The following is a 288358-nucleotide window of genomic DNA, read 5'->3' on the forward strand; positions in this document are numbered from 1 at the left end:
AAAATGGTTGTCTGGGGAGGCCTTACAAATAGCTGTGAAAAGAAGAGAAGTGAAAAGCAAAGGAGAAAAGGAAAGATATAAACATCTGAATGCAGAGTTCCAAAGAATAGCAAGAAGAGATAAGAAAGCCTTCTTCAGGGATCAATGCAAAGAAATAGAGGAAAACAACAGAATGGGAAGACTAGAGATCTCTTCAAGAAAATTAGAGATACCAAGGGAACATTTCATGCAAAGATGGGCTCGATAAAGGACAGAAATGGTATGGACCTAACAGAAGCAGAAGATATTAAGAAGAGATGGCAAAAATACACAGAAGAACTGTACAAAAAAGAGCTTCATGACCAAGATAATCACGATGGTGTTATCACTCACCTAGAGCCAGACATCCTGGAATGTGAAGTCAAGTGGGCCTTAGAAAGCATCACTACAAACAAAGCTAGTAGAGGTGATGGAATTCCAGTTGAGCTATTTCAAATCCTGAAAGATGATGCTGTGAAAGTGCTGCACTCAATATGCCAGCAAATTTGGAAAACTCAGCAGTGGCCACAGGACTGGAAAAGGTCAGTTTTCATTTCAATCCCAAAGAAAGGCAATGCCAAATAATGCTCAAACTACCTCACAATTGCACTCATCTCACACTCTAATAAAGTAATGCTCAAAATTCTCCAAGCCAGGCTTCAGCAGTACATGACCCATGAACTTCCAGATGTTCAAGCTGGTTTTAGAAAAGGCAGAGGAACCAGAGATCAAATTGCCAACATCCGCTGGATCATGGAAAAAGCAAGAGAGTTTCAGAAAAACATCTATTTCTTCTTTATTGACTATGCCAAAGCCTTTCACTGTGTGGATCACAATAAACTGTGGAAACTTCTGAAAGAGATGGGAATATCATACCACCTGACCTGCATCTTGATAACCTATATGCAGGTCAGGAAGCAACAGAACTGGACATGGAACAACAAACTGGTTCCAAATAAGAAAAGGAGTATGTGAAGGCTGTATATTGTTACCCTGCTTATTTAACTTCTATGCAGAGTACATCATGAAAAACGCTGGGCTGGAAGAAACACAAGCTGGAATCAAGATTGCCAGGAGAAATCTCAATAACCTCAGATATGCAGATGACACCACCCTTATGGCAGAAAGTGAAGAGGAACTAAAAAGCCTCTTGATGAAAGTGAAAGAGGAGCGTGAAAAAGTTGGCTTAAAGCTCAACATTCAGAAAACGAAGATCATGGCATCTGGTCCCATCACTTCATGGGAAATAGATGCAGAAACAGTGAAAACAGTGTCAGACATTTATCTTTTGGGGCTCCAAAATCACTGCAGATGGTGACTGCAGCCATGATATTAAAAGACGCTTACTCCTTGGAAGGAAAGTTATGACCAATCTAGATAGCATATTCAGAAGCAGAGACATTACTTTGCCAACAAGGTCCATTTAGTCAAGGCTATAGTTTTTCCAGTGGTCATGTATGGATGTGAGAGTTGGACTGTGATCCAACTGAACTGAACTGAGGCATTTCAAAATGAGGAACCTATATGCCAAAGGGTATACTGACATTCTCTCATCATATGTTTAAATACTAACCCTTAATATTAGGAGGTAGGGATTCTGGGAGATATTTAGTCATGAGGGTGGAACCTTCATTATGAGGTTAGTGCCCTTACAAAAAGACACATGTAAGAAGTCATCTCTTTTTCCACCATGTGAAAATACGAGTAGATGCCATATATAAACTAGGAAGGGGATCTTCACCAAACACACTATTAGTCTAATATTAGACTCTTAGCCACAGAACTGTGAAAAATCAACTTTTGTTGTTTAAGCTACACAATCTATGCTATTCTACTGTAGTACTCTTAAGACATTCAGTATTATGAAAAAGACACATTGCTCAATTCTTTCCTTCTTATTTTTGTGCTTGACCAAATTCTCCTCAAACACCTGCAACCTTGATTTGACCAAATTTTAGTCAGGCTTCTATCCTCTTACTAGACCCCTGAACTTTGTCCCACACTTGAGCTTAAGCACTGTAATGAAGATCAGTATCCTGTTAATGACACCTTCTGAAAATCAGATGACCACAAAGACTTGTTTTTTGTTCAGCTCTTTGATCATGCTACCTGCTCACCCTACTTCTCCATACCTAGTCTTTTCTTTTACGTTGTTTTGCTTCTCCCTATAAGAAAAGGGAATTCCCTTCTTTCTTTACTCTGAGACATTTGTAGATTTGCTCAGAGCATTCTCCCATTATCATAGTCTTTCTGAATACAATCTTTCCTTATTTAAATTTGGGCTTATTTTATTATGATATGCTAAAATATTCTGTGCATTTTGTTGACCTTGGGCAAAGTTAAAAGAAATATTTTGAGGATATAAAAAAGGTTTTATTGAAGAAAGCTTTCATTACTAAACTGAAATCTTTAAAAAGATAATGGAATTCCCTGGCAGTCCAGTGGTTAAGACGTTGCTTTCATGGCCAAGGGTGCAAGTTCGATTCCTGCCTATGAAACACAAATCCAACAAGCCAAGTGGTATGGCAAAACAAAACAAACAAAAAAAAATAGGAATTTTAGAGTGTAAATCAGCATTTTAATGTTGATAAAATACAACTAAATAATTCATTTGAACTATTATTGAGTATTTGCAATGAGACAGAAAATGTATTGCATGCGTCCAAATACTTTATTGCCTTCATGTTTCCCATTAACTCCATGCAAGTTTAACTCATTTTCTGAAAGAAGGAAATGAAGATCATGGATACAGGAATGATATATTTTGGCCAAGGTCACACACATAGCAGGAATATGGACAGTTGTCATTTGAATGCAAGTCTCATGATGCCAAACCAAATGTTGTTTACACACAACAGCTGCACCACAAAACCTGTACACTATTTGATTATAAATGAAAAGAAAAAAATACTCTCTGCATAATATTGAAAACTGAACACTTTCAAAGTCACCGAGAATATTACAGATTTTTTTTTCATTATTGAACAAACCAACAAAAAAACAGTAAGGACACAGGGAATTCTCTTACCATATATATAAGATGAGGTTACTTATGGATATTTTGCGATTTTTCCATTTCCTAATGGTATTCAAGAGAACTGAGAATCTTACCTTAAGAGTATGAAGTGTGTGTTTTTTTTTTAATATTTATATATTTTAATTGGAGGCTAATAATTTTACAATATTGTGGTAGTTTTTGCCATACATTGACATGAATCAGCCATGGGTGTACATGTGTCCCCCATCCTGACCCCCATCCCACCTCCCTCCCCATCCCATCCCTCTGGGTTGTCCCAGTGCACCAGCTTTGAGTGCCCTGTTTCATGCATCAAACTTGGACTGGTCATCTATTTCACATATGGTAATATACATGTTTCAGTGCTATTCCCTCACATCATCCCACCCTTGCCTTCTCCCACACAGTGCAAAAGTCTTCTTTATATCTGTGTCTCTTTTCCTGTCTCATGTATAGGGTCATTGTTACCATCTTTCTAAATTCCATATATATGCGTTAATATACTATATTGGTGCTTTTCTTTCTGACTTACTTTGTTCATATAAAAGGCCCTTGTTTCATCCACCTCATTAGAACTGATTCAAATGTGTTCTTTTTAACAGTTTAGTAATATTCCACTGTGTATATGGACCACAGCTTTCTTATCCATTCACCTGCCAATGGACATCTAGGTTGCTTCCATGTCCTAGCTATTGTAAACAGTGCTGCAGTGAACTTTGGGGTACATGTGTCTCTTTCAATTGTGGTGTCCTCAGTGTGTATGACCAGCAGTGGGATTTCTGGGTCATATGGCAGTTCTATTTCCAGTTTTTTAAGGAATCTCTACATTGTTCTCCATAGTGGCTGTACTAGTTTGCATTCCCACCAACAATGTAAGAGGGTTCCCTTTTCTCTGCACCCTCTCCAGCATTTATTGTTTGTAGACTTTTTGATAGCAGCCATTCTGAACAGAATGAGATGGTACCTCATTGTAGTTTTGATTTGCATTTCTCTGATAATAAGTGATGTCGAGCATCTTTTCATGTGTTTGTTAGCCACATGTATGTTTTCTTGGGGAAATGTATATTTAGTTCCTTGGCCCAGCTTTTGATTGGGTCATTTATTTTTCTGGTATTTAGCTGCATGAGCTGCTTGTATATTTTTGAGATTAATTGTCAGTTGCTTCGTTTGCTATTATTTTCTCCCATTCTGAAGACTGTCTTTTCACCTTGTTTATAGTCTCCTTCATTGTGAAAAAGGTTTTACATTTAATTTAGTTCAGTTCAGTTGACTTGCTCAGTCGTGTCTGACTCTTTGTGACCACATGAATCGCAGCACGCCAGGCCTCCCTGTCCATCACCAACTCCCGGAGTTCACTCAGACGCACGTCCATCGAGTCAGTGATGCTATCCAGCCATCTCATCCTCTGTTGTCCCCTTCTCCTCCTGCCCCCAATCTCTCCCAGCATCAAAGTCTTTTCCAATGAGTCAGCTCTTCATATGAGGTGGCCAAAGTACTGGAGTTTCAGCTTCAGTATCATTCCCTCCAAAGAAATTCCAGGACTTATCTCCTTCAGAATGGACTGGTTGGATCTCCTTGCAGTCCAAGGGACTCTCAAGAGTCTTCTCCAACACCACAGTTTAAAAGCATCAATTCTTTGCCTCTCAGACTTTTTCACAATCCAACTCTCATATCCATACATGACCACAGGAAAAACCATAGCCTTGACTAGACAGACCTTTGTTGGCAAAGTAATGTCTCTGCTTTTGAATATGCTATCTAGGTGAGTCATAACTTTCCTTCCAAGGAGTAAGCATCTTTTAATTTCATGGCTGCAGTCACCATCTGCAGTGATTTTGGAGCCCAGAAAAATAAAGTCTGACACTGTTTCCACTGTTTCCCCATCTATTTGCCATGAAGTGATGGGACCGGATGCCATGATCTGTGTTTTCTGAATGTTGAGCTTTAAGCCAACTTTTTCACTCTCCACTTTCACTTTCATCAAGAGGCTTTTGAGTTCCTCTTCACTTTCTGCCATAAGGGTGGTGTCATCTGCATATCTGAGGTTATTGAGATTTCTCCTGGCAATCTTGATTCTAGCTTGTACTTCTTCCAGCCCAGCGTTTCTCATGATGTACTCTGCATAGAAGTTAAATAAGCAGGGTAACAATATACAGCCTTGATGTACTCCTTTTCCTATTTGGAACCAGTCTGTTGTTCCATGTCCAGTTCTAATTGTTGCTTCCTTACCTGCATACAGATTTCTCAAGAGGCAGGTCAGGTGGTCTGGTATTCCCATCTCTTGAAGAATTTTCCACAGTTTATTGTGATCCACACAGTCAAAGGCTTTGGCATAGTCAATAAAGCAGAAATAGATGTTTTTCTGGAACTCTCTTGCTTTTACCATGATCCAGCGGATGTTGGCAATTTGATCTCTGGTTCCTCTGCCTTTTCTAAAACCAGCTTGAACATCAGGAAGTTCATGGTTCACGTATTGCTGAAGCCTGGCTTGGAGATTTTTGAGCATTACTTTACTAGCATGTGAGATGAGTGCAATTGTGAGGTAGTTTGAGCATTCTTTGGCATTGCCTTTCTTTGGGATTGGAATGAAAACTGACCTTAGGCTCCATTTATTTTTGCTTTCATTTCCATTACTCTGGGAGATGGGTCATAGAGGATCCTGCTGTGATTTATGTTAGAGATTGTTTTGCCTATGTTTTCTTCTAGGAGTTTTATAGTTTCTGACCTTAAATTTAGATTTTTAATCCATTTTGAATTTATTTTTGTGTATGGTGTTAGAAAGTGGTCTAGTTTCATTCTTTTACAGGTGACTTACCAGTTTTCCCAGCACCACTTGTTAAAGAGATTGTCTTTTCTCCATTGTATATTCTTGCCTCCTTTGTCAAAGATAAGGTGTCTATAGTTGTGTGGACTTTATCTCTGGGCTTTCTGTTTTGTTCCATTGATCTATATTTCTGTCTTTGTGTCAGTACCATACTGTCTTGTGACTGTGGCTTTGTAGTAGAGCCTGAAGTCAGGCAGGTTGTTTTATCCAGTTCCTTTCTTCTTTCTCAAGACTGCTTTGGCTATTTGAGTTTTTTTTTTTTTTTTTTTTTTGTATTTCCATATAAATTGTGAAATTATTTGTTCTAGTTCTGTGAATAATACCATTGGTAGCTTTATAAGGATTGCATTTAATCTATAGATTGCTTTGAGTAGTATACTCATTTTCACTATACTGATTCTTCCAAACAATGAACATGGTATATTTCTCCACCTATTTGTGTCATCTTTGATTTCTTTCACCAGTGTTTTATAATTTTCTATATACAGGTCTTTTGTTTCTTTAGGTAGATTTATTCCCAAGTATTTTATTCTTTTAATCACAATGGTGAATGGGATTGTTTCCTAAATTTCTCTTTTTGTTTTTTCATTGTTAGTGTATAGGGATGCAAGGGATTTCTGTGTGTTGATTTTATATCCTGCAACTTTACTATATTCATTGATTAGCTCTAGTAATTTACTGGTGGAGTCTTTAGGGTTTTCTATGCAGATAATCATGTCATCTGCAAACAGTGAGAGTTTTACTGCTCCTTTTCCAATCTGGATTCCTTTTATTTGTTTTTCTTCTCTGATCCTTGGCTAAAACTTCCAAAATTATGTTGAATAGTAGTGGTAAGAGTGGACACCCGTGTCCTGTTCCTGACTTTAACGGAAATGCTTTCAAATTTTCACAATTGAGAATGTTTGCTGTGGGGTTGTCAAATATGCCTTTTATTATGTTGAGGTATGTTCCTTCTATTGCTGGTTTCTGGAGGGTTTTTATCATAAATGGATGTTGAATCGTGTCAAAGGTTTTCTTTTCATCTATTGAGATAATCATGATTTTTACCTTTTAATTTGTCAATGTGGTATATCACATTGATTGATTTGCAAATACTGAAGAATACTTTCATCCTTGGGTTAAAGCCTACTTCATCATGACGTATGATCTTTGTAATATATTGTTGGATTCTGTTGGCTAGAATTTTGTTGAGGATTTTTGCATCCATGTTCATCAGTGATATTGGGCTGTAATTTTCTTTTTTTATGGCATCTTTGTCTGTTTTTTCCAGTAGTCATGCATGGATGTGAGAGTTGGACTGTGAAGAAAGCTGAGTGCTGAAGAATTGATGCTTTTGAACTGTGGTGTTGGAGAAGACGCTTGAGAGTCCCTTGGACTGCAAGGAAATCCAACCAGTCCATTCTAAAGGAGGTCAGTCCTGGGTGTTCTTTGGAAGGATTGATGCTGAAGCTGAAGCTCCAATACTTTGGCCACCTCATGCGAAGAGTTGACTCATTGGAAAAGACTCTGATGTTGGGAGGGATTGGGGGCAGGAGGAGAAGGGGACGACAGAGGATGAGATGGCTGGATGGCATCACCGGCTCAATGGACATGAGTTTGAGTGAACTCTGGGAGTTGGTGATGGATAGTGAGGCCTGGCGTGCTGCAACTCATGGGGTCGCAAAGAGTCAGACACGACTGAGCGACTGAACTGAACTGAACTGTCTGGTTTTGGTATTAGGGTGTTGGTGGCCTCATAGAATGAATTTGGAAGTTTACCTTCCGCTGCAATTTTCTGGAAGAGTTTGAGTAGGATAGGTGCTAGCTCTTCTATAGATTTTTGGTAGAATTCACCTGTGAAGTCATCTGGTCCTGGGCTTTTGTTTGTTGGAAGATTTTTGATTACAGTTTCTATTTCCATGCTTGTGATGGGTTTGTTAAGATTTTCTATTTCTTCTTGGTTCAGTTTTGGAAAGTTCTACTTTTCTAAGAATTCGTCCATTTCTTCCAAGTTGTCCATTTGATTGTCATGTAGTTGCTGTTAGTAGTCTTATGATCCTTTGAATTTCTGTGTTGTCTATTGTGATTTCTCCATTTTCATTTCTAATTTTGTTGATTTGATTTTTCTCCCTTTTTTTCTTTATGAGTCTGGCTAATGGTTTGTCTATGTTATTTATCTTCTCAAAGAACCAGCTTTTAGTTTTGTTGATTTTTGCTGTAGTCTCTTTTGTTTCTTTTTCATTCATTTCTGCCCTAATTTTTATGATTTCTTTCCTTCTACTAACCCTGGGGTTCTTCATTTCTTCTAGGTGTAAAGATAGGTTATTTATTTGATTTTTTTCTTGTTTCTTGAGGTAAACTTGTATTGCTATGAACCTTCCTCTTAGCACTGCTTTTACTGAATCCCATAAGTTTTGAGTTGTTGTGTTTTCATTTTCATTTGTTTGTATGCATATTTTGATTTCTTTTTTTATGTCTTCTGTGATTTGTTGGTTATTCAGAAGTGTGTTTAGTCTCCATGTTTGTATTTTTAATATTTTTTTTTCCTGTAGTTTACATCTAATCTTACTGCACTCTGATCAGAAAAAGATGCTTGAAATGATTTCATTTTTTTTAAATTTAAGAGTACAGCATATTTTGGATGTTTGCCATGTAACTATTCTTTCTGATTTGTGAGGAATTGAGCTTTATATACTGCCACTATTTGAAAAAGTATATGAAATAGTTCAAAATGATTTGAAAATCAGTGAAGGTTATGTTGTATTATTATTAAAAATTATTTGGGATAGACAGAAAGGACTGAAGAAATTTTTTTCTGTATTACTGTCTCCTGATAGTCTTAAAGTTGGTTTCTGTACTTGATAAAAGGAGTAATGCTTGGGTCTAGGAAATGAAAAGACATTTATTGTGACAAGACTCTAAATAAGCTTTCTTACATTTCAAGGTCATGGATGGTATATCCCATTAAGACAATATCTCCAGCCTGTGTGGGATGGACATTAATAAGTCTATTAAAACACAGATATTGCACTCTGAATCTGGTTCTGCTGCATGTCCAATTAAAAAGGAAAGTCGTGCCTACAAAGATTGAATTGTGGTAAATTCTGATTTATATAATCACCCTTCCTTTCCTCCTTTCTTTTCATTTCTTCCTTCCTTTCTTTCAGGTACATTCTATTTAGAACTTGCTTTACTCATGATGCATGACTCATGATGCATGAAGGAAACACAACTTGGAAAGTTCCAAGTATCAAGGTTCAAATACTTCCTGCACATTGCAATAAAGAGATTCTCTGATATCTTTAAGTAGGATAACTATTCACTCTTAGAAATTATACTTCTTTGAAGAAAATCCAACTCTTTTTATATTTCCACCTATTTACCACTTCATTGAGTCTTAATCATGTCTTTTTTATTCTATATCAACCCTAGAGCTTTCTCTGCTGCTGCTAAGTCGCTTCAGTCGTGTCCGACTCTGTGTGACCCCATAGATGGCAGCCCACCAGGCTCCTCTGTCCATGGGATTCTCCAGGCGAGAGTACTGGAGTGGGTTGCCATTTCCTTCTCCAATTCATCTAAGTGAAAAGTGAAAGTGAAGTTGCTCAGTCGTGTCTGACTCTTAGCGACCCCATGGACTGCAGCCTACCAGGCTCCTCCATCCATGGGATTTTCCAGGCAAGAGTACTGGAGTGGGGTGCCATTGCCTTCTCCTAAGTCTTGTTATAAAAGTATCCTTCCAACTCCTTGGCAAACCCATTCACTCCTTCATCGAAAAAATATTTCTTAAGTATCTACTGTATAAAATGAACAATTCTACTTAGATTCAATGGTACGGGGGGAGAAAAACACAGTGCCCACAGTGCCCATTCTCTTGAAACTTACAGTATATTGACAGGAAACACAAGACATTAAGAAACAAACATTCAATGTACTATCACATGCTTAACCGTTCAGTCATGTCAAACTCTTTGTGACCCCATGGACTGTAGCCCACCAGACTCCTCTGTCCATGGAATTTTTCAGACAAGAATACTGGAGTGGGTTGCCATTTCCTCCTCCAGGAGATATTCCCAATCCAGGGATCGAATTCATGTGTCCTGCGTCTCCTGCACTGCAGGCAGATTCTTCATCACTAAGCCACCTGGGAAGCCCCCAGTGTACTATTAGGTCATAATAAATACTATGCTGAAAAATAAGCAGGAAGCAGACACAGAGAGTTTGGGTAGTGGTGAGGGGGTAGGAAATATTTTAGGTAGGTAAGGTAGGGAAAGCTTCAGAGCCAAGACATTTGCACATGGATCTGGAGTAAAAGCAGTGGAAGAGAAGTATCCCAGACAGAGAGAACAGAGGGTGTGAGATTTCTGAGGTGGAAATATTCCTGAACTAATCAATGAACAATAAGCCAGCTTGGTAAATGTTAGAACATTGAGCAATGGAAAGAATAAAGGGGCTGAAGTTGATAAAGCAGCCTGGGTTAGAACTTTTGTTTTGAATTATATTGATATTAAGAATATGATCAAGGAGAAAATGAGCAGTGTCAGAAAGTTCATGAGATTTCCTAAAAATAAATCAGAGGGTTCCTATGCATAAATCTAAAATCAAGGATGTTCTATGATATTAAATAGGCATGGATTTTTCCTTAGCTTTGTTTGGGATTTCAAAGGTCTGAATATGTAAAATATATAACTACAAATACAAAATGGAGGCTACCTTCAACAAAAGTACAAAAGAAATATTTGAAAGTGTTGCCATTAAAATCTTGCCAATAAAGAAACAAACAAAAAAGGGAAAAATTGAGGAGGCAAAGTCTGATTCTCAACAAGTATTAGCAAGCAAAGATTAATGAAGATATTTCACAAAACAGAACTGAGTCAGTGTATCTCCACTCTTAAAATTACAACACTAATGAGTATACACAGCTGACCCTAAATATATATCTAAATATTTTATTCTTGCTTAAACCTTTATTTTTCTATATTTAAAGTAATAAAATATTATTTTGATATAACCTAGAAAAATATAGAAAGTCATATCTTGGCATATAAATGACATTTCTAGGAACGTTTTTCTGCTGGCAATTTGCTTATGGCAGACACAACTTAAGCTGCTGATAATTTCAGTGGGTGGGGGAGGCAAGGCATCAGGAGGTGGGTGAGTGAATTATCACAGTAACTACTAGGAATGACACTATAAATACAGAAATATCATGAATAAGTTATAACTTAACTTACATTAACTTAAATTTAACTTTAAATTTAACCAGTTAAAATTTAAAAATACTGGGCTAAAGTAATAAGAATTAACATAATTTCACATACTAAAATGTGTCACTCTTTTATGTAATGAAGTACCTAAACTTCAAATCTGAACTAAAAATCTGTTTTATTCAAAAGCTATACAAGTTCAACCAGGATCATCTTTATCACTCTACCTTAAGCCATTAAATTCCTAGACCTGGTTGTAGCTCTAACAATGCACAGTTCCACTGGTAGCCAAAACATGATGATATTCACTTTGGGGCTATGGATATAAAACTGAGGTCTTCCAAATTTCCACTCATGACATTTCCTAGCATCAAGTATGATTTATCAGGGTGGGAAATTAATATATAAAATAGCCTGATATATGTATTATCAAGTTCTTCTGATTATAAAAATTAGTCCAATTTTCTGAGGAAATAAAGCAGTTACTGAAGACAAGTAGCTGAGACTCCAAGCCACAGGGAGAGCAGAAACTAAATTTATTCAAGATGATGGCCACTTCTTAACTTTTCTCTTTCATGGCCCTTCAGTTTTACATTATTCTGTTTCCCATCTCACCCAACTGACTTTTGAGTTAGCTTCCCTTTTTCTCAACATTTCTCGAATGTTTTCTGAACATTCCCTTTTTCTCTATGTCTTAAATTCCTCTGACATAGCAGGAAGTTCTCACTTACTCAGTTTCAGTAGCGTGGCCAGCTATATAATTTGAAAGACCCAGTGAAAAGTGAAAGCAAGGGGCCCCATCTTCAAAAATTATTAAGAATTTCAAAAGGCAGAATATTGAACCAGGGAAGGAGTATTTCTAAGTGAGGACTATAAGGGTCACATACTTATGAAACTGGCCCTACTCAGGAATAAAACTAAATTACTCAAGTTCTTTTTTTCCCCAACCAAATCACAGCTTTTGTCAAGTTGATGGATGACTACCTCTGCATCAAATCTAGTGCTTGTACCAATATGAGTTATAATTTAGAAAGAGTATGGATACATAGTGTATTTCTTATAGCAAAGCTAGCTGTAGAAGCTTTGTAAAGTGTAAAACACAGTAGAAGATTCTTGTTATTTATATGAAAATAAAAACCTGCATTCCTTCTATGGTATTGCCCAATTATCTCTTATGGCCTCATTGCCACTATATTTAGCCAGTAAAAAGATAAGAGTTAATACAGAAGTAGCACTTCATCTCTTAACAATATCAGCCAAAACTGCACACAGGATTTCTTCTCACATCTGATTGGCTGGAATGAGTCACACTGGCATGCCTAACTGCAAGGAGATTAGAGGATACAGTCTGGCATGGTTTACACAAAGAAAAGGAAATGCATTTCTGATAAACAGTTACTATTTTCTTCCATACACAGCATATAACAAGCTGCCTGGGCCATCTTTGTTACCATGAAGTGAATTTTACAGAAGGATTTCTTCTAGTCCAAGTCAGCTTCCTTTACTATGTCCTCATATAAACTCTTTTATTTTCTTTCAGTGTGCTCCTTTCCAATAATATATCTATTTAACAGTAATCTAGTTAATATCTGACTCTTCCACTAAATTCACAAGTAAGCACACAATGTGTGTCTTAATCATCTTATCCACTACCCAGTACTCATAGCATAGCTGACCAAATCTGAGTGTACGTTTGAACCTTGGATTTGGTGGGACCTAAATTTCCATGACATTCTTTCAATAGTTTGTATAGCTTAACCCTCTTCGGTTTTCCTGTTTTTGTTTTTTTTTTTGTGACCCAGGATTATGACCCAGAATCCCATCCAGTTCTTGGTCAGATTTGCCTTAGATCCATATTAGAGAGAAATGTTATAATTTTACCACAAAACCAAAATTATCAGCCAGTACTATTGCCACCATGTAAGAGTCAGAAATTACTGAAAATAATTAAGTTTCCAAACCCTTTGAAATAGTGAGGGTATAATAGGTTCTTGGTTGCAAAAATTAAGGAAAAAATCTAGTAGTCCTTTAAAATCTTTATAGCACTTAAATAACATAAGAAAATTAAGAATTCCTGATGAACGTGGGGGTCAAAGATGGCAAATTATCTTCCAGTAGAAAGTCTTTCCCTCTATTCTTTAGGAATAGAACTCCCTAAGCTTTCACCAAGCCCATGCCTTCCACCTAGAGATATATTTCCCAGCTCATCTCACAAATTCATTTGGTTATGTAACTAAGTTTTTACCAATGAAACAGGAGCACAAACAATTTGCCTGTAAAATGATTAGATGAGTATTTCTTTTAGTATTTATTTTTCATTTATAATTTCACAAAGCTGCAATATAAGATTGCTAGTGAGACAGATTCTAATTCTCACGGACTATACAGATGACAGAGAAGATACGTAACCTAGCAGATGACAGACCAAGAAAATTGAAGTAACCTGGGTATTTGGGTAACCATGGGAACAGATCAGCCTATCAGTATGTCTGCATTCAGTTATTCAATATTCCTCAGCTAAAAAGTAAGAATTAATCAAGCTTTGTACTAGCTTGATAGAGATTTATAAAGTTTTGGTATAGCAGTTTAGCCTGTAATGTTTTTACCAATATAGAGGTGTTATGCTTGATGAAGTACAAACACAAGGCCAGAATACCAGCCTGAACCAGAAACACTTCCAAGATTTCTTTCTTTTAAACTGATTGGATAAGAAATTCCAAAATAGAAGCATGAAGTATCTCAATGAGGCATATTTTCGAAAACAAGGAGACTATAGCAATCATACTTGATATTTGCCCCAATTGAGTCAAACTACTTATAACACATTTCTAAACCCATACAAAATATTCAAACTATTTTTAATACCCAAACCCATGGAAAGTAATAAGTCTCAGTTAAATTTTAGAACCATAGCAACCCCAGAATGTCAGGAGAGTTCTGGTCATGGAAGAGATATAGAAACAATAACAATAATCTTTATTCTTGTTCCAGATAAATTTTTGTTTGCAATGCAGCAGATATAGGAGACACGGGTTCAACAGCAGAGTCAGGAAGATCCCTTGGAGAAGAAAATGGCAACCCACTCCAGTATACTTGCCTGGAAAATCCCATAGACAGAGGAGCCTTGTAAGGTACAGTCCAAAGGGTCACAAAGAGTCAGACATGACTGATGACTAAACACAGCACATGGAAACACTGGGAAATAACAGAAAAGCTAAGCAAAAAGCACTTGATATAATAATGCAAGCCAAAAATTTCTGAGGAGATATTTTTAATAAATCAAGAGACCTGTGCATAAGTGTTTATATGCTACTTCAAGTGGCAAATGTCCAGTAATGCATCCATAACCCAACCCACTTTACTTCTCTATAGGTGAGAAAACAAGGGGTAGATAGTCCTTTGGCTCCTAACTTTAGTCTTCCCAAAATTTGTCTGCAGCACATGAGATGAATGAGCAGCATAGTTCAAGGAACACCTGGTTGTGATGACTCAGACATGAATTTATTTTCTTTTCTCCCATGTCATACTTTCTCCCCCCTCTGCTTGAGGACGTTCCACTCAGACCCTGCACTCTTCAAAACTCTCTGTGCTCAGAAACATTTTTTCTTCAGACAACCATTCATCCTAATTTCAATATATGATGGAATATCATGTAAGCAGGACAATGCTCAGATCAAGAACAGCAATGATATATATATTTTTTAATATTTATTAACTAAAATTTTTAGTTTAAAAGAATCAAAGAACTACAAATGCATCAGGGCTTGAAGGGCCAAGATCTTGACAAGACGAGGTCTTTTTCTGGGCAAACCTAATTTTCTGTGTCCAACTTTTCTCTTTAGGAATTTCTGGCAGCAGATTTCACTAAAATGATAAGAGAATAAATAGATCAGGTGATTGTCAATGTTAAGGAACCAGGAAATAAGAGATCAAGAACTTGAAAAGGAAAGAGGTCTGATCTCTGAGAAAATGGAGGTGAATAGAAGTAAGCATGGCACTTAGCAGTTTTTCCCTTGAGGCTTTTGCTGACTTCTTATTAAGCAGAAGAAGAGGCTAACAAGTCGAGAAAAAGACACTGAATAGCAGAACAGTTTTTGACATTCTCGTGATACTGAGGAGAAAGATTGTAGTTTAGGATCCGTCAAGAAAGAAGGCCACTGGTAAGCTTTCCAAGCTTGCAGTTTGTATGCTTGTAGACTTACACACTAGGGATTATAACTAACGAGGGATAGACTGAGATTTCTAAAAGTGCAATGCCACCTGCTACAATCACTGCAACTTGTGAATTGTTTTCCTCATTCTAATTCTTTGAAGAATAGGCTAAATACTCTCTAACAAAAAATCAAATAAGTCACAGCCTGCAAGGTTTGATATAGACAAATCTGAGTTTAATGAAGGCCTTTTTCCTGTGGATGTTTACGTGGCATCTCAAATAGGAAAAAAGGCCCATTTTCCAAGTATTTGCTGCTTATTAAATATGTCTGATATGGAACATGGAAGTTTACCACTATACCTGAAATGTCATGATGATGTTTAACATATTGTAGTAATTCTGAGATGTTAATAAGAATTGAATTATGAAGAAAAAAAGTTCTATGTGAGTTTAAGGTCTATGTAGAGAACAGTTATATGCCTGGACGCATTTTGTCAGATCCTGGAAGACAAATACTATTATTTTCTAACTCTGTAATGAGTTGATTTTTTTTTTCAAAGCTTCTAAATCAAACATATTATGGACTTAAACACTTTGAATACAATAGTAGTCAGGGTGCTGAATTGAAAAAAAGGTGACTATAGATAAAAACCCCATCGTCCTTGCCCATAATCTCCCTTTTCTATCTTAGTCCAAAAAGGAGAGCTACACTATGTACTCCCACTAGAAGTGTGCAGGATTTCTCTCTGCAGAAACAGACTGGCCTAAGAGAAAGGATCTATACTTATTGACAATAGGATTCTCCATCAAAATACCTTTATCCCATACTTGATCACTCTGCAGTGAAAGTCACTAATTGATTAGGCCGTCCCATAGACTTTTGTCCCTCATTGTAAAATTTAAATGGATAGTCATGGACCAGACATTTCAACAAGGCCTTCAACTTGAGAAAAAACTAAAATGAAAACCAAGCAAAAATGCTCTTACAACAATCAAATAAGTGGAAAAAAAGGAAGAGACTAAAAGGTGAAAAAGGCTTAAACATAAAATCCAAGAAATGTGTCCTTTTCTATACTATTGAATATTGTTTGTGACTATATATTATTTTAATAATATAATAAATATATTTCAAATTATAGGCATTTAACAACTGGAATAATTATATGGAAAAATAACTTGATATTGGCATATGGACAAACTTAAATATATAAATAAATAAAACCCAAGAAAAATTTAATGACCTTTAATTAATAATCTCAGAATTAAAAGAAGATAAGGAATCTCTAAAATATAAAATGGCATGATATACTTAAAGTGATGAAAGAAAATAACCTACAGCCCAGATTATTGTACCCAGCAAGGATCTCATTCAAATATGGAGAAATCAAAAGCTTTACAGACAAGCAAAAGCTGAGAGAATTCAGCACCACCAAACCAGCTCTCCAACAAATACTAAAGGATATTCTCTAGACAGGAAACACAAAAAAGGTGTATAAATTTGAACCCAAAACAATAAAGTAAATGGCAACAGGATCATACTTATCAATAATTACCTTAAACGTAAATGGGTTGAATGTCCCAACCAAAAAACAGAGACTGGCTGAATGGATACAAAAACAAGACCCCTACATATGCTGTCTACAAGAGACCCACCTCAAAACAGGGGACACATACAGACTGAAAATGAAGGGCTGGAAAAAGATTTTCCATGCAAATAGGGACCAAAAGAAAGCAGGAGTAGCAATACTCATATCAGAAAAAATAGGCTTTAAAACAAAGGCTGTGAAAAGAGACAAAGATGGCCACTACATAATGATCAAAGGATCATTCCAAGATGAAGATATAACAATTATAAATATATATGCACCCAACACGGGAGAACCGCAATATGTAAGACAAATGCTAACAAGTATGAAAGGAGAAATTAACATTAACACAATAATAGTGGGAGACTTTAATACCCCACTCACACCTATGGATAGATCAACTAAACAGAAAATCAACAAGGAAACACAAACTTTAAACGATACAATAGACCAGTTAGACCTAATTGATATCTATAGGACATTTCATCCCAAAACAATGAATTTCACCTTTTTCTCAAGCGCACATGGAACCTTCTCCAGGATAGATCACATCCTGGGCCATAAATCTAGCCTTGGTAAATTCAAAAAAATTGAAATCATTCCAAGCATCTTTTCTGACCACAATGCAGTAAGATTAGATCTCAATTACAGGAGAAAAACTATTAAAAATTCCAACATATGGAAGCTGAACAACACTCTGCTGGATAACCAACACATCACAGAAGAAATCAAAAAAGAAATCAAAATTTGCATAGAAATGAATGAAAATGAAAACACAACAACCCAAAACCTGTGGGACACTGTAAAAGAAGTCCTAAGGGGAAAGTTCATAGCAATACAGGCATACCTCAAGAAACAAGAAAAAATTCAAATAAATAACCTAACCCTACACCTAAAGCAACTAGAAAAGGAAGAAATGAAGAACCCCACGGTTAGTAGAAGGAAAGAAATCTTTAAAATTAGGGCAGAAATAAATGCAACAGAAACAAAAGAGACCATAGCAAAATTCAACAAAGCCAAAAGCTGGTTCTTTGAAAGGATAAATAAAATTGACAAACCATTAGCCAGACTCATCAAGAAACAAAGGGAGAAAAATCAAATCAACAAAATTAGAAATGAAAAGGAGAGATCACAACAGACAACACAGAAATACAAAGGATCATAAGAGACTACTATCAACAATTATATGACAATAAAATGGACAACGTGGAAGAAATGGACAAATTCTTAGAAAAGTACAACTTTCCACTACTGGACCAGGAAGAAATACAAAATCTTAACAGACCCATCACAAGCACGGAAATTGAAACTGTAATCAAAAATCTTCCAGCAAACAAAAGCCCAAGTCCAGATGGCTTCACAGCTGAATTCTACCAAAAATTTAGAGAAGAGCTAACACCTATCCTACTCAAACTCTTCCAGAAAATTGCAGAGGAAGGTAAACTTCCAAACTCATTCTATGAGGCCACCATCACCCTAATACCAAAACCTGACAAAGATGCCACAAAAAAAGAAAACTACAGGCCAATATCACTGATGAACATAGATGCAAAAATCCTTAACAAAATTTTAGCAATCAGAATCCAACAACACATTAAAAAGATCATACACCATGACCGAGTGGGCTTTATCCCAGGGATGCAAGGATTCTTCAATATCCGCAAATCAATGTAATACACCACATTAACAAGTTGAAAAATAAAAGCCATATGATTATCTCAATAGATACAGAGAAAGCCTTTGACAAAATTCAACATCCATTTATGATAAGAACTCTCCAGAAAGCAGGAATAGAAGAAACATACCTCAACATAATAAAAGCTATATATGACAAACCCACAGCAAACATTATCCTCAATGGTGAAAAACTGAAAGCATTTCCTCTAAAGTCAGGAACAAGACAAGGGTGCCCACTTTCACCATTACTATTCAACATAGTTTTGGAAGTTTTGGCCATATCAATCAGAGCAGAAAAAGAAATAAAAGGAATCCAAATTGGAAAAGAAGAAGTAAAACTCTCGCTATTTGCAAATGACATGATCCTCTACATAGAAAACCCTAAAGACTCCACCAGAAAATTACTAGAACTAATCAATGATTATAGTAAAGTTGCAGGATATAAAATCAACACACAGAAATCCCTTGCATTCCTATACACTAATAAGGAGAAAACAGAAAGAGAAATTAAGGAAACAATTTCATTCACCATTGCAACAGAAAGAATACAATACTTAGGAATATATCTACCTAAAGAAACTAAAGACTGATATATAGAAAACTATAAAACACTGGTGAAAGAAATCAAAGAGGACACTAATAGATGGAGAAATGTACCATGTTCATGGATTGGAAGAATCAATATAGTGAAAATGAGTATACTACCCAAAGCAATGTATAGATTCAATGCAATCCCTATCAAGCTACCAACGGTATTCTTCACAGAGCTAGAACAAATAATTTCACAATTTGTATGGAAATACAAAAAACCTCGAATAGCCAAAGCTATCCTGAAAAAGAAGAATGGAACTGGAGGAATCAACCTCCCTGACTTCAGGCTGTACTACAAAGCCACAGTCATCAAGACAATATGGTACTGGCACAAAGACAGAAATATAGATCAATGGAACAAAATAGAAAGCCCAGAGATAAATCCACGCACATATGGACTCCTTATCTTTGACAAAGGAGGCAAGAATATACAATGGATTAAAGATAATCTCTTTAACAAGTGGTGCTGGGAAAACTGGTCAACCACTTGTAAAAGAATGAAACTAGAGCACTTTATAACACCATACACAAAAATAAACTCAAAATGGATTAAAGATCTAAACGTAAGACCAGAAACTATAAAACTCCTAGAGGAGAACATAGGCAAAACAGTCTCCGACATACATAACAGCAGGATCCTCTATGACCCACCTCCCAGAATATTGGAAATAAAAGTAAAAATAAACAAATGGGACCTAATTAAACTTAAAAGCTTCTGCACAACAAAGGAAACTGTTAGCAAGGTGAAAAGACAGCCTTCAGAATGGGAGAAAATTATAGCAAATGAAGCAACTGACAAACAACTAATCTCAAAAATATACAAGCAACTCCTACAGCTCAATTCCAGAAAAATAAATGACCCAATCAAAAAATGGGCCAAAGAACTAGACATTCCTCCAAAGAAGATATACAGAAGGCTAACAAACACATGAAAAGATGCTCAACATCACTCATTATCAGAGAAATGTAAATCAAAACCACTGTGAGGTACCATTTCATGCCAGTCAGAATGGCTGCGATCCAAATGTCTACAAGCAATAAATGCTGCAGAGGGTGTGGAGAAAAGGGAACCCTCTTACACTGTTGGTGGGGATGCAAACTAGTACGGCCACTATGCAGAACAGTGTGGAGATTCCTTAAAAAACTGGAAATAGAACTGCCTTATGATCCAGCAATCCCACTGCTGGGCACACACACTGAGGAAACCAGAATTGAAAGAGACACGTGTACCCCAATGTTCATCGCAGCACTGTTTATAACAGCCAGGACATGGAAGCAACCTAGATGTCCATCAGCAGATGAATGGATAAGAAAGCAGTGGTACATATACACAATGGAATATTACTCAGCCATTAAAAAGAATACATTTGAATCAGTTTTAATGAGGTGGATGAAACTGGAGCCTATTATACAGAGTGAAGTAAGCCAGAAAGAAAAGCACCGATACAGTATACTAACGCATATATATGGAATTTAGAAAAATGGTTACAATAACCGTGTATACGAGACAGCAAAAGAGACACCAATGTATAGAACAGTCTTTTGGACTCTGTGGGAGAGGGAGAGGGTGGGATGATTTGGGAGAATGGCATTAAAATACGTATAATATCATATATGAAACGAGTCACCAGTCCAGGTTCGATGCACGATACTGGATGCTTGGGGCTGGTGCACTGGGATGACCCAGAGGAAGGGTAGGGGAGGGAGGAGGGAGGAGGGTTCAGGATGGGCAACACATGTATACTTGTGGCGGATTCATTTCGATATTTGGCAAAACCAATACAATATTGTAAAGTTTAAAAATAAAATTAAATTAAAAAAAAATAAAAAATAGATTAAAAAAAAAAAGGGCATGATAAAATATAACATCTGTGAAGCTATGATGGCATATAATTAGAAAGAATACATTATTTATATGAAAAAAATAAATTTTAAAATTTAAATAAATTTAAAAACAAAAGTTCGTTGAAAACTGCACTTCTCAAAAAGAATCATTTTGAAACAGACCTAAATTTCAAAGTTTCTGAATTTTATTTTAATATTAAATATTTAAAGTGCTTTTATGATGCAAACAATACATTGTAGATCTGGGAATATTTGCTGTAGTTTCTGAAAATATATATAAATATATCTTCATATATAAACATCTTTAGAACAATATTCTTAGTCTTTTTTTTTTTTTGGAGGTAATGAAAAATATGGAACAGTGGATCCTCAAAAAACACATAAGCAACCAAATATGCACTAATTCCAGGCCTTTTCCCCGATTTCCACCTTGCCATCCATCTACACTCTCCCAACTACATCCTCACTTCCTCTATACCAGATTAACTGGGTTTTCAGACAAAGTTAAACCCTCTGAAAGAGATATTGGGTGGCATCTCTCTCTCAATTTAAACTTTTTATTTTATATTGGGATATAGCTGTTCAAAGCACTTTGAGTCAGATAGTAAAAAAATCTGCCTGCAATGCAGGAGACCCGGGTTTAATGACTGGGTTGGGCAGATCTCCTGGAGAAGGAAATGGCCACCCACTCCAGTATTCTTGCCTGGAGAATCCCATAGACAGAGAAGCCTGGTGGGCTACAGTACATGCAATTGCAAAGCATCAGATGTGCCTTAGTAGCTAACATTTTCAGTTTCATAGCAGATTAACAATGTTGCAATAGCTTCAGAACAAAGGAAGGGACTCAGCCATATATATACATGTGTTCCTTCTCCCCCAAAGTCCCCTCCCAAGCAGGCTGCCACATAACATTGAGCAGAGCTCCATGTGCCATACAGTAAGTCCCTGTTTGTTATTCATTTTAAATATAGCAGTGTGTACATGAAGTAAGCTTCCTATTGAAATGTTTAATTTCACACTTTTCTGACTTTTTACATGTCCTTGCTTTTTGACTCCTTGTGTTATTGATAAATTTTTTCCCTCTTTCTGTGCCCATTGCATTGTACCAGCAACTTTCACTACAATTTTCCTTATTTGAGAAAAAGCAAGCATTTTTGTAAAAAGCCTTTGACTCCTGGGGGGAAGATACTTGGTATGAATTTAGTGTGTTTGATCAATCATAGATAATTTTAACATTTTCAGAACACATTGATTTTTACTGCTTACATAAAAGATCAAAATTAAATTTCCACAGGGATTCTTAACTGCTATATTAAGATGTATAAAATTATATATTTTTAACAATAAAGACAGCAAAACTGAAGTCTGATTTCATTTTGATTATGGCGGATGTCATAGAAACAAAAGAAAATTCTAAATTAGTCTTTTGATATTTTCATTATACTTTCATCTGTCACAATACTTGAAATGCACATAGAGTAGATATTAGAGAATGAACATATATTTACTACAAATATCTACATAAACATATTTTTATAAATATGTTTTCAAAGCCCACTTTACTCCCTGATGGCTTGATTGAGTTTCTTAACCAGCAAAATAAAACAGTAAAATGGATACACATACAATTACATTTTAGAATCAACAATTTATCAACCAACATGAACATTTATTTATGAATCAATATGAACTTACTGAATGCAATATGAATAATTCATTGTATGGTTTTTAATCAAAGAAGTCTTTCATGATTTGGTGCAAATCCAGAAGGGGCATCCATTTGACTCACATTTTTCTGAAATCTTAACCTTACTCCCACTTAACATTTGGTTTACTGTGTATTTTTCATCTTTTTCATCAGGAATGCCTCTAGTAAAGTAATAGAAATGTTGATGAATTATTGAGACAGTCTATTCAACCACTAAAAATTATCAGCATGTTTGTAAGTACTCCAGTCACCTCTGAAAACAAGGATTCCCAGCTGTTTTATGCCCTTAGGAAAATTTGTTGTTGTTAAGTCTCTCAGTTGTGTCCTACTCTTCGCGATCCCATGGACTGCAGCATGCCAGACTTCCCTGTCCTTCACTGTCTTCGGAGTTTACTCAAACTCATGTCCACTGAGTTGGTGATGCCATCCAAGCATCTCACCCTTTGTCGCCCCCTTCTCCTCCTGCCCTCAATCTTTCCAACCATCAGGGACTTTTTCAGTGAGTCAGTTCTTCACATTGGGTCGCCAAAGTACTGGAGCTTCAGCTTCAGTATCAGTTCTTCTGATGAATATTCAGGGTTGGTTTCCTTTAGGATTGCCTGGATTGATCTCCTTGATGTCCAAGGGACTCTCAAGAGTATTCTCCAGCACCCCAGTTTGAAAGCATCAATTCTTTGGGGCTCAGCCTTCTTTAAGGTCCAACTCTCACATCCTAAGACAAATCTCAAAAACACCTGATTTTGATTCAACTGCCTCTATGACTGTTGATTTGTGTGTGTGTGTGTGTGTGTGTGTGTAAGAAACTTTTCAGATGATACCACATCAATATTGCAGCCACAAGTAAAAAAGATGGCACAAAAAGTGTTTTAAACTAAAAAAAAAAAAAAGCAACAATATTCAGTATATATGTAATGCAGGTTAGTTATTCTTCAAATTCTATATTGAAAAGTACCTGGCAGAATAAATTAGGAGTTATGGATTAATAGATACATACTGCTGCTGCTGCTTCAGCCGTGTCCGACTCTGTGTGACCCCTCAGACGGCAGCCCACCAGGCTCTGCTGTCCCTGGTATTCTCCAGGAAAGAACACTGGAGTGGGTTGCCATTTCCTTCTCCAAGATACACACTACTATATATAAAATAATCAACAAAGATCTACTCTATAGCACAGGGAATTATATTCAATATCCTATACTAACCTATAATGGGAAAGAATCTGAAAAAGAAGATGCATATATAACTTTGCTGTACATCTGAAACTAACATAAAATTGTAAATTAAAGTATTAGGTGATGGTTTTATATCTATATCTATATTTACATATATACATAAATATATATATTTATGTATTCTAAATATACAGTTTATTAAATAAACTAGAAATATGAATGCTAATAAAGAGTTATAATAAAGCCAAATTTTATTAGTATTTAACTTATATCTATCTCTCCTTCCCCCAAAGATAGAAAAACAAACATATTCTTCTTTTAATAACATTTGATCTCTACTCAAATATTCCCTATTCCTTAATAGAAATTTTCAGCTCTGCATGCATGATTTATGTTTTCTAATGTAGATAGGTAGGGCATATTTTATTATAACTTCTTAGCATTAGTTTATGTTTAAATGCATTTTTAAATTACCTGATTAAGGAAAACAGTTTAGCAGAAACAATATTTATTTTATTGCATTCTAATAACTCAAAATGATAGAAAGTTAAAGTGTGCTTTTCTTCTTTTTTATTTTGGTTTATTTTCTTTTAAAATCGCAAGGGTATGATTCACATATTTGCATTTCATTTTCTGATATAAAAGTCAGCTTTGCAACTGGAATATTTATGTAACTCTGTTTTCCATCTAGACCATTAAAATTTACTCTGAACCTGGCATGTGTTTCTAAACTTTTCTCTGGTAGGACGTTTTAAAAATTAATAAATTAGATGTAAAAATGGAAATAAAATGGGAACTTAGAGTTAGGAAGCAGAAGGAACTAGAACAAAACCAATAACTTATTACCAGCTATCTGAAATGCATAAATCAAAAGACTGAATATTCAAACTCAGAAGGCAGAAGGTAAAAATGTAATCTTGCTACAATGTTCCTGAAACTGTAATTGGGGCATGGTATTTCAAAGCTGTGGAAGTCAAACATTTTCTGCAACATTATTAATTGGCCCCAATAGCAAAGCATTCCAGTATTTTAGCCTGGTAAATCCCATGGACAGAGGAGTGTTCAGATTTTTACCCACATATGTTAAGACTTTACCAAGACAAAATTCTGCTTCTTATGTCTTCTTAGGGACACTAAATGATTAAATCAATTAATAGGATGAACTTTGAGAAGGGCTGTCATAGAAATCGATACCTCTTGGAATTTAAGATAACATAAACGGTTGGATTGATAATTAAGATTCAAAGGACTCAGATCTTACCCAGTATCAACCTTCACTAATGCTTTCAGGGATGTATGTAATCATAACACACAGGCGAAAAAACAAAGGTCCATGACCTCTAGTGCAGTTCCCCAAGTCCTATTATACATGAGATGCTCTCTGGCTCAAGGTAACAGACAAGTTTTTTTGTGAGAAATGCTTTACTTTCACAGAAGGAGCCAGTTAAATTAAGAGATACATTTTACACTGAGAGGATTACACAGATTACATAATTTTCCAACCAATCATTACCCAAAAATCTCTATATTCCAGTTTGTTTACCGTGCGCAATTCTAGACAATTTAGGAAGATTGTTGCTAAATGCTTGCTAGGCACTATACTGGGCTTCCCTCATGGCTCAGCTGGTAAAGAATCCATCTATAGTGTGAGAGACCTGGGTTCAATCCCTGGGTTGGGAAGATCCTCTGAAGAAGGGAAAGGCTACCCATTTCAGTATTCTGGCCTAGATAATTTCATGGACTGTATAGTCCATGGGTTCACAAAGAGTCAGACACGACTGAGCAACTTTCACTTTCAGGCACTATACTATGTACTGTGCATATAAAGTTGAATAAGGAAATACCTGCTTTCAATAGTGAACTTTCTATTTCATTAAAGGGGAATGACAGGTAAAGAGATATCCTTTTTTTAACGTTTTATTTTGTACTTGGGTATGTACCATTAGCAGTGTTATGATAGTTTCACATGAACAACAAAGGAACTCAACCATACACATGTGTGTATCCAATCTCCCCCAATCAAGATTGCAGGGAGAAATACCAATAACCTTAGATATGCAGATGATACCACCCTTATGCCACAAAGTGAAGAGGAACTAAAGAGGCTCTTGATGAAAGTGAAAGAGGAGAGTGAAAAAAGCTGGTTTAAACTCAGTGTTCAAAAAACTAAGATTATGGCTTCTGGTCCCAGCACTTCATGGCATATGGATGGGGAAACAATGGAAACAGTGATAGACATTATTTTCTTGCACTCCAAAATCACTGCAGATGGTGATTGCAGCCATGAAATTAAAAGATGCTTGCTCCTTGAAAGAAAAGCTATGACAAACCTAGAGAGCACATTAAAAAGCAGAGCCATTGTTTTACTCACAAAGGTCCATCTAGTCAAAGTTATTGTTTTTCCAGTAGTCAGGTATGGATGTGAGAGTTAGACCATTAAAGAAAGCTGAGAGCAGAAGAATTGATGCTTTTGAATGGGGTGTTGAGAATCTCTTGGACTGCAAAGAGATCAAACCAGGCAATCCTTAAGGAAATCAGTCCTGAATATTCACTGGGAAGGACGGATGCTGAAGCTGAAGCTCCAGTGCTTTGGCTATCTGATGGGAAGAGCTGACTCATTTGAAAAGACCCTGATGCTAGGAAAGAAGGCAGGAGGAGAAAGGGACAACAGAGGATGAGATGATTGGATGGCATCACCAACTCAATGGCCATGAGTTTGAACAAGCTTCAGGAGTTGATAATGGACAGGGAAGCCTGGTGTGCTGCAGTCCATGGGAGTCACAGAGTTGGACACAACTAAGCAACTGAACTCAACTGATTCTCCCCCAAGTAGAGAGAGATTTTGATATTGTGAAAAGTGCTAAAATGGAGGGAAGCACAGAGGAAGCAAAGAATTGGTGCTTTTGAATCATGGTGCCAGAGACTTGAGAGTCCCTCGACCTGCAAAAATATCAAACCAGTCATTCCTAAAGGAAATTAACCCTAAATATTCCCTGGAACAAGTCCTGCTGAAGCTGAAGCTCCAATATTTGGTCACCTGATGCAAAGAGCCAACTCACTGGAAAAGACCCTGAAAATGGGAAAGATTGAAGGCAAAAGGAGAAGGCGGAAGCAGAGGATGAGATGGTGGAATAGCATCACCAACTCAATGGACATGAATTTGAACAAACTAGGAGATGGTGAAGGACAGAAGAGCCTGGTGTGCTGCAGTCTATGCAGTGGCAAAGAGCTGACTGTAGTTCAGTGATTGAACAACTACAACAGAGGAAGATAATTTGACAAAAGCTTAAAATGTCAGAAAGGCTTCCTAGAGGTGAGAATACTTAAGCAGTCTTAAAGGTTGACTGAAACTATCCAAGCAAGAAAGTGGGAAGGGCTGTCAGGAAGAGGAAGCAGCACAGTAATACAGAGAGTTTTGAGTCAGGGGGCTCAGAAGGGGAAGTAGGTCTAAGAGGATTTCTCATCTTCTGGTTTGGGTAGACACTGGTGCTGTCATTGACATGGGAAATACAGGAAGAATGGGGCTTTTGTTTTGTCCTGTGGTGAAAAGTGTGGGTTGAGATTTGAATATATTGAATCTGAGTTGATTGTGAGAAATCCCTGTGGATTATAACCAAAGTTTAGATTTCAAATTTCAAAGTCCTAAGCATATGGGTGACGTTAAGACAAATAAAGCAGATGCAAAAGAAGAGTGTAATGAATAAGAAACTGTCTCTTGGACCACTATTTAATACTGACATTCTTTAATCTTTGAAAAAAAATGGGATAATTGACAAGGGTGTTAAAAACATTAATGCACAAAGTGTTTAGCACAGTACCTAGAGTTAGAAGATTCTCAATAAATAGTAGGTATTATTATTAAATGGCCCAAAAAATAAAAGGATAAGAATAGATCAAGGAATCTAAGGGGCTAAGTCCAAATTCCTAACATCAGATACAGTCTCTGCTTTCAGAGTTCTCACATCCTAGTTAGCTCCCTGAAGGAAGGACCATATTTTTCTCATCATTGTATCCTTAAATTCCCAGCTCAGATGACTGGCCCAAAGGAGCCAGGCACTTGATAGATTTTCGCTGGAAGATTGAGAGGATGAAAAAGAGGCCCACAGGAAGACACAAGAGAGGCAGTCAATAGGGACAGGAAGAAAGAAAAAAGAAAGAGAGCTAGAAATGAAAGAGGGCAACTAGAAGAGGAGGGAGGACAATAAGTTATGTGGGACCTGGAGTGGATTGGGAAGAGGTTATGGACACCTGGGGGTGGGGTGTGGTCACAGTTTACAAGGGAGCCATGTGTATTCATCAGTCCTGAGTGCAGAAGAATTGATGCTTTTGAACTGTGGTGTTGGAGAAGACTCTTGAGAGTCCCTTGGACTGCAAGGAGATCCAACCAGTCCATCCTAAAGATCAGTCCTGGGTGTTCATTGAAGGACTAATGTTGAAGCTGAAACTCCAGTACTGTGGCCACCTGATGCGAAGAGCTGACTCACTGGAAAAGACCCTGATGCTGGGAAAGATTGAGTGCAGGAGGAGAAGGGGACAGACAGACAGAGGATGAGATGGTTGGATGGCATCACCGACTCAATGGGCATGGGTTTGGGTGGACTCCGGGAGTTGGTGATGGACAGGGAGGCCTGGGGTGCTGCGGTTCATGAGGTCGCAAAGAGTCAGACACGACTGAGCGACTGAACTGAACTGAACTGGCTCTAGAATGGGCTGCACAGTCATTCTTGTTTGTTTTCTGCATAGAACCAAATCTTCTTGGAGAAGAGGAGAAATTAGCCAGCTAACGCGCCAGCGAAGTTCTGTAAGTTTTGATTTTGGTTTGGTGTGGCTGAGGGCTGTAGGGCTCGTAGAGAAATATATCGCCCTCGGCACGCAGGGACCAGTCCCCGCGTCCTGATTTCCCGACTCTGAGGCTCCCAAGCCAGCGCGCGAGGGGCTCGCCCTCGCGAGGGCGCTCTGCTCTTCATAGTCGAGCACCCGCACGTTCGGAGCCTGGAACGCTGAGAGGGAGGGCCTCTGACACGCAGGATACTGGTCATTCAGTCCGGTGGGGACGGAGGGACGACGACAGGGACGGGGTGTGAGGGGAGGTGAGAGGGGAGGACAGCGGGGGCACAGAGGGGCCCAGGCCGGCTATGGAGCTGTACATCAGCGCCTGCTCCAAGGCTGCCGACGTCGCAGCCACCAAGACGGCCACCAGCGGCCTCACCACAGAAAGCCAGCAGTGCGGAGACGTGAGTGGCCCCCAGGCTGGTCAGCTCTGTCCTCCTCTGCGGGCCTCCAGCCTGGGAGGGAGGGGCGGGGAGGGCGGCGAACGGTCACGTGCCCTCGGTGAGGCCCGTAACCGTCCGGCTTTCAGGGCCCACAAGCAGGGCCGCCGCAGGAGGCAGGGCTGGGCGGGTGCTGGCGCAACCGGCTGTGGCGCTGCCTAGGGAGCTGGTAACTGGAAGCCAAGGTCTTCCAGGCTGCCTGGCAGGGCGGGACCTTTCTGTTCCTTCCTTCCTCAGGATTGGAGTAGCAGTTAAGTTGGCCTAAACTAACATACCTAAAGGAACGACAAAACTCTCCAATTGTATCCGACAGGGTGAGCACAAAACTCAATTTTCGGGGGTCGGAGCAGCTCAGCTACTGGATCTGCCTCTTGGGGTCAAGCTGCCTGTGATCCCAGGAAGCAATAGTTTATACTATACCACAAAATTAAATGAGAAGGTAAGGTGATGTTTAATTTTCTTACATTGACTTCATTCTTTTCTGAAAATTGTTAGTTGCTCAGTTGTGTCTGACTCTTTATGACCCCATGGACTGTAGCCTGTCAGGCTCCTTTGTCCATAGAATTCTCCAGACAAGAATAGTGGAGTGGGTTGCCATTTTCTTCTACAACAGGTCTTACCCACACAGAGATATAACCCTCAGGTGGCTCCGATGGAATGAATCCACCTGCAATTCAGGAGACCCAGGTTCAGTCCTATCCTTTGCTCTTCTCCCAGCTATGAACTTGGACCATCTTTCAAGATTTCTTTTCAACTGTTACAGCCTTTATTTCCTTAGAATTTGCATTGTCCTTGGTTTGTATAAGTCTACCCCATACTATAATTTTATAATTTAAATCTTACTAGGTTATAGTGTGTATGCCCCTCAAACTCTTCCATGTTTTTAGTCCTCAATGTAATGTGAAAGTGAAAGTGAAGTTGCTCGGTTGTGTCCGACTCTTTGTGATCCCATGGACTGTAGCCTACCAGGCTCCTCCCTCAATGGGATTCTCCAGGCAAGAGTACTGGAGTGGGTTGCCATGTATGCCCCTCAAACCCTTCCATGTTTTTAGTCCTCAGTGTAATACCTTCCCTCAAACCTTCCCACTCCTTGATTCAGTAATTAACAGGGCAGGAAGTGCAATGCAGTCTTTTTAACCAGTTGCTTTGATCAATACGGCAAAAAATTCTACTGGAAAGATTTTTCAGTTAACCGCTATGTGTGCATACTAAGTTGTTTCAGTCATGTCCGACTCTTTGCGACTGTGTGGGCTGTAGCCCACCAGGTTCCCTGAAGACTGACTTTGTGATAGCTTTCTTTTTCTTACAGTAAAATCTCCTTGATGAAGTACTGCCTTATATTTACACTTTTTTTTTTCACCCAGTTGTTTTAACTGACAGCAGAAGGATTACCTGACACTAAGGAATGGGTTTGTATAAAAGATGTTCTTTGTTTAGAGATCAGTAGCCCAGGATTGATTTTGAGAAACACAGACCATCAGAGGAACCAGAGATCAAATTGTCAACATCCACTGAATCATTGAAAAAGCAAGAGAGTTCCAGAAAAATATCTACTTCTACTTTACTGACCATGTCAAAGCCTTTGCCTGTGTGGATCACAACAAACTATGGAAAATTCTTAAACAGATGGGACTAGCAGACCACCTAACCTGCCTCCTGAGAAATCTGTATATAGGTCAAGAAGCAACAGTTAGAACCGGACATGGAACAACAGATGGTTCCAAATTGGGAAAGAAGTATATCAAGGCTGTATATGGTCACCCTGCTTGTTTAACTTATATGCAGAATACATCGTGAGAAATGCTGGGCTGGATGAAGCACAAGCTGGAATCAAGATTACTGGGAGAAAAAAAAAATCAATAATCACAGATATGCAGATGACACCACCCTTATGGCAGAAAGCAAAGAACTCTTGGTGAAAGTGAAAGAGGAGAGTGAAACTCAACATTCCTAAAATGAAGATCATGGCATCAGATCCCATCACTTCATAGCAAATTAATGGGGAAACAATAAAAACAGGGAGATATTTTATTTTCTTGGGCTCAAAAATCCCTCAAGATGGTGACTGCAGCCATAAAATTAAGACACTTGCTCCTTGGAAGAAAAGCTAAGACCAACCTAGCCAGCATATTAAAAAGCAGAGACATTACTTTGCCAACAAAGTTCTGTCTAGTCAAAGCTATGGTTTTTCCAGTAGTCATGTATGAATGTGAGAGTCGGACTCTAAAGAAAGCTGAGTGCCAAAGAATTGATGCTTTTGAACTGTGGTGTTTGAGAAGACTCTTGAGAGTCCCTTGGATTGCAAGGAGATCCAACCAGTCCATCCTAAAGGAAATGAGTCCTGAATATTCATTGGAAGGACTGAAGTTGAAACTAAATCTCCATTACTTTGGCCATCTTATGCGAAGAACTGACTCATTGGAAAAGACCCTGATGCTTTGAAAGATTGAAGGGAGGAGGAGAAGGGGAAGACAGAGGATGATATGGTTGGATGGCATCACGGACTTGCTGGACATGAGTTTAAGTAAGCTCCAGGAGTTGGTGATGGACAGGGAAGCCTGTCCTGCTGCAGTCCATGGGGTCGCAAAGGGTCAAAAATGACTGAGCAACTGAACTGAGCTGAGACCATCAAAGCTAAAATTCAGTATCTAAAATACAGTGGAAGTGACAAATAGATTCAAGGGATTAGACTGATAGACAGTGTGTCCGAAGAACTATGGATAGAGGTTCGTGACATTGTACAGGAGGTAGTGATGAAGAGCCTCCCCAATGAAAAGAAAAAGGAAAAATGGTTGTCTGTGGAGGCCTTGCAAATACCTGAGGAAAAAGAGAAGCTAAAGGCCAAGGAGAAAAGGAAAGATATACCCATCTGAATTCAGAGTTGCACAGAATGGCAAGGAGAGATAAGAAAGCCTTCCTCAGTGATCAATGCAAAGAAATAGAGGGAAACAATAGAATGGGAAAGACTAGTGATCTCTTCAAGAAAATTAGAGATACCAAGGGAATGTTTCATGCAAAGATGGGCACAATAAAGGTCAGAAATGGTATGGAACTAACAGAAGCAGAAGATTATTAAGAAGAAGTGGCAAGAATACACAGAAGAACTGTACAAAAAAGATCTTCATGACCCAGATAACCACAATGCTGTGATCACTCACCTAGAGCCAGACATCCTGGAATGCAAAGTCAAGTGGGCCTTAGGAAGCATCACTATGAACAAAGCTAGTGTAGGTGATAGAATTCCAGCTGAGCTATTTCAAGTCCTAAAAGTTGATGCTGTGAAAGTGCTGCACTCAACATGCTAGCAAATTTGGAAAACCCTGCAGTGGCCACAGGACTGAAAAAGGTCAGTTTTTATTCCAGTCCCAAAGAAGGTCAATGCCAAGGAATGTTCAATCCACTGCACAATTGCACTCATCTCACGCTAGTAAAGTAATGCTCAAAATTCTCCAAGCCAAGCTTCAGCAATACATGAACCGTGAACTTCCTGATGTTCAAGCTGGTTTTAGAAAAGGCAGAGGAACCAGAGATCAAATTGCCAACATCCATTGGATATAGAAGAAGAAAGAAAATACCAGAAAAACATCTACTTCTGCTTTATTCATTACACCAAAGCCTCTGACTGTGTAGATGACAACAAACTGCAAAATTCTTAGAGATGAGAATACCAGACCACCTTACCTGCCTCCTGAGAAATCTGTATGCAGGTCAAGAAGCAACAGTTAGAATTGAACATGGAACAACAGACTTGATCCAAATAGGGAAAGGAGTACTTCAGGGCTGTATATTGGCACCCTGGTAATTTAATTTCTATGCAGAGTACATCATGTGAAATGCCAGGCTGAATGAAGCACAAGCTGGAATCAAGAATGCTGGGAGAAATATCTATAACCTCAGATACACAGATGACACCACCCTATGGCAGAAATTGAAAAGGAACTAAATAGCCTCTTGATGAAAGTAAAAGAGGAGAGTGAAAAAGGTAGTGTAAAATTCAACATTCAAAAAACGAAGATCATGGCATCCAGTCCTATCACTTCATGGCAAATAGATGGGGATACAATGGAAACAGTGATGGACTTTATTTTGGGGGGCTCCAAAATCACTGTGGATAGTGACTATAGCCATGAATTAAAAAACACTTGCTCCTTGGAAGAAAAACTATGACCCACCTAGAGAGCATATTAAAAAGCAGAGACATTACTTTACTGACAACGGCCTGTCTAGTCAAAGCTGTGGTTTTTCCAGTAGTTATGTATAGATGTAACAGTTGGACTATGAAGAAAACTGAGCACTGATAAATTGATGCTTTTGAATTGTGGTGTTGCAGAAGACTCTTGAGAGTCCCTTGGACTGCAAGGAGATCCAACCAGTCCATCCTAAAGGAGATGAGTCCTGAATATTCACTGGAAGAACTTATGCTGTAGCCGAAACTCCAATACTTTAGCCACCTGATGCAAAGAATTGACTCCTTGGAAAAGACCCTGATTCTGGAAAGATTAAAGGGAGGAGGAGAAGGGGACAACAGAGGATAAGATGGGTGGATGGCATCATCGGCTCACACATGAGTTTGAGCAAGCTCCGGTCGTCGGTGATGGACAGAGAAGCCTGGCGTTCTGCAGTTCCCGGGGTCTCAAAGAATCGGACATGACTGAGCAACTGAACTGAACTGAATATCTAAAAGTTCGCAACTAAATATCAACTAAATATCAACATCTAAAAGAAACAATCCATTTCTGAGTGACTCACAACTCAAGATTGTTGATTGTTTTCCTTAGAGAAAGATACGGATTTCACTTCTGGTCTCACTGAATTTATGACATTGCCCTATGGAATTCCTTTTTTTTTTCCCTTTTCTTAGGGAATCTTTGGTAATTAGGGAATTCTGCTTTATAACCTAGATGCATTGGAAGAGAGTAAAGTCTAGTATTAAGCACTGTCAGAAATTTATCAAGGAAATTTTAAATGGATAAGGCATCCTAGCATCCTATCAGCTCCCCAGTCTCCCTCTTTTTTCACATAAGCATCCTCAACTTAACTTGAGGGAGTTCTTTTTAGGGTCCCACCCAAGCCAGGCTCTTTAGTGTTCAGAATCTGACTGAGGAGGCTACTACCAGACAAAACACAGGCTGAACACAAATTGGTACCTGCAGACAGATCAGTTCAGTTTAGTTCAGTTTGGTCGCTCAGTCGTGTCTGACTCTTTGCTACCCCATGAATTGCAGCACACCAGGCCTCCCTGTCCATCACCATCCTCCAGAATTCACTCAAACTCACATCTATCAAGTTGGTGATGCCATCCAGCCATCTCATCCTGTGTCGTCCCCTTTTCCTCCTGCCCCCAATCCCTCCCAGCATCAGAGTCTTTTCCAATGAGTTACCTCTTCTCATGAGGTAGCCAAAGTACTTCAGTTTCAACTTTAGCATCATTCCTTCCAAAGAACACCCAGGACTGATCTCCTTTAGAATGGACTTGTTGGATCTCCTTGCAGTCCAAGGGACTCTCAAGAGTCTTCTCCAACATCACAGTTCAAAAGCATCAATTCCTCAGCGCTCAGCTTTCTTCACAGTCCAGCTCTCACATGACCACATGTGAGATACATGACCACTGGAAAAACCATAGCCTTGACTAGACGGACCTTTGTTGGCAAAGTAATGTCTATGCTTTTCAATATGCTATCTAGGTTGGTCATAACTTTTCTTCCAAGGAGTAAATGTCTTTTAATTTCATGGCTGCAATCACCATCTGCAGTGATTTTGGAGCCCAGAAACATAAAGTCTGACACTGTTTCCCCATCTATTTCCCATGAAGTGGCGTGACCAGATACCATGAACTTCATTTTCTGAATGTTGAGCTTTAAGCCAACTTTTTCACTCTCCTCTTTCACTTTCATCAAGAAGCTCTTTAAGTCTTCTTCACTTTCTGCCATAAGGATGGTGTCATCTGCATATCTGAGGTTATTGAGATTTCTCCTGGCAATCTTGATTCCAGCTTGTGCTTCTTCCAGCCTAGCATTTCTCATGATGTACTCTGCATAGAAGTTAAATAAGCTGGGTGACAATATACAGCCTTGACGTACTCCTTTTCCTATTTGGAACCAGTCTGTTGTTCCATGTCCAGTTCTAACTGTTGCTTCCTGACCTGCATATAGGTTTCTCAAGAGGCAGGTCAGGTGGTCTCATATTCCCATCTCTTTCAGAATCTTCCACAGTTTATTGTGATCCACACAGTCAAAGGCTTTGGCATAGTCAATAAAGCAGAAATAGATGTTTTTCTGGAACTCTCTTGCTTTTTCCATGATCCAGCGGATGTTGGCAATTTGATCTCTGGTTTCTCTGCCTTTTCTAAAACCAGCTTGAACATCAGGAAGTTCATGGTTCACGTATTGCTGAAGCTTGGCTTGGAGAATTTTGAGCATTACTTTACTAGCGTGTGAGATGAGTGCAGTTGGGTGGTAGTTTGAGCATTCTTTGGCATTGCCTTTCTTTGGGCAGACAGATACCAGTGTGCAAAGATGTATAGTGTGTCAAATCACAGAATTTGAATAGCATGCCTGCACAGGGCATGGTGTGCTCTCAGGTTTGCCACATCTCCCACACATTCCAGTTGCTTTTCACTTGAGACAGTTCCTACTTTAACTTTAGACTAAAAATTTCTGTTGTCTGGCTAAGACAATCTAAAGGATAGTATAAATATAGGATACAAAGACAACATTTGGATGACTTCCGCACCTACTTCTAGCCTCTCCTTTTCCCCTTTCAGAGGTTCTCCCATTACCTATTATCACTATCCTGCTATTGAAAAATTTTTGAAAAATGAACGAAGTACTGATGTTCCCCCTGGCAGATTTTAAAGTGCCTCGTCTTGGTAATGTTTTAACTTACAAATGAGATGAAATTATTCATGTTTCCTCTAAAGTAACAGATAAACTAACATGACTATTAGTTATTTTCCTTCTTTGATACAGTAATAGCTATTTAATAAGGTTGTATTTGGTATGGAGAAATCTCAACCCCTAGCATTATTCTTTATAATTGATTCTTCAATATATTGAACTTTATAATATAAAGTGGTAACTTTTCCCTGACTGTAGCACTCAGAAATCATTGCATTTCTTAGATAAGAGTTCAAAATACAATAACTCTTTAATTCATCATCTTTTAACATCTGAGTTTTACTTTTTTTTTTTTTTCAAAGTTGTTTCAGTGAATCTTTGTGGAAGATTTTCTGTTTTTCTTTATTGTTAGAATATGAGATACAGAGCATGAGCTGGCTGGATGGCATCACCTACTCGATGGACGTGAATTTGAGTGAACTCCGGGAGTTGGTGATAGGGAGGCCTGGCGTGCTGCAATTCATGGGGTCCCAAAGAGTTGGACATGACTGAGCGACTGAACTGAACTGAACTGAATGATATTGATATTGAATGCAGTTTCTGGATCTGGAGGAGGGAAGAGGAAAAGAGAAAGTCTTAGTTTTGGCTTTATACATTAAAACAAAGTTTATACTTTCCTCTTTCTTTTCATTTCCTCCTCCCTTTTCTAGCTTTGGGCTAGGGACTGATAAAGATGGGGGAATTAATTGAGTGAGGGTGGGCTTTTAGGATAATTCAGGTTAGTGAAGAAAAAAGGTTAGGGATAAGCAATTAACACTGCCCATTCCAAATTCTTTCTCTGATTTTCTCCCACTTCACATTCTTACATGCTTTATTTTCTATGAATAGTCTGGTCGTTTTAATAGATTGATATTTAAAAGAAAAATTGATTAATTGTACATTTATAATATGCTTAAATTTCTTGTTTGCAGCTTTTTCGACCTTCTTACGGTTTTAACCTGACTGATCCATACTGTCGACTTTTGGAAAACCAGTATAAAAGTCTCCATGATCCACATTTAAGAGCCTACCATAAGCGTAAAGACATCTTGAGAAGATTAAAGAAAGGTGGTTACATCACCAGCAATAATAAAGTGAGTTGAAAATAACTTTTTTAAAATTTAAATTTATTTTAATTGGAGGCTAATTACAATATTGTATTTGTTCTGCCACACATCAATCATTGAAAACCTCTAAGATTTGATAAAAGCTTGCTTCTGTTCCTCTCTGGGGGGCCTGGATCACCTTTAGTTTGGTCAGAAGAGATACTTACTGGAAAATTCCATTAAATCAATCAGTATTTGGGTCAAAGAAAATCAGACAGTAGTTGTTTTCCACGTGAAACTACTTCTTCCTTTAACTTTTTTTCCTTGAAATATCAAAAGATGACTACTAAATAATTTGAAGATGTAAAAAGAATTTTCCCAACTGTATCATAGTTTTCTTTGTCTCTAATGGCACTGTATGCTTGTCAAGGGTTATGTCCCATGTACTTTTTAAAAAATTAAGAGAAAATAAGAACCTAGAAAAATCAGCTTAATACAGTCCTATACACTCTGTTCTTATTGAGGTTGAACATTATTATTAAATTGGTATTTTATTTTAATAACTTTATGTACTCAATTCCTTACCATGGCATAAGTCATATAAATAAAGTAATGCTATTTGAATAGCAATTTCCTGTTGATTAAAAATTCTAGAGAGATATTACTTACAAAATTGTTAGTGGTTTTTTACTTGGTTAACAGAGTATTATTTTACTTCTATAAAGTAATTGCTTTGATTTTTAGATATTTTTATTTATATATTTTTTCTAATTATTTTGTGTTTTTTTAGGTTGTATGTACCTTGAGGGAATTGAATAAGTACAGGCAATATCTTACCAGTTTAAAATTAGACTTTGAAAGAAACTATATAAGAGAACAAGTAAGTTAAATATTTAAATTTGGTTTCTGTACATGGGGTTTGGAACAAAGGTTTACTTGTGGGCAGAGTATTTTCTTATAATATTCTACCTTTAATTTTGGCAACCTAAATAATATCTCCAAGTAAAAATTTAGAGCAGAGAAAATATTTTGAGATTGCTATTTTGGGCCAAGAAAGGAAAAGGGACCAGGTCATCTATTAATATGCCAGTGGTAGCTGGCAAAATTTAATAATAAAATTGTTACTAGGATATGTCCCATCTACCTGATTTGGGACCAATTAGAAGAGTCTGTTGTGGCAGCAAGATTCTTAGGCTGGAGACCAAAACAACTTAAGTAACAGGAGAGGAGCCATATGAATTGTTATAACATCCTAAAAATGCAAAGAACACGTACACTGTATGTTTGTACACATGTGGCTGTGTTCATCCACTAAAACATGTGAGCCTCTTCCCATGTGTGTGTAAGTGAATTCAGACTTTAGAGTCACGAGTTGGATAAAAATGAAAAAGCTGCACATATGTGAATTTTACAGATTTATGTTCCAAGGTCAAGAGTTGTATAGAAATGAAGATGATTCCCCTATACTTTAAAGTGTTCTCTATTTCCCCTCATCTACTCCTTTGCGCTGGGAGTTTCTCCTCCACTTCTTCCATTTTTTTAAATTAATTTCTTTAGAATGGATAGAAAAAAAGCTGAAATATTTTTTTATTTTCAGAAACAGAAATCTTTGAGTCAATTGTCCATATCTACAGTGGATTCAAAATAGATTTAAATGCAGTTAAAAGGAATTAGTTATTTACAAAGTATGGGAATTTCACTAAACATTAAATACAAAAAAAGCAGATCAAAAGACATTTTTATTTCTGGGAAATGTTAAAAAATTGTATATACATATATATATATATATATATCCATATATATATATGTATATATATGTTACACACACACTTTTTTTAATAGAAAATGCTTGCAAAACAAGTAAATAAACTACAGGAAGACAATCAAATACCTGGACGTTCTGATGTTACACAGTTCCAAAATTGGTTGTTACAGGAAGGCACCCCGTCTATTAAGGACCAAGAACGATTAATAAGGCACAGGTGAGATTGAAGTTAATGAATGTTTTATATATATATTGTGGATCCAAATAAGTTACAAAATGCTAGAAATAATTGAAGCTAAGAGTTTTTTTAAAGTATGGGATGCTATTTAGCTTCACTATTTCAGTATGGAGAGGAAGGGAGAGCAAAAGGTCCAGGAATTGGGAATTCTGGTACCAAGGCTATAAACATGAATTTCTGCTAGAAAAGATACAGTTTCTGGGAGTCCAGGAGGTAATCCAAGCTGTTAACTGAATAAATAATCAAATACAAAATCCATCCTGTAGTTGGAAATGGAGGGAAAGTATCTTTAGCACATGATTTTAATAATAATTTTTTATTGGGTCATCTTTAAGAGCTGGCAGCATTGTTTGAGGAAATTAATGCAAATTCAAAAAAGGAGGGTAGATATAGCTTCAATACTGATAAAACATGTGTGATTGCTTAAAAAACCTGCAAGCTTTTTGTTGTTGTTGCGGCTGTTCAGTTGCCTAGTCGTGTCTGACTCTTCACGACCCCATGGACTAAAGCATGTTAGGCTTCCCTGTCCTTCACCATCTCCTGGAGTTTGCCCAAGTTCATGTCCATTGCATTGGTGATGCCATCCAACTGTCTCATCCTCTGTCACCTTCTCCTTCTGCCAACAGTTTTTCCCAGCATCAGGGTCTTTTCCAATGAGTCAGCTGTTTGAATCAGGTGGCCAATATAATCGAGCTTCAGCATCACTCATTCTAATGAATGTTCAGGGCTTGCTTCCTTTAATATTGACTGGTTTGATCTCCTTGCTTTCTAAGAGACGCTCAAGAGTCTTTTCCAGCATCACAATTTGAAAGATTCAATTCTTCAGCACTCTGCCTTCTATATTGTCCAGTTCTAACATCTGTACATGATTACTGGAAAGACCATAGCCTTGACTATATGGGCCTTTGTTGGCAAAGGGATGTTTTTGCTTTTTAACTTACTATGTAGGTTTTTCATAGCTTTCTTGCCAAGAAGTAATCATCCTCTAATTTCATGGTTTCAGTCACCATCAGCAGTGGTTTTAGAGCCCAGGAAAAGGGAACATGTCACTGTTCCACCTTTTCATCCTCTATTTGCCATGAAGTAATGGGACTGGATGCCAGAATCTTAGTTTTATTAATATTGAGTTTTAAGTTGGTGTATTCGTTCTCCTTCACCCTCATCACGAGGCTTTTTACTTCCTCTTTGCTTTCTGCCATTAGAGTGGTATTATCTGTATATCAGAGGTTGATATTTCTCCCAGAAATCTTGATTTCAGCTTGTAACTCATCCAGCCTGGCATTTCTCATGATATGCTCTGCGTATAAGTTAAATAAACACGGTGACAATAAACAGCCTAAAGGAGAAATCATACTCCTTTCTCAATCCTGAACCAGTCAGCTGTGCCATACAGGGTTCTAACTTTTGCTTCTTGACCTGCATACAGGTTCCTCAGGAGACAGATTAAAATGGTCTTGGTATTCCCATTTCTTTAAGGGTTTTCAACAGTTTTGTTATGATCCACACAGTTAAAGGCTTTAGCATAGTCAATGAAACAGAGGTAGATGTTTTTTTCTGGAATTCCCTTGCTTTCTCTATGATTCAGCAAATGTTGGCAATTTGATCTCTGGTTCCTCTTGCCTTTTCTAAACCAAATTTGAACATCTGGAAGTTCCTCGGTTCATGTAATGTTGAAGCTTGCTACTGCTAAGTCACTTCAGTCGTGTCCGACTCTGTGCGACCCCATAGACGGCAGCCCACCAGGCTCCCCCGTCCCTGGGATTCTCCAGGCAAGAACACTGGAGCAGGTTGCCATTTCCTTCTCCAATGCATGAAAATGAAAAGTGAAAGTGAAGTCACTCAGTCGTGTCCAACCCTCAGCAACCCCATGGACTGCAGCCCACCAGGCTCCTCCATCCATGGGATTTTCCAGGCAAGAGTACTGGAGTGGGCTGCCATTGCCTTCTCCGATGTTGAAGCTTAGCTTGGAGGATTTTGAGCATACACTTAGTGGCATGGGAGATATGTGCCAGTTGTCTGGTGGTTTGAACATTCTTTAGTACTTCGTTTCTTGGGAATTGGGAGGAGGATTGACCCTTTCTATTCCTGGGGCCACTGCTGGGTTTTCCAAATTTGTTGCCCTAAAGAGTGCAGCACTTTAATAGCATCATCTTTCAGGATTTTAAAAAGCTCTGCTGGAATTCCATCACCTTCACTAGCTTTATTGGCAGCAGTGTCTTCTAAGGCTGACTTGACTTCACACTCCAGATGGTCTGGCTCTGAGTGAGAGACTGCACCATTGTGGTTATCTGGGTCATTAAGATCTTTTTTTGTACAGTTCTTCTGTGTATTCTTTCCATCTCTTCTTGATCTCTTCTGCTTCTGTTATGTCTGTACTGTTTCTGTCCTTTTTTATGCCCATCTTTGGATGAAATGTTCCTTTGATAATTTCCAGTTTTATTGAAGACATCTTCTAGTCTTAAACCCTTTCTGTTGTTTTCCTCTGTTTCTTTGCATTGTTCATTGAAGAATGCCCTCTTGTCTTTTCTTGCTATTATCTGGTACTCTGCATTTAGTTGGGTATACCTTTTCCATTTCTCCCTTGCTTTTTGCTTCTCTTCTTTCCTCAGCTATGTGTAAAGCCTTCTCAGATAACCACTTTGCCTTCTTGCATTTCTTTTCCTTGGCATGGTTTTGTTCTCTGCCTTCTGTACTGTATTACAGATCTCTGTCCCTAGTTCTTCAGGAACTCTGGTTGCTAGATCCAATCCCTTGAATCTATTCATCACCTCCACTGTATATTCATAGGGAATGTAATTTATGTTGTTCCTGCCTGGCCTAGTTGTTTCCCCACTTTCTTTAATCCAGAATTTTGCTATGACGGACTGATTATCTGAGCCACAGTCAGCTCCAGTTCTTGTTTTTTCTTATTGAATACAGCTTTTTCATTATCGGCTCCAGAAAATGTAATCAACCTGATTTCAGTATTGACCATTGGTAATGTCCATGTGTAAGGTCATCTCTTGTGTTGTTAACAAAGGGTGGTTGCTATGACCAGTGTGTTTTCTTGACAGAATTCTGTTAGCCTTTGCAAACGAACCAAGATCATTCTATTGTTTTTTTTGTTTGTTTGTTTGTTTGTTTTTTAATTTTATTTTATTTTTAAACTTTACATAATTGTATTAGTTTTGCCAAATATCAAAATGAATCCGCCACAGGCATACATGTGTTCCCCATCCTGAACCCTCCTCCCTCCTCCCTCCCCACACCATCCCTCTGGGTCGTCCCAGTGCACCAGCCCCAAGCATCCAGTATCGCGCGTCGAACCTGGACTGGCAACTCGTTTCTTACATGATATTCTACATGTTTCAATGTCACTCTCCCAAATCTTCCCACCCTCTCCCTCTCCCACAGAGTCCATAAGACTGTTCTATACATCAGTGTCTCTTTTGCTGTCTCGTACACCAGGTTATTGTTACCATCTTTCTAAATTCCATATATATATGCGTAGTATACTGTATTTCTGTTTTTCTTCTGGCTTACTTCACTCTGTATAATAGGCTCCAGTTTCATCCACCTCATTAGAACTGATTCAAATGTATTCTTTTTAATGGCTGAGTAATACTCCATTGTGTATATGTACCACAGCTTTCTTATCCATTCATCTGCTGATGGACATCTAGGTTGCTTCCATGTCCTGGCTATTATAAACAGTGCTGCGATGAACATTGGGGTACACGTGTCTCTTTCCCCCTTCTGGTTTCCTCAGTGTGTATGCCCAGCAGTGGGATTGCTGGATCATAAGGCAGTTCTATTTCCAGTTTTTTAAGGAATCTCCACACTGTTCTCCATAGTGGCTGTACTAGTTTGCATTCCCACCAACAGTGTAAGAGGGTTCCTTTTCTCCACACCCTCTCAGCACTTATTATTTGTAGACTTTTGGATCATGCCATTCTGACTGGTGTGAAATGGTATCTCATAGTGGTTTTGATTTGCATTTCTCTGATAATGAGTGATGTTGAGCATGTTTTCATGTGTTTGTTAGCCATCTGTATGTCTTCTTTGGAGAAATGTCTATTTAGTTCTTTGGCCCATTTTTTGATTGGGTCATTTATTTTTCTGGAGTTGAGCTGTAGGAGTTGCTTGTATATTTTTGAGATTAGTTGTTTGTCAGTTGCTTCATTTGCTATTATTTTCTCCCATTCTGAAGGCTGTCTTTTCACCTTGCTAATAGTTTCCTTTGATGTGCAGAAGCTTTTAAGGTTAATTAGGTCCCATTTGTTTATTTTTGCTTTTATTTCCAATATTCTGGGAGGTGGGTCATAGAGGATCCTGCTGTGATGTATGTCGGAGAGTGTTTTGCCTATGTTCTCCTCTAGGAGTTTTATAGTTTCTGGTCTTACGTTTAGATCTTTAATCCATTTTGAGTTTATTTTTGTGTATGGTGTTAGAAAGTGGTCTAGTTTCATTCTTTTTACACGTGGTTGACCAGATTTCCCAGCACCACTTGTTAAAGAGATTGTCTTTAATCCATTGTATATTCTTGCCCCTTTGTCAAAGATAAGGTGTCCATATGTGCGTGGATTTATCTCTGGGCTTTCTATTTTATTCCATTGATCTATATATCTGTCTTTGTGCCAGTACCATACTGTCTTGATAACTGTGGCTTTGTAGTAGAGCCTGAAGTCAGGTAGGTTGATTCCTCCAGTTCCATTCTTCTTTCTCAAGATCGCTTTGGCTATTCGAGGTTTTTGTTTTTCCATACAAATTGTGAAATTATTTGTTCCAGCTCTGTGAAGAATACTGTTGGTAGCTTGATAGGGATTGCATTGAATCTATAAATTGCTTTGGGTAGTATACTCATTTTCACTATATTGATTCTTCCAATCCATGAACATGGTATATTTCTCCATCTATTAGTGTCCTCTTTGATTTCTTTCACCAGTGTTTTATAGTTTTTATATATAGGTCTTTAGTTTCTTTTAGGTAGATATATTCCTAAGTATTTTATTCTTTCCGTTGCAATGGTGAATGGAATTGTTTCCTTAATTTCTCTTTCTGTTTTCTCATTATTAGTGTATAGGAAAGCAAGGGATTTCTGTGTGTTGATTTTATATCCTGCAACTTTACTATAGTCATTGATTAGTTCTAGTAATTTTCTGGTGGAGTCTTTAGGGTTTTCTATGTAGAGGATCATGTCATCTGCAAATAGTGAGAGTTTTACTTCTTCTTTTCCAATTTGGATTCCTTTTATTTCTTTTTCTGCTCTGATTGCTGTGGCCAAGACTTCCAAAACTATGTTGAATAGTAATGGTGAAAGTGGGCACCCTTGTCTTGTTCCTGACTTTAGAGGAAATGCTTTCAATTTTTCACCATTGAGGATAATGTTTGCTGTGGGTTTGTCATATATAGCTTTTATTATGTTGAGGTATGTTCCTTCTATTCCTGCTTTCTGGAGAGTTTTATCATAAATGGATGTTGAATTTTGTCAAAGGCTTTCTCTGCATCTATTGAGATAATCATATGGTTTTTATTTTTCAATTTGTTAATGTGGTGTATTACATTGATTGATTTATGGATATTGAAGAATCCTTGCATCCCTGGGATAAAGCCCACTTGATCATGGTGTATGATCTTTTTAATGTGTTGTTGGATTCTGATTGCTAGAATTTTGTTAAGGATTTTTGCATCTATGTTCATCAGTGATATTGGCCTGTAGTTTTCTTTTTTTTTGTGGCATCTTTGTCAGGTTTTGGTATTAGGGTGATGTTGGCCTCATAGAATGAGTTTGGAAGTTTACCTTCCTCTGCAATTTTGGAAGAGTTTGAGCAGGATAGGTGTCAGCTCTTCTCTAAATTTTTGGTAGAATTCAGCTGTGAAGCCATCTGGACCGGGCTTTTTGTTTGCTGGAAGATTTTTGATTACAGTTTCAATTTCCATGCTTGTGATGGGTCTGTTAAGATTTTCTATTTCTTCCTGGTCGAGTTTTGGAAAGTTGTATTTTTCTAAGAATTTGTCCATTTCTTCCACGTTGTCCATTTTATTGGCATATAATTGTTGATAGTAGTCTCTTATGATCCTTTGTATTTCTGTGTTGTCTGTTGTGATCTCTTCATTTTCGTTTCTAATTTTGTTGATTTGATTTTTCTCCCTTTGTTTCTTGATGAGTCTGGCTAATGGTTTGTCAATTTTATTTATCCTTTCAAAGAACCAGCTTTTGGTTTTGTTGATTTTTGCTATGGTCTCTTTTGTTTCTTTTGCATTTATTTCTGCTCTAATTTTTAAGATTTCTTTCCTTCTACTAACCCTGGGGTTCTTCATTTCTTCCTTTTCTAGTTGCTTTAGGTGTAGAGTTAGGTTATTTATTTGACTTTTTCTTGTTTCTTGAGGTGTGCCTGTATTGCTATGAACTTTCCCCTTAGGACTGCTTTTACCATGTCCCACAGGTTTTGGGTTGTTGTGTTTTCATTTTCATTCATTTCTATGCAAATTTTGATTTCTTTTTTGATATCTTCTGTTATTTGTTGGTTATTCAGCAGCGTGTTGTTCAGCCTCCATATGTTGGAATTTTTAATAGTTTTTCTCCTATAATTGAGATCTAATCTTACTGCATTGTGGTCAGAAAAAATGCTTGGGATGATTTCTATTTTTTTGAATTTACCAAGGCTAGCTTTATGGCCCAGGATGTGATCTATCCTGGAGAAGGTTCCATGTGCGCTTGAGAAAAAGGTGAAATTCATTGTTTTGGGATGAAATGTCCTATATATATCAATTAGGTCTAACTGGTCTATTGTATCATTTAAAGTTTGTGTTTCCTTGTTAATTTTCTGTTTAGTTGATCTATCCATAGGTGTGAGTGGGGTATTAAAGTCTCCCACTATTATTGTGTTATTGTTAATTTCTCCTTTCATACTTGTTAGCATTTGTCTTACGTACTGTGGTGCTCCCGTGTTGGGTGCATATATATTTATAATTGTTATATCTTCTTCTTGGATTGATCCTTTGATCATTATGTAGTGACCTTCTTTGTCTCTTTTCACAGCCTTTGTTTTAAAGTCTATTTTATCTGATATGAGTATTGCTACTCCTGCTTTCTTTTGGTCCCTATTTGCATGGAAAATCTTTTTCCAGCCCTTCACTTTCAGTCTGTATGTGTCCCCTGTTTTGAGGTGGGTCTCCTGTAGACAACATATGTAGGGGTCTTGTTTTTGTATCCATTCAGCCAGTCTTTGTCTTTTGGTTGGGGGCATTCAACCCATTTACGTTTAAGGTAATTACTGATAAGTATGATCCCGTTGCCATTTACTTTATTGTTTTGGGTTCGAGTTTATACACCGTTTTTGTGTTTCTTGTCTAGAGAATATCCTTTAGTATTTGTTGGAGAGCTGGTTTGGTGGTGCAGAATTCTCTCAGCTTTTGCTTGTCTGAAAAGCTTTTGATTTCTCCTTCATACTTGAATGAGATCCTTGCTGGGTACAATAATCTGGACTGTAGGTTATTTTCTTTCATCATTTTAAGTATGTCTTGCCATTCCCTCCTGGCTTGAAGAGTTTCTATTGAAAGATCAGCTGTTATCCTTATGGGAATTCCCTTGTGTGTTATTTGTTGTTTTTCCCTTGCTGCTTTTAATATTTGTTCTTTGTGTTTGATCTTTGTTAATTTGATTAATATGTGTCTTGGGGTGTTTCTCCTTGGGTTTATCCTGTTTGGGACTCTCTGGGATTCTTGGACTTGGGTGATTATTTCCTTCCCCATTTTAGGAAGTTTTCAACTATTATCTCCTCAAGTATTTTCTCATGGTCTTTCTTTTTGTCTTCTTCTTCTGGAACCCCTATTATTCAATGTTGTAGCGTTTAATATTGTCCTGGAGGTCTCTGAGATTGTCCTCATTTCTTTTAATTCGTTTTTCTTTTATCCTCTCTGATTCATTTATTTCTACCATTCTATCTTCTAATTCACTAATCCTATCTTCTGCCTCTGTTATTCTACTATTTGTTTGCCTCCAGAGTGTTTTTAATTTCATTTATTGCATTATTCATTATATATTGACTCTTTTTTTATTTCTTCTAGGTCCTTGTTAAACCTTTCTAGCATCTTCTCAATCCTTGTCTCCAGGCTATTTATCTGTGATTCCATTTTAGTTTCAAGATTTTGGATCAATTTCACTATCATTATTCGAATTCTTTATCAGGTAGATTCCCTATCTCTTCCTCTTTTGTTTGGTTTGGTGGGCATTTATCCTGTTCCTTTATCTGCTGAATATTCCTCTGTCTCTTCATCTTGTTTAAATTGCTGAGTTTGGGGTGTCCTTTATGTATTCTGGCAGTTTGTGGAGTTCTCTTTATTGTGGCGTATCCTCACTGTGTGTGGGTTTGTACAGGTGGCTTGTCAAGGTTTCCTGGTTAGGGAAGCTTGTGTCAGTGTTCTGGTGGATGGAGCTGTATTTCTTCTCTCTGGAGTGCAATGAAATGTCCAGTAGTGAGTTATGAGATGTCTATAGTTTTGGGGTGACTTTGGGCAGCCTGTATCTTGAAGCTCAGGGCTGTGTTCCTTTGTTGCTGGAGAATTTGCTTGGTATGTCTTGCCCTGGGACTTATTGGCCCTTGTGTGGTGCTTGGTTTCAGTGTCGGTATGGAGGCATTTGATGAGCTCCTGTCAATTAATGTTCCTTGGAGTCAGGAGTTCCCTGGAGTCAGGGTTTGGACTTAAGTCTCCTGCTTCCGGTTATCGGTCTTATTTTTACAGTAGTTTCAAAACTTCTCCTTCTATACAGCACCATTGATAAAACATCTACATTAAAGATGAAAAGTTTCTATACGATGAGGGTCACTCAGAGAGGTTCACAGGGTTACATGGAGAAGAGAAGAGGGAGGAGGGAGTTAGAGGTGACCCAAATGAGATGAGGTGAATCAATAATGGAGAGAGTAGGGTAGCCAGTAGTCACTTCCTGATGTGCACTCCACAACTAGACCACTCAGAGATGTTCACGGAGTCATACAGAGAAGAGAAGAAGGAGGAAGGTGACAGAGGTGGCCAGAAGGATAAAAGGGGGGAATGAAAAGGAGGGAGACAGATCCAGCCAGTAATCAGTTCCCTAAGTGTTCTCCACCGTCTGGAACACACAGAAATTCATAGAGTTGGGTAGTAGAGGGGTTAGGGAGGAGACACAGGCGACCTGGTGGAGAAAAAGGAGAGTCTAAAGGGAGAGAGAGCAGTCAAGCCAGTATTCTTGCTCCTAGTGAAAAATGGGTCCTGAAGATTGGGTTCTTAAAGGTACAAAATTGGTAACAAATACATAAAAGCAAGAATTAAAAATCTAGAGTAGAGTTTGGAATTTCAAAAATACGATGTTAAAGAAAAGAAGAAGGAAAAGAAAGAAAAAAAAAAACAAACAAAAACAAACAAGGTCGCAAAATTGTAAAGAAAGTACAGGTACAAAATTGATAACTAATACCAAAAAAAGCAAAAATTAAAAATCTAGAGTAGAGTTTGGAGTTTCAAAAAATACAATGTTAAAAAAAAAAAAAAAAAGAAGAAGAAGAAAAAAATAAAGAGAGAAAACAGACAAATGTAAACAAACAATGTCACAAAATTATAAAGAAAATACAGGTACAAAATTGATATTATTCAGATATACAATGTTATATAGAAGAAAAAGAGAAAGAAACAAAGAAGAAGAAAAAAAAGAAGTCACAGAAATTATATAAAAATAAACTATAGGTACAAAATTGATAACAAATACCAAAAAGCAAAAATTAAAAATCTAGAGTAGAGTTTAGAATTTCAAAAATACAATGTTAAAGAAAAAGAAAAAAAAAAAAAAAAAGGTCAAAAAATTATAAAATATATATATATATATGAAGTTTGCGAAAGAAGAAAAAAAAATAGGGTCTTTTTTTTTTTTTTTTTTTTGCAAAGTAATAGGTTATAAAAGTGAAAATTAAAGGAACAATAGAGGGCTTAAAAAAATTTTTTTTAATTAAAAAAAAAAGAATGATTGTAAAAATAATAAAAATATATCTAGGACTTTCTTGGTGGTGTTGTGTGTTCAGTTCATTTTTGGCTAGTTCCTTGGTCAGACTTATATTTCTCAAGATCTATAGGCCCCTTCCTATGTAGTCCGTAGTAACCACAGGGTTTTGGTCTATTGCCTGTAGCTTCCAAGGCGTTTCCCTCTGTTATATCTTCTTCTGTTTGCTAGTCTCTTCAGTATCTGGTTTCCGCCCTGACACAAAGGGGACGGTGGAGGACACTTTTTTTTTTTTTTTTTAGGCTTACTTGTTCAGTCGCGCTGTGGGGAGGGAGGGAGGAATGCTGCAAACAAATAACACTGGCGTGGGCTCGCAGTGCCTCAGCCACCCTGGGTCTGCCCCCGCTCACGGCGCGTGTAGCCTCCCTGTCCACACTGCTCGGGCTCTAGGTTGTTCCGCCGGGAACAATCCGAGGCTGGCCCTGGGCTGCATGCACCTCCCAGGTCCAAGCCGCTCAGGTTCAGGCACTCGGGTAGTCCTCAGAGGCGCAGACTCAGTTGGGCTTGCGTTTTGTGCTCTTCCCAGGTCCGAGCAGCTCAGGTGATGAGGTGTTTGGCGAGCGCCAATGCTGCGACTTACCGCCTCCCTGTCACTCGGTTTTCTGGTTGTAACATCGGCGCACCTTCTCAGGCAGATGTTGACCGTCCAGACCCCCAAGAAGTTTTAGTTAGCAAAGAAGCCCGCTTACAGTTTTATAGATAATGTCTCTCTGGGGCTGCGATTGCCCCCTTCCGGCTCTGGCTGCCTGTCACCGGAGGGGGAAGGTCTGCAGCCGGCTATCTCTGTTCAGTCCTTTGTTCCGTCTTGCGCCCTGGCGGTTTTAGGTTAGGACTGTCTTTTCGCGTGGTAGATATCCCACAGTCTGGTTTGCTAACCCAAATTATTTCGCTCAGATAGCGCTCAGGGTATTCAGGTCAGATTCTTACTCTCAGCGATGCAGCCCGCGCTGCGCCTCCCTGCCCAGCCCCCGCTTGCTAATGGCGTGTGCAGGCGTCTGCGCTGCTTCTCCGCTGGGGAGTTACCGTAGGGCTCGAAATCTGCGAGTTTTAATTGTTTATTTATTTTTCTCCCTGTTATGTTGCCCTCTGTGCTTCCAAAGCTCGGCACAGATTCGCAGTGAGAAGGTTTCCTGGTGTTTGGAAACTTCTCTCTTTTAAGATTCCCTTCCCGGGGCGGAGCTCCGTCCCTCCCTTTTTGTCTCTTTTTTTGTCTTTAATATTTTTCCTACCTCTTTTCGAAGAGTTGGGTTGCTTTTCTGGGTGCCTGATGTCCTCTGCCGGCATTCAGAAGTTGTTTTGTGGAATTTACTCGACGTTTAAATGCTCTTTTGATGAATTTGTGGGGGAGAAAGTGTTCTCCCCATCCTACTCCTCCGCCATCTTGGCTCCTCCCCCCATTCTATTGTTTTTAAGCCTGCATCCAAGTACTGCATTTCAGACACTTTTGTTGATTATGAGGGCTACTCCATTTTTTTCTATGGTATTCTTTCCCTCAGTAGTGGAAATAATGGTCAACTGAATTAAATTCACCCATTCTTGTCCATTTCAGTTCACTGATTCCTAAGATGTCAGTGTTCACTCTTGTCATCTCCTGCTTGACCATATCCAATTTACCTTGATTCATGGACCTAACATTCCATGTTCCTATGCAATACTTTACTTTACAACACTGGAGTTTACTTTCATCACCAGACACATCCACAACTGAGCTTTGCTTTGGCCTAGCTGCTTCATTCTTTCTGGAGCTATTAGTAGTCGTCCTCCTCTCTTCCCCAGTAGCATATTGGTAACCTTCCAACATGAGGACCTCATCTTTTGGTGTCATATTTTTTGGCCCTTTTATACAGTTCTTGGAGTTCTCATGGCTAGTATACTGGAGTGGTTTGCCATTGCCTCCTCCAGTAGATCACATTTTGTCAGAACTCTCCACTATGATCTGTCCATTTTAGGTGGCCCTACATGGCATGGCTCATAGCTTCATTGAGTTATGCAAGCCCCTCGATCATGACAAGGCAGTGATCCATGAAGGGGCAAGCTCTTTAGATGCCATCTATTCATGTTCAATCATTACCTTTCCATGGTCAAGACCATCTCTTAGGAAGTGAAAATATATATATTTTTTCCTCCTCCTTCATTAAGCTGTGGAATTAAGCTGCATTTCCTAACTGCTATGTTCCATAGTGATTTTGTAACACAGAGACATACCAGAGACCCAGACTATACATGGAAGATGTGTTCAAGGCCTTTTAAATTACAAGGGAATCAACATACATCTTTTCTTAGAAAATCTAAATCATTTTTCCAAATTTGAAGTCACTGTTTCAGTTATTTCAACCTTCTTTGCAAACATATATTCCTAAATCTATTGTGAATAGGTACTATGCAAAATGTTTTTAATAATATGCCTCACATTTATCCTTTTCTTGGCTACAATAACAGATATATATATATATATATATATATATATATATATATATATATATATATAAGCTCAAGAAATAAAGCAAGCAAGGAGGTAGTTTTGGAATATCAAAGCAGATGATGTCATTGTAAGCAAAACTCCTAGTTCACCATGACTTACATTTGCTTTTACTTAGATATCTGGATATGATAAGGAGGGAATTAGAACATCTTGAGCACACAGCTGAAGAGCAACGCCTGCTCCGAATGGATAGAGAAGAAAGACGACAGCGAGAACATGCAAGAAGAAAACTTAGTCTTCGTAGAAAAATTGAAGAGGTGAGAGACAGCAAATTTAAACTAGAGAAAAATTGTGTACAGTTATTCATTTGTAAATAAGTTGAGCTGTCCATCATGCTTCTTCAGGTAATGTCAGGTCTAAACATTTTACCCACATTGAGCTTTCTCCACAGCTGTAATCATAAGTTGTTACATAAAATAAGGATGACACCACACACTGTGTGTATGAGCCAGTATCTGCTCTTAAAGTGATGATGGGGAAAGTTACTAGATACTGTTTTACTCCATTATAGCCCTCAGTGTGGAGAGGAAAACATTTTAAATTTAGATTTAGTTAAACACCCCTGCATTCCTAATAGGAGTGCAGTAAAGTAAAGAAAGCCCATTCTAGAGCCAATGAATGATTTTATTAGGTTAGTGCAAAAGTAATTGCAATTTTGCATTGCTGAATGTTGCTATTTGATATTGGAATGCATTCTTAAGTAAATGTGGTTATGTTATATATCATTTTAATGTACATTTCTTCCTTTTATGTTTTTTGCTAATGACTTATTACTTGTTTATTTTTTTTATTTATTTTTTAGATTGTTTTTATTTTATTTTTTTTCCAACTACAATTTTATTTTATTTTTAAACTTCACAAAATTGTATTAGTTTTGCCAAATATCGAAATGAATCCACCACAGGTATACATGTGTTCCCCATCCTGAACCCTCCTCCCTCTTCCCTCCCCATACCATCCCTCTGGGTTGTCCCAGTGCACCAGCCCCAAGCATCCAGTATCGTGCATCGAACCTGGACTGGAAACTCGTTTCATACAGGATATTTTACATGTTTCAATGCCATTCTCCCAAATCTTCCCACCCTCTCCCTCTCCCACAGAGTCCATAAGACTGTTCTATACACCAGTGTCTCTTTTGCTGTCTCATATACAGGGTTATTGTTACCATCTTTCTAAATTCCATATATATGTGTTAGTATACTGTATTGGTGTTTTTCTTTCTGGCTTACTTCACTCTGTATAATAGGCTCCAGTTTCATCCACCTCATTAGAACTGATTCAAATGTATTCTTTTTAATGGCTGAGTAATACTCCATTGTGTATATGTACCACAGCTTTCTTATCCATTCATCTGCTGATGGACATCTAGGTTGCTTCCATGTCCTGGCTATTATAAACAGTGCTGTGATGAACATTGGGGTACACGTGTCTCTTTCCCTTCTGGTTTCCTCAGTGTGTATACCTGGCAGATTTATTTTAGACTAGGGAAATGATTGGAAGAGGTCAATCCTAATCCCAGTTCCCAAGAAGGGCAGTACTAAAGAATGTTCAAATCACCAGACAATTGCACTCATGCTAGTAAGGCTCTGCTCAAATTCCTGCATGCTAGGCTTCAGTATTATGTGAACCAAGAACTTCCAGATGTTCAAACTGGGTTTAGAAAAGGCAAAAGAACTAGAGATCTAAATGTCAACATTTGCTGGATCATAGAGAATTTGCTGGTGACAAATAGGGAAAGGAGTACATCAAGGGTGTATATTGTCACCCTGCTTATTTGACTTATATGCAGAGTACATCATGAAAAATGCTCAAGGGTGTATATTGTCACCCTGCTTATTTGACTTATATGCAGAATACATCATGAAAAATGCTGGGCTGGATGAAACACAAGTTGGAATCAAGATTGTCAGGAGAAATATCAGTAACCTCAGATATGTAGATGACATCACCCTTATGGCAGAAAGTGAAGAACTGAAGAGCCTCTTGAAAGTGAAAGAGGAGAGTGAAAAAGTTGGCTTAAAACTCAACATTCAGAAAACTAAGATCATGGCATCTGGTCCCAGCACTTCATGGCAAATAGATGGGGAAACAATGGAAATGGTGACAGACTTTTCTTTTTTTTTTGGGGGGGGGGGCTCCAAAATCACTGCAGATGGTGACTGCAGCCAAGAAATTAAAAGATGCTTGCTCCTTGGAAGAAAAGCTAGGACCAACCTAGACAGCATATTAAAAAGCAGAGACATTACTTTGGCAACAAAGGTTCATTTAGTCAAAGCTATGGTTTCCCAGTAGTCATGTATGGATGTGAGAGTTGGACTATAAAGAAAGCTGAGTGCTGAAGAATTGATGCTTTTGAACTGTGGTGTTGGAGAAAACTCTTGAGAGTCCCTTGGACTGCAGGGAGTTCAAACAAATCAAACCTAAAGGAAATCAGTCCATCCTAAAGGAAAGCATGATGGGCAGCTGAATATTCATCAGAAGGATGGATGCTGAAGCGGAAACCCCAATACTTTGGCCATCTGATGCAAAGAACTGATTCATTGGAAAGGGCCTTGATGGTGGACAAGATCAAAGGCAGGAGAAGAAGGGGACAACAGAGGATAAGATGGTTGGATGGCATCATCAACTCGATAGACATGAGTTTGAGCAAGTTTCAGGAGTTGGTGATGGACAGGGAAGCCTGTCATGTTGCAGGCCATTTGTTCACACAGAGTTGGACTCGACTGAGCGACTAAACTGACTGAACTGCTTCTTGGCAGGAAAGCTATGACAAACCTAGACAGTGTGTTAAAAAGCAAAAAATCCCTTTTCCAACAAAGGTCCATATAGTTAAGGCTATGGCCTTTCCAGTAGTCAGGTATAGTTGTGAGAGCTGGACAATAAAGAAGGGAGAATGCTGAGAAATTAATGCTTTTGAACTCTGGTGCTGGAGGTGACTCTTGAGAGTCCCTTGGACAGGAAGGAAAACGAACCAATCAATCTTAAAGGAAATCAACCCTAAATATTCATTGGAATGACTGATGCTGAAGCTCCAATGCCTTGGCCACCTGATTTGAACAGCTGACTCATTGGAAAACACTCTGATGCTGAGAAATATTGTTGGCAGAAGAAGCAGGTGACAAGGGATGAGATGGTTTATTGAATCACCAATACAATACATGATCATGGGCAAGCTCTGGGAGATGGTGAAGGACAGGGAAGCCTAACATGCTATTGGGTCATGAAGAGTCAGACATGACTTGGCGACTGAACAACAACAGCAAACAGATATGTTAGACAAAGAGCAAGTTTGAGCACTTTTCTTATTCAACTTCAAAATGGGTCGTAAAGCAGTGGAGACAACTCACAACATGATTGATGCATTTGGCCCAGGAACTGCTAATGAACCTGTAGTGTAGTGGCTGTTAAGTTTTGCAAAGGAAACGAGAGCCTTGAAGATGACGAGCACAGTGGATGGCCTTTGAAAGCTGACACCAACCAATTGAGATCATCGAAGCTGATCTTCCATCAAAGCTGATCGAAGAACTACCTGAGAAGTTGCCAAAGAACTGAACTTTGACTATTCTATGGTCATTTGGCTTTTGAAGCAAATTGGAAAGGTAAAAAAGCTTGTTAAGTGGATACCTAATGTGCTGACTGCAAATTAAAAAATCGTTGAAGTGTCATCTTATTCTACACAACAACAATGAACCATTTCTCAATCAAATTGTGATGTATGGCGAAAAGTTGATTTTATGTGACAACTAGCAATGAGATGACCAGCTCAGTTGTCGGACCAAGAAAAAGCTCCAAAATACTTCCTAAAGCAAACTTGCACCAATAAAATGTCATGGTCACTATTTGGTCATCTGCTATCAGCTTAACCCACTATAGCTTTCTGAATCCCCATCAAAACCATTACATCTGAGAAGTATGCTCAGCAAATCAATGAGATGCACCGAAAACTGCAATGCCTGCAGCTGGCACTGGTCATGAAAATGTGTCCACTTCTTGATAATGCCCAACCATACATCGTACGACTAGTGCTTCAAAAGTTGAATGAATTTCACTTTGAAATTTTGCCTCATCTGCCATATTCAACTGATCTCTCACCAACTGACTATCACTTCTTCAGGCATCTCGACAACTTTTTGCTTGGAAAGCACTTCCACAACCAGCAGGAAGCAGAAAATGGTTTCCAAGAGTTCAGTGAATCACGAAGCACAGATTTTTATGGTACAGCAAACTTATTTCTCAGTGGCCAAAATGCATTGATTGTAACAGTGCCTATTTTGATTAATAAAGATGTGCTTAAGCCTATTTTTAATGGTTTAAAATTCACAGAACTGCAATTACTTTTTCACCTTGACTTATTCTAAATAACTTGCTTTTTGGTAGTGGAAAAAATATAGAGGTTAATTGTGTATGCATACTGAATATGGTAACATGGTGCTCTTTAGGAATGGAAGACAAAAGAGATGTTACTTCTGACAAGGATTGGAGAAGATGTGAAAAGAGAAGCTAGGATAGAGGAACAACGGCGTAAAAGCAGAGAAGAGAGTGACAAGAAGGTAGGGTGAGATTTAACCTCTGATTGGGGCTGATTGAGGATGTGCTTTTGATAGTTTTCATTTTTGAATGTAGTCCACTTTGTGAGATGGCAATAGAACAGTTACCCCAAATGATTTGTATTATACCAAGTGAAAGTTATAAAATTTTTATTGTATTTTGGTTGTATTATATTGTGGCTGTAATATAAAAAGTACTTCCCTATTATTTGATAAAGCTACTTTTGACTTTATCTCACACCATAAACTATACTTGTAATTCCTGTAGAAAAAATTTATATAACTGATTGTTTTTATTAGAATTTTGAAGCAAGTTCTCAGTTTTTCCCCACCAGTTAATCTTCTCAGAATACTTGTTTTGAACTTTAAATAATATGTAATATTTTATGATTTAGAGTATAAATCAGTATAAAGAGAAATAAAATTCATTTGTAATTCCATCACCACCATATTTATTTATTGGTATACATACACACACCACTGTATTCTTACACATTGTATAATACTTCTGTAAATGTTTATATGTTTGAATTAACACATACATTCATGTTATTATTCCTTACAGATTCTTCACTTTTTAATAACAAAACAACATTGACAACTCTATGTCAATAAATGTTATCTAAAATAATCTAATCTAAATAATTATTTTAGGTAATTTCTTGTTGACAAACCTATGTGTAAGTGTAAGATTTACATAGTTTGGTTATACTGATATATACTGCTATATAATTTTTTAAATATTGAAATTGAAATATATTAATATTTTATTCTACCATTGTGGTGGTGGTGTTTAGTTGCTAAGTCATGTCTGACTCTTGCGACCCCTAGGGAAGCCCTCTAGACTTCCTACATGTACATTTTAGTATTGTTAGTGACTCGTTGTTCATATGGAAATCTCAGCTTACTTGAATTTACTATAATTATTATTTTCTAATATTTAATTTTTCACCAGTTTTTTATTGGAATGCAGTGCAGGAGACTTGAGTTTGATCCATAGGTTGGAAAGATCCCCTGGAGGAGACCATGGCAGTTCACTCCAGTATTCTTGCCTGGAGAATCTCCATGGACAGAGCAGCCTGGTGGGCTACAGTCCGTGAGGTCACAGAGTTGGACATGACTGAGCGACTAAGCATAGCACATAGTTGATTTACAGTGTTGAGTTAGGTTCAGGTGTATAGAAAAGTGATTCAGTAATACATGTATTCATTCCATTTTAGATTCTTTTCTCATGTAGGTTATCACAGAACACTGAGTAGAGTTTACTGTGCTATGCAGTAGGTCCTTGTTGGTTATCTGTCATATATATAGTAGTGTTTTGTGTGTGTTATCACAGGCTTCTGATTTATTCCTCCACCCCCTCACATTTCCTCTTTTGTAACCATAAGTTTGTTTTCCATATCTGTGAGTCTGTTTCTGTTTTGTGAATAAGTTCATTTTTTTAAATTTTATTTTACATATGAGTGATATCATAAAATATTTGTCTTTTCTACCTGACTTAGTGTGATAATCTCTATCCAGGTCATCTATGTTACTACAAATGGCATTATTTCATTTTTCATGGCTGAGTACTTTTCTGTTATATATATGTACCACATCTTCTTTATCCATTCCTCTATCAATGGACATTTAAATTGTTTCCATGTTTTGGCTATTGTGAATAATGCTGCAGTGAACACTGGAGTGTGTGTATCCTTTTGGATTATAGTTTTCTCTGGATACGTGGCCAGGAGTGGGGTTACTAGGTCATGTATAGTAGTTCTATTTTTAGTTTTTTAAGGAATCTCCATGTTATTCTGCACTAATTATCAGAGAAATGCAAATCAAAACTACAATATGGTATCACCTCATACTGGTCAAAGTGATCATCATCAAAAAGTCTACAAACAAACAATGCTGGAGAAGGTGTAGAGGGAAAAAGGGAACCCTTCTACACTGTTATGACAATGTAATGGAACAACCACTATGGAGAATAGTATGGAGATTCCTTAAAAAACTAAAAATAGAACTACTGTCTTTTCATATATTTTGGCCATCTGTATGCCTTTGGAGAAATGTCTGTTTAGATCTTCTGCTTATTTTTGATTGGGCTGTGTATTTTTCTGTCTGAGCTGAAGGGGCTGTTTGTAAATTTTGGAGACTAATTCCTTTTCTGTCTCATTTGCAAATATATTCTCTCTTTTTGTTTATGTTTTTTTTTGCTGTGCAGAAGCTTTTAAGTTTAATTAGGTCCTTTTTTCTTTTCCTTTTACTTTTCATTACTCTAGGAGGTGGATCAAAAAAAGATATAGTTGTAATTTATGTCAAAGAGTGTTCTGGCTATACTTTCCTCTTAAGAGTCTTATAACATTTGGCCTTACATTTAGGTCTTTGATCCATTTTGAGTTTATTTTTGTGTATGGTGTTAGTGAATATTCTAATTTCATTCTTTTAGGTGTAGCAACAGAGTGCCCCAGGTTTCCTCTTAATTTTCACCTGATGACATTTACTGTGTCTCCATAAACTTTAGTCTCAATCAAATTCTGGCACTGGGCGTGCCCATTAAACATGACCACTCATGGTAGGCATGGTAATACCACAGGCTGCTTGAGGAATCTTAATGGCAGAGCAGTTTGAATTGTTGGTATTTCCAGTGCAACTATTCTAAATTGGCTTTTTGAATTATGTTTTAATATAAAAGCTTTTCAATTCATTTTTGTTTCTTAGTATAATCTATATTTTCTTTTAGATTTGACATTACCTGTAGTTTTACTCAAAGTATATGTTTGTTGCAGAGTTATCAAAAACTTAAGAGATTTATCTTAGCTTCTTTGTCAAAAATGAGTTTCAGGAGAAGGCAGTGGCACCCCACTCCAGTACTCTTGCCTGGAAAATCCCGTGGATGGAGGAGCCTGGTAGGCTGCAGTCCATGCGGTCGCTAAGAGTTGGACACGACTGAGCAGCTTCACTTTGACTTTTCACTTTTATGCATTGGAGAAGGAAATGGCAACCCACTCCAGTGTTCTTGCCTGGAGAATCCCAGGGACGGGGGAGCCTGGTGGGCTGCTGTCTATGGGGTCGCACAGAGTCGGACACGACTGAAGCAACTTAGCAGCAGCAGCAGTTTACTAACTTTACTCCTTTTTTCTGTTTTTTGACCTGTTTGTCTTATCTTGATTATACATTTAGTAATTCTTTAAATAAGTCATTTTAGTTTTCCAAGTTTGTTTTTCTATTTCAGAGTTGTTTTGGTTAATCTATATTTATATTTATATTTATATATATATTTTAAAACCATGTTGTACATGTTTGCCAGAAATTTTGCTGAGATTTTGATGGGAATTGTATTGACTGTGTAGGTCATTTTGGGCAGAATTGATCTCTTGATTATATTGGATCTTCCAACTCATGAACCAAACACCTCTATTTATTTATGTCTTCTTAATTTTTCTTATCATGTACTTATATAATTTGAAGTGTACAGCTTTTACACATCTTTTGCTAGATTTATTCCTATATATTTCATAATTTATTGTAATTTGTATTTTAAATTCCAATTATTTTATGTTGGGATATAGGAAATCAATTTTTAATATTCATCGTATATCTTATATGGATAAAAACACTTACTAGCTCTAGTAGTTTTATTGTAGGTGCCAACTGATGTTCCACATAATGATCATGGTTCTACCAATAATCTTGGTGCTCATTAAACATGGATGAGTTTTTAGTTCCTTCTCTTGCCTGATTGCATTGGCTAGAACCTCCAGTATAATGTTTAATAGAAGTGATTATCATGGACATTATTGTCAAATATTTATTTTGTCCTGCTTGCCTCTCTATAGAGCTATTAGGCTGCTTGACATTGCACCAGACCTTAATGATGTTTTTCATTTTGTGGTTCTTTAATTGAAATATAGTCAGTGTACAGTATTACAATGTACAATGTCAGCTTCAGGTGTATTATATAATGATTTTACACATCTATACATTATAAAATGATCACCACAATAAGTCTAGTAAACTTTGTTATACAAGCTGATTTATATTATTGACTGTATTCCAGATGCTGTATATTTTGTCCCTCTAATTCGTTAGATAACTTGAGATTTGTACCTCTTAATACCCTACATCTGCTTCCCACCAAACTCCTTTCTGGAAACCACCTGTTTCTTGTCTGTATCTGAATTTGTTAGTTTTATTTTTTAGGTTCTACATTTGATATTATGTTGCATTTGTCTTAATGTGAATTATTTCACTTAGCAGAATACTTTTAGATTGTCCATGTTGTCACAAATGGCAAGATTTAGTATTTTTAATGGCTAAATAATATTCCATTGTGTGTGACCACATCTTAGTTATCCATTTGACTATGGATGAACACTTAGGTTGCTTCCTTTTCCTGGTTATTGTTAATACTACTGCAGTGAATACTTGAATGCCTGCATCTTTTGTATTAGTGTTTGTATTTCCTTTGATTAAATATCCAGAAGTGAAATTGCTGTGTCATATGGTAGCTCTATTTTTATTTTTTTTTTAGGATTTTACATACTGTTTTCTGTGGTGGCTTCTACCAGCTTATAATTTATGATCCAGACAACAGTGCCTTGAGGGTTCCATTTTCTCCTCATCCTGAAGTTCAGTTCAGTTCATTCGCTCAGTCATGTCCAACTCTGTTCAGCCCCATGGACTGTAGCATGTCCATCACCAACTCCCGGAGTCTACCCAAACTCATGTCCATTGAGTTGGTGATGCCATCCAACCATGTCATCCTCTGTTGTCCTCTTCTCCTCCAGCCTCAATCTTTCACAGCATCAGGGTCTTTTCCAATGAGTCAGCTCATCACATCAGGTGGCTAAAGTATTGGAATTTCAGCTTCAACATCAGTCCTTCCAATGAATATTTAGGACTGATTTCCTTTAGGATGGACTAGTTAGATCTCCTTCCGTTCCAAGGGACTCTCAAGCGTCTTCTCTAACACCACAGTTCAAAAGCATCAATTTTTCTGTGCTCAGCTTTCTTTATAATCCAACTCTCACATCCATACATGACCACTGGAAAAACCATAGCCTTGACCAGATGAACCTTTGTTGACAAAGTAATGTCTCTGCTTTTAATATGCTATCTAGGTTGGTCATTGCTTTTCTTCCAAGGAGTAAAGGTCTTTTAATTTCCTGGACGCCATCACCATCTGCAGTGATTTTGGAGTTCAGAAAAATAAAGTCAGCCACTGTTTCCACTGTTTCCCCATCTATTTGCCATGAAGTGATGGGACTGGATGGGGAAACAGGGGAAACAGTGTCAGACTTTATTTTTTGGGGCTTCAAAATTACTGCAGACGGTGACAGCAGCCATGAAGTTAAAAGACACTTACTTCTTGGAAGAAAAGTTATGACCAACCTAGATAGCATATTGAAAAGCAGAGACATTACTTTGCCAACAAAAGTCTGTCTGGTCAAGGCTATGGTTTTTCCAGTGGTCATGTATGGATGTGAGAGTTGGACTGTGAAGAAAGCTGAGTGCCAAAGGATTGATGCTTTTGAACTGTGATGTTGGAGAAGACTCTTGAGAGTCCCTTGACTGCAAGGAGTTCCAACCAGTCCATTCTGAAGGAGATCAGCCCTGGGATTTCTTGGGAAGCAATGATGCTAAAGCTGAAACTGCAGTACTTTGGCCACCTCATGGGAAGAGTTGACTCATTGGAAAAGACTCTGATGCTGGGAGGGATTGGGGGTGGGAGGAGAAGGGGATGACAGAGGATGAGATGGCTGGATGGCATCACTGACTCGATGGACGTGAATCTGAATGAACTCCGGGAGTTGGTGATGGACAGGGAGGCTTGGCGTGCTGCAATTCATGTGGTCGCAAAGAGTCGGACACGACTGAGTGACCGAACTGAACTGATGGGAATGGATGCCATGATCTTAGTTTTATGAATATTGGGCTTTAAACCAATTTTTTCACTGTCCACATCCTTACCATTTGTTATTAGTTGTGTTTTTAATGATAGCCATTCTGGCAGAGGTGTGGTGGTACTGATTCTGTTTTTGATTTGCATTTTCCTGAAGACTTATGATGTTGAGCATCTTTTCATGTATTTTTTGGCCATAAGTATGTTTTTTAGAAAAATGTTCATTCAAGTCCTCTGCCCATTTTTGGTTGGGTTATTTATTTGTTTGTTTTTGATAAGTTATATGATTCCATTTTATATTTTGGATACTAACCTTTTATTGGGTATATCATAAACAAATATCTTCTCCCATTCAGTAAACTGCCTTTTTGTTTTGCCATGAATCTACGTGTCCAAAAAAGTTTTAGTTTTTTGCAGTCTCATTTGTTTATTTTTGCTTTTTGCCTAAAGAGCCAGATCAGACTAGTAATAATATGCTAAAATTTATGTCAAAGATCATGATACCTGTTTTCTCTAGGAGTTTTTGATTTGAAATCTTAAACATTTAAATTCTTAATCCATTTTGAATTTGGTTTTGTATATGGTATGAGAAAGTAAATCCGTTTTTTCTTTTCCCTTTAGCTCTCCAGTTTTCCCAACACCATTTATTGAAGAAGCTATATTTTTCCTATTGTATATTTATGCCTCCTTTGTTGTACATTAATTGACCATAAAAGTGCAGGTTTATTTCTGGGCTGTCTCTTCTGTTGTGATGATATATGTGTCTGCTTTTGTGCCACCTACATACTGTTTTGATTACTGTAGCTTTGTCGTATAGTTTGAAACCAGGGATTATGATTTTGAACATCTTTCTCAAAATTATTTTGAGAAAAGACCCTCATCTATCTCAAAAACTTTTATGTTTTCATACCAATTTTAGAATTATTTGTTCTGGTTCTGTAAATGCCATTGGTATTTTAATAGGGTTTACATTAAATCTGTACATTGCCTTGGGAAATATGCCTTGGGAAAATTAACAGTATTAATTCTTCCAATTTGTGAGCATGGTATATCTTTCCAATTTTTTGTGTTGTTTTAAATTTATTTCATTAATGTCTTACAGTTTGTGATTTTAAGTCTTTTATCTCCTTCGTTAGAATTATTCCTAGGTAATGTATTCTTTTTGATGCAATTGTAAATGACATTGATCCTTAATTTCTCTTTCTGTTAGTTCATTGTTGGTTTGTAGAAATATGACTTGTGATTATCAATTTTGTATCCTGCAATCTTACTGAATTCATTTATTAGTTCTAATAAATTTGGGGGCATCTTAAGGATTTTCTGTGTATAATATCATGTCATCTGCAAACAGTTTTACATCTTCTTTTGCAAGTTGGATACAGTTCATTTCTTTACTTGTCTGACTGTTATGGCTAGGACTTCCAGTGTTCAGTTGCTAAGTTATGTCTGACTCTTAGCTCACCAGGCTCCTCTGTCCTCCACTATCTCTTGGAGTTTGCTCTAATTCATGTCCCTTGAGTAAGTGATGCTATCAAACCATTTTATCCTCTGTTGCCCCCTTCTCCATTTGCTTTCTGTCTATTCAGCCTCAAGGTCTTTTCCAGTGAGTCAGTTCTTTGCATCGAGAGACCAAAGTATTGGAGCTTCAGCATCAGTCCTTCCAATGAATATTCAGGGTTGATTTCCTGTAGGATTGATTGTTTTGATCTCCATGCTGTCCAAGGGACTCTCAAGAGTCTTCTGTGAACAGCACCACAGTTCAAAAGCATTAAATTGTACTCAGCCTTCTTTATGGTACAATTCTCAAGTCTGTACATAACTACTGGAAAAGCCATAACTTTGACTATATGGACTTTTGTCAGCAAAGTGATACCTCTGCTTTTTGAATACTTGTCTAGATTTGCCATGGCTTTTCTTCCAAGGAGCATGTGTCTTAAATTCATGATTGCAGTCACCATCTTCAGTAATTTTAGAGCCCAAGAAAAGAAAATTTGTCACTGCTTCCACTTTTCCCCCTTCTATTTGCCATGAAGTGATGGGACCAGATGCCATGTTCTTTGTTTTTTGAATGCTGTGTTTCAAGCCAGCTCACTCACCTCTTTCACCCTCATCAAGAGGCTCTTTAGTTCATCTTCACTTTCTGCCATTAAAGTGGTATCATCTTCATATCTGAGGTTGTTGATATTTCTTCCAGCAATCTTGATTCCAGCTTGTGATTCATCCAGTCTAGTGTTTTGTGTGATGTACTCTGCATTTAAGTTAAATAAGCAAGGTGACAGTATACAGTCTTGTCAAACTCCTTTCCCAATTTGGAACCAGTCAGTTTTTCCATGTCCATTCTAGCTGGTGCTTCTTGACCTGCATTTAACTTTCTCAGGAGACAAGTAAGGTGGTCTGGTACTCCCACATCTATAAGAATTTTCCAGTTTGTTGTGATCCAGATAGTCAAAGGTTTTAGTGTAGTAAACGAAGCAGAAGTAGATTTTTTTTTTTTTAACTCCCTTGCTTTCTCCATGAGCCAACAGATGTTGGCACTTTTGTCTCTGGTTCCTCTACCTCTTCAAAACGACTTCCAATACTGTATTCAATAAAAGTAGTGGGATGGGGCATCCTTGTCTTATTCCTTATCTTAGAGGAAATGCTTTCAACTTTTCACCATTAACTATGATGTTGGCTGTAGGTTTATCACATATGACCTTTATTATGTTGGGGTATGCTTCCCCTGTCACCTACTTTGTGGAGAGGTTTTTTTTTTTTTTTTAACTTTTTATTTTTTTATTGAGGGATAAATGCTTTACAGAATTGTGTTGATTTCTGCCAAACATCAATATGAGTCAGCCATAGGAAGGTGTTTATCATAAATAGATATTGAACTTTGTCAACACCTTTTTCTACATTGATTGAGATAATTGTATGATTTCTGTTTTTCACACTGTTAATATGTATCATATTGATTTCTTTGCAGGTACTGAAATGTACTTTTCAGACAAATCCCACTTGATCATGGTGTGTGATCTCAAATTCTGACTTTTAATATTTTGAGGATATTTACATCCGTGTCCGCCTTTGATAATGACCTGTAATTTCCTTTTTTGAGTGGTGTTTTTGTCTTGTTTCAGGGTGATGTTGGTCTCATAGAATGAGTTTGGAAGACTCTCCCTTCCTCTTTGATATTTTGGAATTATTTGAGAGGGATAGGTAGTAAATCTTCTTTAAATATTGGTAGTATTCTTCAGTAAAGACTTCTGGTGCTGTTGATTAAATTTCATTACTGGTAATTTCTTTTTTCATCTTTCATCTTCTTCTCAATTCAGTCTTTGGAGATTATACATTTCTAGGAATGTATATTTCTTCTAGCTTGTATATTTTATTGGGATATAATTGTTCATCATAATCTTTTATGATATTTTGTATTTTTATGATGTTGATTATAACTTCTTTTTCACTTCTAATTTTATTTGGGCCCTCTCTTTCTTGATGAGCCTGGCTAAAGATTTTTCAATTTTGTTTATCTTTTCAAAGAACCAGATCTTATCTTCATTGATATTTTACAACTTTTTTTTAGTCTTTGTTCCATTTATTCTGCTCTGATCTGTATGACTTCTTCCCTTCTACTAACTCTGAGTTTGTTTGTTCTTTTTCTAGTTCCTTTGGGTGTAGATTAGGTGGTTTATTTGAGAATCTTGTTCCCTGATATAAGCTTCTATTGCTGTAAACTTCCCTCTCAGAACTTCTTTTAAGTTCCCTCTTAGAGAAGTTGCTTCCCATAGATTTTGGATCATTGTGTTTCCATTTTCTTTTGTCTCCAGATAGTTTTAGTTTGATTTCTTCAGTGACCCATTGGTTGTTTAGTAGCATATTGTCTAGCCTCCACATACACATATTTTTGTTTTTTTACAATTTTCTTGTGGTGATTTTATTGTGCTAGGAAGAAATGCTTGATATGATTTCAGTCATCTTAAATTTATTTAGACTTGTTTTCTGGCCTAACATGTGATTGATCTGTCCTTGAGAATGTCACATGTGTACTGGAGTGTGTACTCTGTTGCTTTTTGATGGGATATTGTATATATCCACCATTTAATTTGTTGTTTAAGGCTAGTGTTTCTGTATCGATCTTCTGTCTAAATGATCTGTCAGTTAATGTAACTGAAGTTATTATTGTCCCCTACTGTTATTGTGTTACTGTCAATTTCTCCCTTTATCTATGTTAGTATTTGCTTTGTGTACTTAGGTGCTCCTATGTTGGGTACATAGGTATTTACAATTGTTATATCTTCCTAGATCAATCCTTTCTTCATTATGTAATATCCCTCTTTGTTTTTTGTTAGAGTCTATGTTTGAAAGTCTATTTTGTCTGATAAAAGTATTGCTACCACCAATTTTGTATGGAATACTTTCTCTATCCCCTTACTTTCAGTTTGTGTGTCTTTAGATCAACCTGCAGGCAACATATGTATGGGTTATTTTTTTATATTCATTCCGCCATTCTGTCATTTGATTGAAACATTTAATCCATTTAGATATAAAGTATTGATAATTACTGATATCTATGTACTTGTTTACATTTTGTTCATTGATTTCTGGTTGTTCTATAGGTTCTTTTTCATTCATTTAATCGTTTGCTCTCTTCCATTGTGATTTTATGAATATCTTTAATATTATTCTTGAGTTTGTTTCTTTTCTTTTGTGTTGTACTACATGTTTTTGGTTTGTGGTTACTGTAAAAATGTATGTGCATGCTCAGTAGCTCAGTTTTGTCTTTATGACCACAAGGACTGCAGCCTGTCAGGCTCCTCTGTCCACAGAATTCTCTAGGCAACAGTACTGGAGTGGATTGCTATTTCTATTCCAGGTGCTCTTCCCAACTCATGGGTCAAACCTGCATCTCCTGGGTGCTCTGCATTGGCAGGCAGATTCTTTACCACTGAGCAACCTGGGAAGCATAAAATGTGTGTGTGTGTGTGTGTGTGTGTGTGTGTGTGTGTGTGTTTAAAATCATATATATATATATATATATATATATATATATATATGTATTACATATGATTGCTTTAGTTGATTATCTCTTAGATTCAAATACTTCCTAACAATCCTACAGTGTTATTCTCCCCTCCACTTTTAATGTTGTTACATATTATATTTTAAATATTTTGGGGCATCCCTTAACTACCTTTTGTGCATCCCTTAACTACTTAACTACACTCACAGTCAAGTGTAACTCAGTCTCTTGTCAGGGCACTGCTCCTTTCTCCTGGCTCCTGGTGTGCACAAGGTTTTGTTTGTGCCCTCCAAGAGTCTGTTTCCCCAGTCCCGTGGAAGTTCTGTAATCAAATCCCACTGGCCTCCAAAGTCAAATTCCCTAGGGGTTCTGAGTTCTTTGTTGGACCCCCAGGTTGGGCTTCCCTAGTGGCTCAGTTGGTAAAGAATCTGCCTGCAATGCAGGAGAACCAGGTTTAAGCCCTGGGTTGGGAAGATCCCCTGAAGAAGGAAATGGCAACCCACTCCAGTACTTGTGCCTGGAGAACTTCATGGACAGAGGAGCCTGATGGGCTACAGTCCATGGGATCACAGAGTTGGATACAGCCATGCAACCAATTTTCATTTTGACTTAACTACTTACTGTGGATATGATTTTACTACTTTTGTCTTTTAACTTTCCTACTAGCCTTTTCTGTGTGTGTGCCTTTACCAATGAGATTTTTCCTTTTGTGTTTTCCATATTTCTAGTTGTGTTCTTTTCTGCTTAGAGCAGTCCTTTTCAGGTTTCTTATAAAACTTTTCAGTGGTCTTTTCAGTTCAGTTCAGTCCAGTTCAGTCATTCAGTCATGTCCGACTCTTTGTGACCCCATGAATTGCAGCACACCAGGCCTCCCTGTCCATCACCAACTCCCAGAGTTTACACAAACTCATGTCCATTGAGTCCGTGATGCCATCTAACTATTTTGTCCTCTGTTGTCCCCTTCTCCTCTTGCCTTCAATCTTTCCCAACATCAGGATCTTTTCAAATGAGTCAGCTCTTTGCATCAAGTGGCCAAAATATTGGAGTTTCAGCTTCAACATCAGTTCTTCCAGTAAACACTCAGGACTGATTTCCAGTCCCCTACAATGAAAAGGACATTTTTTTTTTTTTTTTTGAGTGTTGGTTCTAAAAGTTCTTGTAGGTCTTCATAGAACCATTCAACTTCAGCTTCTTCAGCATTCCTGGCCGGATTACTGTGATATTGAATGGTTTGCATTGGAAATGAACAGAGATCATTCTGTCATTTTTGAGATTGCATTCAGGTACTGCATTTCGGACTCTTTTGTTGACTATGATGGCTACTCCATTTCTTCTAAGGGATTCTGGCCACAGACGTAGATATAATGGTCATATGAGTTAAATTCACCCATTCCAGTCCATCTTAGTTCGCTGATTCCTAGAATGTCGACGTTCACTCTTGCCATCTCCTGTTTGACCACTTCCATTTTGTCTTGATTCATGGACCTAACATTACAGGTTCCTATGCAATATTGCTCTTTACAGCATCGGACCTTACTTCTATCACCAATCACATCCACAACTGGATGTGTTTTTGCTTTAGCTCCATCCCTTCATTCTTTCTGGAGTTACTTCTCCACTGATCTCCAGTAGCATATTGGGTACCTAACTACAAAATTCATGGGCTGACCTTCAAATCTGAATGACAGCCTTGGCAAATATTCTTAGTTGTAACTTTTCCTTTTATCACTTTGAAATATTGTACCACTCTTTTCTGGAGTGCAAAATTTCTGCTGAAAAGTTAGCTCAGAGTCTTATGGATACATAACTATTTGCTTTTCCCCTGCTGCTTTCAAGATTCCTTCTTTTCTTTAATTTTTGCCAAAAATTGGTGTGAACCTCTTTGGTTGATCTTGATTGTGATTCTTTGTGCTCCCTGGACATGGATGGCTGTTTTCTTTCCCACTTTAGACAAGTTTTCATCTATTTTTTCTTCATCTAAGTCCTCAGCCACTTTCCTTCTCTCTTCTCCTCCTTCTGTGACCATTATAATGCAAATTGTGGTATGATTGATGTCTAGAATTGTCTTAAACTCATTTTGTTTGACTTTTATGTCTTTTTTTCAGTTAGGCTTAGGTAATTCGGACTACTTTGTCTTCCAGTTCACTGATCCCTTCCTCTGTATCAGCTAATTTGTTGACTCCTTCTAGTGTTTTGTTTGTTTGTTTTGTTTTTTTAGCTATTTTATTAGTTCCATTTGATTCCTCTCTATGTTCTAATGCTTGTTAAACTTCTCACTGGTTCATCCATCTTCTTCTGTGTTCCTTGAGCATCTTATGCCCATAATCTTGAACTCTTTTATCAGGTAGATTGCTTGTCTCCCCTTATTTAGTTATTTTCTGAAGTTTTATGTTTGGAACATATTTCTCTCATTTTGCCTAATTCTTTTTGTTTATTTCTATGTATTAGATACATTGGTTACATTTTCAAGTCCTGAAGATGTGTACTTATGTGGGGTATATCCTTTGAGGCCCAGCATCTCCTCTGGTCATGAGAATTATGTGCTCGAAAGGTGTCCCATATCAGATCTACATGGCCTGGTTGACTGCCAAGTGCTGCCTCACGTGATGGCTGCCTGCCCACTGGTGGACAGAGCTGGGTCCTGGTGCAGCTGGTTGAAAGGTCCAAGGGTCCCATGCCTCATCCAGCTGGTAGACAATGTATGTCCTAGTAAGACTGGCTGTGGGACCTCTGGTGAATGGAGCAGGGACCAGGCCCCTGTTGCAAGATGATGGGTCCCAGTGAGGCTGGGCGTATAGCCCAGATGGGTCCCAGGACTGTTGCCAGCTCCCTTGTGAGCAGGTCATCCCTTAGTGCTAACAACCTAAAAGGAGGACTCCAAAATGGTACTTGCCAGCATTGGTATCCTTGTAGTAAAACAGGCCTCCAAAAGTGGCTGCCACCCTCATCCCCATCCCCAAAGGGAATGCCAGTTGCCTCCTGTCTCTCCAAGAATCTCTCCAAGATGAACAAGCTGGTCTGATGCTTCTTTCATCTTACTGCCTCTGCAGTGGGCCTCAGAACATATATTTGCATGTGCCTTTTTAGAGCAAAGTCATTATTTCCTACCACCCTCTGGTTCTTCCATACATAAGCCCTGCTAACTTCCAAAGCCAGATATTCTTGAGGTTTGTCTTCTTGGTGCAGGACCTTTCTGGCTGGGAAGCCTAATGTTGAGCTTGGACCTTTTTCTCCTTGGGAAGAACCTTTGCAGTTGTGATTATCCTGTTGTTTATGGGCCACTGACCCCAAGGTGAGGCTCTAGACTATATTACATCTCTTTGTCTCCTACCCATCTCATTGTGGCTACTTCTTTCTGTCTTTAGTTATTAAAGTGTTTTCTGCTAGTCTTCCTGTCATTCTCTTAGTTACCCTGAAAATAGTTTTAATTTTGGTATGTCCATGATCAAGGAAGGAAGCCTGGGGTCTCCCTTCTCTACCATCTTAGCCACATTCCCTAATTTTGCTTTTCTTTTTTTTCCCCTCTCAGTGTTTCTCTTTGGATGGTTTCTTTTTCTGAATATATATTAATCTCTTCCCCTTCAATGTGAACTCTACCATTAATGCACCAAATGCATTGCTTACCTCACACATTTAAAATTGACTGGGCACTGTTTATATCTTCTGTGTCTCTTGTTTATCTTATAAATATTTGGAATTCAGTTATTTTATGCTTTTAATTCAAGTGTAGTTAGTTTATAATGATGTATTAGTTCTATGTGTACAGAAGTGATTCAGTTATATATATATATATATATATATATGTATATATTCATGTATATATAAAGTCTTTTCCAAATTCTTTTCCACTATAGATAATAAGAAAATACTGAATATAGTTCCCTGTGCTATGCAGTAGGTCCTTTTTTTACTTATTTTATATATAGAAGTGTGTATATGTTAATATCAAACTCTTAATTTGTCTCTCTACCCATTACCTGCTACCCTCTTTGGCAGTCTTCAATTTTTTTTCTCTGCCTGTGAGTCTATTTCTGCTTTGTAAATAAGTTCATCTGCATTATTTTTTAGATCTCACATATAAGTGATATATATATATTTGTCTCTGACTTATTTCACTTAGTATGATAATCTCTAGTTCCATCCATGTTGCTGCAAGTAGCATTGTCATTCTTTATATGGCTGAGTAATATTCCATTGTGTGTGTATACACACATATTGTATCCTCTTTATCCATTCACCTGTCAATGGACATTTACATGACTTCCTTGTTTTGGCTATTATAAATAGTGCTGCAGTGAATGTTGAAGTGAGTGCATCTTTGTGAATTAGTTTTCTCTATATATATGCCCAAGAATAGGATTGCAGGATCATATGGTAACTCTATTTTCAGCTTATTTATTTCAATGTTATCATTAAGTCTAACATCTGTATCATTTCTGGGTTATTTTTGATTGATTACTCTCTTTATGGGTCATATTTCTGTGCTTCTTTATATGCTCGGTATTCCTTGATTGGATGCCAAATATTGTGAACTTTTTATTGTGTGTGCTGAGTATTTTCATCTTTATATAATACTCCTTAGCTCTTTTTTCTTGGATGTAGATAGGTTATTTGGAAATAAGTCTTGCTTTTTAATATTTGTTAGATGGGAATAGAACCACATTGAATCTGGGACAGGTTATTCATCACTGCAGAAGCAAGACCCATTTTAGTACTCTACTCAATGCTCTATGACTTAATGAATTTTTTCTGGGTAGCCTCATGAGAATAAGTATCATAGATTGGTACCAAATATTTTTTCCTTGATTCATTTGGGATGGGCCTGTCTTTGGTCTTAGGTGAAGTGAAGTCGCTCAGTCGTGTCCATCTCTTTGTGACCCCATGGACTGTAGTCTACCAGGCTCCTCAGTCCATGGAATTTTCCAGGCAAGAGTACTGGAGTGGGTTGCCATTTCCTTCTCCAGGGGATCTTCCCAACCCAGGGATTGAACCTGGGTCTCCCACATTGCAGTCAGACGCTTTACCATCTGAGCCACCAGGGAAGCCCTTGGTCTTGGGTAGTTTCTCACATAAAAGTCCTATAAGTACTAATCCATTATCTTGCTGACTACTCCTCTAGGGAATTCTCTGAGGATTACTGGGGCTCTTTCTCTGTGCAGCTGTCTCTTTTCTGGTATATCCAGTGTCAATATTAGTCCAGAGATAGACAAAAAGAAGCCAGATTTCATGTACGATATTCTGTTTATATGTGTTTGACCTGAGTGACATTTGGTAAAGGAATTGTCCAACTGAAGATGATTTAGAAATTGCCTAAAATCACAGGAGAGCGATACATTGAGAAGATGTCTGATCTGAAACTGGATACCCTGAAGGTGTGCAATGAGAAAAACTGCATCTAAGGGTTAAATGGCTTCCCTGGTGGCTCAGAGGTTAAAGCATCTGCCTCCAATGTGGGAGACCTGGGTTTGATCCCTGGGTTGGGAAGATCCCCTGGAGAAGGAAATGGTAACCCACTCCAGTACTCTTGCCTGGAGAATCCCATGGACCAAGAAGCCTGGTAGGCTACAGTCCATGGGGTCGCAAAGAGTTGGACACGACTGAGCGACTTCACATTCAAGGGTTAAATATATTCTTCCTGTTTGACAACATATGGAAATTTACTTACTCATTACCACCCTCCCAAATTTATGTTCAGAATAACCTTACAAGTCACAGGACAGGAATGACTGCTGATTTCCAACAGACTGTAACATTTTAAATATTTATTTGTATCTTTAAACAGCAAGTTGAAGTTAACCAATATACTTGTTTGATATTTTAGAAACAAGCTCTTCTAGAGAAAAAAATGGCTTATCATTTACAAAAAATGCAAGAGAGTGGCATTAAAAAGGAAGATATGAGGAAAAATACAAATGATTACGGAGAACAAGATGGACTACATTATGAATGTGAGAATATTAATATCTAATGTAGCTATGTAGAAAGTGCTTGACTATATATTTATGTAAAAAATTCTTTTGCAAAACAATTGCTCATGCTTGCTATCTGCTTTGTACCAGGGCAGGATTCTAGGAATTTCCCTATCACAGTTCAAGTTGAAATGTAGACATATATATATATATATAAATTAAACAAACTAAAATAGCCTTATCAAGTGATTCAGCAGAGAGTCATGCCTAGACTGCAGTTCTAGTCAACTTCCTTATACTTACATATTTTGTGCTCAGTTCAGTTTAGTCACTCAGCCATGTCCATTTCTTTGCGAACCCATGGACTACAGCATGCCAGGCTTCCCTGTCCATCACCAGCTCCCAGAGCTTACTCAAACTCATGTCCATTGAGTCAGTGATGCCATTCAAACATTTAATCCTCTGTCATCCCCTTCTCCTCCCACCTTCAATCTTTACTAGGATCAGGGTCTTTTCCAAGGAGTTAGTTCTTTGCATCAGGTGGCCAAAGTATTGGAGTTTTCAGCTTCAGCATCCATCCTTCTAATGAATATTCAGGACTGACTTCCTTTAGAATACACTGGTTGGATCTCCTTGCAGTCCAAGGGACTCTCACAAGTCTACTCCAACACCAAAGTTCAGAAGCATCAATTTTTCAATGCTCAGCTGTGTTCACAGTCCAACTCTCACATCCATACATGACTACTGGAAAAACCATAGCCTTGACTAGACAGAACTTTGTTGGCAAAGTAATGTCTCTGCTTTTTAATATGCTGTCTAGGTTGGTCATAGATTTCCTTCCAAGGAGCAAGCATCTTTTAACTTCGTAGCTGCAGCCACCATCTGCAGTGGTTTTGGAGCCCCCCAAAAATAGTCTCTCACTGTTTCCATTGTTTCCCCATCTATTGGCCATGAAGTGATGCCATGATCTTGGTTTTCAGAATGTTGAGTTTTAAGCCAACTTTTTCACTCTCCTCTTTCACTTTTATCAAGAGGCTCTTTAGTTTTTCTTCACTTTCTGCCATAAGCGTGGTGTCATGTGCATATCTGAGGTTATTGATATTCCTCCTGGCAATCTTGATTCTAGCTTGTGCTTTATCCAGCCTGGCTTTTTGCATGATGTATTCTGCAAATAAGTTAAATAAGCAGAGTGGCAGTATGTAGCCTTGACATACTCCTTACCAGATTTGGAACCAATCTTTTGTTCCATGTCCAGTTCTAACTGTTGTTCTTGACAGGCACACAGATTTATTAGGAGGCAGGTCAGGTGGTCTGTTATTTTCATTTCATTAACAATTTTCCACCATTTGTTGTGATCCACACAGTCAAAGGCTTTGGCATAGTCATTAAGCATAAATAGATGTTTTCCTGGAACCCTCTTGCTTTTCCGAGGATCCAACAGATTTAGTCTCTGTTTCCTCTGCCTTTTCTAAATCCAGCTTGAACATCTGGAAGTTCATGGTTCATGTATTGTTGAAGCCTGGCTTGGAGAATTTTGAACATTACTTTACTAGTGTGTGAGATGAGTGCAATTGTGTAGTAGTTTGAGCATATTTTGGCATTGCCTTTCTTTGGGATTGGAATGAAAATTGACCTTTTCCAGTCCTGTGGCCACTGCTGATTTTTCCAAATTTGCTGGCATATTGAGTGCAGCCCTTTCACAGCATCATCTTTCAGGATTTGAACTAGCTCAACTGGAATTCCATCACCTCCACTAGTTTTGTTCATACTAATGTTTCCTAAGGCCCACTTGACTTCACATTCCAGGATGTCTGGCTCTCGGTGACTGATTACACCATCGTGGTTATCTGGGTCATGAAGATCCTTTTTGTATAGTTCTTCTGTGTATTGTTGCAGCCTCTTCTTAATATCTTCTGCTTCTGTTAGGTCCATACCATTTCTGTTCTTTATTATGCCCATATTTGCATGAAATGATCCTTTAGTATCTATAATTTTCTTGTAGAGATTTCTATTCTTTCCTGTTCTATTGTTTTCCTCTATTTTTTTGCATTGATTGCTGAGGAAGTCTTTCTTATCTCTCCTTGCTATTCTTTGGAACTCTGCATTCAAATGGCTATATCTTTCCTTTTGTCCTTTGCCTTTCACTTCTCTTTTTTTCTCAGCTGTTTGTAAGGCCTCTTCAGACAACCATTTTCCCTGTTTGCATTTCTTTTTCTTTGGGATGGTCTTGATCACTGCCTCCTGTACAGTGTTATGAACCTCCGTCCATAGTTCTTCAAGCACTCTATCAGATCAATCCCTTGAGTCTTTGTCACTTCCACTGTATAATCATAAGGGATTTGATTTAGGTCATACCTGAATAGTTTGGTATTTTCCCCTACTGTCTTCAGTTTACTTTGGAATTTGGCAGTAGGGAGTTCGTGATCTGAGCCAGCTCCCCGTCTTATTTTTGCTGACTGTATAGAGTTTCTCCATCTTTGCCTGTAAAGAATATAATCAATCTGATGGGCCCCACCCATTAGAACAAGACCTAGTTTCCTCCTCAGTCAGTCTCTCCCTTTAGGAAGCTTCCATAAGCCTGTTATCCATCAGAGGTCAGACAGAATGAAAACCACAATCACAGGAAACAAACCAAACTGATCACATGGATCACAGCCTTGTCTGACTCAATTGAAATTATGAGTATGCTGTGTAGGGCCACTTAGGACAGACTGGTCATGTTGGAGAGTTCTGACAAAAAGTAGTCCACTGGAGAAGGGAAGGGAGAAGGCAATGGCACCCTACTCCAGTACTGTTGCCAGGAAAATCCCATGGATGAAGGAGCCTGGTGGGCTGTAGTCCATGGGGTTGCTAAGAGTCAGACATGACTGAGTGACTTCACTTTCACTTTCCACTTTCATGCATTGGAGAAGGAAATGGCAACCCACTCCAGTGTTCTTGCCTGGAGAATTCCATGGACAGAGAACCCTGGTAGGCTGCAGTCCGTGGGGTCGCACAGAGTCGGACACGACTGAAGCGACTTGGCAGCAGGCAGGAGAAGGGAATGGCAAACTACTTCAGTATTCTTGCCTTGAGAATCCCATGAACTGTGTGAAAAGGCGAAAAGATAGGACACTAATGATAAACTCCCCAGGTCGGTAGGTGCCCAATATGCTACTAGAGATTGGTGAAGAAATAACTCCAGAATGAAGAGATGGAGCCAAAGCAAAAACAGCAACCACTGGTGATGGAAGTACACTCTGATGCTGTAAAGAGCAATATTTCATAGGAACCTGTAATATTTTGTGCCACTGAAACTAAAAATATGTAAATAATTGCTATTACCTACCAACATGATGTTCTACTATTTTGTCAGCCATAAAGAATAGACAGTACCAGAAAAAAAAAAAAAAAAAGATGAAGGAAAGGAGGAAGTAGAAAAAGAGGGAAAGGAAGAAAAAGGAAAAAACAAAAAAAAATTTAAAGGACTTCAGGTCATTACTTTGTTATGCCCAATATCTACCAGCTTCCTCTTATTTCTAACATTATAAGACTATAGAAGTATTTGTTAAATTAATGATATTAAAATTTCTTGGCCAGAATAAAAGTATGTAGGTTTTTGTAAATTATCTGTGATTATATGTATCAGGGAAAAACATAATAATCTTCCATAAGTTATCACAGCACCCCATCAATCCTGTCTCTGTCCCATCAATGCTGTTTCTTGGTGAGAGTCTCCCTTTGTCTGTCCAGTAGATTCCTAACTAGTCTCCATTGGCTCTTATTTTTACCTGCCTCAAATCCATTTTTTATGCTGTTACATAATTATATGTAAAGGTCTGCTCTGATAGTTTCTTCTCCTGGCCCCCAAACTTAAAGATTTCCATTAACTCTTAAATGAAGCTCAGACTTCTTAAGCAACCATTCATCACCATTGAGGGTCAAACTTAAACCTAACTTTACTTCACATTACCTCCTTGAAGAAGGTGGATATGATCTAGGAGGTGATATGCACCCAAACTGGAGCCAAACTGCTGAAGTTCAAGTCCTGCTTTATCATTTTATAGCCTTTAAATAGGTTATACAAATTATTTAACATCTTTGAATCAGTTTGATCATCTGAGAAGATAATACTTCTAAATTCCATAAAGAGCCCAAAAGTTCTAGCCCTTAGCAAGCATTTAGTTAATTGTCTAATCTAATGAGACTACTGACCTTTCCTAAAACACAAGTTACCATTTATACTTCTGTGCTGCTCTTTATCCAGGTGTCTAGCCTGGAATGCCATGTTTACTGTTCATCTATTCAAATCCTACAATTCTTTAAATCTTCACAATAAATGACACAATAAAAAATCTTTCTTGATGTCTGTAATTGGAAGATACCTCTCCTTTGAACTCTCTAATACTTTGTGCTATTCTTAATCCATGTATTCCATATTTCCCACTATCTTAATTACCCCTAATATTGAAACTCCCACCTTTGTGTTTCACAGAGTACTAAGTACTGTGTGTGTGCATGTGTGTCTGTGTGTGTGTGTGTGTCTGTGAATGTGGTCAAGAATACATTTTACACAAATTGTTACATCAAATCTCCTCTTTTGAGGAAGTAGTATATAAATTATTTTATCTAGGTGACAAATTGAGTTATAGCTCTATAGTGATGTTGTCATCTTCCAAATAGCTTCCAGAGGGACAGAGAGAATAAGAAAGGAAAGGAATATTGGGTGAACCTGGTCTAGTTAGAGGAAAGATCACTCTCATATGTGACAATTTTACTGAAAAAACATTGAGCACACATGCTTTGAAGTTCCTTTGTCCTCCTAATTGGTTAGAAGCACGAATTATAATTTCCTTTTTTATAGAGAAGGAATATGTATATGGTTACTTATGCTAATTTGTGAGGCACATTCAAGAGTTGCAGTTGTCACTGTGGGCTAGTGGGTCTCCAGCCAGTAGTTCTATTGGTATCCCATCTCTATAAAAAAGAAATAGTATCATCCACCTCATTAGAACTGATTCAAATGGATTCTTCTTAATGGCTGAGTAATACTCCATTGTGTATATGTACCACAGCTTTCTTATCCATTCATCTGCTGATGGACATCTAGGTTGCTTCCATGTCCTGGCTATTATAAACAGTGCTACAATTGGACACTGTGGGAGAGGGAGAGGGTGGGATGATTTGGGAGAATGGCATTGAAATATGTATAATATCATATATGAAACGAGTCGCCAGTCCAGGTTCGATGCACGATACTGGATGCTTGGGGCTGGTGCACTGGGACGACCCAGAGGGATGGTATGGGGAGGGAGGAAGGAGGAGGGTTCAGGATGGGGAACACATGTATACCTGAGGCAGATTCATTTCGATATTTGGCAAAACCAATGCAATATTGTAAAGTTAAAACAAAATTAAAAAAATAGAAAAAAAGGAAACAGTAAATTATAGTTAATAAACCAGATACAGCTTTTCTGTCAGAAGAAAATTCTGTCCCTTCAAATATATATTTTAACCTTAAGGGATAATATTTGAAGAGTAATTCCATTTCACATTTCTTCTTGTTCTCCAATACCTTAAGGGATAATATTTGAAGAGTAATTCCATTTCACATTTCTTCTTGTTCTCCAATACCTCCCCAAAATGCTGAATATAATTAGCATGTAGGCTCACTTCCTATTATGGTATGATAAGAGAGTCTATCTTGGGTAATTCTGTCATCACTACTATTAAAAATAAATGTTTTTTTGCATTTTAAAGCTATTTATCCAAAGAAGAAAAAGAAGAAGAATGATGACATAAAGGTAGTTTATGCTGTTGCTGACCAGAAACCAAACAGAGGAGCAGATGGTAATTTAATATTATAATAAGAAATATTAAATAGTATTTTTAGGGAAGACTAAATTTGGATGACTTTTTTTTTTTTGGCTTAAATGCAGACAATTCCTCTATTCCTTTTTGTCAAATGACAAAATTTGGGTGATGCTTACAAGCAATAATACAACTCTTTTGCTTCCAGAATTTTATCTCTAATTACTAATTTAGTATTCTGGCCTTATATCATCATTTTAGAGAAATTAAATGGTCTATTGCTGCTGAATGAACAGTATATGAAACAAAAAATTGCAAGATAATTTTTATATTGCTCAAAATGATTTTTGAAAATTCTGAAGTGGATCAGAAATTAAGTACATTAATTCAGTCCATCATGGACTCCATATCACTTTATTATTTCTATCATTCTGTGTTACTTCATGTTGTATGTTAGAATTAGACCAGGAACCCAAATAACAGCATAAATATCCTCCAAGTAATACACTATCAAAACTATAAGACTATTTTAAATTGAGCAATATGAATTCTTCTCCAATATTAAATTTCCAAAGAAAAATTTAGTATAAAAATTAAATCCATTTGTATTTATCAGTTAAATTCTAAGTAAAAAGTTTAAAATCTTTCTTATCCGAGGGTGTAATTTGATTACTCTCATAAAGTCTCTAGGATGAAACAGGATTGAGCTAAGGCTGTCTTCCACTCAGAACTACTGTAGTTTACTTAATTCAGCTTTAAACTTTGTGGGCACCATTTGTAACCCATTTGTAACATTTGTAACCCAGTTCAGTTCAGTCACTTAGGCATGTCCGACTCTTTGCAACCCCATGAATCACAGCATGCCAGGCCTCCCTGTCCATCACCAACTCCCGGAGTTCACTCAGACTCAACGTCCATAGAGTCAGTGATGCCATCCAGCCATCTCATCCTCTGTCATCCCCTTCTCCTCCTGCCCCCAATCCCTCCCAGCGTCAGAGTCTTTTCCAATGAGTCGGTTCTTCTCATGAGGTGGCCAAAGTACTGGAGTTTCAGCTTTAGCATCATTCCTCCCATGTGGGTCCCAAAAAGTTTTTTTTGTTGTTGTTGTGTTTTTTTTCTTTAATAAAACACCAAGTAATTACTTACAACATATACAATTATGACAACACAAGCCACATATCCACTAAATAGAGACAGTAAAACTAAATTCTCAGTTTCTGAAGCAGTTATCCTATGCAGAATGGTTTTCTAAAACTCTAGTGTTTAATGAAGGTCAGAATTGTCTTAGAAAAGAAAGTCATTTAGTCATGTCCGACTCTCTGTGATCCAATGGACTGTAGCCCACCAGGCTCCTCTGTTCATGGAATTATCCAGGCAAGAATACTGGAGTGGGTTGCTATTTACTTCTCACTGATATCAAAATCAGTGCCTCTTGAGAAACCTATATGCAGGTCATGAAGCAACAGTTAGAACTGGACATGGAACAACAGACTGGTTCCAAATAGGAAAAGGAGTACGTCAAGGCCGTATATTGTCACCCTGCTTATTTAACTTATATGCAGAGTACATCATGAGAAACGCTGGGCTGGAAGAAGTACAAGCTGGAATCAAGATTGCCAGGAGAAATATCAATAACCTCAGATATGCAGATGACACCACCCTTGAGGCAAAAAGTGAAGAGGACCTAAAAAGCCTCTTGATGAAAATGAAAGAGGAGAGTGAAAAAGTTGGCTTAAAGCTCAACATTTAGAAAACGAAGATCGTGGCATCTTGTCCCATCACTTCATGGGAAATAGATGGGGAAACAATGGAAACAGTGTCAGACTTTATTTTTCTGGGCTCCAAAATCACTGCAGATGGTGATTGCAGCCATGAAATTAAAATACGCTTATTCCTTGGAAGGAAAGTTATGACCAACCTAGATAACCTATTCAAAAGCAGAGACATTACTTTGCCAACAAAGGTCTGTCTAGTCAAGGCTATGGTTTTTCCTGTGGTCATGTATGGATGTGAGAGTTGGACTGTGAAGACAGCCGAACACTGAAGAATTGATGCTTTTGAACTGTGGTGTTGGAGAAGACTCTTGAGAGTCCCTTGGGCTGCAAGGACATCCAACCAGTCCATTCCAAAGGAGATCAGTCCTTGGTGTTCTTTAGAAGGAATGATGCTAAAGCTGAAACTCCAGTACTTTGGCCACCTCATGTGAAGAGTTGACTCATTGGAGAAAACTCTGATGCTGGGAGGGATTGGGGGCAGGAGGAGAAGGGGATGACAGAGGATGAGATGGCTGGATGGCATCACCGATTCGATGGACGTGAGTTTGAGTGAACTCCGGGAGTTGGTGATTGACAGGAAGGCCTGGTGTGCTGCAATTCATGGGGTCGAAAAGAGTCAGACACGACTGAGCGACTGAACTGAACTGAACTGATGTCAAAATATCTCAGTGATATTGGAGGAAAGAATGGTAAATGGAAAGTACTATTTTAAGCCTCACCAGGTTACCAGTCTATCTGTGACGGTTCTCCAGGTATCAAAATTATAAATTTAATTAAGTATAACTGAAAGACAAAAATGAATTCTCAAACTGTATTAATACTTTATCTGGGGGTGGTGGGGAGGTACTGTTTCTACTCTCCACTCCTAGAGATTGGCATGTGAGTCATTCTTTTTTTATGAACTTTAGAAATGTACAGTAGTGATATCACAATTATATATTAAAAGTGTTCCTCTCTCTCATTCACCATAATCAAACCTCCTAAATTTGCCTCTCACCGTTGCACTGAGTATGAACTCCATATGGTGTAACAGCCTATCCACTATTATGGGCAGTTTTCTCAACATTTTGTAATTGGCAACAATCCAAGTAGAGTTCAGAGGTCAGAATTCTCTACAGTTCCTGCTTCTTGTCTCTATATTTTTACATTCTCAAAAAAAGATCTGGAGGTAATTTATTTTGGTTTTTAAATTACTTTAAAGCAAAATGGAATGGTTTTATGTAATTGCATGAGTTTTAACACATATGAAATTGTGTGACTTCTATCAAAATCATAACATTTCCAACATTCCAAAAATGTTCTTTGGCAGTCATGCATTCCTTCCTCCAACTGATAAGCCCAGGCAACCACTGATATGTTGTCCAGCACTACAGTTCTTTTTCCTTTGGAAAATGTCTTATAAATGGACATTTTGATAATTGTTCCTTTCATTCAACATAGTGCCTTTGAAATTCATTCAAATTATTTCATTTGTCAGTAGTTTACTCCTTATTATTTCCTTTGTGTGTATGCAATGGATTTACCTCTGCATATATCAGTTGAAGAAAATTTGGTTGTTTCCAGATTTGGATGATTATGAATAGAAAGATCAGAAGTATACACTAAGTATACATTAAGCTTTTTGTGTGAACAAGGGATTATTATTGTGTATGTTGAAGTTTATAAAGAATTGCCTATTTCTCAGAGCAGCTATAACATTCTGTATCCCCCATTAGTAATGCATGAGAGATCTATTTGCTATGCATCCTTGCAACCGTTGATGTTATCAGTATTTTTTATTTTAGCTATTTATATAGATGTAATGGTATATCACTGTGGCTTTCATTTGTATTTTTCTGATGTCTAATGATGATGAGTATTTTTTCATATGCTTTTTGCCTTTTGTAAATCCTGCTTAGTGAAGTAGCTGTTGAAGCCTTTTCCTCATTTTTATTTGGACAGTTTTCTTACTATTGAATTTTGAAAGTTACTAATATATTCTGAATATAAGTCTTTTTCAGGTATGTGATTTGAAAATATTTTAATCTGTGACTTGCCTTTCAATTTTCCATTTCTAATTATTCAGTATGTCTATCCTTTTGCACATATTGCACTACCTTTGATTATTGTAGCTTGTTATTGTCTTAAAATGAAGTAGTATAATTTCCAGCAAGTTTATTTTTCTTCCCAGTTTTTATGGACATTTTAATTCATTTGCCTGAGTATTAGTTTTATACTCAGCTTTACATCAAAAAATATGCCAGGGTTTTTGAATGAAAGAGAAATAAATCTTTACAGGGTCTTCCAATCCGTAAACATTGTATTTCTTCCTATTTGTTTAGGTCACCCTTGATTTCTTTCATAAGTGTTTTGTAGTTTTCAGCTTAGAAATCTTGTATATGTTCTGATGAATAAGTGCTTCATTTTTGTACATGTACATGGTATTTTAAAAATTTGATTCCCAGTTGTCTGTGGCTATTGTTTTTACTATATCTCTTTGTACAGATATTTTAGTGGTTTTGTTCAAGGTAATAGCATACTTACTTAGCTTATCACAATCAACTCTGACTAGACATTCTTACCTCTTTATGTTAAATGTAAAGTATAAAATGTGTAAATCTTACCAGTATATATGTTTCCTTATTCCTCTCCCCTTTGTTATTAGGTACCTTATATATTACATCTACATACACCAAACACGCACTCAGACAATGTAATCATTATTTAAATAACTAAACAGAGGTAGACAGTCTATTATATTTAGTCAAATAATTTACATTTTGGTTGCCTTTTAACTCCTGATGTTTCTGGTTATTTTTATTCTTTTTATCTTAACTTTTTTTCTGTTGGAGTATAGCTGATTAACAATTCTGTGTTAGTTTCAGGTGTACAGAAAAGTAACATATACATATATCTATTCTTTTTCAAATATCTTTTGATGTGAAGGAATTCTTAATTCAGTACAATAAAATTTCACATATTTTCATTATAGTTTGTATATTTTGTTACTTTTTCAGGCTCATTTGTATGAATTCTCTTTGATATTGAAAAATTATTAATCTTTTACCTTATTTGTGGGAAATATTTTCATCATTTTGTTAATGGCATTTTTAGCCTTTCTTATTAAACATTTCAAACATAAGCAAAAACCAACAGAATACTTATGTGCCTCTCTTTCAATTTCAACAATTCATAGACTATTTTGTTTTGTCTGTGCCCTCAACTTCTCCCTGGTGCCCTATTGTTTTAAAGCACGTCACACACATTATTTCATCCATCAGTATATTATTATGTACCTAAAAGATAAGGATTATTTTTAATGCATAACCACAATATCATGATCGCATTACACAAATGAATAAGTCATTAATGTAAAGTGAAAGAAAGTGAAGCCGCTCAGTTGTGTTCAACTCTTTGCGACCCCATGGAATGTAACCTACCAGGCTCCTCCGTCCATGGGATTTTCCAGGCAAGTGTACTGGAATGGGTTGCCATTTCCTTCTCCAGGGGATATTCCCAACCCAGGGATCGAACCCAGGTCTCCCGAATTGCAGGCAAATGCTTTACCGTCTGAGCCACCAGGGAAGCCCTTAAGGGAAGTCCTTAATGTAATCATACATTAAATCACTATTCAGCTTTCCAGTAATCTCATAAATATCACAAAAATATTTGGAAGTTACTTTGAATCTACATTGACAAATATTGCAATGGTTTGTATATCTTCTGAGTCTCTTTTAATCTATGGATTCTCCTTCCATATATCCCTCTTCTTCCCTCCTTCCCTTCCTCCTCTTTTTTCAAACTATAGTTTGTTTGTTTCAGAAATTGAATTGCTTGCCTTGTTGAGCTCCTCAGTGACTGAACTTTTGCTGATTGTATCTATATGGTGTATGTTATTTCTTCTGTATTTCTAGTAAAGTATCAGTTTATTTACTTTCAGGTTCAGGTTCTTTAGCAAGGTTGATTCATAGATGGTAGTGTATCTTTCTATCAGGAAGCACCATAATGTTGCACTGTTTTTCTCTTTGTGATATTAACAGCCATTTGTGCTCAAGGACTGATCCATGAATTAATTATAGGTTTCAAAATTGGGTTAATTCCATCATCTCTTCTTTATAAATTAGAATGGTCTAATAAAAAGAAATTTACCCTCAACTTCTGATTGGTTACATTGTGATACAGATATTTAAGAATAGCAGACGGATGCTTAATACTTTAACATCATTTATTAGTTTTCAAAATAATGAATTATTTCAGTAGCATCTTCCATGCATGTGTGCTATGTCGCTTCAGTCATGTCCAACTCTTTGTAACGCTATGGACTGTAGCCCACCAGGATCCTCTGTCAATGGGATTGTCCAGGCAAGAATACTGGAGTGTGTTGCTATGCCCCCCTCCAGGGGATCTTGCCGACCCAGAGATCAAACCTGACTCTCTTGCATTACTGGCAGTTTCCTGCATTCAGTGAGATTCTTTATGCACTGACCTACCAGGGAAACTGTCCATAATGCTATTACTGTGCTTGTTTATGCTGAAATAAACGAGCACAGTAATTATATACTGTGCTTGTTTGTGCTTTGTAGCAGGTGAGAGCCCCTTCAAGATAACTCTTGAGTCCCTTTTGACACAACCCTATCGATTTTTGTTAGCTTTCTTGTTAACTGAGAAGCTTATTCTGTACACATTCAGTTGTTTTCAACCAATGAATTTCATTGGCATCTTTGAAAAGATGAAGTGATATATATAGTTGGACCTATTTCTGGACATGCTGTTTTGTTTCATTGGTCTGTTTACCCTTATGTGAAAACAGTATTCTATTAATTACTTTAGCCTTATAATGAGTCTTGAAATTTGGCAGTTTGAGTTCTCCAACATTAATTGCTTTTCTAGGTTAACTTAGTTGTTCTAGGGCCATTGCATTTCCATAGAAATTTTAATTTTTAATTGAAGTATAGTTTATTTACAATATTATGTTAGTTTCAGGTGTAAAAATTATTCAGGGTTTTTTGTAAATTATATTCCATTATATGTTATTACAAGCTATTGAATATAATTCCTTGTGCTATACATCAAATCCTTGTTGTTTTATCTATTTTATGAATATAGTTTGTATCCATTAATCCTATACTAATTTGTCTCTCCCTTACTCCATCTCCCCTACATAACCATCTTTGTTTTCTAAGTCTGTAAGTCTGGTTCCGTTTTGTAGAGATTCACTTGTATTACCTTTTAGATTCCACATATAAGTGATATCATAAAGTATTTGTCTCTCTCTATAGCATTTACTGGTGGCTCAGAGGTTAAAGTGTCTGCCTGCAATGTGGGAGACCCAGGTTCGATCCCTGGGTCAGGAAGATCCCCTGGAGAAGGAAATGGTAACCCACTCTAGTATTCTTGCCTGAAGAATCCCATGGACGGAGAAGCCTGGTAGGCTACAGTCCACGGGGTCACAAAGAGTTGGACACGACTGAGCGACTTCACTTTCACTTTCATATGACTGACTTCACTAAGCATAATATTCTCTCTAGGTCCATCCATGTTACTGCAAATGGCAATATCTCATTCTTTTTATGGCCACATAATATTCCATTTTGTGTGTATGTATGTATATCTTAAGCCAGTCATTTTCTGATGGGCACTTGAATTATTTCCATATCTTGACTACTGTAAATAGCAGTGCTTTGAACATTGGCATGCATGTATCTTTTCAGCTCTCTAGTTTCTACAACTGTCATTTGGAATTTTTGTGGGTTCACCTTTCATTTCTTTTTCTTGCTGGCCAGGACTTCCAGAACAATGTTGAACAAAAAGGTGATTGTCTACATCCTGATCTTGTTCTAAAATTTAAGGCTAAGTGATCAATATAAACTAAAATATTAGCTCTAGAGATTTGAAGATAACTTTTAACAAAGGAAAGACATATCCTCTCATACTCCCATTCACTAAGAAGTTTCATCATGAATGGGTGTTGTTTTCCCATGTTTTTCCTTGCATCTTGGAGATAATCATCTAAATTTCCTTCTTTTTGCTCCTACTGTGGTAAGTTACTTTGACATATTTTTGAAAAATAAACCACCTTATGTTCTTGGGATAAACATCACTTATTCATTGTGTATTATTTTTTAGTATATATTGTCACTGCTGCTAAGTCGCTTCAGTCGTGTCTGACTCTGTGCAACCCCATAGACGGCAGCCCACCAGGCTCCCCTGTCCCTGAGATTCTCCAGGCAAGAACACTGGAGTGGGTTGCCATTTCCTTCTCCAATGCATGAAAGTGAAAAGTAAAAGTCAAGCCGCTCAGTCATGTCCGACTCTTAGCGATCCCATGGACTGCAGCCTACCAGGCTCCTCCGTCCATGGGATTTTCCAGGCAAGAGTACTGGAGTGGGGTGCCATTGCCTTCTCCAGTATATAGTGTTAGATTCAGTTTATTTATAATTTTTACATCTTTTGACATGGGAGGATATTGACTGAGTTTTTCTTATAATGTCTTGTAATTTTTATATGATTTTTATATGTGAGTGATTCTGATCTCAAAGTATGAGTTAGGAGATGAGTTCACTCCTCTTCGTTTTTCTGGATGAATTTGTGTAGAATTAGTGTAAATTCTTCCTTTGGTATGTTGTATAATTCAGAAGGAAAGTCATTTGAGCCTAGAGTTTTCTTTGTGGAAATGTTTTAAAGTACACATTCCATTTATTAAATAGATATGTTCTTCATATTTTCTATTTGTTCATGAATGTGATTTGGTCATTTTTTGTTTTTGATGGAATATATATCTCATTTTATAAGTTATTGCTATACCTTTTCATAATATATTATTTTTAGCATCATGGAAATGGCAACCCACTCCAGTGTTCTTGCCTGGAGAATCCCAGGGACAGGGGAGCCTGGTGGGCTGCCGTCTATGGGGTCGCACAGAGTCGGACATGACTGAAGCGACTTAGCAGCAGCAGCATAGACTCTGTTATGCCATTATCTCTGTGTCTTCTCTTTTTCCTGATCAGTCTGACTTATCAGTTTTATTTAAACTGTTTATTTTCTCTTGTTTTTCTATTTCCTTTTCACTTAGATCTTATTTCTTTTCTTCTGCCTATTAAGTGTGACAAGGTTGTGGAAGAATTAAAATTTTGATACACTGCTGAATAGTATGATATGGTACAACCACTTTGGAAAACAGTCTGACATTTCTTAAAACTAGACATACACCTACCATATGACCTAGCCATCCACTACTATGTATTTACTCAATAAAAATGAAAACATATACTCACAAAAACTTGTGCAGGTAAATTCCTAAATATTTGTAAGTTGCCAAAACTGTAAATCTCAAACAACAGGGGAGTAGATAAAAATAATTGTGACAAATCCATTGAATGGAATAATTTTTAGAAATAAAATGAATGAATTTTTAAAACATACAATATTATGTTGAGTGAAAGAAGCCAGGCAGAAAAAAAGAATACATACTATATGATACCATTCCTATCAAAATTCTAGAAAATGCAAATAAATCTTGTGTTAGAAGTACAGAGCAGTGTTGTCAGAGAGTGGGAATAAAGAGATAGATGGATTACAGGTGAATGAGAGAACCTTCAGGGGGTATTATAAATTTTATTTTGGTTGTAGTGATGGCTTCACAGTTATGAGCATATTTTTAAATTCAGGAAACCATACAGTTAAAATAAGTACAGTTTATGTTACTTCAATTATACTTAATATGCTGTTTCTCTTTCATTTACTTTTAGGACCCTATGTAAACACTCTTCAGAGATCTCTAAGTAGTTCAAAGAATGTTGCCAAAAAACCTGTACCTGCTGTTGTTTGTCGGCTAGATGCACAAGATGATACTGAACAAAAGGTATAAGATTATGTCTCAAACTTTTGTATGCTGATTATTAATTTATCTAGTTAACTGTTGCTTCTATGAACCACCTCCTTCTCTAGCATGTTAACTTATCTGTTAGGTATATTAGGGTCTATTCCTGAGAACTGATCCTTTCCCCTATATGTATTGATTTACCTTTGTGCTAAATTCACTATGTAATTTAGCAGAAACTAATCCAAATAATCATTTAGCAACTGCAATGATAATATCTAATATCTATTGAGCATCTGTTGGCCAAAGCCCTGTGGCTTTTTCCAGAAGGAAGAGAAAATGAATAAACTGGTCACATAGAATACATAATCTTCCCTCCTGAGGACTTATTATTTAGGGAAGCAGATAGACACACAAAAAAATGTTTTACAGTAAGTAAAGAATATGGAATGATACATTTTATTTTGATTCTAAGCAATGTGTTTTTAAAGCATTAATTGGATTAGAATAGTTTGGATTGTACTTCCCTGAAACAAAGCAAATGACTAAAATGACTAAAGTTTTTAGAATCAGCCATTAAATAGATTATCATGAATTTAAACAAAGTATGAAATACTGGAAGAAGTGAAGTCGCTCAGTCGTGTCTGACTCTTTGTGACCCCATGGACTGTAGCCTACAAGGTTCCTCTGTCCATGAAATTTTCCAGGCAAGAGTACTGGAGTGGGTTGCCATTTCCTTCTCCAGGGGATCTTCCCCACTGGCCACATACTAAACTCAATTTTGAATTAGTGAAATACCTATAGAACTAGTACCTACCTGTAGAAGGTACCCTAGGAAGCTGGTATTAAGTATTGCCCCTGAGACAGTTTTCATGAGAGAGTTGGAAGATTAAAGACAAGAAAATATGTATTAATTTGGTTGACTGATAGAAGGCAAATCTCTTTAAGAAGTAAAGTTACTAACTATCTTTAATGTTGTGCCATTTAGAAAGATGGAGAGACAAGTGAAAAACCAAGTGTTTTTGATGATAGAGGTAAGAAAATAAAAAACATTTCATAATTGTTCTGTTATTTGTTAAGTACCTAATTATGGTTTCACCATATAGTTTCTCAAGTTGTTTATTTGATTATAAAAGTCATGGTTATTTTGGAAAATAAAGCATGATATGAAACTATTTATGAATTTTGATTTTTAAATTAGCCTATATATTTGAATGATTGCTTGATGAGGATGGTTTTTGAAAATTGTGAGGTGTGGGCAAGTTAGAATACCTGCTGTAACTGTTCCAGTGATAAATAGAGTAAGGTACTGACATACTATGGTTCAGTAGGTTACAATACAGAGCACTTACCAGGAAGGCCCTCGTGTCCCACTGCCATATATTCCTCATAGGCAATATATCCTAATTTGTATCTCCTCTTGAATGGAATATACAAAAGCTAAGTTTTTCTGCATGTTAGATTTCTGGAAGTCACCCAAAGCACTTCCATGCATATCCTACAGTATACACACATAGAACATGCTAGAACCCTCCATGTAGTACCCAATGACCACCTCAGATTCAATACAAAAATCAAATTTTTCATCCTCCTGTTTTTTACCCAGGCACAAAACTTGACTAATCTTTGACTCTTCCTCTTTCTTAAATTTTGTATCCCAACATTACCAGTCTCTGTCTAACCTACCTCCTTAATTCCTCTTCCCCTCTCCTCTTTTCCATTCCCACAACTGCTGACTTTGTTTTGTCCATCCTTGAATATTTCAGTAATCTTTCCCCAACCTCTTCCTCTTCTTTTTAATTTACTATATATTTTGGTATAAAAGCAATTTTCCTAAAACACAGTTTTGGTTATTCCCCTATTCAAGTTGTGAATGGTTTTCCATTGCAGACTGAATGAAATGCAAATATCCAGTTAAATCTGCCAGTGGTTTGTGACTATAGGAATTAAATTGGCATAGTAGTATATGAATTAGGATCAGAGGTTAAGGATCTCAGACTTGGTTTTGAGGGCAGTGGTGAGCCACTGGAAATTTGTAGGCACTGAACATCAACAAAGCACATGTTATTCTTGGTGATACTGCCTTAACTCAGGTGAATCCCTGATTGATGTAACCCACTGATTGAGCTCAGTCAGCAGGGAGAACATTGAATCAGTTCTTTTCATGAACATTCATCCTTAATCCAGCAATATTATCTTTTTGTATGTAATTGTTTCTCTTCTTTGTCCAGGGGAACCATGTGTCTCAACTCAAGATTCAGTGATTTCACCTCAGAATTCAGCTACAAGAAATTTTCCCAGATCTTCAATGACTTATTTGAATCATTCAAAAGTTGAGGTATATAATATTTCCTTTGCTCCAAATGTGAATAATAAATGAAGTACTATTTTATGATCATCATTGGTTAAAAAAATTCATTCATGAAACTACTATACAGAACAACTTTGCTGCTGCTACTGCTGCTGCTAAGTTGCTTCAGTCATGCCCGACTCTGTGCGACCCCATAGACAGCAGCCCACCAGGCTCCCCCGTCCCTGGGATTCTCCAGGCAAGAACACTGGAGTGGGTTGCCATTTCCTTCTCCAATGTGTGAAAGTTAAAAGTGGGAGTGAAGTCGCTCAGTCGTGTCTGACCCTCAGCAACCCCATGGACTGCAGCCTAGGCTCCTCTGTCCGTGGGATTTTCCAGGCAAGAGTACTGGAGTGGAGTGCCATTGCCTTCTTCGAGAACAACTTTACTCGCTGAAATTAATCATATCATAAAATTTCCCCAAAATAGGCTGCAACATATAGTTCATGGTACATACCTGTAACCTTCAGAGAAAGTATCAAATTAGGCTTATTTGATTGGGCTTTGGATAGTGCTGATAGATTGTTCTGAGACAGATCATTTCTTCCCATTGCCTTTTGACTAATGATTAGTTAATTGCTTTTGAAAAGTTACCAGCAAAAGTTCAGGGTGTGACATCTGGATATAACATAGATACATAGATACCTTTCTCTGTGGGTTGCCAACTTCCTATCACAGGAGTCAAAAAACACATCTTCCATTACGTTAGCAGCACAGTGTTAGCTGGTTGAAAGAGATTTCAGTATACTCAAAATTTATTAAAATTTTTCTAAATGAATTCTATTTGATTACGGTAGAAAGTAACATCATTTTCTGTGTCCTCTAACGCATAATTTTTGAAAGAGCCCATTATATAAATTCATAAATGTGTGATTAATATAAAATGCTTTTCTGTAGCACAGTTTTATTATGAACAAGCAGTTTACGTTTCAATGTTCTGCTGTGTTAATAACCACATTAAGCATGAAAAAGAAATTTTTTACTAACTCTTAACATCTAAAGGCCTCATATTGCCCAACAAATATTAAAGACTATGTCATTTACTAACAACCAAAAAAATGAAAAACTTCTTTAAATACATTTTATTATTGACCTTTTTTGAGTAATGTGTGTATTCTTAAATTTGCCATCTGTATTTCTTGAAAACGAATATGAAATGTCCACAAATATCTAGTTTATTATAGGCAATACCATTAGAATTTTATTATGAAAAGTATTACATCCTGTTTCCAACATGTACAAAGATTACCACTGTCAGAAAATATATGTCTGATGGTCTGTGTTCAACTCTTAGATCTGGGAATTTAAAAAGTCTATTGTGAATTCACTGATTAGCTCTAGTAATCAACAAATTCAACAAAGTTGCAGGATACAAGGTCAACACAGAGAAATCACTTACACTCCTATATACTAGCATTGAAAAATCAGAAAGGAATTAAGGAATCAATACCATTCACCACTGCAACAAAAAGAATAAAATATCTAGGAATAAACCTACCTAAGAAGACATAGAAGGAAGGTCCTATGCTGTAAAGAGCAATATTGCATAGGAACCTGGAATGTCAGGTCCATGAATCAAGGCAAATTGGAAGTGGTCAAACAAGAGATGGCAAGAGTGAATGTCGACATTCTAGGGATCAGCGAACTGAAATGGACTGGAATGGGTGACTTTAACTCAGATGACCATTATATCTACTACTGTGGGCAGGAATCCCTCAGAAGAAATGGAGTAGCCATCATGGTCAACAAAAGAGTCCGAAATGCAGTACTTGGATGCAATCTCAAAAATGACAGAATGATCTCTGTTCGTTTCCAAGGCAAACCATTCAATATCACAGTAATCCAAGTCTATGCCCCAACCAGGAACGCTGAAGAAGCTGGAGTTGAACGGTTCTATGAAGACCTATAAGACCTTTTAGAACTAACACCCAAAAAAGATGTCCTTTTCATTATAGGGGACTGGAATGCAAAAGTAAGAAGTCAAGAAACACCTGGAGTAACAGGCAAATTTGGCTTTGGAATACGGAATGAAGCTGGGCAAAGACTAATAGAGTTTTGCCAAGAAAATGCACTGATCGTAACAAACACCCTCTTCCAACAACACAAGAGAAGACTCTACACAAGGACATCACCAGATGATCAACACCGAAATCAGATTGATTATATTCTTTGCAGCCAAAGATGGAGAAGCTCTATACAGTCAGCAAAAACAAGACCAGGGCTGACTGTGGCTCAGATCATGAAATCCTTATTGCCAAATTCAGAACTAAATTGAAGAAAGTAGGGAAAACCACTAGACCATACAGATATGACCTAAATCATATCCGTTATGAATATACACTGGAAGTGAGAAATAGATTTAAGGGCCTAGATCTGATATATAGAGTGCCTGATGAACTATGGAATGGGGTTGGTGACATTGCACAGGAGACAGGGATCAAGACCATCCCCATGGAAAAGAAATGCAAAAAAGCAAAATGGCTGTCTGGGGAGGCCTTACAAATAGCTGTGAAAAGAAGAGAAGCAAAAAACAAAGGAGAAAAGGAAAGATACAAGCATCTGAATGCAGAATTCCAAAGAATAGCAAAGAGATAAGAAAGCCTTCTTCAGCAATCAATGCAAAGAAATAGAGGAAAACAACAGAACGGGAAAGACTAGACATCTCTTCAAGAAAATTAGAGATACCAAGGGAACATTTCATGCAAAGATGGGCTAGATAAAGGACAGAAATGGTATGGACCTAACAGAAGCAGAAGATATTAAGAAGAGATGGCAAGAATACACAGAAGAACTGTACAAAAAAGATCTTCACGACCCAGATAATCACAATGGTGTGATCACTCACCTAGAGCCAGACATCCTGGAATGTGAAGTCAAGTGGGCCTTAGGAAGCATCACTAAGAACAAAGCTAGTGGAGGTGATGGAATTCCAGTTGAGCTATTTCAAATCCTGAAAGATGATGCTGTGAACGTGCTGCACTCAATATGCCAACAAATTTGGAAAACTCAACAGTGGCCACAGGACTGGAAAATATCAGTTTTCATTCCAATCCCAAAGAAAGGCAATGCCAAAGAATGCTCAAACTACCACAGACTTGCACTTATCTCACACGCTAGTAAAGTAATGCTCAAAAATCTCCAAGCCAGGCTTCAGCAATACATGAACCGTGAACTTCCTGATGTTCAAGCTGGTTTTAGAAAAGGCAAAGAAACCAGAGATCAAATTGCCAATATCCGCTGGATCATGGAAAAAGCAAGAGAGTTCCAGAAAAACATCTATTTCTGCTTTATTGACTATGCCACAGCTTTTGACTGTGTGGATCACAATAAACTGTGGAAAATTCTGAAAGAGATAGGAATACCAGACCACCTGACCTGCCTCTTGAGAAACCTGTATGCAGGTCAGAAAGCAACAGTTAGAACCAGACATGGAACAACAGACTGGTTCCAAATAGGAAAAGGAGTACATCAAGGCTGTATATTGTCACCCTGTTTATTTAACTTATATGCAGAGTACATCATGAGAAACACTGGACTGGAAGAAACACAAGCTGGAATCAAGATTGCCAGGAGAAATATCAATAACCTCAGATATGCAGCTGACACCACCCTTATGGCAGAAAGTGAAGAGGAACTCAAAAGCCTCTTGATGAAAGTGAAAGTGGAGAGTGAAAAAGTTGGCTTAAAGCTCAACATTCAGAAAACGAAGATCATGGCATCTGGTCCCATCACTTCATGGGAAATAGATGGGAAACAGTGGAAACAGTGTCAGACTTTATTTTTTTGGGCTCCAAAATCACTGCAGATGGTGACTGCAGCCATGAAATTAAAAGACGCTTACTCCTTGGAAGGAAAGTTATGACCAACCTAGATAGCATATTCAAAAGCAGAGACATTACTTTGCCTACAAAGGTCTGTGTAGTCGAGGCTATGGTTTTCCTGTGGTCATGTATGGATGTGAGAGTTGGACTTTGAAGAAGGCTGAGCGCCAAAAAATTGATGCCTTTGAACTGTGGTGTTGGAGAAAACTCTTGAGAGTCCCTTGGACTGCAAGGAGATCCAACCAGTCCATTCTGAAGGAGATGAGCCCTGGGATTTCTTTGGAAGGAATGATGCTAAAGCTGAAACTTCAGGACTTTGGCCACCTCATGCGAAGAGTTGACTCATTGGAAACGACTCTGATGCTGGGAGGGATTGGGGGCAGGAGGAGAAGGGGATGACAGAGGATGAGATGGCTGGATGGCATCACTGACTCGATGGACGTGAGTCTGTTTGAACTCTGGGAGTTGGTGATGGACAGGGAGGCCTGGCGTGCTGCAATTCATGGGGTCGCAAAGAGTCGGACACGACTGAGCGACGGAACTGAACTGAACTGAAGAAGACAAATGACCTGTATACAGAAAGCTGTGACACTGATGAAAGAAGTCAAAGATGACATAAAGAGATGGAGAGATATTCCATGTTCCTGGGTAGGATGAATCAGTATTGTGAAAATACTATACTACTGAATGCAATCTGCAGATTCAGTGTGATCCCTATCAAATTACCAATGGCTTTTTTCATAGAACTAGAACAAAAAATTTCATGATTCATATGGAATAGCCAGAGCAGTGTTGAGAAAGAAGGATGGAACTGGAAGAATCAACCTTCCTGACTTCAGACTATACTTAAATGCTACAGATATCAAGACAGTACAGTACTGGCACAAAAACAGAAATATTGATCATTGGAACAAAATAGAGAACCCAGAGATAAACCTACATACCTAAGGGTACCTTATTTTTGACAGAGGATGCAAGAATTTACAATGGGGCAAGACAGCCTCTTCAATAAGTGGTGCTAGGAAAACTGGTCAGCTACATGCAAAAAATGAAATTAGAACACTTCCTAATGCCATACACAAAGATGTGGATTACTCAAAATGGATTAAAGACCTAAATGTAAGACCAGAAACTACTAAACTCTTATAGGCAGAACAGTCAATGACATAAATCAAAACAAGATCTTCTGTGATCCACATCCTAGAGTAATGGAAATAAAAACAAAAGTAAACAAGAGGGACATAATAAAACTTAAAAGCTTTTCCACAGCAAAGGAAACTACAAACAAGGTGAAAAAACAACCCTTGGAATGAAAGAAAATGATAACAAAGGGAACAATGATAAAGAATTAATTTCAAAATGTACAAGCAGCTCATACAACTCAATACCCAGTCAAAAAGTGGGAAAGGAACCTGAAGAGACATTTCTCCAAAGAAGACATACAGATGGCTAACAACCACATGAAAAGATGCTCAACATCACTCATTATTAGATAAGTGCAAGTCAGAACTAAAGTGAGATACCACCTCACACCAGTCAGAATGCCCATCATTGAAAAGTCTACAAACAATAAATGCTGGAGAGGGTGTGGAGAAAAGGGAACCCTCTTGCATTGCTGGCGGGAATGTAAACTGATATAGCCACTATGGAAGACAGTATGGAGACTCCTTAAAAAGCTAGGAATAAAACCATCATATGACCCAGCAATCCTATTCCTAGACATATACCCTGAGGAAATCAAAATTGAAAAAGACACATGTCCCCCAATGTTCATTGCTACACTTTATACAATATCTAAAACATGGAAGCAACCTAGATGTCCATCAATGGATGAATGGATAAAGAAGTTATGCTATATATATACAATGGAATACTACTCAGCCATAAAAAGGAACACATCTGAATCTATTCAATGAGGTGGATAAAACTGGAACCTATTATACAGAGTGAAGTAAGTCAGAAAGAGAAATGTAAATATAGCATGCTGCTGCTGCTTCTGTTAAGTCGCTTCAGTCATGTCTGACTCTTTGCGACCCCATAGACTGCAGCCCACCAGGCTCCCCGATCCCTGGGATTCTCCAGGCAAGAATACTGGAGTGGGTTGCCATTTCTTTCTCCAATGCATGAAAGTGAAAAGTGAAAGTGAACTCGCTCAGTCGTGTCTGACTCTTCGCGACCCCATGGACTACAGCCCACCAGGCTCCTCCATCCGTGGGATTTTTCAGGCAAGAGTACTGGAGTGGGGTGCCACTGCCTTCTCCAAATATAGCATACTGACACATATATATGGAGTCTGAAGAGATAGCACTGATGAATTTATGTTAAGAGCAGCAGTAGAGAAACAGACATAGAGAACAGACCTATGGACATGGTGGGATGAGAGGAGGGAGAAGGGGAAATATGAAGAGAGTAACATAGAAATTTATAATACCATATGTAAAAGAGATAGCCAATGGGAATTTGATGTCTGACTCAGGCAACTCAAACAGGGGCTCTGTGACAGGCTGAAGGGTGAGATGGGAGGGAGGAGACATGGGTGTACCTATGGCTGATTCTTGTTGATATATGACAGAAAACCACAAAATTCTGTAAAGCAATTCTCCTTCAATTTAAAAAAAATTATTTTTAAAGCCTATTGTGAAATTCCCTGCCACTCCAGTGGTTAGGACTTGGCATTTCGCTGTTGGAGATCTGGGTTTCATACCTGGTCTGGAACTTATGATCCTGCAAGCTACACAGTGTAGCCCCCCAAAAAGAAAAAGTCTGTTGCACCTGATTCACTGCTCTCAAAGTTTCATATATTCAGAGAATCTGCAGTCTGCCTTCCAGCTCTATTTAAACGTTTATTCTTTTAGTGTTAAAAAAAAAAAGTACCTGTTCATTTATTCCATTGAGTTAGCTTCCTTACTAATCAGTGCACTCCAAAGATAGTTAATTTAACAGTAAATGATATTGTGCAGAAAAGAACAGGCTTGAGACTGCTGACTTTGTAGTGGCTTGCTTGCAAGACTGGCCTGTGGCTAGTGTTTGGGAACTTGGTTTTTCTAACATTCTCTAACTGATATGAAAATTCCCTAACTGAACAGGTACATACATGTACCTAGACTCTGCAGAAAATGTGATTTTTGTTGAACATATGATTTCCTTTTGGAAGGCTAGAATTTCAGATATGCATTAGGCAGAGGATGTCTTCATGATGAACCTTCAATAAAACCTTAAATGCTGAGTTTCTAATGGATTTCTGAGGCCAAAACATTACACACATGTACTTTTATTGCTGGAGAAAAGAGCATGTTCAAATGTGTCCTTTCACAGGAGGGGTAAAGCAACTGTGCTTATATTTTCCCAGACTCCTGCTGTCTTTTCCCTTTACTTATCCTATAGTGTATCCTTTTACTATTAATATAATAAATATTAGATATGAATACACTATATTCTGAGTCCCCTGAGTCTTTGCAAATTACCACGTGTGCATAGTCTTGTGGCCCTCCTATAATATACCTATAAACTTGTTTAGTTCTGTAAATAATAGATGTAATATAGCCATCAAAATGTGTGCATTTCTTTAAAAAATTACAGTTAAGAGAAATTCTCAAAAATCATAAATCTTTGTGTTTTAAATATATAAATAATAGTTGATCAGATCCTGGAAAAAAATATTTGAAGATATTTGTTTTGTTGTTTGTATTATGTAGAAGGAGATAAATGTTGACTGGAATGGAAGATCAAAGAGACCAAGCCTCTTATGCAAACCAGGTAAATATCAACAGCTCTTGAGTAAATCATGCAGTCTGTTAATTCATTTTTTCAACTAACATTTATTGAGCTCCTGATTCATGCCAAGTATAATGCTAAAGACTGAAAAAAGAAAATCCAAAGTTCAGTTATAGTGTAGTAAGAAGATAGACATGCCAATAACCACAACCCAATAAGGTAAGTACAATAAAGAAAGTAGTGTGCATACATATCACATATAAATATAAATATATGTAATATATATATATGTAAAATATAAAGAAGACAGTGCGTAGGTCTACCTAGGGTCCTCAGAGAAGCCTTTACAGAATAGGCCATAATTATGACATGAAGGAGGAGAAGGAATTTTCTATTTTAATTTTGAGAAAATTGATACTTAATATTAATTGTTCTTTCTCTAAATATTGAGTGCCTTTTCAATGGAGAAGTTGCCTTGAATATTGGTTTATTATGTACATATATGAAACATAAATATGTGAAACATGATATAGATTGGTTCTGTACGTGAGTTTATTCCTAAGTAATTTTATCATTTTTATAAATATTTTTCTACATTCATGTATAAATAGGTTCCTAATGCTAGAGAAACACAGTAAAGTTTTTCCTTTTTTATTGAATTACCTCATGAAAATCTCTTGTTAATTTTAATATTTTTGCTCATATCTCTTTTTTCTTAATAAATAATTATGTGACAAAATTCTTAAAAATTCCCAAGTGTTTGTGCTCATTTTAATATCCTTTCTAAATATAATTACTGGAACTTCCAATATAAGTGGCATGGTAGTTAACAGTATGCCTGTTAAATTTGGGGTTTTACCTGAAATAGTTTTGTTGTTTCACCATTTAGGATATTTGCCTTTGCTTTTGGTAAATATACCTTTATTATCTTTAAATAATGTTTTTCCTATCTTATTAGGAATATTACAGCTGAAATTATGAATTTATTTTATGAAATAAAGTCATTTTAAAAATCTTGTAATTAGCCTCCAATTAAAATAAATAAATTTATATTTTAAAAAATCTTTTCTAGTACCTATTGATATAATCATGTGATATTTTCTCCTTTGATTTATAAGGATCATATTGACAGATTCTATCATATACTATTTTCCTATTTCAGAAATAAATTGCACTAATGTTTTACTTTTGTATATTCTTTAAATTGAAGTAAAACATAATCAGAAAAGATTACAGAACAATATACAGCTTAATGAATTAACAAAGGAAAACACCCATGAAACCACAACATAGGAGAAATAGAACATTGCAAATCTAGTAGAAGGAAAGCCTAGTTATACTCACTCCCAATCAATATTCTCTCTTCTCACCAAATACTGTCATTATCTTGATTTCCGATATAGTTTATATATATATATTTGTATATATTAGTGCAGTTCCCTACCATCTTCTTGTCAAACCAATACTCCACTGTCCTAATTCCAAAAGCCTTGTAACATATCTTGATATCCAGTAGAGCAAGTAGAGTATCTTGGCCCTTTTCCTTTCCATATAAATTTTCCAAGAATATATTTAAGTTTCCTTTAATTTCTCTCAATAATATTTATGCTTTTGTGTCTTAAATATATCTATTGGATTTATTCCTGGGAGCTTGATTTTTTAATGATATTTTAAAGAGTATCTTTTATATTTGTATTTTTATATTTATCAATAGTCTAATGAAATAAAATTGTTTTCTATATTAGTCAGAAACCTGGGTAACCTCAATTATTATTCCTAGTAATTCATTTGCATATTATTTTAGACTTTCTGCCGGGGACCAGCCCCAGCTGATCCAGGGTATTCGAAGGAGAGACGGCCTAGGCGACTATTTATATGCTAATTAGAGATATAGAGAACAATAGAATGAGGATAGCTCAGTAGGAAAATTCAGTGGAGAAAAGAAGCTGAGTAGCTTGGTTTACGCGGAGACCAATAAAACTTCAAGACAAGAAGTTTGCACCACTTACGTAAAGACTCCTTCTCGAGAGGGTCTTAGAAGCCAGGCATGATTAGTAAGCGTGGTGGGTTCCAGCGCTCCAGATGGAGACTCAGCTGGAAGTTAAAGGAAGAATGACATGGGGAGACCAAGCGCTGGTGAACAAGGCCCATAGCTTTATTTTTAACAGGGGCTTTTATACCTAAGTTACACATAGAGGATAATAGGGGATGCAAAGTCAGCAGTCTTTGGTTCTTATCAAAAACCAAGGTTTCTTTCCTTGTATCATTTACAAATGGTTTAGGTGATTTACATCATCTTCTGGCCAGAAGGCCTACTAACATTTTATGACTCTCGACAAGGACTTATCAACAAAGACTTACTTTCTCTAAGAGTAATTATTTCAAGGTTTGGCACCATCTTCCAAAGATAAAATTGCATTCCTATAGGGCGGATGTGTAATGGGTTTACAAAGAAAGAATTTATTACCTTAAGGGTCTAAAGTTACTAACACCAAGGCCACTACTTATTTTTTCTACATACCCACTATTAATTGATACATATTCAAGGATACAATTCAGGGATGTGAAAACTTGGCAACAAGCATTGACTCATCAATGAAATCCTTTACTAGTTTATTCTGACAGTTTTTAACTCTCTGAGAGGCTCTAAGCTATTTGAATATCTTAAGCTTCCCATGCCTCTCGAGGCTGGGAGACTGTAAACAATCGTATGCATAGCTGCAGGAGTCCGGGTAAACTTGTCAGGCGAGTTAGAGAGCCATCAGAGGGGTTTGGATTTAAACACTCCTAATTGCCCAGGAACTTTATTAATTGGAGCTGTAAGTTAACTCTTTGACAGAGAGAGAGAGATGGTGGTGGCGACAGCCCCAGTAAAGTCGGAGGTGAGCACAAAGCAATAAAGTAGGCAGACTCTGGTTTTTTGGGGGAAATGCTCGAGAATATCCGGGGGGACTCCTGAGGCTCGATCCCGCCTTTATATGCCGAGCCTCCTTCCTCATGACCTTTGTCACGAGTGGAATGCCTCACCGGCTCCCCCAACTTTCTGTGTTTCTTACAAGTGTCAGTATTTCTTCCTTTTCAACCCTTTATCTATTTTTTTTTAAATTTTAACTGTCTAGTAGCATTAGTGTGTGTTGAAAAAGGCAGTTTTTTATTCCCAGGCTGAGAGTGAAAACTTAACAAAAATGTCTGCTTTTTTTTTTTTTCTTTTTAGATCTTAGCATATTAAGGATGTTGTCTTAAAGCCTTAAACTACTAGTAAGATCTTTCATTATGATTGGATGTTGAGTTTTTTCCACCTGGATTTTGCTTTTGTTTTACATCTATTGAGATGGTTATATGATTTTTTTCCTTTATCTGGTTAATGAATTATGTTGATTTTTCAAAATGTTGTTCCAAACTTTTCTTGAAAGAAAGTGCAAGTGTTAGTCACTCAGTCGAGTCCATCTCTTGGTGACCTCATGGATTGTAGCTTGCCAGGCTCCCAAATCCATGGAATTCTCCAAGCAAGAATACCAAAGTAGAGTGGGTTGCCATTCTCTTTTCCAGGGAATCTTCCCAACCTATGGATTGAATCCAGGTCTCCTGCATTGCAAGCAGATTTTCTACCATCTGAGCTACCAGGGAAGCCCAATCTTTTCTTACTTCAAATAATAATCATATGATCATTATGTATTATTTTTCTCTGCACCTGGATTCAGTCTACTTAAGTTTGTTTTTAATTTCTTGCTTCTGTAGTGGTAACAGTGATTAGCTTATAATTTTCACTTCTCATACCTTTTTGACATGGTTGTGCTATTCTCATTAGTGTTTCATCCTTTATTTTCTTCTGGAAGAGCTAGGTAGAATATTGGGATGATTTTTTATTTCCCTTAAACATTGTATAGAATTTATTTGTGAAGCTGTCTAGGCTAGGAGTTACTTTGTTAGGTAGTTCTTAATTACAATTAAAAAATTGTTTTTTTCATTTTTAAAGTCTGTTGAATTTGTTTTTTAATTTATTTTTCAGTGAAAATGAATATTTTTAATGGTAAAAGATACAATTCACAAAGAAGATAGATATCATAAACCATTAGATACCTAACAACAAAGATATATAAAACAAAAATCAGAAGAAATAAAAGGGAAATGAAAAAAGTATATAATCATGGTGAGACATATTAACATTTCTCTGAGAATATTTTATCTAGTGCAGAGAAGAATAAGAATAGTAGCATTTTGAATGATGGCATTAATAAATAAAATATAATAGATTTATACTTTATATTAATCTTATATCCTACACAAATATGTTTAAATTTTGTGTTTCATATATTGTTATTAGAAGTCCATAGGATATTTAGGAAAACTGGCAAAAAGATAAACATTACTAAATTTCTAAAAGTAGAATTCTTTTTGTGTGTGATTCAGTTATAATATACACATATATTATTTTTAAATTATTTTCCATTATAGGTTATTACAAGATATTGACTATAGTTCCCTGTGCTATAAATAAGCCTTTGTTGCTTGTTACATATCTATTTTTTTAATTAGTAATCTAGTATTCTATTTACAGTAAGCCAAACAAGTAGAATCAAAATGTCATAAATGTTTTAGTTAGGCAGAAATTCATAAGTTTTCTAAAATATATATTATACATGTTATTTATATATATGTATACAAGAGGTTTTCTACTACACGTGATAAAGGCTTGAGAAAGAACATAAAAAAAAAGAGGTGGAAAAATTGGAAATCATAAACTAAATGAAATGGGAGCACTGAATATGAAATTAAAAAAGTGAAACAAACTAGATAAAAGTAAAATATCTTCATATAGTCCAGTTGTTTTTAAACATGACTGCTCATTAGAAACATATCTGAAGCCCTGACAAAAGGAAAAGCCATACCTGGGCATTTTTATTTTTCAAAAAATTCCAAGATACTTCTGATTAGCATCTGGATTTTAAAAAGTTATTACAGGTTTTTCTATTAAGTGGTAGTTTTGGTGATACAGAATTCTGTTATTTTTCTGTTAACCAGTCATGATACAGTGGTATTGAGTAATAGTTACATAATTGCTGTAGTGAAAACGTTGATCAGTTTTCACAATCAATAGCCAGCCAAAAAATAAAGATAAGTACAATCACAAGCCATAATGGAAACATCATTAACCTAACAATATAAAATAATTACATACACTTTGGGGGGATCAAGCAGAGTGAAGTGGAAGTGAATACATGCACATGTTTTCATCTCCTTAGCCAATCTATGTCTTTTGATTGGTGTACTTAATCCATTTACATTTAAGGTAATTATGGATATATATATGGGCTTCCCTGGTAGCTCAGCTGGTAAAGAATCTGCGTGCAATGCAGGAGATGCCAGCTCGGTTCCTGGATAGGGAAGATCCCCTGGAGAAGAGATAGGCTACCCACTCCAGTATTCTTGGGATTCCTTGGTGGCTCAGACAGTAAAGAATCTGCCTGTAACGTGGGAATCCTGTGTTTGATCCCTGGATTTGGAAGATCCCTGGAAGAGGGCATAGCAATCCACTCCAGTATTCTTGCCTGGAAAATCCCCATGGACAGAAGAGCCTGGTGGGCTATAGTCCATGGGGTCACAAAGAGTCAGACATTACTGAGCGATTAAGAACAGCATATGGATATGTATGATCCTATTATCATCCCCTTAATTGTTTTAGGTTTATTTTCTGTAGATAAGTCTTTTCCTTGTTTCCTGCCTAGAGAAATTCTTTTAGCATTTGTTGTAAGGCTGGTTTGGTGGTGCTGAATTATTTTCACATTTGCTTGTCTGGAAAGCTTTTGATTGATTCCTCCATCAGATCTGAAAGAGAGTCTTGCTCAGTAGAGTATTCTTGGTTGTAGGTTCTTCCCTTTCATCACTTTAAATATATCATGCCATTCCATTCTGGCTTGTAGAGTTTCTGTTGAGAAATCAGCTTGATGTGAGTTCCCTTGTATGTTATTTGTCATTTTTCCCTTATTGCTTTTAATATTTTATCTTTGTCTTTAATTCTTGTCATTTTGAATACTGTGTGTCTCAGTGTGTTCCTCCTTTTATTTATCCTGCCTGGGACTCTGTGTTTCCTGGACTTGGTTGACTATTTCCTTTCCCATGTTAGGGGAGTTTTCAGCTATTACCTCTTCAAGTATTTTCTCAGGTCCTTTCTCTTTCTCTTTCCTTCAGGGACCCCTATAATGCAAATGTTGGTGCATTTAATGTCCCTGAGGTCTCTTAGGCTGTTTTCATTTCTTTTCATTCTTTTTTTCTCTATTCTGTTCTGTGGCACTGATTTCAGCCATTCTGTGCTCCAGGGCATTTATCTGTTCTTCTGCCTCAGTTGTTGTTCTGCTACTAATTCCTTCTAGTGTATTATTCATCTGTTTGTTCTTTAGTTCCTCTAGGTCTTTGATAAACATTTCTTGCATCTTCTCAATATTTGCCTCGATTCTGTTTCTGAGATTCTAAATCATCTTCATTATCATTATTCTGAATTCTTTTTCTGGAAGGTTGCCTATATCCATTTCATTTAGTTGTTTTTCTGGGGTTTTATCTTGTCCCTTCATCTGGGACATAACTTTCTGCTTTTTCACACTGATTAACTTTCTGTAATGTGCTTTTTGCTTTAGTCACTGTGGGGATGTGGTTCTTCTTCTGTCTGCCCTCTGATGGAAGAGGTTAAGAGGTTTGTGTAAGCTTCCTGATGGGAGAGACTGGTGGTGGGAAAAACTGGGTCTTGCTCTGGTGGGCAGGGCCTTGCTCAGTAAAACTTTAATTCAATTATTTGCTGATGGGTGGGGTTTGTGCTCCTTCCTGGGTTTTTTGGCTTGAGGCAACCCAAGGCTTTATGGTTGGGTTAAGCTTCCCTGGTGGCTCAGAGCCTGCAATGCAGGAGACCTGGGTTCAGTCCCTGGGTCAGGAAGATCCCTTGGAGAATGAAATGGCAACCCACTCTGGTATTCTTGCCTGGAAAATCTCATGGATAGAGAAGCTGGGTAGGCTACAGTCCATGAGATCGCAAAGAGTCCTACATGACTGAGCGATTTCACTTTCTTTTCAATGGTGACCTCCAAGAGGGTTTACACCATGGGAGACCTTTCCAGACTGGTGCCCCTGTTCCTGTGGTGAGCTCCTGCTGAACCACACCTCCACAGGAGACTGTCCAACACCAGCAGGTAGTTTTGGTTCAGTCTTCTGTGGGGTCACTGCTCCTTTCTTCTGAGTCTTGGTATCACAAAGTTTTGTTTGTGCCCTCCAAGACTGGAGTCTCTGTTTCCCCCAGTCCTGTGAAAGTCTTGTAATCAAATCCCTCTGGCTTTCAAGGTCAGTTTCCCTGGGGAGTCCCAGTCATTGTGGAACCCCAAAGCTTGGATGCCTGATGTGGGGTTCAGAACCTTTACAAAGTGGGAGAACTTCTTTGGTATTATTGTTCCCAATTTGTGGGTCACCCACCTGGTGGGTATGGATTTGATTTTATCATGATTGTGCCCCTCATGCTGTCTCACTGATATCTCTTCTTTGTCTTTGGATATAGGGTATCATTTTTTGGTAGGTTCCAGCATCTTCCTGTCAATGGTTGTTCAATAGCTAGTTCTACAATTTAAAAATTTTAAATATAGGATCATTTAGCTGTTTGTCTTGGTGGTAAGTTTTCTTTTTCTAGAAATTGAAGTAAGGAAAGCATAAAATTATCGATAGTGTATCATACACACACACACACACACACACACACACACACACACGGTGCTCTGCCGCAGGCATAGGGGCTCTGGGTGCAGCAGACTTGGGTATGGCATAAGCCCTCTTGGAGGAGGTTGCCATTAACCCCACTATAGAGCTGCCAGAACTAACACCAGCCTGGGAAATGGACTCTTGGAGGGCGCAACAGAACCTTGTACACCAGGACCCAGGAGGGAGGAGCAAAGGAGCAGTGACCTCACAAGAGACTATCGCAGACTTGCCTGTGTCCAGGAGTCTCCAGCGGAGGCATGGGTCTGTGGTGGCCTGCTGCAGGGTTGGGGGCACTGAATGTAGCAGTACATGAGTGAGATCTTTTGAGGGATGTCACCATTATCTTCATTACCTTCACCATAGTTTGGCCCCAGGTAAATAGCAGGCAGGGAACACAGCTCCACCCATCAATAGAAAATTGGATTAAAGCTTTATTGAGCATGATCCTGCCCATCAGAGGAAGACCCAGTTTTCCCTTCAGTCAGTCTATCCCATCAGGAGCTTCCATAAGCATCTTATACTTCTCCATCAGAGGGCAGACACTCTGTAAATCACAATCACAAAAAACTAACCAATCTAATCACATGGACCACAACCTTGTCTAACTCAATGAAACTATGAACCACACCTTATAGGCCACTCAAGATAGACAGTTCATGGTGGAGAGTTCTGAGAAAACGTGGTCCACTGGAGAAGGGAATGGTAAACCACTTCAGTATTCTTGCCTTGAGAACCCCATGAACAGTATGAAAAGGCAAAAAGATAGGACACTGAAATATGAACTCTCCAGGTTGGTAGGTGCCCAATATGCTACTGGAGGTCAGTGATGAAACAACTCCAGAAAGAATGAAGAGATGGAGCCAAAGGAAAAAAAAAACACCAAGCTGTGGATGTGACTCATGATAGAAGCAAGGTCCAATGCTGTAAAGAGCAATATTGCATAGGAACCTGGAATGTTAGGTCCAAGAATCAAGGCAAATTAGAAGTGGTCAAACAGGAGATGGCAAGAGTAAATGTTGACATTTTAGGAATCAGCTAACTAAAATGGACTGGAATGGGTGAATTTAACTCAGATGACCATTATATATATCTACAACTGTGGGCAGGAACTTTTTAGAAGAAATGGAATAGCCATCACAGTCAACAAAAGAGTCTGAAAGACAGTACTTGGATGCAATCTCAAAAACAACAGAATTATCTCTGTTCACTGCCAAGGTCAACGATTCAATATCACAGTAATCCAAGTCTATGCCAAGACTAGTAATGCTGAAGAAGCTAAAGTTGAATGGTTCTGTGAAGATCTACAAGACCTTCTAGAAAGTGAAAGTCCCTCAGTCGTGTCCGACTCTGAGCGACCCCATGGACTGTACAATCCATAGAATTCTCCAGGCCAGAATACTGGAGTCAGTAGACTATCCCTTCTCCAGGGTATCTTCTCAACCCAGGGATCAAACCCAGGACTCGTGCATTTCAGGCAGATTCTTTACCAGCTGAGCCTAGAACTAACACCCCAAAATGATGTCCTTTTCATTATAAGGGACTGGAATGCAAAAGTGGGAAGTCAAGAAACACCTGGAGTAACAGGCACATTTGGCCTTGGAGTACAGAATGAAGTAGGGCAAAGGCTAATAGAGTTTTGCCAAGAGAATGCACTGGTCATAGCAAACACCCTCTTCCAACAACACAAGAAAATACTCTACATATGGACATCACCAGATGGCCAACACTGAAATCAGGTTGATTATATTCTTTGCAGCCAAAGATGGAAAAGATCTATACAGTCAGCAAAAAACAAGATGGGGAGCCAACTGTGGCTGAGATCATGAATTCCTTATCACCAAATTCAGACTTAAATTGAAGGAAGTAGGGAAAACCACTAGACCATTCAGGTATGACCTAAATCAAATCCCTTATTACTATACAGTGGAAGTAACAAATAGATTCAAGGGATTAGATCTGATAGAGTGCCTAAAGAAATATGGATGGTGGTTCATGACATTGTAATAGAGACAGTAATCAAAACTATCCCTCCAAAAAAGGAAGGCAAAATGGTTGTCTGAGGAGGCCTTAGAAGTGGCTGAGAAAAGAGAAGTGAAAGGCAAAGGAGAAAAGGAAAGATATATCCATCTGAAAGCAGAGTTTCAAAGAATAGCAAGGATAGCTAAGAAAACCTTCCTCAGTGATCAGTGCAAAGAAATGGAGGAAAACAATAGAATGAGAAAGACTAGAGATCTCTTCAAGAAAATTAGAGATACCAAGGGAACACTTCATGCAAAGATAGGCACAATAAAGGTCAAAAACTGTATGGACCTAACAAAAGGAGAAGATATTGAGAAAAGGTGACAAGAATACACAGAAGAACTCTACCAAAAAAATCTTCATGACCTAGATAACCACAAAGGTGTGATCACTCACCTAGAGCCAGATATCCTGGAATGCAAAGTCAAGTGGGCCCTAGGAAGCATCACTATGAACAAAGCTAGTGGAAGTGATGAAATTCCAGCTGAGCTATTTCAAGTCCTAAAAGATGATGCTGTGAAAGTGCTATATTCAATATGCCAGCGAATTTGGAAAACTCAATAGTGGCCACAGGACTTGAAAAGGTCAGTTTTCATTTCAATCCCAAAGAAAAGCCGTGCCAAAAAGTGTTTAAACTACCTCACAATTGCACTCATCTCATACGCTAGCAAATTAATGCTCAAAATTCTCAAAGCTAGGCTTCAAATGTTTGTGAACCAAGAACTTCCAGATGGTAAAGCTGGATTTAGAAAAGGCAGAGGAACCAAAGATCAAATTACCAACATCCGTTGAATCATAGAAAAAGCAAGAGAGTTCCAGAAAAGCATCTATTTCTTCTTCATTGACTATGCTAAAGCCTATGACTGTGTGGATTACAGTAAACTGTAGAAAAATCTTAAAGAGATGAGAATATCAGACCACCTCACCTGCCTCTGAGAAAGTTATATGCCTGTCAAGAAGCAACAGTTAGAACTGGACATGGAACAACAGACGGGTTCCAAATCGGGAAAGGAGTACGTCAAGGCTGTATATTGTCACCTTTCTTATTTAACTTATATGCAGAGTACATCCTGCGAAATGCCAGGCTGGATCAAGCACAGGCTGGAATGAAGATTGCTAAGAGAGCTATCAATAACCTCAGATATGCAGATGACAACCACCCTTATTGCAGAAAGTGAAGAGAAACAAAAGAGCCTCTTGCTAAAAGTGAAAGAGGAGAGCGGAAAACCTGGCTTAACACTCAACATTCAAAACACGAAGATCATGGCATCCGGTCCCATCATTTCATGGCAAATAGATGGGGAAACAATGGAAAGATAGATTTTATTTTCCTGGGCTCTTTTTCTGATATTTATTAGTACACAGACACATAACTGATTTTTATATACTTATTTTGTATGCTATATCTTTACTAAATTTGATTATTATCTCCAAAATTTTGGGTCCATTCTTTATGATTTTATCTATATAATATTATGTCATCTGAAAATAGAGATTATATTACTTCTTTCTTTCTTTCTGTTTTAGCCATATTTTCTTTTTCTTTACTAATGGCTAGGACTTCCAGTACTATGTAAATAAAAGTGCCCAGTTTGCACACCCTTGTTTTGTGCCTAACGTAGAGGGAAAGCTTTCAGATCTTCACTATTGAATATGATGTTAGCTGTGGACTTGTCATGTGATATTTTTATTATGTTGAGGAACATTCCTTCTGTGCTGTTTGTTGAGAATTTCTATCATGAAATGGTGTAAATTTCTATCAAATGCTTTTCATGCATCCAGAGATGATATAGTTTTTAATTTTCATGTAATTAATATGGTGTATCACCAGTAACCACTTGGATATGTTGAACCATTCTTGCATTACAGGGACAAATCACACTTGATCCTGGTGTATGTTCCTTTTAATGTACTATTGAATCACTGGCTAATGCTTTGTTTTGAATTCTTCCATCCATGTTCATCAGAGATGGGCTTCCCTGTAACTCAGATGGTAAAGAATCTGCCTGCAATTCAGGAGACCCAGGTTTGGTTCAATCCCTGGATCAGGAAGATCCCTTGGAGAAGGGAATGGCTACCCACTCCTGTATTCTTACCTGGAGAATTCCATGGACAGAGGATCTTGAAAGGCTATAGTCCATGGGGCCATAAAGAGTCAGACATGACTGAGTGACTTTCACTTTCATCAGGATATTTGCCTACAGTTCTTTTTTTCTTGTGTATTCTTGTCTGCCATTCATATCTCAGTAATGCTGGCCTTTTATAATGAATTTATAAGCTTCTGGTTTTTTCCAAAAGAGTTTGATAAGGATTAGTATTAATTCTTATAGTCAAAGCTATGGTTTTTCCAGTAGTCATGTATAGATGTGAGAGTTGGACCATTAAGAAGGCTGAGGGCAGAAGAATTGATGCTTTTGAACTGTGGTGTTGGAAAAGACTCTTGAGAGTCCCTTGGACTGCAAAGAGATCAAACCAGTCAATCCTAAAGGAAATTAACCATGAATATTCATTGGAAGGACTGATGCTGAAGGTGAAGCTCTGGACCGCCTGATGCAAAGAGCTGACTCATTAGAAAAGACCCTGATGCTCGTGTAGATTGAAGGCAGGAGGAAAAGCGGACGACAGAGAACGGGATGGTTGGATGGCATCACCAACTCAGTAAACATGAATTTGAACAAGCTCTGGGAGATGGTCAAGGACAGGGAAGCCTGGTGTGGTGCATTCCATTGACTACAAAAAGTCAGACACGGCGACTAAACAATTATTAATTCGTCTTTAGATGTTTGGTCAGTTTACCAGTGAAACTATCTGGTCCTGGACTTTTCTTTGCTAGAATGTTTTTTGATTACAGATTCAATCTCCTTGCTAGTAATCTCTCAGATTTTCTGTTTCTTTTTTTTTTTTAATAATTCCACCTTGGCAGGTTGGATGTTTGTAAGAATTTATCCTTTTTTTCCCCTAGGTTATCTAATTTGTTGGGATATAATTATTCATGATAGTTTATTATCCTTTGACTTTATGTTGTATTAATTTTAATATTTCCTTTGTCATTTCTGATTTTGAGTCTTTTCTCCTTTTTTTTTCTGTTAAGTCTAGATAAATGTTTGTCTATTTTGTTAATTTTTAAGACAGAGTATTTACTAAGCTTTCCTTTTTTCTTTTCAGGCTCTGTTTCCACACTGATATTTGTCATTTCACCTGTTGTGCTTAGGTTGTTCTTCTTTAATTTGTTCCTACATGTTAAAACTAGATTATTTAATTCACATATTTTTTTCTTCTCAGAATATCAAATAAGGCAACAGACATGACAGAATAGATAGGTTTGACTTAACTGACATCTACAGGTTACTACATTACCAAAAAAAAAGTAAATAGACATTCTTTCCAATCATGTATGGAACACTCCCTAGGATAGACCACACACTAAGGTAACCAAACAATATTCAACAAATTCGAGAGAATATATATTATTTTAAGCATATTTTCTGACCACAATGACATGAAGCCAGACCTCAACCACAGAAAGAAAAATGGGAAAAGAATGACTACTAATGGAAACTAAATAGCATCATACTAAAAAACCAGTGGATCAATGATGAAATCAAAGAAGAAATCAGGAAATACTTTGAGACAAAAATGAAATCAAAACCATACAAAATCTATGGGATCCAGCAAAAGCAGTTCTATGTACAAAACAGCAAGAGTCTCACAGATGTAGAAAATATATTTATGGTTTTCAAAGGGGAGAGGGAGGGAGGAGGGACAAATTAAAAGTATGAGATTAACAGATACAAACCATTATACATAAAATAAGCAACAAGGATTTCCTGTATAGCACAGTGAATTTTATTCACTGTTTTATAATGTAGAATGGAATATAATCTGAAGAAATATATATACAGCTGAATTACTTTACTGTATACCTGAAACTAATGGAATATTATAAATCAATTATACTTCAATAAAAAGAAATAAGGAAAATTTAAGTTTAATAGGCTAAAGAAGTCAAACATTAATTTTTCCACAGAGATAAAGACAGAACATTCTTAACCAAGTTTTTAACTCTGTCTTACAAGATTGCGGGATTTTGTTTTGTAATTCCATTATAATAATAGCCTATATGATAGACATTTTCTTTTTGTACAACTCAATACTATTATTATGCTGTAAATTGTTCTGCTTTTTATTGGTTTATATATATATATATATATATATATATTTAACTTTGCCTCACATTATTTTTTTTTTTTTTTTTTTTTATTTTATTTTTAAACTTTACATAATTGTATTAGTTTTGCCAAATATCAAAATGAATCCGCCACAGGTATACATGTGTTCCCCATCCTGAACCCTCCTCCTCCTCCCTCCCCATACCATTCCTCTGGGTTGTCCCAGTGTATTAGCCCCAAGCATCCAGTATCGTGTATCAACCTGTACTGGCAACTCGTTTCTTACATGATATTTTACATGTTTCAATGTCATTCTCCCAAATCTTCCCACCCTCTCCTCTCCCACAGAGTCAATAAGACTGTTCTATACATCAGTGTGTCTTTTGCTGTCTCGTATACAGGGTTATTGTTTCCATCTTTCTAAATTCCATATATATGCATAGTATACTGTATTTATGTTTTTTTCCTTCTGGCTTACTTCACTCTGTATAATAGGCTCCAGTTTCATCCACCTCATTAGAACTGATTCAAATGTATTCTTTTTAATGGCTGAGTAATACTCCATTGTGTATATGTACCACTGCTTTCTTATCCATTCATCTGCTCATGGACATCTAGGTTGCTTCCATGTCCTGACTATTATAAACAGTGCTGCGATGAGCATTGGGGTATACGTGTCTCTTTCCCTTCTGGTTTCCTCAGTGTGTATGCCCAGCAGTGGGATTGCTGGGTCATAAGGCAGTTCTATTTCCAGTTTTTAAGGAATCTCCACACTGTTCTCCATAGTGGCTGTACTAGTTTGCATTCCCACCAACAGTGTAAGAGGGTTCCCTTTTCTCCACACCCTCTCCAGCATTTATTATTTGTAGACTTTTGGATCACAGCCATTCTGACTGGTGTGAAATGGTACCTCATAGTGGTTTTGATTTGCATTTCTCTGATAATGAGTGATGTTGAGCATCTTTTCATGTGTTTGTTAGCCCTCTGTATGTCTTCTTTGGAGAAATGTCTATTTAGTTCTTTGGCCCATTTTTTGATTGGGTCGTTTATTTTTCTGGAGTTGAGCTGTAGGAGTTGCTTGTATATTTTTGAGATTAGTTGTTTGTCAGTTGCTTCATTTGCTATTATTTTCTCCCATTCTGAAGGCTGTCTTTTCACCTTGCTAATAGTTTCCTTTGATGTGCAGAAGCTTTTAAGGTTAATTAGGTCCCATTTGTTTATTTTTTGATTTTATTTCCAATATTCTGGAAGGTCGGTCATAGAGGATCCTGCTGTGATGTATGTCAGAGAGTGTTTTTGCCTATGTTCTCCTCTAGGAGTTTTATAGTTTCTGGTCTTACGTTTAGATCTTTAATCCATTTTGAGTTTATTTTGGTGTATGGTGTTAGAAAGTGGTCTAGTTTCATTCTTTTTACAAGTGGTTGACCAGATTTCCCAGCACCACTTGTTAAAGAGATTGTCTTTAATCCATTGCATATTCTTGCCTCCTTTGTCAAAGATAAGGTGTCCATATGTGCGTGGATTTATCTCTGGGCTTTCTATTTTATTCCATTGATCAATATTTCTGTCTTTGTGCCAGTACCATACTGTCTTGATAACTGTGGCTTTGTAGTAGAGCCTGAAGTCAGGTAGGTTGATTCCTCCAGTTCCATTCTTCTTTCTCAAGATCGCTTTGGCTATTCGAGGTTTTTTGTATTTCCATACAAATTGTGAAATTATTTGTTCTAGCTCTGTGAAGAATACTGTTGGTAGCTTGATAGGAATTGCGTTGAATCTATAAATTGCTTTGGGTAGTATACTCATTTTCACTATATTGATTCTTCCAATCCATGAACATGGTATATTTCTCCATCTATTAGTGTCCTCTTTGATTTCTTTCACCAGTGTTTTATAGTTTTTCTATATATAGGTCTTTAGTTTCTTTAGGTAGATATATTCCTAAGTATTTTATTCTTTCCGTTGCAATGGTGAATGGAATTGTTTCCTTAATTTCTCTTTCTGTTTTCTCATTATTAGTGTATAGGAATGCAAGGGATTTCTGTGTGTTGATTTTATATCCTGCAACTTTACTATAGTCATTGATTATTTCTAGTAATTTTCTGGTGGAATCTTTAGGGTTTTCTATGTAGAGCATCATGTCATCTGCAAATAGTGAGAGTTTTACTTCTTCTTTTCAATTTGGATTCCTTTTATTTTTTTTTTCTGCTCTGATTGCTGTGGCCAAAACTTCCAAAACTATATTGAATAGTAATGGTGAAAGTGGGCACCCTTGTCTTGTTCCTGACTTTAGAAGAAATGCTTTCAATTTTTCACCATTGAGGATAATGTTTGCTGTGGGTTTGTCATATATAGCTTTTATTATGTTGAGGTATGTTCCTTCTATTCTTGCTTTCTGGAGAGATTTTATCATAAATGGATGTTGAATTTTGTCAAAGGCTTTCTCTGCATCTATTGAGATAATTATATGGTTTTTATTTTTCAGTTTGTTAATGTGGTGTGTTACATTGATTGATTTGCTGATATTGAAGAATCCTTGCATCCCTGGGATAAAGCCCACTTGATCATGGTGTATGATCTTTTTAATGTGTTGTTGGATTCTGATTGCTAGAATTTTTGTTAAGGATTTTTGCATCTATGTTCATCAGTGATATTGGCCTGTAGTTTTTTTTTTGTGGGATGTTTGTCAGGTTTTGGTATTAGGGTGATGGTGGCCTCATAGAATGAATTTGGAAGTTTACCTTCCTCTGCAGTTTTTTGGAAGAGTTTGAGCAGGATAGGTGTCAGCTCTTCTCTAAATTTTGGTAGAATTCAGCTGTGAAGCCGTCTGGACCGGGCTTTTGTTTGCTGGAAGATTTTTGATTACAGTTTCAATTTCCATGCTTGTGATGGATCTGTTAAGATTTTCTATTTCTTCCTGGTCGAGTTTTGGAAAGTTGTACTTTTCTAAGAATTTGTCCATTTCTTCCACGTTGTCCATTTTACTGGCATATAATTGTTGATAGTAGTCTCTTATGATCCTTTGTATTTCTGTGTTGTCTGTTGTGATCTCTCCATTTTCGTTTCTAATTTTGTTGATTTGATTTTTCTCCCTTTGTTTCTTGATGAGTCTGCCTAATGGTTTGTCAATTTTATTTATCCTTTCAAAGAACCAGCTTTTGGTTTTGTTGATTTTTGCTTTGGTCTCTTTTGTTTCTTTTGCATTTATTTCTGCTCTAATTTTAAAGATTTCTTTTCTTCTACTAACCCTGGGGTTCTTCATTTCTTCCTTTTCTAGTTGCTTTAGGTGTAGAGTTAGGTTATTTATTTGAATTTTTCTTGTTTCTTGAGGTGTGCCTGTATTGCTATGAACTTTCCCCTTAGGACTGCTTTTACAGTGTCCCACAGGTTTTGGGTTGTTGTGTTTTCATTTTCATTCATTTCTATGCAAATTTTGATTTCTTTTTTTTATTTCTTCTGTGATTTGTTGGTTATTCAGCAGTGTGTTGTTCAGCCTCCATATGTTGGAATTTTTAATAGTTTTTCTCCTGTAATTGAGATCTAATCTTACTGCATTGTGGTCAGAAAAAATGCTTGGAATGATTTCTATTTTTTTGAATTTACCAAGGCTAGCTTTATGGCCCAGGATGTGATCTATCCTGGAGAAGGTTCCATGTGCACTTGAGAAAAAGGTGAAATTCATTGTTTTGGGATGAAATGTCCTATAGATATCAATTAGGTCTAACTGGCCTATTGTATCGTTTAAAGTTTGTGTTTCCTTGTTAATTTTCTCTTTAGTTGATCTATCCATAGGTGTAAGTGGGGTATTAAAGTCTCCCACTATTATTGTGTTATTGTTAATTTCTCCTTTCATACTTGTTAGCATTTGTCTTATGTACTGTGGTGCTCCTGTGTTGGGTGCATATATATTTATAATTGTTATATCTTCTTCTTGGATTGATCCTTTGATCATTATGTAGTGACCTTCTTTGTCTCTTTTCACAGCCTTTGTTTTAAAGTCTGTTTTATCTGATATGAGTATTGCTACTCCTGCTTTCTTTTGGTTCCTATTTGCATGGAAAATCTTTTTCAGCCCTTTACTTTCAGTCTGTATGTGTCCCCTGTTTTGAGGTGGGTCTCTTGTAGACAACATATGTAGGGTCTTGTTTTTGTATCCATTCAGCCAGTCTTTGTCTTTTGGTTGGGGCATTCAACCCATTTATGTTTAAGGTAATTACTGATAAGTATGATCTTGTTGCCATTTACTTTATTGTTTTGGGTTCAGTTTTATACACTGTTTTTGTGTTTTCTGTCTAGAGAATATCCTTTAGTATTTGTTGGAGAGCTGGTTTGGTGGTGCAGAATTCTCTCAGCTTTTGCTTGTCTGAAAAGCTTTTGATTTCTCCTTCATACTTGAATGAGATCCTTGCTGGGTACAATAATCTGAGCTGTAGGTTATTTTCTTTCATCATTTTAAGTATGTCTTGCCATTCCCTCCTGGCTTGAAGAGTTTCTATTGAAAGATCAGCTGTTATCCTTATGAGAATTCCCTTGTGTGTTATTTGTTGTTTTTCCCTTGCTGCTTTTAATATTTGTTCTTTGTGTTTGATCTTTGTTAATTTGATTAATATGTGTCTTGGGGTGTTTCTCCTTGGGTTTATCCTGTTTGGGACTCTCTGGGTTTCTTGGACTTGGGTGATTATTTCCTTCCCCATTTTAGGAAGTTTTCCACTGTTATCTCCTCAAGTATTTTCTTATGGTCTTTCTTTTTGTCTTCTTCTTCTGGAACCCCTATGATTCAAATGTTGTAGCATTTAATATTGTCCTGGAGGTCTCTGAGATTGTCCTCATTTCTTTTAATTTGTTTTTCTTTTATCCTCTCTGATTCATTTATTTCTACCATTCTATCTTCTAATTCACTAATCCTATCTTCTGCCTCTGTTATTCTACTATTTGTTGCCTCCAGAGTGTTTTTAATTTCTTTTATTGCATTATTCATTATATATTGACTCTTTTTATTTCTTCTAGGTCCTTGTTAAACCTTTCTTGCATCTTCTCAATCCTTGTCTCCAGGCTATTTATCTGTGATTCCATTTTAGTTTCAAGATTTTGGATCAATTTCACTATCATTATTCGAATTCTTTATCAGGTAGATTCCTATCTCTTCCTCTTTTGTTTGGTTTGGTGGGCATTTATCCTGTTCCTTTATCTGCTGAGTATTCCTCTGTCTCTTCATCTTGTTTAAATTGCTGAGTTTGGGGTGTCCTTTCTGTATTCTGGCAGTTTGTGGAGTTCTCTTTATTGTGGCATTTCCTCACTGTGTGTGGGTTTGTACAGGTGGCTTGCCAAGGTTTCCTGGTTAGGGAAGCTTGTGTCGGTGTTCTGGTGGGTGGAGCTGTATTTCTTCTTTCTCCTTTCAAGAGTTGGGTTGCTTTTCTGGGTGCCTGATGTCCTCTGCCGGCATTCAGAGTTGTTTTGTGGAATTTACTCGACGTTTAAATGCTCTTTTGATGAATTTGTGGTGGAGAAAGTGTTCTCCCCGTCCTATTCCTCCACCATCTTGGCTCCTCCCCACATTATTTTTCAATAAAGCATCTATATGTGTGTATATTTTTAAATTTCTAGTAAATAATTTGGGTATTTATTTTTATTTTCCTTAAATTAATATCAGAAAAATATAGCCCTTGAATTTCTCTTCATTGAAGTTCAGTTTTCTTCATGGCCAAATATGCATCACTGTATTTTTTTGTAACAATTTTATTTATGTATTCATTTTGGGCTGTGCTGGTTCATCATTGCTGCATGGGCTTTTCTCTAGTTGTGCAACGAGGTGGTACTCTCTGGTCTCAGTGCCCAAGCTTCTCATTGCAGTGGCTTCTCTTGTTGCAGAGGTTGGGCTCTAGGTTACACAGGCTTTGGTAGCTCCAGTATATGGACTCAATAGTTCCTGGGCTCTAGAGCACATGCTTAATAGTCATGGCACATGGGCTTAGTTGCTCCATGACATGTGGAATCTGACCAGGGATCAAACCCATGTCTCCTGCATTGGTGGGTGTATTCTTTACCATTGGGCCACCAGGGAAGCCCACATCATTGTTTTTAAATGTTTCACAAATATATCAAAAAACATTGTGTGAGAGATGTAATGTTTTAATTCATGTGTTGGCAGTTATAAAGTCTCTCTTGGAACTATTCAGCTCTGCCAGTTAGGCTGGAAATCAGTCATAGGCAATATGAGTGGATAGACATAACTTGAGTCTTTCATCAGTTTTGCTTTTGAGAATGTCATATGTAGTTCTCAGCCCAGTTATTGCTGAGTTCTTATTGAGTTTTAAAATTTTCTCTTCTGCTTCATACTTTATGTTCTCAGCTGTTATTGTCCAGTTGCTAAGTCATGTCCAACTCTGCTCCAACCCATGAACTGCAGCACACCCGGCTTCCCCGTCCTTCACTATCTCCCTGAGTTTGAGTCAGTGATGCCATCCAACCATCACATCCTCTGTAGCCCCTTTCTGCTCTTGCCCTCAATATTTCCCAGCATCAGGGTCTTTTCCAGTGAATCATCTCTTCACATCAGGTGTCCAAAATATTGGGTCTTCAGCTTCAGCATCAGTCCTTCCAGTGAATATTAGAGTTGATTTCCTTAGGATTGACTGATTTGATCTCCTTGCTGTCCAAGGGACTTTCAAGAGTCTTCTCCAGCGCCACAGTTCAAAAGCATCAATTTTTCAGCACTCAGCCTTCTTTATGGTTCAACTCTTACGTCCATAAATGACTATCAGAAAAACTGTAACTTTGACTATATGTACCTTTGTCGACAAGTGATGTCCCTGCTTTTTAATACACTGTCTAGGTTTGCCATAGCTATTCTTCCAACAAGCAAGTTTAATTTCATGGCTGTAGTCACTCTCTGCATTGATTTTGGAGACCAAGAAAATGAAATCTGGCACTATTCCACATTTTCTCCATATATTTTCCATGAAGTGGCAAATATAGTTCAGTTCAGTCTCTCAGTCGTGTCCGACTCTGCTACCCCAAGAATCGCAGCGCGCCAGGCCTCCCTGTCCATCACCAACTGCCGGAGTTCACTCAGACTCATGTCCATCGAGTCAGTGATGCCATCCAGCCATCTCATCCTCTGTTGTCCCCTTCTCCTCCTGCCCCCAATCCCTCCCAGCATCAGAGTCTTTTCCAGTGAGTCAGCCCTTCGCGTAAGGTGGCCAAAGTACTGGAATTTCAGCTTTAGCATCATTCCTTCCAAAGAAATCCCAGGGCTGATCTCCTTCAGAATGGACCAGTTGGATCTCCTTGCAGTCCAAGGGACTCTCAAGAGTCTTCTCCAATACCACAGTTCAAAAGCATCAATTCTTCGGTGCTCAGCTTTCTTCACAGTCCAACTCTCACATCCATACATGACCACTGGAAAAACCATAGCCTTGACTAGATGGACCTTTGTTGGCAAAGTAATGTCTCTGCTTTTCAATAGGCTATCTAGGTTGGTCATAACTTTCCGTCCAAGGAGCAAGTGTCTTTTAATTTCATGGCTGCAGTCACCATCTGCAGTGATTTTGGAGCCCCAAAAAATAAAGTCTGACACTGTTTCCACTGTTTCCCTATCTATTTCCCATGAAGTGATGGGACCAGATGCCAAGATATTCGTTTTCTGAATGTTGAGCTTTAAGCCAACTTTCTCACTCTCCACTTTCACTTTCATCAAGAGGCTTTTTAGTTCCTCTTCACTTTCTGCCATAAGGGTGGTGTCATCTGCATATCTGAGGTTATTGGTATTTCTCCTGGCAATCTTGATTCCAGCTTGTACTTCTTCCAGCCCAGCGTTTCTCATGATGTACTCTGCATAGAAGTTAAATAAGCAGGGTGACAATATACAGCCTTGACATACTCCTTTCCCTATTTGGAACCCGTCTGTTGTTCCATCTCCAGTTCTAACTGTTGCTTGCTGTCCTGCATATAGGTTTCTCAAGAGGCAGGTCAGGTGGTCTGGTATCCCCATCTCTTTCAGAAATTTCCACAGTTTATTGTGATCCACACAGTCAAAGGCTTTGGCATAGTCAATAAAGCAGAAATAAATGTTTTTCTGGAAGTCCCTTGCTTTTTTGATGATCCAGCAGATGTTGGCAATTTGATCTCTGGTTCCTCTGCCTTTTCTAAAACCTGCTTGAATGTCTGGAAGTTCATGGTTCACGTATTACTGAAGCCTGGCTTGGAGAATTTTGAGCGTTACTTTACTAGCATGTAAAGATTGTCAGAGACATCTACTAACATAAATGGGAGATTTTACAGTCAGGTCTAATTATCCTAACATGGAAGTCATTTGCTCTTCTTGTTTAATATTTTCAGACCACGTGACAATGAAAGTTTTCATTCGAGCTTTTGCGTCCCTGGCATTGCTGAGTGAAGAGCAGTGGCTGGATTCGGGTTTACCTTTCCTTTTGTTCAGCAGACAAAATATCCTTTCAGGGGGTGCTTTCTTTGGAGTATTTACACCTTTTGTCAGCATAGCAAACTTTTAGAAAACTTTACTGAAAATGTTTGCCTGATCCTGTTGTATTTTGTCTGTGCTGCTTTGTGTTGGAATGATTGTGTGCTACAAATGAGACTTACTGAGGACTGCATTTGGAATCTCCTAGAGGTAATTCGTGGCTCATAGGATCTTTTGCAACTTTATATATGTAAATGTACCCTGGCTTATGTATATGCACATATATATGACATGTATCATGTGTATCGTGTGTATTGCTTATTTTACATATTTATACACACAACCCCAATTAGTAGTTGTTTAAAATCTATAATAATTAAAAGTATTAAATTTACAATAACATGAAAGATGCAGGGATGCATGAGAGAACATTTTGTAAATCATGCCCTTTGGAGAGACTACTCAAGTGAAGAATTAGAAGGAAAATAAGGACACTAGTATTTTTAAAGAGTAAAGGTATTTTCTTTTAAATATCTTTGGTAACTGAAAAATAGAACTTAAGATGTTTCTACATAGAATGTTTTCATGTAAGTTCAGCTTCATGCCTTTATATTTTTCTGAAAAGCTAGTGAGTATCCAGATATATACTCCCTCAGTTCTATCTGAGAAGCCCGTGAGGGGACTCTGTGTCACCAAGTGAGGGGACTAAGGAAGCAGCAGTTCCATGTACCACAGAATGGGTGCTAATTACGACTTCCACTTGGCAAGTTGAGACTGCTCGTTACTTCTCTGTTAGAGCTAGCAGCCTTTCAAAAATGTAACACTCACGTTGGCTTTGATTAGAAGGTAAAGGTGTATTCTCAGTGCATGAGAAAATTTTGAGGCCTTATTTGGAATATCACCAAGTCTTTCACAGTTGTGTTTTTCTTTAGCAGTTAACTTTTCTTTTAACAAATAGATATGATTCAGGGTCATAAATACATAGAATGTACTTGGTTACTTAGAATTTGGTTAAGGTGAATTTTGGAGAACAGAAAATAGGTTTGGGGGTCTCACTTTCCTGGTGGCTCAGAGGTTAAAGCATCTTCCTGAAATGCAGGAGACCTGGGTTCGATCCCTGGGTCGGGAAGATCCCCTGGAGAAGGAAATGGCAACCCACTCCAGTACTCTTGCCTGGAGAATCCCATGGACAGAGGAGCCTGGTGGGCTACAGTCCATGGGGTCGCAAAGAGTCGGACACAACTGAGTGTATCCTTAGTAGTTAGTTAGTAGTTACTAGCGTGTGAGATGAGTGCAATTGTGCGGTAGTTTGAGCATTCTTTGGCATTGCCTTTCTTTGGGATTGGAATGAAAACTGACCTTTTCCAATCCTGTGGCCATGGCTGAGTTTTCCAAATTTGCTGGCATATTGAGTGCAGCACTTCCACACCATCATCTTTCAGGATTTGGAATAGCTCAACTGGAATTCCATCACCTCCACTAGCTTTGTTTGTAGTGATGCTTTCTAAGGCCCACTTGACTTCACATTCCAGGATATCTGGCTCTAGGTGAGTGATGACACCATCTTGATCATCTGGGTTTTGAAGATCTTTTTTGCACAGTTCTTCTGTGTATTCCTGCCACCTCTTCTGAATATCTTCTGTTTCTGTTAGGTCCATACCAGTTCTGTCCTTTATCGAGCCCATCTTTGCATGAAATGTTCCCTTGGTATCTCTAATATTCTTGAAGAGATGTCTAGTCTTTCCCATTCTGTTGTTTTCTTCTATTTCTTTGCATTGATAGCTGAGGAAGGCTTTCTTATCTTTCCTTGCTAGTCTTTGGAACTCTGCATTCAGATGCTTATATCTTTGCTTTTCTCCTTTGCTTTTCACTTCTCTTCTTTTCACAGCTATTTGTAAGGCCTCCCCAGACAGCCATTTTGCTTTTTTGCATTTCTTTTCCACGGGGATGGTCTTGATCCCTGTCCCCTGTACAATGTCACGAACCTCCGTCCATAGTTCATCAGGTACTCTGTCTATCAGATCTAGTCCCTTAAATCTATTTCTCACTTCCACTGTATAATCATAAGGGATTTGATTTAGGTCATACCTGAATGGTCTAGTGGTTTACCCCATTTTCTTCAATTAACTCTGATTTTGGCAATCAGGAGTTCATGATCTGAGCTGCAGTCAGCTCCCGGTCTTGTTTTTGCTGACTATATAGAGCTTCTCCATCTTTGGCTGCACAGAATATAATCAATCTGATTTTGGTTGACCTTCTGGTGATGTCCATGTCAACGTTTACTCTTGCCATCTCCTGTTTGACCACTTCTAATTTGCCTTGATTCATGGACCTAACATTCCAGGTTCCTATGCAATATTGCTCTTTATAGCATTGGCCCTTGCTTCTATCACCAGTGGTATTTACAACTGGGTGTTGTTTTTACTTTGGCCACATCCCTTCATTCTTTCTGGAGTTATTTCTCCACTGATCTTCAGTAGCATATTGGGCACCTACTGACCTGGGGAGTTCATCTTTCAGTGTCCTATCTTTTTGCCTTTTCATACTGTTCATGGGGTTCTCAAGGCAAGAATACTGAGTGGTTTGCCATTCCCTTCTCCAGTGGACCACACTCTGTCAGACCTCTCCACCATGACCCATGTGTCTTGGGTGGCTCCACACGGCATGGCTTAGTTTCACTGAGTTAGACAAGCTGTGGTCTGTATGATCAGATTGGCTAGTTGTCTGTAATTGTAGTTGCTTCTTTACCTGCATACAGATTTCTCAGGAGGCAGGGAATGTGGTCTGGTATTCCCAACACTATAAGAATTTTCCAGTTTTGTTGTGATCCACACAATCAAATACTTTGGCCAAGTCAATTAAACAGAAGTAGATGTTTTTCTGGAACTCTCTTGCTTTTTCAATGATCCAACGAATGTTGGCAATTTGATCTCTGGTTCCTCTGCCCTTTCTAAACCCAGCTTAAACATCTGGGCCATATCCAGGTTTATCTTGGTAAACTGAGTCTCTTATATTATGTAGTGACCTTTATCATGAGTCATACTTTCTGTTTTAAATTCACCTGGTCTAATGTTAATATAGTTGTATACACTTTCAATCTTTAGTGTTTAGATGTAGCTCTTAAAAATATTTCTGGGTTTTCCTTCATGGCATTCAGTATTAGCATTTCTAATTTTTAACTGAAGTAAACTAGTTATATTTATGTTAATTATAGATCTTTGGGAGATTTTTCCTTCCTTTGCTTGAAGCTGATTCTCCTTTTTAATATATATATAATATATATGTTTAAATTAAGCATATTATATATTTTTTAACTTCTTATTTCTTCCTTTCATTTAGAATATTAAATGTATTTTAAATACAGTTTTCCCTCTACTGTTTTGGAAATTATATACTATATTTCTTTTGACAATTATCCTTAAATTTTAACTTGCATACTTAAAGTTAGAATATTTCAAAGTGGGTACATTTTACTTATAATCACAATCCTATATTTATCTAATAGTTTATCTGGTAAAACATTCAAAATTAAACTACTCTCCTGTTTTTCATACAGTCAAGTTTTATTTATATTTACTCAGATATTTATTATTTTGTTGTTGTTCATCATTCCTTTTTGTACTTCATACTTTATGGAATCACCTTCATTCTTCCTAAAGTATATCAATTCTTTAGAAATGTCATTAATGAATATGTTTGGTTAGTAAACTCTGATTTTATTTGATAGAACTATATTTTGTTTGTTATAGGATTTAATTAATTATGGCTGGGTATACCAGTTCTCAGTTATTTTTTTTAGCACTTTAAAGAGATCGTTCTATTTAAATTATCTACATTCCATTCTACTTAATTTCATGTAAGTGATTATCTATCTCCCTGACCTTCCCACCCTCTGCCACACACACACACCACAGGCTGCTTTTAAGATCTTGTTTCACTTTAGTATCACTATGATGAGCAGTTCCAGATATGTATCAGCTATATTTCTCTCCTATATTGCCTCTTCTCATTTTATTTTTTTCCTCCTAAAATTCCAAATACGTATGTATGTGTATGCATGTGTCTCTGTCTGTTTATTTCCCTTTCTACTTATACATACTCTAAAAACCACTGTATTTTCCATTTTTCTATAGAATTCTGGTTAATTTCTTAAGTCTGTCTTCCACTTAAACCATTCTCTCTTCAGTTATATCTATTTTACTATTGTATTAATTCAATGCACTTTTATTTTATTAGAATAAATATATACATTGTATATTATAAATATGTTTTTTATATTTATTTAATAAAAAATATATTTATTAATATATAAAATGTATTTTATACATTATAAAATTTCTCATTTTCCAGATTTGACTGGATTTTTTGATAGGTTCTATGATTTCCAATTACTTCTTTATGTATTTAAACATATGAAATGCATATATTTTAAATATCTGATAATTCAGATATATGAAATTTCTGGGATCTAATTTTAATATTTCTTATTCCTGATAACAGGCACATTAATTTTTTTTTATATTTGTCTATGTGTATGACAGGGATGTGTTTTATATGTTAGTTCATTTATGACAGAATTCTATACTTTGATATGATGTATTACTATGTAGAAACTGAAACTGAACACATTAAATATGTAGAGTTCTAAGAATATTATACTTTAATAAAGCTGTTAGTTTTTTAATATGCTTCTGCTAGGCATCTGGGAGAGCTATAAATACAGGTTCATTTTAATTTCTCATTTGGAGTTTTATGGCCCATACAGTGAATTTGCACCTGAAAATCACATAAGAGATAACCTGTGGTTGTGAATTATTAAGATATATTTTTATTTTCTCCTTTTCTCCCTCTTCCACACTGACACCAAGGCATAACGTGTTTGTGCCTTGGCATCATGTGCATCTCTGTGCCATGAATTTTTTTTAAAGACAACTCTTTCACCAAGAGTGTAGCTCTGTGGGATCCAATATGTTTTTACAAGCTCTAAGTTTCAATTTCCCATATGACTTGAGCCTGATTTATTTTAATTCTCTGGCTCTCCATTAAGTTTACAGTTATGGGCGATGGGCAGAGAGTAGGCATCAGCTTCAACATTTCCTTATAGTTCTATATTTACGTTCCCCCAGTTTTTTACTCTAAAAGACTTCTCTTTCCTCCTTGAAACCTTAGCTTTTTAAAGAAGATAGCTATAATGTTTTATACAGAATTCTAGGAAAATATTTCTATTTACTACAGCATATTAATGAAAACCATAGAAGAGTTTTTTATTTTGCTTTTAAAATTGTATTATCCTCACACTTAATTTCTCAGTTCTTTGAAATCTTAAATTGAAGTACTACTTCTCAGAATATGAACACACACAACAAATATATCTACACAAACTCAAAAAGGTCCATAGGATTTAAGTAAGACTTTTTATATACACCATTGTTACCTATTTGTTACTCATTCATTGGAAGAAACAAGAATTACCTCTTAAACTTGACTTTGGACAGGCTCTAAGTTCTAATACTTTTCTGTATCCAACACATTCTTTTTGTCTAAAATTTTTATTCATTTCTACATTTGTATAATTAACAAACACTAAATCCACTGTGCCTGTAGCTGCTGCTGCTGCTAAGTCTTTTCAGTCGTGTCCGACTCTGTGCAACCTCGTAGACGGCAGCCCACCAGGCTCCCCCATCCCTGGGATTCTCCAGGCAAGAATACTGGAGTGGGTTGCCATTTCCTTCTACAATGTATGAAAGTGAAAAGTGAAAGTGAAGTCACTCAGTCGTGTCCAACTCCTAGCCACTCAATGGACTGCAGCCTACCAGGCTTCTCCGTCCATGGGATTTGCCAGGCAAGAGATGTATGTAAAAACTTCCTGTCACCTGTGTCCAGAATCTTTACTATTCATTTCAGTTCAGTTCAGTTCAGTCACTCAGTCATGTCTTACTCTTTGCAACCCCATGAACTGCAGCACGCCAGGCCTCCCTGTCCATCACCAACTCCTGGAGTTTACCCAAACTCATGTCCATTGAGTCGGTGATGACGTCGAGCCATCTCATCCTCTGTCATCCCCTTCTTCTCCTGCCCCCAGTCCCTCCCAGCATCAGGGTCTTTTCCAATGAGTCAACTCTTTGCATGATGTGGTACAAAAGCAATTGCGGTTTCAGACCATGAAATTTAAATCATTATAATTAGTCTCAAGCACATCTTTATTAATCAAAATAGGAGCCATTATAATCAACATGTTTTTGCCAATAAGAAATAAGTTGGTTTATTTCTGTAGTGCAGAAATCCATGCTCCAGAATTCAGTGAACTCTTAGAAAGCATTTTCTGTCTCCTACTGGTTATGGAAGCATTTTCCCTGCAAAAAGTTGTTGAGATGCTTGAAGTGGTAGTCAGTTGGCAGGAGGTCCGGTAAATATGGCAGATGAGGCAAAAGTTCATAGCCTAATTCATTCAACTTTTGAAGTATTGGTTGTGTGTTGTGCAGTAGGGCATTATTGTGGAGAATAATTGCAGCTGGGTGTTGTTGTGAATAAGAATTGGGCCTATTCTGTTCACCAATACCAGTTGCAGGTGTTGCAGTTTTTGGTGCATCTCACCAATTTCCTGTGGAGAAGACAATGGAACCCCACTCCAGTACTCTTTCCTGGAAAATCCCATGGATGGAGGAGCCAGGTAGGCTGCAGTCCATGGGGTTGCTAAGAGTCAGACACAACTGAGCGACTTCACTTTCACTTTTCACTTTTATGCATTGGAGAAGGAAATGGCAACCCACTCCAGTGTTCTTGCCTGAAGAATCCTAGGGACGGGGGAGCCTGGTGGGCTGCAGTCTACGGAGTCGCACAGAGTCGGACATGACTGAAGCCACTTAGCAGCAGCAGCATCAATTACCTGAGCATACTTCTCAGATGTAATGGTTTTGCTGGGATTCAGAAAGCTACAGTGGGTCAGAAGGTTGTCAAACCACCAAACAATGACCATTTTTTTTTTTTTTTTTTTTTTTTGATGCAAGTTTGACTTTGGGAAGTGATTCAGAGCTGCTTCTTCATCCAGCCATTGAGCAAGTCATTGACAGTTGTATGAAATCCACTTTTATTCACATGTCACACTCTGATAGAGAAATGGTTCATTGTTTTGTGCAGAATAAGAGAAGATGACACTTCAAAACTATGATCTTTTGATTTGTGGTCAGTTCATGAGGCACTCACTTTTCAAGGTTTTTCACCTTTTCAACTTGCTTCAAATGCCAAATGACTGTAGAATGTAGTTCTTTGGCAATTTCTCATGTAGTTGTAAGAGGGTCAGCTTCGATGATGGCTCTGTATGGTGGTTATCAGCTTCCAATGGCCAACCACTATGCTTCTCATCTTCAAAGCTCTCATCTCCTTTGCAAAACTTCTTGAACCACTACTACCACAGTGTACATTCGTTAGCAGTTCCTGAGCCAGATGTATGTTGCTGTTGCGAATTGTCTCCCCTGCCTTGGGACCCATTTTGAACTCAAATAAGAAAACTGCTCAAATTTGCTTTTTGTCTAACATCATTTTTATAGTCTAAAATAAGAAGCAAGTAACAAATAGTTAGCAAAAAAAATAATAATAATAAAGTGAGAAATGTGCATTAAAATGATGTATATCAGTTATAACCACATTTATTTAAGAAGGTATTCCAGGATCAAACTGTAAAGTTCAATGTTAAACCTCAATTATTTTTGCACCAACTTAATAAAACCCAATAATGGAAACTTACTGGATTACATGCAAGGCAAATTAGATGATATTCGAGTGAGAGAAGATTAGTGGCCAACAAATCAATGAATAAATTTTGAGGAAACATTAATTAAATAGTATTCTCAAAAAATTAATGTTGGGGATATAATGATAGATTTATATCATAATCAGGAAGACAGAAGAGCAAACCTTTAATTTCAATATAGCATAAGTTTTATAATAGAAACAGATAGAATACTTTAGGAGCACCAGAGAAGAATATTCATTTGTGCTGTGGGTGCTTAGTCACTCAGTTATGTCCGACTCTTGAGACCCCCATAGACTGTAACCTGCCAGGCTCCTCTGTCCATGGGATTCTCCAGGCAAGAGTACTGGAGTGGGTTGCCATTTCTTTCTCCAGGGGATCTTCCCAACCCAGGAATCGAACCTGGGTCTCCTGCATTGCAGGCAGACTTTTTAACAACTGAGCTATGAGGGAAGTCCTAATATTCATTTACTTAGTTTCAAAGAAGTCTTTCTAGAAGAGTTAACATAAGCTGAATGAGACCAAAAAGGTAAGTTAAAAGAGGGCATAGGGTGCTCCAGATAGAGAAAATGGAAAAACAAGGGCCCAGAGGCATGGAAAATATGATACATTTAGGAAGTAAGTTATTCTGTGCCTCTGATCAATAGAATAAATATGGAGGACTAGTCAGTGAAGACCCTAGAGACCTAAGAAAGAACATCAGATTGTACGGTATATCTTATGCCTTGCTAAGGAATTTAGATTTCATTGTGGAGAGTCTCTGGAGGCTTTTAAACAAGACTGATAACAGAATAAAGACCTATTAAAGGACATTAATTGCCATTTTATAATTTGTTGGGGAAGGATGCAAAGTAATTGTTTTCTTTTTCTGCTAAATAGGACTTCAGGCTTCTGGCACAACCCAGGGTATTTTCCCTTCTTGTGTTTTCTCAAATACGTAAGTATCTAAGAAAATTAATATATATTTATAAATGAATATTCTAAAAAGTACATGAGTGATGTTAAAAAGCAAATAATTGCATGGGATCCTCCATTCTTGTAGTTCTACTTAGATTTAGTGAACTGATGTCTTTTGCAAATTCTCATCACTAAGGTTAAATTGTAAAGTAGACAAAGTGAATATTTTTCCTTTTCCTTCGCTATTTCCTTATCCCACTGTGGTCTACCCTCACCCTATATTTAGAGTCTTCATGCCACATTCAAATATGACCTCTCCTCTTCAGGTAGCTTCCCAGAATCTAGACTTGCCTCTTTGCGTTTATCCCCTTTTAAATATTTACCATTCCTTGAAACTTTTGAGATTACTGGCTTCCTAAGGATGGTAGATTAGTTTTAATTTTTAAATTTTTAATTAGTCATTGTTATCCTAAAATGTGTTTGCCATATAATCCAAAATAATAACCTCTAATAATGGAACTTGCCAGTCTTTGGAAAAGAGATTTGGGGTACCTCTGGGAGTTTTATTCTTCAAACTGGTGATGATCTGTTTCTGTTGGTGTCTAGAATGGCTTTCTCAGTGTTAGAGCTGAAAGACTATTATTTTAAACCAAACACTGTTACCTTAAAAAAAAAATCAATTACCAAAATAAGATCCAGCTTCAGTTCAACTCAGTCGATCAAGTCATGTCTGACTCTTTGCGACCCTATGAGCCACAGCATGCCAGGCCTCCCTGTCCATCACCAACTCCCAGAGTTTACCTAAACCCATGTCCATTGAGTTGGTGATGCCATCCAACCATCTCATCCTCTGTCCTTGCCTTCTCCTCCTGCCCTTAATCTTTCCCAGCATCACAGTCTTTTCCAATGAGTCAGCTCTTCGCATCAGGTGGCCAAAATATTGGAGTTTCAGCTTCAACATCAGTCCTTCCAATGAATACCCAGGACTGATCTCCTTTAGGATGGACTGGTTGGATCTCTTTGAAGTCCAAGGGACTCTCAAGAATCTTCTCCAACACCACAGTTCAAAAGCATCAATATTTCTGCACTCAGCTTTCCTTATAGTCCAACTCTCACTGACCACTGGAAAAACCATAGCTTTGACTGGATGGGCCTTTGTTGGCAAAGTAATGTCTCTGCTTTTTAATATGCTCTCTAGGTTGGTCATAACTTTCCTTCCAAAGAGTAAGCGTCTTTTAATTTCATGGCTACAGTCACCATCTGCAGTGATTTTGGAGCCCCAAAAAATAAAGTCAGCCACTGTTTCCCCATCTATTTCCCATGAAGTGATGGGACCAGATGCCATGATCTTAGTTTTATGAATGTTGGGCTTTAAGACAACTTTTTTCACTCTCCTCTTTCACTTTCCTCAAGAGGCTCTTTAGTTCTTCTTCACTTTCTGCCATAAGGGTGATGTCATCTGCATAACTGAGGTTATTGATATTTCTCCCAGCATTCTTTATTCCAGCTTGTGCTTCTTCCAGCCCAGAGTTTCTCATGATGTACTCTGCATGTAAGTTAAATAAGTAGGGTGACAATATACAGCCTTGACGTACTCCTTTTCCTATTTGGAGCCAGTCTGTTGTTCCATGTCCAGTTCTAAATGTTGCTTCCTGACCTGCATACAGGTTTCTCAAGAGGCAGGTCAGGTGGTCTGGTATTCCCATCTCTTTCAGAATTTTCCACAGTGATTGTGATCCACACAGTCAAAGACTTTGGCATAGTCAATAAAGCAGAAATAGATGTTTTTCTGGAACTCTCTTGCTCTTTGATTATCCAGCAGATGTTAGCAATTTGATCTCTGGTTCCTCTGCCTTTCCTAAAACCAGCGTGAACACCTCAAAGTTCACGGTTCATGTATTACTCAGTAAGGTGAGTAACTCTGTGCACTATTTGGAGCTTTTTCACCACTCCCTTCCAGATTGACAGGGAAAAATAACTTTTAGCTGCACCCAACCAGCCTAACATCCCATAAGAATACCAACAAAACACAGCTAATAATGTTTTCTCATCTGACTCTACCAATCATACATATTCACATTCTTCTCATTCTGATTTCACTCCAGACTTCATAAAACTTTACTGTGGAATGATTACATGTATTCTACCATCCACCTTCTCTATCCCTCCCTTTCCTCTATTGATTAGTTCTATTTTCTCTAACGTTAATACTAAAAACAGCAAGACTTATAAAATAGACTTGGAAGTTCAAAACCAAGAGAATGAAGACAAAGTAAATATAGCATTGTGGATAAACTTCAATGATTTTTATAATTAAGTTTCAATAATTAAGCATTACACTTAGATAATGAGTACGTTTATATTATTGGGATGGAAGTTGTAAGGAGTAACAGTAAAGAAGACAGTAAAAGTGCTTGCTACTTTGTATACTATCAGAAATTTATAGTTTATCTACTGGGCAACACTGTTTAGGAGGGATAGTGGTATGATCAAGTTGGAGTACGTGATGAATACCTAACAGAAATATATAAGAATAATTTATGGAACGAAAATAGAAACCAGTGTTAGAAGTCCATTAATGGCCTGCACAAAGGCTTCATTTTGAATTACATGAGTAGGCCCATATCCAAAAGATTTTAAATAGGAATTTATATTTGAAGCATAATGCTAGATATTAGGTAGATATGACAAGAAGAAAACCATGCCTAAGTGATTGTGAGGTGTTCTTTTTTAAAGATACCTTGTTGCGGCAATTTTTTGGAATAGTTTCAGAAGGATAGGTATTAATTCTTCTCTAAATACTTTTTAGAATTCGTCAGTGAAGCTGTTTGATCCTGGATGTTTGTCTGTTGGAAGTTCTTAAATCATAGTTTTGATCATTATTCCCTTCACAATTGCTTATTTTGATATCATATTTGTGTGCAAATGATTTCCTACCTTTAGGTTTGCCTTTGCTGGTGAGCTTTTCCATTCATTCATAGTTCTCTTGTTTCTAGGTGTGGCCTTATCCTCTCCACCTAGAGAAGTTCCTCTAGCATTGTTGTAAAGCTTGTTAGGTGGTACTGAATTATGTTAGCTTCTGCTTGTCTGTAAAGCTCTTGACTTCTCCTTCAAATCTGAACAAGGGCCTTGTTGGGTAGAGTATTCTTGTTGGTAGGTTTTTCTCATGCCACTCCCTTGTGACTGCAGAGTTTCTTCTGACAAATCAGCTGATAACCTTATGCAGATTCCCTTGTATGTTATTTTTTGCTTTTCCCTTGCTGCTTTAATTATTTTCTCTGTCTTAAAGTTTTATCAGTTTGGTATGTGTCTCTGTGCATTCCTCCTTGGCTTATTCTGTATGGGACTCTGCACTTCCTGGACTTGAGTGTTTCCTTTCCCATGTTAGGGATTTTTCTAGCTATCATCTCCCAGGCCCTTTCTCCTCTTCCTGGGACCCCTATAATTGGAATGTTGATGTATTTAATGTCCCAGAAATCACTTAGACTGTCATTTCATTCTTTTTTCTTTATTGTTCTGCAGCAGTGATTTCCAACAGTCTGTCTTCCAATTTACTTATTCATCCTTTTGCCTTATTTATTCTGCTATTGGTTCCTTCTAGTGTATTTTTTATTTTAGTTATTTTATCTCTGTTCTTTAAATCTTCTAGCACTTTCTAAACATTTCTTATATCTTCTCAGTCTATACCCTCATTCTTTTTCCAAGCTCTTGGATCATCTTTGTTAACATTATTCTGAATTTTCTTTCAGGTAGATTATCTATCTCTACATCACTTACTTTTCTTCTGGGGTTTCATCTTGTTTCTTCATCTAGAACATAGTTCTCTGATGGCTCATTTTGTTTCACTTTCTGTGTTAGTGGTTTGTGTTCCACAGGCTATAGGATCATACTTCTTGCTTCTGTTGTCTGTCCCTGGTGGGTGAGGTTAGTCTAGGGGCTTATGCAGGCTTCCTGTTGGGAGGGTCTGGTAAGTGCTCACTGGTGGGTGGTGCTGGATTTTATGCCTGTGGTGGACAGGGCTGTGCCAGGGGCCTCAGGACAACTTTAGCCAACCTCTCTGTTGATGAGTGGGGCTGTGTTCCCATTTTGTCGGTTGTTTGGCCTGAGGTATCCCAGCACTGAAGCCTGCAGGCTGTTGGATAGGGCCAACTCTCAGTGCCAAAATGGTGACCTCCTGGAGAGCTCACACTGAGGACTTCCCTGGGACTTCCGCCAACTCCAGGGAGACCTTTAAAAACCCACAGGTAGGTTTGGCCCAGATTCCTATGGAGATTCTGCCTTGTTCTGGGTCCTAGTGCATGTGAAACCTTGCATGCACCCTCCAAGAGTGGAGTCTCTGTTTCCCCTAGTCCTAGGAGCTTCTGCAGTTAAGCCTTGTTGGCCTTTAAACCAAATTCTGTGGGGGCTTCTACTTGTGATGCCAGACCCCTAGGCAGGGAAGCCTGATGTGGGGCTCAGAATTTTCAGACCTCTAGGATAAACTCTGCAATATGTTTCAAGTCTGTGGGTCACCAACCCAGTGGATATGGGATTTGATTATATCACAAAAGCACGCTTACTGTCTCGTTGTGGCTTCTTCTATGTCTTTAGATGTAGAATACCTTTTTTTCATAGGATCTAGTCTTTTCTGTGGATGATTATTCAGCAGTTAGTTGCCTCTTTTGTGTTTTTGTGAGAGAAGATGACCACAAGTCCTTCTACTCTGCCATCTCGTCACCCTTCTGAAAGCATCTATTTAACTGTATACATATTCTCCAGAGATCTTGGGAGAATACAGTTTATGAGCACGCGAACACTGATTTCATTCCAAATCTGTTTCCTTTGCAAGTGGTCTTCCTCCTAGGTCAGCAATGCTCATTGTTGTTGGATCAGGAGTCCATGTCTCATCACTCAACACAAACTCAGTGTCTGGTTTTATAATGTAAAGTACAGGCCTAGAAAAAGTAAAAAGGTGTATCGATTTTATTTTAAGTAATTAGGAAAAAGATAAGCAAAGGACCTATACTGAAATACATGAAAATAAATACCTGAAATATACAAAAATAAATAAGAACTAAAGTCTTAGATTTTGTTTTATTAACAGTTCTATAATTTTCATTGAGTTCTTGTTACCAGTGAGAAAACTGCATTGTTAATTTCATTATCATGATAAAAATATGACTAGAATACATGATACAATATTGTCATACATAGAAAAGGGCTGTGTCTAAATTTGTATTTAAGAGGGCTAGAAATGTATTATTTTAACCCACAGTTATTGAATAGTTATCACATAATTCCTTGCCGTTTGATGAAAGCATGGGTAAAACCATGGGATTTGAAAGAGTAAATTAAGGATTATCCAGAAGCTCTGGTCAGATGTCTTGTCACTTCATGCTGCCTTTTAACAAACATGAAAGACTAGCTCACCTCCCTCCAAGTCTGTGTCCTTTCCCAGCAGACAACACAGCAGGAATGTCTAAGGCGGGTCAGAAGTAGAATTTTCAAATAGACATTTTTATGCAACAGTTATAATTCTGCTTCTGAGTATTAAGGCATATGGGCCAGTATCAAAAAAGGAAGGAGAAGTAGGTGGTGGGGGATAGAAATAAAATTTATTCTTTTGATTTCTGTTTAAAAAAAAAAAAACAAACTTTCAGATATAAAGAGAAAAAAAAATGATTCAGTGATTATAAGTTTTGGAAAAAGCTACATAAATTCTTGATCCTAAATAATAACAAAAGTATCAACCTTTCTTGACTTTACAGACAACAGCATCTCCTACAAAACTGCTTGCAAGAAAAAGTATGTATCATAAAACTCATTGATAAAGCAGCATATTAGTGATAATTTTAAATGTTTCATAGTAGAAAAAAACTATGCAATCATTTACTGATATTAATGTCCCTCTTTGCCCATTTTTTCTTCTTTAAAGTTCACTTTCAGTTAATTCTTAGATTTTGCACTAAAGTTCTTATCAAAAGATAATTTTGCCCATTCAGGAAGAGGTCTCATGGAGATGGGCAGGAAGTCAGGGGAGGAGCATTAAGGGACCTAGCCCTTATAAGAATAGTGTCAAACAACCATAAACCCATTCTGTCATGGGAAGCTACTACACATCACTTTGCAGATTTGGCTCATGAGTTGGGATGCCTGGACTTGTCCAAAGTCAGTTTTGTGGGAAGGGACCTAGTCACCTAAGAACAAAACATATTAGGGATAGCTTTCTTTCATATGTCATACTTAGCCTAAGAATAATAATGTAGTTCTATCATTTATGATCTCTGGTAGTAAGAAAAGCAAAAAGATATATATATATATATATATATATATATATATATATATTGAATGTCTCAGTTTATATGTCATAGTAGATTAGAATAAATTATTTGTTTTTATTCAAAACATTTCATTTTGGATGTTATATAATGTTTTGGATGTTGTATAATAAATGCAAAACATATGAGAAGATTCAAGGATTAGAGCAGAATAAAATGGCTTTCCCTGGGGTGCCCCCAAACATTCTTTAATGTGTCAAAAGAGAATATGCTGCATAGGTGTTAACTTATCTTTGACTGTTGGCCTAATATGTGTGCTTGTTGTTCAGTTGCTAAGCTGTGTCTGACTCTGTGACCCCAGGGATTGCAGCATGCCAGATTTCCCTGTCCTCCACTCTTCCCCAGAGATTGCTCAAACTCATGTTTGTTGAGTCAGTGATGCCACCCAACCATCTTATCCTTTGTCACCCCCTTCTCTTCCTGTCTCAGTCTTTCCCAGTATCAAGGTCTTTTCAAGGAGTCGGCTCTTCACATCAGGTTGGCCAGAATATTGGAGCTTCCTCATTGGTCTTTATAATGAATATTCAGGAATGACTTCCTTTAAGATTGACTGGTTTGATCTCCTTGCTGTCCAAGGGACTCTCCAGCACCACAATTTGAAAGCATCAATTCTTCAGCACTCAGCCTTTTTTATGGTCCAATTCTCACATCCATACATGACTACTGGAAAAGCCATAGCTTTGTCTATACTGACCTTTGTCAGCAAAGTGATGTCTCTGCTTTCTGTGCTAACTTAATGCAGTATTTTGGGTGTGAATAGCCCCATTACAGAAATCTTTTTTTTTTTTTTTTATTCTCCTGCCTACATGACAGCTTTCCAGGCTTTGCTGCCAGTTCCTTATGTTTACTAGTTTTTGTTCTAAGAGTCATAACAATTTTGAACAGACTGTTAGTTTATTATAGGCAAGAGGATTTTTATTAATACAAATCCAAAGTATGTTTTCAATACATAAGCAGAAGTATATAGAAACAAATGGATTCTGTTACTGAGGCTCTTAGTCCAACTTTAAGTAAGTAAGTAAGTGAAAGTCACTCAGTCATGTCCGACTCTTTGTGACCCCATGGACTATAGAGTCCATGGTATTCTCCAGGCCAGAATACTGGAGTGGGTAGCTTTTCCCTTCTATAGGGGATCTTCCCAACCCGGGAATCGAACCGAGGTCACCTGCATTGCAGGTGGATTCTTTACCAACTGAGCTATCTGGAAAGCCCAAACTTAAACATAGGATAGCACCATTGACCACTAAGGAAATGGTAGTTCAAATCTAGTCCCTGAAGTTTTATATCAAGCTCAAAAGGAGGAATTCTCTAAACCTATCCTTGCTCAGCCCTCTTGACTCTTTGAGATGAAATTCTAGCCTGCCCTTATTTTCTATCTAAGCTCGTTTGTTCCTTCACTGTATCACCTTTTTTCTGCCTTCTATGACAGTTTCCATTGATACTATCTTGTTAGATACAAACCCATTCAATCTCCATAAAGCATAAACTTTTTATTTTTGCTTATTAGATTCTTGGAAAGAAAGTTATGACCAACCTAGATAGCATATTGAAAAGCAGAGACATTACTTTGTCAACAAAGGTCCGTCTAGTCAAGGCTATGGTTTTTCCCATGGTCATGTATGGATGTGAGAGTTGGACTGTGAAGAAAGCTGAGCGCCGAAGAATTGATGCTTTTGAACTGTGGTGTTGGAGAAGACTCTTGAGGATCCCTTGGACTGCAAGGAGATCCAACCAGTCCATTCTAAAGGAGATCAGTCCTGGGTGTTCTTTGGAAGGAATGATGCTGAAGCTGAAACTCCAGTACTTTGGCCACCTCATGCAAAGAGTTGACTCATTGGAAAAGACTGATGCTGGGAGGGATTGGGGGCAGGAGGAGAAGGGGACAACAGAGGATGAGATGGCTGGATGGCATCACCGACTCGATGCACATGAGTTTGAGTGAACTCCAGGAGTTGGTGATGGACAGGGAGGCCTGGCATGCTGCCATGGGGTCATAAAGAGTCGGACACGACTGACCGACTGAACTGAACTGATTAGATTCTTAACAATTAGCTGTAGTCCTTTCCCTATCAACAAAACACAGGCTCACCTCTGCATCAGGGAATGAGAAGAGAGCTGGGTTCTTTTCCATCCTTACTTTTAGCTAGATGGATGCCTCTGAAGCCACCCAAATGTTTTGACCATATCTGTTTGAGAAATAATTTGTTAGAAATAACCTGGTTCATTTTAAAATAATTTTGCTAGATTGTAGACACTATGTTTCTTCTTGAAAAAATATATGCATGTAATATAATGTGCCTAGACAGCAATTTGGTGATTTTTCATTTTCTTTGTTTTTAACCAAAAATTCTTTTATCCTAGCTATAAATGTTAGGAAAAATAAATAAATAAAAATGTTCTGAAGGAATGAGAGCCAAATGGAAACTTATATATATATATGTGTATATATATATACACACATTTTACTTTAGTATAGAATAAACTAACTCAAAATTAATTTGAAATTCTAAATATATATATATATATATATATATTTATTTACATGTTCTCTTTATAACCATGATGGTATCAAGCTATGCATTGTTTGATATAAAACATCAAATGTTACCCTCTGTTGCATCATTGAGTAGATAGTTACATGATTTTCTTTTCATTCCTGCTTGCCTCAAACCAGGTAACTTCTGAAGAACTGAATAGCATAATTCAGAATGTAATGACCTGGGTTGTGGCTACAGTTACCAGTATATTATACCCAGCCATCACAAAGTATGAAGAAAGGTTGAAAAATAATACATATCCAGTGTCTGACGACTCTGTCCTCTCCTCAGATAGTTCAAGTTTTTGTAGCACATGCAGTGAAGAGTTTACTTACGGAAGCTACACTTCTGCAACAACTAAATCATTTAAGAGAGAGCCCTGTGCATTTGCAGTTGACATATCAGTAAGGAGACCAACCACACCATTAAAGCCATCTGCCCATGTGGAAAAAGCAGTTGTGGGAAAAACATGTCACATTACAGGACAATCTGTAACAAATGAACTAAAACATAATGAAACAAACATGGTATATACATACCCTGACCTCAGAAGTTGTAAATCTGATAGTCATCTTCTAGCATCACTTGAAACAGACACAAAAAAATCAAAGGATGCTACCACTGAAACAGATGGTTTAGAGAATCCACCGTTTTCTGATCAAAAAGCAAAAGCCGTGAATGAAATGAAGAATTTAAAGAATGTTTTTGTTAACTTTAAGTGTCACTTAAAAGGAGAAACTGAATTGATTTTGGAAAGCATTTTTCAAGAAATAATGTCTGATTTAACACATGCCATTCCCTCTATTTCTTCTGTTACTGCTGAAGTTTTTGTTGACCAAAGTGAGCCTGTAAGAGGAGACTTGGTTTCCAATACTGATATCTGCTCAGTAGCTTCAGAAATTGTGGAAAATATGCTTGAGAAACTACAGTCTGCAGTTGAGAAAAAATGTGTCCAGATATATTCACAAGAAGATTTACCAGTCAACATTCAACCAAGCCTAACACCCAGTGGAGAATCTCTCACTCTATCATATGGAAAACCTTTAATAGCTTCAGTGCCTTCTACTGCAGAACCCATGTGTGATGTTGCAGAGGATATGGTGCATGCCATTTTAGAAAAGCTGATGACTCTTACAGCTAATAAGCAAAGTAAACTTCCTCATCTTGAAGAGGCAACTAAACTTTCCCATCAGCAACATATGACAGACCCAACATATATGTGTCATATAAAAGCCAACAAAAATAAATGTAATCCTGAACTTGATGCAGCTAATGTAATTGTTAAAGAAAAGATACATAATTTAATGTCAAATATTCTTTCCCAGTCCTCTTTGGTTGGCTATATAGAGGAAGCAATCAGCACTATACTAGGATATGTACAAACTGAACTTAATAATGAGAGACTTATTGCATCTGAAGAAACAGTAGTACTCCTTAAGTTGCTTGATGATATCTTTACTCAGCTACATCAGGAACCAGTAAAAGCTGGTAATCAAAAATGTAGACATTCTAGACTGAGAAGTCCTTCTAACACTGATGTAAAGTACAGACTCACTGGCACTAGATTTTCTAATGGCCCTAGGTCTGGAAGACCATTTCCACCTATTAATGTTCCTGGCATGGTCCTTTATTCTGAAGATGATAATGAAGAAGTAGACAGAATTGTGGAAAATGTGCTTGATTCATCTTTCAAAGATGAAAAAGCAAAACCACAAGAACAAATTCCTGAGCATTGGTTTACAAAAGGAAGCACTTGTCTAGAATTCCAAAGAAATAGCAAACTACCTACAAAGCCTGCTTCTCCAAGAAGCAAAGCTACATTTCACAGTTGCAGGTTAAGGACTGAGCTACCATTTTTTAAGGATAGAAAAATTTTGAAGGAAAAACCCTGTTTGAATAAAGACATTTTATTTTTCAGCCAAGATCAAAAGCATCAAATACAAAAGGCTTCAGAAAACACAGTTAAAAGTATTTTAACAGAAATGCTCAAGGACATATCTTCAGTTCCTCCTGGTCACTTAGAAAGTAGAACTGACAAAGCTTCAGTTCATGTTTCAGAAAAACCTCAAGAACCATTACATCAAGAATGGATGGACCAGCTGTTTTCTGTGTCAGAAATTAGTACAGTAGCTCAGGAAATAACAGACACTATACTAAACATACTTCAAAAAGCAAGCTGCATTCCCAGTACTACCAAAAGTTCCATTTCATCATCAGTTCATCCAGCTTCTCTAGAGAGTCCTGACACTCTCCACATGGTCAAAGCAGCACCAAATAAAAAGCCACTAAAAATATGGTTCGACAGTGAAAAGAAAATGAAATATTTGTCTTCACTAGATGGAGATATGGCAAAACCTTCCCTGTTAAAATCTAAAGAGAGTGAACCAAAACCTGCAGATGAAATTACTGATAAGATCATTAATGCAGTTTTTAAAAAGCTGAAGTTATTTATTTGTCCAAAATTGCAAATGGGCTTCAAACCTTCACTTGCAGACAAATCTTCATTACAGTCTCAACTTAGTACTTACACAGCTAAAGTGGTAAACATCGTTTTGCATGCTATCCAGAATGAACTAGAACTCAGTGAGAAAAACCTAAATCTTAGGGAAAGAAACTATACCAAATCCCTCACAGGTAAAGGATGTTTTACTGACACTAAGAAATTAGAATCTCTTGTCTCAGATCTCAATGATGACATCATGGAATCACCATTATTAACTTGTATTTGTGAAATATTATCAAGTGGACATCCAGATCAAAGCAATATTTCACTCTCTTCAGATAACTCAAAGCCAACAGCTTCACATGGATCTGATAAAGTTGATAAAGGGAACATTTTGCCAAGCAGACAGGATAAAAAATCTTTTTACAAAATTTTAGCTACTCCATGTGCTCTCCATAGTGTCATTAATGGAAAAGATCTGAAAGAGAATTCCAGATTACAAGTGTTAGATAATATTGGGGAAACACTCTATGAAATGTTATGCAAGCTCATAGGGGCCCACCCTCACTGTCAGCCATCTTGTTCTAAGGTAAGTAGAGAGAAGACAAACAAGAATCAGCAAAGAGCCACTGAATTGCAGTCTAATATTCAGCTCATTTCCACAACAATTTTGGAATATATCATTGCAAAATTATGTAGTGTCGACACAGATACTAGTTCAGTAAGTTCTGGATGTAAAGCTACCTCAGAGTCTCTCGATATTGACAACCTATCACTTACTTCAATTATTGAGGAAATGGCCAAATGCACTGACATAATCTCCAGCATAGTTTCCAGGATGGTTCAAGAGGGTGATAAAGAGATAACTAAAAGCACGGAAAAACCTATTGCTCCCAAGTCTTCCAAAACAGGGAGTGCAAAAGAAATGCATTCAAATAAGCTAAAAGCGGTAGCTTCAGATATTCTTAATATGGTTTTTGCTAAACTGGAAGGCTTTGCCAATGGAAATTTAGGAACTCTGGATTCTACTAATGATGAAAATAAAAAAAGCAGTAAGATGAACGTGGAATGTGAAAGCTTCAGTGTTTTTACAGACATACATGAAGAACTATTGCAGTCAGCTTTATACACAAATGCAAAGAAAGTATCAAGTGCTATTTTGAAAGCTATTCAAACAGAATTAAATATGAACTCGTTAGATTTGAGGACAAGTGTGGAAACACCACCACCTGAGAAACAAATGCTAGAGAATATAGTCAGTTTAATCTTAGATGCAGTATCCTCAGATATGCTTAATGAAACTGAATCTGAAGAGAGAGACAGTGAAACTTATGGATACAGGCCAATCTATGGAAATTTTCTTCCTGGTGGAGCTGAATCAGATTCATTTCTAGAAGATGCTACAAATGCAGAGAAAGAATTCATTGGTGAGGAAATACCACTAAGAGAAGAAACTCAATCAAATTCTCTTCAACAATGGGTTCTAGAAAGAACCTTAAACAAACTTGAAGTAAAGCTCAAAGAACCACAGAAATCTCCAATTGTCCCCATTATAAGAAATATTTTGAATGAGATCTTTCAAAATGCTTTGGTCAGTCAATTAAATATGCTTTTTCTCTCCCATTCTCTTTTAAGCGACATCCCTCCCAATGTTGACAAGCCAATTGCTCAAACGTCTGTTCCATTTATAGATAAAATGATGGTGTCTGAAGCAGATGTAACCATAGTGGCAGATGATGTTGTTACAACTGTATTTGATAAACTTTATACAGCTGCTAAGACAGAGACAATTGCAAGTGAAAATAGCTATAAAACCATCACCTTCTCAGCAAATGTTTCTTTCCATGAACGCACCTATGGAAGAGGAAAACCCTCCATCACTGCACTGAACAAGAATCCTTATACTCTTCAGTCCAGATTCAATATTGGCAGACAAGCTAAAGGAAACATAGTTGAAGATATTGTGCAGGCAATATTAACAAGTTTAGAAACTTTTGTAACTTCCAAAGTAGAGTCTCTTTTTTGTCCCCAAATCAACTTCACAGTTCCAATGGCTTTACCTGTTCAACAGGGTAAGAGTACAATAAGCAAAGCTTTGTCAGCCAAAGATTTGTATTCTGAGGGTCAGCTTTCCTCTTGCTCAGTGGATAATGTTATGTCACAAAACACCAACTCATTTTGTCAGGTCTCTTTGAACAAATTAAATATATATGCAACAGAAGTGGCCAGAAAAATTTTAAAAGGAATCAAAAATGAATTAGATAAAGAGAAGGAAACTCCTTTCTTAACCAATAACATTGTGGTTTCTGAAAGTATTACAAGACAAATTGTTAACACAGTGTTAGATATTGTATCATCCAAAGGAAAATGTGACAAGAACAGTTTTGACAAAGAGATCAGATCAGATCAGCAAGAAGGTATTATTGAAAAGCTGTTTAAGAAGATTGAGTATCGAAAAGTACTTCAGTTTCAAATACAAGATACCATTGAAAGTGTCTTATGTGATATTTATGAAAAAACACTCAACCAGAATAATCTCTCATTTGCCACACCCACTTTGAAATGTACCATAGCTGGCAAACATTCCAGAGCAAATTCTGACACTGAGGGTGTAAATAAAATTCTTCCAAAGTTTTCAGTTCCTAAATCAGATGTTATTTTGATATCCAATGATATAGTAGATGTTGTACTTCATAATCTCAGTTCTGCTGTCATGCTTAGCATAAATGCAAAGGATCCTACTTCTACTAGATTGCCTCTGACCTTTTGTGATACGTTTTCAAAACTACAGTGTCAACAGTCTCTTCTTACGGTGTCAGAAAGTGAAAGAAAAACAGAGCATTTTCCATCTTCAAAAATTCTTAAACCAGCTTATGTTAATGATAGCCAGATAACTATAGTAGAGAAAGAAGACCCCAAGAAATCTGTTCCTGACCCATGTGAGGAAAGTGCTAACTTCATTACTCAAAATATTTTTAATTGGTTAGAATCATTTGCCACAGAAAGAATAGATTCATTTATTATGCTTGCTTTCCAGCCTAAAGAAAAGTCATTTGTGAGACCAGAACTGGAAAACTGTAAGCAAGATGGCATCATCTTTCATGAACCAAGCCAGGTGGAAGCAAATGTGAATATTCTGAAAATATCAAATGAAACTATTCTCAGCCAAGAGCTCACAGATTCCACTTTTGCCAGTTACAGAGAAAAACTTGGATCTACAATTCATCTATCACAAGCTCATCTTAAGGAATATTCTGACATCATTGCCAGTGCCATTTTGAATTTTATTAAAAATGACTTAGACCTTGAAATCCAAAAGATGCATCCATATCCAAACAATGTTTCATTCCAAGAAATTACCATTGTAAGTGAAATTGTCAATGGTATCTTAAAGAGTTTACATAATAAAAGAGCTGCAAAGGATATCAGTTTTTCCTCAAAAGACAATCCTAATTTATTTTCACAGTTAACCGTATCAAATGAAATATCACTGGGACAAAAAGCTCAGGAAAAAAACACCAAACTGTCTCTGTTTTCAAAGTATCCGTTAGAACAAAACCAAATGGCATTGGAAAGGGAAAGCCAAAGAATTATTTTAGAAGAATTATTTATGAGAAATGAAAAATCAAAACAAAAAGAAAGAACTGCATTATTCAGTGCAGTAGAAGAAGTTTTAAGTAAAGTGTATCAAAAAATAATAGAAATCATAGGCCATTTGCCTTCCTTTAATGAAAAATCCCACTTTAAAACATCAGACATAACACAAAATAACTTCTGTCAATCACATATCAACAGTACGGCAAGTGACATAATTGAAAATGTTTTGGGGAACATGTACTCTGTAATCATGACATCATTATATGAAAATAATGAAGGAGAACCAGCTGACAAAAATATTTTACCAAAGAAATCACCATGCATCAAAGAAACTAAAGCAGGAATAGGAAGTAGTGTCACTAGATTTGTGCTACCACAGGTTTATCATTATGCAGACAGTCAAAATATCTCTCTATTGGAAAACACATTTTTACGATATTCACCATCACAAGTGGGGAAAGATTTAATCCAAGTGGTTCTCAGTAAGATCACAAATTTTGCTTCATTTTATCTTGAAGAGACTGTGTCCCATGAAAATTGTTCTGATGAGTTGCAACCTTTAAGACTACACAGTTCTAAAGTGAGCCCTAAGCCAAGTGTTAAAACAAGTTTAAAAGCAAGATCAAAAGTTACTCCTTTGCCTAAACTTAGAACAAAACCACACATAGGACCTAGTCATGCTAAGGCCAAGAGCAGGACCAAATCAAGTCCTGGAGAGAAGACCCCAAAAGATGTCTGGTCCAAGACTGATATTGGGCTGCCACACATCCTGTCAACAGGAGATGCCAAAAACTTACTGGAAATGAAACTGCCTACTTCGCAACTAAAAATGTATGCCAAGGATATAATAAGTAATATCCTGAAAACAACTGTTAAAGAATTGGAAAAGGTGACACGAGCTAGAGCAATGGTAAGTAATAGAGCTTTACCATCTGATCAAATCATGGCAGCAAATAAAATAGTTACTACAGTTTTGCAAGGATTATATGCCATCAATAACCACAGTTCAGCTAAACCTGTCAAATTCTCACATCTGGATGAAACCAAACGTTCACACGGAAATGAAGGTGCAGAGTCTCTTGCCAGACCACAAGCCTGTTTCTACTTGGAAAATGTTTCTTCACAGTTAGAGCAGATTTTTCCTAAAGAAGGTATATTTAAAAAAATGTTTGACAAATGGCAAGCAGAATCAAATGACATGGAAAACGAAAAATGTAAGCTCTTAATGATAGCTGAAAATGATTTGACTGAAATTTCAATAAAAGCAAAAGAATTAGAATATTCTCTTTCGCTTTTAAATCTGCCACATCTTGAGGACTGTGAAAATCGGTTTTATAGTTGTTTTAAGGGAGCTTCTACTAGAGCTGAAAACAACAAAGCACAAATTAATATGTTTGGAAGGGAAATTGTTGAAATGCTGCTTGAAAAATTACAGCTGTGCTTTTTGTCCCAGATGACCACCCCATATGGTAAAGAAACTCCAGCAAATAGGAAAGAACACATTACTACTAAAAGTAAATATGGTTTTCCAGCCAAGGACATCCTCAGCAATGTACCAGTATATAACACTAAAACCAAAGACCAAAGTGCTTTGGGCTCTAGCAACCAGATTGTTCGAGAAATTGTAGAACGGGTTTTAAACATCTTAGAGTCATTTGTGGACTTACAGTTTAAACATATCTCTAAATACGAGTTTTCTGAAATAGTGAAAATGCCTATAGAAAATCTTTTTCCTGTCCAACAAAGACTATTAAGCAAAAAGATGTTGCCAAAGTTACAACCATTGAAAAAATTTTCTGATGAATCCAAGTCAAGTACTATTGTTTCCAAGGAAAATGTACAGAATACCCTTCTACAGGTTCATTCATTCCATTCAGAATTACTTACATATGCTGTTAATATTGTCCACAACATGCTTGGTGTAATTAAGAACAAGCTAGACAAAGAAATAAGCCAAGTGGAACCATCTTCCGTCAGCATATTGAAAGAGAACACTGCAGCAAGTGAGATCATTGGTACACTGATGGACCAGTGTGCTCATTTCAGTGAGTCTCTAATCAAAAACCTTCCCAAGGAAAATTTCTTCCAAGGAGTAGAAAATACTTACATTGTTAACCAGGTTGAATTAGCAACTGATACAAAAATGCCCATGTCAAAGTTAAAGGAAGTAAGTTTTGGGAATAATCTTCCACAAAGCAGTGTTCCAGATTTGGGTTTTTATTCAGAGGAAAATATGAAAAAAAGGTATAAGTCTTCATCAAATTTACCTTCATATTCCAGAGCCTCTGTAGAAGACACAGTTAGAAACTCAGAGCCAATGAGAAGGCCTGATTCAGAAAATAGACCTTCATCTTCTAGAAACAAAGTGCAAGACACTATCCCAAAGGAATCTGACTTGGGCTATTTTGATCAAGCTATGAAAGGAAATAGCTACCTCCCTGAAGGGAGTGTCTTACAAAAACTGTTAAAGAAAGCAAATGAATCCACAGAAACAGCATTAAAGCAAGTAATGTCATTTATAGAAATGAGAAAAGGTGAAAATCCAAGGGTGTTTCATTATGAGATCTCCAAACCAGTTATTGAGCCTAACCAAATTCAGACAAGTGTTTCTCCACTCAAAATTTGTTTAGCCGCAGAAAATATTGTCAGTACTGTGCTGTCAAGCTATGGATTTCCAAATCAACCACACATTAATGAAAGCACGGAAACAATGAAACCATTTTTCATATCAAAGCAAGACCCTTTGTCTGAAACATCTGGAGGACAAAAGAATGAGGAGAAAAGTCTGCTTAGAATGTGGGATAAAAGAATCAGCTATATACTTGAAGAAGAAAACAAAAAAGCTGAGGTCAAAAGGGAAGATTTTTCTTTATTGCAAAAATGGGAAAATAAGAGTTACCTGAAAATAAAGACGCTGAAGGAAGTTGAAGTCATTGCTTTTGCTGACCATGAACTGGGTCCAAATGAAATTCACCTGGTATCCAGACATGTCACAACATCTGTGGTCACATATTTCAAGAACTTTGAAACTAGAGGTAAGTAAGAGTGGGCTTAATTTACAAAGAAAATAATCAGATATATATAAAAGAGCTCCAGTTCAAGAAGCTTCATTTACTGTTTTTCTGAAAACAGCCTTAGAGGGACGGTGTTTAATCACTTCTTAATACAACAGAATACTAAAAAAAAAAAAAAGTTAAAAATTCATATGGTTTGAATCTGAAAAGGTGTATTGCTCATTTTTCCATATCTGCAGATGAGAGAAAATATGACTATTGAAAAGCGGGAAATATTGATTTGAACATGAGGTCTGAGTTCTAAACATTTTTAAAGTTGTCATGCATGACTTATTTATAATTATACCAAACGTACAGGTAACTGATTGAAAGTTGTGTTTCAACTTTAAGGTGGACAGTTGAAGTCATTACTATGATTAGTCACAGTTTGTAAGAACAGTGATATTAAACATCTTGTTTTGTTTGTATTACAGTATTATTATATTCCTTTTAGGTATAATACTCTAAACATATCCTTGAAAGCATTTTTTTAAGAAGGTGAAAATATATTTATCTATATGTATATTTAGCTTCTCAGATGGCTCAGTGGTAAAGAATCTGCCTGCCAATGCAGGAAATGTAGATACGTGGGTTTGATCCCTGGGTCAGGAAGGTCTCCCAGAAGAGGAAATGGTATCCCTCTCTTGTATTCTTGCCCAGAAAAATTCCATGGACAGAGGAGCCTGGCAGGCTGCAGTTCACAGGGTTGCAAAAGAGTCAGACACAACTTAGCGACTGAGCATGGATACATCTGTATGTTTGGTTGAACTATATGATAGCCACTTTATGTCAAACCTGGTAATTATTGGCAGTTTCATAAAATTCCATCTAATACTATTATAGCCTTGAGCTGGATCATTAATTCCAGTTGCCAGTAATTAATTGCTACTTTACCAGTCTAGATACATCACTTCACCATCATTGAAATAGTAGAATACATATTATCAGTCCTAACTACTTGTACAATGAGGCCATTTCCTATAATTAAAACTGGTATTATTTCAAGGTGGACAGTTGGGTGTGTCTGCAGTTCCAAGCTTATAAGTATAATTTCTTCAAGTACAGCCTAACTGAACTTAAAGAATAAAGAAAAACAAAGAAGATAGGAGAAGATAAGATTCGTAATCCCATCCCATTGGTATTTGACTCTGTGGTGGTGGTTTAGTTGCTAGGTCTCTGACTCTTTTGTGACCCCATGGACTGTAGCTCCTCTGTAAATGGAATTTTCCAGGTAAGAATTCTGGAGTGGGTTGCCATTTCCTTCTCCAGGGGATCTTCCTGACCCAGGGATCAAACCTGTGTCTACTGTCTTGGGAGATCAGATTCTTTACCACTAGCCCTTTCCTTCTATCACGTCTCTTCTCTATTCCCAGACATGTCTAGGGTTTTTCAGTGATGTCACTCATGCTCCTTCCATGTGGAGCTTCCTTTCCTTACTTCCTTCATCTCAAGATATCTAAACCCATCTAATTGTCAAAGTTCAGCTTAAAGCCTCCACTCGCCACTGGTCTTGCCTAATTCCACAGAGATCACTGTGCACATGTTAAGATATAACACTTGGAAATCATTTCTCTACCCCAGGAATTCCAGCTCTTTAGAGCACCTTAACCATCTAAGCAAAACAGATACCAGCAGTAGACTTAGATATTTGAATTCTTCAGGGTTATTTTCTCAACTTTATGGCTAAAATTAAGATTCCACAAGTGGGAAATAAGTATCTGAAGAAAACCCAGTATTTTTCTTGACTAGATTTTTTTTTTTTTTTTAGTGAGGTGTTCCACAGATGAAATTCATACATAAATAATTATCAAAATACTGAATTTTCCATATGTCCCTTAATGCAAACTAAAATGGTAATGTTTTCTTTTTTAAGTTTCCAGTGAGAAGGTGTCTATTGTTTCCACACTGTCAAGGAAAAAATATGAATCAAAATCGCCTCTAAGAAGCATATATAGTGATTCTTCACTTCATCAATTTTGTGAACATCTCACTGAGTCTGTCATTTGCCATTTAATGTCAAGCATTTCTGGTAGCACCACAGATATTAGAGAAAAAGAGAAAACATCGGAAAGACAAACTGCTGCATTTAACACTATTATTTCAATTGATTCTCAAGTATTTGAGAGTAGGTCAATTTCTGTTGGAGAACTTGCCCTAAGTATCTCTGAAATCATCACTGAAATCCTTTTAAATAGTAACATCATAGAGACCGACATTGCACAGCAAATGTTTTCATTAACAAGAAAGTACACTTACTGCCCAGGAGTAAGTGCTGCTGATTTTGATGATCTCTTTCAGGACCTCTTAATAGGTGTGATTCATGTACTGTCCAAAGAAATAGGCTTAAATCATCACCTTGAAAATAGCGGAAGAAACAGACCATTTCCCATGCTCAGAAGTAATAGTATGCCCATTTGCAACAGAAGAAATACAATGCAAAGACAGAAAGGTTCCAGAGACTGGGGATTAGCTACTCACCAAATTGATCATATCATTCAAAAAAATAAATTAAATTATTTGGCACACAAGTTAGATAGTCTGGCTGGTAGCCTAAAAACTCATGAATCCAAAGAAATAGTCAACAGAGTTTTCAGTATTGTTTTAGATTTATTTTTACCAGATGAACAGCCAGATGAGGCTATGGGTTCTGAAATAAAAGCAAGAACATTTTTCTCATCATCGTATGAAGGGCAATATAATAACATACTTGGAAATAACTTAGGGCTCTCCCCTAAATCAGTTTTCCTTCTCAATGTTGTATGTGAGAAACTAATCAGAACACTTTTAGAAAAATGCACAAACTCTGTCTTTCTTGATAATTTTCCTCTTTCTGAAGAGGTATCAGCAGAAGAATGTCAACTTTTAAAAATACTTCAAAGTGTAGATGAAGAATTTGACTACTGTAATGGAACAATGGACTGGGAACAGTTTCAAGGGGATTATACGTCAGACGTTTTGGAAAATCTGGCAGAAATGGATCCGGATTTATTGTCAACAGACTCTATGCTTACTATTATTTCCCACAGCTTGGTTAAATCATTGATGGATAAACTACATCACAGTATACAACTCCCCCAAAGTCCACCTTTTGCAAACAAGCATTTGAAGTATGGAACAAGAGAAATACAGCCTAGTTGTATAAAAGCAAAAAGGCCAGAATTAACAGAATTGGAACAAGGTAGAGGTTCTTTAGGATGCGTGAGTTATTATGGCCATGCTTTGACAGGACCCCTGAATAATCCCAGTGTAGTTAGCTCCAAAATACAAGCACCGTTTGGCAAGAAATATTCAGTAAATTTTGCTAATGTGCCACCTCTTAAAAGACAGGGAACAAAGGATATGAATACGATAGCCATCCATAATAAGCTTTATCCAGGAGATATGAACACAGGTGTTTATTCAGCCACATTTTTAGAGGACATAATTTCAGAACTGTTTTTTAATCTCTCTATTTCACTGTTGGGCAAAAATGAAAACATCATGGATGCCCAGCTCAATGAGATGAATACATTATTTGTCAACAGTATAGTGAATGAGTTTAATAAGGCAAGGGTCACTGTTTTACGGAATTCTGAAGAAAGGCTATGTTTTCCACCAATCCATAAAGAAACTGTTAGTAGGATTGTTGACTCAGTTTATTATGGTGTTTTACAGCAATATAAATCAAAAGTGACCTGTGGTGGTAATCTGGCATGTGACAGTACTTCAATAGCAGAACAAATAACCAATAGCATATTGTTAGAGATTTTGGACTACCAACTCCCATCTTGCTTCAGGGAAAAGCTCTTACACAATTCATATTACCCTCTCAATGCTGAAATTATATTACAGAAACTTCAAAATAACCTGAGGGAATTTACTTCCAAACCTAGGTCTTTAACAGACTATAGCACCATGTTATCACAATCATTTTTAGAAGATATCATCAGAAGACTTTTAACTCAACTCATTCCTCCACCCAGTAAAGCTTCCTCTTTGGAAAACAAATATTTTGTGAGTTCAGATTTTAATGAAATGTCTACCTGTGTAATAAATAAGGTTATATCAGCTATTTCAAAACATAAAATTTGGTTCACTATATATGATAATCAATATCTGTGTACAGGAAAAAACCTCCAGAAGATGGTGGATTCTGTTTATAGAAATATTATGCAAACCTATGACTCTCTTATTTCAATACAGAAAAGTATACTCAGCCGAAGCCCGATTTTGGTTGACCGAATAGCCAGTTTTATTATCCAAGAGATTGTTGAAAATCACCTTCAGCCATTTTTGTGTGGAGAAGGTTTACCTCGTCCAAAAACTCCTTCAGATGCAATATCGAATATGGTTAAACAAGTTCTCAATGAAGTCATAGAGTCACACAGACCCCAGACGCCAGCAGCCGCAGGTATTTACACTGAGACATTTGTAAGGGAAATTGTTGCCAGACTTTTATCAAAAATTTTCAGTCCAAAGCATAACATTGAAATTGAGCTGGAAAACATGACCCAAAAAATTGTAAACTCAGTAAATAACCATTTTGACAAAGCTAAAGTTCACCTTCTATATAATGACAAAGAACAGTCTTACCCTTCTGTGGATACAGATATTGTGGACGAATTGGTCACCTCAGTTTATAGAAATGTTTTAAAACAGTATGGATTAGATCCTGAGTTTGATAAAGAGTCTGAAGACAGCAGTATTTTTGTGGAAAAAATTACCAACTTAGTTGTAGCAGCTATTTCAGATTACCTTTTTCATCCACTGTTTTCTGGGAATTTGTCATCTTCATATTCTCTTTCAACAACTGACAATATTGTTCAAGACATTCTTAGTAACATCAGTGGATCTACCATGCCAAGTCAGAGTTTATCTCCATATAACACCTTGCTGCCATACACATTTTTAGAAGACATGATCAGAGTACTATTATCTAGAATTTTTCCCTCTGCACATAGCATTGTTGCAAACAGAGAAATTCCGAAAGATAGATCAAAAGCTAATTTCAATGAAATTGCTTCAGATATAATCAGTGATATTAGAAGGAAAATTTCCCAACATGAAATTCGATTCTCAAAAGATGAAGAAGGAACCAAGTTTCTTTATTCAGAAGATGATATCCACCATCTCGTGGACTCAGTATTCAAAAATATTCTAAACTCTGAGTCTCAAGAATTAGTTGAGCCAAGTGTCACAAGTAGTAATGATGTTCTTATTGACAGGATAGCAGGTTTTATCATTAAATATGTCTGTCAACAACATCTTCAGCCATTTGTGGATGGAAAGTCATTACCTTCTTCATCATACACATATTTGGGCGATGAGAGAAGGCAGTGGTTTTATGCCAGTGTTTATTCCTCAGCTTTTTTGGAGGATGTGATTTCTGGGGTTTTAAGCAAAATATTCCACAGGGGGTTAGGCATTGTACAAACAAAATCAGTAAGAGACTCAGAAGATGAACTATTTGATAAAGCTGAAAAACTCATACATTTCATAACAGAGGAATTCTCAAGAGCTAAAGTTAGCATTTTAGAGAATGCAGAGAAAAATTTATGTTTGCCTCCAGTAGAGAGAGATGTGGTCAAGAACATTATTGACACGGTGTACAGCAAAGTTGTGCAAGAATATGAAATGGAAATAATGCCTGATAAAAATTTTCTAAATGACACGAAGACACTGGCTGCAAAGATAACTGAAATCATCCTGGCTGAAACCTCTGATTTCCAAATTCATCCAAATCTTACAGAAAAGCTTCCATTTGGGTCACAATCCAAACTTAGTAGTGATATTTTGATAAAGAAAGTTCACCATGACATTACTAAATCAAGATCCCAAAGACAGGCTTCGACAATATATACTACTATGTTATCACATACTCATTTGGAAAAAATTGTGTCTCAGCTTATATCGCAGATGAGTCCATTGGTCTCCAGTACAGAACACCAAGATACTTCTCAATCAGACTTAAGTAATACAGTCATAAAACTGATAAATGAAATCATGTCAATAATTTCAAAACATGCAGTATGTATTATTAAACATGGGAATGAAAAACATAGTATGATTTCAGAAAAAGACATCCAGTCCATGGTTGATTCCATTTATGCTGCTCTTTCCTGTTCAAGTATATACCAATCTCTTACAAAATATAAAAATGATATAAATAATATACCTGTTTCAAAAATAGCAAGTTTTATAATAAAAGAAATCTTTAATCATCATCTTCAGTCATTTTTATCTGGAGATAAAACTCTCCTTTCAGCTGAAGTTGATCAAACTTATAAACAGAAAGTATTAGATCCTAAAGAAAAACAGTTGTCCTTCATCATGAATTCAGCTGTCTTTTTGGAAGAAGTAATTTCTGAACTTTTATGTAAACTCCTTTATGCATTCTCACACAATGTCTTGGCTGCTGAAAACCCAGATATAGTAAAAGCCAAAGTTACTGGCATTGTTACAACATTAGTAAAATCAATTGTTCTGGAGTTCACCACATCAGAGATTTTCCTTGCAGATAGCTTTGATGCTGATATGTGTTTTTCAGAAGGATATAAAGAAATGGTTCAAAGAACAGTCAGCCGTACTTATGAAAAAATATTAGATGAATATAAATCTCTGATTCAAATATATAGGGCTATGCAAAGTGACACTGCTTGTTTTGGAAGAAAAATATATAATTTCCTTTTGGAAGAAATTTATGACTGCCAGGTAAAGTCATTAATTTCAGGAGAATTAATATCTTCTTCCTCTTCTTCTCCTCAAGCTGATAAAATCATCAGAAATGTACTCAATGTCATCATGAGAGATAGCCATGCCTTGCCATCATGTATTACTGTGTTGCCATGTTCTCTTTTAGAAGATATGATTTACAAGCTTCTAGTGCATATCTTCCCTTTGACTGACACTGAAAGTGAACTAAAAGAGGAAGAGGTTTCAGATTATGAGTTCGTGGATGCAGCATCAAAACTAACTGATGAAATCATCAAAGAAATTTCTGAACATGAGATCTGTCTTGCTACAGCAGAGGAGAATGCAGAAAGTGTGCAATTAGAAGTGATTCAAGATTTGATTAACTCTATATGTAATAATATTTTGAAAAAATCTGAATTTCAAGCTGAAGTCCAGAAAGATGCAAACAAAAATGGAGGCTCATTCCTCAGTAAAATAGCTGGTTTCATTATGAAGGAAATCATGGATCATCATCTGCAGCCATTTTTACATGGTGAAGAATCATCCTCCAATAGCTTATCTAATTATGACCATGTCTCTGTACATACTATACCTGGTAAAAAAAAGACACAGCCTTCTCTATATTCGGCTACATTTTTGGAAGATGTAATTGTTGACCTTGTTCACAAATTTTATTCTCTTCCAAGTATCACTGAAGAGATTAAGAAAAAGAAAAACCAGAGCCAGATGTTGTGAGCTTGGCTATAAAATTTGCAAACTCTCTGATAGGAGAATTTAGGAAAAGTGAAATTAAAGTTCTACCAAATGCTGAAGAAATGTTTTCCTTTCCACCAATTGATAAAGAGACAGTTGATAAGATATCTGATTTTGTGTATGATCAGTTCATAGAAACTTATGGATCTAATGATATTCAGAAGAATGGTAAAAATAACATTGTTACAGAAATGATTGCTACTTTAGCCCAGAAGGCAATCTCTGCTTTCAAGATTCAACCACTTTTTTCAGGAGACTGGTCTTCTACTTTCTTTTCGTTTCTAAATCCAGATAACATCACTCAAAGGGTTAAACACCTTCCACAGCAAACTTCTACACAGATAAACAGATGCTTAAAAGAGAATCAACTTACTTTATCAGAACAGTCATATAAACACACGTCTCTAACTTCAGACCAGAAAAATGTGTTGGATACTTTGGAAGTAGATAGAGGTGCAATGAGCAAAAGGAAAAGTTTGGAAACTAAGGAGACATCAATGAAAACAGGTGATATCCAAGACCCAGTGGTTACCTCTGTAACTAGTATTATGAAAAGCAATGTAGTTAACCTGTTATCAGGACCAGGTGTGGCCAATAAAGAGAATAAAAACAAAATGGGAATTCCAGTTCAAAAATACAATGTATCAAAAGTTACTTGTCCAACTACAAAAACTAAAGATAAACAGGAGCCATATTTGAAGGGAACACTCAAAAATAATGAAACTGACAAGAAAAGAATATCAGCTTCAGATAAGGAGGGGCAAGGTAAGGAGGTACACACACAAATTCTAGTAGCTACTGATGGTGAAAGGGAAATCTTTCAACTAGATTTTAAAATAGGCAATGAGAAGAAGGTTGACAAAACAAGAGAAAGTTCATTAAAAACAGAAGACAACCCCCTTCAGTTATCTTCTTTGATAGCCAAAGTGAGAAATACAGAGAACACAATCGAGAAACCTTCAGAAGCAGTTACCCAGAAGCCAAACGACGAGGAGAGGAAAGACTCTTCAGCTCAAATAGACATAAAGGAAGGAGAGTACTCAGATTATGAATTAGTCCAAAATGTCACTGAGAATATTTATGACAGTATCTTTGGAATGTACCATTCTCAAGAATCAGCTGATTATTTAAGACAACAAAGTCTTCCTAGTCATACAGCATCACCTATAACTCAAGCATTGCCTGTAACTCAAGAGATTGGCAAGGATTTTGCACAGTCTGTTTTAACAAAGGGTTTATCCCTCTCAGCCAACAAAAATCTCGGGGCCAAAGAGAAAGAAGAAAAAGAGAATGCAAGCAAAATAGAAAAAGAGAGGGAAAAGAAGAGAGGGGGTGAAAGAGAAAATGACAGCGTGAAAGTTAAGGATATTAAAAAGGAACCTAGTAAACCAGACAGTCCTCAGTACCCTCCAGAACCTGCGGTTTTCCCTGCTAAATTTTTAGAAGATGTTATTACTGAAATGGTTAACAAATTGGTATTTTCTTCCTCACCAGAAACACAAACATATGATAGATGTCAAAATGTATGTGATGATGAAAATCAAGATGAACTCTATGACACAGCTATGAGACTTATTGATTCACTGTTAAAGGAGTTTTCTGATGCTCAAATTAAGGTATTTAGGCCAGATAAAGAATATCAGGTTTTTCCTCCTGCAGATAAAGTGTCATCAGTTCCTAAGGAATATCCCAGGCATAAAGAATCAAATATAGATGAAGCACCATGCAACGTTAAGACAATAACTATGGATAAGAGTCACACAATGACTGAAAAACCCTCTTCAAATAAGATACTTTTTTTAGATAAAATGTCATCAATTGATAAAACATTGGTCAACAAAGTTGTCCATGCCTCTGTGTGCAATATTTTGAAGGAATATAAATCTCAAGACTCCATTTGTAAGAATATAAAGAATAATGGGGGACATTTAGCAAGAAGATTAGCTAGTGCAATGATAAATGAAATTTTTCAACATAAGCTTAATTTGATATTGTGTGATGAGTTTCCAGTTTCATCATGTTTGCCTCTGGAAACTAAGGATGTTGTTAAAAAGGTCCAAAAAGTGGCTCAAACAGCCAGCAAAGAATGTCAGACATCATCACCATATACCATCATGCTGCCTCATGAATTTTTAGAGAATGTGATTTCTACTCTTTTATCTAAAATTTTCTCAACCGTATCAAACACCATAGCAGAAACATATGAAAGCAGCTGGTTTACAGCACTGGATTTCCTTCAAATGAAGTTATTAAGTACAGTTACAACAGAGATCTCCAAAGATGAAGATATGATTATACAGTATGTGGAATCCTTACATCCCAGTGATGATGAAACTATTCAATTAGTGGTTCAATCACTCTATAATAATCTCTTGTCACAATTTGGGTCACAAGAGAGTATACAAAATTGTGCAGCCAGTGGATGTAGAATTCTTTCAGAAACCATAGTTGACTTAATTCGACGAGAAGTGACTGGCAATCAGTTGCAGAACTACTTTTCTGGAGAGCTAACACCGTATCAGTGTGCAGAAGTTGACAATGTTGTTGAAAATATTCTTAAAGATGTGATCCAAATGGCTGACATTCCCCAGCCTCATCCATCACAGGCGTGTATACTGCCTTATAACATAATAGAAGAAATTGCTGTAAAATTTTTATCGAAGCTTTTATCTGCATTTCCAAAGGTCAATAAGGAAAGACCCAAATCCCTAGAAACTGAAATGCAAAAAATAACATCAAAAATATTAAATTCAATACAAGAAATTATCTCCAAAAATAAGATTAAAGTTGTATCACCGGCAAAGGAAATACCTACTGCACCTTTGGCTGACAATGAAGCTATTGAAAAAGTAGTTAATTCTGTTTATACCAGTATTTTAAAACACTCTGGCTCACTCAATTCTATATTTAAAGATTTAATGGGTAAGAGTAATATCCTCTCTGATATAATAGGGTTTTTAATGGTGAAAGAAATTTCCAAATCCAAATTTCAACCTCAAGTACAGGAAGAATTATCAGGTCCAGAATTAGCTCTGGAAGCTGTTAAAATTATGGAAAAAGTAGTCAAAATGGTTGATGAATTTAAGTCCCAGGAAAAGTCTTCATCCAAAAAAGGTTCTATGTTAGATGCCACGTTTTTAGAGGAAGCACTAGCCTTGTTCTTGGCTAAAATAGTAAGGTTGCCAAGTGACTCAAGCAAACATGCAAAAAACTTATCAAAGCCTGAATTAAATAAAATTGCATCTCAACTGACAAAATCTGTGATGGCTGAAATTTCAAAGAGTAATATTAATCTTGTTGCTGCTGATTCTGAAGAACACTTTCTAAATCCAGAAAGTATAGAAATGGTTTCTCAGGTTATTGATTCTATTTATAGTAATGTACTACAACAATCTGGAACCCAAAAGGATCTTTATCATGATATAAAAAGTACAAACGGAGTTTTCCCTAAAAAAGTGGCTAATTTAATTATTAATGAAGTTTCAAATTTTCCCTTCGATTCAGCTAGTCCAAAGAATTCAAATGCTTGTTTCTTTGGAGATCTAGACATTAACAGAATTGTTGAAAAGGCACAAGAGCATGCTGTTAACATGATTCCTGACTTAAATAAAGAATCAACTAAAGATTCAATTGTAGAGGACTCTGCAATTAAAATAGTTCCACATGTTGGGAATAAACCCCTCAAAATAGATCCAAACATTATCTCAGAACACTTAGCAGTAATTTCTATAAAAACTCAACCCCTTGAGAAACTTCAGACGGAATGTTTAAAGAATACTGGACATAGCATAGCAGAACTGAGAAGAGCATCAATAGGTGGAAGAAGTTATCCCTCAGACACATGTACTATAAGAGAGTTGAAGAGAGAAAGACGGACCTCATTGAGCAAGACAGGACGACTAGATATAAAACCCTTTGAGGTAAGTATAAAAAGAATAGCAAAAAAAAGTGAGAAATGGTTGTTCTGTTCCTCAGATGGATATATGAGAATGTGTTTTTTTGTTGTTGTTATTGTCCAACCCAATAGGAAAATTGGTGGCACAAGTTTATCTGTATAGTTAAATGACTTACTGGGACTTGCCATTCCAGCTCAGAGGCTCATTCTAAAAGTCTCAGGCTAGTTTTCCTAAGACAATCAATTTAAACTTTAAGAAAAAAATAATGAGAATACAGGGATATACCCTTGACTGGCCTTCCCAGGTGGCTCAGAGGATAAAGAATCTGCCTGCAAATCAAGAGATCGGGTTTCAGTCCCTGGGTCAGGAAGATCCCCTAGAGAAGGGCATGGCAACTCACCCCAATATTCTTGCCTGAAGAATTCCATGGACAGAGGAGCCTGGCAGGCTATAGTCCATGGGGTTGCAAAGAGTTGGACACGACTGAACAACTCTCATACAAACACATACACACACACACACACACACCCTTGACAGCAGAATTGTGCTGACTGAAATAATAATAAAACTATCTAAAATACATTTCTTATATAAGGCTCTACAGCAGTAATACTACTCTTTTTACTTTTAGCAACATTTGTCAACACACATCAAAATACAAACTCTTAGATTATGCTAGTTTCTTATTTCACTTTAGTAGTCTTCCTCAGGTTCTTCTATAATCTCAAGAAGTGTTAAGTTTCTTCTTATCCTTCTTCTAGATTTAGCTGCTTTAATGTTTCCATATTTATGAATCTGTTTCCTCTGTTTTAGTCCCTAATTCTGCTCTGCAGTTCCATATTTAGGCCCCCAATATATTAACCTAGTGGAGACTTTAAAATGCAAAAATGATGTCCTTGTTACAAGGAAACTGTACAACTGAGGACAAAGGATGGTCTGGCCAATGGAATTACACTAATCTACACATTTTTATCAGAGCCCCTTGTACTGATCGTGTTCTCTCATAAGAGGACTGAGTGTGCTGAGGGTATAATCTGTTTGGAGAATGAGCCAAGTTTTATAGAACTATTCTCCCTGGAGCAGACACTTGAAGTAAATTTTCTCCAGCACTGTCCTGTAACCCATTGAACTAGGTATCAGGGCTGTTAAATATGTTAATTGGCACTTACGTTTTCATACCCAAGAACTGAAATTATGATGGGAAGACATACTAATTTAATCTTTGCCTTAACTTTTTTGAACCAGATGACAGTCTTTTCAAGCTCTAAAAGTTATTCCTTACATGGATTCTCATCATTTTCATCAGCATATTTTTTGGTAGTCTTCATTCATATATATATGTAACCCCTTAGGAGTAAAATTTGTGTTCAAAGACATAGAATAATATTGCTCAAAGGTAGTTTTTAATTATATGTAGAATTGTCTGTCACACATCTCACTCTTGGTTACCATTCTCTTTCATTAAGTCATTTATAGACCACAGAAAGCAGGAAGAGAATATTTAAATGAAAATAATGGCCATTTTTCTCTTAAGGGGGAGAAAATTCATCCAAAAAATAAAGTACAAATGAAGCAGACCTAGACAACTCTGATAAGACATGATTTGAACCAGTCTGGGTATCAATGTTATCAATCTCCTGCACAGGGACAAAAAGACTAAAGAATAGTAGATTAGAGCAGAGAATCTAGGTATTTGTTGGCTGTGCCCCAGGGCTTTACTTCCTGTTTTGAGATACCATAAATTCCTAACACACTAGCCATGTACATATTAAAATTATATATATTAACAAAGCCAGATAGAATGATTTTGGATTTTCTAAACCACTGCCTGCCCTGCACGCCCCCCGCCCAACCCCACCAATAACACAGAAAATCAAAACTGATTGTGTTTTAAGTTCTTAAGGAGACTGTTTGTATATTTTGTTTCCATAGAAAATATTCTCTTCTGGTACCAATATTTTAAAAATTGCCTTGCAGTGTTCCAAAGGAATGCTGATGTCTAGGATTAGGAACAATTTGGAGGTTCTGTGGCACCATCAAAGGCTACTGAAATGGGGATGTTATATTACTCAATAATAATTGTCTTTTCTTTAGACATTTAGATCTGTCTTTAGACATTGAAAATGAAAGGTGAGATTTGCCTAGGGAGGTGAGGAAAAAATGAAGACTTATGTTTTGAAGATTCTTTTGGAAAATATATCCAGAGAATCAAGAGTGGAATGATAGAGATTAAAGAGTCAGAGACCTTCACAATCTTGGTCATTCATCATTTTTAAAAATCAAGAGCAGATAATACACTGCTTTTCTATTGAAAATATGTACATTTCAGTTTCTCTTTGATAACCTATCTACAGTTTTAGAAAAATATATCATCATGTCTACTTCTCTCACCAACTTCCAAAGTAAAAGAATAAAAAAAATACATGATGCAACAAGATACAAAGTTTAAGCAAAAAAAGAAAAAGAAGAACCTGTGTTAGTCCTTCATTAAACTCTGGAGTAAATTATGGTAGATTAATCAAATGGTATGATAGATTACATACAATCCCTGAATGTAAAAGACATGATACCAACAAATATTTCTTAAAATTTTCATGTTTCTTTTTTAAAATATTGCTAATGTAAACATAGTATCTGAAGATATTATTTTACATTAAAACTAGAAATCAAACTGAAATAGCTCTTTTGTAATAGAATCACAGGAAAAGTGATTGAGGCATTTGTTTCTGATATTCATTATACCTTCAATTCTAGGCTGTTTGCAGAAATTCATTTCAGAATATAAGAAAGCCTGATATCACCAAAGTGGAGCTTTTAAAAGATGTTCAGAACAAAAAAGAACTTATCCTTCGGTTAGTAGCTCATGATATTGAGCAGGAAATCTCAGAAAGTACCATAGAAGAGGAACTAACTTCATCTGATGAAGATGAAGTTGTTTTAAGAGAGATTGTACAAGAACACTCAGGAGAAAATATTGAAGATCAAGTAAAACATTCCACAAAGCCAGTAGAAAGCAAAGTCGTTTCTCCCAAGCCAACACAAAGCACAAGCAGTTTGAAAAAGTTTTTTTCACTAAGTAAATGTTGTCAGCCCACATCCAATGCAAATGTTGAAAATACTGGAACAGTGTCAAATCATGTAATAGAAGCTAAGAATGGACAGATTAAAAGAACTGTTGCTGAACTTGACATGTCCCCCTGCTCAGGAACCTTCACTGAAACAGATTCTACTTGGGAGGAAAAGTCACAGAGTAAGGTGAGTGAGAAACATGACTCTCAATAACCAGATGTCTGTGGAAAGAGTAGAGGTCTTCAGAGATTCTGTCCAAGAATGCACCTTGAGTAGAAAAGAATACTAAAACGGTTCCAGATATAGTCTCTTCCTAAATCTGGCAACATTTACAGTATGCAAGAAATGCATACAGTATGCAAGAAAAGTTTACAATATGAAAGAAACTTTCTAAAAAAATTTACAACATGCATAGAGCACAATTGTGCGCATAGAACACAATTGCATATAGAAGACAAAACAGATAATGGAAAGAGACATAGAATAATTAGAAAGCCAAGGATGACAGAAAAAGAAGCTACTTAAGAGAAATGAAAGTTAATTATTTACATATTTTAGAAGATTTCCTCCCTTTTATATTTTGACTGGTAAATACATTTTCAACAAGTAGGGCAGGACCAGAAGATGGGTCGAGGTAGGAGGTAATTTAAAAAAAAAAAACAACTTCAGATTGGGTTTCAATCCCAACTCTGTCTTTAATAGCTATGCATCTTTTGGGCAAGTTACGTAGCTTTTTTTTTAACATGTTGCTTAACCAACTTGACCAAAGTTAACAAGTTAATAAAAATATTTTAAATATCACCCTTGCAATCAGCCCATAAACCCCTCTATATTCATGGAGAACAACTTTCATCCCTAGTACCAAGTGCCTCACATAGCATAATGGTTTGGATTTCAGTGACTCTTTGGGTGGTCCTTGTTCAAAAATGTATACCAAAGTATGTTTTTGAAAAGTATATATGATTTAGGGTTTCCTGGTGGGATAATCCTATTGATTATCCTTTTGACATGATTCCCAAATTAACACAAAAGCTGAGATGAACCAGAAACAACAGATACAACTCTGTTCAGTTCAAAAGCTTCCCAGGCAAATCATCTTAACACATACTCTAAACTATTTGCTGGGAATCTATGTGATTACATGACTAGATGCAGTCTGCAGAATAGTTTTCTTGAGCCTCATTCAGAAGTACTGACTTCATAGACAACTAAAGAATTGTTACAACATTAACAAAAGTAAAAATGGATTGTATGAACAGTAATCCCAGTAATAGTAGTCTATTTTTTCAAGATTATAATAGACACAACACTAAACGTATTCTTATAAAAGTTATGGCCTTAAAATCACACATGACTTCCCAACCAGATCAGAGTACAGGTTCACATGATTGAGTTGACAGTCTTCTGAACTGACCAGAGTTATATCTCTGTTCTTTTTGAACTGTTTCCATAAAATACCTGTAAAGTACAGAATTGGAAAACCATATACATCAAACTTTGTGCTACGTTTATCTTTAGCATTTACTCAAACTTCAATGTTATTGTCTAGAACCTTTCACTAGCTATTTCCTAAAAACTATATTGGAAAAGGACATTTTACTTAGAACTATAGGTTCCATCCATTTTTAAGTAACCTCTGAAACTTTTTCTAATTATAGTGTATGTTAAGAGGGGAGAATATGCCAAGTATATGGTGAAGTGCATATCAAATGTAATACATGGCTTGCATTTTTCCAGAAAGAAGAAAAAATCCTTACTACTGAGCCGACACATTACTTCATACACAGAATTATGAGTTCCTCTTCATACAACCAAGAAGATCTGATTTCATATGCCAGGTATATGAAATTAAAGCAATATAAAATAGCAATCTGAGATGAGGGTAATGCTTCTGGGAAGACTGAAGTCCCTGGTAAAACTTGATTGGGCAAGTATTCAATCCTATAACTTCCTTCACTCCTTCTTATCCTTTCCTCCCCTACCTCTCCACTGTGCTTCTCTAAGGCCTTTTCATTCTGTCTGATGCCCCATTCCTAGTTACTTGCCCTCTACATTCTTCCTAGTCTAACAGTGTCTTGAATTAAGAATTCGCTAATGTGTTATAGTTTTGTTTTTTAATCTGGAAGATAGTGATATGAATGCAACCCAGTGTCTTTCAGCCCAAAGGGTTCCTACTCAAATCTCTTTAAGTAATTCAATGTTCCAGTATGTATGAAGAGAGGGAACAGTGTAAGTTGGAGCATTCAGAGATGAATTCTAGGAAACAATGTAGTTTGATGTGGGTCTGTATATATAGACAGCATTTACATGAGAAGGCAACCCAAGTTTGTATGATTATCAGAGCAAAGTCTGAACTGTTTAGCTGTGAGATCAGATTGCCAACATTTACTGAACCATAGAGAAAGCAAGGGAATTCCAGAAAAAACATCTACCTCTGTTTTGACTACACTAAAGCCTTTGACTGTGTGGATCATAACAAACTGTGGAAAACTCTTAAAGAAATTGGAATACCAGACTATTTTACCTATCTCCTGAGAAACCTGTATGTGAGTCAAGATGCAACAGTGAGAGCCCTGTGTGAAACAGCTGATTGGTTCAGGACTGAGAAAGGAGTACAACAGGGCTGTCTGTTGTCACCTTGCTTGTTAACTTATACACTGAGCACATCATAAGAAATGCCAGGCTGGATGAGTTACACAGTGGAATCAAGATAGGCGGGAGAAACATCAACAATCTCAGATACACAGATGATTCCACTCTAATGGCAGAAAGCAAGGAGGAACTAAAGAACCTCTTGATGAGGACGAAGGAAGAAACTGAAAGAGTCAGCTCAAAACTAAATATTAAAAAACTAAGATCGTGGCATCAAGCCCCATTACTTTATGGCAAATAGAAGGGGAAAAAGTGGAAGCAGTGACAGATTTACTCTTCTTGGGCTCTAAAATCACTGTGGATGGTTACTACAGCCATGAAATCAGAAGATGATTGGTTCTCAGCAGGAAAGCTTTGACAAACATAGACAGTGTGTTGAAAAGCAGAGACATTACTCTGCCAACAAAGGTCTATATGTCAAAGCTATGGTCCTCCCAGTGGTCCCATATGGTTATAAGAACTGAACCAAAAGAAGGCAGAGCGCCAAAAGATTGATGCCTTCAAACTGTGGTGCTGGAGAAGACTCCTGAAAGTCCCTTGTACAGCAAGTTGATCAAACTAGTTGATCTTAAAGGAAATCAACCCTGAGTACTAATTGAAAGAACTGATGGCTGAAGCTGAAGCTCCAGTATTTTGGTCACCTGATGTGAAGAGCCAATACTTTGGAAAAATCCCTGATGCTGGGAAATACCGAGGGCAAAAGAAGGGGGTGTCAGACAATGAGATGGCTGGATGGCATCATCGATCCAATGGACATGAACTTGGGCAAACTCCAGGAGATGGTGGGGAACAGGGAGGTCTGACGTGCTGCAGTCCATTGGGTTGCAAAGAATGAGAAGCATCTGGGTGACTAAACAACAGCAACAGACTTGAAATCTAATTAGATTTCTAATCTAATTATATCTAGAACAGACATTGCCTAAAATTATTCTTAAGTTTATAAGAGTATTCATAACCTAGAAACGGAAGTATCTCTATTGTGGGAGAAGCAATAGGTATAAATAGAAAAATCTACCTGGTTATAATTTTTCCCCACACAGCATGATGCAGTTCTTTTTGACATACTATTTTGGGACATTTGTTCCTGGCCAAATTATTGCCTCTTGTTCCTAAATAATGATTGATTGTATTAACAGACAAAATTAGTAATGCAGGTACCCCTCTATTATTTATATCAGTGAAGACAGAGGGCACAGTTGATACCAAATAAAAGTCAATTTAGAGTGAGGTAGGAGAAGGCAATGGCACCCCACTCCAGTACTCTTGCCTGGAAAATCCCATGGATGGAGGAGCCTGGTGCTGCAGTCCATGGGGTCGCTGAGGGTCGGAAATGACTGAGCGACTTCACATTCACTTTCCCCTTTCATGCATTGGAGAAGGAAATGGCAACCCACTCCAGTGTTCTTGCCTGGAGAATCCCATGGATGGGGGAGCCTGGTGGGCTTCCATCTATGGAGTCACACAGAGTCGGACACGACTGAAGCAACTTAGCAGCAGTAGCAGGCCAAAAAAATGCAAACCCTTATTTTCTTGTAGAAACAAAAATAACTATAGACTGATAAAACAACTTCACAAGAGCTCTAGAAACCGATCAAGTAATAGCATCAACCAAGGGAATGCCCAAAGAAAGGCCACATTCAAAGTGGCAGAAAATTCCAGACTTTTCTTATCATTACCTAAGCCCCTTCTGTAACATGATGTGGCATAGTTGGAAAGAAATGGCCCAATTCTCAGTTTTTTCTCTTGAAGTGGAAAGAGCAGATTGGAACTCATTTGCAATGTTCGGATCTATCTGTGGACTACCTGAGAGACTATTTCTGTCTCACCTGAAGAAGCACAGATTGGGAATGATGGCATAGTTTGGATCTAAGCCTGGAAGCCACAGAAGTCAGTAGATGGATGCCATGGTGTATGGAAATCACAAGGGACTACAGATGCACAGACACCTGAAAGCAAGAGATTACAGACACAGGGAAACCACAGAACAGCTAAGGCCCTGAGAAGAAACCTCGGATATGCAGATGATCACCCTTATGGCAGAAAGTGAAGAGGAACTAAACAGCCTCTTGATGAAAGTGAAAGAGGAGAGTGAAAAAGCTGGCTTAAAACTCAACATTCAGAAAACTAAGATCATGGCATCTGGTCCCATTACTTCATGGCAGATAGATGGGGAAACAATGGAAATAGTGACAGACTTTATTTTCTTTGTCTCCAAAATCACTGCAGATGGTGACTGCAGCCATGAAATTAAAAGACGCTGCTCCTTGGAAGGAAAGTTATGACCAACTTAGACAGCATATTAAAAAGCAGAGACATTGCTTTGCCAACAAAAGTCCGTCTAGTCAAAGCTATGGTTTTTCCAGTGGTCATGTATGGATGTGAGAGTTGAACTATAAAGAAAGCTGAGGGCAGAAGAATTGACGCTTTTGAACTGTGATGTTGGAGACAACTCTCGAGAGCCCCTTGGACTGCAAAGAGATCAAACCAGTCAATCATAAAGAAATCAGTCCTGAACATTCATTGGAAGGACTGATGCTGAAGGTGAAACTCCAATACTTTGGCCACCTGAAGCAAAGAACTGACTCGTTGGAAAAGACCCTGATGCTGGGAAAGATTGAGGGCAGGAGGAGAGAAGGGGATGACAGAGGATGAGATAGTTGGATGGCATCACTGAGTTGATGGACATGAGTTTGAGTATGCTCTAGGAGTTGGTGATGGACAGGGAGGCCTAGCATGCTGCAGTCCATGGGGTCGCAAAGTGTCAGACACGACTGAGCAACTGAACTAAACTGAGAAGAAATATGATGATACTCTTAGCAAACAAAACATTTAACAGCAGGTCGGGAAAAGTGAAAAAGGAAAAGCAAAAGTACATACATAGGCCCAGAAGGACATAGGCCCGGAACAAAATGAACACCTGAAGGCTTTACCTCCGTCTGTTCCCAAGGTTCCCCGTTCTGCTAGTTAGTGAAGGGTTTCTACACCAATCTCCAAAAGCTGGAAGAGATAACTGTTTCTTTAAATGCTCAAATTCCATCATAAGATCACAATGTATATTAAGAAACAAGAAAATTTGGCACATTTTTAAGAAACCAAATAAATCCTCAGAAAATGTCCATGGAGAAGCACACCAAATGGACATATATGACAAAGAGTTTAAAATAACTGAAACACAAAGACCCAAAGGAAGTCAAAGGAAAAGTATACGAAAAAAAAATCATACAAATAAAAAGAGATTAAAAGCTGTAAAAAGGAACCGGTCAGAACTAACAAATTCTGTAACTGAAAAATATAGCAACTAAATTGTAAGATTCACTAGATGGGCTCAAAAGCAGTCACAATCAAGCAGAAGAAATAATCAGTGAATTTGAACACAAGTCACTTGAAATTATTGAGTCTGACAAGCAAAAAGAAGAGGCTGAAAAAGTGAACAGATTCTATAGAACTTAAGGGATATCAGCAAGCATACCAATACACACACACCCACACACACACTATGGTGAATTCCAGAGAAATGAGAGAAAAAGGGCAAGGGGATTATTTTAGGAAATATGGCTAAAACCTCCTCAAATTTGTAAAAGCATGAATATACAAATAATAAATTCAGTGAATTTTAAGTAACATAAGTGCACAGAGATTACCTGAGACATAATCACAACCATCAAAAGACAAAAAGAGATTCTTCAAGTGGCGCCTTAGAAATTGCTTGTACAAGAGATCTCCATAAAACTGTCAGTAAAACTTTTAGAGGGAACCTTGCAGGATGGAAGGCAGTAGATTATATATTTAAAGGGCTAAAAGAGAAAACTGTCATGTGACAACTCTTATTACCAGTAAAAAATACCCTTCAAAGTGAAAGAGAAATCAGAACATTCTAAATTAGAAAATGAAATGCAAGAAATGTTAACACAAGTTCTTCAAATTGAAACTAAAGGATGTTGGATGGTAACTCAAACCCGTATGAAAATTTTAAATTCTCTAGTAAAGTTAAATATATGGACAAATGTAAAACCAGTATTATAATAATTTTATGTGGATTCTTTACTATCTGAGCCACCAGGGAAGCCCAAAGACTAAATGGAATTTATATAAAGCCATAATTTGGGATAGCAGTAACAAAGGGATAGCAGTTGATCTATCGAGGAGTAGAGTTTTTGTATGCAACTGAGGTTAAATTGGTATCAGTTTAATTATCATAACTTTAAGATGTCATATGTACTCTCTGTGTTAACAACAAAGAAAATAACTATAAAATATACATGAAAGGAAACAAAAAGGGAATCAAAATGTGTCTCTGTAAAACCTCAACTAATAGGAAGGAAGCAGCAGTGGAGCAAATGAGGGATTTCATTCTTCAACATAATAAAGGTAGTATCTGACAAACTTATAGCTAACATTATGTATAACCATGAAAAGCTGAAAGCATTTCCTTTAATATCAGAAAGAAGACAAGGATGTCTACTCTGTCCAGTTTTATTCAATGATAGTTGACACTCTCATCACTTCTATTCAATATATTACCAGAAGTCCTAGTCAAAACAATTAGGCAAGAAATAAAAGGTATCTAAATTGGAAGAGAATTAAAATGAGTTATGCTCATAGATGATATTATCTTATATGTAGAAAACCAATGATGCCATACAAAAAAAAAATACTTTTAAGAGAAATATATGAGTTAATCAAAGTTGCTAGATATAGAATTACCCAGAAGAAAACCATTGCATTTCTATACTCCAGTGAAAACTGAAAAACATACCTGGAAGAAATTTAAAAAGACACAAATTAACAGAAATATTCTGTTAAGATTTTAAAATAATACCCGAAGGATTGTGCACATTAAATGGAATCCTTATAAAAATTCTGACTTTTTACAGCAAAAGAAAAAATACATTTGAATATTTATATGGTATCTCAAAGGACTTCCAGTAGCCAAAACAATCCTGAAAAGAAAGAACAAACTTGGACTCCTTGTTACAAAACTTATTACAGAATCATGGTAATCAAAGCAATGTGGTGCTGACATAAAGACAGATATGTAGACCAATGGAATAAAATAAATAACCCAGAACAGATCTTTAATATATCAAATACTTTTTGATAAGCATCCCAAGACCATTAAATGGAGAAAAATGTCTTTTCAACAGATGGCGTTGGGAAAACTAGATAACCACACACAAAAATGAAGTTAGACCTTTACCTTATACTATGTAGAAAAACTAATTCAAAATGGGTCAAAGACACCTAAGTAAACTATAGAATTCTTGTAAGAAAACATAGAGGGAAAGCCCATGACATTGGATTTAGCAATAATTTCTTGGATATGATACTAGAAGTACAAGCAGTAAGAAAAAAATTAGATAAGTTTGACTGTATCAAAATTAGAAATTTTTGTGCTTCAAAGGAGAGTAAAAAGTCAGCACATAGAATGGGAGAATATAATTGCAAGTCATATATCTGATAACGAAGTACTATCCAGAATATATAAAGAACTCCTATAACTCAACAAAAACAAAAAACAACCTGATTAAAAAATTAGGCAAAGGGCAGCTTGAATAGATACTTCCTCAAAGAGGATATATAAATGGGCAATAAGCTTGTAAAAAGGTCCCCAGCATCACTGATCATTAGGGAAATGCAAATCAAAACCACAATGAGATGCTATTTCACACCCATGAGAATAGCTATAATCAAAAAACAAATTTGTTTTTTCATAAAATAACATGTTGGCAAGAATGTAAAGAAATCAGAACCCTCGCACAATGCACTGGGAATTTAAAATGGTATAGGCACTATTGAAAACAGTATGAGAGTTTGTGAAGAAAAAAAAAATTTAAGAGTTACCATATGATCCAGCAATTCTACTTCTGGGTATATACTCCAAAGAATTGAAAACATAGACTCAAACAAATATTTTTATATTTATATTCATAGCATCATTATTCACAATAACCAAATCTTAGAAGCAACACAAGAGTCCACTGATGGATGAATGGATCAGCAAAATATGGTACATAATTTCAACAGAATATTTCTCAGTTTTAGAAAGGAAGGGCATCCTGACAAGGACACGTCACCTTGAAGACACTATGCTAAATGAATAAGTCACTCACAAAGTAGCAAATTTATGATTCCACTTATATGAGATACCTAACTAGTCAGATCACATAGGCATAAGGTAAAATATGGGTTCCAGGGGATGGAGAGAGAGGGATGTACAGTGTTAGTATTTATGAATAAGGATTTATGAGTACAAAGTTTCAGTTTCAGGGGGAAATGAAGAAGTTCCAGAGATGGATGGTGGTGATAGTTGCACAGTAATGTGAATGTACTCAAGTATAAAACTGTACACTTAAAAATGGTAAAGATGATAAATTTTATGTGTATTTAACCAGAATTTTAAAATTGGGAAGAAAGTCAATTTAAAAATAATCTGCATTTGATTTGGAAACTCAGTGATACATTATTCCAGGTTTACCTCTGTATGGAGAATGAGGACAGATTGTGATTTTACTTAACCAGTAATTTCTTGATTCATTAAATACATTAAAAAATGAAATGTTCTTTTTCTCTTCTGTTTTAGTGAAACTGAAGATTATACTTCAGAGAGAACTAAAATTTTGGAAGGTTGGATTTATTCTTTTTCTTAATTTAAAGTAGAAACTATTCAGACGGATACTCTACTGCTCTGATCAGTTTTTTTAAGTTATCAAGCCTGAAGTTGATACAACTTTTTCCTATGAGCTTATCTACTTTTAGAAAGGATCCAGTACTATATCATGCAGATGTTAAAATAAGTGAACTAGTTTATGTTATTATTAATGATGTTGGTCAAGAATATGATGTGATAAATGAAATTATGTTTACCATGCTCCTGTGAGAAATATCCACAAAATCAGGGTGTATATCATAGATTCTAGCTGAACCAGAAACCATGATACTAAGATTTAACAATTTATTTGAGAACTTATCCTATCTTTGTGCTTAACCAAATCAAAATGTACCCCTAAAAAAGGCCTTTAGAGCTAAATTCATATGTTTACATTTAAATGTGGCTAGTATGGACCTCACATTTTTTTTTTAACCTATAATAATATTGAGTGCTTAGAACATTTGTGTGAGGACTATCCAGCACTGTATTTGTTGAAACCTCAGGTAATTGATATGGTTCTAACAGTGGTAGCATGTCCAAGAATTTGAGTTTGTGCCTACTATGTGAAGTGGCCTTTAAATCTGAACCACAAGTTTACCCTGGGTATTTTGAACATACAGCTCACTCAAGGTGTTACTTAAGAAACATTCTCTCAACTTGAGGGAGGAAATCATTTTTATTAACATGGTTCATAAAATAACAGTAAGTACACCAGAATTCTGTAAACATACTATCAGATCAGATCAGATCAGTTGCTCAGTCATGTCCGACTCTTGGTGACCCCATGAATCACAGCATGCCAGGCCTCCCTGTCCATCACCAACTCCTGGAGTTCACTGAAACTCACGTCCATCGAGTCAGTGATGCCATCCAGCCATCTCATCCTCTGTGGTCCCCTTCTCCCCCTGCCCCCAATCCCTCCCAGCATCAGAGCCTTTTCCAATGAGTCAACTCTTCACATGAGGTGGCCAAAGTACTGGAGTTTCAGCTTTAGCATCATTCCTTCCAAAGAACACCCAGGGCTGATCTCCTTCAGAATGGACTGGTTGGATCTCCTTACAGTCCAAGGGACTCTCAAGAGTCTTCTTCAACACCACAGTTCAAAACCATCAATTCTTCAGTGCTCAGCCTTCTTCACAGTCCAACTCTCACATCCATACATGACCACAGGAAAAACCATAGCCTTAACTAGACGGACCTTTGTTGGCAAAGTAATGTCTATGCTTTTGAATATGCTATCTAGGTTGGTCATAATTTTCTTCCAAGGAGTAAGCGTCTTTTAATTTCATGGCTGCAATCACCATCTGGAGTGATTTTGGAGCCTAGAAAAATAAAGTCTGACACTGTTTCCACTGTTGCCCCATCTATTTCCCATGAAGTGATGGGACCGGATGCCATGATCTTCGTTTTCTGAATGTTGAGCTTTAAGCCAACTTTTTCACTCTCCACTTTCACTTTCATCAAGAGGCTTTTGAGTTCCTCTTCACTTTCTGCCATAAGGGTGGTGTCATCTGCATACCTGAGGTTATTGAGATTTCTCCCGGAAATCTTGATTCCAGCTTGTGCTTCTTCCAGTCCAGCGTTTCTCATGATGTACTCTGCATAGAAGTTAAATAAACAGGGTGACAATATACAGCCTTGACGAACTCCTTTTCCTATTTGGAACCAGTCTGTTGTTCCATGTCCAGTTCTAACTGTTGCTTCCTGACCTGCATACAAATTTCTCAAGAGGCAGATTAGGTGGTCTGTATTCCCATCTCTTTCAGAATTTTCCACAGTTTATTGTGATCCACACAGTCAAAGGCTTTGGCATAGTCAATAAAGCAGAAATAGATGTTTTTCTGGAACTCTCTTGCTTTTTCTATGATCCAGCGGATGTTGGCAATTTGATCTCTGGTTCCTCTGCCTTTTCTAAAAGCAGCTTGAACATCAAGAAGTTCACGGTTCACATATTGCTGAAGCGTGGCTTGGAGAATTTTGAGCATTACTTTACTAGCATGTGAGATGAGTGCAATTGTGCGGTAGTTTGAGCATTCTTTGGAATTGCCTTTCTTTAGGATTGGAATGAAAACTGAAATTTTCCAGTCCTGTGGCCACTGCTGAGTTGTCCAAATTTGCTGGCATATTGAGTGCAGCACTTTCACAGCATCATCTTTCAGGATTTGGAATAGTTCAACTGGAATTCTATCACCTCCACTAGCTTTGTTCATAGTGATGCTTTCTAAGGCCCACTTGACTTCACATTCCAGGATGTCTGGCTCCAGGTCAGTGATCATACCATCGTGATTATCTGGGTCGTGAAGATCTTTTTTGTACAGTTCTTCTGTGTATTCTTGCCATCTCTTCTTAATATCTTCTGCTTCTATTAGGTCCATACCATTTCTGTCCTTTATCGAGCTCATCTTTGCATGAAATGTTCCTTTGGTGTCTCTGATTTTCTTGAAGAGATCCCTAGTCTTTCCCATTCTGTTGTTTTCCTCTATTTCTTTGCATTGATCGCTGAAGAAGGCTTTCTTATCTCTTCTTGCTATTCTTTGGAACTCTGCATTCAGATGCTTATATCATTCCTTTTCTCCTTTGCTTTTTGCTTCTCTTCTTTTCACAGCTATTTGTAAGGCCTCCCAGACAGCCATTTTGCTTTTTTGCATTTCTTTTCTATGGGAATGGTCTTGATCCCTGTCTCCTATACAATGTCATGAACCTCATTCCATAGTTCATCAGGCACTCTATCTATCAGATCTAGTCCCTTAAATCTATTTCTCACTTCCACTGTATAATCATAAGGGATTTGATTTAGGTCATATCTGGATGGTCTAGTGGTTTTCTCTACTTTCTTCAATGTAAGTCTGAATTTGGCAATAAGGAGTTCATGGTCTGAGCCACAGTCAGGTCCTGGTCTTGTTTTTGCTGACTGTATAGAGCTTCTCCATCTTTGGCTGCAAAGAATATAATCAATCTGATTTCGGTGTTGACCATTTGGTGATGTCCATGTATAGAGTCTTCTTTTGTGTTGTTGGAAGAGGGTGTTTGTTATGACCAGTGCATTTTCTTGGCAAAACTCTATTAGTCTTTGCCCTGCTTCATTCTGTATTCCAAGGCCAAATTTGCTGGTTATTCCAGGTGTTTCTTGACTTCCTACTTTTGCATTCCAGTCCCCTATAAAACAAACAAACAAACAAACAAACATACTATAACCCAGTGTTAAAATAATCACTGTATGATTCCCATATTATGGAATCCTAGGCTGTTTAGAGTCAGACAAAAATCACTTAATATAACTTCCTTCATTGTTTACATGAGGAAATTCAAGCTCAGGGTGAGGAAGTGACTTGTCCAAGGTTACTTTAAGTCACAGGCAGAGCCTAGTCTAGATCCTATGTCTTCTGACCCTAAATTCAGGGTTTTGTTTATTCCAGCTTCGTTGCAATTATCAAGCTTAATTCTTATATCCTTCAGTAATATTGCAGCTGTCCAATTAATTCATTCAGAAATAGTCACTGAGCACCTCCTTTCTGTTCTAAAATCCTATATGTGAATAAGACTGATAGAGTCCTCAACATCATAGAATTTACATTATAACTTGAGGCAGAGCAGCAAAGATAATTACAGGTATAAGTATTTCCCATCCCATCTGAAACAAAAACCAAAGAAATTACAGTGGCATGCAAAACCCTACATCATCTAGACATTACCCCAAACCCCTATTATCACCTCCTTGGTTTCCCTTCCTGGCTCACAGTGTCGTAGCCTCACTGACATTCTGCTAGTCCTTAAACATTTCAGGAATTCAGCATCTCTGTACTTGCTGATCCTCATGTAGCTTTCTTGTAGATTCTTCAAGCAAGAATACTGGAATAGGTTGCCATTTCCTTCTCCAGGAGATCTTCCCCACCCAGGGAATGACCCAGGTCTCCTGCATTGTAGGCAGACACTTTACCTACCGTCTAGGCCACCAGGGAAGTCTAAAGTGAAGTCGCTCAGTTGTGTCCGACTCTTTGCGACCCATGGACGGAGTAGCCTGGGAATTTTCAGGCAAGAATACTGGAGTGGGTTGCCATTTCTTTCTCCAGAGAATATTCCCTACCCAGGGATCGAACCCAGGTTTCCCACATTGTAGACAGAGGCTTTACCATCTGAGCCACCAAGGAAGCCAAGGAAGCCTTCCTCCTGTATCTACATTGCTTATTCTTTACCTTCAGAAACTGAGATGTCACCTGCTCAGGGAAGTCTTCTTGGACCACACTCTTTTAAATTGTAACCTCATTGTCAAGTTCAGTTCAGTCGCTCAGTCTTATCCAACACTTTGCGACCCCATGAATAGCAGCACGCCAGGCCTCCCTGTCCATCACCATCTCCCGGAGTTCACTCAAACTCATGTCCATCGAGTCGGTGATGCCATCCAGCCATCTCATCCTCTGTCATCCCCTTCTCCTCCTGCCCCCAATCCCTCCCATCATCAGAGGCTTTTCCAATGAGTCAACACTTTGCATGAGGTTGCCAAAGTATTGGAGTTTCAGCTTTAGCATCATTCCTTCCAAAGAACACCCAGGGCTGATCTCTTTCAGAATGGACTTGTTGGATCTCCTTGCAGTCCAAGGGACTCTCAAGAGTCTTCTCCAACACCACAGTTCAAAAGCATCAATTCCTCGGCACTCTGCTTTCTTCACAGTCCAACTCTCACATCCATACATGACCACTGGAAAAACCATAGCCTGGACTAGACGGACCTTTGTTGGCAAAGTAATGTCTCTGCTTTTGAATATGCTATCTAGGTTGGTCATAACTTTCCTTCCAAGGAGTAAGTGTCTTTTAATTTCATGGCTGCAATCACCATCTGCAGTGATTTTGGAGCCCAAGAAAATAAAGTTTGATATGGTTTCCCCATCTATTTCCCATGAAGTGATGGGACCAGATGCCATGAACTTCATTTTCTGAATGTTGAGCTTTAAGCCAACTTTTTCACTCTCCTCTTTCACTTTCATCAAGAGGCTTTTTAGTTCCTCTTCACTTTCTGCCATAAGGATGGTGTCATCTGCATATCTGAGGTTATTGAGATTTCTCCCGGCAATCTTGATTACAGCTTGTGCTTCTTCCAGCCCAGCATTTCTCATGATGTACTCTGCATATAAGTTAAATAAGCAGGGTGACAGTATACAGCCTTGATGTACTCCTTTTCCTATTTGAAACCAGTCTGTTGTTCCATGTCCAGTTCTAACTGTTGCCTCCTGAACTGCATATAGGTTTCTCAAGAGGCAGGTCAGGTGGTCTGGTATTCCCGTCTCTTGAAGACTTTTCTGCAGTTTATTGTGATCCACACAGTCACAGGCTTTGACATAGTCAATAAAGCAGAAATAGATGGTTTTCTGGAACTCTCTTGCTTTTTGGATGATCCAGCAGATGTTGGCAATTGGATCTCTGGTTCCTCTGCCTTTTCTAAAACCAGCTTGAACATCTGGAAGTTCACGGTTCATGTATTGCTGAAGCCTGGCTTGGAGAATTTTGAGCATTACTTTACTAGCATGTGACATGAGTGCAATTGTGCTGTAGTTTGTGCATTCTTTGGCATTGCCTTACTTTGGGATTGGAATGAAAACTGATATTTTCCAGTCCTGTGGCCACTGCTGAGTTGTCCAAATTTGTTGGCATATTGAGTGCAGCACTTTCACAGCATCATCTTTCAGGGTTTGAAATCGCTCAAATGGAACTCCATCACCTCCACTAGCTTTGTTCATAGTGATGCTTTCTAAGGCCCACTTGACTTCACATTCCAGGATGTCTGGCTCTAGGTCAGTGATCATACCATCATGATTATCTTGGTCGTGAAGATTTTTTTTGTACAGTTCTTCTGTGTATTCTTGCCACCTCTTCTTAATATCTTTTGCTTCTATTAGGTCCATACCATTTCTGTCCTTTATTGAGACTATGTTTGCATGAAATGTTCCCTTGGTATCTCTAATTTTCTTGAAGAGATCTCTAGTCTTTCCCATTCTGTTGTTTTCCTCTATTTCTTTGCATTGATCACGGAGGAAGGCTTTCTTATCTCTTCTTGCTATTCTTTGGAACTCTGCATTCAGATGCTTATATCTTGCCTTTTCTCCTTTGCTTTTCACTTCCCTTCTTTTCACAGCTATTTGTAAGGCCTCCCCAGATAGCCATTTTGCTTTTTTGCATTTCTTTTCTGTGGGAATGGTCTTGATCCCTGTCTCCTGTACAATGTCACGAACCTCATAGTCCATAGTTCATCAGGCACTCTATCTATCAGATCTAGTCCCTTAAATCTATTTCTCACTTCCACTGTATAATCATAAGGGATTTGATTTAGGTCATATCTGGATGGTCTAGTGGTTTTCTCTACTTTCTTCAATGTAAGTCTGAATTTGGCAATAAGGAGTTCATGGTCTGAGCCACAGTCAGGTCCTGGTCTTGTTTTTGCTGACTGTATAGAGCTTCTCCATCTTTGGCTGCAAAGAATATAATCAATCTGATTTCGGTGTTGACCATTTGGTGATGTCCATGTATAGAGTCTTCTTTTGTGTTGTTGGAAGAGGGTGTTTGTTATGACCAGTGCATTTTCTTGGCAAAACTCTATTAGTCTTTGCCCTGCTTCATTCTGTATTCCAAGGCCAAATTTGCTGGTTATTCCAGGTGTTTCTTGACTTCCTACTTTTGCATTCCAGTCCCCTATAAAACAAACAAACAAACAAACAAACATACTATAACCCAGTGTTAAAATAATCACTGTATGATTCCCATATTATGGAATCCTAGGCTGTTTAGAGTCAGACAAAAATCACTTAATATAACTTCCTTCATTGTTTACATGAGGAAATTCAAGCTCAGGGTGAGGAAGTGACTTGTCCAAGGTTACTTTAAGTCACAGGCAGAGCCTAGTCTAGATCCTATGTCTTCTGACCCTAAATTCAGGGTTTTGTTTATTCCAGCTTCGTTGCAATTATCAAGCTTAATTCTTATATCCTTCAGTAATATTGCAGCTGTCCAATTAATTCATTCAGAAATAGTCACTGAGCACCTCCTTTCTGTTCTAAAATCCTATATGTGAATAAGACTGATAGAGTCCTCAACATCATAGAATTTACATTATAACTTGAGGCAGAGCAGCAAAGATAATTACAGGTATAAGTATTTCCCATCCCATCTGAAACAAAAACCAAAGAAATTACAGTGGCATGCAAAACCCTACATCATCTAGACATTACCCCAAACCCCTATTATCACCTCCTTGGTTTCCCTTCCTGGCTCACAGTGTCGTAGCCTCACTGACATTCTGCTAGTCCTTAAACATTTCAGGAATTCAGCATCTCTGTACTTGCTGATCCTCATGTAGCTTTCTTGTAGATTCTTCAAGCAAGAATACTGGAATAGGTTGCCATTTCCTTCTCCAGGAGATCTTCCCCACCCAGGGAATGACCCAGGTCTCCTGCATTGTAGGCAGACACTTTACCTACCGTCTAGGCCACCAGGGAAGTCTAAAGTGAAGTCGCTCAGTTGTGTCCGACTCTTTGCGACCCATGGACGGAGTAGCCTGGGAATTTTCAGGCAAGAATACTGGAGTGGGTTGCCATTTCTTTCTCCAGAGAATATTCCCTACCCAGGGATCGAACCCAGGTTTCCCACATTGTAGACAGAGGCTTTACCATCTGAGCCACCAAGGAAGCCAAGGAAGCCTTCCTCCTGTATCTACATTGCTTATTCTTTACCTTCAGAAACTGAGATGTCACCTGCTCAGGGAAGTCTTCTTGGACCACACTCTTTTAAATTGTAACCTCATTGTCAAGTTCAGTTCAGTCGCTCAGTCTTATCCAACACTTTGCGACCCCATGAATAGCAGCACGCCAGGCCTCCCTGTCCATCACCATCTCCCGGAGTTCACTCAAACTCATGTCCATCGAGTCGGTGATGCCATCCAGCCATCTCATCCTCTGTCATCCCCTTCTCCTCCTGCCCCCAATCCCTCCCATCATCAGAGGCTTTTCCAATGAGTCAACACTTTGCATGAGGTTGCCAAAGTATTGGGAGTTTCAGCTTTAGCATCATTCCTTCCAAAGAACACCCAGGGCTGATCTCTTTCAGAATGGACTTGTTGGATCTCCTTGCAGTCCAAGGGACTCTCAAGAGTCTTCTCCAACACCACAGTTCAAAAGCATCAATTCCTCGGCACTCTGCTTTCTTCACAGTCCAACTCTCACATCCATACATGACCACTGGAAAAACCATAGCCTGGACTAGACGGACCTTTGTTGGCAAAGTAATGTCTCTGCTTTTGAATATGCTATCTAGGTTGGTCATAACTTTCCTTCCAAGGAGTAAGTGTCTTTTAATTTCATGGCTGCAATCACCATCTGCAGTGATTTTGGAGCCCAAGAAAATAAAGTTTGATATGGTTTCCCCATCTATTTCCCATGAAGTGATGGGACCAGATGCCATGAACTTCATTTTCTGAATGTTGAGCTTTAAGCCAACTTTTTCACTCTCCTCTTTCACTTTCATCAAGAGGCTTTTTAGTTCCTCTTCACTTTCTGCCATAAGGATGGTGTCATCTGCATATCTGAGGTTATTGAGATTTCTCCCGGCAATCTTGATTACAGCTTGTGCTTCTTCCAGCCCAGCATTTCTCATGATGTACTCTGCATATAAGTTAAATAAGCAGGGTGACAGTATACAGCCTTGATGTACTCCTTTTCCTATTTGAAACCAGTCTGTTGTTCCATGTCCAGTTCTAACTGTTGCCTCCTGAACTGCATATAGGTTTCTCAAGAGGCAGGTCAGGTGGTCTGGTATTCCCGTCTCTTGAAGACTTTTCTGCAGTTTATTGTGATCCACACAGTCACAGGCTTTGACATAGTCAATAAAGCAGAAATAGATGGTTTTCTGGAACTCTCTTGCTTTTTGGATGATCCAGCAGATGTTGGCAATTTGATCTCTGGTTCCTCTGCCTTTTCTAAAACCAGCTTGAACATCTGGAAGTTCACGGTTCATGTATTGCTGAAGCCTGGCTTGGAGAATTTTGAGCATTACTTTACTAGCATGTGACATGAGTGCAATTGTGCTGTAGTTTGTGCATTCTTTGGCATTGCCTTACTTTTGGATTGGAATGAAAACTGATATTTTCCAGTCCTGTGGCCACTGCTGAGTTGTCCAAATTTGTTGGCATATTGAGTGCAGCACTTTCACAGCATCATCTTTCAGGGTTTGAAATCGCTCAAATGGAACTCCATCACCTCCACTAGCTTTGTTCATAGTGATGCTTTCTAAGGCCCACTTGACTTCACATTCCAGGATGTCTGGCTCTAGGTCAGTGATCATACCATCATGATTATCTTGGTCGTGAAGATTTTTTTTGTACAGTTCTTCTGTGTATTCTTGCCACCTCTTCTTAATATCTTCTGCTTCTATTAGGTCCATACCATTTCTGTCCTTTATTGAGACTATGTTTGCATGAAATGTTCCCTTGGTATCTCTAATTTTCTTGAAGAGATCTCTAGTCTTTCCCATTCTGTTGTTTTCCTCTATTTCTTTGCATTGATCACGGAGGAAGGCTTTCTTATCTCTTCTTGCTATTCTTTGGAACTCTGCATTCAGATGCTTATATCTTGCCTTTTCTCCTTTGCTTTTCACTTCCCTTCTTTTCACAGCTATTTGTAAGGCCTCCCCAGATAGCCATTTTGCTTTTTTGCATTTCTTTTCTGTGGGAATGGTCTTGATCCCTGTCTCCTGTACAATGTCACGAACCTCATAGTCCATAGTTCATCAGGCACTCTATCTATCAGATCTAGTCCCTTAAATCTATTTCTCACTTCCACTGTATAATCATAAGGGATTTGATTCATTGTCAAGATGGCAGTGCATATTCTGCTTCTTTGCTTTTTTTTTTCCCTAGCTCTTATTACTGTATGACAGACTTCATTTTTTTTTTCACTATCTCCTTCTAGAATATAAGCTCAATGAAGATCAAATCTATATCCCAAAGGGTCTAAAACAAGCTTATAGTAGGTGGAAGCAGTAAATAAGGGAGACTATGGGAATAACTAAAGAGAGTGCACAAGAATTCTGTTTTGAATATGTTAAGATATTAGATATTTAAGTTGAGATGTCACATAAGCCGTAGGATATTTAAATCTTGAGTTGAATGACAAGATTAAGGTTGAACATTTTAGTTTATAGTTTTATATACACTATAAAATATTCCTAATTTTAGTTTATAGTTTTATATAGAATATAGAAGAAAATCTCAAATAACTTGAATCTGAATATCCTAGGATCCTAAACTAGCAGGAATTTTTCTGTGACTTTTCATCAAAACAAATTCCTAGTACATCCTGGAAAGTTGATAGTCACCTAACCTAGAAACATAAAAACCTGTGTTTGGAATGACAGCCATGGTAGTAAATCCAAATGTCCTCAGTCATTTAAATGTAAGTTCAATTATGTGCAATATAGAGTTAGGGACTTTAGAAATATTATTAACCAACAATGAAATTTTGCCAACCTTGTCAGGTAAGTCAGATAATTAGCTCTTCTCTTGAGTTAACTGAGGTCTTGCTACTGTTTTGTTTTTCCAGAACCTAAATTGATCCTAACAAACATGTATTGACTCTTGATGAGTACATGTCTATAAAATGCATAGTTTTTTATACATGAGATATCCCATTAAGTCTTCTTCAGACAGAGACAGGAAAATAGTCTCATTCACAGTCTACAAAGGGGAGGAAACTGGGAGAGAAGTCAGATTAAATTCAACAATATCCTCACAGCTCTAAGTAGTAAAGCTAAGACTTAAACTCAGGTTTTCTGATGCCCCAGCAGGTGAACTGCCTTCTTAGTGATGGGTCTTTGTGAAACGTATCTCCTAGTATCATTTCTACCCTCCTTGGGTTGATTTTTTTTACTGGTGTCGACTTCCCCTGAAATTTAGGCAACTTTTAGTTGTGCAGCAACTCCACCAGGTTTCCTCTTGGTATTGTCTCAAAATTCTCCTGATTCTCACTCAGAATATTTCATAAGACTAGCTCTTTGTTCCAATTGTCTGCTTTTAATTAGCTATGTAGAATCAAAGAGTGCTAAAGCTGGAAAGGCCCTTAGGAATCACTTATAGGGTAATTTCTTATTTTACATGTAAAATAAATAATAAAGAGGCACATAGGGATTGAGTGGTCATTCTTAGATTTATAGTTATTAAGTTATAGAACCTGTCTTTCCTATGACATCACACTTCATCTTTCATAATTCCTAAAAGAAGGGCTAAAATATGCCACATACATCTAGGGATCTCACCTATTTCAGTTTTATTCACATTGTCTGTGCACTGAAACAAGTGCTTCTATTAGCCTAATTCTATGACTTTTCAGTGAAAAACAATAAGATCAGGTTTGTGTCAATGTTATTTGTGCTTCAGAAAGAATACTATTTTTTTCCTGTTTTTTTCTTCTTCTCCACAGCAAGTTCTCAGGAACAAAAGCCAGAAAATTCAAACAGTGTTAAGGTAAGTATTTTTTCTATACCTTATAATTAGAATATATGAGGCCATTTGAGTATATTCTGTTTTAATCAATAACCATATGGTGCTGTTTGAGGGGCATCAGGAAGTATTCCCCTATTTGCAATTTCTTCATGCTCAAATCTCTCCTCCAGGCTAAGACTTGTCCATGGTACCCAAGAAATCTGTCAATTCTCACCTTAGGGTTAAGCTATCATTCCTTGCTTAAGTGCACAGGATAAGCCACTATTCCTCCTTAGCACCTGAAAACAATTCCATTCCTTAACTCTGTTACTGCAGTCACTAGAGGAAATCTGAGAAGGAATGGGTCATTTGGCCCTTCAATGCAGATGGTGACTGCAGCCATGAAATTAAAAGACGCTTACTCCTTGGAAGGAAAGTTGTGACCAACCTAGATAGCATATTCAAAAGCAGAGACATTACTTTGCCAACAAAGGTCCGTCTAGTCAAGGCTATGGTTTTTCCAGTAGTCATGTATGTATGTGAGAGTTGGACTGTGAAGAAGGCTGAGTGCCGAAGAACTGATGCTTTTGAACTGTGGTATTGGAGAAGACTCTTGAGAGTCCCTTGGACTACAAGGAGATCCAGCCAGTCCATTCTGAAGGAGATCAGCCCTGGGATTTCTTTGGAAGGAACGATGCTAAAGCTGAAACTCCAGTACTTTGGCCACCTCATGCAAAGAGCTGACTCATTGGAAAAGACTCTGATTCTGGGAAGGATTGGGGGCAGGAGGAGAAAGGGATGACAGAGGATGAGATGGCTGGATGGCATCACTGACTCGATGGACGTGAGTCTCAGTGAACTCCGGGAGTTGGTGATGGACAAGGAGGCCTGGTGTGCTGCGATTCATGGGGTTGCAAAGAGTCGGACACGACTGAGCGACTGAACTGAACTGAAGGCAAGTAGACCCAAGTGAGGGATTTGGTGGAGGGAGAGAAGAAACAGAAGCCTCAAAAATGGAAGAGAGCAGGTTATAAGAAATAAATGCTGATTCCATTTATTTATCTGCATTCCTAAGGACTGACTGCCTGAAGACAATTTTCCGAAAGACTCAGCCAGCTAGGCTCCACTGTAAACTCAGAAAGTGTCCTCCTTCCTAATCCTCTTTAGAAAGTTTTCAATGAGTCCCCAAGCTACAAATCCTCTTATGTTGTGGTTGTTTCTTGGCTCAATTTAATCCTATTTTTAAGCAAATCTCCCTAACTCCATGACACCCAATCCATTGATTATCCAGTCACTTCTTATTACCAGAGTAATTTTCAGAGTCAAATCTTACAACTCATACTTAAGATAACTTTTACCACATCTCTAAAGATGTTGGGTTAGTTCCTCACTCAACCTAATCTTCATTTTTAAACTAAAATATCTGTTTGACAACCTCAGGCTTCACTTAGGCCATGTTTTCCAAGTAATATCAAATGTCACTAAAATGGAGACAATCTTTAGTCTAAGGACCTGATTAACAGACTATTCCTTGTGCCAATCTGAACTGCTGGCTAATCTGCACACTTTTGGCTCCTGTCCTTTTTCTTCACTTAACTGTTTTTCCATGGTAAAATTGTGCTTACAGTTTTTATTCAGCCCAGTTCTGAGAAAGGTAAAGTAAAGCACATTCCAGTTGTGCCTCTCACTGATTAAACTCTCTAGACAACTACCAAGGGCCATGAAAAGCAACTGATTGAGTAGCTTGGGGCAGGAAATCAGAACTCCAAAACCCTTATGAGTTTCGTGGGTTTTTTCCTCTCACATCTCCTAGCATAGACCCAGGGCAGTTAAAATCCTGTAATTACATAGAGGGAATGGATAAAATAAGAAAGCTCCAAGAGAAACCATGGCTATCTTACGACAATTAGGAAGAAGTACCTATGAAATGGAAAGTAGGGAGGCTCTCTCTCTCAAGGCAAGATTTAGCCATGAACCTGTACAACAGTGGCAACGAAGCTGTGAGGCACTTAAGACTGAGAGAAAATCCTTCTCTCTGACCAGAGGAATTAGTCTCCAGCAGCAGCAACATGAAGAACACTAGGGGGAAACCTGCCACGTTTTTCTCTGCCTTCTTTTGTTACTTTACCCTGGACATCAATACCGTCATGGGATGTGTGAGACGGCACCCAGGAAGGCTAGAGCCATAGCATTCTAAACATAGAATCAGAATAGGGGACTGTTGAGAATCAGAGACACTGAAATCAAAGAGAAGAGGGACATGAAAAAGGAACCCCTCCAAATCTGTTTTTATAAAGTGTCTCCTGAGATGTGCATGCAAGGAACTGACTTGATGTTCTATAGACAAAAGGTTATAGAAACTGAACTACAGTCTTAATAGAGATACACACTAAAAAATACTGCCAAGACTCTGAAAACTAAATTTACATTGGAACCACTGTCACAGAAGGCGGGGTAGGATGTGTGTTCTGAACTTTAATGGGTTAATTAACTACTTTAAAAACAAATCAACCCTCTACAGAGGATTTTAACAGTTCTTAGAATCATATAAATTGTTCAAAAAGGTCAGGATACAATACAATATTACTCAACATACAAAGAACTAAGACAGTGTCTATAACTTTAAGGCAAAGGAAAAAGATGCCAACTCCAACATAGGCAATATTTTTAAATTTTCAAATAAAAATTTTAAGTGATATTAAATTTAATCAGGCTTCATTGGTTTATTTTTGTTTTCATTTTCTTTATTCTAGGAGGTGAGTCAAAAAGATCAAATAGGACCCAACTAAATTTAAAAGCTTTTGCACAGCAAAGGAAACCATAAGTAAGACAAAAAACAACCCTCAGAATGGAAGAAAATATTTGCAAAGCAATTGACAAAGGATTAACCTCCTAAATATACAAACAGTTCATGTAGCTCAATATCAAAGAAATAATGCAACCAAAAAATTGACAGAAGACATAAATAGACATTTCTCCAAAGAAGACATACAGATGGCCAACAAACACATGAAAAGATGCTCAACATCACTAATTATTAGAGAAATGCAAATCAAATCCATGAGATATCACCTCACACCAGTCAGAATGGCCATGATCAGAAGACACATGCATCCCAATGTTCCTTGCAGCACTGTTTAAAATAGATGTGACATGGAATTAACCTAAATGTCACAGAGAGATGGACGAAGACAATGTAGAACATACATACAATGGAATATTACTCAGCCATCTAAAGGAATGGAACTGGGTCATTTGTAGAGACATGGATAGACCTAGAGATTGTCATACAGAGTGAAGTAAATGTGAGAGAAAAACAAATATTGTATAATGTCACTTACATGTGGAATCTAGAAGAATGGTACAGATGAACTTATCTGCAGAGCAGAAATAGAGACACAGATGTAGAGAACAGATTTATGGTTACCAAGGGTGGTGGGGAAGTGAGGGTTGAGATGAGTTGGGAGATTTGGACTGCCGTACATACACTGCCATGTACAAAACAGATAACTAATGAGCATCTGCTGTATAGCACAGGGAACTCAGTGTTCTCTGGTGACCTAAATGGGGAAAAGTCCAAAGAAGAGGGGATCCAGGCACAGCTGATTCTCTTAGCTACATAGCAAAATCTAACACAACATTGTAAAACAACCACAAGAATTTTTTTTAAAAAGAACCTATAAATTTTTATTAATAAGGTTATTTTAACAATGTTCCATGAAGTAGCAGCAAATATTCTTGAATCTCATGTAATGCTGGAAGTTCTTAGCAGAACTTAAGTATATTTATTCATCTGAGACACATGGCACCATCAGCTTCCTTCTTATAGAATAGGTATTATCAACTCTGATTCTCACACAATAGAGTCATGTGTTTTTCTTTAGTATCAATATCTTCCCCACCTTCAGGGACTTCAATTCCATGGTGTTATGGGCCCAGGGATTCATATTAAAAAAAAAAAAAAAGATTTCATAGATAATTCTACTGTGCAGCCAATGCTGAGAATATGTTCTTTACACAGTCTCTGCTCCATTTCATTCTTCAAGTATCCTGTTCAAAATATCTCAAACTCTGCCTCAAATCCTCTTGGAGGAACTGTGGTAGAACTCATTAATATCTGGTGGTCTTTTCATAATCTATACACAAGGCATTTTGTGGTGCATATATTTAGCCTTACTTCATTGACTTATTTCCTTTTTAAATTACTAGCATTCTAGAATAGCTATAGTGAAATCTTGCTACCTGTCCCAGGCTATTTCATGCCTTTCTGGGGAAATTGCTTCTTTTGCATTCAAAGACATGATAAAGTCCTATGGAATAAAGCTAGTATCTGAGCCACGTTCCCTGCTCTAGATCCACACAGCCACTTGACTTCTCTTCGGAAACAGCTAAGATTTCCATAAAAGGAAGAGCTATGTAGTAAACATCTATTTCCTTCTCTTATCTTTATTATCAGAAAATAATCTATAACTTACTACTCATTGCAGTTTATCCCAAAGAGGAGGAGGGAGAGACACAGCTGACATTTTTTTTTTGTCTGTTATGATACCTGAGCCTTCAATTATTTGGTAGTCAAGCTTGGTTCATATCTATGATAAGGGTCAATCCTAGCCATATAATTGGCAAAATGTATGAGTCTCAGATAATAATTGTTACTGCAGAACATAGAAGTCATATAAAATGCTATAATGATTATGCTACATCTCTTGAGGATTTCTAGGTATCTCTAGTATGTAGTATCTAACAAAAGGTTGAATCAGTACTTTGCTTTGTCTTGCAGTTTATCACCATTTTTGAAGGAAATAAGAATATTCTTCACAGTATGAATCCCTCAAAAGAAGTCATTTCAGGTATAAAATATGTTATGCTTTTAACATTACTTCTAGATGAGTACATTACTTCTCCTTTGCAGTTTTGATGCACGTTATCAATATGAGATTGCTATATATAAAAATACAAATATTATATATAAATATTAAGATATTATTTCCACTTGCAGTTTACTATGCAATTCTTAAACCAAAGAGGTAATAGGTAATGGAACTAACATTGATTAGGTATCAGCTATCTTCATTTTACTAAAGAAAAAGTGAGAATAACTTATTCAAGGCCACCCCAAGCTAGTAAGCTACAGCGCTGGGGTTCAAATACAGATCTGCCAGACTTCAAAGCCTGAGCTCATTCAGCATGACCATAGCTGACATACTCAAATGATCACAGGAGCTAAGTAGGTGACAAACAAGAGCAGTATTTGAGCAGGGGTCCATGGCATGCCCCATCTGAAGAAAGGAGCTGTTACTCATGTCCAGTCATTGGCATGCTGGCTTGTTGCCAGGCCTTCTAATTCAGGTCTTAGCATTTTTCAGAAGAAAGTAGAGACAGTTTTGTGTGAAAAATCCTGACTTTCAGATTTATGACGTAATTTCAAAACACCTGATGAATGAAATAAAACTTGTTTATATCTCCTACACCATATAGTATTCCCTCTGCAAGTCTTAGAACCCTAATTTACAAATGAGAAATGGAGGTAAATAACTATCAGAGGTTATACAGCCAACAAATGGAGAGCTTTTAGGGTTCAAAAACATATCTTCTTTCTTTTATCTTACATTCTTTCTTCCCTCTACACTGTGGATCCATATAGTTGCCATTGCGTCCCAGAACTAGGTCCTTAGTGGGTAATGACCAAAGATACCTTATAGTTTTGTTGTGAAAAGAACTATTAATTGATAAACACAAGAGTTCACTGTTCACTCTGGGAATGATGCTATTAACCTAGTACACCAGCCACCCCCCAGTCTTCTAATAGTGAATATGGATTTGGGCAGTCTTTGGTGTGTTTCTAGAAACTGCTTTACAACACTGGAACCACCCAGAATACCTTTTTGACTCTGAAGATTCCCAGACCCTCTATAGCCTGGCTAAGTTAGTATCTTGGAGTAATGATGCCCAGAAATCTGCATTTTTAACAAGACCACCAAGTTTTCAGAACATTAACCCTTACCTCTCCAATGAGAATTTCAGAAGCCTTGTCATAATGCCTCAGTCATGTTAGAAAAATTTTTATCTTTCCTTTTCAGAATGTACATTTTTCTCTTTCATCCATACTTCTGTCTTTTTGCTACAGATTTTGGCTTTTTCCTTTTTAAGTTTTAGATAATTTAAAAAACAATAGCACAGGAAAAATCTAAACAGAGGCTTCCCAGGTGGCTCAGTGGTAAAGAAGCTGCCTGCCAATACAGGAGACTCAGGAGACAGATTCAATCCCTGGGTTGGTAAGATCCACTGGAGAAGGAAATGGTAACACACTCCACTATTCTTGCCTGAACAAAAAATCCCACAGACAGAAGAGCCTGGTGGGCCATAGTCCATAGGGTTGTAAAGAGCCGGACATGACTGACAAACGGGGCATGCACTAAAAACCTAAACATAGTTTTTTTTTTTATTCTTTATTGTGTTGGCTTTCTTGGACTTCCCTGATGATTCAGATGATAAAGAATCTGCCTGAAATGCAGGAGACCAGGTTTGAACCCTGGGTCAGGAAGAGCCCCTGGAGAAGGGAATGGCAACCCACTCCAGTATTTTTGCCTGGAGAATTACATGAATAGAGGAGCCTACCAGGCTACAGTCCATGGATCACAAAGAGCTGGACACAGCTGAGCAACTAACACTTTCACTTTTCACATCTGACAGCTTTAAATTTGCTGTTAGCTGTGTTAGCTTTTCAGGGGCTTCCCAGGTGGGTCAGATGTAAAGAACCTGTCTGCCAGTGCAGGAGACACAGGAGACCTGGGTTCGATCCCTGAGCCAGAAAGATACCCTGGAGAGGGAAATGCCAATCCATTCCAGTATTCTTGTCTGGAGAATCCCATGGACAGATGAGCCTGGCAGGTTACAGTCCATGGGATCACAGAAGAGTCAGACATGACTTAGTGACTAAACAACATTTTTGCTTAACCATAGAAGATCACCTTGCTAGAAAAAACAAATGTAGTAACTATAAGAGGTATAGTCATGAATTCTGGCGTGAAGTGGAAATAAGAAAAGATGGGCTTTTACTATCATGTGTGCTTTCATGTCCTGTCACATCCTATCATAAGTTTTCATAAAAGTACATAAATATTCACCTCTGTCTTTACATGTAAAATACTCATTTTGTTAAATTTTAATATGGTATTCTCTAAGAGTCCACGCCCTGAAGAAGTGATAAGTGAAAGTGAAGTTGCTCAGTTGTGTCCAACTCTTAGCAACCCCATGGACTGCAGCCCACCAGGCTCCTCCGTCCATGGGATTTTCCAGGCAAGAGTACTGGAGTGGGTTGCCATTTCCTTCTCCAAATCCCATGTGATACAGAACAATAATTCCAAATGGAAACTTTTATTATCCATACAGTCTCCTTTCACACGACAAAAGAAATCACATGAAGTCAGTCAACTAAAAATTTACCCGAAGTCATGAGAAATAATAGCAGTTTTAATGCACTTCTGTTTTCAACTGAGCACTCTGAAATAGTCTCGCTGTGTTGAGTTGAAAGTTATCAGTACTCTCTATGTGAGTTTAACTCATTACCTTTTCGGAGGTTCTTCTGCTAGAAAAAGAAAGGTATTCTTTAAACACCTGATTAGAGAAGTATCAGAGTAGAGCAGGTATAATGATGCCATGAAAGGCAGAAAGCTGGACCCTATGGAAGTGAGATGACTTTCTACTAATGTGACCTTAGGCAGGGTTTCTGACTTCATCAAGATTCATATCCAAAAATGAGGATATCATTCTGTTTCCTTCACAGGGGTGTTAGAAGGATCAAATCAACAGAATCTTTGTGAATATTTTTTAAATCCCATAATTTATTTTATAAATGTCAATTTCTGAATTCTAAATCATTAATCCTATGGTATTACTGTCTCAACTAGAATGTCTAATAAATATCTATACTGCTTTGCTTTGTCCACAGAAACTTCCAGGTCTGATGTTCCCAAACAAGGATCTAAAATGCTGGCAAAGGTATCTTCAGCTCTGTCAAAGGTGTTTTCTCGAAATATTAACACCAATATTTCCAAATCTTCCTCACCACCTCACCAGAATGAGCATTGAAGTTTTTATACCTGATATTACTATGCTTACTTCCCTTATAAAATAAAATGTTTTTTAAAACATTAACATAGTGTCCAATAAGATGATTCCTATAACTCTGAGCAAAAAATTAAGAGCAAGAAAAATAGAGACCTGAGTAACAAAATTTTGACAATGCTTCTGATTAGAATTTTGGTATAAGGAGATGCTGAGTTCTGGTATTACATACATGCCATGAAGATATAGAGACAAAAAGTATATCAAGTAAATCAGTCAGCCCTCATTACCCAGCAGAAAATGAACTTGAATTTTTTCCTATTAAATTTCCAGAGGGTATGTTCACCAAAATAGTCAGCAAGCTGAGATAAAACTCAAGCTGAATTCTCTGACACAGATACGAAACTGATTGGTTCACTAGAAAAGATGTATTTGTATGTTCAAATAAGAAGTATCTCTAACCAACTACAGGTAAAATTTCATCAGTTTATAAAACACCTGCCAAATAGAAATATGTAACTATTGATAAGAACTATCAAGAAGAATAACTATCAAGAAGAATCACTGTGGAAAAAATATTATATATACATAAGATAACCCCTCTCCTTAAAAACCCTTTTCAGACAAGGTACCTTTTTGGATAAAATACCATCAATAAACAAATTGTTGGTCAGTAAAGTTATTAAATTCTTTATATAGACACCTTATATGAGCATAGATCTCAAGATTCTATTTGTAAAAACATAAAAAGTACTGAGGAAAACTTAACAAGATGGATCATTAGTACAGTGATAAAGGAATTTTTTTAATATCAGTTAACTTGCTACTTTGTGATATGGATCCAAATTTATTCAGAATATTTGCTCCTGGGTTTTAAAAGTCTTTTGAAAAGATCCAAAAGGTGGACCAAACAGTAAAGAATGTCAGTCATCACCATTATCTATCCCAGTGCCGACTCATACATTTTCAGAGAATGTGATAGCTTCTCTTTTCTCTATATAATATTCTTGACAGTAGCCAGCATTAAAGCAGAAACATCTGAGAAAATTTTGTTTTACACTATTGGATTTCCTTTAATAAATTTAGTCAGTGAGGTTATGACAGATAGTTCCAGAAGAAAAAATGTAATTATAAAGAATTTTTATATTCCAGTGATGATGAAGATACTCAATTAGTAATTTACTCTATTTATAATAATTTCTTAAAAATTATTTGATCTAAAAGGTCATAAAAAATCATGTACACTATAGATGTAGATCTTTTAAAAAATGATAGTTGATAAGAAATGATTGGCAGTCCAGATCAAAACTATTTTCAGGAGAACTAATTCTACCAGTGTGCATAAATATCCAACCAAACCACCGGTTGTCCCCAGCTTTAGAAATTCCATGCTTTCAGGTTGTCTTTTAACATAAAAAAGTTTTACCATAAATTATTTTTAATCAAATCTCCTCATTCATGTTTTCAAAAGTTGATGAGGAAATAAGCAAACCTTTAGCAAATCTGATTCTAAGGTACTCTGATTTACATACTTCTCTAATTAAAGATTTAACATGTAAGAGTAATGTACTCTCTGATAGGTTTTTAATGATGAAAGAAATTTCCAGTTTTCTCCAACTGAGGTAGAAAAAGAAGCATAAAGTTCAGAATTCTTGAAGCTGTCAAAATTATGGAAAAAGTGATTTAAATTATTCATAAATTTAAGTTCTAGGAAAAACCTTAATCCAGAAAAGTTTCTATAACATGTCATGTGTTGAATAAACTTTGTAGCTGTTTAGATAGTATTATAAAAGATACTACAAGTATCAAAGACTGAGATGAAAGAAATGCATATTACCTGATAAAATCTGTAGTAGCCTTAAATTTCTATAAGTAATGAACTTTTGATACTGAAAAATATTTTTTTAAATCCATAAAGCATGGGAATAATTTCTCAGGTTTTTTATTCCATTTCTGCTGTACTAATACAGAGGTTGGCAAATCTTTTCCATAAAGGGCTAGATAGTGAACATCATACTTTTGGAGGGTATAATGGTCTCTGTCAGAACTATTGCATTATGGCTTTCTAGCACAGAAGCAACCATAGTTAATGTATGAACAAGTGAATATGGCTGGAAATTCAGTTTATGAAAAGTAAAATTTGAAGTTTAAAATCTTTACATCACAAAACATCTTTTATTTTTTCAGTGATTAAACAGATTATAAAACCATCCTTAGCTCACAGATTTCACAGAACGAGACGGTAGGCCAGGTAGACCCCACGGTGGTAGTGTCCTGACTCATGTACTATGAAAGTTTGGGACCCAGTTAATAAATTAACTGAGTTTGATATTAAAGATACTAATGCTAATCAAAGATACTTTGATATTAAAAATATTAAAAATAGTTCTAAAAACAATGAATTGTGGGAGTTCCCTGGCAGTCCAGTGGTTAGCACTTGGTACTTTCATGGCTGTGGTCTGGGTTCAGTCCCTGGTCAGGGAACTAAAATCGCACAAGTCACGCAGTGTGCCCAAACAAGCAATGAAATTTTACTAAGGAAGTTTCAAAATATATTACAAAAAATGAATACATAAGGTTCAAATATTCATCTTTTTTTGGTAATTTTATTTTTGAATACAGTTCTGAAAAGGCACATGTACATTCTGCTTCAAGCTACTTTGAATTAGAAAAAGAAAGTTACATCAAGATTTAATTTGAAGTTGAATTTTTGGTAAAAATTTGTTCTTACCTTAGAAACAGCTAGTCAAAACGGATCCAGACATATTTTCAGAACACTTGGTAGTCACATTTGTGAAAACCTCTCATCAGTCTAGATTGCAGCTCCAAGTTCCCATCCCCCTTCAGAAACAACTGACAAGCAAAAACTGTCAAACCCAACTTTTCAGAACTTTGTGAAACAGTTAAATGTTTACAGTAACTAATCAAACACTGAATCAAGAAAAAGGTAACTGGAAAATGGTAGCAAAAATGTATGATGTTTTTACTTGTCCTTGCTCATTCTCTCGCCAGCACAGTGGCATTCCTAAAAGAAAGAAACTTGTATTCCTTGTGTGTAAGTCCTTGGACCCTGCTTCTGGAAGGAGCAGAGCAGACTTGGTTGGAATATTGTTGTTTGTCTGTCACAAACTATCTGGGAGCTGCATGAAATAGTGGCAAAGCACTTGTTCCCAGTTCAACCTAACTGGGAACTCAGAGCAGAAAAGCAATAGACATCACTCAAAAAAAACCTGCAAGCCAAGCTAACAACTCACAGATGCTTAGGGGGTAAAATATGATGGAAACATAAAACAGATATTCAAAATCTGAGGAACAAAAGTTAATGTCGTTTCATTAAGAAATTAAGACATTCAGAAGCATCTATGAGAGGAATACAGAAAGCCATGCATATGCCCACAGCAAAACTCATGCTCAGAAAAGATATGAAACACCTTAAGCTTTCACTTCAAGCCAATCATTAGGCTAGCTAAGCCTAGCTAGGTATTTAAAGTAGTTTCCCTCATAGATCCTGCAAAGACTAGGATGTGTGCTTTTGAGCTTCTGGTGTTCAGGGAACCTCTGTTAAAACTCTAGCTTAACACAAGGAACAGACTTCAGTGATCACAGAAGACAAGAAATACATCCTTTGAAACTATAGTTTAAGAAATTCACTAAACAAATGGGCTACTATAGCCTTCAACAATCAAAAACAAACAAACAAATAAGAAAAAAACATGGAAAAGATGGAGACTTGATTTCCAAGGTTACCACATTATGAATCACAAATGTCCGGTTTTCAACAACAAAATCAACCCCCCAAAATCCCACAAGGAATGCAAAGAAATAGGGAAACATATCCCCTAGAAGAACAAAATACAAAGAAATAGGGAAACATATCCCCTAGGAGAACAAAACAAATATTAAGAAACCCTCCCTCAGGAAGCCCAAACTTTGGAGTAATATATAAAGATCATAGAACAATTATACTAAATATGCTCAAAAAGCCAAAGGAAAACCTGGACGAAGACTGAAGGAAATCAGGAAAACAATGCATGAACTGAATGAGGATATCAATAAAGAAGTAAAAAGTATAAACGGGACTCCAACAGCCACCATGGAAAAGGTTGACAGTTCCTGAAGAAGTGAAACATAGAACTGCCACATATTCTATTAATTCCCCTTCTAGGTATATACCCAAAGACATCACTTTGTCAACAAAGGTCCATCTAGTCAAGGCTATGGTTTTTCCAGTGCTCATGTATGGATGTGAGAGTTGGACTGTGAAGAAAGCTGAGTGCTGAAGAACTGATGCTTTTGAACTGTGGAGTCCCTTGGACTCCAAGGAGATCCAAACAGTCCATCCTAAAGGAGACCAGTCCTGGGTGTTCATCGAAAGGACTGATGCTGAAGCTGAAACTCCAATACTTTGGCCACCTGATGTGAAGAGCTGACTCATTTGAAAAGACCCTGATGCTGGGAAAGATTGAGGGCAGGAGGAGAAGGGGACGACAGAGGACAAAATGGTTGGATGGCATCACTGACTCGATGGACATGGGTTTGGGTGGACTCCGGGAGTCAGTGATGGACAGGGAGGCCTGGTATGTTGCAGTTCGTGAGTTCACAAAGAGTCAGACACGACTGAGTGACTAAACTGAACTGAAGGTTATATTGATACCAGTTCAAATTATATGGTATAAACTTGTAAATGCATTCTCTCCACAGTATCCACAAATAAAACATCTAAAAAATATATATACACAATAAAAAAATAATAATCAAATGAATCATGACAAAAAAGTAACAGTACACAAAGGAAGGCAGTGATGAAGCAAATGAAGGAACAAAAAAGCTGTAAAGCATACCAAAAACAAATAATTAAATGGAAAAATCCCTCTCTGTAATTACTTTGAATGTAAATGGATTAAATTCTCTAATCAAAAGGCACAGTCTTGTAGTAGGAAAAAAATAAAAGCATATTGCCTCAGGAGACTGTTTTAGATCCAAAGAAACAAATAGATTTAAAGGATGGAAAAGGATACTCCATGCCAGTAGTAACCAAAAACAGGTCAGGTGGCTATATTAGTATCAGACAAAATGGATTTTAGGTCAGTGTTACAGACAAAAAAATGACATTATATATTGATAAAGGGTCTATTAATAAAACAATTGTAAACATATCTGCACAAAACAGAGCCCCAAAATATGTAAAGCAAATATTGACAGAGTTCAAAGAGGCAAGAATTGTTGCAATTCACCACGTACTTAATGAATAGAACTTGTATACAGAATATCAATAAGTAAAAGACTAAAACAAAACTACAAATTGATTAAACTTCCCAGTCCATTCTGAAGGAGATCAGCCCTGGGATTTCTTTGGAAGGAATGATGCTGAAGCTGAAACTCCAGTACTTTGGCCACCTCATGTGAAGAGTTGACTCATTGGAAAAGACTCTGATGCTGCCAGGGATTGGGGGCAGGAGGAGAAGGGGATGACAGAGGATGAGATGGCTGGATGGCATCACTGACTCGATGGACATGAGTCTGAGTGAACTCCGGGAGTCGGTGATGGACAGGGAGGCCTGGTGTGCTATGATTCATGGGGTCACAAAGAGTCGGATACGACTGAGTGACTGAACTGAGCTGAACTGAACAGAAATAGAGCACTACACCTAGAAAGTACACACAAGTGCACACAATATTCTTTGGAATAAATCATATTTTAGGCCACAAAACAAATTTCAATAAATTCTAAAAGACTAACTCAAAGTATCTTTTCTGACAACACTGGAGTAATGATAGATATCACTAAGAAAAATTGGAAAATTCATAAAAATGTGGAAATTAAACATCATACTCTTAACCAATGGGTAAAAGAAGAAATCTGAGATTTGAATATACTTATAAGTAAATAAAAAATAATGATGCAACACAGCAAAACTTATGGGATGTAGCAAAGGCAGTGCTCAGAAGAAAATTTATAGCTGTAAATATCTACATTAAAAAAGAACGATCAAGTCAATAAGCTTAATTTTACACCTTGAAAAACTAGAAAAAGAAGCTAAATAAACCCAAAGCTAGCAGACACAATGAAGTAATATAGATTAGAATGAAGAAAAGTAAAATATGCACCAGAGAAACAATAAAACCTATGAAATGATATGTTTGTGTGTTTGTGTTTTTTAAAATGAAAATTTATAAACTTTTAGCTAGGTTGACTGAAAATAGGAAACTCACCATTGAGTATAATGTTATTATCTGTGGGTTTTTAATAAATCCCCTTTATCATGTTGAGGAAGTTCTCTTCTATTATTTTTCTGAACTTTTTTTTTAATCATAAAATAGTGGTAATTATTGTCAAATGCCTTTTTTCTCTGTCAGTAGGAATGTTAATGTGGTTTTTCCTCTTCAATCTATTAATATAGTCCTAACTAGTTGCTTGCTGCTGCTGCTGCTGCTAAGTCGCTTCAGTTGTGTCCGACTCTGTGTGACCCCATAGACGGCAGCCCACCAGGCTCCCCTGTCCTGGGATTCTCCAGGCAAGAACACTGGAGTGGGTTGCCATTTCCTTCTCCAATGCATGAAAGTGAAAAGTGAAAGTGAAGTCGCTCAGCCGTGTCCGACTCTTAGCGACCCCATGGACTGCAGCCCACCAGGCTCCTCCATCCATGGGATTTTCCAGGCAGGAGTACTGGAGTGGGGTGCCATTGCCTTCTCCGATTAGTTACTTACACACTGTAGCACAAACTGAATGTCTTAAACAACAGAAATGCCGCACAGTTCTAGAAGCTTGAATTCTGAGATCAGAGTGTTTTGCAGGACGATGCTCCCTCTGAACGAACTAGAAAAAGATATTTTCTAAGCCTGTCTTCTAGCTTCTGGTAGTTCTTTGGCTTTGGGCAGTTTAACTCCAATCTTCACGATGGATTTTCCTTGTGTATGCCTGGATTTTTATATGGTATTCCTCTTACAATAACACTCATCATATTGAAGTAAGGTCCCACCATTCTCCAGTACAATTTCATCTGAACACAAAATTCTATTCCAATGATCCTATTTTCAAAAAAAAAGGTGACTTTATTTGGTAGAGAGGTTAGAAAATCAATATGAATTTGGAGGAAGCACAATTCAAACAATAACACAGTGTATCACATTGATTAGTTTTTCCATGTTGAACCTTGTTTGCATTCTCTAATCCTTTTAAATTAAATCAGTGTGCTAGTATTTTGTTGAAAATTTTTGCATTTATGTTCATAAGGACTTCCCTGGTGGCTCATACGGTAAAGCGTCTGTCTACAATGCAGGAGACCTGGGTTCAATCCCTGGGTTGGGAAGATTCCCTGGAGAAGGCAATGGCAACCCACTTCAGTACTCTTTCCTAGGAAATCCCATGGACAGAGGAGCCTGGTGCAGGCTTCTCTGTCCATGGGGTCACAAAGAGTCGGACACGACTAAGGGACTTCACTTTCACTCATAAAAAATATTGGTATTTAATTATTTTCTTGTGATGTCCTTATATGGCTTTGTGTCAGGGTAATTCTGGCCTCATAGTATAGATTAGGAAATGTTCCTTCCTCCTCTTGATTTTTGGAAAAGTTTAAGAAATAACTGGTGTTAATTCCCATTTAAGTGCTCAGTATAATTCACTAGGGAAGTCATCTAGTCCTGGGTATTTCTCTGTTGGGAGGTTTTTATTGCCCTGTTTCATTCACTACTATTCAACATCATAGTAGGACTTTTTTACCAAAGCAATTAGGCAATAAATTATAAAAAGCATCCAAGTGAGAGAGAAAAGAGTAAAACTATCTCTGCTTGCAGATATGAATAGAGATCCCCAAAGAAGATCCACAAGAAGGCTACTGGAACTAAAAAGTGAATTCAGCAAGATTATAGGATAGAAGATAAATTTTAAAAAGTCCTTTGTATTTCTATATACGTGAAATAAATACCCCCCTCAAAATTAAGAGCAGTTCCCACAATATCAAGAATCAATCAAGAAAGGAGGTGTAAGACTTATAATAAAATGTTTATAATGTTTCAGAAAGAAATTTTATTTTTTTCATAAAGAAATTTTAAAAGGACTAAATAAATGGAAAATATGTTCATGATCCTGTATTTTTGGCAATGGATTACTGAATATGACACCAAAACCATGAGCAACAAATCTAGACTCAAAAATTAAAAGCTTATCTGCAAAGAATATTATCATGAAAGTGAAGAGACAGCCTGTAGAATGGATGAAAATATTTTCAAATCAAGTATCTGATAAAGGTGTAATGTCTAGAATATACAAAGAACTCATGCAACTCAAAAACAATTAAAATATGGGTGTTGAATAGACATTTCTCCACATAAGATATAAAAATGGCCATAAGATTTGGTAGACATGCAATTCCATTAACTATTAGGAAACTGAAATCAAAACAACACTCATTTACTATTTCATTCATACTAAGATGACTTTTTTATTTTTTAAAGGAAAAAAAATGTTGAGTGGGCCAGGACATAGAGAAAACAGAATACTCATAAATTGTTGTTGGGAATTGCAGCTGCTGTGGTAATGGTGGTTTCTCAAAAAGTTAAACCTAGAATTACCATGTGACTCGGCAATTCCACTCCTATATATATGCCAAAAAGGACTGAAAATGGGAACTCAAACACTTATACAATAACACTCATTGCAGTACTATTTGCCAAATGTGGAAACAACTCACCTATTTATCAACAGATGAATGTACCCCAAAAATGTAATATATACATATAGTGGAATATTATTTAGCCATCGAAGAATGAAGCCCTGATACATATGGCAACAGAAACGAACCTCTAGAATGTTATTCTAAATAAGTGAAATAATCCAGACTCAGGACTGGATATTCTACTTAAATTACATATTGTATACAATTGGCAAATGCATAGAGACAAAAGGTAGATTAAACATTACCAGGAACAGGGGTTGGAGATAGGAATGGGGATCGCTGCTTACAATTACTGCTTAATTGTGGCAGTTTCTACTTGGACTACTGAGACATTTTTGGAAATAGCAGTGATGATTCCTTAACACTGTGAATGTCATGCTGTTGAATTTTACACTTCAAATATGTATTAAATGTCAAATATTCTATGTTCTATCACAAGAGAAATTTAAAAGCCTCAACTGAAGATGTGATATCGAACTGGAACTGGTCATAGAGTAACTCAACTGAGAAAAGCATCAATAAGTGAGAAGTGTTACTTACTAGGCACATCTAATGCAGAAAGCAGAAAGACCTCATTAGATAAACCTACACAGTGGATGTAATGTTTTTAAAGGTAAGTGAAAAAAAAAAAAAAGCAATAATGAGAAGAAATGAGAGGGCAGTGAGATACAGTCCTTCTGTTACCCTCTTAAACTCTGGGAATGTAAATAGAGTAAAATCGACAGGCTGAAATTGTAATCCTCATTGACAATTCAGAAGAAATGCAATCTTTAACAGTTTATGCAATTCTTTATTATGGATACTCTTTATCATGACACTCAGATCAGATCAGTCACTCAGTCGTGTCCGACCCTTTGCGACCCATGAATCGCAGCACGCCAGGCCTCCCTGTCCATCACCGACTCCCGGAGTGCACTGAGACGCACGTCCATCGAGTTAGTGATGCCATCTAGCCATCTCATCCTCTGTCGTCCCCTTCTCCTCTTGCCCCCAATCCCTCCCAGCATGAGTCTTTTCCAATGAGTCAACTCTTCACATGAGGTGGCCAAAGTACTGGAGTTTCAGCTTTAGCATCATTCCTTCCAAAGAAATCCCAGGGCTGATCTCTTTCAGAATGGACTGGTTGGATCTCCTTGCAGTCCAAGGGATCCTCAAGAGTCTTCTCCAACACCACAGTTCAAAACCATCAATTCTTCGGTGCTCAGCTTTCCTCACAGTCCAACTCTCACATCCATACATGACCACAGGAAAAACCATAGCCTTGACTAGATGAACCTTTGTTGGCAAAGTAATGTCTCTGCTTTTGAATATGCTATCTAGGTTGGTCATAACTTTCCTTCCAAGGAGTAAGCATCTTTTAATTTCATGGCTTCAGTCACCATCTGTAGTGATTTTGGAGCCCAGAAAAATAAAGTCTGACACTATTTCCACTGTTTCCCCATCTATTTCCCATGGGGATGCAAAAGGGCAAGTAAACAGAATAATAGAAAATTTATCTCTACTAGTCTTTAATCTAGTTCACGGTAGTACTGTTATTCAAACAATATTAATAAGACTTCAAATACTAGGTTTCCCCTCATTTTTTCTTATTGTACTTGCATTATATAAACTTCTCATATATTTTCACATCCTCATAATAAAACTGACTTCTTTCCTCTTTTACCTTGTCCTGGATTCCTAGGTGGCGCTAGTGGTAAAGAACCCACTTGCCAATGCAGGAACCTAAAGAGACATGGGTTCGATCCCCCTGGGTCAGGAAGATCCCCTGGAGAAGGGAATAGCAACCCACTCCAGTATTCTTGCCTGGAGAACCCCATGGACACAGGAGCCTGGCAGGCTACAATCCATAGGGTCGAAAAGAGTCAGACACTACTGAAGCAACTTAGCATGCAAAGCTACCTATCTCCGTGCTGCTAATTTTATGCATCAGTTGCAATAAGGAGCTTACCAGGTCAATAGTTTTATCCAGATATCATTACTAAATACAATGTGTAATTTCCCAATATAGCATGGTCAGATTGCTGGCTTATATCATTTCCAAGGAAATTTTGTGGGTTTTTTCCTTAATTTATATCAATTTCTACTATAATACTAGACTTCCTTTTTTCCTACATAACAAAGGAGACCGACTACTGAACTAACACAAAATTATGAGTTCACCCTCACATATCCAAGAGGATCTAATCTCATTTGCTGGTTATATTTAATTAAAGCAACTAAAAACTATGAATCTCAGATATAAGTTAAGCACATGGCAAGATGGGACCCTTGATGAAACTTTGAGGAAAATGGTGATCAACCCTCAATCTTTGTTGACTTCTTGACCATTCCTCCATTCCCTGACTATCAGGGTCAGTTCTTAGATCCCCCTTTTCCATCTGATTTTCTATTCCTGTTTCCCTGATTTCTCTTTCTTTTTCTTGAGACCATGTTTGTTGTGCAGTGATACAATGGATCGGATCTTTGGAATGTGTTATTTAATCAGAACACAGGCATGAGTTAACAATAGTACAGTGTCTGTACCATAGGCTCAAAAGTTCACTGATTAATAGCTTGCATTCTTATTTTTAGTGTTCAATTATTCAATTTATAAATCTAAGTCTCCTTCAACTTGTAACACAACTTACAATCTGTCACAATAATCACTTGTAAATATAGAAATCTGTGTTAAAATTAAAGGTACTCACTTTTACTTATGTTGTTTGTTCAAATAATACTCAATTAGTTTATCACTTTGAGGGTGGAGAATAACCTTAAATATTTACCATGGTTCACAAATTTCATTATGTAAATTCTGTGAGTTATTTCAAGCTACATGCAAATATCAGTCTATTTTTCTCAAGCATTCAAAACCTCTAAATCTCAATATAGACAACAAAGTCTTCCTGTCACCTACAAAACTCTTTTAAATTGATATATCAGACTTTTAAATTAAAAAAAATCAAACAAGTATTTCAAAGTGTGAATAAAAGCATAATGATTAGAAAACTTGTCACCAAACTTCTTAAATATATCAAATAAATTAGCAATGCTATGAATTTTTTATAAACATGCACCCATTCAAGTACACCCACACACATATAAATATTTAAATGTTATTATAATTGCAAAGCAGTTTAAGCTTTGTGACCAAAAATGAAATTTGGGGTGAGGAATTTCGTTGGTGGATTAGGGGGCCTGAAACAACTAAAGGTTACCAGAACCACCACAACACTCTAAGGACCAGACCAATCTAAGAGCAATCATCACAGACGAAACCCACTGACAATGTTTACTCAACTGAAGCTAATGCTGCTACTAAGTCGCTTCAGTTGTGTCCGACTCTGTGCGACCCCATAGAGGGCAGCCCACCAGGCTCCCCCGTCCCTGGGATTCTCCAGGCAAGAACACTGGAGTGGGTTGCCATTTCCTTCTCCAATGCACGAAAGTGAAAGTGAAGTCACTCAGTCGGGTCCGACTCCCAGCGACCCCATGGACTGCAGCCTACCAGGCTCCTCCGTCCATGGGAATTTCCAGGCAAGAGTACTGGAGTGGGTTGCCATTTCCTTCTCCACCCAACTGAAGCAGTTAACCTCAAAAGACTATTTGTCTTCTAATGCTGATGGTGGTTTAGTTGCTAAGTCGTATTTGACTCTTTGCAACCCCATAGACTGTAGCCCACCAGGCTGCTCTGTCCATGGGCTATCCCGGCATGAATACTGGAGTGGTCGCCATTTACTTCTCCAATTGTCCTCTGATACATTGCTTAAATTTACTGGATAGGTAACCAGAAGAGTTCATTTAAATAAAAATAACCTAGGATGTTGTCCATTAAGAAGTTTACTTTTTCATTAGCAGTGTGAGATCCCATGAAAAACCAAAGGAAGAAATATTAGAACACTTAGACAAAGAAGAAGAAACTTTTTCTCTACCAAAGTATTATCTGAGTAAATGTGCAAAAGTCATGTCTGAGTCTTTTGGCTATGGCTCAGTAATTTAATGAATCATCCTCCTCAAAAACAAGTATAAAATTAGACAACATTTTCAAAACAAACCATATAAGGAATCTGAAAATAGACCAGTGGCAAACAAAAAATTGGAATGGGATTATTCATAACAACCTTCCAGAATTTCAGGTAAGAACAGAATCTGTTTTGCCCATGTGGAATTGCTCCATTGCTTCTCTCTTCCCATCTTGATCAGGAAGGACAGTTTTCACAGAGCATGGCTGATGACCATAACCAGAAACTTGGTTTCCAGAAAGGAAGACATATTCTTTGAAATGATAGATGTGGCAGTTGAATCCAGAAAAGTTACAAAAAATTTAAAAATAAAGCAGAATTCATACTTGCTACAATATATTAACTAAAATGCAAAATTTTGTTCATTTAAGTTAGGAAATGTGCAAAAAAATCAGGAAACTCTACTCTGGAAGTAAAGCAGGCAAATATAAAGGACCATGAGAGGGCCTAAGTGTTGGACTGAGTAGACAAATGCCTCAACTATATATATGTTTATATATAGAATATATTTGTGCATATATATATATGTATACACACACACACAAGGTGTCAATTATATTCAGTTGATTGTCCTTATTGATTTCTTGACTGCTAAATCTGCCCATTTATAATATGGGGATGTTGAAGTTTCCAGTTATAATAATTGATTTATCTGTTTCTCCTTGCAACTTTATTAGTTTTTGCTTCATGTAGTTTGTCATTCTGTTATTAGGTGCATACATGCTAAGGACTGTTATACTTGTTGAATAATTGATCCTTTTATTATTATGTAATACTCTTTATCTCTGATAGACTTCCTTCCTTTGAAGTCCTTACTAAGATTAAGATATCTACTCCTGTTTTCCTTTGATTTGTATTAGCGTGTTATATTTTTCTCCACCTATTAACCTTTATATATGTCTTCAAAATCATGCAGTTTCTTGTAGACAACTTATATTTGAGTCTTTTTTTTTTTTAACCCACAGGATAATCTGTCTTTTAATTGGTGAATTTAGACAACTGATATCCAAAGTAATTACCAGTTAAAAATTAAATTAGAGACCAAAACTATTAATCTTCCCAAACTTAATAATTTGTTATCACTTTTATGACAGAGCCATTATTGGCAAAAAAAAAGAAAAGAAAAACTGGTAAACATATAGCTATGTACCAAATTAATCATGTTATTACAAATATGTTTTAAAAATAACACTAAATTGTAAATTTTTCAATATCACAAAGAAAACTTGTGTTCTCAAATATTTCTGATACAAGCACTTAGAAGAATGTCATTTAATTTAATACTGTTTAAGCTTTCAAAAGTTGAAAATACTTTTCTGAAGATTATTTTATGATAGTACATATACAAGTCTTTATTTTGATAGAATAAAATCACTACCTTTGGAATTTCTAAGAAAATCTTATTTCAAAAATTCTCATGGACTTAAATCCAAAAAAGTTGTAGCAGAGAGGTGATAGGATATAAATGGAAGGGTTATGATGTAAATGATTTGCAGTGTGTAAAGCACTTAAGAGGGCTTCCTAGGTGACTCAGTGATAAAGAACCTGCCTGCTAATGCAGGGCACCATGAGTTCAATCCCTGGGTCAGGAAGATCCCCTGGAGAAAGAAATGAAAGCACACTCCATTTTTCTTGCCTGGGAAATCCCATGGACAGAGGAGCCTGGTGAGCTACAGTCCATGGGGTCACAAAAAAAATCAGACATGACTTAATAACTAAAGAACAGCAACAAAGTACTTAGAACAGTCTGACACAAAGTAAATTTAAGAGTGCCCAAATGAAATAATGAACATATATTGCCAACCAACTTCTCATTCCTAATTTTTTCTCCGGAGAATTAAAACAATCCAGGAAATCATATTGAAAGGCACCTAGTTTACTTTCAACCAAAAGCAGAGTTAATGTTATACAATTTTTTCAAAGGCAATCGGTGACAGCTGTGGGACAGTGGCTCAGAAGATAAAGAATCTACTTGCAATGCAGGAGATCCAAGTTTGATCTCTGGGTCAGGAAGATCCCCTGAAGAAGGGAATGGCAACCCACTCCATTATTCTTGCCTGGAGAATTCCATGGATAGAGGAGCCTGGTGGGCTACAGTCCAAAGCTGCAAAGAGTCAGACATGACTGAACAACTAAAACACATGAGGATCTATGGCCGGAAAATCTTATAATACTTTCATGTGACATAAAATGTTCAATTTAGAGACATGTTAAGAGTTCTAGAGATAAAAAAAATAATAATAATATAGGAAGTACTAGTGTCAGTTAAATTTGGTTCTTTTAAGAGTTAACTAACTCTTTTTACCCCAATAAACATGTAAAGATGTTGGTCACAAATTGCTCCTAGTGGGCAGAGTGGCTTCCTTAGAGAACACTGCCACTCATACCCAGAAAGATCTGAGGTAAGAGAGATAAGAGGTGGGTATGACTTTTCACCTCAATATGTGCAAACTGCAAGTGCTATGCCTATGATCTTAAAATCCAAATTAAATTGCACACAGGATTTTAGATATACATTGTGAAGAGGGAGAGCATCAAATATTTACTAAGCTTCTACTATGTCTCAAGCATTGCTCACATTGGGGAATACAGAAATAAACAGTCTGCAGCCTCTTCCTCAATATAGTGTACAAAGAATATATATTATCTGATAATCACAATAATGTGTAATAAGTAGTAATGGATAATGTAAATAAAACATGAAAGATAGATGAAAAACATAGCTAACTGTACCAAACAGCAGAATTTTAAATCACTGAAATTTCAGTTCCATAGTAAATGACATAAGTAAAAATTTGTAGAAAATGAAAATACACATGTATCTTTTATTTAAAAAATAACTATATAATTATGGAAATATAAGCAGTATGTGCATGCACGCTAAGTCACTTTAATTGTGTCTTATTCTTTGTGACCCTATGGACTGTAGCCCACCAGGCTCCTCTGTCCATGGAATCCTCCAGGCAAGAATACTGGAGTGGGTTACCGTTTCCTTCTCCAGGGGATAAAGAACCACATTATATCAACATCGTAGAAAAGAATCTGGAAATTAGATTTAAAAACCTGTAAAGAAATATTTATAAATAGGCATGTATATAAGCAGAAGTCTGGAAGGTGTTATAGGAAATGGAAAAAGTTGTGTTAGCTCTGAGGAACATTTTTATTTTTAATAAAATATTCTTGGGGTTAAAATCAATAAGTGAAATTAAATGCCTCATAAAGTACAAATATCATTTAACATTTTAATATAAATTTTAACATTAAAAGTAATTTATTTTGTATTTCAATGTCAAAGAGTTTCAAGAACATTTAACCATTAAAATGCTTGAAATAATGGTAAGTTTAGCAATGTTATAAAAATAATTATATAAAAATGCATACCTGGTAAGTCACCTTTCTCTCACTACCTCAAATGTATATGGGTAGGTAAATTTTAGAACATAAATTTTAATTTTCTATCTTCCACAGAAGTGCTTAGCTCCTAGTTGCATAACCCCTTACCATATTACACACATGATGTGAAGAAAATCAGTTTTTTAATTTTATAAATTTCCAGATTTATAGTCAGAATTTTATCAACTCATTTTTTTCAATAAAATAAACATGAGGAAAAAAGACAAAAATATGACTTCTCTCACAAATATCCATTGAGTAGTGCTTCTTTTAAATACTCACCTTTCAAACATATTTGTGAACTGCCAAATGTTATGCTTCTCTGTTACATTTTGACTAAGCTGGGAGTCCACATTTAATTATTAATAAAACATATTAGGTAATAAGTGCATTGTTCTGATGCTCAGTATAGCACAGTAATCAATATGTTTAGCTCATTTACACAAGATGAATTAAATTTTCATTGCATTTCACTAAGATTATTAATATTTAAACAAAATGAAATCTGTACAGAAGAATAAAAGGACATTGTCTATTTTCCCTCAATTTCAACTACTCTGTGGGCAAAGATGTTTCAAAACCTATTTCTAATGAATTCCTAATAAATAAGCAAAGGCAACACATTCCCAAAATCCTGTTAACACTGCTGCTGCTGCTGCTGCTAAGTCGCTTCAGTCGTGTCCGACTCTGTGCGACCCCGTAGATGGCAGCCCACCCGGCTCCCCTGTCCCTGGGATTCTCCAGGCGAGGACACTGGAGTGGGTTGCCATTTCCTTCTCCAATGCATGAAAGTGAAAAGTGAAAGTGAAGTCATTTAGTCCTGTCCGACTCTCAGCGACCCCGTGGACTGCAGCCCACCAGGCTCCTCCATCCATGGGATTTTCCAGGCAAGAGTACTGAAGTGGGGTGCCATCACCTTCTGTTAACACTAGTCTAATCAAATGTGCAACGTATAAACAATACACTCTCATTGAATTTTGTCATACTATTTGAGGAAAGCACTACATGATTGGAGAATAAGACCTGTCTGTAATAACTGTTTATCTGATGACTTTCCTAAATTAATTCATTTAAAAAACATTACTAAATACCTATTCTAAATTCTTTCCTAAATGTTAGCATATGACCTGGCAAAATTTTAAGTGATTTTATCGGGCCAAAAAATTAACTCATATCATTTGGCTGTGACTAGGAAAAAAAAAAAAAAAACAAAGTTAAATACAAGAAAAAATAATATATATATATATATATATATATATATGTCAGAAAAAACAGCTGAAGTAGAACCTTTTATTAAGGATGTTTATAAACCTTTCTATGATACTAAATATTAAATATTAAACACTAAGAAGTGATGTTTCCAAAGGAAGATTTGAAACTCTTCTTCTGCATAATTTTATCAATGAGCAAATACTCCAAAACTAGGAAACATGGCAGCAACTGACCACAAACCAAATAACTTCCCTCTACCCTTACTTGCCAAAACTTGACAAAATAGCCAAAGAAAAAATTACTTATAGAAAACTTTAAACATATGCTGGAACTAAACAATGGTGACAAAAATCCTAAGATAACTTTAAATGAATACAAGCAATGAAATAATGTGCTTGTGCATGCTCAGTTTCTCACTTGTGTCTGACTCTTTGCAACACTTTGGACTGTAGCCCTCCAGGCTCCTCTGTCCATGGAATTTTCCAGGCCAGAATACTGGAGTGGGTTGATATTTCATCCTCTAGGGAATCTTCCTGACTCAGGGAACAAACCCATTGTCTCCTGCACTGCAGGCAGATTCTTCACCTGCTGAGTCATCGTGGAAGCCAATTAAATTAAATAATGGTCAACTAGCAAGTCTCACTTCTAAAAGATCATTTTAATGTTGTTTGTAGTAGTGCTAGAAAATATCAACTACCTAATTTGATGCAAGATTAAAAAAAAAAAAACACACCCGAATGAGAAAGAACCAGTTTCTACCATCTACCCACTCAGTTCAGTAAACACAGAGAGCAAAGACAAAAGAAAAAGGATTCAAACACAAAGCCAAAAGCGTTTGGGAGAATGTTTTCTTAAATTTGAACCAGCCTCTGTATTATTGCTCAAGGGTTCAGGGAAGAAAAGAACATGAAAAACTGTAAACTTCTTTTTTTGGAGTTACATTTTGCCACCACCATGGTTCAAGAATAATTAGAAGAAATTAGACGAAGTCAGCAGACAATGGGGTAATAGAGGGAAAAAAGATGAGTTAGTATTACAAAATTTCTACTTAAAGTTATTCCCTATGGATATGCATGGGCTTCCCAGGTGTCTCAGTGGTAAAGAATTTGTCTATCAATGCAGGAGATGCGGGTTGTATCCCAGGGTCAGGAAGATCCCCTGCAGGAAGAAATGGCAACTCACTGCAGTATTTTTGCCTGGAAAATTCCATGGACAGAGGAGCCTGGCACGCTACAGAGAATCATACAGATTGCAGAGAATTATACACGACCGATTACACAAGCATGGATATCCATACGACAAAGAAACAAAAAAGAATCAACATCAACTCCTACCTCACATAATACACAAAAATTTACTCTAAATGGATCATACATCTAAGTGTAAAAGTTTAAAGTATGAAAGTTCTAGAAGAAATTATTAGGGAACTTCTTTGCCATCTAGCATAGGAAAAAATTTCTTTAGAAGTAGGTAAAATATTTTAACAAACACTTTGCAAAAGAATATTTATGGATGACCAACAAGCACATGATAAGATGCTCAGCAGGTAAGTTGATTAAAAACAATGGTCTATCTATACAATGACACACAACTCTACAATCAGTAAAATGAATTGCTACTGCTACGTGCAACAACATTCATAAATCTAAAAATCACTTTCCTGTGTAAAAATATATTTAAAAATGTAAGTACTATATTTTGTCCCTTAAACTGCAAGGAGATCAAACCAGTCAATCCTAAAGGAAATCAGTCCTGAATATTCTTTGGAAGGACTGATGCTGAAGCTGAAACTCCAATATTTTGGCCACCTGAAGTGAAGAACTGACTCATTGGAAAAGACCCTGACGCTGGGCAAGATTGAAGGCAGGAGGAGAAGGGGACAACAGAGGATGAGATGGTTGGATGGCATCACCGATTCAATGGACATGAGTTTGAGCAGGTTCCAGGAGGTGGTGATGGACATGGGGTCCCAAAGAGTCAGACACGACTGAGCATCTGAACTGACTACATTTTGTAGTAAAATTCCAGAAAATGGAAACATAGTAACAAAGAACATTTACTGATATATGAATCCAGGCACAGATGAATGGATAGGCTGCAAAGGTGTATAAGGAATCTTTTTTGGCATGATGGATATGAACTTTACCTTCAGAATCCACCTGCCAGTGCAAGAGACATGGGTTCAATTCTTGGGCTGGAAATATCTCCTGTAGGAGAAAATGGCAACCCATTCCAGTATTCTTGCCTGGAAAATTCCACAGACAGAGGAGCCTGGTGGGCTACAGTCCATGGGGTTGCAGAGTCAGACATGACTAAACACACATGCACATAGAATTTTATACTTTTAGTAAATTATTTTATATAAATAGCTCAAAACTCTTATAAAATATATAAAAGGATATTTGTACCAGGATAAATACTATGCTATAATTTTAAATAGCAAAAAATGAACCATGCTTAATTTTCAATATATGATATATACATAAATTATTATCCAGTGGCTTAATTCCACTAAAAACAGAACTTCTCTTAAATGAGCAAAGTAACATTGCCATAACTCAAGTTTATTGGACTGACAAAATATTTTGGCCCAAGAGATCAGAGTGAATCTTTGTTTTTCATATTTGGCTTTGTAAATATTTAGAATAACTATATTCTTTTTTCTTTTTGTTATTACATTAATTATCTTACTATTTTATATTCCTATCATGGATTACATGTCCAAACAAGTGGTTTTTGGTTAATCCAATATTTAAATATTACAATGTGGTGAACAATGACAAAGTTGAGAAACAAACATACCTGGGTGCATATTCCCTCTCTGTCATCCATACTTTGAACAGGTTACTTATTCTCATTGTAAATGGGATACCAAAAATTCCCATTTCACAGAGATGTTATCAAAATTACTGAGGTATGTAAATGATGCTCAACAACATTTATTACTTCCAATTATTATCAACTACTGACTTTGTTTAGCAATTTCACTTTACAGATGAGAAAACAAGAGATAGAGAAAATTAATAGATTTATCCAAGGTCACAGATTATAAAATTTAAAGCCAGATTTACAACTATTTATTCTAAATAACAGCTACTTTGCTACATATTATGTTGATGAATTTTAGTTCAATTTATCATTATCTCAATTTTTTCATTAAATTGACTTGTATAATTCATGGATAATTTTCATTCAAATCAAATATTCTCAATTCCATAATTTAGAACAATGCCCTAATGTTCCTCCACAGGCCAGAAATAGTCACTCCACTATTGAGTCTTGTGTAGATGTTCCATACTTTATAAAACATAAGAAAAAGTAAAAATCTCACCTTCCCCCAGTCCATACTCAGAGGCCCATTTTTCATTGCAGTGAAAACTATTTTCAGGTAATTAGAAAAATTAACAGGATTCATGTTGTTTGTTTTACTTTTCTCAAAGGATCATAGACGTACACTGCATTTTGTCCAATGTCCAAAAATAATTATTTCATATGTTTTGTCTATCTCTAGATTTTGTTTTTGCCTAAGTGGAGAGGGTAAATCTTGTCCATTACTCTCTCATAGATGAAAAGGGAAGTTATTGTTTTATTTTTACTCATTTTAAAATTATTTTATTAGAAAGCCCATTAGGCAATTTTAGTTGAAAACTTTCTACCAGCTAGAGTTTAGTCAGTTCAGTTCATGATCAAAAGCCTTTTGTATACATTCCTTGTGGAGCACATCAATTTCCTCTGAGCCTGAAACACCAAGTCTAAAGATCCCTGACCTTAGAAAAAAAACTAAGAGTGTATGAAATTAGTTTTTTATTGACTCGAGGAATGTAGTTTAGTTAAATCATTTTTTGATATTCTAAACAGATTCATCATGTTATTCAGAGTAACTATATTTTGTGCTTAAGACTCACATCGCTAATATGTGCCAGACTCTGATATATTTATAGAAATGTTACATCTGATAATGTTTTATAGATGATTACACAAAGGATTCCAAAATTCACAAACTTCAATTTCTTTAAAAGTTTCTAAAATATGGTTATTCTTTGTCTTAACTAAGAAATAAGAGTTACAAAATAACACTATAATACAATGAGATAATTGATCATTATCAATACTTTTTGCTTTAAATGACTCATTTTCTGAAAATTATATATTTCTAACTTGCTGACAGCCTATTTTAAACACTGAATAAACTATTTTACTCTCTAATGTATTTCTCTTATGATTTATTTTTTATTGCAATATAAGGGAAAAAGCAGCTGCATTCTCCAGCTGTGACAAAATGTTTCAATATATGAGGCAAGAACATCAGTAATAAATAAAGCAATTTACTTCTTTACAAAAATGACTATCTTTATTTAATAGCAAAGCTGTTGTTAGTGGTAGAGCCTAGCAGCTGGTATGGCTAAAGTGAATACTCACTGAGAAATTAGGTTGCCACTGTATCAGCTATATCATGCTCCAAGAGCATACTAAGTTTACTGTGGAAAATGTTTAAGCCCTTTCCTTTTGAATTCACTACCAAGAAGCTATCTTGTTTCACTTGCTGCTGCTGCTGCTAAGTCGCTTCAGGTCACTGATAACAACTGAGTGACAGAATGTAGCCCACTGCTGCTGCTGCTGCTGCTGCTGCTGCTAAGTCTGTGTCTGACTCTGTGTCCCCAACAGGCTCCGATCCTAGGATTCTCAGGCAAGAACACTGGAGTGGGTTGCCATTACCTTCTCAATGCATGAAAGTGAAAAGTGAATGTGGTGGGAAATACAATCAGATTTTGGCTTTTAGACACAGGTTGGACGGTTAACTAGCCCAACATTATTCCCCAGACCAAAGGCATTTCAATATATGGGATTCCTTACAGTGAACACAGCAGCTACCTAGGATTCTTTTGTTCAGTGGCTGAAGGAAAATCATACCTACTGTGAATGAACACTGGAGTGGAGAAATATTTTCAAGAGTGGAAACTGGAAGCTGGATATTGACATTACCCCAAAGGGCTCAAAATAGTTAAATAACTGAAAGTTAAATCTTCAGTGAAATGAGTGAAAAACCTCATGAAGTCACTCAGTCATGTGCCTGTGGAGAGCATCTTAGCATCCCCATGATAACTGGACTGCAGCCTAGTACCTTTGTTTTTTGCCCCTTCTTGCATGGGCTTGTATTCTCCAGCAGCAGGAGGGGAAACAAAGGATTTTCATGATAATGAAAGAAAGTTATAAAAGTAATTAACTTTATCTTTAAAATTATTTAATATGGGGCATTTTTTTAATTTTTAAAAGTTTATTATCCAACAAAATAAATTAATCTTTAAATATGAAAAAAAAAAAAAAAAAAAAAAAAAAAAGTGAAAAGTGGATCTATCATGTCCGACTAAGACTGGACTGCAGCCTATTTTTGCATATTAACAGAACTATTTGTATTTTCCAACAACTATTAGTCTATAAGGATCTATGGTAAGACTGAATTTTTGCATATCACTGCTCTCTAGAGAAACCATGCAACTATCCAATAGTTATCTTTGAACTATCAACCTGCATCACATTCTCACACTAATATTTGGATAATAGAGATCAAGATATCATCTATTCATGAATTCAGGTATGCATCCAGAATGCATATGTCAACAACTAAGAGCCAGAATTTTGTTCATATTTCATTGAAATACTTATAGCTTATATTTGGATATCACCTTACAGTTTACACTATATTTTTGTATGTATTTAATAACTATATAAGATAGAAATGAAAGTATAACAGAGAAAAACAAATCTGTTCACACTGGATTTATGCCTTTGGCTCTAACCCATGTGTCTGTTGCCCATGCTTAGTCATCCTGGCTCTGCACCTTTGTAAGAGAATGTTGCCTATAGCCTGAAATATATATGATAACCCATTCTCAAGGCTCTGACCTTTAAAAAGTATAACATTTTTCAGCTTATATAGAGATAAAAAGTTGCAGAATAAAGAATAATACTTGTCTTGTTGGAGGTTTACAGGAACGTTGTGAACAGCCCCACAAAACAGATACAAGAGCAAAGGATGCCTGTACCAAGTTTGCAACAACCAGCCATACCCTCTCCCCTTTTTGTATAAAAGCACCCTGAATTCTAACTCTAGGTCTATGAAACAGGATGGAAAGATGAAACAGGATGAAACAGAGATAAATCCACACATCTATTGTCACCTAATCTATGGCAAAAGAGGCAAGAATATATAATGGAGAAAAAGCAGTTTATTCAATTAGCAGTGCTGGGAAAACTGAACAGCTAAATGTAAAAGAATGAAATTAGAACACTCTCTAATACCATACACAAAAAATAAACTCAAAAAGAATTAAAGACCTGAGTATAAGGCCAGATGCTATTAATCCCTTAGAGAAAAACATAGGCAAAACACTTTGACATAAATCACAAGATTTTTTTGTTCCATCTCCTACAGTAATGAAAATAAAAACAAAAATGGACAAATGGAACCTAATTCAATGTAAAAGCTTTTGTATAGCAAAGGAAACCATAAGCAAGACAAAAATGCAACTCTTAGAATGGAAGAAAATATCTGCAAATAAAGCAATTGACAAAGGATTAATCTCCAAAATATACAAGCAGCTCAAGCAGTTCAACATCAGATAAAAAAAAAAAAAAAGTCAAAAAATGGGCAGAAGAAATAAATATACATTTCTCCAAAAAAAGTCATGCAGATGGCCAACAAACACATGAGAAGATGTTCAATATCACTAATTATTAGAGAAATGCAATTTACAACTACAGTGAGGTATCACCTCATACCAGTCAGAATGGCCATCACCAAAAAAATCTACAAATGCTGGAGTGTGAAGAAAAGGAAACCCTCGTGTACTATTGGTGGGAATGTAAATTGATAGCAGCTTCTATGGAGAACATTATGGGAGTTCCTCAAAAAACTATGGGAGTGTAAATTGATAGCAGCTTCTATGGAGAACATTATGGGAGTTCCTCAAAAAACTAAAATTAGAACTACCAAGCATTCTCACTCCTGGGCATATACCCAGAGAAAACCATAATTCAAAAAGATACAGGTACCCCAATGTTCATAGCAGCACTATTTACAACAGCCAGGACATGGAAGTAACCTAAATGTCCATCAGCAGAGGAATGGATAGAGATGATGCAATACATATATACAATGGAATATTACTCAGCCATAACAAGGAATGAAATTTGGTCATTTGTAGAGACATGGAATCGAGAAAAATGATATAGATGATCTTATTTGCAAAGCAGAAATACAAAAACATAGAGATCAAATATATGGATAGAGAACACATATATGCATATAAAGAGGGGAAGAGGAATTAAGAGATTGTTATTGATACATATACACTATTGATACTATGTATAAAATAGATAATGAGAACATACTATATAGCACAGGGAATTCTACTTAATGCACTATGGTGACCTGACTGGGGAGGAAATTCAGAAGAGAGGGGATATGTGTATATGTATAGCTGACTCATTTTGCTATACAGTAAAAACTAACACAGCATTATAAAGCCACGATACTCCAGTAAAAATTAACTTACAGATAGAACTTACCCACATTAAGGTTCTCCACAATTTTTAAGAATTTTTTTAAGCTTCTGAGAGCAAGTTTTGAGAACCCCTTCCGTAAAATATGTTATAGAGTGTGTTACACCAGGCCCATAGTATATTCATCTTTTCAAATGGGCAGAGAGCTCTGCTTATGCTACATGTAATTTAATGAGTTCTTTTTGTCTGGTCTACTAATTTAAAGTTTAAATTTAAAATATGTTTAAAAATAATTTATTCCAAATTTAAATATTTTAGAATAAATATTTTCCATGGAATATTTTTAAATGTTCATAAATTATCGTTAAACATAGGTAAGTGAAATGTGAGTCAAATTTGTTATTTAATTTGATAGTTTATCACTGTAGGTAAAGAAATTTACTTTTCATTGTCATGACAGTTCATTATTATACTGGTGAATAACTATAAAATTTACCTGTATCAGGAGTCTATTTTGAAGTATAGAGAAAATATGCAAATATTTTGGCTATGGTCAAATTGGATTATTTTAAGTGACTTCAGTAATAGCATTCTCTTCTTTGGCATTAGAAAAAATAGATCTAAAATGTTCCTGACTGTAAATTTTGAGAATCACTCAAAAGCACATGCACATTAGAAATTTTTTTTTTAATGAATGTAATTCTGCTCCCTTATAATGCAAAATATTTAAAATAATCAGAATTTAGAAACAACCTATAGCATGAAAATGCTAATATTTAAACTAAGGTAATTTGAAAGCATTATATAATATGGAAAGTAGATAGGCATATCTGCAAAATTAAGACTTACATTAAAGAAAGTAGCAAAAACCACTAGGCCATTCAGGTATGACCTAAATCAAATCCTGTATGATTATAGTGGAAGTGAAAAATAAGATTCAAGGCCTTAGATTTGATAGACATAGCCTGAAGAACTATGGACAGAGATTCATAACATTGTACAGGAGCCAGTGATCAAAACCATCCCCAAGGGAGAAAAAAAATACAAAGAGCAAAATGGCTGTCTGAAGAAGCCTTACAAATAGCTGAGAAAGGAAGAGAAGTGAAACTCAAAGGAAAAAGGAAAGAAAGGCCCATCTGTATGCAGAGTTCTAAAGAACAGCAATGAGTGATAAGAAAGCCTTCTTAGTGAACAATGCAAAGAAATAGAGGACAACAATAGAATGGGAAAGACTAAAGATCTCTTAAAGAAAATTAAAGATACGAAGGGGATATTATATGCAAAGATGGGCACAATAAAGGACAGAAATGGTATGACTCTAACAGAAGCAGAAGATATTAAGAAGAGGTGGCAAGAATACACAGAAGAACTATACAAAACAGATCTTCATGACCCATATAACCATGATGGTGTGACCACTCACCTAGAGCCAGACATCCTGGAATGTGAATCAAGTGGGCCTTAGGAAGCATTACTATGAACAAAGCTAGTGGAGGTGATGGAATTCCAGCTAAGCTATTTCAAGTCCTAAAAGATGATGCTGTGAAAGTGCTGCACTCAATATGCCAGCAAATTTGGAAAACCCTGCAGTGGCCACAGGACTGGAAAAGGTCAATTTTCATTCCAATTCCAAAGAAGGACATTGCCAAAGAATGTTCAAATTATTGCACAACTGCACTCATTTCAAACACTAGCAAGGTAATGCTCAAAATCCTTCAAGCTAGGCTTCATCAATATGTGAACTGAGAAATTCCAGATGAACAAGCTGGTTTTAAAAAAGGCATAGGAACCAGAGATCAAAGTGCCAGCATCTGGCACTTTGGATCAGCATCTTGGATCACAGAAAAGGCAAGACAAAAAAAGCAATGCAGAAAACATCTATCTACTTCTGCTTCATTGATGATACTAAAGCCTTTGACTGTGTGGATCACAACAAACTATGGACAATTCTTAAAGAGATGGGAAATTCAGACCACCTTACCTGCCTCCTGAAAATCCTGCATGCAGATGAAGCAATAGAACCAGAAATGGAATGATGGACTGGTTCAAAACTGGGAAAGGAATATGTCAATCCTGCTTATTTAACTTATATGCAGAGTATATCATGCAAAATGCAGGGCTGGATGAAGTACATCCTGGAATCAAGATTGCCAGGAGAAATATCAACAACCTTAAATATGTAGATGACACCACCCTAATGACAGAAAGAGGAACTAAAGAGCCTCTTGATGAAGGTGAAAGAAGAGAGTGAAAAAGTTGGCTTAAAACTCAACACTTAAAAACTAAGATCATGGCATCTGGTCCCATTATTTCATGGCAGATAGATGGGGAAAAAAAATGGAAACAGTGATAGATTTTATTTTCTTGGGCTCCAAAATCATTGTGGATCATGACTGCAGCCATAAAATTAAAAGACACTTCTTGGAAGAAAAGCTAAGACAAACCTAGTCAGCATATTAAAAAGCAGAAATATCACTTTGCCAACAAAGGTCCATCTAGTCAAAGATATGGTCTTTCCAATAGTCATGTACAGATGTAAGAGTTGAACCATGAAGAAGGCTGAGTGCCACAGAACTGATGCTTTCAAACTGTGGTGCTGGAAAAGACTCGTGAAGGAGCCTCATCCAACTCATTAAAGGATTGAATAGACTAAAAATCTGAATAAGAAAAAATTATTTCTCACTGCTTCATTGTCTTCAAGTAATCAGTCTTCTTCACTCAAGCTCAGTCTAAAACTTATACCACTGGCTCTCCTGCATCTTGAGTTTCCTGACTACAGATCTTAGATCTTACACCATAAGTGTATACACACACACACACACACAGGTTTTATATAGAGAGTGCATATATAGAGAAGCCAAAAACTGGGGCAGGGTAGAGAAAATGAAGAATTGTTATTTAGTGGGTCTAAAATTTCAAGGACGCTGGGTGAATAAATTCTAGAATTGTAGAATATATACCTATTTCAGTTCAGTTCAGTTGCTCAGTTGTGTCCAATTCTTTGCAACGCCATGAATTGCAGCATAGCAGGCCTCGCTGTCCATTACCAATTCCTGGAGTTTACCCAAACTCATGTCCATTGATTCAGTGATGCCATCCAACAATCTCATCCTGTCATCCCCTTCGCCTCCTGCCTTCAACCTTTCCCAGCATCGGGGTCTTTTCAAATGAGTCAGATCTTCACATCAGGTGGCCAAAGTGTTGGAATTTCAGCCTCAACATCAGTCCTTTCAATGAACACCCAAGACTGATTTCCTTTAGGATGGACTGGTTGGATCTCCTTGCAGTCCAAGGGACTCTCAAGAGTCTTCTCCAACATCACAGTTCAAAAGCATCAATTCTTCAGTGCTCAGCTTTCTTCACAGTCCAACTCTCACATCCATACAAAACTACTGGAAAAACCATAGCCTTGACTAGACAGACCTTTGTTGACAAAGTCATGTCTCTGCTTTTTAATATGCTGTCTAGGTTGGTCATAACTTTCCTTCCAAGGAGTAAATGTCTTTTAATTTCTTTGCTGCAGTCACCATCTGCAGTGATTTCAGAGCCCAGAAAAATAAAGTCAGCCACTGTTTCCACTGTTTCCCCATCTATTGGCCATGAAGTGATTGGACCAGATGCCAAGATCTTAGTTTTCTGAATGTTGAGCTTTAAGCCAACTTTTTCACTCTCCTCTTTCACTTTCATCAAGAGGCTCTTTATTTCTTCTTCACTTTCTGCCATAAGGGTGGTATCATCTGCATGTCTGAGGTTATTGACATTTGTCCTAGCAATCTTGATTCCAGCTTGTGGTTCTTCCAGCCCAGCATTTCTCATTATGTACTCTGTATTAAGTTAAATAAGCAGGGTGACAATATACAGCCTTGACGAACTCCTTTTCCTATCTGGAACCAGTCTGTTGTTCCATGTCCAGTTCTAACTGTTGCTTCCTGACCTGCATACAGATTTCTCAGGAGGCAGGTCAGGTGGTCTGGTATTCCCATCTCTTTCAGAATTTTCCACAGTTTATCGTGATCCACACAGTCAAAGGTTTTGTCATAGTCAATAAAGCAGAAATAGATGTTTTTCTGGAACTCTTGCTTTTTCAATGATCCAGCAGATGTTGGCAATTTGATCTCTGGTTCCTCTGCCTTTTCTAAAACAAGCTTGAACATCTGGAAGTTCACAGTTCATGTATTGCTGAAGCCTGGCTTAGAGCATTTTGAGCATTACTTTACTAGGGTGTGAGATGAGTGCAATTGTGCGGTAGTTTGAGCATTCTTTGGCATTGCTCTTCTTTGGGATTGGAATGAAAACTGACCTTTTCCAGTCCTATGGCCACTGCTGAGTTTTCCAAATTTGTTGGCATACTGAGTGCAGCATTTTCACAGCATCATCTCTCAGGATTTGAAAGAGCTCAACTGGAATTCCATCACCTCCACTAGCTTTGTTCTTAGTGATGCTTCCTAAGGCCCACTTGACTTCACATTCCAGGATGTCTGGCTATAGGTGAGTGATCACACCATCATGATTATCTTGGTATGAAGATCTTTTTTGTACAGTTCTTCTGTGTATTCTTGCCACCTCTTCTTAATTTCTTCTGCTTCTGTTAGGTCCTTACCATTTCTGTCCTTTATCAAGCCCATCTTTGCATGAAATGTTCCCTTGGTATCTCTAATTTTCTTGAGGAGATATCTAGTCTTTCCCATTCTGTTGTTTTCCCCTATTTCTTTGCACTGATCTCTGAGGAAGGCTTTCTTATCTCTCCTTGCCTTTCTTTGGAACTCTGCATTTGATGTTTATATCTGTCCTTTTCTCCTTTGCTTTTTGCTTCTCTTCTCTTCACAGCTATTTGTAAGGCCTCCTCAGACAGCCATTTTGCTTTTTGCATTTCTTTTCCATGGGGATGGTCTTGATCCACCTGATGGGTTTTTATAATAATTGGTTATTACAATAAATCAAAATAATATCTCAAGTTTGTAAAGATCTTACTAGACCCACTCTCACAATTTACATTTTAAAATGACAGGATTAGAACTTACAGTAGAAAGATCTTACCAAACCCACTCCCTTAGTATATCTAACATTAACATTGTAAGATAACAGTATTAGCCAGAAGGTTTTCAAGGAGGAGAAACTATCCTCAAGCAGGATACATTTTTGTTATATAATCCTTAGTACAGAGTTTAAACTGAGTTCTTTGTTGTGTAATCATCAGTTCCAGGCTTAAAGAAAAAAACATTTTATGTGACTAAGACTAAGGAAGGTATAGGAAAAAAGACATTTGTCCTTTCTTCCTCCTTGAGAATCCCAGACCCCATCTCCTATTTGAGAGACCCAGACCCCTCTGTCCTCCTTGGACACCCCAGACTTTTTATCAACCTGCCTAAAAACTGACTCTCACACTGAAAGATGAACTCCCCAGGTCGGTACATGCTTAATATGCTACTGGAGAGAAGGGGACGACAGAGGATGACATGGTTGGATGACATCACCAACTCGACGGACATGAGTTTGAGCAAGCTCCAGGAGTTGGTGATGGACGGGGAAGCCTGGCATGCTGCAGTCCATGGGGGTCACAAAGATTTGGACAAGACTGGGTGACTGAACTGAACTGAGAGAGTATGATTATTCAAATAGAAAATTCCATGCAATCCACACAAAAATACTAAAATTTATGAATGAATTAGGCAAAGTTCAAGGATAAAAGATAATACTAAAATCAGTTGTATTTTTACTAACCAGTGAGAACAATTAAAAACTAAAACATTTAAATTTCCATTCACTGTACACAAAATAAAATACCCAAGGTGCACTATTTCCCAACAATATAAATTGCAAATCATTAGTGATAGAAAATTAAGACTACTAAATAGAGAAATATTCATTATTCACGGACTGAAACATTTAATATTTTTAAGATAGTAAAGCCCCTCCCATTTCAACTATGCATTAAAGACAACCCCAAATATACAAGTCGACAAGCTGATTCAAAAATTATTTTAAACAAAAACAAAAATCTTAAAGACTTATTCCACCTAATTTCGAGAGTAAGGCGACAAAATAAAAACTGGTATTAGTGAAAGATAGATATATGCATCAATGTAGCAAAATAGAACATCTAGAAACAGGCCCACATATATAGGCTCAATTTATTTCTGACAAAGATACCAAAGCAATTAAATTTGATCTCTATGTATAAAGATTGAGTATTCTCCCTTTTATCACATCATGCATAAAAAATGAACTCAAAATGAAAAGCCTAGCTAAACATTCAACCAAAAACTATAAAATGTCATAAAGAAAGCAGTTTATTTGTTATCTAACAAAGTTTTTTTTTTATAAACTAAACAAAACATGGAGCATAAAAGAAAAAATCATAAACTGAGACTTCATTAAAAAAAAAAGTGTTCTTCAAAAGGCATCATTTATACATGGATGAGAAAAAATGTTGAGCTGCCAGGTGTCAGTGTGGTAGATTAGGACAACACACCATACCTCAAGTAACAATCAAGCCTTTGTTCACTTACTGTGCGTATTTGTTTGTTAGGGCTACCATAACAAGGTACCAGTATACCACAGGGTTGTTTAAACATACAGGTCTAGATGCTAGAGATTGAGATGTTGACAGGGTTACTTCTTCCGAGGCCTCTCTCCAGAGCTTGTAGATAGCCACCTTCACATGACCTTCCCTCTGTGTGTCTTCATCCTAAAATTCTCTTCAGGGGCCCAAACTCTTCAGAGACACAATTGAGCCCATAATACTGTGACAGCGCAGGCAAGAGGCAAAGAAAACAGTACAAGCTAACCAGTGTTCCATGTTTCCCCATGGAGTGCTACCAGGAGAGGGTCAGTTAGATTACCCAGCACGGTGGGGGAAACCACCTCATTGCTGAGGATCCTGAAAAAGAAAAAAAAGAAGAAGCAAAAAAACTCTCTTGCCTTGTATAGGCTTAGGTAGCCAGGAGCTGGGGGAAGGAGATGTGTTAAGAGTGAAAAAGTGCTGAGTCAGAGTGGAGACAATTTCTTAGTAAGAAGGTTTCAGCTGAGACTGGTCTCTGAATGGAGGTGCCTCCCATAGGAATGCTGATAAGCATATGATCAAGGCCGGCCCAGCAGGTGGGGGTTGTGTCCTTAACTGACACTCTCTCCATAGTTACAGTGTCAAAAATGCGTGTTCAGGAATAAAATGCATAATTACGTAAATAGCTGAAAGTCTACATTTTAAATGTAGTATTAAGGACACATACCCTAGAAGCAACTAAAATAAGTTTAATTGTCAGAGTCTAATAAAGGAACTGTGGAAATAACAAAGACTATCCAAATGAGAATGAGCTATTCTCATTTGAACTATCCAAATGCTATTTACTCAGAGCAAGGAAGTCAGCCATCAACTCTGACTGGCAGAGACTCAGAGGGAGACAGATTAATAGGGACGCTTTATATAGCAAAAAAAGAGAAGGCTTCAAGTATCCTTTGATTGGAGGCTGTTGCCATGGAGAAGGTGTAAGCAAACTAGAAGTGGGCACTCTGTATAATTGGTTAGATCCTAAATCAGAAGCAGGGGCAAAAATTAGAGAAGCTCCCAGTTACCCATCAAGTCCTGGCTGTTTTGGGTCAAAGGTTACTGAGGCTGTTATTTAGCTTCCTGGATTGGCCGCTGCAGGTTGAGGGGCAGAATTCTACTGTTAAATATGCTTTTGAGACAGGCTGGGACATGGGACCCTTTACTAGAGTCCTTGCACCTGGACAAACATCTCCTCCTTGAGCAACAGAATACAAAGAAACTCTAAGGCACGTCTCCCACTTTGTAGACAGACGCTTTACCTTCTGAGCCACCAGGGAAGCCCAAAAATAACTGCAAGTATGCACAATTGGGGCAAATAATGAACAATAAGATATAAAAAGTCTAAAAACCCACTGACACTTATGAGCTTCCAGGAGCAAAAGCAGGGTACTGCACACGATCCCTGCACACAGCCACCAAGAGGACGGGCAGATCACCCATCAGGCTGACCCGCGAATCTGCCCCTACCCCCATTAAAGGAACCAGCTTGCCCTACCCTCAGGGAGAAAGCAAGGGCACCTGTTACTTGCTTTTGCTCCCCCTTGCTGCAGCCCCAGTCCCAATAAATCATTAGAGTCCAAAGGCTCATATATTCATTCTCTCAGTGAGAAAGCAGTGAAACGTTAGTGCATTATCCTGTCAATTCCTGAATAAAGCCCAAGTAACATATATTCTTTTGCATTTTTTTCTGGAATTTATATGTGGAATTGAAAGTAAAATTAACATTAAATATATAGTTAGAATTAAAGTTACATGTAAAGTAGGAAAAGTATTCACAGAGCACAAAATTAAGTGAATTAAGCATGGAGGTACTATAAGATACTGAGGAGGAAAAAAAATCAAAGCCTAGATGGACAAAATCAAAAAATCAAAAAAAAAAAAAAAAAAAAAAAATCAAAGCCTAGAGGACAGTGAATGCAAGTCACAAATAAGGCATAACACAAGATTAGAAGATTAGAGATCCTAAAGGCAAAGTATATATTTCTTTTAATTTACCACATTTTTCCCAGAAAAAAAAAAAAAAAACACTTGGATTAGCATGTTAGAGAAGGCATATATCCCATGGCATTGATAGAATTAATGATTGGAGAAAAAACAGTATTTTAAACTCTCAACGAGGGTTAATTAAATTTGCTCTCTTTATTTGAAAGAATGAAGGATACCAAAACCTCAGAGAAGAGAATAATATTTGAAACACAAAAAGAGATTTCTTATATTTGGTAGTTTGATATGATGATTAATAGTATAATCTCTAAATCTGCCTAATGTCAAATATGCCTCTGCCACTTATAAGCTGGCTGTTTCCTCTCTATCACATGGAATTCCTGTCATGGTTATGTACCATATATTTAAACCACTTAAACATAACACCTAGCACATTGGTTAATATCTCATCAAAGTTAGCTTAAATATATGTTTCACATAAGGAATAAGTACTGAGTGCTGAATACAGTTCCGTCACTATTTTAAACACTGGGGATACAATAGTAAACCAAACAGACACAATCTCTGGTTTGATAGTTGCATTCTGGAGCCCTGTGAATACTATACAGAAGAATTAGGGTAAAGTAAGAATTCACGATACTGCAGAGAGGAGTGTTCTATATACAGAGCGGTCCAGGAAGAACTTCTTCAAATAAGTAACCTTTAAACATAGACCTGAAAATAGGAAAAAAGTCAGAGGGAAATGTAGAAGGGTGTGTTTGATAGAAGGAACTTTGTGGAGTACCACACATGTCAATGCATTTTTAGTATGTTTCTGTCAAAAACAACAAGGCCATATTGGCAAAATGGAAACCATGAAATATTTTGAGCAAAGCAATGACCTGATTTTATTTCCAAAGTATTACACCGGATTCTCTTAGCAGTATAGGGCAAGATAGAAGAAAAGTCATTATCTTTATCAATGTCTCCCCCTCCCTTCTCCGCATATATGTATTTGTATTCAGTATCTCAATCATATCTGACTCCTTGAGATCCTGTGGACTATAGCCTCTTAGGCTCCTCTGTCCATGAGATTTCACCAAAAAGAATACTGGAGCGGGTTGCCATCTCCTCCTCTAGGGAATCTTCCCAACCCAGGGATTGAACCCACATCTCCTGCATTACCAGCAGATTCTTTACTGCTGAAACACTGGGGAAGCCCTTTCCCCTGTATATATCATTCATTTATTTATTTCTCTGTCTATGTAGAGTATGTTATATCCATAATATATAATATGCATATGTTGAATGTATGAAAGAAGATGAGCTATTATATTTGCCTTGTTCATGTATATATCATTCATTTATTTATTTCTCTGTCTATGTAGAGTATGTTATATCCATAATATATAATATGCATATGTTGAATGTATGAAAGAAGATGAGCTATTATATTTGCCTTGTTCATCTCAGGTGCTATAATGAGAACAGTTCTGGAGAGAATTCTTAACACAAAAGTAAATGGAGGGTATTATTTTGCTTTGGTTTTTGTTTTCTGTTTGTCTTGCTATAATTTTAATAACAGATGAGAGCCCAGTAAAGTGAAATTCAATGCAAGCAAGGTTGTAAGGATCTAAGATAGGTATGCTTGAGTTTGAATCTTGGTTCTGTGACCTTGGGCAAATTATTTAACCTCTCTGTGATTAAATTTCTTCATCTTTAAGTTGGAATAATACAAAGACCTACACCAAAGTTGACTTTTTTTAGTGAGAATTAATATATACAAATGCTTAGGAAAAAGCCTATAATATACCAAGCATTTAATAAACGAGTTCTTATTCTTAATATTCTTCTTATTGTTATTATTATTGAAGGAAAAGAGAAAAAAAAAAGATTTGTGACTAAACATCAGTGTGGCTCCAAAAGAAAATTTTAAGTAGTAGAATATTATTTATTCTAATGTAAGTAGTAGAATTCTGTCAGCACAGGTGACTTTGCTCAGCAGCACAGCAGGGAGCCCAGGCTCTGACCCAGAGCTCAGCAGTCTCTGGGCAGGGGGCGCTGAAGGACAGCAGCAGTCTGGGATCTTCTATAGACTGAGGTTTATAATATGGATGCCTAGCAGGTGTTGAGTGCAGTTTTGCAGAGTATGCAAAGCAGACAGTCTCTAAATGGCCTAATCTAAAATATCTGACATTGGTGACTGTGGGCTTTTGAGCTAATGGGCCCCCAGCTTGTTATGAAGAAATAACCAACATAGAGCCAATAGACAGAGGCCATTTTTGCCTTGTTTATACATAAAACAGGACTCCCGTGATTCCCAGGTGATGTGGACATAACTATTTCAGAGCCAGGTTTGTAGTCAGAGACCCTGAAATAGCAGGGTCCCAAAAGCAGGTGTCAGAAGGGCAATCTGACAGAGAGGTTAGAGAGGTCTCCTTTTCTCAGGATAAAAGGAAGACTGAGAGGGGCAAGAACTGGAACTTTTCAAATACGTAAACACCAATTCATTCACAAACACCTTGCACCTTCTCTCATTTCTACATCCATTACTCTAACGTAATATTCAAACTATCCATACATACCCATATCCAAGAGCATAAAGACCCATGGATTCAAAAGCACACATAAACTCATATTTACATATACGTATTTAAATGTAACTAGAATGGACTTATCAATATTATTAGAATAACATCAATCCTAAAATATTCTTTCCATATTCATATATTCTAATGCTTTAAGTACATACACAGTAGAATAAAGAATCCAAAATATAACAATTGAATCACTTCATTTGGTTTTGCAATATAAAATATTCACATAGGAAATCTTGTAGGACTGTCAACCATGTAGCCTATCTGTTCCCTTTTGTTGAAAACATATCAATTTTTGTATGAAGATTAGCTCCAAATCTCGAAGGAGTTACTTTTAGTTTTCAAAGTGAATACCATGGAGAATGGGACATTCTCATATAAGTTTCCTTAGATCTTGTCACTAATTTCAGCCAGGTGTATGATTATTTTAGGTGTTGCATCTTTTAATCTGAATATCAGACTTCTCACTGCAACTTTTGAACAAGCTTGTTAGTAAGTCATCGAGTTGGAAGTGCCTAGCTGAGAATGGCCATTAAAAAAGAGCACCTGAGATGTACACTCAGCAACAATAGGATTTGCAAAGGGCAGCCGAAAATAAAAAGTCTAATTCACGCTTAAGATTAGATTTCAAAATAAAAGGGATAATTTTATACATAAAATTTGCAATAGCGAATGATTGATTCATTTCTCAAAATAATAACCTCCTGGTAGTTACCTTCTGAATAAAAAATATTTTTGTGGTTCTGGATATGTACAAACAGAAAGTTTTAGTGCTTTAAAATATATGTAGATTCCAAAATTAATCTGAAGATACAGTATATTTAAATATACTTCAATATTAATGTTGAAATATGCTATAGTTTATCAACAAGTTTATTTTTGGTTTCAGTATGAATTCATAATTAGACCAACCGTGGTCTGAACATAGTTTATGTTTGCAACAAAGTGAGTATTTTGTGTAATTGAATCATAAATTTTACCTATTATACCTGGACTTTACATCTATATCCTTCAAAAGAGCTCTAACATCCTTAATTGCATCCTGTATTATTTTTGTAAAATAGCTCTGTTTATAGATTTATTGCACAATTATTTCAGAACAATATGAGAACACAGAGATATCACATTCATTTTATAAGCATTATTTCCTCCATTGTGTAATGCTTCTGTGAGGAACTGCAGTTCTAAAATTTGTATTTGATTTGAATATTGGACACTACATTAATTTAGTTGAAAATTGCAAACATTTAGAATAGTCCACAACGAAGAAACATTATTTCAAACTTTTTGGTAGATGTAAAGATGTACAGCCAGGTCTCCCATCAGGAAGGCTTCCTGCCTAACAGTAGAGAAGAAGGTCTGCAAACAGCTTCCAGCTCATAATTCCTCAGAGCCTGCCTCAGCTGCAAAGAGCTGAATTTACACAACCCTCATGCCGTTCCCAGGGCACCTGTATCCAGACTAAAGAAGATAAGGAGACAAGGACCTGATCCTTTGGGCCCAGCTGGGTATCATCTGATGGGCAACACTCCTGAGAGCTCCTTTCCAGGTTGACCAAGGCTTTTTTTGAGTCAGCATTACTCGAAAAAGTCCAAGAGTTTTTTGACATAAAGACCAGACCAGCAGCAGCAGTGTAACTAGGATCTTTTAAAAATGCAGATTCAGCTGATCTCTGAAATGCAGATTCAGCTGATTAGATATTCTAGGAGTGGGTATTAGCAATTTCTGAGTAATTCTGACGGATGCTGAAGTTTGCTCTCCTAAATTCTTTCTCTTCCCTCCCACTACAGATATTGTGTGTGTGTGTGTGTGTGTGTGTGTGTGTGTGTGTGAAAGTTGCTCAGTTGTGTCCAAGCTCTTTGCAACACCATGGACTGTAGCCCATCAGTCTCCTTTATCCATGGAATTCTCCAGGCAAGAATACTAGAGTGGGTTACAATTCCCTTCTCCAGGGGATTTTGCCGACCCAGGGATCGAACTCAGGTTTCCCTCATTGTGGGCAGATTCTTTACTGTCTGAGCCACCAGGGAAATAGATATTAATCTCTAATAAATATCTTGCAGACCAATTCTTTCTCAGTACCTGTTTATCGGAAACCCAACCTGGGACAGTTTTGTTATATCAATATCTAAATAAACCATATGACATTTTAAGAGCTCACAGAACTTTATCTGTGGCCAGGTCATTAGTAACCTCAAAACACTACACTTTCTGTTAGGAAGCTAGACCTTTATAGTTTCTTCGGTCAGGCCTACCCCTCTATCTGCAAACTATATTCAGCCAATTCCTTTACCAGCTGAGAATTATTCTCTCCTACTAGCAGTCACTGGTGGAAGATTAGAAAGCTAGAATGAGGAGCTCACTAGTCTGGTTGACCTCTCTCTGGTTAGGAGAGTTAAATCTAGAATCCAGCATCTTTGAACACACCTAGCAGTCATGCGTCACTCCTTCTGGAGCATGAACAGTAGCCAGAAACATGAACTGAGGAGTCAGAGTTTCAGAAGCACCAACTTGCATACACCTATCTCCTGCTCTCTGAACACCATCAATCGCAGCCCTTCATCACAGGTCTGAGCAACAGAGTCAGGATGACTCAGGCTTACTAGACTCATGATATCACTTCTTCCCTTTGGTTTCCCTGTTCAAACAATGGTAGGAACTTTATGCAGTTTAGATTCTCTATGTGCCCTAAGCATCCTTTTATCCTCTGTTGGGCTCCACCTGTGAAAACAACTGACAGTGTTTAATCTCTATATTAAAACTGGACCCTGACTGATACAGGATGTTTTCTCAGAACTATGGGGGAGTGGAATATAAATTCTTATATATCAATAAACCTTAGTATATAAACATGAACACTGTGAAGACAGGACATGAAAGGATGTGACAGCATGAGACTACAAGCCAAGAATTGAAATTCCTATACTGGAAAATCAATTTAAAAAACACATGTTTAAGAAAATCACAGTTTTAAGTAGAGATCTTTTTCTTCACAGTACATATGTATACAAAACATGACCTAGGAAGTATGAGAAAACCTAACTTCAAAAACATCTAATTAGTCTACTAAATTGTGACTTGGGGCTTCCCTGATGGCTCAGTGGTAAAAAAAAAAAAAAAAAAAAAAAAAAAATCCACCTGCAGTGCATGAGATGTGGATTTGATCCTTGGGTCAGGAAGATCCCCTGAAGAAGGAAATGACAACCCACTTGAGTATTCTTACCTAGGAAATCCCATGGACAGAGGACCCCAGAGGGCTACAGTGCATGGAGTCGGACAAGACTGAGCGACTAAAGCAAACAAAACAAAATTTTAACTTAGAAGATACATTGAGGAAACTTTCCATTCATTCAAGATGTGTGGATTCCTCTTTAAGATACGAAGTATATAGTATTTTTTTTTTTCAAATCTTCCACTTGGCGGTAATATTTAACCCAATATTATGGACAATCCCAAATCACCCTATGGACAATCATTCATATATGTTTATAAAAAATTACTGCAGGATGCAGCCTTGGAGATGCTCCCCACCTCACCCCTCCCTACCCCTGCCTGCTGGGATTCAAACCCTTCTGTAATACTCTACCCTTGATTATGGCCTGGACTTATTTGCTCATTTCTAGTGAATATGATACAGCAGACATGAGATTCAGTCTCATCAAGAATCATGAAAGACAGTCTGGAAGTGAATCCTATCCTAGTTGAGCTATGACACAACTGTAGTCCCAGCTCACACCCTGATTGCAGACTCTTGAGAAGCCATGAAGCAGAAATACCCAGCAAATCTGTGTTTGGATTCCTGACTGACAGAAACCATGGAAAAATAAATGTTTTCTATTTTCAACCACTGTGTTTGGAGTAATATATGAGGGAGAAGAAGATTACTAATTCAGACTTTAGTGTTTGAATGTAAGGACCGCCATTACAAAAACCTAAAATGTGGGAAAAGCTTTGAAAAGAGCGGTGGACTTGAGGAGAGTGTTAGTAAAAACTTGAAGTGCCTTCAACATTCTGAGGAACTTTGGATTTTATACTGTAGCTAAGGATTTTATAAGAAAATGAGGAATGTATTTCTGAAAGCAGGAATAAGATGAATCCTTGTTACTTAGTGACAGAAAGATTAACAACACTAAAGTGGATCATGTAGAAAGTAGCTGCTGCTGCTAAGTTGCTTCAGTCGTGTCCGACTCTGTGCAAACCCATAGATGGCAGCCCACCAGGCTCCCCCATCCCTGGGATTCTCCAGGCAAGAACACTGGAGTGGGTTGCCATTTCCTTCTCCAATGCATGAAAGTGAAAAGTGGAAGTGAAGTCGCTCAGTCGTGTTCAACTCTTAGCGACCCCATGGACTGCAGCCTACCAGGCTTCTCCGTCCATGGGATTTTCCAAACAAGAGTACTGGAGTGGGGTGCCATTGCCTTCTCCGTAGAAAGTAGAACATGTGACTGATGAGATGAGTGATCTCCCTAAAGAGATGTTTAAGAAAAGAAATATATTAACAAACAAGATGTATATGAAAAGTTTTGAAGGTACAGCCTGCTTTCTAGAAATCATGATGCTAATAGTGAACTGTAAGAGGAAAGAGATAAATTGAAAGAAAGAAGGTTCTTTCTTTCTTCAAACCAGAACTTGAAGGTTTAAAAATCTCCAGCCACTCCAGGAAGTACATGATCCTAAAATTAAGAATATAACAAGTGAAATGAGGCCTTTGAACCTCCCGACTACTTGCAGGAAGCAGGCAATGCTGTTTAGCAATTAAAAAAAAAAAAAAAAAAAAAGTGCTGCCTTTCATGTAATAGGAAAATTACTCATAGTGTGAAACCGAGAGCCTAGAGATTAGAAATAAGTGCCAAGGAAAAGTATTTCCAGGCATTAAGGAATAATCAAGACATGTCTAACATTTCCATAGGTTTTAGAATTCTTAGGAACAAGTGACTACTTGTCTCACTTATCCCTTTTTTAAACTGAATGTCTATAGCAGTTATTCTATACCTACCCAACCACTCACCATTAATGTTAGATATTTTTAGGGTAGATAACATGTCTTTTGAATTTCCAGGGTCTACAGATGCAGAAATATAACTGAGGAACTGTAATTAACAGACACCCAGTTGTGGATGTGACTGATGAAAGAAGTAAAGTCGGATTCTGTAAAGAGCAATATTGCATGGGAACATGTTAAGTCCATGAATCAAGGCAAATTGGAAGTGGTCAAACAGGAGATGGCAAGAGTGAACATCAACATTTTAGGAATCAGCGAACAACATGGACTGGAGTGGGTGAATTTAACTCAGATGACCACTCTATTTATGACTGTGGGCAAGAATCTCTTAGAAGAAATGGAGTAGCCATCATAGTCAACAAGAGTCTGAAATGCAGTACTTGGATGCAAACTCAAAAATGACAGAATGACCTCAGTTCATTTCCAAGGCAAGCCATTCAATATTAAAGTAATCCAAATCTATGTCCCAACCAGTAATGCTGAAGAAGCCAAAGTTGAATGGTCATATGAAGAACTACAAACCTTTGAGAAATAACACACAACAAAGATGTCCTTTTCATTATAGGGAACTGGAATGCACAAGTAGGAAGTCAAGAGATACATGGAGTAAAAAGTAAATTTGGCCTTGGAGAAAAAAATGAAGCAGGGCAAAGGCTAATAGACTTTTGCCAAGAGAATTCACTGGTCATAGCAAACTCCTTCTTCCAACAACATAAGAGAAGACTCTACACATGGATATCACCACATGACAATACTCAAATCAGACTGATTATATTATTTGCAGCCAAAGATGAAGAAACTCTATACAGTCAGCAAAAACAAGACTGGGAGCTGACTGTGGCTCAGATCATGAATGCCTAACTGCAAAAGTCAGACTTCAATTGAAGAAAGTAGGAAAAACACTAGACTATTCAGGTATGACCTAAATCAAATCCCTTACAATTATACAGTGGAAGTGACAAACAGATTCAAGGGATTAGATCTGATAGAGTGCCTGAAGAGCTATGGACAGAGGTTCAGGACATTGTACAGGAGGCAGGGATTAAGACCATCCCCGAGAAAAAAAATTGCAAAAAGGAAAAATGGTTGTCTGAGGAGGCCTTACAAATAGCTGTGAAAAGAAGAGAAGAAAAAGGCAAAGGAGAAAAGGAAAGATATACCCATTTGAAGGCAGAGTTCCAAAGAATAACAAGGAGAGATAGAAAGCCTTCCACCAATGCAAAGAAACAGAGGAAAACAACAGAATTGGAAAGACCAGGGATCTCTTCAAGAATATTAGAGATACCAGGGGAATGTCATGCAAAGACAGGCACAATAAAGGACAGAAATGGTATGGACCTAAGAGAAGCAAAAGATATTTAGAAGAGGTGGCAAGAATACACAGAAGAACTATACAAAAATGATCTTCATGAACCAGATAATCATGATGGTGTGATTCTCACCTAGATCCTGGAATGCAAAGTCAAGTGGGCTTTAGGAAGCATCACTACAAACAAAGCTAGTGGAGGTGATGGAATTCTAGTTGACCTATTTCAAAGTATAAAAGATGATGCTGTGAAAGTGCTGCACTCAATATGCCAGCAAATTTGGAAAACTCAGCAGTGGCCACAAGACTGGAAGAGGTCAATTTTCATTCCAATCCCAAAGAAGGGCAATGCCAAAGAATGCTCAAACTACCACACAATTGCACTCATCTCACACACTGTAAAGTAATGCTCAAAATTCTTCAAGGAAGACTTCAGCAGTACATCAACTGTGAACTTCCAGAAGTTCAAGCTGGATTTAAAAAATGCAGAGGAACCAGAGATCAAATTGCCAACATCCACTGGATCATTGAAAAAGCAAGAGAGTTCCAGAAAAATATCTACTTCTGCTTTATTGACTATGCCAAAGTATTTGACTGTGTAGATCACAACAAATGGTGGAAAATTCTTAAACAATTTTCTTAAAAAGATGGGAATATTAGACCAACTGACCTGCCTCCTGAGAAACCTGTATGCATGTCAAGAAGCAACAGTTATAACTAGACATGGAACAACAGACTGGTTCCAAATTGGGAAAGGAAAGCTGTATATTGTCATCCTGCTTATTTAACTTATATGCAGAGTACATCATGAGAAACACTGGGATGTGTGAAGAACAGGCTGGAATCAAAATTACCAGGAGAAACATCAGTTTAACCTCAGATATTCAGATGACACCACCCTTATGACAGAAAGTGAAGAAGAACTAAAGAGCCTCTTGATGAAAATGAAAGAGGAGAGTGAAAAAGTTGAATTAAAACTCAACATTCGAAAAAGAATATCAAGGCATCTGGCCCCAACATTTCATGGCAAATAGATGGGGAAACAGTGGAAACAGTGGCTGACTTTATTTTTTTGTGCTCCAAAATCACTGCAGATGATGACTGAAGCCGTGATTAAAAGATACTTGCTCCTTGGAAGAAAAGTTACGGCTAACCTATACAGCATACTAAAAAGCAGAGACATTACTTTGCCAACAATGGTCCATCTAGTCAAAGCTATGGTTTTTCCAGTAGTCATGTATGTACGTGAGAGTTGGACTGTAAAAAAGCTGAGTGCTGAAGAACTGATGCTTTTGAACTGTGGTGTTGGAAAAGACCCTTGAGAGTCCCTTGGACTGCAAGACCAAAGTTGTCAATCCTAAAGGATATAAGTCCTGAATATTCATCGGAAGGACTGATACTGAAGTTGAAACTCCAATATTTTGGCCAACTTATGCAAAGAACTGACTCATTTGAAAAGACCTTGATGCTAGGAAAGATTGAAGGCAGGAGGGGACGGGGACGACAGAAGATGAGATGGTTGGATGGCATCACCGACTCAATGCACATGATTTTGAGCAAGCTTCAGATTTGGTGATGGACAGGGAAGCTTGGCGTGCTACAGTCCATGGGGTTGCAAAGAGTTGGACATGACTGAGCAACTGAACTGAACTGATCCTTGTGTAGACCTGATTTAGATGATGAGATTCTGAACTTTTAATTGATTAAAAAATGGGATAAAGAGCCCACTAGGAAAGATATAGGATATATATCAGAAAATAGAACTGTTTTGAAATGGAAATGAGTTTTCAAAAACCATCCAAACTTCATTATTTTCTTGAAAAGTACAGGGAGGAAAAAATTTGAATCTCTTATAACCACTTGAAATGAAAATAGTTAATATTTAATTCAAAGTCAGGAAAATCAAATAGTAAACTGATGAATACCCATTGATATTATTAAACATCATTTCTTACAAAATTTTAAAAATAAATCATTTTTATTTCATATCTCAAAATTATATCAGTTTCATATTTCTCAAATTTAAAAGTAGCAATTTGATTTGGATTAGAAAATGGGAAATATAAATAAAGATTATGCTGAGTCATTTTAAAGAAGAATTACTTAGCAGTTATCAGAGTATATGATAAAAAAAAAACTAGTGTTTTATTTAAAATCAAAAAAGAAATGAAAGACATTTGGCAAAATTAAAAAGACATTTTTCTTTGAAAGCAAATACTTGTAAAATGTGTTAATACAAATACATTTTAAGAATAAGGGAATGATTAAAAACATTCTATTCAAACCACTTTTTAAACTGAGTTATAAAGGTTTCATTAAACTAGCTTATGATTGAGAGTCTAGTGAACATAAAAGCACAATCATAATGCATCTTGTTTAAACAAAAAAGTCAAGCCACTATCCCTGATAGATGCAAAAGTCTTCCACAAATTATTAGCAAACATATCAATACATAGAAAGGATCACAGACAATGATAAAGTGAAATTTAGTCCACAGATGCAACAATGGTTCAACATTTGCAAACCAATCAATGTGATATACCATATGAACAAAATGAAGGATAAAACTCATATGAGCATCATATGATACCAAAGGCAAAGACAAAAAAGCAGAAATAAACAAGTGGGACTTCATAAAACTAAAAAGTTTCTGCACAATGAAGGAAATCATCAGCAAAATGAAAAGGCAACTTATTGAATGGGAGAAAATCTTGCAATCATATAGCTGATGAGAGGTTAGTATCTAAAATATACATAGACTCAAACAACTCAATAGAAAAAGAAAAAACAATCCAATTTTAAAAGGGCCAAGGAACTTAATATTTTTCCAAAGAAGTCATGAGTATCAGTTCAGTCACTGAGTCGTGTCCAACTCTTTGTGACCCCATGGCTTGCAGCATGTCAGGCTTCCCTATCCATCACCAACTCCCAGAGTTTACTCAAACTCATGTCCATTGAGTCAGTGATGCCATCCAACCATCTCATCCCCTTCTCTTCCCACCTTCAATCTTTCCTAGCATCGGGGTCTTTTCAAATGAGTCATTTATTTGCATCAGGTGGCCAAAGTATTGGAGTTTCAGCTTCAGCTTCAATCTTTCCAATGAATGTTTAGGACTCATTTCCTTTGGGATGGACTGGTTGGATCATCTTGCAATCAAAAGGACTCTCAAGAGTCTTCTCGAACACCACAGTTCAAAAGCATCAATTCTTCAGTGCTCAGCTTTCTTTACAGTCCACCTCTCACATCCATACATGACTACTGGAAAAACAATACCTTTAACTAGATGGACCTTTGTTGGTAAAGTAATGTCTCTTCCTTTTAATATGCTGTCTAGGTTGGTCATAGCTATTCTTCTGAGGAGCAAACATCTTTTAATTTCATGGCTGCAGTCACCATCTGCAGTGATTTTGGACCCCAAAATAAGGTCAGCCACTGTTTCCCCATCTATTTGCCATGAAGTGATGGGACCAGATGCCTTTGTTTTCCGAATGTTGAGCTTTAATTCAACTTTTTCATTCTCTTCTTTCATTTTCATCAAGAGGCTCTTTAGTTCTTCTTCACTTTCTGCCATAAGGGTGGCGTCATCTGCATATCTGAGGTTATTGATTTTTTTCCTGGCAATCTTGATTCCAGCCTGTTCATCAAGCCCAGCATTTCTCATGATGTACTCTGTATATAAGTTAAATAAGCAGGGTGACAATATACAGCCTTGATGTACTCCTTTCCCAATTTGGAACCTGTCTATTGTTCCATGTCCAGTTCTAACTGTTGCTTCTTGACCTGCATACAGGTTTCTCAAGAAGCAAGTCAATTGGTCTGATATTCCCATCTCTTTCAGAATTTTACACAATTTGTTGTGATCCATACAGTCAAATGCTTTGGCGTAGTCAATAAAGCATAAGCAGATGTTTTTCTGGAACTCTCTTGCTTTTTCAATGATCCAGTGGATGTTGGCAATTTGATCTCTTGTTCCTCTGCCTTTTCTAAATCCAGCTTGAACAACTCCAAGTTCACGGTTCACGTACAGTTGAAGCGTAACTTGAAGAATTTTGAGCTTTACTTTACTAGACTGTGAGACGAGTGCAATTGTGCAGTAGGTGAGCATTCTTTGGCATTGCTCTTCTTTGGGATTGGAATGAAAATTGACCTCTTCCAGTCTTGTGGCCACTGCCGAGTTTTCCAAATTTGCTGGAATATTGAGTCCAGCACTTTCACAGCATCATTTTTTTTTTTTAATAGCTCAACTCTAATTCCATCACCTCCACTAGCTTTGTTTGTAGTGATGCTTCCTAAAGCCCACTTGACTTCACATTCCAGGATGTCTGGCTCTAGGTAAGTGATCACACCATCATGATTATATGGGTTGTGAAGATCTTTTTTGTACAGTTGTTCTGTGTATTCTTGCCACCTCTTCTTAATATCTTCTACTTCTGGTAGGTCCATACCATTTCTGTCTTTTATTGTGCCCATCTTTGTATGACATATTCCCTTGGTATCTCTAATTTTCTTGAAGAGATCTCTAGTCTTTCCCATTCTATTGTTGCCCTCTATTCCTTTGCATTGATCACTGAGAAAGGCTTTCTTATTCTCCTTGCTATTCTTTGGAACTCTGCATTCAAATGGGTATATCTTTCCTTTTCCTTTGCCTTTTGTTTCTCTTCTTTTCAGTTATTTGTAAGGCCTCCTCAGACAACCATTTTGCCTTTTTGCAATTCTTTTTCTTGGGAATGGTCTTGATCCCTGCCTCCTGTACAATGTCACAAACCTCTGTCCATAGTTCTTCAGGTACTCTATATGATCTAATCCCTTGAATCTATTTCTCACTTCCTCTGTATAATCACTAGGGATTTGATTTAGGTCATACCTGAATGGTCTAGTGATTTTCCTTAATTTCTTCAATTTAAATCTGAATTTTGCAATAAGGAGTTCATGATCTGAGCCACAGTCAGCACCCATTCTTGTTTTTGCTGACTGTATAGAGCTTCTCCATCTTTGGCTGATAAGAATATAAACAATCTGATTTTGGTATTGACCATCTGATGATGTCCATGTGTAGAGTCTTCTCTTGTGTTGTTGGAAGAGGCAGTTTGCTATGGCCAGTGCATTTTCTTGGCAAAACTCGATTAGCCTTTGCCCTGCTTCATTCTGTACTCCAAGGTCAAATGTGCCTGTTACTCCAGATATCTCTTTACATCCTACTTTTGCATTCCAGTCCCCTATAATAAAAAGGACATCTTTTTTGGGTGTTAGTTCTAGAAGTTCTTATAGGTTTTATAGGTTCAACTTCAGCTTCTTCACCATTACTGGTTGGGGTGTAGATTTGGATTACTATGATCTTGAATGGTTTGCCTTGGAAATGAACTGAGATCATTCTTTCATTTTTGAGATTGCATCCAAAACTGCATTTTGGACTCTCATTGACTATGATGGCTACTCCATCACTTTTAAGGGATCTTGCCCACTGCAGTAGATATAGTGGTCATCTGAGTTAAATTCACTCATTCCAGTCCATTTTAGTTCACTGATTCCTAAAATGTCGATGCTCAATCTTGCCATCTCCTACTTCACCATTTCCAATTTGCCTTGATTCATGGACCTAACATACAGATGACCTAAAGAACACAGGCAGGTGACCAACAGGTATATGAAAAGGTGTTCAGCTAATGAAAATCAATACAATGAGTTATAACCTCATACCTCTTAGAGTAGCTGTAATCAGAAAGTTAAGAAACAACAAATGGGGCAAGGATGTGGAGAAAAGTACCCTGTGTATTGTTGGTAAAAATGCAAATTGTTACAGTCACTATGGAAAATGGTATGAGATTCCACAAGAATTAAAACTAGAATTACCATATTTACCAGCAATTCTACTTCTGCATATTTATCTGAAATAAAAGAAAAACACTGACTCAAAAAGCCATGTGCACCCCCATGGTCATTGCAGCAACATTTACAATAACCAAGATATGGAAGCCACTTCAGTATACATCTGTAGAATAATGGATAAAGAAGCTGTGGTGAATTTATATATAATGGAATATTATTCAATCATAAAAGAATGAAATTTTGCCCTTTCGAAGGCATTATCTTAAGTGAAATGTCTAACAGAGAAAAAAAAAAAAAAAACATTTGACCTTTCTTATATTATAATAGGGCTTCCCTAGTGGCTCAATGGAGAAGGCAATGGCAACCCACTCCAGTACTCTTGCCTGGAAACTCCCATGGATGGACAAGACTGGTAGGCTGCAGTCCATGGGGTTGCTAAGGGTCGGACACGACTGAGCAACTTCACTTTCACTTTTCACTTTCATGCATTGGAGAAGGAAATGGCAACCCACTCCAGTATTCTTGCCTGGAAAATCCATGGACAGAGGAGCCTGGTGGGCTGCAGTCCATGGGGTCGCTAGGAGTCGGACAGACTGAGCGACTTCACTTTCACTTTTCACTTTCACGCATTAGAGAAGGAAATGGCAACCCGCTCCAGTGTTCTTGCCTGGAGAATCCCAGGGACGGGGGAACCTGGTGGGCTGCCGTCTCTGGGGTCGCACAGAGTCGGACATGACTGAAGCGACTTAGCAGCAGCAGCAGTTACACCCTTGTGTAACATCATCACTTTGCATATGCCCTAAGTTCGCTGATTCGCTTCTAATGACTAGAGTAAGATAGAAGTGATGGAATGTCACTCTGAGATTACGTTATTAAAAGGTTTCTGTCTGGGGCACTCACCTGCCCTCTTTTCAGGTAGCTCTGTGGAGAGAGCTATGTACTAAGACTGCAAGTAGATCTGAGGTTTTTCAGCCTCTGTGAGAATGAATTTGGAAGCGATTCACTCCCAGTTGAGTCTGAAAATGACTTAAGCCTTCATCTACACTTTGACTGCAATCTTATGAGAAATTCTGAGGTAGGAAAATCTAGCTAACTCTTTCCAGATTCTGGGCTTACAGATGTTTCTTGGTTTTGGTTGCTAAGTCTTGGGTAACTCAGTGCACAGCAGTAGATAAGTCACAAGGCAAGCCATAGAATGAAATAAAATACTTTCAAAACAATAATAGCAACAACATAATCTTTTCATCATTAACTATTAGATTGTGTTCTAATTATTGAATTATAAGTGTTCATTATATATCTGTTCACAAGACCTTTATTAGAAATGTTTTCAAAATATTTCCTTTCATTTTATGACTTGCCTTTTTATTTTCTTACAATGATATTTGAAAAGCATCATAATTTTGACTTTGATAAAGTCCCATTTTTTTTAAACTTTATAATTCATGATTTTTTTTTGGTCCAGTCTAAGAAGTATTTGCCTAACCCATAGTCACAAGATTTCTTTCTTTGTTCTCTACTAGAAGCTATACAGTTTTATTTTTTACATTTAGGTCACTGATCAACTCTCATTTTGGTATCATTGCTGTGTGTGCTCAGTCATGTCTGACTCTTTGCAACCCCTTGGACTTGCAGTCCACAGGCACCTCTGTTCATGGAGTTTTCCAGGCAAGAATACTGGAGTGGGTTATCATTTTCTACTCCAGGAGATCTTCCTGACCCAGGGATCAAACCCATGTCTGCTGCATCTCCCGTATTGGCAGGCAAATTGTTTACCACTGCACCCCCTGGAAAGCCCTGAATTAAGTGTTATAAATGTGTAAATTGAGTTCTTAGGTTCAGTTTTTTTCTCCATGTGAATATTCAACTTTCCTGTCATCACTTTTTTTAGGACTATCATTTCTCCCACTGAATTTCTCTGGCACCTTTGTTAAAACTGATTTGATCATATATGTTCAAGAATATTTCTGAACTCTCTATTTTATGCCACCAATATAAACATCTAATACTTAAGTAATAGTACACTATCTTAATTACTGTAGTTTTATGGTAAATCTTGAAATCAGGCAGCTTACATCCTTCAAATGTGCTCTTCTTTTTCTAAAATGTTTTGAGTTTTCTCACTCTTCATACTTTCTTATCAGTTTGAGAATCAGTTTATCAGTTTCTGAGAACTCCCAGTGAGGTTTTGATGGTATCTAATATTTGCCATGTTTTATATAATTTGCTTGCTAAAAATTAGTAGTATACAGAATAAAATAGCTTAGCTTTCAAAACTGCTTACTCTAGGAAAATGCAAATTATTAGTTTGATTGTAATATGGAAAAACATCTTGGCCAACAGGTTTTTAATCAATAATTTTCTTCATTAAAATACATAAAGAAAAACACCAATACAGTATACTAACGCATATATATGGAATTTAGAAAGATGGTAACAATAACCCTGTATACGAGACAGCAAAAGAGACACTGATGTATAGAACAGTCTTTGGACTCTGTGGAGAGGGAGAGGGTGGGATGACTTGGGAGAATGGCATTGAAAGATGTATAATATCATATATGAAACGAGTCGCCAGTCCAGGTTCGACGCACGATACTGGATGCTTGGGGCTGGTGCACTGGGACGACCCAGAGGGATGGTACCGGAAGGGAGGAAGGAGGAGGGTTCAGGATGGGGAACACATGTATACCTGTGGTGGATTCATGTTCATATATGGCAAAACCAATACAATATTGTAAAGTTAAAAAATAAAATAAAATAGAAAATAAAAAAAATAAAATACATAAATCCAGAATAATTTTTAAATAAAAGAAATATAATATTGTCTGACTCCCTCTCTGTATCTAGCTTCACATCACTGAGATATCTTTCTCACCAGATTACAGGTGAAAATTAAAATGTTGGTGCAAATTAACAATACTTGCTATAATAAGCATAATATAACCTTTTTAATGTTCTTATTATTCATTAATGTGACATCAACCCATTTTATTTATATATTATTATTATTCATTATAAACATAATTAGTACTCTTATTCTTCTCAGATGCATCACTTAATGAGTATGGTAATACAGTTCTCAAGAGGGAAACACACAATCCTGTATGGCTAGAAGCAAATTTTCTTTTAATAGATTATCTCTGTAGTAGACTGAAAAGTGCATATATATAAACATTTAAATTCTGTTTAAACTACAGAATACCCATTTACCAATACACTTCAAAAATGTTTAGGTTTACATGGATACATTAATAAACAGTCACAACATATCTGTCAGCTCTTTTGGTCTATATTTATAATATATAGCTTTAATAGAGCAGCATCACTGAACACTTGTACCTTTATTGGCTGGAATGACAATAGGAAATCATGTTGAGTGGAACCTGGAGAAATTTACGCAAGTATTCTGCCCTCTAGGGAGCAAAGGCTTGCATATATCTCAACCTGGTACTGTACTCACCGAGTGAGTTGAAAAGGGCATGCAGGCATCTTCACGGTGTTGGAAGGGATCGGTATTCATAGGTATGTTAGGTTATCTGTCACTCATTTTCTCTGGATAATCAGTATGTGATTGCCTATTGGCTAGTCATCTTTCATAGTTAGCATATCTTGACAGACACATGTTATCTAAAACTCTGACCATTTCTTGCTATATCCAAAGCTAGTAACTACCACCATTCCTGCTGGATAATTATTATGGATTTTTCACTGGTCTTTCCTTTTATTTCTAAGTCTATTGTCTACTCAAAAGCCAGAGTGAGCCTTTAGAATCATTATTCAGATCATCTTATTCTATTTTTCAGAGCCATTCAGTGACTCCCCATTTCACTCAAAGCAAAAGTCAAAGTTCTCACAATGGTCTGAATGATCCTCCAAGGTCTGTGCTTCTCAGTAAAGCTTTGTCCCTAATTCTCTCAAGACAGTATTCAAGGTCACAAGGATGAGTGCACATAATTATACAGTCTGACATTTTTCTATTTAGATCTTTAAACTTCCAATCTCTGTAGGTATATGATATATGTCTTCCCCCAACACACACACACACACACAGATAATTTAAAGGATTGCCAAATTCCCACTTATTAGTGAAGATATTAAAATATTCCCATCCTTCTGACACCACCAAAAAATTCATACTTTAGAGCCTGTCAGATATAACACTCTACTTCAAGTATCAAATTAAGTATTGGGAAACTTTTGACGGCAAATGATACCAATAGCTCTCAGACAAGTTCTAAGAAAAGAAAATATAGTGCCTAATTTGAGAATCTGAAGAGAGAAAATGAATTCAGGCCTCTCTTCTACTTACTTAGCTTTGCATCCTACTGTGTAGGGCTCCTTTTGTGAGCTCCACAGATGGGCTCCCACCATTCAAATAGGTGAGAGGCCACCACAGGCCTTAACACTACATCTCATAGTTTAAAAGGCTTAGAGGTTTCTTTTCATCCTCTTCCTTTGTTTCTTAAAATTAATATTTGAGAGTATATCTCATTGGCACTGTTTACATTACATGCATAATTCTCTGACAAACACTGCTGAGAAAGAGAAATTCAGTTCAGTTCAGTCGCTCAGTCATGTCCAACTCTTTGCGACCCCATGAATTTCAGCACTCCAGGCCTTCCTGCCATCACCAACTCCCGGAGTTCACCCAAACTCATGTCCATGGAGTTGGTGATGCCATCCAGCTATCTCATCCTCTGTTGTCCCCTTCTCCTCCTACCCCCAATCCCTCCCAGCATCAGAGTCTTTTCCAATGAGTCAACTCTTCACATGAGGTGGCCAAAGTATTGGAGTTTCAGCTTCAGCATCAGTCCTTCCAAAGAACACCCAGGACCAATCTCCTTTAGAATGGACTGGTTGGATCTCCTTGTAGTCCAAGGGACTCCCAAGAGTCTTCTCCAACACCACAGTTCAAAAGCATCAATTCTTTGGCACTCAGCTTTCTTCACATTCCAACTTTCACATCCATACATGACCACTGGAAAAACCATAGCCTTGACTAGACGGACCTTTGTTGGCAAAGTAATGTCTCTGCTTTATAATTGGTCTAATCTTGGTCATCATTCCCTCTAAAACCTGGAAATGCCTTACCAGGATGACATAACAGGCAATAAAGTAATTCCCCAAAAGGAAAGATGCTACACACTAGGAAGAAGACAATTCTCTGATATCTTGCTATTATATTGTATATTTGCACTTCAATGTTAAGATATGGAAGCTAGTAACATTTGCCAAATTCTGCATTGTTCACTATAACAATAATTACTACTTTGAGCAAAAATGAAATGTTTTTGTCCCAAGCCAGAATAAGAAAACAAATATCCAGGTAAAGGAAGCATAAAGAACCTATAACAAAAGAATGGATAAAGAAGATGTGGTATATATATGCAATGGAATATTACTCGACCATAAAAAGGAATGAAATATAGACATTTGAAGCAATAAGGATGGACTGAGTTGCTTCAGTCATGTCCAACTCTGTGTGACCCCATAGACAGCAGCCTACCAGGCTCCCCCATCCCTGGGATTCTCCAGGCAAGAGCACTGGACTGGGTTGCCCTTTCCTTCTCCAATGCATGACAGTGAAAAGTGAAAGTGAAGTTGCTCAGTAGTGTCCGACTCTTAGCGACCCCAAGACTCCTGCCCACCAGGCTCCTTCATCCATGGGATTTTCCAGGTAAGAGTATTGGAGTGGGTTGCCATTGCCTTGTCCTAGAGAGAGACTATTACACTTAGTGAAATAACTCAGACAAAGACAAATACTGTATTTTACCACTTATGTGTAGAATCTATAAAATAAACCAATGTATATAACAAAACAGAAAAAAGTGCAGGTTTTCGTAGAAAAAAATAACAGACTCAATACTGAAATTTTGCTCTCAAGAAACTTTCTGTGTAAGTAAGTTACACAGAATGAGAATTCTGAGGCCCATGTAAATGAGAATTCAAGGACTACTGTGATATTTATGGAAATATGATGTGATTTAAAGCCACACATTGATAAAGTCTCAAAAAATTTAAATTCTGTGATACAAATGGAAACAAATGACTACAAACAGAAAGAGGAAAGGTTGTTGGAGCCAAGAAGAATTCATGAATTTCAATATAAAAGTAATCAATTATAACACAATGCATAAATAAATAAATTCACCTAACAAAAATAAATAATACCTTTATGCATATTTTAAAAATCCAATTAAAGAACAGACATGAATACCTATATAGATGTAGACATATCATTTTCATTCAGTGATGAAAAATATTAATACTGAAAAGATGCAAATCCAAAATAGTTTAAGTATATATTTAAATAATAAATTTAATTTATAAATGTAAAGAAAAATGAAAAAAAAATGCAGTTATATAAAGGGGTCCTAAGCTTTACATGGGAAAACAAATGCCCACAATGAGCAAAATCAATTAAAAGGAACACACATAAGAGAAGACAAGGAAAATGCACCCTAAATGCTATTAAGTTAGCTGAAGCCATTGCAATTACAACAGTAATGAACTGATATAGACAAACAGAGCAAATAGAATCCAGGAATCAGCATGATTTGTGTAGATGTATCATCAGAAATAAATGTGAAAATAATACAATGTTCCATAAATTTTGAGGGGAAATTTAACTCACTTCATGAAAAAAATAGGATGCTGTTATCATTAACTTACATCATATATGAAAATGAGCCTCAGGTAGATTAAATACCCAGATATGAAAAACAAAATTATAAAGCCCAGGAAGATAAAATTATAAAATTAAAATGATTTCTGGAGAAAGAAGGATTTTTCATACAGGGCCTAAAAGGCAAACCCTAAGTTAATTTTTAACAAATTTTACTATAATATATAATGATACATGCTTGTTAATTTAGCTACTATAACTTTGATCTAAATAATCTCTATATCCTATATAAACTTATCAATAATAGTTAAGTAATTAATAACCTAAAATATAAAAAGTACTATTGGGAATACAGAAAGTAATTAAGACAAAAATCTCTTTTCACGTAGTTGACATGTACATGAATAACAAAATTTCGAGGAGAATTTGATCGCTTTTTTTAAAGATAACAGAAATTACTAGCCATTTTTCCACCCTGAATGTTTTAGAGCATAATTTATATGTTATCTTCTTCCTATTTAAATGACACATTCAATAATTTTTATGTTTTCATTTATGATGCTACAGTCAAACTTACTAATATGTTTGCAAACCTGCTTCAAAATATCTATTAATTTCCACTGAACTTTAAAATAACCTAAAAAGGGAAATATATAAATGTTTACAATGGCTTTTTCGCCAACAAACCTGTATGGTTTCATTACTGTTGTTATAAATGTAAAGGCTTTTCTCCCCCATGATTTTATTATGAAAATATCTGTCTAAGTCATATACCATATGGACCACACCAGGGAAAATTCATTTAATGTGTGATAAAAGGCTGTACTCCTCTTTTTAATTAAGACTTTAATGCCAAAAAATTAAATCACATTAACCACTGCATCTCAAGTTAGCCACAAAATTATCAACAGCAATGCTTGGATTTAATTAAATATTTTATAACCCCTTTTATCCTGTCAAAGATGTTCACCCTTTTCACATGTCCATTTATAAGATGAGAATAGTAAATAGCTAATATATTAGAATTTGGTTTATAATTTTATATCCAGAAAAATTATGTGTTTTTAATATGTATTTCAACTTATTTGTAAATAACCAAAAAGTGATGTCAAGATCTAACCAGGTAACATCCTTTCTGTCATAGTCAAGTATAAGCTGGTGAGTGCTGTGCATTAAGTGACTACAGTTTTCCAAAACGCTACATAATGAATCACATATTTTAAATGTTCAATAAACAACCATTTTTTGTCCTTCCTTAACATATAGTTCTTTATGGAATATTGTATTAAACTTCCATCAACCTAAACTTTTAAGGTAAAACAAAGCAAGCTGAAAATTGTCAAAAGGAAAACTTTATTCTGGAATAAAAGAGGAACTACAATTCCAGACAGGCAAACTGGCAAGCCTACTAAGGGTTTGGGGCAGGCTGTATATATGGGCAGGGAATGTAAAGAGAAAGTGCATTTGGGCCTGCGACAGAGAACATAGTGCGGGCGGCTGCAACGGCACACAGGTGCAGCCAAGAGGCGCTACCCCACGTCCAAGGTCAGGGACAGAAGCCGGGAGGACCCTATGCCCGAGGGTGGCAGCCAAGAGTAGCTGCCCCACGTCTGAGGTCAGAGGCAGAGGCGGAGAGTGCCAGGCTGCGATGGCGCAGGAACAGCAGAGAGGAGCTACCCCACACCCGAGGCCAGGGGCGGCGGCTGGGAGGAGCAACCCCACATCCAAGGAGCAGTGGCTGCGCGGGTGCAGGAGGGCCTAGAAGAGCTATTCCATGTTCAAGGTCAGGAGGGGAGGCGGTGAGGAGATACCCCTCATCCAAGGTAAGGAGCAGGGGCTGTGCTTTGCTGGAGCAGCCGTGAAGAGATACCCCACATAAAAGTAAGAGAAACCCAAGACAGTAGATGTTGCAAAAGGGCATCAGAGGGCAGATACACTGAAACCATACTCACAGAAAACTAGTCAATCTAATCACACTAGGACCACAGCCTTGTCTAACTCAATGAAACTAAGCCATGCCCGTGGGGCAACTCAAGATGGGCGGGTCATGGTGGAGAGATTTGACAGAATGTGGTCCACTGGAGAAGGGAATGGCAAACCACTTCAGTATTCTTGCCTTGAGAACCCCATGAACAGTATGAAAAGGCAAAATGATAGGATACTGAAAGAGGAACTCCCCAGGTCGGTAGGTGCCTAATATGCTGCTGGAGATCAGTGGAGAAATAACTCCAGAAAGAATGAAGAGATGGAGCCAAAGCAAAAACAATACCCAGCTGTGGATGTGACTAGTGATAGAAGTAAGGTCTGATGTTGTAAAGAGCAATATTGCATAGGAACCTGGAATGTTAGGTCCATGAATCAAGGTAAATTGGAAGTGGTCAAACAGGAGATGGCAAGAGTGAAGGTCAACATTCTAGGAATCAGCGAACTGAAATGGACTGGAATGGGTGAATTTAACTCAGATGACCATTATATCTACTACTGAGGGCAGGAATCCCTAGAAAAAATGGAGTAGCCATCATGATCAACAAAAGAATGCAAAATGCAGTACTTGGATGCAATCTTCAAAATGACAGAATGATCTCTGTTTATTTCCAAGGCAAACCAGTCAATAGCATAGTAATCCAAGTCTATGCCCCAACCATCAATGCTGAAGAAGCTGAAGTTGAACGGTTCTATGAAGACCTACAAGACCTTCTAGAACACCCCCAAAAGATGTCCTTTTCATTATAGTGGACTCGAATGCAAAAGTAGGAAGTCAAGAAACACCTGGAGTAACAGGCAAATTTGGCCTTGGAATTCGGAATGAAGCAGGGCAAAGACTAATAGGATTTTGCCAAGAAAATGCACTGGTCATAGCAAACACCCTCTTCCAACAACACAAGAGAGGACTCTACACATAGACATCACCAGATGGTCAACATCGAAATCAGATTGATTATATCCTTTACAGCCAAAGATGGAGAAGCTCTATACAGTCAACAAAAACAAGACCAGGAGCTGACTGTGGCTCAGATCATGAACTCCTTATTGCCGAATTCAGACTTAAATTGAAGAAAGTAGGGAAAACCACTAGACTCTTCAGGTATGACCTAAATCAAATCCCTTATGATTATACAGTGGAAATGAGAAATAGATTTAAGGGATTAGATCTGATAGATAGAGTGCTTGATGAACTATGGACAGAGGTTCATAACATTGTAAGGAAACAGGGATCAAGACCATCCCCAAGAAAAAGAAATGCAAAAAAGCAAAATGGCTGTCTAGGGAGGCCTTGCAAATAGCTGTGAAAAGAAGAGAAGCAAAAAGCAAAGGAGAAAAGGAAAGATATAAGCATCTGCATGCAGAGTTCCAAAGAATAGCAAGAAGAGACAAGAAATCCTTCCTTAGCGATCAATGCAAAGAAATAGAAGAAAACAACAGAATGGGAAAGACTAGAGATCTCTTCAAGAAAATTAGAGATACCAAGGGAAAATTTCATGCAAAGATGGGCTCAATAAAGGACAGAAATGGTATGGCCCTAACAGAAGCAGAAGATATTAAGAAGAGGTGGCAGGAGTACACAGAAGAACTGTACAAAAAAGATCTTCATGACCAAGATAACCATGATGGTGTGATCACTCACCTAGAGCCAGACATCCTGGAAAGTGAAGTCAAGTGGGCCTTACAAAGCATCACTACGAACAAAACTAGTGGAGGTGATGGAATTCCAGTTGAGCTCTTTCAAATCCTAAAAGATGATGCTGTGAAAGTGCTGCACTCAATATGCCAGCAAATGTGGAAAACTCAACAGTGGCCACAGGACAGGAAAAGGTCAGTTTTCATTCCAATCCCAAAGAAAGACAATGCCAAAGAATGCTCAAACTACCGCACAATTGCACTCATCTCACACACTAGTAAAGTAATGCTCAAAATTCTCCAAGCCAGGCTTCAGCAATACGTGAACCGTGAACTTCCAGATGTTCAAGCTAGTTTTAGAAAAGGCAGAGGAAGGAGAGATCAAATTGCCAACATCTGCTGGATCATGGAAAAAGCAAGAGAGTTCCAGAAAAACATCTATTTCTGCTTTATTGACTATGGCAAAGCCTTTGACTGTGTGGATCACAATAAACTGTGGAAAATTCTGAAACAGATGGGAATACCAGAGCACCTGACCTGCCTCTTGAGAAACTTATATGCAGGTCAGGAAGCAATAGTTAGAACAGGACAAGGAACAACAAACTGGTTCCAAATAGGAGACGGAGTACGTCAAGGCTGTATATTGTCACCCTGCTTATTTAACTTCTATGCAGAGTACATCATGAGAAACGCTGGGCTGAAAGAAGCACAAGCTGGAATCAAGATTGCCGGGGGAAATTATCAATAACCTCAGATATGCAAATGACACCACCCTTATGGCAGAAAGTGAAGAGGAACTCAAAAGCCTCTTGATGAAAGTGAAAGAGAAGAGTGAAAAAGTTGGCTTAAAGCTCAACATTCAGAAAATGAAGATCATGGCATCTGGTCCCATCACTTCATGAGAAATAGTAGGGGAAACAGTGGAAGCAGTGTCAGACTTTATTTTGGGGGGGTCCAAAATCACTGCAGGTGGTGACTGCAGCCATAAAATTAAAAGACACTTACTCCTTAGAAGGAAAGTTATGACCAACCTAGATAGCATATTGAAAAGCAGAGACATTACTTTGCCAACAAAGGTCCGTCTAGTCAAGGCTATGGTTTTTCCAGCAGTCACATTTGGATGTGAGAGTTGGCCTGTGAAGAAAGCTGAGCACCAAAGAACTGATGCTTTTGAACTGTGGTGTTGAAGAAGACTCTTGAGAGTCCCTTGGACTGAAAGGAGATCCAACCAGTCCATTCTGAAGGAGATCAGCCCTGGGATTTCTTTGGAAGGAATGATGCTAAAGCTGAAACTCCAGTACTTTGGCCACCTCATGTGAAGAGTTGACTCATGGGAAAAGACTCTGATGCTGGGATGGATTGCGGGCAGGAGGAGAAGGGGACGACAGAGGATGAGATGGCTGGATGGCATCACTGACTCTATGGACATGATTCTAAGTGAACGCTGGAAGATGGTGATGCACAGGGAGGCCTGGCGTGCTGCGATTCATGGGGTCGCAAAGAGTCGGACACGACTGAGCGACTGAACTGAACTGAATTGAAAATAAAAACAAATAGGACCAACTTTGAAAATTCCCTGAGCAGACAAAGCCAGTCCAATCATATCAACAAATCTCAATTCAGCTTATTTTGTCAAGACCAACCAGACCTGGGTCGTTTCTTGTTCGTGCCTCTGGAAACCATAAGGAAACTTTCCCAAGGTTGATGAGACAACCTTAACCATTCCCTGTTATTTACGGTAATTCCACTATCAGTCATCTGTAAATCAAGCATTTACAGGGAATCAGTCTCTCAGTCCTTAAGTTTTGTTTACCTGAGGGCACATGTTGAGATTTTCCATTTTATACCTCTGGTTCCATTTTCGATTGGCATTCTTTCCAACTACTTGCACTGCTATTAGCTTCTCTTTGAATTGTCCCAGCATAGCACAGCTTTCTTATTCTTTCAAAAACACCCTCAAATGATTTCTCTGTGCAAGAGTCATCAATTTTCTACTGCCTGTAAGAAAAATGTTCATTATCTTACTTAATGCCTTTTGTAACCTTGCCCAAATAGTTTTTCAATCGAATTTCCCATTAATATCTTACAGGAAATTTGTGTTTAAAGATCACGAGTCTCCTTACCAACACATAAAAGTGAAGTCGCTCAGGTGCGACTTGCGACCCTGTGGACTGTAGCCTACCAGACTCCTCCATCCATGGGATTTTCCAGGCAAGAGTACTGGAGTGGGTTGCCATTTCCTTCTCCAGGGGATCTTCCTGACCCAGGGATCGAACCCGGGTCTCCCGCATGGTAGGCAGACACTTTACCGTCTGAGCCACCAGGAATGTTTACCAACACATAACTCACTTGTAATTTTACTCAAATTATTGAGTACCTACTATGTGCCAGGTACCACCTTAGCACTCTTGTTCATCTACGTATATATGACAGCCTTTGATGGTTTTAATTATTGAAAGTCTATATGTCTTTCATGTCCTAGAACAGACATCATCCATACCATGATACCTATCCAAACTGCCTAAACTCAGTTATCTCTACTTGAGCCAAGAACCCATATTCTATACAGTCGGAAATACTAACAAGGTGTATATCTTTGTGTAGTGTTACACACTTTCTCATATTATTACTTTATATATTGATATTTATTGGTTTGATTTACTAAAATTTACATGCCTAAATACCGCAGAAAAAGATAATTGGTCCCTCTAACCCAAAGACAAAATATGGCATATGAATAAAATACCATTCTTGCTTTCAAGTGCTTTTTGTTGTTGTCGTTCAGTCGCTAAGTCGTGCCTGACTTTTTGAGATCCCATGGACTGCAACTGACCAGGCTCATGTGGCCATGGAATTTCCCAGGCAAGAATACTGGAGTGGGTTACTATTCCCTTCTCCAAGGGATCTTTCTAACCCAAGGCCAAACCTGTGACTCCTGCACTGGCAGGCAGATTCTTTACCTCTGAGCCACCAGGGAAGCTCAAGTGGATTGTCAGCCCTAAATAGACAGCAGATGATCTCTCAAATGTTTTCCTCTCCTATAAACCTTAATAGACATCCAGTATACCAATGTGCAGATGCACACACACACACACACACACACTGAGCAGTCATACTAACTTGGAGAAAATAGTTTTCCATAATTTATTTACATTTAAAATTTCCATTTTTAAGATGTGTGAGAATTGAAACCATTTAGGGTATATCCACACAGTTTACTGTCTATATTTATGTGACTTACTTCATCAGTGTGACCAAGTGGACATAAAGTAGTTATGGCTTTCAAGGTTTTTTCCTGTGTTTTCCAGGAAATTCTTGCCAAGAAAGAAAAAAGCCACAAATAATTTTATTACTCATTTCAGGGACTTCCTGAAAGATCTATTCATTGAACATCAGATTATTGAGTAATTTAATCAATAATCCCAAATGATTGTTTTCTTTCCCCAAACTCTTGTTTTGTTTTTATTGAAGTATACTTGACATACAATATTATATTAGTGTACAAAATAGTGATTTAACACTGATATACATTACAAAATAATCAACACAATAAGTCTATTTTGACAATTACCATCTGTCACCACAAAAGTGACATATGTGCGTGTATGTGTGTGTGTGTGCCACATTTTCTTTATCCATTCACCTATCAATGGACTTTAGGCTGCCTACACATCTTGGCTATTATAAATAACACTGTAATTGACATAGGGGTGCGTATATCTTTTCAAATTAGTGTTTTTGCTTTCTTTGAATAAATACTCAGAAGTGGAATAATTAGAACTACCATAAGATTTCCTGGTGTTCAGTTGCTCAGTCATGTCCAACTTTTTGCAATCCCATGGACTGTAGCCCACCAGGGTCCTCTGTCCATGGAATTTTCCAGGCCTAGACTCTTCTAAACCCTTTCTTCAAAATCCTCACTTTGCTGTATCCACAAGGCCTGAACTATCATAGCAATCTTTACCCAATCCTAATCATATCCTAATCAGACTACTCCTAATCAGACTATGACATCAAAAAGTTCATAAATTTCACAACTCTGGGTCTCCCTCTGTGATGCTAAGACTCTATCTAGGTAGTGCTGACTCTTAACAAAGAAAGTAATGGACTCGCCTGTGTCTATTAATAAACTGTTTCAGTGGTATTTTGGGGAAGCTAGTATTTAATATTTGTCATCATTATAGTGAGTATATTCTGTATTTATTTACAGTCTGTATTCCCAGCTCAAAAATCAGAAATTAAAACTAAAATACCTAAGAGTAATTTGAGAGACTAAGAATTTAAGCTACTTGGGGCATAAGGTATGATGCAGAAAGAAAAAAGATCATAAGCATAGGGAAAACAATATTTGATGCTTGAAACTTACTTTCTTTTAACACCTGAAGAGAAATTTTGTATACTGGATTTACTATATCCATATTATGATATAACTTAATTATAAAAATTATTTAATCCCTGTATTTAAATTATGGACAAGAAAGCTGTGGTACATATACACAATGGAGTATTACTCAGCCATTAAAAAGAATACATTTGAATCAGTTCTAATGAGGTGGATGAAACTGGAACCTATTATACAGAGTGAAGTAAGCCAGAAAGAAAAACACCAATACAGTATACTAATGCATATATATGGAATTTAGAAAGATGGTAACAATAACCCTGTGTACGAGACAGCAAAAGAGACACTGATGTATAGATCAGTCTTATGGACTCTGTGGGAGAGGGAGAGGGTGGGGAGATTTGGGAGAATGGCATTGAAACATATATAATATCATGTATGAAACAAGTTGCCAGTCCAGGTTCGATGCACTATACTGGATGCTTGGGGCTGGTGCACTGGGACGACCCAGAGGGAGGGTATGGGAAGGGAGGAGGGAGGAGGGTTCAGGATGGGGAGCACGGGTATACCTGTGGTGGATTCATTTTGATGTTTGGCAAAACTAATACAATATTGTAAAGTTTAAAAATAAAATAAAATTAAAAAAAAATAAAGTCAATTTAGAGACTGTTATAGAGGATCTTACTTAAAGAGCAGAAATAAGCACAGAGGTACAGATGGATATCAAGGGGGAAGGGGAGATGGGATGAACTGGGAGATTGGAACTGACATATATACATTATTAATAGTATATATAAATAATAACTAATGAAAACCTAGTGTATAGCACAGGGAACTCAGTCCTCTGTGATGACCTAAATGGGAATAAAATCTGAAAAAAAGATGGGATATATGTATGTGTATAAGTAATTCAATTTCCTGTACAGTAGAAACTAGCAAAACATTGTAAAGTAACTATACTTCAATAAAAATTTTAAAAAAATAGAAAATAAAGTAAAAAAAATAACTAAATTATAGACAAGAAAATATACAGAATAAAAGATAAATTTATAGTCAATAATGACTCTCAAGGCTGCTGCTATGAGATAAATAATAGAATTAATCTATTTCACTTTTTCATATTTTTAAAGCATTTTATATTTAAGTAGTGATATTCCTATTTATAAAACTATTGATATATAGCAGTTCTTGGAAAGAAAAAGTTTGTAACAGGAAAGAACAAATCTGACTTCATATTGAGTATGTTTCTTTTACTTTAATCTTTATAGTCTATTCCTTTGCTACAAGTTAATCACTAAAAGTATGTTGCCTATATCTTAAAGTAGGCATAATGGCCCATATCTAAGAACCTTGCCTTCCATACAGTGAGGTTAAAGGGTGTGGGAGGGAGATCCAAGAGTGAGGGGATAATTATTATTTTAAATAATAAATTTAAAAAATACCCTTGCTTACCTCATGGGAAACGTCCTGACCAGGCCCACCTGTGAATGACTGTTTAAGAAGAAATTAATACATCCCCTCATAGTCTGACAGAAACCAGGAAACATTTATAACTTTTCTTACAACCTTTTTTGCTCACCTCACCTTCTTTGTTCTATAAAAGAAACTAGTATCCAAACTCTTAGCAAGACGGTTCTTTGGGACACTAGACCAAAATCTTCTTAGTCAGCGGGCTTTCTGAATAGTTGCTATTCCTTGCCCCAATACTTCGTATCTCCATCAATGGCCTATTGTACAACAAATAGTATGAATTTAGACTCGGTAACAAGTTCACTCATTTTCTTCACTGAAAAATGTGTAATATTTCATACCAATAACCATTGAATATATTATAGAAAGGTAAGGTAAAAAAAATAAATAAAATAAATAAGGACTTCCGGGGTGACTCAGCCAGTAAAGCGTCTGTCTACAATTCGGGAGATCCGGGTTAAATCCGTGGGTTGGGAAGATCCCCTGGATAAGGAAATGGCAATCCACTCCAGTACTATTGCCAGGAAAATCCCATGGACAGAGGAGCCTGGTAGGCTACAGTCCATGGAGTCGCAAAGAGTCGGACACGACTGAGCAACTTCACGTTCACGTTCACGTTCAAGGTAAAATAAAGAGAAATACAAAAAGAAGAAGAGAGAAAGAAAGGGAAATAAAGAAAGAAAGCCAGACATCGCAAAATCTTAGATTATGAACTTGATTTTATGACCTTTATGTTTGTAATAATTTGATATCAGGTTTTAAATGTTCAGAATGCAAAATGATAAAAGCAGCAAGAAGTATTAAAGGAGTGTTGATTATATACTTAACATCTGAGAAGACTATATTTTTTAAATCCTACATATATAACTAGTTAATATATAAAGAAGGTTTCCCTGGTGGCTCAGCTGGTAAAGAATTCGCCTGCAGTGTGGGAGACCTGGGTTCAGTCCCTGGGTTGGGAAGATCCCCTGGAGAAGGGAATGGCTACCCACTGTAGTATTCTTGCCTGAGAATTCCATGGACTGTATAGTCCATGGGGTTGGAAATTGCTAGTATATAACTATTTCTATTATTAAGCTAATGGAGTACTTAATCATAAACTAACCTTTTTATTGTTGTATATTTCTAATATAACTTTAGAGCTTGTAGTTTATAACATTTATAGTCTACCGTTTTATCATATGAACAGCCTTCTTAGTATATAAGCATTTATAGTTGTAGTTATAGATGATGAACAGAAGGCTTGAGTGCTTAAGTTATTTTCTTAAGGCTACTTAACTAGTAAATAGCAAAGTCTAGATCCAATCATATCTTCTGAATTTAAATACTGTGTCCTTTCTATTATAAATAATCTCCCTTAAAATAATTTTTCTTTATTAGTAGTTTTAATCAAGGCACATACACTCACTAATTATTAATTCTAAGAACTGAATTCAAGACAACCTATTGGCCATTGAAATAGCTCTATGAAAAGCAACTTGAGCACGCTTGAACATTTTCAGATGCCTAGATCTGCTCCAGTTATCAAGCATGTTACCTACCAAAGAAATTGTTCTCTCTTAGCTATAAAATTTTGCTTATCTCTTAGCATTTAGCTAAGACTGGTGAGGAGGAAAAGCACTGATCATTTATTTTGCTCATTTCCAAAGGTCTATTTTCTGCAAAGAGGAAAAACCCAAAGTGGAATATTCTCCTGAAATAAACCCCACATTACAATATTGCCATTGGATGATGGTATAAAAAAAAGATGAGCACATCAAACAGAGAACTTCTAGGAGATGTTTCCTTATGGATGTGATATTCAGTTCAGGCTTGAAGGATAAGATCAACAGAATAGTGAAAATGCTTTAGGCAGAGAAACAACGTGGACAAAGCCCCTCTGGGAAGAAAATATGCACATTCAAAGAAATTTTGAAAAGTCTGCATGACTAGCCAAGCAAGAAAAACACAATTCATGTTATGATAAACTTTTGACATTGTTTCTGACTTCATTTTCTCTATTGTCTGTTGCATCTGTCCCTTGTGGCTTTCCTTTTCTTTGCTTCTTTTCTCCTTTTCCCCCTGCTATCCTGGCCCTTTTAGTCTTTTAATTTTTTCAAAGAATGGTAAATAAAACCCATGATCAGATAGTAAGTAAACTTACTAGGATTCCAAGAACCATGCCAATAAGTAAAAAATATACAGAATAAAGCATTCTTTCACATATTTTGTTTTGTATTAACTAGTTCAACATTTTAACTGGCATCCTTATTTAAAAGTTATCACATTCATTCAAACAGCATGATTCTGAAACTGTAACAAGTCTTTCTGTAATAACTTTATATCCCATAATTAATGTATATTCATTTAGTAAAGATTAAATTAATTCAATGCCAAAATATCCAGACAATCATTTTTGCTCACTGAAGTCCATTAGTGAGAAAGTGAAAAACAGAGTTAATAAGTGGGTGCATGCTAAGTCACTTCAGTCATGTCTGACTCTGTGCACCGTCGTAGACTGTAGCATCCCCCCCGCCCCTAGGCTCTTCTGTGCATGGGATTCTCCAGGCAAGAATACTGGAGTAGGCTGTCATTCTCTTCTTCAAGGGATCTTCCTGACCCAAGGATCAAGCCCACATCTGTTATGTCTGCTGCACTGGCAGACAGGTTCTTTACCACTAGCACCACCTGGGAAGCCTATTAATAAATGAATAACTAACTGCCAAATAGAGGATATTTTGAAACCAATTAGTGGAAAATACAAGAACTGTCTATATAAATACAATTCCCATGGAATGTGTAGAATTGTCTAAGAAAATCTGGCACAACTCTTAAGCATCCAAATAACAATCTTGAAGGAAATGTAAGTTTGAGGAGAATAGTCCTGCTGCAGGTAAGATATGTAACATCTTCAGGTTTCTCATTTAATACTGTACAGTAGTCAGGAAGGACTTTCCTGATGGGCTGCCCTGATAGCTCAGTTGATAAAGAATCCACCTGCAATGCAGGAATCCCCAGGTTGGATTCAACCCAGGTTGGATTCCTTGGTTGGGAAGATCCGCTGGAGAAGGGATAGGCTGCTCACTCCAGTATTCTTGGGTTTCCCTTGTGGCTCAGTTGGCAAAGAATCCACCTGCAGGGGGACCCGAGTTCAACCCCTGGGTTGGGAAGATCCCCTAGAGAAGGGAAAGGATACCCACTCCAGTATTCTGGCCTAGAGAATTCCGTGGACTGTATAGTCCCTGGGGTCGCAAAGAGTCAGACACAACTGAAGGACTTTCATTTTCACTTTCACTTTCAGTCAGGAAGGAAGAAAAAAGTAGGATATCTGCTTTGGAACTTTCTGAGACCTGTGGTATAAACTAGAATTCTGGACTGAAGATGTTGCAGAATGGAAAAAAAAAAAAAAAAAATGGTTGAGCAAGAAGCAATTTTGTAACTCCTGATTCAAGTCACTTGAAACCAGATAAATAAATTTTCACCTGGCAGAATTGTGAAAACAATAAAAACTCCTACAGATAAAAAAGGGGTACACCAAACCTGAGGGCAGAGCTGTCACCCAAGAAAAAGGGCCCAACAGATGTGGTAAAAAAGGACCCTTATAGATTATAACCTAATTAAGACTTTCAGATGATTCCTGTCATTCTCCCCAACTTTCCCCCACAAATTCTTCACCTAAAAATAGATATAAAGTTTTTAAAAGTGTCCCTGATACAAAGTATCACTTTTGTTTTGAAATCTCCCATTCAAAATAGTGATATTCTTTCTTAGTGCCTAGGACAACACACTTAACAAAAACACACAAGCACACACAAACAAAAAAACAGTTTTTCAGGGGGAAAAAATGAATGAAAACACACCTGAAACTAGAACATGCTAAGAGGAGATCCTCAAATTCTAAATGCTAGCAGAAACAACAGAGAACTTTGGAGACAACCAGAAGCAGCGGTGGGAGTGGCGGAGTAGAGTGGGGAGAGACAGTGAGGTGCTGAAGGGCAGATACCCCAAATCAGAAGCACAGGTGAGCTTTGGCCGTCTGCTTCATGTGCACAGGATGTGAGCATATGTGAAGGTGTAAAGAGACCTCTGTCTTATACTAAAACAGAGGAACACAGTTTACAAGCAGGGGCTAGGAATTTTGGAGATAACAGCCAGGGAAGTTACTAGAGAGCACTGGAAGCTCCCCAGAACGTGGCTGAGTTCATAGATGTCAGAAACAGCTTAGCTACCAACTGGCATAGTACTTAAAGAGGATAACTGCCCCCACAACTTCATTGGGGATGACTTCCTTGCTTTCTCCCCTTATGCAAAATGTTGGTATAGAAAAATTAAAGTTGGAAGCAGATTCTAGGACTAAAAAAATGCTAAAAAAGCAGGCAAAACTCAGTTTCTAAGAAAAATAAAACATTTACAGAAGCAAAGTCAAAACCTCAAGGATCCCAGGAGATGACTGCTGCTGCTAAGTCACTTCAGTCGTGTCCGACTCTGTGCGACCCCATTGACGGCAGCCCACCAGGCTCCCCCGTCCATGGGATTCTCCAGGCAAGAACACTGGAGTGGGTTGCCATTTCCTTCTCCAATGCATGAAAGTGAAAAGTCAAAGTGAAGTCACTCAGTCGTGTCCAACTCTTAGTGATCTGGCTAATAGTTAAGTAGGGAACATAAAGGACAGAAATAAGAAAATAGTGAGCAAACTGAAACAAAAATAAACATTAAAAATTATTAGTAAAAAATATATCAATGAATAGGGAAAGAGTAGGCACACTTGGAATTTCCAAAGAAAAATATTAAAACAACTAGAGAGAACAACTGTTTAGTAATATAATTCAATAAACTCTTGAAATAATAGACTAGAATCTGACATTAAAAGACACATTTTTGCAACTCATCCTACCCTCTCCTTTTCCCTCTGTGTCCAGAAGTCTGTTCTCTACATCTGTGTCTCTATTCTTGCCCTCCAAATAGATTCATCAGTACCATTTTTCTAGATCTCATATATAGGAAGGAGGATCAAGGATATATGTAGACATATAGCTGATTCATTTTGCTGTACATCAGAAACTAACACAACATTGTAAAGCAACTGTACTTCAATTTTTAAAAAAAGAAAGAAAGAAACAAGACATTTATGACAGAGAAAATTACCCCAAAATGTTGAACATCAAGAATAATGCTACAGAAATATTTAGATTTTTAAAATAAAATAATAATTTTTGGTTATTAGGCCAAAAGTTCAACTCATATATTTCAGAAAAAATAAAGAATATGGCTAGTATAAAATTTTTCTGCATCAAAATTCAAACTACATTAAGAAGTGTGCATATTTTGGGATGAAGATAACTGCATTTGCACTTTGGAGGGTGGCCATTGGACTGACTACATAGAAAACTTCTACAATTAGGAGAATAGCAAAATTAAGAAAACAGTTTATAATTCAACAGCAAAAGAGACATAGCTAAAGAAAGAATCAGTGAAGAAGCAGAGAGGTCACAAGTAAATATACAGACTAAAATACAGAACAGAAAAAGAGAATTATTGGGAGGAAATGGGGGGTTAAGAAATACACCAGCTATGGTGGAAAAGTACAACATAAAATATAGATAAAACTCCACACTAAGTGGAGAGGAGATAGATAATAGGGCAGCAGAAATATCTGCAGGGTTTTTGTTAAGAATTTATAATACCAAAAAAAAATTTTTTTTAATTTATAATACCAATGGAAGACATTAACCTACATATATATTCTATAAGAACTAGAAACACCAAAGAGGAAAAAATCATAAAAATCATAACTTAGGACATCATAGTAAAATTTCTGGGAAAAAAGGGAAAAAGTTTTAAATTAAGTAAGAAAAAATATTTCTGCTATATTGAGACATATGTGTTCTTATAAATAATTGTATTAAGCAAAGTGCATAATAAAATCCACAGGAATTATGAGTAAATAGAGCTGCAGGCACAACATTCAAAAACTTTGTCAGCAACACTTAAGAACGAAGTCAGACGGAAATCTAATAAAAGCAATAGTACAGTTTTATACACATTAAATGATTAAGAAATACATAAATACTATAAAATTATGGCACTTTTCCTTGAAAGATGTCCAAAGTTTACTTGTGAAGGAAAGTGTGAAAAAAGCTGCAGCACAGTCTTATGAAAAGTAAAAATAAAAAAATAATAGGGTAGTTCTCTCTGATGATCAGTCTTCTCAGTACCTACTTTATGGAATTATTTTAAGTATAAAATCAAATTGCTTACAAGAATGTCTGGCATTTTATGTGTTCACTAATTGTCATTAGTCATCAAGGAAATACAAATAAAAACTTTGTATTTATTTGTGATAGTGAATGTAATAGCACTTCATACCCAATAAAATGGCTAAAATAAAAATGACTGACTATGCTTAGTGATGACAGAGATGTGCTGCTACTGCTAAGCCGCTTCAGTCGTGTCCGACTCTGTGCGACCCCATAGATGGCAGCCCACCAGGCTCTCCCGACCCTGGGATTCTCCAGGCAAGAACACTGGAGTGGGTTGCCATTTCCTTCTCCAATGCCGGAAAGTGAAAAGTGAAAGTGAAGTCGCTCAGTCCTGTCCCACTCTTAGTGACCCCACGGACTGTAGCCTACCAGGCTCCTCCATCCATGGGATTTTCCAGGCAAGAGTACTGGAGTGGGTTGCCATTGCCTTCTCCAACAGAGATGTGGGACAACTATAATTCTCATGTATTTTAGGTGAGAGTGTATGTTACACTACTTTGGAATGTTACAACTACTTTGGAAAACCTTACACTACTTTGGAATGTTACAACTACTTTGGAAAACCTTATACAATTAAATAAATATTCATTCTATGTCCCAGAGATAGCAACTCATGGATACATACCCAAGAATACATAATGCATATGCTTCAAAAGATTGGTAAACTAATATTCATAACATTTTTTAAAACCTGGAAACAACACAAATAGCCATTGACAAGAGAATGAATATGAGAATTTTGGCATATTCTTATATTGTGATATTACTCAATAATAAAAGATTTGACCTACTGATCTATGAAACACTATAAAAGATTTTTTTTTAAATTATCATGGATGATTTTAAAAAACAATAACACATTGCTGAGTGAAAGAAGCCAGATGAAAGATTATTTTACAACACAACTTATATGTCATTCCAGAATTGAAAAATTAAAGCTTTAGTGATCAGTGATTATCCAGAGGTCCGGACATTAGAAACAGAAGTTCAGGAGGATCTTCCAATGATTATAGATATAACTTTGATCTTGAGATAGTAGTTCCACAAGTACATGAATTTGTCAAAACTCATCAAATTGTAGTCTTAAAATCTGCTCATTTTAGCTTATATAAATTTCATCTTGGTAAAACTTATTTTAAAAATCTGACTCTTTGCTACCCATGGACTATGGCCTGCCAGGCTCCTCTGTACATTGAATTATCCTGCCAAGAATACTGGAGAGGGTTGCCATTACCTCCTCCGGGGGATCTTTCTGACCCAGGGTTCGAACCCATATCTCCTGCAGCTCCTGCATTGGCAGGCAGATTCTTTACCACTGAGCCAGCTGGGAAGCCCCTACTCATTTACTAGGATATATAAAAATGAGCGAGGCACTGATTCATGTCACAATTGGATTAATCTGAAAAGCATTATGTTGAGTACAAAAATCCAGAAATAGACCAGCTGGTATATAAAAGCATTGCATTGAATTTCTAAAACCAGCAAACAAAGCTAACATACTAAGTCTGACTGGTGCACTGTTCAGGGGTACTTTTGGAAGCTTAAATAAAAAAAAGAAAAGTATAAATTTCTGAGATGAAGGGAATATTCTATATCTTGATTTGGCATAACTTGTCAAACATACAATCAAAATTAGCTGATTTTCTTACATGCTAATTTATATTTCAGTGATAAACAAGAATATTCATATCTACGTATGTATACTTTTGAAAAAAAATAGAATGAAAATATTTAAAATCTGAACTATGTTTTTAGTAGTCTTAAACTAGTATGTAAACTAACTGATTTTTCAGCATAAAATTCAAGTTCTCTGGCAATACTCTCAAAATTCACATGAGCAGGAAGGAAAAATTCCATTACTAAAATAAAATGTGAATGATTCAAATTTTTGCATGGAAATAAGTAAGTAATACAAGGACAGAAAGCCTTTCTTTCCTGAAAACTGAATCTACTGGTTTACTATCTTGTAGACATTAAGAGAAAACAAAATATCAGTGCACAATATCTGTTTGATGTTTTCAGAGACAGCTTCAAAAAAGGCAACCTATTGTCTTATATATCAGGATCTAATCATGCAGTTCAGTGGCCTGCATCTATGACTTTACTGCTTGAGAGTGAATTTCACTCATAAATGTATCTAAAGGCTAAATTGCAGCTCTAGTCAATCCAACATCTGTTTAATTTATTTTTTGCTCATGATTATAAAAACTACTATGCAGAGAATGCCTAGCTCCTCTGTAAGATTCCTGTGCTGCACTTTTCCATTTTATTTAGTAGTTCTGAAAACATGTGTACAAACTAATAATACCCCTCGAACCTAATGGAACATGTCTCTTTTTCTAGAGATTTTAGATCATATTCATATTTTAGAGTAAAGGTTAGGAATCAGTTAAAAATAAAAGTTGGAAAACCCTAGCTTGACCCCCAGAGGAGCGTGCACCAGGCCAAATATCTGTGGATTCTGTCTCTCCTTTGCGTTGCTCATCAACCATGTTCTACAATTTCAAACTTCCTATAATATTCCAATTTGCAATATTCTAATTTTTTGCCACCACTAATTTAGAATTCAGTTTCATGTCATCTAACTAGTACCCGGAAATTTATATTATTTGTTGTTTTAACAAAAGATAGTGCAGGTGATGGAATTCCAGTTGAGCTATTTCAAATCCTGAAAGATGATGCTGTGAAAGTATTGCACTCAATATGCCAGAAAATTTGGAAAACTCAGCAGTGGCCATAGGACTAGAAAATGTCAGTTTTCATTCCAATCCCAAAGAAAGGCAATGCCAAAGAATGCTCAAACTACCGCACAATTGTACTCATCTCACACACTAGTAAAGTAATGCTCAAAATTCTCCAAGCCAGGCTTCAGCAATACGTGAACCATGAACTTCCAGATGTTCAAGCTGGTTTTAGAAAAAGCAGAGGAACCAGAGATCAAATTGCCAACCTCCACAGGACCATGGAAAAACCAAGAAGAGTTCCAGAAAAACATCTATTTCTGCTTTATTGACTATGCCAAAACCTTCGATTGTGTGGATTACAATAAAATGTGGAAAATTCTGAAGGAGATGGGAATACCAGACCACCTGACCTGCCTCTTGAGAAACCTGTATGCAGGTCAGAAAGCAACAGTTAGAACTGGACATGGAACAACAGACTGGTTCCAAATAGGAAAAGGAGTATGTCAAGGCTGTATATTGTCACCCTGCTTATTTAACTTCTATGCAGAGTACATCATGAGAAACGCTAGGGTGGAGGAAACACAAGCTGGAATCAAGATTGCCAGGAGAAATGTCAATATCAATAAACTCAGATAAGCAGATGACAATATCAATAACCTCAGATATGCAGATGACACCACCTTATGGCAGAAAGGTAAGAGGAACTAAAGAGACTCCTGATGAAAATGAAAGAGGAGAGTAAAAAAGTTGGCTTAAAGCTCAACATTCAGAAAATGAAGATCATGGCATCTGGTCCCATCACTTCATGGGAAATAGATGGGGAAACAGTGGAAACAGTGTCAGACTTTATTTTGGGGGGCTCCAAAATTACTGCAGAGGTGATTGCAGCCATGAAATTAAAAGACGCTTACTCCTTGGAAGGAAAGTTATGACCAACCTAGATAGCATATTCAAAAGCAGAGACATTACTTTGCCAACAAAGGTCTGTCTAGTCATGGCTATGGTTTTTCCAGTGGTCATGTATGGATGTGAGAGCTTTCTTTATGTGATAAAGAAAGCTGAGCGCCGAAGAATTGATGCTTTTGAACTGTGATGTTGGATAAGACTCTTGTGAGTCCCTTGGACTGCAAGGAGATCCAACCAGTCCATCCTAAAGGAGATTAGTCCTGGGTGTTCATTGAAAGGACTGATGTTGAAACTGAAACTCCAATACTTTGGCCACCTGATGAGAAGACCTGACTGATTTGAGAAGACCCTGATGCAGGGAAAGATTGAGGGCAGGAAGAGAAAGGGATGACAGAGGATGAGATGGTTGGATGCAATCACTGACTCAGTGAACATGAGTTTGGGTGGACTCCAGGAGTTGGTGATGGACAGGGAAGCCTGGCGTGATGCAGCTCATGGGATCACAAAGAGTCGGACATGACTGAGCGACTGAACTGAATTGAACTGTTGTTTTAACAAGCTCAATCAAGACAGAATTCTCTAAATTAGCAGTTTTAATAATTTGGGGGCTCACGGATGCTTTTAGGACTGTGAAAAAAGTATGAATTGACTCTCCTAAAGAAATATATGTGTGCACAGAGACGCATTCATGTCCACATTTACACATATATGTCCTCATATTTATTATGTATATGCAAATTATCAAATTTACATATGTAAAACTATTTAAAAAATGTACCTAAGTGAAGGACCCTCTGTGGATCTTGCAGGTCTTTCTGGACACCAAATTGATAAATCTTTTTTTGGCCTCCATATTTGATTTTACTTACTCTGGGCTCTAGCATTTTGGCAAATATAGATTTCTCTGTATACTATTATCTGAAGTGGACTTTTACTTAAGTTTTATGAAATTGGCAGAATTTATTAATAATAACTGAAGAATAAATGGGCTTCCCTAGTGTCTCAAATGGTAAAGAATCTGCATGCAATGCGAGAGACTTGGGTTTGATCCCTGGGTTGGGAAGGTCCCCTGGAGAATCAAATGGCAACCCACTCCATTATTCTTGCCTGGAGAATTCCATGGATAGAGGAGCCTGGCAGACTTTGGTCCATGGGGTTGCAAAGAGTAATAAATGATTTATATTGTGATTCTAAAACCAGTTTCTAGAACACTACCAACAACAACAAAAAACTATTATATAAATACTATGGAGGAGCTAGTTTTGATAATATGAAGACCATGGAAAGAGAAATGTTTTCCTCTCTCCCTACTGCACTAAATGTAATGAAATCCTTGGTTCTTTCTCAGTTTGGTGAAGCTTCCAGCCACTTCTCTGTATCAGCAAGAAAAGATGATCACATTGGAACAGATCTTTAATCTTTAGAAACTTTTGAAAAGCTCTTAATTTATACAAATTAAAAAAAAATAAACAGTTTGTGCAAAAAGAAAAATTTTCAGTACAGCATGACTGCACTATGACTTATTAACATTCAGGAATCTGAAGAGGATGGACCTATTTATACAGGACAGGAGAAAACTAGAAATCTTGATAGCAAAGACTGAGCAAGGAAGCAAATCACTCAATCTCCTCCCTAGGCTTCAGAGTTCTGCAGATCTTGTCAGATGGATCTCAGCATCTTTGATCAAGGGATCATTCACTGCTATTTACCATCATAAATATTATTAATTGACTGACCATGAGAAAAGAGACACAATTATGTGAGCTTAACAAAAGGAGACAGAGGTTCCCATACAGATGATTTGATCTGGGAAAGATGATACATAAACTTTGAAGCTTGGGGCTGGGGAATTTTTGTGGTCCAAGGAGGCTTCTCTATTACCTACTGTTGGTTCCACTTTTCCCACTGAGCCTTGACACAGAATTTGCATGGAGAGTGGTTCCAGAGAAACAGACTCTTAAGGATAAATTCTATGAATTAGTTCTAAGATTAACAGAATGAGGTCTCTAATCTGATTGGATACAAAAGCATTAATGACTCTGCTTCCAGTAGTAAAGGAGCTGTAGGAGCCTATGACATGAGTGGGAAATGGTTACTCAAATTATCATGCTAAGATGCTTGAAATCAAGTGTTGAAAGGCGAGGTTCTGGGTTCCCATAGAATATTTTAGTGAACATAGACACAGTAGTACAAATGGTTGGTTGGTTGCTTCTCACTGTGCTGGAGGGTTTGAGAAAAGAAAATTATGCATTCAAGATTCTAAATTCCTAGTTCCAGGCATTAAGTAAGTGATATGAAAGCCTCTGTGACTTTCCTGAAGAAAGTCTTATTTCTGTAGGTACAGCGAGGGCCAAGACTTCTGAAAACCCAAACAAGCAAACTGAACTCCTAAACTTCTGGGGTCTCTTTTATTATAGTTAGGGCATTAATTGGGAATGAATGAGTTTCTGACAATTGTAATGGAATTAGAGGACGCTTGACTCTATGGAATATGGAAAACTTGAAGTAGGCTGAGAAAACTGATCAGTTGTGAACATATGCTACCTTTCCTGAAAAAGAAAGTTCACTCAAAAGAGCCCAGAATTCTCAGGATATATGTCCAGTACTAGGATTGATGGGTTATATAATATAACTATATTATAGTTATATATATATAACTATAATATAACTATATAATATAACTAATAAAACTATATAATAGTTTTATCCCTAGTTTTTAAAGAAATCTCCATACTGTTCTCCATAGTGGCTGCATCAATTTACAAACAGTTTACAAATTACCAACAGTACAAGAGGATTCCCTTTTCTCCACATCATATAATCTGAGAAAACCATAATTTGAAAAGACACATGTATGTAATGTTCTCTGCAGCACTATTTACAATAGCCAGAACATGGAAGCAACCTAAATGCCCATTAACAGATGAATGGATAAAGAAGTTGTGGTGTGTGTATATATATATGTGTGTGTGTGTGTGTGTGTGTGTGTGTATGAATATTATTCAGTCATAAAAAGGAACAAATTTGAGTCAGTTGAACTGAGGTGAATGAACCTAGAGCCTGTTATACAGGGTGAAGTAAATCAGAAAGAGAAAAACAAATATATATTAACACATATATATGAAATCTAGAAAAATGGTACTGATGAACTTATTTGCAGGCAGAAATAGGGATTTGCAGGCAAATAATGGATTTGTTGACACAGTTGGGGAAGAAGAGGGTGGGATGAATTGGGAGAGTTAACACTGACATATACACATTACCATGTGTGAAATAAATAGCTGATGGGAAACAGCTGTATAACACAGGGAGCCCAACTCTGTGATGACCTAGAGGTGTGGGATGGTGCAGTAGGAGGAAGACTCAAGAGTAAGGGGATACTTATAGCTGATTCATGTCATCGTATAAGCTATACTTATAGCTGATTCATGTCATTGTATAGCAAGAAATCAACACATCATTGTAAAGTAATTATACTCCAATTGAAAAGAACCCAGTTGGTGGAGCTCAAAGTCATGGAGAACTATTCCAAAGCCTTAAGATCATTCAAACTTCCAACATTATTCTTTATGGACTTCAGAAATTCTATAGGCCAGTGACGGACTTTAGCCTCCCATTCCCACATTTTGAACAGAAATTTCTACGGTGGCTATCCTATATTGGCCTATCATTGTATGTTAGGTATATGGGTAGCAGACACCTCATCTATTTAGTTTCACGGATCAAAAGGAATTGTGCTCAAAAAACTATAAAGAAACTACACTTGAGGAGCCTCATCCATGCTCAGACCTTATTTAAAAGACTAGACTATGGATTTTGAGCTGATGCTATGAGACTATGAGCAGCCTTCAGAGGGAGAGAGTGTACCTCGTATGTGGAGGGCTGGGAACTATTCGTCGGGGAGAGGGTAGAACATGGAAGGCAGAATCCAAGAGGGCCTTCAATTATTTTACCTCCTGGAATTTGCATAATCCCTTCCCCTAGTGTGTGTACTGAATTTAGTGACATATCTAATGAAGGCTTCCCTGGTGGCTCAGGAGGTAAAGAATCTGTCTGCAATGTGGGATACCTGGGTTCAGTCTCTGGGTCCAGAAGACCCTGTGGTGAATGGAATAGCTACCAATATACTTGCCTGGAAAATTCCACGGACAGAGGAGCCTGGCAGGCTACAGTCCATGGGGTCGCAAAGAGTTGCACATGACTAAGGAACTAACACTTTCACATCTAATACATAAGGTTAAGTGATAATTTACTTCTGATATTAGGTTATAAATATCTGACATACATTCTTACTTTCTCTTGGATCACTTATTCTAGGTGAAGTCAGCTGCCATGTGAGATATAGAAAGGTCCACATAAAGAGGCCAATGTCCAGGGATGAATTGATGCCCTCAGCCCAACAGCCCACAGGGAACTAAGGTCTGCCAAAAGCCTTGCAAGTGACTTTGGAAAAAAATTCTACTCTAGTCAAACCTTCACAAGAGATCACAGGCCCAGTTCAGTGTTTGACTATAATCATGAGAAACTGTAAGCCAGAATTACCCATTTAAGCTGCTCCTGACTTTGTGATCTATAAGAATTATAAGATATTTGCAGTTTTTTTTTAAATTTTATTTTATTTTTAAACTTTACAATATTGTATTAGTTTTGCCAAATATCGAAATGAATCCGCCACAGGTATACCCGCGTTTTAAATGCTAAGTTTTGGGGTAATTTGTGGCACAATATGTAACTAATATAGTACTACTGAAATGAATAAACAGAATTGTAAGAGATACAGACTATAGTTCTGATAATAATATTCCATGCTCTCTACAAAGCAAAGGAAAAATAAACCTACTAGCCTTTTCAAAGGAAGGATATCTTTCCTAGTATAGTTTGCATTTTATATGTTGTTCATTTTAGCTGATTCTCTTTAGTGGATCTAATCTAATCATCACTATAAGAATTCTACTGATTTATTACAGTGCCCTTACTATTAAGTTCTTAGCCTTTGTTACATTCAATGCTGCAAGTACCACTTAAGAACTGAATCTTTATCAGTTGATATTCAATGCGGAGTCTATGTCTAATGTGTTCTACAAAATGCCAGCTTTCTGCTTTACTTGTTAACCTTGAGAATGACTGCTATCTGCTTGCGTGGCCCTATAGTTCCTTCTGTAACTAATCAGTCTGTCTTGAGCTCATATTTTTTTAGTCAGCCATGTCATCTCTGCATGCTGGGGTAAGTATGTTTTCATTCTTTCTTTTCACCAGTAGTAGGAAAAGGGAGGGAAAATATGTCTACAGTCTTACATAATTATGCAGTATTTCTTTTACTAAAAATTTATTTGAGGGTAACAGTCTCAGTTTATGCCTGTAGTCCCAGCATAATTGTTAGCAAACCTCTTACTCTAGAAAGTGTCTAGATATAAATGATGATTTTGGACAGCTGTATTTATAATCCAAATTGTTCAATCTAAAAGCCTGTGTTAAATTGTGACAAGGAGTACCATTTTTGTCACCAGAAAATTGTAATTGAAATTCTAACACTATCTTTCTTCAGTTTTTTGCTCTTAGGCTAATTATTTACCTGCTATTTGTCTCCCAAATTAAAAAAAAAAAAAGCAATATGAACTCATAGTTTTAAGTATTCAATAAATTAATCCATGAAGGAGGGCATGGAAACCAACTCCAGTATTCTTGCCTGGAGAATCCCCACGGTCAGAGGAGCCTGTGGGCCATAGCCCATGGGGTCACAAAGAGTCGGACGTGACTGAAGTAACTTCACCTGCATGCATGCATTCAATAAATTAATACATGCAAAATCCTAAGAAAAGTAACTCTTATACAGTAATAAGTAAATATGAATATTGCTAATTTTCTGTTAACTTGACTGGGTCATGAAATGCTCAGATATTTGGCTAAACATTATTCTGGATGCTTCTAAAAGAGTGTATTAGGATGAGATTAACATTGAAATTGATAGACTGAATAAGGCACATTGCCCTGGAACACCAACTTCTTCCTACATTTGGACTTGAACTTAAAGATCAGTACATCCTGAGACTTGAGGCTGCACCCCTACAGACAGGAGCTACGCAGTAGGCTCTCCTAGGACTCCAGTAAGCTGACCCACCCTGTAGATCTTGGCAGTTGTTAGCCTCTATGAAATTGCTCTGCATGAGCAATTCCTCCAAATAAATAAACAATCAAGCAAACATCTTATTGATTATGTTTCTCTGGAAACCCTGATTAGTACAAGTGTTACACAGTCTATGAGAAAATTGCCTAATAACCAATTGTGCATGCTAGACATATTCTTCACCTGTTCCAACTTAGCTGCTTAAAAGTGGGGGTGGGGGATTTAACACTGATCTTGAGCAAACTCATTTACAAAATGTTCTGTCGAGATTGTGATTAAATTAGCTTATAATAGAAAAAAAGGTAGTAAATATAATTCAGGGATTGGGTTCTCAGACTTTTGATATCATGATGAAGATGATGACTATGACTATGGAAATCAAACAACTGTTACAGTCACCATTTACCTTAATACAAAGGGACTAAGGTTTGAACCCAGGAGTGAGGTGCCTACGTGCTTGCAATGTACATCGATTGCTTCAGTTGTGTCCAACTCTGTGTGACCCTGTGGACTGCAGCCCGCCAGCCTCCTCCATCCATGGGATTCTCCAGGCAAGAATACTGGAATGAGTGGCCAGGTCCTCCTCCAGGGGATCTTCCCGACCCAGGGATCCAACCCCTGTCTCTTAAGTCTCCTTCATTGACAGCTAGTTTCTTTACCACTAGCACCACCTGGGAAGCTAGGTCAAAGGAAAAAAAAAAAAAAAAAGGTGTTTCTTAACATTAAAATGCAAATTATTCAAACTAAAATAATAATGAAGCACACTTGATCTATTGGAATAGTAAAAGCTTTTCTTTACAAATAACAACAATGTGTTATTGAATAGTACCCTTGAAATGAATAGTTTCTTAGATTTAAAACAATTATAACATTAAAACTAATTTAACTTACCTAGGAAAACAATCAGAAATGCACACTCAACCAAATAAAAAATGACTCTAGTCTTATTTAACAGGGTAAATAATTGAAAAAACAATGGTTATTCACATTACATCACATTGTTTTAAGACAATAGTATGTAAATACTAAAATTATGGTTATAAAAATTTTATATAGCATTCCAAAGTAATGTTAATTGGCAAAAATTCAGGTGAAATGTAATTACAATCAAATTTTTAAAACTTAAGGAGATCAGCCCTGGGATTTCTTTGGAAAGAATGATGCTGAAGCTGAAACTCCAGTACTTTGGCCAACTCATGTGAAGAGTTGACTCATTGGAAAAAACTGTGATGCTGGGAGAGATTGGGGGCAGGAGGAAAAGGGGACGACAGAGGATGAGATGGCTGGATGGTATCACCGACTCGATGGACATGAGTCTGAGTGAACTCCAGGAGTTGGTGATGGACAGGAAGGCCTGGCGTGCTGCTATTCATGGGGCCTCAAAGAGTCAGACATGACTGAGGGACTGAACTGAACTGAACTGAAAGTAAAAAAATAAACACAATGTTCATTTCATTTCTGGTTAAGAAGATCGTAGCTTTTTAAGATGATATTCTTTAAAATTTTAAATACATTTCCCAAATTCTCATCAATAAGCAGTAATACTTTAATTGTATGTGGAAAGAGAGAAACAACATGTATTATAAGCAAAACAAACAAACAAAAACTCGGTCTGTTCATTTGTTATACATTTTGTCCTCAGCTGCATGGCTACAAGGAACTTAAAATCTAATTGAGATAATAAATAAAGTATTTACTGAACACTAGGGCTTAAAGCCATCCCTTGTGTTATATGAGCCGCCAGAATTACCTGTCACTTTGAGTGCCAATTTTGCAAACAATATAACCCTTTCACCCTGAGGAGCAAAGTAAGAACTTCTATCTCCCACAGAGCAGCATTCATAACAGGAATACTGGGAGTATATGACTAAGTGACTGCCTTAAAGTCCTAGATTATTGTAAGTGCATTATTTCTGAATCTCTACAGTAATGATGCTATTTCACTGAACTTTTATTCTTCCCTGTTTTCCTTGAATGTAAATTAATAAAAGAACAAATTCCAACAATCCAACCTACTATATTGTTCTTAGTAAAAATCTGTATTAAAATCACTCACAAAGGATAACCATCATTAATAGTTTATATTTTTTCCTCTAAATATCTTTCAGATCTCTCTTTCTCTTCATTTATATTATTGGACAGTATAAAATGACTTCTTCATTAAAAATATATGATATCTATCTATCCAGATATACACAGTTTTAGCCAGTTTAAATTTCTTATAAAAACATAAGAGAATTATGATAATGCTCCTTTTACACATATTAATAAATAATAAAATATATTCTGATTTTGCTTTTTAAAAAAATTTTCCCAAGATTATTTTCTCTTTATTTGCCAGGTCTCCAAGCAATTCAGTTGAATTTCACTATTTCTTAATGTGTGTACATTAGTTATAGTCAGCATATAACAGAGAACTCCCAGTACGGTTAAATAAACAAATGAGAAATTTAGACATTAATCTCTTAGCCATAACAATCAGGAAATAGATTGCATTATGCTTTGTTTCTCTTTCACATAAAGAGATAAGAGCACGTGTGACACCTAAAGTGAATCTTCCCCCAAATTGTATGGGGAAGCATTTCTGCTTATGTCTAATTGGTAAGAACTGTAATATGATTTGGCTTCCCCTGTGGCTCAGTGGTTAAGAATTCACCTGCAATGCAGGAGCAGCAGGAGAGCAGGGTTCAATCCCTGGGTCCGGATCTTAACTGACAGGAAGCCTGGGGAAACATCCACCTGGGTTCATCACTGCCTGATCTCAGATTTCCAGCTTCCAGAATTGTACGCAGTAAATTCTTGCTATTAATCAGCTGCTCAGTCTGTGATATTTTGTTGTAATTGCCTAAACAGACTAAGACAAAAGTCGGTACCTAATACCAGAGGTGCTGCTGTAACAAATACTTGAAAATGTAGATGTAGTTTCGGAACTAGACAATGGGCAAAGGCTGGGAGAGTTTCGATCTGCATGTAACAAAACACCTATTTTAACATGAACAAACCATTAAAGACAATTCACACGAAGACTCAGCAGAAGAGGACACCTGCAGAGAGAGCCTCATCAGACTCTTTGGAGAATGTCTAACTGGTTGTGAACAGAATGTTGATAGAAATATGCACAGTAAAGGCCTTTCTGATGAAGTCTCAGATGGAAATGAGGAATGTGTTATTGGAAACTACAGCAAAGGTGATTTTTATTACAAACTGTTGAAGAACTTGGCTGAATTTTGTCAAGTCCTGTTGTTTCATGGAAGGTAGAACTTGTGAGTGGAGAAGGCAATGGCACCCCACTCCAGTACTCTTGCCTGGAAAATCCCATGGATGGAGGAGCCTGGTGGGCTGCGGTCCATGGGGTCGCTAAGAGTCAGATACGACTGAGCAACTTCACTTTCACTTTTCACTTTCATGCCCTGAAGATGGAAAGGGCAACCTGCTCTAGTGTTCTTGCCTGGAGAATCCCAGGGACGGGGGAGCCTGGTGGGCTGCCATCTATGGTATCGCACAGAGTCCGACACGACTGAAAGGACTTAGCAGCAGCAGCAGAACTTGTGAGCAGTGAAATTGGCTATTTGGCTGAAGCTATTTCTAAGCAAAGTGTTCCAAGTAAAGGTTGACTTCTCTTGAATACATATAGTAAAATGTGAGAAGAGAAATAACTTAAAGAGGTAACTGTTAATCAAAGGGGAAGCAGGAATTTTAAATTTAGAAAGTTCCTATCCCACCATTTTGCAAAAAAGATTTAGAAAGCATGTTCTAAAGGGAACACTATGGATATGACCAAGTGATCCTTTGATAAGGGGATTAGTATAGGTATGAACCAGATTTAATCAGCCATCCCAACAGGAAAACAGACAATCAGAACTGAAGGAGGAGACAGGAAGGAATTTGGAAAGTCGTTAGATTTCCTATATTTTATGAGAAGGGATCACAGAGTTATTCTCCTACTAACATGCAATATTCTTCTCTTGAAAAAGGATTACAAAGGTGATTAAGAAATCATCAAAGCTGCCACCTTAGTTTCAAAAGTAGGGGTCACTGTTAAATGGGTTTCAACAGGCCAGAAGACCTCTGGCCAAGTCTGCAGGGGTGGTACCACCCAAGCCATGGGGGCTAGACTAGTGCACAGAAAGTCATGTGGGTGAGTCTACCCCCACAGTAACAGACTGGTAGAGCCACTGGCCTGTTTCCAGACCAGGCGATACGCTGCATGACGGCCTGTGCCCAGCAAAGCCATGCGAGCTGGAATGCACTAATGTGTCCAGAGGGCAGAATCCCCATCCCAGTAGGTCTGAAAGGCAGGGCCTCTGCCCAGAGGGCAGAGCATCAGATTAAAGATTTACTCTCAAGCCTTAGGATTTAATGTTGTTTGTCTTTCTGGGTTTGGGATTTGGTTTGGAGCTATTAGTGAGGCAGAAATTGTTACATAGTCAGTGTAGGGTAAGGGCCTTGGTTATTTTTCTGATTTCAACTTATTCTCTCACAAAAGCATTTTGCTCCATTAGCCTAAAGCTATACTTGTTTCTCCTGTTTCTAGGGATTCAGAGGAATGCCTGGTCTGGAGGGTCATAAAACATTCAGACCCAGGACAAAACAATCATTAACTGCGGTCCAGCTTATCAAGGAGAAAAACCTGAGGTGGGCCATTAACTCTTAAACATACATTTGGTCCCTAAATTGTGGTCTGGGGTCTTGAGAAAGGGTTGAGGAATGGCAATGCAAAGTCTGGGGAAACTGAGAGACTGGGGGAATCCAAGAAAGCCATAAAAATGAAAAACTGTACATTGCAACATTTAAACTGATTGGTCAGAAATTACATGCATCTGGCCCTGAGCCAACCAGAACACGAACAGATCAATTCTAATAAAGATATAAACTGCTGCTATTCCTGCCTTTTCAGGCACTTCACCCCCTCTCAGTGCATATGCTGAAAATTTTGTGTCTCTGTCCTCTAAAATAAACTTTGCTTGTGAGTGTTTGTGAGTTTGTAAAGTTCAATTTTCAGCTCAGTGAACAAGAATCTTGTTTCACATTTCAATATTATCACCCCATCCTTCTGTCCTATGTCTCCCTTTTGCAAATGGAATATTTGTCCTATGCCTATTCCACTATTGTCAGCGAAGGCAATGGCACCCCACTCCAGTACTCTTGCCTGGAAAGTCCCATGGATGGAGGAGCCTGGTAGGCTGCAGTCCATGGGGTCGCTGGGAGTCGGACACGACTGAGCAACTTCGCTTTCACTTTTCACTTTCATGCATTGGAGAAGGAAACGGCAACCCACTCCCGTGTTCTTGCCTGGAGAATCCCAGGGACAGGACAAGGTGGGCTGCTGTCTATGGGGTCACACAGAGTTGGACACGACTGAAGCGACTTAGCAGCAGCAGCAGCAGCATTCCAGTATTGTATTTTGAAAGCACATAGCTTTCACAGATTCATAGTTAGAGGGAAATTTGTCTCAGAATGAATAATACTTTGAGTTCCACCCATAACTAATTAGGTGATATTTAGATGAGACTTTGGACTTTAGATTTTTAAGTTGATGCTTGAACAAGTTCAGACTTTTGGCACTGCTGGGGTGGAATGAAATAAATTTGGAAACAAGGAAATAAATTTGGCTGGAGGTGGGTGCAGGCCAAGTGCCCTCCCCAGGAGGTGCTAGTGGTAAAGAGCCCACTTGCCAGTGCAGGAGACATGAGACATGGGTTTGATCCCTGGGTCAGGAAGATCCCCTGGAAAAGGGCATGGCAACCCACTCCAGTACTCTTGCATGGAGAATCCAAGAGGAGCCTGCCAGTCGCAAAGAGTCAGACATGTCTGACTGAAGTGATGGGAATACGCATGCAATGGGCAGGCAAAAGGCAGAATGCCATTATTTGAATATTTGTGTTCCTCTAATATTCATTTATTGAAATCTTAACCCCAAAATGTGATGGTATTAGCAGGTGAGGGGTCTTGAGACTTGAGCCCTCATGAATGAGATTTAGTTCAGTTCAGTTCAGTTCAGTTACTCAGTTGTGTCCGACTCTGCAACTCCATGGAATGTAGCACACCACGCTTCCCTGTCAATCACCAACTCCGGAAGCTTGCTCAAACTCATCTCCACTGAGTTGGTGATGCCATTCACCGATTGTCATCTCCTCTCTTCCTGCCTTCAATCTTTCCCAGCATCAGGGTCTTTTCCAAAGAGTCAGTTTTTCGCACCAGGTGGCCAAAGTATTGGAGCTTCAGCTTTAGCATTAGTCCTTCCAGTGTATGTTCAGGGATGATTTCCCTTAGGATTGACTGGCTTGATCTCCTTGCAGTCCAAGGGACTCTCAAGAGTCTTCTCAGTTCAAAAGCACCACAGTTCAAAAGCATTAATTCTTTGGCACTCAGCTTTCTTTATGGTCCACCTCTCACATCCATACATGACTACTATAAAAACCATAGCTTTGACTAGAGGGACCTTTGTCGGCAATATAATGTCTCTGCTTTTTAATATGCTGCCTAGGTTGATCATTTTTTTCCCCAAGGAACAAGCATATTTTAATTTCATGGTTGCAGGCACCATCTGCAGTGATTTTGGAGCCCAAGAAAATAAAGTCTGTCACTGTTTCCATTGTTTCCCCATCTACTTGCCATGAAGTGATGGGACTGGATGCCATGATCTTTGTTTTCTGAATGTTGAGTTTTAAGCCAGTTTTGATGAGTGAGATTATGCTTTACAAAAGACTCCCCGCAGAGACAACTCAACCCTTCTACCACATGAGAAAATAATGAGAAGCCTGCAACCCTGAAGAGGACCCTCACCCAACCACACTACCACCTTGATCTCAGTCTTTCAGCCTTCAAAATTGAAGGAAACAATTTTTTTTTTGGTTATAAGTTATCCAGTCTGTACATTTTTTTTATAGCAACTTTAACAGACTAAGAAACCACCCCCCAAAAACTTGAAGCTTTGTTACTGAGGAAAAAGGAGAAATGAAATTAGATATGTTAACAATCAATGTAAAGAAATAGAGGAAAACAACAGAATGGGAAAGACTAGGGATCTCTTCGAGAAAATCAGAGATACCAAAGGAACATTTCATGCAAAGATGAGCTCGATAAAGGACAGAAATCGTATGGACCTAACAGAAGCAGAAGATATTAAGAAGAGGTAGCAAGAATACACAGAAGAACTGTACAAAAAAGATCTTCACGACCCAGATAATCACGATGGTGTGATCATTGACCTAGAGCCAGACATCCTGGAATGTGAAGTCAAGTGGGCCTTGGAAAGCATCACTATGAACAAAGCTAGTGGAGGTGATGGAATTCCAGTTGAGCTATTCCAAATCCTAAAAGATGATGCTGTGAAAGTGCTGCACTCAATATGCCAGCAAATCTGGAAAACTCAGCAGTGGCCACAGGACTGGAAAAGGTCAGTTTTCATTCCAGTCCCTGTTTATTTAACTTATATGCAGACTACATCATGAGAAACACTGGACTGGAAGAAACACAAGCTGGAATCAAGATTGCCGGGAGAAATATCAATCACCTCAGATATGCAGATGACTCCACCCTTATGGCAGAAAGTGAAGAGGAACTCAAAAGCCTCTTGATGAAAGTGAAAGAGGAGAGTGAAAAAGTTGGCTTAAAGCTCAACATTCAGAAAACGAAGATCATGGCATCTGGTCCCACCACTTCATGGGAAATAGATGGGGAAACAGTGGAAACAGTGTCAGACTTTATTTTTCTGGGCTCCAAAATCACTGCAGATGGTGATTGCAGCCATGAAATTAAAAGACACTTACTCCTTGGAAGGAAAGTTATGACCAACCTAGGTAGCATATTCAAAAGCAGAGACATTACTTTGCCAACAAAGGTTCATCTAGTCAAGGCTATGGTTTTTCCTGTGGTCATGTATGGATGTGAGAGTTGGACTGTGAAGAAGGCTGAGCACTGAATTATTGATGCTTTTGAGCTGCGGTGTTGGAGAAGACTCTTGAGAGTCCCTTGGACAGCAAGGAGATCCAACCAGTCCATTCTGAAGGAGATGAGCCCTGGGATTTCTTTGGAAGGAATGATGCTAAAGCTGAAACTCCAGTACTTTGGCCAAGTCATGCGAAGAGTTGACTCATTGGAAAAAACTCTGATGCGGGAGGGATTGGGAGCAGGAGGAGAAGGGGACGACAGAGGATGAGATGGCTGAATGGCATCACTGACTCGATGGATGTGAGTCTGAGTGAACTCCGGGAGTTGGTGATGGACAGGGAGGCCTGGCGTGCTGCGATTTATGGGGTCGCAAAGAGTCAGACAGGACTGAGCGACTGATCTGATCTGATCTGATCTGAACAATCTCTATCACATTAGCTTTTTGTACCACTTGTGTGTGTGTGTATCTAAATTGCTTATTTATTTTTTAGTCTATTTTTCTGTTTAGCTGCTCTTTTTTTTTTAATCTGTCGAGATGATTATATAGCGTGATACAATGATGTTCTGGTAAATATTTAGCAATTAGTTCTCCTAATCAAATGAGTATAATTTGTAGCATTTCTCAGTAGTCATGGTACAAATAGCCCATGGAGAATAATTTCAAGCTACCAAAGTAATATCACTGAACATGAAGTAGAAAGTAATATTGGAGGTAAGTAGTAATAGATTACATAGTATTTCTACCCTAAAGATACAGTAAATGTGAACTCAAAAGCATAAATATTAGTAAAATGTAGTAACTAACTAGAAAGTGATGTGTCAGTTTATATTACCTTTGTTTTTAAAATAATTTAATTGTGTTCTCTCTCTCTCTCTCTCTCTCTCTCTATATATATATATATATATATATAGTGGTGAATATGAAAGCTGAACCATAAAGAAAGCTGAATGCTGAAGAATTGATCCTTTTGAACTGTGGTGTTGGAGAAGACTCTTGAGAGTCCCTTGGACTGCGAAGAGATCAAGGCAGTCAATCCTAAAGGAAATCAACTCTGAATATTCATTGGAAGGACTGATGATAAATCTGAGGCCTTAATATTTTGCCACCTGATATGAAGAACTGACTCATTTGAAAAGACCCTGATGCTGGGAACTATTGAAGGCAAGAGGAGAAGGGGATGACAAAGGATGAGATGGTTGGGTGGCATCACTGACTGAATGGATATGAGTTTGAGCAAGCTCCAGGAGCTAGTAATGGGCAGGGAAGCCTGGCATGCTGCAGTCCATGGGGTCACAGAAAGTCAGCCACAACTGAGCAACTAAACTGAACTGAATGGCTGTATTTAACCTCTGATACAAGATTAAATCTAACAATTGGTTATTACAATCTATTACAATCTACTGTTCATGGGGTTAGTCATTCTCTCCTCCAGTGGACCACATTTTGTCTGAACTCTCCACTGTGACCTGTCCATCTTAGATGGCCCTACATAGCATGGCTCTTATGTTCATTGATTTATACAAGTCCCTTCACAATGACAAGACTGTGATCCATGATGACATCCACGAAATACTAGAGATCTCTTCAAGAAAATTAGAGATTTCAAGGAAATATTTCATTCAAGAATGGATACAATAAAGGACAGAAATGGTAAGGACCTAATAGAAACAGAAGAGATTAAGAGGAGGCAGCAAGAATACACAGAAGAACTGTACAAATAAGACTTAATGACCCAGATAACTGTGATGGTGTGGTTATTCACCTAGAGCCAGATATCCTGGCTTATGAAGTCAAGTGGGCCTTAGGAAGCATTATTGCAAACAAAGCTAGTGGAGGTGAAGGAATTCCACCTGAGCTATTTAAAGTCTCAAAAAATGATACTGTTAAAATGCTGCACTCAATATGTCAGCAAACTTAGAAAACTCAGCAGTGGCCACAGGACTGGAAAACTGCAAAATACGTTTTCCTTTCTAATCCAAAGAAAGGCAATGCCAAAGAATGTTCAAACTAACATACAATTGTGCTGATTTCACATGCTAGCAAGGTAATGCTCAAAAATCCTTCAAGCTAGGCTTCAGCAGTATGTGAGTTGAGAACTTCCAGAAGTACAAAGTGGGCTTAGAAAAGGCAGAGGAACCAGAGATCAAATTGTCAACATTTGCTGGATCACGGAGAAAGCAAGGAAGTTCCAGAAAAACATGTTCTGCTTCACTGGCTATGCTAAAGCCTTTGACTGTGTAGATCACAATAAACTGTGGACAATTCTTAAAGAGAGGGGAATACCAGATCACCTACCTGTCTCCTAAAAAACCTGTATTCAGGTCAAGATGCAACAGTTAGAACCGGACATGGAACAACGGACTGGTTCAAAACTGCGACAGGAGTATGACAAGGCTGTATATTGTCACTTTGCTTATTTAACTTATATACAGAGTATATCATGTGAAATGTCAGGCTGGATGAATCACAAGCTGCCCAGAGAAATATCAACAACCTGATAGCTCAGTTGGTAAAGAATCTGCCTGGAATGCAGGAGACCCTGGTTCAATTTTTGGGTCGGGAAGATCCCCTGGAGAAGACAATGGCAGCCCACTCCAGTGTTCTTGCCTAGAGAATCCCATGGACAGAGGAGCCTGGTAGGCTTCAGTCCATGAGGTCGCTAAGAGTCAGACACGACTGAGCGACTTCACTTTGACTTTTCACTTTCATGCATTGGAGAAGGAAATGGCAACCCACTCCAGTATTCTTGCCTGGAGAATCTCAGGGACGGCGGAGCCTGGTGGGCTGCCGTCATGGGGTCGCACAGAGTCGGACACGACTGGAGCGACTTAGCAGCAGCAGCAGCAAGAAAACAAAACTAATCTACATTTTTTTTTAAACTACATTTAAAACATATATTTACATGCTAACCAGCAATTTTACTTTTGGGCATTTATGCCAAAGAAATTAAAACTTATGCCTCAAAAAAACTGTCCATGATTGTTCATAGTGGCTTTTAAAAAAACTGTGGCCAGAAATTGGAAGCAACCAAAACATCTCTTAATTATTGAACGGTTAAACACACTGCAGTTACCTGCATACCATATATTCAGCAATATGAAGGGAGAAACTACTGATCAACATAGCACCTTGGATGGATCTCAAGGATATAATGCTGAGTGAGAAAGAATACAATCTCAGAAGTCACATATGTTATGATTTCACTTATATAACAGTCTTGAAATCCCGATATTAAAGAATTGAAACAGATCAATGGTTCCCAGGGGTTAGCAGGGAATACAGAGTAGTGGTTTCCATTTTGGAGGGTGGAGAGTGGAAATGACTGAAAAGGTATACCCTGAGGGATAACTCTGGAGTGATGAGGAAGTCTGTGTCCTATTGTAGTGATTGTTATATAAATCTGCCCATGTAATTAAAAGACAAGAACTACACCTACCAATGTCATTGTGCCAATGCTAAATTCCTGGTTTTGATATTATTGTACTATAATTATGTGAGATATAACCAGTGGGGGAAGTTGGGTAAAAGGGTCTTTCTGTCCTATTGTTACAACTTCCTTTGAATCTACAATTATGTTAAAATAAGAGGACTTTTTAAAAAAATTAGGAGCAAAATATACATATTCCTTTGTATCTGGGGAAAAAAAAATGTCCTAGAGATTATACCATGTTATCTATTTATCATGGTTTCTCACTATATGAAGTTTTAAAATTCTGGTATTGTTTGCTATGTTGTTTTTTTCTGGCTTTTTGGTATAATAAACATTGTCACAGTAAATATAAATAGTATGTGATATCAACAAGTGCTTATCACAGCAAATTCATATTAGTTGGTTACATGGTAATCTATTCTAAGAGATTAGACATATAATTTGACGACTCCGTTCCATTAAAGTACTGGCTATATAAGTTTTATACATTGTGTTACTCTGTATGATAAATTTCCAAGAATGAAATTACCAGATAAATCTATTTTTATTAAGCACAGTTTAAATCAGTTTTAATACTCAGTAGAGATAGTATCTCCTCATTAATTTTTATTTTTACACAATTTCCTAGGAATCTTTGTATATTGATTTCAATGTGAATTTAGAATCAGTTTTGCTAACTAAAACTGCACACTGACATATTACTGGAAATGTGTTAAAATTATAGATTAAAAGAGGGAGAGATAGTGCCTTTCTGATAGTGAGTCATCTCAAGAGTAGTCTAATCTGGGAATAGACTAGTCTCTATTCCTACTCTGCAAATAGGTTCATCAGTACCATTTTTCCAGATTCCATTCCCTGGTGGTCCAGTGGCCAAGGCTCCGCACTCCCGATGCAGGGGGCCTGGGCTTAATCCCTGGCTGAGGAACCAGATACCACACGCTGCAGCCAGCTAGCCACGCTCCCTCCCTTCTTTCCAGCTCCAATTTCAATTATTGACAACTTATGTAACCAAGAATTTTTTGCCCTTATAAACTTCCCCCATTTTGTAGTCTGCTGCTACTGCTACTGCTAAGTCACTTCAGTCGTGTCCGACTCTGTGTGACCCCATAGACTGCAGCCCACCAGGCTCCCCCGTCCCTGGGATTCTCCAGGCAAGAGCACTGGAGTGGGGTGCCATTGCCTTCTCCATTTTGTAGTCTGACAGAACACAAATCGAAAGCTTCTTGAATTTGTGTCTCCCAGACAGCAGGCCTGAGCAAACCCCAAATAAATGCCTCCTTATTTTAATTAGGGACTCATTTTTAGAAATTTTGGTTAACATCTTAAAGCATTGTATGTTCAACTATTTCAAGTTCCATTATCCTTCAGCTAGGCTATGGACTTGGAAAATGAGATTTTATAAATATCAAGAGATTTTTTTACTTTACTATGGAATAGTTTTTCTTTTTGAACTCAGAAGATGTTATTAATAGTTTAAATAGACTTATACAGTTTCAGAGATAATCAAAACTAGGTTTTTTTAAATCCACAAAAGAAAAAAAAGTATCAAATTATTCAGTAAAGGTATTATCTTTATTTTTTTTCTTTTAGGGTTTTATTTTTTTTTAATTAATTTTATTTTATTTTTAAACTTTATATAATTGTATTAGTTTTGCCAAATATCAAAGTGAATCTGCCACAGGTATACATGTGTTCTTTAAAAAAATAATTCTGCCTGTTATTGAACTACAAGAAATAAAAATGCAATTTTAACATAGTGACACTGATTAAAATTTTTAAATAAGTATTTCTGTACATTGCAGATTTCATTCAAATAATATATTTATTCTATCTAGTCTCATAGAGGGGATAGTTACTAAGATGATGACTACAAATGGATAAATAGAAAGATAGAAATAGAAAAAATATATGGATAGCAAGAAATATATGACTAAATCAGTTCAGTTCAGTCGTTCACTCCTGTCTCTTTTCGACCCCATGAACTGCAGCATGCCAGGCCTCCCTGTCCATCACCAACTCTGGAGTTCACTCAAACTCACATCCATCGAGTCAGTGATGCCATCCAGCCATCTCATCCTCTGTCGTCCCCTTCTCCTCCTGCCCCCAATCCCTCCCTGCATCAGAGTCTTTTCCCATGAGTCAACTCTTCTCATGAGGTGGCCAAAGTACTGGAGTTTCAGCTTTAGCATCATTCCTTCCAAAGAAATCCCAGGACTGATCTCCTTTAGAATGGACTGGTTGGATCTCCTTGCAGTCCAAGGGACTCTCAAGAGTCTTCTCCAACACCACAGTTCAAAAGCATCAATTCTTTGGTGCTCAGCTTTCTTCACAGTCCAACTCTCACATCCATACATGACTACTGGAAAAACCATAGCCTTGACTAGGTGTAGACAAACAAATATAATTTTAAATATTTATAAATAATTTTAACTTCTTCAAAATGTTATCAACTGAGCATTTGGAAATTTGAACAATTTCCAGAAATCTGAGTTTATCCAGAAATAAATGTTCTAGTCCAGATAAAGTGGCTTATTGAAAGTCTTAATTTTTATGGTATAAGGATAAAATAATAGAAATTTTAAGCATCTTGTTATCTAGTATTCTAGTGGATATTAAAAGAATTAATGTAATATTCCTTCATTTGTAGAAATAAAATTTATTTCAATTCTAAGCTAAATGATAGTTTCATAAGTAGAAATATCTTTTCTTCTCATTCCTACTTTTTCATTTTTATGGATTTGTTTTTATTTTATAATGTTTGAGAATATCTTCACTATATTTCTTTTTAAATGTCTTTTGGTTAAAAAACAAAGCACCTAAAGGTACCTTATATTATTTACCTTGTGTAATGGATCACCTTGAATTGACCTGGAGATTATTGCATAATGATGTATAAGATACTCTGCAAAAATCATTAACTCACATATCTTAATACTGTCAAGAATTCTTGAAATATTTATTTCTCATTCCCATTAATTTTCCAGTTCTAGTCTCCTCTAATATTTTGTATTACTTTTAGTTAATATCTTTGTCTATCCTACTGAAAAAAAAATTACACTCTTCTATATTAATTCTAAATGTTTTCCTGAATGGATTTCTTAAATCTGTTATTTATTGTTTATTTTCTTTCCCTAATAGTAGAATGTTTTGTTCAACTTCCAAAAACATTATTTAGATGAATTTATCACCACCCCAGAACAGATTATATTTTTGTTTGGTTAGCCTTTCTTTTATATGTAACATTTCTTTGATTCCTATCTCCTTACCTTATTATCAATTAAAAGGTATAAGTGATTTGTGTATTTCCCACTACAATATTGTTTCAATATGTACAAAACACTGGGAACAAGTCACATAGTCAGTGTAAAAGAATCTTTCATTTTCTCCATTTTTTGGTACACTAAATATACATATTTTTGACTGTTCAAGGAATTTAAAGTTTTTTTTTTTTTTTTTTCCAATTGAATTGACACTTGACCGAGAGACTGGCTGCATTACTCCTGCCCCTGGCTTCTCTTTCTCCATGCCCCCCTCACTCCAACCAGTGAGCAGGGAGAGAGACAGAGCAGGAAAGCAAGGCAGTCAGAGGGAGATGTGACAACTTTAAAGGAAGTTCATAATTTTTAACTTTCCTCCTGGAATTGACATAAAAATTACTGAACTGATGTTTGAGGTGAAAGAGAAAATAAAACTTTCTGTTTACTAGCTGTTATAAACTGACTGTCTCCCCAAGATTCATATCTTGATGACTTAACCCCTAGTGAGACTGATTTGCAGATGGGGTCTCTAAAGAAGTAGTTAAGGTTAAGTCATAGGAGTGGGACCCTGATAGAATTAGGGTCTTTATAAGGGGACTCACTGGAGACTTGCTCACACTTTCATGCACATACAAGGAGGAAAGGCCATGCTAGGACAGAGGGAGATGGTGGCCGGCTGTAATCCAGGAGGAGAGTTCTCACCAGAGACCAAATCAAGGGGAACCTTGATCTTGGACTTCTGGGCTCCAGAACTAAGAGAAAATTAATTTCTGTTTGTAAGCCTTCCGTTCTATGGTATTTTGTTGTGGTAACTCAAATAGACTAAAACACTGCTGCTGCTGCTAAGTCACTTCAGTCGTGTCCGACTCTATGGGACCCCATAGATGGGCAGCCCACCAGGCTCCCCTGTCCATGGGATTCTCCAGGCAAGAACACTGGAGTGGGTTGCCATTTCCTTCTCCAACGCATGAAAGTGAAAAGTGAAAGTGAAGTTGCTCAGTCATCTCCGACTCTTCGCAGAAAGTAAAGAAATAAGCTACAGATCTGCTCAAGTTTAAATGCAGAAAGAAAGGAAAAATTAGCCTCAAAACTCAGTTTTAAGATGTTAATTTGGGGAGAACAAAGTGGTTTTCAATTGAATCCTATTTCTTATTTTTCTTTGGACATTTGCACAAAACATATACACATATGTTTTTCCATATTTCCAAAGTTAATTTTTCTAACATTATTGTGTAAAGTAATATACCTCAAAAAAAGTAAAACAAGATGAAAAGAAATACTGTTCTTTAATACATTCTGGTTCTAACTAGGAAGAAAGAACTGACAATGCTTTTTTTTCTTTTACAAAAATGCTTGCTCTAGGGAGCTTTTTCTTTCCACTCATTCTCTTAACTCTACTTAAAGGAGAATTTCAACTTAGCAATTTGGAAAGTCTGACTAGCTAGGTTATTAAGATTCGTTACATCTGTTAATGAATGACCTGCTATTTTGCACTTGGTAAAAACCAAATATCATATATATATATATATATATATATAATATATACATAAAGTCACTATCAGATCATATCAGTCGCTCATTTGTGTCCGACACTTTTCGACCCCATGAATCGCAGCACGCCAGGCCTCCCTGTCCATCGCCAACTCCCGGAGTTCACTGAAACTCACGTCCATCGAGTCAGTGATGCCATCCAGCCATCTCATCCTCTGTCGTCCCCTTCTTGTCTTGCTCCCAATCCCTCCCTGCATCAGAGTCTTTTCCCATGAGTCAACTCTTCTCATGAGGTGGCCAAAGTACTGGAGTTTCAGCTTTAGCATCATTCTTTCCAAAGAAATCCCAGGGCTGATCTCCTTCAGAATGGACTGGTTGGATCTCCTTGCAGTCCAAGGGACTCTCAAGAGTCTTCTCCAACACCACAGTTCAAAAGCATCAATAATTCAGTGCTCAGCCTTCTTCACAGTCCAACTCTCACATCCATACATGACTACTGGAAAAACCATAGCCTTGACTAGACGAACCTTTGTTGGCAAAGTAATGTCTCTGCTTTTGAATATGCTATCTAGGTTGGTCATAACTTTCCTTCCAAGGAGTAAGCATCTTTTAATTTCATGGCTGCAATCACCATCTGCAGTAATTTTGGAGCCCAGAAAAATAAAGTCTGACACTGTTTCCACTGTTTCCCCGTCTATTTCCCAGGAAGTGATGGGACCAGTTGCCATGATCTTCGTTTTCTGAATGTTGAGCTTTAAGCCAACTTTTTCACTCTCCTCTTTCACTTTCATCAAGAGGCTTTTGAGTTCCTCTTCACTTTCTGCCATAAGGGTGGAGTCATCTGCATATCTGAGGTGATTGATATTTCTCCCGGCAATCTTGATTCCAGCTTGTGTTTCTGTCAGGCCAGCGTTTCTCATGACGTACTCTGCATAGAAGTTAAATAAACAGGGTGACAATATACAGCCTTGACGAACTCCTTTTCCTATTTGGAACCAATCTGTTGTCCCATGTCCAGTTCTAACTGTTGCTTCCTGACCTGCATACAAATTTCTCAAGAGGCAGATCAGGTGGTCTGGTATTCCCATCTCTTTCAGAATTTTCCACAGTTTATTGTGATCCACACAGTCAAAGGCTTTGGCATAGTCAATAAAGCAGAAATAGATGTTTTTCTGGAACTCTCTTGCTTTTTCCATGATCCAGTGGATGTTGGCAATTTGATCTCTGGTTCCTCTGCCTTTTCTAAAACCAGCTTGAACATCTGGAAGTTCATGGTTCACATATTGCTGAAGCCTGGCTTGGAGAATTTTGAGCATTACTTTACTAGCGTGTGAGATGAGTACAATTGTGCAGTAGTTTGAGCATTCTTTGGCATTGCCTTTCTTTGGGATTGGAATGAAAACTGACCTTTTCCTCTCCTGTGGCCACTGCTGAGTTTTCCACATTTGCTGGCATATTGAGTGCAGCACTTTCACATAGAAACACTTTAGCTTGGAACTGAACTGTCAAATAGAGTTCAAAACAAACAAGCCTAGAGTGACTTTTATCACATTTTCTGCACATAAATTAGATTTTTGTTTATTCAACAGACCATTTGTGAAATTGTTGTGCCAATGTCCTCTCTTCCTCTGGAACAAAAGTTAAGCATACTTGTTGTCCATTATAAAAGACTGGTGTCCCCTAACCTCCAAGTTCTAATGTAACACAAACACTTACCATGTAGATATTACCTGGCTCTCTTCACATCTTCCTGTGGGAATTGGAACTTGGGAAATCACTGCAAGAAAATGCTGATACTCTGGCTACTACTATTTATGTGAGAAAAATATCCTTTATCTATGACACTGAAATTGTGTGTATCTCTCAGCACTAGTGAAACCGTGGAAATGTACTTGGCAGAGTAAAATCTCAGACCACTCACAAATTTTGATAAATTTCATTACAGTAGCCTGGCTGTGATGAACAGATTCTAGAACAACCTCATGATTGCTACCTCCTGCTGCTCACACCCTTATGGATCCACTCCCCTTGTGTATGGACTAGAAAGATGACTTGCTGCAAAATACATAGAATATGGCAAAAGGGATGGT

The 288358-nt window shown here is 37.2% G+C and overlaps 1 protein-coding gene across 1 annotated transcript; it reads left to right on the forward strand.

The window, feature by feature from the left end:
• The first annotated feature begins 28905 nt into the window (after positions 1-28905).
• FSIP2 (fibrous sheath interacting protein 2) lies at positions 28906-190223 on the forward strand. Its single transcript, XM_070360818.1, is given in 24 exon segments — positions 28906-29004; positions 29354-29479; positions 36848-37009; positions 37752-37841; positions 38804-38943; positions 51571-51712; positions 55895-56005; positions 72716-72842; positions 78543-78632; positions 88096-88208; positions 89155-89200; positions 90398-90504; positions 98033-98093; positions 129019-129076; positions 134784-134820; positions 138028-146965; positions 148857-154361; positions 154364-158328; positions 161059-161559; positions 163111-163211; positions 170606-170649; positions 182131-182174; positions 186913-186982; positions 190084-190223. Coding segments are annotated over 24 exon segments (20817 nt in total).
• Positions 190224-288358: the final 98135 nt, after the last annotated feature.

Source organism: Bos mutus, chromosome 2 (genome assembly GCF_027580195.1).
Source record: "Bos mutus isolate GX-2022 chromosome 2, NWIPB_WYAK_1.1, whole genome shotgun sequence".
NCBI lineage: Eukaryota > Metazoa > Chordata > Mammalia > Artiodactyla > Bovidae > Bos > Bos mutus.